Raw genomic sequence first — 288,358 nt, 5'->3', positions numbered from 1 at the left:
AGCACATATTTGTTAAAGATAAATCGTGTTTGACTGACTTGATTAAGTTCTTTGATGAAGTAAGGGAGAGGGTTGATGAGGACAGTGCGGTTGATGTCGTATATATGGACTTTCAAAAGGCATTTGATAAAGTACCACATAATAGACTTGTTAGCAAAATTGAAACCCATGTTGCCATTGTTCAAGGGGCAATGGCAGCATGGATACAAAATTGGCTACAGGACAGAAAACAGTGGTGAGCGATTGTTTTTCAGACTGGAGGGAAGTGTGCAGTGGTGCCCCCCAGGGGTCGGTCTTGGGACCACTGCTCTTTTTGATATATATTAATGACCAGCGCTTGGGTATACAGGGCATAATTTCAAAGTTTGCAGCTGACACAAAACTTGGAAATGTAGTAAACAACGTGGAGGATAGTAACAGACTTCAGGAGGACATAGACAGACTGGTGAAATGGGCAGACACATGGCAGATTAAATTTAACACAGAGAAGTGTGAAGTGATTCATTTTGGTAGGAAGAATGAGGAGAGGCAATATAAATTAAATGGTACAATTTTAAAGGGGGCACAGGAACAGAGAGACTTGGGGGTGTATGTATACAAGTCTTTGAAGGTGGCAGGACAATTTAAGAAGGCTGTTAAAAGACATATGGGATCTTCGGCTTTATTAATAGAGGCATAGAGTACAAAATCAAGGAAGTTATGCTAAACCTTTATAAAACACTGGCTAGGCCTCAGCTGGAGTATTGTGTTCAATTCTGGGCACCACACTTTAGGAAGGATGTCAAGGCCTTAGAGAGGGTGCAGAGAAGATTTACTAGAATGGTGCCAGGGATGAGGGACTTCGGTTAGGTGGAGGGACTAGAGAAACTGGGTTTGTTCTCCTTAGAGCAGAGAAGATAAGGGGAGATTTGATTGAGGTGTTCAAAATCGTGAAGTGTTTTGATAGAGTAAATAAGGAGAAACTGTTTCCAGTGGCCGAAGGGTCGGTAACCAGAGGACACAGATTTAAGGTAATCGGGAAAAGAACCAAAGGTGACATGAGGAAAAAAAAAATTTACGCAGCGAGTTGTTATGATCTGGAATGCACTGCTTGAAAGGGTGGTGGAAGCAGATTCAACAATAACTTTCAAAAGAGAATGGGATAAATTTGCAGGACTATGGGGAAAGAGCAGGACTAATTGGTAGCTCTTTCAAAGAGCCAGTGCAGGCATGATGGGCTGAATGGCCTCCTTCTGTGCTATATTATTCTAAGTCACTGAAGTGGGACTATGAACCCACAACCTTCTGACTTAGAGGCAAGAGAGCTACCACTGAGCCACAGCTAACAGATATGAGTGCAAGTTTTACAAATTTGTGTTTCCTGCTCAGGAAGTGAGTATCAGGACCTGCACTGTCGGAGGTGCCGTCTTTCAGTTGAGACGTTAAACCAAGGCCCCGTCTGCCCCCTCAGGTGGCCGTAAAATATCCCGTGACAATTTTTTGAAGAAGAGCAGGGGAGTTTTCCCTGTGTCCTGGCCAATACTTATCCCTCAACAGACCCTTGAAACAGTGGATCTGCTCATTTATCTCATTGCTGTTTGAGGGACCTTGTTGTGCGCAAATTGGCTGCCATGTTTCCTACATTACAACAGTGACTATACAGCCAATGAAGTACTTTGAAAGTAAAGTGTTTTGGGATGTCCTGAGGTTGTGAAAGGCGCTGTATAAATGCAACTTCTCTCATTGTTCCTTCTTTTCGATCGCCCTGTAAAGCAAGTGTCTCAGGAAATCTTTGCTTCCTACGTCATTCACACCCTGTGTTTGGATTGCTGTGTATGAATGGGTAGGCCATTTTTATCATCTGGCACAGCAGGGAATCAATAGCACACATTGGGTCTTGTGAATCGAAAGTGCTATCTGTGACTCAATCATGTATGCAAACCAGCGGCATCTGTGCATCTTCCGTTATCAGTGGCACTTTGCATAACTATAAGTTATACAGCAGCAGAATCAGATGGTGGAAGTTTCTGGAAGAAGACTATGGTTCCCAGAGTGACCTATTTTATTATGAGACCCTTCTGGGAGTAGATGTCCCCTGAAGTGGCTGGTCCATGAACCAATTATTCACTGGTGAAGATCATGATGTAGACAATACTGAGGAGTTTTCTCCTTTCGCAAACTACACAAATTTACACACACACCATCCATCATCACTGGCTGGGGAGGTAGAGGAGGGGTCACTGGGAGGAGGGAGCAGCACCACAGGTAAGGCAGAGTTGCCAGGAGGTTCTTGTGAGAGGCTGACGTAGAAAGAAAGAAACAACAAGCTTGCATTTATATAGCACCTTTCACGACCTCAGGACATCCCAAAGCACTTTACAGCCAATTAAGTACTTTTAAAGTGCAGTCATTGATGTAACGTTGGTAAATACAGCAGCCAATTTGCGCACAGCAGGATCCCACAAGCTGTATATAAATAAATGACCAGTTAATCTATTTCACTGATGTTGATTGAGGGATAAATGTTGGCCAGGACACTGGGGAGAACTCCCCTGCCCTTCTTTGAAATAGTGCCATGGGATCTTTTACATCCATCTGAGCGGGCAAAGGGGGCATCAGTTTAACGTCTCATCCGCAAGACAGCACTCCCTCAGTACTGCACTGAAGTGTCAGCCTAGATTATGCATTTAAGTCTTGGAGTGGGATTTAAACCCACAGCCTTCTGACTCAGAGGCCAGACTGCTACCACTTCATTTGACTCTGCAATAAGAAGCATGAGGGAAAGTCTGAATACTCTGAAAAGGCCTGTGTTCCAAATCTCAAGCAGTCCGAGCAACATGAATAAGGTGGTTTTTTTTATTCGTTCATGGGATGTGGGCATCTCCACCAAGGCCGGCATTTATTGCCCATCCCTAATTGCCCTTGAGAAGGTGGTGGTGAGCCGCCTTCTTGAACCGCTGCAGTCCGTGTGGTGAAGGTTCTCCCACAGTGCTGTTAGGAAGGGAGTTCCAGGATTTTGACCCAGCGATGATGAAGGAACGGCGATATATTTCCAAGTCTGGATGGTGTGTGACTTGGAGGGGAACGTGCAGGTGGTGTTGTTCCCATGCACCTGCTGCCCTTGTCCTTCTAGGTGGTAGAGGTTGCGGGTTAGGGAGGTTCTGTCAAAGAAGCCTTGGCGAGTTGCTGCAGTGCATCCTGTGGATGGTACACACTGCAGCCACAGTGCGCCGGTGGTGAAGGGAGTGAATGTTTAGGGTGGTGGATGGAGTGCCAATTAAGCGGGCTGCTTTGTCCTGGATGGTGTCGAGCTTCTTGAGTGTTGTTGGAGCTGCACTCATCCAGGCAAGTGGAGAGTATTCCATCACACTCCTGACTTGTGCCTTGTAGATGGTGGAAAGGCTTTAGGGAGTCAGGAGGTGAGTCACTCGCCGCAGAATACCCAGCCTCTGACCTGCTCTTGTAGCCACAGTATTTATGTGGCTCGTCCAGTTAAGTTTCTGGTCAACGGTGACCCCCAGGATGTTGATGGCGGGGGATTTGGCGATGGTAATGCCGTTGAATGTCAAGGTGAGGTGGTTAGACTGTCTCTTGTTGGAGATGGTCATTGCCTGGAATTTGTGTGGCCCAAATGTTATTTGCCACTTGTTATTTGCCACTTATCCAAGCCTGGATATTGTCTGAGGAATTGCGAATGGAACTGAACAGTGTGCAATCATCAGCGAGCAGCCCCACTTCTGATCTCAAGATGGAGGGAAGGTGATGATGCAGCTGAAGATAGTTGGGCCTACAATGTTGCCCTGAGCTACAATGTCCTGATGCTAAACAGAGGCATCTATAGCCTGAGATTTGAGGTACGGTGTATACGGTAAGTGGTATCAGATAACGTCAGTGACTGTAAGCACGTTATGTCTTCCACGCACTCTAACACTAAAACTATGGAAATCTTCAGAGACAAACTGCATGATATATGGTTTCCACTCTTGAAATACCTTACAGAGCTCGCTGCAGGGGGTTTTTTAGGAGCTCACACAGAGGCATTGTTCTATGCTCGCAGGAGACCAGCTCACCTTGTGAGCCCGTGCCCTCCAGCAAAGTGTGACTGCGGTCAGGGTTCTCCAGTTAGCTCTCTTGTTGGCGGCGGTATAGTGCCAACATCTAGCCCAGCGCAAGACGAGCCCTTGAACGTTTGGGCGATAACGTCTCGGGGAAGTTCTGCTGCGTCATGGGTTCCGAGGGGGCTCAAGGTCGAGGGGCCCTCTACATCCGTCAAAGGAAACTTCACAGCCAACAGGCCAGACTATCCCGCAAGGAGCAGAGCAAGTAGAGGTCTGCTTAGACACACAGCAGGCAGGCTTAAAAGGAAGAATTCATCGCACAATCACAATGGTACACACAAATACAGTAAAGTGTCATATCCAGACGCCCATTTTCCTAATCTAGCACAACAGTCTTTGTGCATTAATACAGCTTGTCACCCCATCACTGTACTGCACTTACACTCAGTAATTGTAATACACACAGCAGGCAGACCGACACTCGATGTCACACACAGCGGATCTGCACAGCAAGCCACATATTACTGCACAATACACGTTGTCATTGATTGAAATTTCATGCACCTGTTATGAGAAAAGAAACGAGCGACTCAGCCCACATTCATCATTAACCATTACTCTTAAGCCGCAGGATACCAGAGTGCGATGGGGTAGCACAAATGACACTGCTCTGTGAACCCAACTTAGGTCAGAGGTTAGAACCGGGCCCTCCTGCCTGGCCTTGCCGACTTTTTGGCAGAATGGGGGCAAGGAGGGCCTTACTCACTTGGGGAAAGCTCCACCACATTCTTACCTTGCTCTGCATCTTCCAAAATACTTCCCACCATTCACATTTTTTGCCACACTATGTACCATGGGACTCCATTAGACCCTGGCGCTGTTTTGCTACGTGACAGAGGGGGGATAGCACAGCCGGTGGCAATGAAGCTGGCCGCAACCCTCAGCTTTTATGCCTCTGGCTCCTTCCAGGTTAGAGTGGGGGACATTAGCAGCATCAGAAAACTTGCTGTCCCCACCCGTGTCAAGTGGGTGACTGATGTATTGTTCAGCGATACCAACACCGTCATCATCTTCCTCACTGAACTGCTATGACATGGTTAAAGTTGCCCAATTCCACCATACTGCTGGATTTTGCAAAGTTCAGGGAGTGTTTGATGGGACAGTGTAGAGGGATCTGTACTCTGTATCTAACTAATGCTGTACCTGCCCTGGGAGTGTTTGATGGGACAGTGTAGAGAGAGCTTTACTCTGTATCGAACTAATGCTGTACCTGCCCTGGGAGTGTTTGATGGGACAGTGTAGAGAGAGCTTTACTCTGTATCGAACTAATGCTGTACCTGCCCTGGGAGTGTTTGATGGGGTAGTATAGAGGGAGCTTTACTCCGTATCTAACCCGTGCTGTACCTGCCCTGGGAGTATTTGATGGGACAGTGTACAGGGAGCTTTACTCTGTATCTAACCTGTCCTGTACCTGCCCTGGGACTGATTGATAGAACAGTGTAGAGGGAGCTTTACTCTGTATCTAACCCGCGCTGTACCTGCCCTGGGAGTGTTTGATGGGACAGTGTAGAGGGAGCTTTACTCTGTATCTAACCCGTGCTCTACCTGCCCTGGGAGTGTTTGATGGGACAGTGCAGAGGGAGCTTTACTCTGTATCTAACCCGTGCTGTACCTGCCCTGGAAGTGTTTGATGGGACAGTGTAGACGGAGCTTTACTCTGTATCTAACCCGTGCTTTACCTGCCCTGGAAGTGTTTGATGGGACAGTGTAGAGGGAGCTTTACTCTGTATCTAACCCGCGCTGTACCTGCCCTGGGAGTGTTTGATGGGACAGTGTAGAGGGAGCTTTACTCTGTATCTAACCCGTGCTCTACCTGCCCTGGGAGTGTTTGATGGGACAGTGTAGACGGAGCTTTACTCTGTATCTAACCCGTGCTTTACCTGCCCAGGAAGTGTTTGATGGGACAGTGTAGAGGGAGCTTTACTCTGTATCTAACCCGTGCTCTACCTGCCCTGGGAGTGTTTGATGGGACAGTGCAGAGGGAGCTTTACTCTGTATCTAACCCGCGCTGTACCTGCCCTGGGAGTGTTTGATGGGACAGTGTAGAGGGAGCTTTACTCTGTATCTAACCCGTGCTCTACCTGCCCTGGGAGTGTTTGATGGGACAGTGTAGATGGAGCTTTACTCTGTATCTAACCCATGCTTTACCTGCCCAGGAAGTGTTTGATGGGACAGTGTAGAGGGAGCTTTACTCTGTATCTAACCCGTGCTGCACCTGCCCTGGGAGTGTTTGATGGGACAGTGTAGAGGGAGATTTCCTCTGTATCTAACCCGTGCTGCACCTGCCCTGGGAGTGTTTGATGGGACAGTGTACAGGGAGCTTTACTCTGTATCTAACCCGTGTTGTACCTGCCCTGGGAGTGTTTGATGGGACAGTGTAGAGGGAGCCTTACTCTGTATCTAACCCGTGCTGTACCTGCCCTGGGAGTGTTTGATGGGACAGTGTAGAGGGAGTTTTACTCTGTATCTAACCCGTGCTCTACCTGCCCTGGGAGTGTTTGATGGGACAGTGTTGACGGAGCTTTACTCTGTATCTAACCCGTGCTTTACCTGCCCTGGAAGTGTTTGATGGGACAGTGTAGAGGGAGCTTTACTCTGTATCTAACCCGCGCTGTACCTGCCCTGGGAGTGTTTGATGGGACAGTGTAGAGGGAGCTTTACTCTGTATCTAACCCGTGCTCTACCTGCCCTGGGAGTGTTTGATGGGACAGTGTAGAGGGAGCTTTACTCTGTATCTAACCCGTGCTGTACCTGCCCTGGGAGTGTTTGATGGGACAGTGTAGAGGGAGCTTTACTCTGTATCTAACCCGTGCTCTACCTGCCCTGGGAGTGTTTGATGGGACAGTGTAGACAGAGCTTTACTCTGTATCTAACCCGTGCTTTACCTGCCCTGGAAGTGTTTGATGGGACAGTGTAGAGGGAGCTTTACTCTGTATCTAACCCGCGCTGTGCCTGCCCTGGGAGTGTTTGATGGGACAGTGTAGAGGGAGCTTTACTCTGTATCTAACCCGTGCTCTACCTGCCCTGGAAGTGTTTGATGGGACAGTGTAGAGGGAGCTTTACTCTGTATCTAACCCGTGTTGTACCTGCCCTGGGAGTGTTTGATGGGACAGTGTAGACGGAGCTTTACTCTGTATCTAACCCGTGCTGTACCTGCCCTGGGAGTGTTTGATGGGACAGTGTAGACGGAGCTTTACTCTGTATCTAACCCATGCTGTACCTGCCCTGGGAGTGTTTGATGGGACAGTGTAGAGGGAGCTTTACTCTGTATCTAACCCGTGTTGTACCTGCCCGGGGAGTGTTTGATGAGACAGTGTCGAGGGAGCTTTACTCTGTATCTAACCCGTGTTGTACCTGTCCTGGGAGTGTTTGATGGGACAGTGTAGAGGGAGCTTTACTCTGTATCTAACCCGTGTTGTACCTGCCCTGGGAGTGTTTGATGAGACAGTGTCGAGGGAGCTTTACTCTGTATCTAACCCGTGTTGTACCTGTCCTGGGTGTATCTGATGCAGCCAAAACAAAAAAGTATCCATTCCCAGCTCTGACATGATCAAAGCAAAAAAATAATGTCATGCAAAAAATACATTTTTAAAGAAGAATAGTCTAGGGAAGAAGTAATTTAGGAATGTATAGCTACATTAAAGAAAGAAAAGAAAGAAAGGAACGAACCTCAGGACGTCCCAAAGCACTTCACAACCAATGACGTCCGTTTGAAGAGTCGTCACTGTTGTAATTAAAGGGGAAGGTAAGGCAAAGGAAGTATTTTGAATAGAACCTGCAGCTGTAAACTTCTCTTCCCCTTTAAGGTAATGTTGCACTGATTTTCAAGGTCTCCAATATAGAGCAGTGCAACTTCACAAGTTGTTGTAACTGTGACCAATTCAGGGCACTGATACACAGACGGACTGGGACCACACCTCACAACCTTTGGGAAATTACTTTCAGATTAGGTCACTTGGAACTCTGACAGCCTTATCTCAAACATGTATTTAATCACTGACAGTCACCACGTCTTAAAAATCGCAGCGTTACTAGGAGTTATAAACTTTAAAATACCACATCCATTCCTGTCTAGTTTTTTTCATACATATATGTATATGTTTGCCACTGGGAAACTTTTACTAATGTGAGTGACTGAGATTGACAGTGTGAGGGAGCCAGCAGCGGCCCGCCTGGTTTGAATGTGGGGTCGGGAGGAGAACTCCTGTTCCTCAGGGCAACCCAATATTGCAGAAGGGTGCCTCAAACAGGCGTATGGCCCCTTCTTTGAATATACAAAGGGTTTAACACCCTGTTTCAGGCGCAGGCCCTGGACCCCGATTTTTTTTGCCTGTACCAATATGGCGGGCAGAGCACATCTGACTTGTAATGAGCTTCCTGCCCTCCACATTGGAGGCTTAGGAGGCCATTTAACGTCCAATAAAACGGTCGAATTTCTAGGCCACCGTACTCTGCTCTAACACCAGAGTGACCAAACTGCAGCTCAGGGGCCATGTTTGTTCCCCAGTTCAGGCAACCCAACCCTTCCAGCCCAGTCCTTTTTGATTTAAATTTAGTGGGCCTGGAGGTTTGGAAGAAGCTGTTCTTAGTGCTGTTGCCTCATTGGTGGATAAATCCTAAATCGGAACACCAAGATCCGTTGGTATCAGCAACTTGAGGTCCATGGAAATGAATGGGAACAGGGATTTAGACCTAGAAATTCGGGAGCGCCCCTTTCACCCAGGGTACCGACCCTGCACATGAATGGAGAGGTCCGAGGAGCCCCAGATATTGGGCCTCGGACCTCAGTCGAATAGGGACGGGGATGGGGAGGAGCCCAAGAAGGTGAGTCGAGGCAGTGGCCCACGGGTACGTGATGGTCTCGGGAGGATCGCAGGCCTCGGGGTGGGGGGGGGTGCTTACGGGCCTAGGGGGGGATCATGGGCCTCGGTGGGGCGGGAGGGATTGTGGACATTGGGGGGGTGGATAGTGGGCCTTAGGGGGGGGTTGGGATTGTGGGCCTCGAGGGGGGATCCTGGGCCTTGAGGAGGGGAATTGTGGGCCTCGAGGTGGGGGGGGATCGCGGGCCTCAGTGGGAGGATCATGGGCCTCAGGAGAGGGGGGGATTGTGGATATTGTGAGAGGGATCATGGGCCTCGGGGTGGGGGGGAATCTTGGGCATTGGCGGGGGGGTTAGGGGGCGAGAGCATCTGAAGTGTGTGCCACTTCCTGACCGCCATTTTGGGGCTTTTGCAGGTCCAATTTCTAAGCCTTAAACTTTAGATGTGGCCAATAGGCTCCATGGGCCATACCTGAGTGGCCCATGAAGACAACAGGCACAGGCAGTCCCAACTTTAGAGAAACAGTCAATGTGACATTCTTCAGCTTGCCCGCTCATTACCCATAAGTGAATGTGTCACTTTACTCTCATTCCACCCCATCATCCCGGACTTGATTTGACCCTGAGTTTTGCGCAATGAGATCACCTATTGGGATTTTGGACACAGAGCGCACTGACCTCCACAGGCAAATTGTCAATATGCTCTCCTGCCATGTGACGCTCTGCCCTGGGAGCTAATTGATAAATTCTACCTCTACATTTCTACTTGATGAGCATGCGCTTGCCTTTGTCTGTGGGAGCAGCGCTGAACTCAGGCCCGGTAACCAAGGACTGAAAGCTACATGGAGCTATGTTCTGCTTATCGAGAGTTTGAAGTTTGGTATCTCTCCCAGAATTACCGCAGAGAGGTCTGTATGAAGCAGTCAGTCTAAATGAGGCTGGTCTAATCTGCACTCGCACAGGCAGCTATCTGACTCTTCCCCCTTGTGGTAGGTTCCTGAGAGGAATTGAGTCTACTTGTTTGACTTCACACATAAAGACAAGTATCCTCACTGCTTTATACAGCTGTACCAGCCCTGAGCTTAGAGCCATTCCTGGTACACGGCTTTTGCTATTGAATTTTCATAGGCATTAATGGAGTTCTAGATATGATTCTCGTTCTTAATTAATGTTCTCTCAACGTCCCACCCCTATCTGAAAGTTTGTCAGCCGTGGCTCAGTAGGTAGGACTCTCGTCTCTGAGTTGGGTTCAAGTCACATTCCAGTGATTTGAGCACATAATCCAGGATGATACTCCAGCGGTGTACTAATGGAGTGCTGCACTGTCGGAGGTGTTGTCTTTCGGATGACACGTCAAGCCAAGGCCCAGTCTGCCCTATCAGCTGGATATAAAAGATTCCATGGCACTATTTCGAAGAAGAGCACGGGGAGTTCTCCCCAGTGTTCTGGCCAATATTTATCCCTCAACCAACATCACTAAAAACAGATGATCTGGTCACTTATCTCATTGCTATTTGTGGAACCTTGCTGTGCGCAGATTGGCTGATGTATTTGCCGGTGCTAGAAAATAACCTCTCCAATATCCCTCTTTCGACCAACACCAACCAAAAAAATAGATTAACTGGTCATTTATCTCTTGCTGTTCATGGGATCTCGCTGTGCAAAAAGTGTGTTGACCAGAGGTCACCAGTTACGGTTACTGGCTTAGTACAAAGAGGAGAAGAGTCAATTCTCTCTTAACTCTCAATTCGCTTTATTCACGTCATTCGATCATATACATATAGCTTATACGTCTGGTTAGATATAGACATGCAGTTTGCACCAGGTTATGCAGTTTTATACCCAAACTAGGATCTAAACGCACACCCACTAGGTTTTTCTGACATTCCCTGAGTGGTCACAGAATATAAAGGATAATACCTGAAAAGGAGAGCTGACCCTGGCCAGGCATTCCGTTCTCTCTCTCTTTCGACTTCGTCTCTACGTCCCTGACGTAGGTTTTTCCGCTTCTGCGATGGTTGGTCTCCGGAGTCTTCGCTCTGGCTCCACGCCCCAGATCCTTCATTCTTATTCCGAATCTTATCTCTTCAAGCTGTGTTGTATCTCTCTCCCGTTGGTTTAGTCTTGCTCGCCTAGTCTGTGTCTTCTCCTCATTGGCTCTGTCCCAAGGACTTAGGTAGCATTACCTCATTACTCCTTTTCTAAATAAGGACTTGTGTCTTATCACATCTCCTTTGTCTTTCACGAAACTTAGCTAATTCAAACCGGTTCCAGCCAGCTCAGGCCAGCGACTGAACTCGGGTTACTTCAGTTCAAATGTTGCTTTTGCCTGTGTGTCAGCAGTTCGGAATAAACTCAGTAGTTTCTGCAGCCCCTGGCCAACAAGTGGCTACCACATTTCAAAACAGAGCAGTCTCTGCACACCAAGTCATTGGGGTCGAATTTCTCTCCTGGGCGGGAACGCACGAAGCAAGCGGCCAGGCTGCCCCCGAGTGGTGGCAGGGAGGCTCGGGCCATTTTAACGGGCGCGCCTCATTAGCATACCGCTTCCCGACTTACCAATCTAGAAGGGTCAGGAAGTTGGCAGGAAGCGGCCGTGTGGCTTGGAGGCTGCCGCCTGCACAAGGTGAGCAGTTACGGGGGGGAATCCTGGTCGGGAGAGCCAGGGGGGAGGCCCAGGGCAGGGGAGGCCCTTTTGGGGCCCAGAGATGCATTCCTGCTCTTCATGACCCACAAGGAATCTTTAAAAAAAAAATTTTAAACATAACTTTTTAAAATAAGTTTGAAAAACTAAACTCTTCTGGCCCTGGCTCCAGCTGCCGGCGGGTTTGGCCTGGGGTGTTGGCCGGGGCGGGGGAGGGGTGGGGGGGGCGCAAAGCCACAACTGCTCCCCCTCGAAGGCCTCATCTTAAAATCGATGACATCATCAGAGCCCAATCTGCATATTTAAAGAGGAACCCACCGACTTGGGGCAGCTGCCCTTGCGGCCTTCAATTAAAAATTGCACTGGGCCAGATCGGGGCGGGAATGGAGTGGGCAAATCTCCCGCTCCGTTTTAACTGCTCCCTCCCCGCTTTCCACCAGTCAGGCGGGAGGGTAAAACCTTCCCCCCCCCCATTGCGCATGAAACATTTTGAGATGTTTCCAGGGGACATGATGAGGTGCTATACACGTGCAAGAGACACTTTTCTTAACTGGTGGGCGTATCATGGGATGCAGCAAAATTAGGGCTGCCAACCCTCCAGGATTGTCCTGGCGTCTCCAAGAATTAAAGATTAATCTCCCGGACGCTGCTGTGAGCAACACTCGGGAGAACAATCAGGGGTATTATAAAGAATTGTGCATTTTTTTTCATTTGCTTTGAACACTTTAGTTTAGCAGTTATAAAAATACTGGAGCTAGGCGAACGAGGCTGTTTGACCGGTTGGGGCGGTTGGAGGTGGGAGGTCACGTGATGAAACCTCCTGGAATACGTCCAAACAGAGTTGGCAACCCTAAGCAAAATTGTAAGTACAAATGGAAAGAAAGGCTTTATGATTCCACGATACCTGGTGTACAGAACTAAGACTGGGTGTCTTGTCTTGCTTATGGATGAGGTATCAGAAACTGTGAAAAGAAAAAAATCAATCTTGTACAAGACGTATTGATCCTGAGCTAGTTGTGACAAGACGTGATCTCAATGCTCGGGCCTCAGCAGATCCGAATCGGTGCCATTTCAGTCAGGGCCGTGCGATCACGTTTGCGCGGAGTCGAAGAAATCTGGATCATCGCATCAGTGTGAGGCCACCTGGAGACGTCAGTTTGCAAAGTGTTACCCGTCTGTCAGTGTGCAAATGAAGAGAAATAAATAAGATGCTTAAACGCAGAGATCATTTCACAGCCCAACTGGGACACAGACTCACACTGAAGCTAATTGCTGCAACAGCGAGTTTAGAGATGGTGCATGAGGGGTTCTGACACTAAATAACACCAAGTGGATGTGTTCAGGTTGAGTGAGGGGGCGGTGAGTGAGGGGGCGGTGAGTGAGGGGGCGGTGAGTGAGGGGACGGTGAGTGTGGGGACGGTGAGTGTGGGGACGGTGAGTGTGGAGGCAGTGAGTGAGGGAACGGTGAGTGCGGGGGCGGTGAGAGAGGGGGCGGTGAGTGAGTGAGGGGGCGGGGAGTGAGGGGGCGGTGAGTGAGGGGACGGTGAGTGAGGGGGCGGTGAGTGAGGGGGCGGTGAGTGAGGGGGCGGTGAGTGTGGGGGCGGTGAGTGAGGGGATGGTGAGTGAGGGGACGGTGAGTGAGAGGGCGGTGAGTGAGGGGGCGGTGAGTGAGAGGGCGGTGAGTGTGGGGACGGTGAGTGAGGGGACGGTGAGTGAGAGGGCGGTGAGTGTGGGGACGGTGAGTGAGGGGACGGTGAGTGAGAGGGCGGTGAGTGTGGGGACGGTGAGTGCGGGGGCGGTGAGTGAGGGGACGGTGAGTGCGGGGGCGGTGAGTGCGGGGGCGGTGAGGGGGCGGTGAGTGAGTGAGGGGGAGGTCACTGTGGGGACGGTGAGTGAGGGGGCGGTGAGTGAGGGGACGGTGAGTGAGGGGACGGTGAGTGAGGGGGCGGTGAGTGAGGGGACGGTGAGTGAGGGGGCGGTGAGTGAGGGGGCGGTGAGTGAGGGGGCGGTGAGTGTGGGGGCGGTGAGTGTGGGCGGTCAGTGTGGGCGGTGAGTGAGGGGGCGGTGAGTGAGGGGGCGGTGAGTGTGGACGGTGAGTGTGGACGGTGAGTGTGGACGGTGAGTGTGGGTGGTGAGTGTGGACGGTGAGTGTGGGCGGTGAGTGTGGACGGTGAGTGTGGACGGTGAGTGTGGGTGGTGAGTGTGGACGGTGAGTGTGGGCGGTGAGTGTGGGTGGTGAGTGTGGACGGTGAGTGTGGACGGTGAGTGTGGACGGTGAGTGTGGGCGGTGAGTGAGGGGGCGGTGAGTGTGGACGGTGAGTGTGGACGGTGAGTGTGGGTGGTGAGTGTGGACGGTGAGTGTGGACGGTGAGTGTGGGCGGTGAGTGTGGCGGTGAGTGTGGGCAGTGAGTGTGGCGGTGAGTGTGGACGGTGAGTGTGGGCAGTGAGTGTGGGCAGTGAGTGTGGCAGTGAGTGTGGACGGTGAGTGTGGGCAGTGAGTGTGGCGGTGAGTGAGGGGGCGGTGAGTGTGGACGGTGAGTGAGGGGGCGGTGAGTGTGGGGGCGGTGAGTGAGGGGACGGTGAGTGAGGGGACGGTGAGTGAGAGGGCGGTGAGTGTGGGGACGGTGAGTGAGGGGACGGTGAGTGAGAGGGCGGTGAGTGTGGGGACGGTGAGTGCGGGGGCGGTGAGTGAGGGGACGGTGAGTGCGGGGGCGGTGAGTGCGGGGGCGGTGAGTGAGGGGACGGTGAGTGAGAGGGCGGTGAGTGTGGGGACGGTGAGTGAGGGGACGGTGAGTGAGAGGGCGGTGAGTGTGGGGACGGTGAGTGAGGGGACGGTGAGTGAGAGGGCGGTGAGTGTGGGGACGGTGAGTGCGGGGGCGGTGAGTGAGGGGACGGTGAGTGCGGGGGCGGTGAGTGCGGGGGCGGTGAGGGGGCGGTGAGTGAGTGAGGGGGAGGTCACTGTGGGGACGGTGAGTGAGGGGGCGGTGAGTGAGGGGGCGGTGAGTGAGGGGACGGTGAGTGAGGGGACGGTGAGTGAGGGGGCGGTGAGTGAGGGGACGGTGAGTGAGGGGGCGGTGAGTGAGGGGGCGGTGAGTGAGGGGGCGGTGAGTGTGGGGGCGGTGAGTGTGGGCGGTCAGTGTGGGCGGTGAGTGAGGGGGCGGTGAGTGAGGGGGCGGTGAGTGTGGACGGTGAGTGTGGACGGTGAGTGTGGACGGTGAGTGTGGGTGGTGAGTGTGGACGGTGAGTGTGGACGGTGAGTGTGGGCGGTGAGTGTGGACGGTGAGTGTGGACGGTGAGTGTGGACGGTGAGTGTGGGCGGTGAGTGAGGGGGCGGTGAGTGTGGACGGTGAGTGTGGACGGTGAGTGTGGACGGTGAGTGTGGACGGTGAGTGTGGGCGGTGAGTGAGGGGGCGGTGAGTGTGGACGGTGAGTGTGGACGGTGAGTGTGGACGGTGAGTGTGGGCGGTGAGTGTGGACGGTGAGTGTGGACGGTGAGTGTGGCGGTGAGTGTGGGTGGTGAGTGTGGACGGTGAGTGTGGACGGTGAGTGTGGACGGTGAGTGTGGGCGGTGAGTGAGGGGGCGGTGAGTGTGGACGGTGAGTGTGGACGGTGAGTGTGGGTGGTGAGTGTGGACGGTGAGTGTGGACGGTGAGTGTGGGCGGTGAGTGTGGCGGTGAGTGTGGGCAGTGAGTGTGGCGGTGAGTGTGGACGGTGAGTGTGGGCAGTGAGTGTGGGCAGTGAGTGTGGCGGTGAGTGTGGACGGTGAGTGTGGCAGTGAGTGTGGCGGTGTGTGGGGGCGGTGAGTGTGGACGGTGAGTGAGGGGGCGGTGAGTGTGGGGGCGGTGAGTGAGGGGACGGTGAGTGAGGGGGCGGTGAGTGTGGGGGCGGTGAGTGAGGGGACGGTGAGTGAGGGGATGGTGAGTGTGGGGGCGGTGAGTGAGGGGACGGTGAGTGAGGGGGCGGTGAGTGAGGGGGCGGTGAGTGTGTGGGCGGTGAGTGAGGGGGCGGTGAGTGAGGGGACGGTGAGTGAGGGGGCGGTGAGTGAGGGGACGGTGAGTGAGGGGATGGTGAGTGTGGGGGCGGTGAGTGAGGGGATGGTGAGTGTGGGTGCGGTGAGTGAGGGGACGGTGAGTGAGGGGGCGGTTAGTGAGGGGGCGGTGAGTGAGGGGACGGTGAGTGAGGGGGCGGTGAGTGTGGGGGCGGTGAGTGAGGGGACGGTGAGTGAGGGGATGGTGAGTGTGGGGGCGGTGAGTGAGGGGACGGTGAGTGAGGGGGCGGTGAGTGAGGGGACGGTGAGTGAGGGGGCGGTGAGTGTGGGGGCGGTGAGTGAGGGGACGGTGAGTGAGGGGGCGGTGAGTGAGGGGGCGGTGAGTGAGGGGACGGTGAGTGAGGGGGCGGTGAGTGTGGGGGCGGTGAGTGAGGGGGCGGTGAGTGAGGGGACGGTGAGTGAGGGGGCGGTGAGTGTTGGGGCGGTGAGTGAGGGGACGGTGAGTGAGGGGGCGGTGAGTGTGGGGGCGGTGAGTGAGGGGACGGTGAGTGAGGGGGCGGTGAGTGAGGGGACGGTGAGTGAGGGGATGGTGAGTGTGGGGGCGGTGAGTGAGGGGATGGTGAGTGTGGGGGCGGTGAGTGAGGGGACGGTGAGTGAGGGGGCGGTGAGTGAGGGGGCGGTGAGTGAGGGGACGGTGAGTGAGGGGGCGGTGAGTGTGGGGGCGGTGAGTGAGGGGACGGTGAGTGAGGGGACGGTGAGTGTGGGGGCGGTGAGTGAGGGGACGGTGAGTGAGAGGGCGGTGAGTGAGGGGACGGTGAGTGAGGAGGCGGTGAGTGTGGGGGCGGTGAGTGAGGGGACGGTGAGTGAGGGGGCGGTGAGTGAGGGGGCGGTGAGTGAGGGGACGGTGAGTGAGGGGGCGGTGAGTGTGGGGGCGGTGAGTGAGGGGGCGGTGAGTGAGGGGACGGTGAGTGAGGGGGCGGTGAGTGAGGGGACGGTGAGTGAGGGGACGGTGAGTGAGGGGGCGGTGAGTGTGGGGGCGGTGAGTGAGGGGACGGTGAGTGAGGGGGCGGTGAGTGTGGGGGCGGTGAGTGAGGGGACGGTGAGTGAGGGGACGGTGAGTGAGGGGGCGGTGAGTGTGTGGGCGGTGAGTGAGGGGACGGTGAGTGAGGGGGCGGTGAGTGTGTGGGCGGTGAGTGAGGGGACGGTGAGTGAGGGGGCGGTGAGTGTGTGGGCGGTGAGTGAGGGGGCGGTGAGTGAGGGGACGGTGAGTGAGGGGGCGGTGAGTGTGTGGGCGGTGAGTGAGGGGACGGTGAGTGAGGGGGCGGTGAGTGTGTGGGCGGTGAGTGAGGGGACGGTGAGTGAGGGGGCGGTGAGTGTGTGGGCGGTGAGTGAGGGGACGGTGAGTGAGGGGGCGGTGAGTGAGGGGACGGTGAGTGTGTGGGCGGTGAGTGAGGGGACGGTGAGTGTGTGGACGGTGAGTGTGTGGACGGTGAGTGTGTGGACGGTGAGTGTGGGCGGTGAGTGTGTCCGGTGAGTGTGGGCAGTGAGTGTGGACGGTGATTGTGTCCGGTGAGTGTGGGCAGTGAGTGTGGACGGTGAGTGTGGGTGGTGAGTGTGGACGGTGAGTGTGGGCGGTGAGTGTGGGTGGTGAGTGTGGACGGTGAGTGTGGGCAGTGAGTGTGGACGGTGAGTGTGGGTGGTGAGTGTGGACGGTGAGTGTGGGCGGTGAGTGTGGACGGTGAGTGTGGGTGGTGAGTGTGGACGGTGAGTGTGGGCGGTGAGTGTGGACGGTGAGTGTGGACGGTGAGTGTGGACGGTGAGTGTGTGCGGTGAGTGTGGACGGTGAGTGTGGGTGGTGAGTGTGGACGGTGAGTGTGGGTGGTGAGTGTGGACGGTGAGTGTGGGTGGTGAGTGTGGACGGTGAGTGTGGGTGGTGAGTGTGGGCGGTGAGTGTGGACGGTGAGTGTGGGTGGTGAGTGTGGACGGTGAGTGTGGGCAGTGAGTGTGGCGGTGAGTGTGGGCAGTGAGTTTGGCGGTGAGTGTGTCCGGTGAGTGTGGGCAGTGAGTGTGGCGGTGAGTGTGTGCGGTGAGTGTGGGTAGTGAGTGTGGGGTCCATGATTACAGGCTGTGGGATATTTTATCCATCCATCTCTGACACATTTTTGAATGTGACAAAGTTTTAACGTTTCTCTGTGTTTTTGTGCGTTTGGTCATTCTCTGGGAGGTGGATATCCTGCACAGTGTATGGCACTGAATGGCCTGACCTTTGCCCCTCGGACATGCCTATTCCCAGGGTAAAAGGTCAGGAAAAAGGGGGCCAGCTATGTCACTTCCCTTACATTTCCCTGGGATCTCCAGGGTTTCCCTGGTCTCCATGCGACAAAACGGATATTGAACCACTGGAGAAAGTGCAGAAAAGGTTTACAAGGATGTTACCAGAATTGAGAGGACGGAGCTATCAGGAAAGATTGAGTTGGCTGGGACTCTTTTCTATGGATTATAAAAGACTAAGAGGAGACCTGATAGAAGTCTTTAAAATTATGAAGGAGGTTGATAGGGTGGATGTAGAGAAACTTTTTCCACTTTTGGGTGAGTCCAGAACAAGAGGATATGAATATTAGATAGCCACTAACAGATAATATACAGGATTTAGGAGGAATGGTGAGAAAGTGGAACTCGCCGTTACATGGGGGAGTTGAAGCAGAGAGCATTGATGCATTTAAGGGGAGGCTTGATGCAGACATTAGGTAGAAGGGAATGGAGAGATATGGGGGAAGGGTGGGAAGAGGTAATTATAGTGGGAGGAGGCCCTTGTGGAGTTTAAACATAGACCAGTTGGGCCAAATGGCCTGTTTCGGTGCTGTAGATTCTATGTAACTCTCCCGAGGGATGGAGCTGGGCCTGTTCCCGCAATAGGTGTTTACACATTAATGAGTTGGGAGGGGCCTACTTTGGGTTGAGACTGATAATTGTTTTGCCTGTATGGGCCTGTAACTAAGGTCGCCAACTCTGGTTGGACGTATTCCTGGAGGTTTCACCACATGATCTCCTGCCTCCTACCGCCCCAATCAGTCAAACAGAATTTTTTCCCATCTCCAATATTTTTATAACTAATAAACAGAAGTGTTCAAATAAAATGAAAAAAAACACTTTTTTTTAACGCTCCTATGATTTTTCTACCGCGTTTGGTCACAGCAGCGAGCAGGAGATTAATCTTCAATTCCTGGAGACTCCAGGGCATTCCTGGAGGGTTGGCAACCCTAACCTGTAACTCAGCTGTGAAACGTTTGGCTCAACATTGGATGTGAAGTGGGAAAACTCCCTAACCCCCCAGCACTGAAGTCAAAGACATTTAAAGGAAAGGGTTAACTGTGCCCCTTTTAAGCAGACATTTGAAAACCTGCAAACACAGTAATGTGGTAAACTGTGTTCTCACAAGTCCTGTTTTCCCCTCACTGACACTGATGGCATTGGAGAAGTCTGAGTTTCAGGATCGAGGACTGCAGATCGATATCTAGATTATTAAATATATAAGCTAGATGGATAATATTGAGCTTGAAGCAATGTCAGGCTTTTAAAATTGTAAACAATTTTACAACACCAAGTTATAGTCCAGCAATTTTATTTTAAATTCACAAGCTTTCGGAGACTTCCTCCTTCCTCAGGTAAATGTTCAGGAGCTCCTTGAAGCCTACGCATTTATACATATAGAACAATACATGGTGTTTACAGAATGCCCCTGCAACTGCCCGTTGCCAAGGCAATCACCGTGTTCAGACAGAGAGGTGTCACCTGCAGAACCCCCGAATACACATTCAACAAAAAAACAAACAGGAAAAAAAACAGAGAGAGGCAGAAACATCCGGAAGGATGTTTGTTGTTTGTTTTTTTTGTTGAATGTGTATTCGGGGGTTCTGCAGGTGACACCTCTCTGTCTGAACACGGTGATTGCCTTGGCAACGGGCAGTTGCAGGGGCATTCTGTAAACACCATGTATTGTACTATATGTATAAATGCGTCGGCTTCAAGGAGCTCCTGAACATTTACCTGAGGAAGGAGGAAGTCTCCGAAAGCTTGTGAATTTAAAATAAAATTGCTGGACTATAACTTGGTGTTGTAAAATTGTTTACAATTGTCAACCCCAGTCCATCACCGGCATCTCCACATCAGGCTTTTAAAACACAGACTTTTGGAAACACAAGTTTTTCAACACAGCTGAGAGGAGCTGAGCCGAGCGGAGGGAGCGTCCGATAAAAGGCGGGATTTCAGAGCGCTGAGAGGAGCCGAGCGGAGCTGCGACGGAGTTCGAAGTGACGTCAGGAATCAGGTCGGGACGCGACACAGGGGAGGCACCTGATTGGGGAGTAGGTTTAGGTGAGTATTTCTACTTATCGACAGTAACTGAAGTAAAAGGAAAGGGAAGGTCTGCAGGTCTTATAGGAAGTAGCGTTTATTTTTTAGTGAATCAAGGTCCCTAGTGTAGTTAACATTCTTTAAATTGAGAACGATTTAAAGGAGTAAACTCCTTAAAGGGAGTGGTAAGTCGTTTTTCTTTCCTTTTTTTTCTCTTGACATTGCAGTTGTTGTTAAGCTAACTTAAGGGTTAAGTCATGGCAGGAGATCCCAGAGCCGTGTCATGTTCCTCTTGTGAGATGTGGGAATTCAGGGCTCCTTCCTGTATCCCTGATTCCTTCACCTGCGGGAAGTGTGTCCAGCTGCAGCTATTGTTTGACCGCTTGACGGCTCTGGAGCTGCGGATGGACTCACTTTGGAGCATCCGCGACGCTGAGAAAGTCGTGGATAGCACGTTCAGTGAGTTGGTCACACCACAGATAAAAATTACTGAGGGAGATAGTGAATGGGTGACCAACAGACAGAGGAAGAGTAGGAAGGCAGTGCAGGGGTCCCCTGCGGTCATCTCCCTCCAAAACAGGTATACCGTTTTGGATACTGTTGGCGGAGATGGCTCACCAGGGGAAGGTGGCAGTGGCCAGGTTCATGGCACCGTGGCTGGCTCTGCTGCACAGGAGGGCAGGAAAAAGAGTGGCAGAGCTATAGTGATAGGGGACTCGATTGTAAGGGGAATAGACAGGCGTTTCTGCGGACGCAACCGAGACTCCAGGATGGTATGTTGCCTCCCTGGTGCAAGGGTCAAGGATGTCTCGGAGCGGCTGCAGGACATTCTGGAGGGGGAGGGTGAACAGCCAGTTGTCGTGGTGCATATAGGCACCAACGATATAGGTAAAAAACAGGATGAGGTCCTACAAGCTGAATTTAGGGAGTTAGGAGTTAAACTAAAGAGTAGGACCTCAAAGGTAGTAATCTCAGGATTGCTACCAGTGCCACGGGCAAGTCAGAGTAGGAATGACAGGATAGCTAAGATGAATACGTGGCTTGAGAGATGGTGCAAGAGGGAGGGATTCAAATTCCTGGGCCATTGGAACCGGTTCTGGGGGAGGTGGGACCAGTACAAATTGGACGGTCTGCATCTGGGCAGGACTGGAACCAATGTCCTAGGGGGAGTGTTTGCCAGTGCTGTTGGGGAGGGTTTAAACTAATGTGGCAGGGGGATGGGAACCGATGCAGGAAGTCAGTGGGAAATAAAATGGTGACAGAAACAAAAGGCAGTAAGGGAGAGTGTACAGAACATGACCGGACAGATGGTCTGAGAAAGCAGGGCAAAGACCAAGGGAAGCCTAGATTAAACTGCATTTATTTCAATGCAAGAAGTCTGATGGGCAAGGCAGATGAACTCAGGGCATGGATGGGTACATGGGACTGGGATGTTATAGCTATTACTGAAACATGGATAAGGGAGGGGCAGGACTGGCAACTCAATGTTCCAGGGTACAGATGCTATAGGAAAGATAGAGCAGGAGGTAAGAGAGGAGGGGGAGTTGCGTTCTTGATTAGGGAGAACATCACGGCAGTAGTGAGAGGGGATATATCCGAGGGTTCGCCCACTGAGTCTATATGGGTAGAACTGAAAAATAAGAAGGGAGAGATCACTTTGATAGGATTGTACTACAGACCCCCAAATAGTCAACGGGAAATTGAGGAGCAAATATGTAAGGAGATTACAGACAGCTGCAAGAAAAATAGGGTGGTAATAGTAGGGGACTTTAACTTTCCCAACATTGACTGGGACAGCCATAGCATTAGGGGCTTGGATGGAGAGAAATTTGTTGAGTGTATTCAGGAGGAATTTCTCATTCGGTATGTGGATGGCCCGACTAGAGAGGGGGCAAAACTTGACCTCCTCTTGGGAAATAAGGAAGGGCAGGTGACAGAAGTGTTAGTGAGGGATCACTTTGGGACAAGTGATCATAATTCCATTAGTTTTAAGATAGCTATGGAGAAGGATAGGTCTGGCCCAAAAGTTAAAATTCGAAATTGGGGAAAGGCCAATTTTGATGGTATTAGACAGGAACTTTCAGAAGTTGATTGGGAGAGTCTGTTGGCAGGCAAAGGGACGTCTGGTAAGTGGGAGGCTTTCAAAAGTGTGTTAACCAGGGTTCAGGGTAAGCACATTCCTTATAAAGTGAAGGGCAAGGCTGGTAGAAGTAGGGAACCTTGGATGACTTGGGAGATTGAGGCACTAGTCAAAAAGAAGAAGGAGGCATATGACATGCATAGGCAGCTGGGATCAAGTGGATCCGTTGAAGAGTATAGAGATTGCCGGAGTAGAGTTAAGAGAGAAATCAGGAGGGCAAAAAGGGGATATGAGATTGCTTTGGCAGATCAGGCAAAGGTGAATCCAAAGAGCTTCTACAAATACATAAAGGGCAAAAGGGTAACTAGGGAGAGAGTAGGGCCTCTTAAGGATCAACAAGGTCATCTATGTGCGGAACTACAAGAAATGGGTGAGATCCTGAATGAATATTTCACATCGGTATTTACGGTTGAGAAAGGCATGGATGTTAGGGAACTTGGGGAAATAAATAGTGATGTCTTGAGGAGTGTACATATTACAGAGAGGGAGGTGCTGGAAGTCTTAACGCGCATCAAGGTAGATAAATCTCCGAGACCTGATGAAATGTATCCCAGGACGTTATGGGAGGTTAGGGAGGAAATTGCGGGTCCCCGAGCAGAGATATTTGAATCATCCACCGCTACAGGTGAGGTGCCTGAAGATTGGAGGGTAGCAAATGTTGTGCCTTTGTTTAAGAAGGGCGGCAGGGAAAAGCCTGGGAACTACAGACCAGTGAGCCTGACATCTGTAGTGGGTAAGTTGTTAGAGGGTATTCTGAGGGACAGGATCTACAGGCATTTGGAGAGGCAGGGACTGATTAGGAACAGTCAGCATGGTTTTGTGAGAGGAAAATCATGTCTCACGAATTTGATTGAGTTTTTTGAAGGGGTAACCAAGAAGATAGATGAGGGTTGTTTTTCAAACTGGATGCCTGTGTCCAGCGGTGTGCCTCAGGGATCGGTGCTGGGTCCGCTGTTATTTGTTATTTATATTAATGATTTGGATGAGAATTTAGGAGGCATGGTTAGTAAGTTTGCAGATGACACCAAGATTGGTGGCATTGTGGACAGTGAAGAAGGTTATCTAGGATTGCAACGGGATCTTGATCAATTGGGCCAGTGGGCCGATGAATGGCAGATGGAGTTTAATTTAGATAAATGTGAGGTGATGCATTTTGGTAGATCGAATCGGGCCAGGACCTACTCCGTTAATGGTAGGGCGTTGGGGAGAGTTATAGAACAAAGAGATCTAGGAGTACAGATTCATAGCTCCTTGAAAGTGGAGTCACAGGTGGATAGGGTGGTGAAGAAGGCATTCGGCATGCTTGGTTTCATTGGTCAGAACATTGAATGCAGGAGTTGGGATGTCTTGTTGAAGTTGTACAGGGCATTGGTGAGGCCACACTTGGAGTACTGTGTACAGTTCTGGTCACCCTATTATAGAAAGGATATTATTAAACTAGAAAGAGTGCAGAAAAGATTTACTAGGATGCTACCGGGACTTGATGGTTTGACTTACAGGGAGAGGTTAGACAGACTGGGACTTTTTTCCCTGGAGAGTAGGAGGTTAAGGGGTGATCTTATAGAAGTCTATAAAATAATGAGGGGCATAGATAAGGTCGATGGTCAAAATCTTTTCCCAAAGGTAGGGGAGTCTATAACGAGGGGGCATAGATTTAAGGTGAGAGGGGAGAGATACAAAAGGGTCCAGAGGGGCAATTTTTTTCACTCAAAGGGTGGTGAGTGTCTGGAACGAGCTGCCAGAGGCAGTAGTAGAGGCGGGTACAATTTTGTCTTTTAAAAAGCATTTGGACAGTTACATGGGTAAGATGGGTATAGAGGGATATGGGCCAAGTGCAGGCAATTGGGACTAGCTTAGTGGTATAAACTGGGCGACATGGACATGTTGGGCCAAAGGGCCTGTTTCCATGTTGTAACTTCTATGATTCTATGATTCTATGAACACAGCAGGGGGTAATGTGAGAAAAGGCAACAAGGGCCTACATCAAAGTCTTCGGATCAGGAAAGCAGTGAAAGGTGTGAAAAAAATATGGGCCTCTCATTCCTATCTGGTAATCTGTTCAAAAGAACTGGGATTTATAAAACATCAAATGGTATTGCATCCAGTATATGGTCAAATGGTATAAGGAATGGATTTGAAACCACTGAAGCAATCAAAATTGGAGACGTCAGGACCATGAAGAATGTCTGTGCATAGAAATGTAAGGGGCTGTCTCTACATGAAAGGCCATAAAAGAGAGAGTAAAGGGGCCTTTTACATTCCATGGTTCGAGCACATGGTCTTTTCTACATCAAAGGGTCTCCAGTCACATGATCAAAGCCTAAACTGTCAATCATTGAAGTATGTTAATGATTGAGGCATAGCAACAGAGAGCAATTGGACAAAAAAGAATGACATTCTTATTGGTAAAAACAATGTAAAAAGAAGACTTTAAGAGAAAAACAGTCTCTTCACCACTCGGCAGTCACAAGGAACGCACACTGCAGTCGAACATCAAGGAAGAAGAAGAAGAGGACCTCGTGGACTGTAGAGCTGATCAACCTTCAGGCCCGATGAGCAAAACCCTTGGTTTAAAGGTTGTATATGTATTAACGACTTGCCTGATGTGTACATGAATTATTAAGTCATTATACAATAACGTTGTGAATTATTAAGTGTATAACGGGATTTTACAGAGGAAAGCCATATGTATGGGTTGATTTTGCTTCATGAATGCTCGTATGAATGATAAAATCATTAAATAATTACTTTTGAATAGCGAAACTACCGTGAGTGACTTTCTTTGCTTGACTATTCGTCCAGTGTCCAAGAATCACAGGAAATAAGGAAATCCCTACAAGTCCCTCTCTTTTGAAAGTTGAACGGATGATAGATAGAGAATAAAGCACATTACAAACACGAACTCCAGCTGATTCTGACAAGTTAATTAGCGTCATTATTTACTGCGTGATATGGTTGTGTTGCCTTGCCTGTTTCAAGCTGGGCAGAAGCTATCAGAGATAAATCTTCAAAGAGAATGGAGCAGAGTTTAAACGTTTCCTTTGATTCTCCATGCTAGGTACTCTCACTCTCTCTCTCTCTCTCACACAGTCACTGGATCTGTTATCACCATCAGCCCAGTGAGTGGTAATCACAATGTAATCAATATATAGACGCCCAAACCTCCTTAATGAATTGCTTCTGCCTCTGTTCTTATCCTTAAATAATGTAAACACAATTTACATTGTTGTAGGGCTGAGCTGGTGCTACCAGCCACTGGTGTGTGAGCCTCCCGCAGTCAGGCGCAACATCAGAGTTAAATCTTGGCAGGTTTGCTGATGCAAGACTCAGTGGCCCAGAAATTCAACGGCTCTGCGCCCATTCTGCAGGCACAAAACAGGCACCTAAGGGTCCAATATGGCGGGAGCCGTGCGCCCACTCATTCCGCCCTGAAAGTGCGCCGCCCGCCATATTGGTTAGAGATGGTCAGTAGGTGTCCAGGGCATTTATTGCCCTGAGAAGGTGGAGGTAGGGTCATCTTCTTGAACCGTTGCAATTCTTTGTAGAGGTTACAACGGAATGGCTTGCTAGGCCACTTCAGCGGGACTGAAGTCACGTGCAGATCTGCACGGGTAAGGGCGGCAGGTTTAGTCCTGATACTGAGAAACACTGTGCAGGAAAACTGGTTTCCACTCTCAATGATGCATTGCGTGCTTTATGATGGGTTAATAAAAAATATGAAACACTGCAAACAACAACTTGCATTTGTATAGCAACTTTAACATAGCAAAAACATCCCAAGGTGCTTCACAGGAGCATTATCAGACAAACTTTGACACCGAGCCACATAAAGAGATATTAGGACAGGCGACCAAAAGCTTGGTCAAAGAGGCAGGTTTTAAGGATCATCTTGAAGGAAGCTTTCCAACTTCACATTAATGTTGGAGAATTGTCGGCAGCATCCACCGATTTGCAGTTCTGGTCAACAATGCTCGGAAAGTTGCTCCAATATACCAATCTATCAACAATAAATTATCTCCCTCAAACGCCACATTCGAATGAGTCCATGTCTGGATCAATCACCACAATTTCAGGCAAGTTTAACAAAATCACATTAATAAATACAAGAAAGTTGAACCTGCATTTATGTGATGCCTTTCACGACGTCCCAAAGTGCTTTCCAGACAATGAATTACCTTTTTGCAGTGTAGTCACTGTTGTAATGTAGGAAACCCAGCAGCCAATTTTGTGCACAGCAAAGTCCCACAAACAGCAATGTGACAATGACCAGGTGATCTGTTTTAGTGATGTTGGTTGAGGTATAAAAATTGGCCAGGACACAGGGGAGATCTCCCTTGTTCTCTCTTCAAATAACACCATGGGATCTTTTACATCCAACTGAGAGGGCAGACGTCTCATCCGAAAGACGGTACCTCCGACAGCATAACATTCCCTCAGTACTTCACTGAAGTGTCAGGCTAAATTTACCAGACAGAGGAATCGAACGTTCTCCTCTCATGTCTCTGGAGTTGGACTTGAACCCACAACCATCTGACTCAGAGTGCTAACAACTGAGCCACGGCTGACACCTACAATGAATCTATATGCCATTTCAAGAGGTGAGCCACATTAAATTCAAACCACCTAGTCAGGGCACATACAGTTTCATCCACAGAATTACAAACCCAATTACCAAGTTACCATCGAACCATTAATCAATCGGTAAAATGAAGCACTTCTTAATTTAAAACAAAAAAATACTCTGATCTGGGATCAAAGAACTCCTTTTGAGCTCTTGATCAGAATCTATGCTCTGAATTCTAATTAAAGTGAAACAAGGAAAATCCACACATTTGTGACAGATTAACACGGATTTGTAGCTGAGCAGAGAAGATATAATTTAAACACAGGGCCGGTCGAGAGATCATCTGATAAGATGTCAAGAAGGTAAAAAGGATATACCAGTCAGAGGAATCGGACGTTCTCCTCACAGTGCCTCTCTCTCATATCACACCTTGATGTGGAGATGCCGGTGATGGACTGGGGTTGACAATTGTAAACAATTTTACAACACCAAGTTATAGTCCAGCAATTTTATTTTAAATTCACAAGCTTTCGGAGGCTACCTCCTTCCTCAGGTGAACGATGTCCACATCGTTCACCTGAGGAAGGAGGTAGCCTCCGAAAGCTTGTGAATTTAAAATAAAATTGCTGGACTATAACTTGGTGTTGTAAAATTGTTTACAAATATCACACCTTGACATTGGGTAAGGCCACATTTACTCCCCACCCTAGTTACCCTGAGGAGATGATGGAGGGTCCTCTCCTTGAACCGCTGCAGTCCTTCGAGTGAAGATGCTCCCATGAACGTCCCCAGATCTCAGGGGACTGAGTACATGTTAGGATGTGATGGAAGTTGCCTTCTACTAGCTACATTGTAACATTATGGAGCTGAAAAATCAGTGGCCCTTCCGGTGCATTCCCACTGCAACTTTGGAGGGAGTGTGCTCGAAATAAAGGCCGGGGCCTGGATACACCAGGCCCTGCACTTCCATCGGGGAATCTGCGGGGCCTGGTAAGGGGCAAAGCCTCCACCTGCTCCTTACAAGGCCAGTGGCATAGGGAGGGTTTCTCGAGGCAGGGATTACCGACATTGGGAGTTGCCACGCCCACGCCTGTGAGGCCCCCAACCCCTGCCACCTCTTCCCCATCGAAACTGGTCCAGGATCTGGGCCTGTAACTCTGAAGAAAACAGGTAATTATTTATTAAATTATTTAAATGGGGGGCAATGCTGCTTTCTGGGAGGCCCCAGTACCCCATCGCCCGTCCAGCCAGCCCCTCTCTCCCAACACAATATGCGACCGCACACACCCTAGTTGGGTAGACAGCCACCATTAGCGTAGAAAACTCCCCCGCTGTGTTAGCACTGGAAGTCCTGGGCAGGCACACACTAGCACTTATGCCAGGGTGTGACCTTCCCCTCCCCTTACGGATTTGCACCACCACGGTCTTGCAAGGCGGCTCTGTGCCCAGCATCCTCAGTGTCAGAATCACTCTGGCACATGTGTGGTCTTTGATTCTCTGCAACGTGTTGACGTTATGTAGACTACGATTTCCGATTATTTGGTGCCCAATTGCAGCAAAGTGAATATTAATATATTCCTAAATCATGGACTTAGCATGTAACGGTATGGGATATGTCTCAGTATTAGTGTACCCGGGTGGATACCATCAGAACCTAGTTCATACGTGACTCACAACACACGTGATTAGCCCAGTAAGTAACAGTTTGGCTTACCTCTCTCTGATAAATGGTTCAATTGGTCTTTCAGCCATTGTGCGCTAATCCAAAAAGGAACCGATGGACTTGTGGTAATTACCGTAACTACTGTATCGCTACCAGTGGCGATGTACCCTTGCAACCCCAGATGACCATGTCGTATGGCCAACGCCAGAAGTGGGGGGAGATGCCAGGCACACTGCCATGCTCCCCAAGTTAATACCAAAATGAAATGCCCACCAGTTTGAGGTGAGCGCCCTCTGCCCACTGAACAAAGTTCCCGTGGGGTGTGACTCTTAGCCGCTTCCTGCTCCCGGACGTCCATTTTATGCTGCCATAAAATCTAGGTCTGGTAGTTCACCAACAACTGAAGGAGACGAACAGGCCCGTCACATCCGGGCTTATCCCAGTCTCCATTTTTGCCACCTCCACCACCCCCCCAACCTTGTCACCACCCCCACCCCTTCATCACCACCCCCACCCACTTCATCACCACCCCCACCCACTTCATCACCTCCCCCACCCCTTCATCACCACCACCACCCACTTCATCACCACCCCCACCCCTTCATCACCACCACCACCCCTTCATCACCACCCCCACCCACTTCATCACCACCACCACCCCTTCATCACCACCACAACCCCTTCATCACCACCCCCACCCCTTCATCACCACCCCCACCCCTTCATCACCACCACCACCCACTTCATCACCACCCCCACCCACTTCATCACCTCCCCCACCCCTTCATCACCACCCCCACCCACATCATCACCACCCCCACCCCTTCATCACCACCCCCACCCACTTCATCACCACCACCACCCCTTCATCACCACCCCCACCCCTTCATCACCACCCCCACCCACTTCATCACCACCCCCACCCACTTCATCACCTCCCCCACCCCTTCATCACCACCCCCACCCACTTCATCACCACCCCCACCCACTTCATCACCTCCCCCACCCCTTCATCACCACCCCCACCCCTTCATCACCACCACAACCCCTTCATCACCACCCCCACCCCTTCATCACCACCCCCACCCCTTCATCACCACCACCACCCACTTCATCACCACCACCACCCCTTCATCACCACCCCCACCCCTTCATCACCACCCCCACCCCTTCATCACCACCCCCACCCACTTCATCACCCCCACCACCCACTTCATCACCACCCCCACCCACTTCATCACCACCACCACCCACTTCATCACCACCCCCACCCCTTCATCACCACCCCCACCCACTTCATCACCCCCACCACCCACTTCATCACCACCCCCACCCACTTCATCACCACCCCCACCCACATCATCACCCCCACCCACTTCATCACCACCCCCACCCACTTCATCACCACCCCCACCCACTTCATCACCACCCCCACCCACTTCATCACCACCCCCACCCACTTCATCACCCCCACCACCCACTTCATCACCACCCCCACCCACTTCATCACCACCCCCACCCCTTCATCACCACCCCCACCCACTTCATCACCACCCCCACCCACTTCATCACCACCCCCACCCACTTCATCACCACCCCCACCCACTTCATCACCACCCCCACCCACTTCATCACCACCCCCACCCACTTCATCACCACCCCCACCCCTTCATCACCACCCCCACCCCTTCATCACCACCCCCACCCACTTCATCACCACCCCCACCCACTTCATCACCACCCCCACCCACTTCATCACCACCCCCACCCCTTCATCACCACCCCCACCCACTTCATCACCACCCCCACCCACTTCATCACCACCCCCACCTTTTTATCACCACCCCCACCCCTTCATCACCACCCCCACCCACTTCATCACCACCCCCACCCACTTCATCACCACCCCCACCCACTTCATCACCCCCACCCCTTCATCATCACCCCCACCCCTTCATCACCACCCCCACCCCTTCATCACCACCCCGACCCCTTCATCACCACCCCCACCCACTTCATCACCACCACCACCCACTTCATCACCACCAACACCATCCTCGTCACCACCCCCACCCCCGTCACCACCACCCCCCCTCATCACCACCAACACCATCCTCGTCACCACCCCCACCCCCGTCACCACCACCCCCCTCATCACCACCACCCCCACCTCATCACGACCCATCAGCATCACCCCCATCACCACCACCAAACCACCCCCCCCCCCGTTGCTGGTACAAGGGAAGCAGAGCAGAACCCTTGCCCTGCCCACCCATGTTGCCAGCTGTAGACCTTGTCCCAAATCCCAGGGACGGGGTCATTGACATACTCAGGGGCACAGCAGGCGTTTTGCACCTGTTAAGAGGGCATCTGCGGCCCCTGCCCTGCCGGAGGACTGGCAAGTCACGGCACGCCATACCACTCCGACCCAGCATCGGTGGCCCAGGGTGAACCCAACCAGACAGGGAGCGGCCTGACTCTGCAGCTCCCCAACCATCTCTAGAAGGTATAGGTTCCATTGGGTCAATCAGGTGGAACATTCTGAGAACAGCCCCAGTCTCCCCCAAGTCCCTACGCCCCTTGACGTAGGCGGGTGGGGGGTTCGTGGAAGGTAGATTTGGCCACAGCCTCCCACCCCACACACCAGAATTTAAAGGGGCAGTACAAATGGGGCTGAGTCCAGCCTAACCAGGTACCGCCCCAAATTCCTGCTCCCACCGGGTGGCAGTCAGGTTTTTCCATCATCTGCTGTTCCGGGAATTTCGGGGAAAGTCTCCACTCTTCCTACCGTAACTTCTCTCAGGATCCTCAGATATAAACCATCAGTTCCTGTTGTTTTGACTCCCTTAAGTTTGAGTAAATTCTTTGGTACTAATTCTCTGAATGGTGTCATGCGATTTTTCACATCCACCTAAAGAGGCAGGTGGGGAAACATCTCATCCAAAAGACAATGGGGGTTATATTGGATAAGTCCTGAAACCAGGCGCGGGGGGGGTCATGGTGCGCGATTAACCCGCGCCCAGATATTGCGACGCAGGCAGCATTTCTTGCACTGTTGAGTGGCTGCTCACCAGCCCATATTGTGAGTGGCTAGCACCATTTAAAGGCAGCCTGCACCTGTTAAAGGCAGCCTGCACTTCTTATTTGCAAAATATGAGATACGGGTCCGCACGGGGTCTGAACGGAGATCAGACATCGCACACATAAAACACCGATGTAGGTCCCGTCCCTATGTTTACAAACTGTTGAGTTATGTTAAGACATTGAATAAAGGTTCCGCACTACTAAATCCCACATCCTCCAATCTGAACGCCAGACCCCACCGATCTGCCGATCTGAGTTTGTACCGGGCCTGCGAGAGTGCGTGCACCAAGGTTCTCTGATGATGCACTAGAGACCTTGGTGCAAGAGGTGGGCAGAAGGAGGGGCATCCTATATCCACAGGGGGCCAAAAGGCCCTCCAGACATATGCTCCCGAGGCAGTGGGAGGCAGTAGGGGACGATGTCAATGCCAGGTGCATAGCACCACAGACATGGATGCAGTGCCGGAAGAAGTTCAATGCTTTGACATGAGTGGTCAAGGTGAGTGAGGTCAATTGTCAAGTGGCGTCTCCACGCACTGCACCCCCCATCACCCGCCTACCAACAAACTCTTTCAATCAGTACTCAACTCTTCCAATCAGATGCTTCCTCTCACCCTCACACATTACCACTGTTGCAAGCCACACACCCACAACTCACAGGTCACACACACTGGCAGTTATTCAACCATGACAGCCACATCACCCAAACATCTTGCAGGACACTCACCGACACGGGTCTGCTTTCTTGTAGGAGAAGGTGGCGCATAACAGGAGGCAGCAAGTGGCAGTGGCTCCATGGAACATGAACCTGCTGTCCTCTCTCAGGATGACAGCATTCCTGTCCCATCCCTGCCACTCTGCCAGTGCCCTTGCTGTTGCCTGTCAGCTGGCCAGCCCACTCCCTATAGAGCATTGAAACTTTATTATAGGAACATAGGAAAAGGAGTAGGCCATTTAGCCCCTCGAGCCTGTTCCGCTATTCAATGAGATCATGGTTGATCTGTGACCTAACTCCATATACCCGCCTTAGTCTCATATCCCTTAATACCTTTGGTTAACAAAAATCTATCAATCTCAGATTTAAAATTAAAAATTGAGCTAGCATCAACTGTCATTTGCAGAAATGCATTCCAAACTTCACTCCTGCAAGTCCAGGCTCAAATTTTTAGGCTATTTCCCCCAGTCCTAGTATTCAAGTGTAGGAGACCTCCAAAAACAGGTACAAATGCATCAGCAGCCAGAAACAATAATCCAGCAACTAACCTGTAACTCCTGCATGATCCCTTTAAATAACGCTGGTGGAGGGTCCCCCATGCTGTTTTCGACCTGTTCAGCTGTGCGAGGTTAAGGCTGGAGCGTTGAGTTCCAAAATCGCATCTGTCCCTTTAAATCAGCATTACACACTGATCTACTGCATATTCTCCCCACATAGTGCTGGCGTTCGTTATCTGCGCATGCGCAAACGCCTTTACCAAGATGGCGTCCGGCGCTCGTCACGCCAGAAGTGTGCGCACGCATTCCAGACACCATTTTGGGTCCTTAGGAGGCCGCGTAGAGTCTACAAAACGGGCACCGCGCGGCCCAATTTAGAGCCCGGTGCCTCTGACAATGCAGCACTCCCTCAGTACTGCACTGAAGCATCAGCCTTAGATTATGTACATGGGTCCTAGGGCAGTGGGACTTGAAACCACAACCTTTGTGACTCAGAGGGGAAGAGTGCCTCCACTGAGCCACTTTGCCCACGTAACGGCAAAGCAATTTATTCTATTTGAAGTGCTTTGGGACATTTCTGAGGGGGTGAAGAACGGAATCCAAGACTTCTTTTCTTTTAGCGAGGGCAAGAGACAGTAACAGGAGGGGCTGTGGGAGCCAATGGTACAAACTGGGCAGTTTTACCTCCACAGCCTCAATCTACACTGAACCTGGATTAAGTCACAAAGCTGTAAGTAAGTCAATCGCACTCAACCTCACGCTCCCTCTTTCTGCTCTGGCGCCTAATGGGTGATTGATAATGGCTGTAAGAATGAACAAACCGCGAGCAAGCTGTTCACGGCCTCTTGCACATTCTCTGCTTCGCTGCCTCCACTGCTGTGAAAGACTCGTTCCCAGACCGCGCTGGTTTGATCTGCACTGTCAGTATTCATGATGACAGCAGGTCCTGGCATTAATATTCACGAAGGAACAAATCCTCCACCACATGAAAACAAACAGGAGGGCTGTGGGAGAGAGTTCGGCTACGAGATAATAAGGGGGAAATAGGCACAGACACAGTTCTCTGTGTGTAACATGCTCCTCGCCCTGTGTCAGCATGAACTCGCAGCTCTCAGTGATAGAATCAGACCAACCAAAACGCACAAAGACCCTGGAGTACAGGTTAAGGTTCAAGAGTCATTGGGTTGTGCCTTAGATCCCTGGTTGTACACGTACTAGGTAAAAAAAGCAATCCCAAGACACAGTGGGTGCTTCCCATATTCAGCGCCTGTCTAGTTCAGGTTGCAGGAGAGTGGCGTCAGTGTGCCAGCTCCCTGCACCTACACCGCAATAAGTGACTCCCTTATTTCAACGGCAAAGTCATCGACAACAACAACAACTTGCATTTATATAGTGCCTTTAACAAAGGAAAACGTCCCAAGGCGCTTCAGTGGAGTGTTATCAAACAAAATTTGACACCGAGCCACATAAAGAGATATTAGGACAGGTGACCAAAACCTTGGTCTAAGAGGTAGGTTTTAATGAGTGTCTTAAAGGAGGAGAGAGAGGTAGAGAGGCGGAGAGGTTTAGGATGGAAATTCCAGAGCTTAGGGAACGGCCGCCAATGGTGGAGCGGTGAGAAATGGAGGAGCGCAGAGATCCGAAGGATTGTAGGGCTGGAGGAGGTTACAGAGACAGGGAGGGGCGAGGCCATGGAGGGATTTAAACACAGGGATGAGAATTTTAAAATTGATGGACCAGAAGCAAATGTAAGTTAACGAGCGCAGGGATGATGGGTGAACGGGACTTGGTGTGGGTTAGGATAGGGGCAGCAGAGTTTTGGATCAGCTCATATTTATGACCTATAACATATGGGTGTATAATTCTCCCATTGGAAGCCTGTCACGTTCCTGCCCTCCCCATCTACAGAGTGTAAAGGCACGTTGAGAAGATGGCTGGGGGAGGTCTTTACAGCTCTTCCAGGGTCTTTATTTAAACAACCTTCAACCACTGGATAACCTTTCAACCAGCAATCACTTCAGGTGATAGCCTAAGCCAAAGGTATCTCCCCTTACCTTGGCTCAGTGGTAGCACTCATGCCTCTGAGTCAGAGGTGGTGGGTTCAATTCCCACTCCAAGGGCTTGATTTTCACACCCGTGATCGGGTGCGTTCGTGGCAGGGGGGGGTTGTGAAAATTGGGGATTCCCGGGCCGGGTCTGGAGCCCGGCTCCAATCTGCCCACATCCGGGTTCCCCAGTGACGCGCTGACATGCGCGCGCAGCCCCCGCATGTGGGACTCCCGCCGGCAATTAAAGCCAGCGGAGTGCTACTTAAACAGGTATTTCAGGTCGTTTACAGGCCTGATTGACCTGACATTTTAGGAGGAATTGGATTTTGAAATTAACTGAGACTGTTTCCCGTACTGGGGGAAACACTCCCAGTTCAAATGGACGTGTTGCAGCCATCAGCCTGTGGCAGCTGCAAAGGTCCATTTGACAGGTAGGGGGGGGGAGACCCTCACTCATTGCAGGAGGCCGCTCTGTCACTTTGGACAAAGTTTGGCTTCCAACACCCTCCCCCTAACAATCAAATTCACAAACTTGCACACTTACCCCGGTGTCCAGACATATTTACCTACCTTGCGGACCCCCTCAGATGTACATCTTCAGGATGGGGGCCGCCGTAGCTGCAGTCATGACCTCCTCGGAGGGCGAACAGTATCACCAGCCTCGCCAGCCACGCCGTCCACCTCTGACACGTGGAGTTCCACAACACAGTGCCGTGACACATCCACCTGCACAGCAGGATGCCACCAGGGACATCGCCGACGTCTCTCAGTCGTCTGCACAAAAGAGCCCTGCAAATACACCTACACCCACCCTGCAGTGACACAATGGGTGGAATCAGGTGTGGGTCTTCATTGTGATCCTCAGGAAAGGGCATTATTGCACAAACCAGACAAGATTCACGAAGACGTGGTAGTAGTGGTGACAATATAATATGTAATGTGTGTTGATCAGAAATTAAATATAGGTAAAAACCATGACAAACCCTCAAACACCCTTGTGCATCCCCTTCATGCTCACGACACATTTGCCTTATGCTGCCTACTGCACATATGTGATGCATGCCCTGTGGCTGCAGCACAGGTAGTGGCAGGTTGAGTGAGGCTGACCGTGAAAGAGATGCATGAGAGGGTGAGTATGAGGTAGAGCCATGAGATTGTATGAGGATTGGGTTGAGTGGTAGTGGTGGGATGAGTACTGGCGAGGTGAGTAAGTGCAGGTAAGATGAGGATGAGGTTTGAGTGGGTGTGAGGGGTGATGTGACAGAGTAGTGTTGGCAGCGCAGAAGGAGATGTGGGGTGGGGGGCGGTGATGTGGCAGACGGGGTGTAGGGGAATGAGTAAGTGTACTCACTTTGGCTGACCTACTTAGGTGATTGAAGCGCCTCCTGCACTGTATGCAGGTGCGCGATATGTTGGTGGTGCAGGTGACCTCCTCTGCCACCTTGAGCCAGGCCTTCTTGGTGGCAGACGCAGGCCGCTTCCTCCCGCCCGCCGGGGGGAAGATCTCTGTCCTCCCCTCCTCCTCACCCCATCCAATGATACCTGGAGTGAGGCATCATTAAACCTGGGAGCAGCCTTCCCCCTGGGCTGCTCCATGCTGTAATTGTTCCTATTTTCTGCAGCATCAGTCAGTGGAGGACTGCCCCTTTAAATAGAGCTCCTCCAGCTGACAGTCTATGCTGCGCATGCGCAGTCCGTCCGCCGCACAGCTTACCAGCGGGAAACCCGGAAGCACAGGTAAGGGGCTCCAATTAGCCTGCGATTCCGTGCGGAGCACACTGATTTCACCGGGCACATTACCCACGCGCCCAGTCAACCCCCCAGCTGAGAACCCGCCGCCCTGCTAATATCGAGCCCCAAGGCTGACACTTCCAGTGCAATACTGAAGGAGTGCTGCCCTCCCCTCTCCTTTTAAAAAGTCTTCCCATTGAAAGCTAAGTGGGGGTTGACAGCCACTTATTATTAACTCATAGTTGTTTAAAACCATGCTACCATTATTTTTATAGAATTGGGAATTTCAGATGAGACATTAAACTAAGGCTTCATTGATCTGTTCTGGTAGCTCAGATGGATGTAAACAATCCCAGGGCACTATTCCGAGAGTTGTCCCAGCGTACTGGCATTAGTCATTAGTCAGTCATCTCATGTTTTTTGTGGGATCGTGCTATGCACAAATTGGCTGCCACATTAGCCTACATAACAACAGTGGCTGCACTTCAAAAAGTAATTTATTGGATGTGAAGGGCTTTAGTATGTCCCAAGGAGGTGATAAGATATGTTATAAATGCAAGTTCTCAGTCCCTTTCTTTCAGCAATGCCGTACTTTCATGGAACATAGGAGCATTAGGAGCAGGAGTAGGCCACTCAGCCCCTCTAACCTGTTCCGCCATTCAATTAGATCATGTCTGACCTGTACCGTAGCACCATTTATCCGCCTTTACTACATATCCCATGATACTCTTACCCAACAAAAATTGACTTCAATGGAGAGTAAAATCGGGCGGGGTGTAAAACAGGTGCCCGACCCAAACCTGCCCCATTCCCACCAGGCAGGTTAGGTTAAAATCAGGGCTATTGTTTTTGAGTCTTGTTGGCCTCTCTAGGACTTCCTTCCCTGTCATTAATATGGCCTACAATAAGTCTGTTTGGGGAGGGCATGTAGCTTATGCTTTCCCTTATGAACATTTTGAAGAAGTAGTCAGTTGGAATGTTTCCTATCCTGGTCTAATCCTCAGTTTCAAGCCCTGTTTGCATCTTTTTTGGTTCTCACTCTTCTCTGACTGCTCTCTTACTAATTAAATACAGATCAAATTTCTTACTGTTATACTTTGAATCTGCAGCTATATTTTCTCTAGGTCTCTCATTTCTCCTTTTAACATGTTTCTCACTGAACCCATCCCCTGACTCGTTGCAGGATTTGTAAAGATAATTTTCCTTTTATTTTTGCTTTATTTATTAATTCACCTTGGGTAACGTCTACTTATTCTGAATTTCCTAGATATCTATTTTGTTTGCATGCTCAGTATTATGCCCTCTCAGGTGGATGTAAAATATCCCACGGCACTATTTCAAAGAAGAGCAGGGGAGTTCTCCCACATGTCCTGGCCAATATTTTTCCCTTCAACTAAACCTAAAAACAGATTATCTGGTCATTATCACATTGCTGTTTGTGGGACCTTGCTGTGCGCAAATTGGCTGCTGCGTTTCCTACATTACTTCAAAAGTACTTCATTGGTTGTAAATCGCTTTTTGATGTCCTGAGGTCGTGAAAGGCGCTATATAAATGCAAGTATTTTTAGAATATGACAACACACAAATATGTGTCCTGGATCCTCAAATTGATTTCAGCATTTTATAACAGTAATGTCTGCTTTTATATTGTGCTTTTCACAACAAACAGTGCGTCACACATTAAATTACCTTGAAGAGTAGTGACTGTTGTTATGTAGGCAAATGCGACAGTCATTCTTTGCCAGCTAAGCCCCACTAAAAGAAATGAGATGAATGACCAGTTAATCTGTTTATTGTTGGCTTTGCTTGACAGAGGAATTGAGGCTTTGCTTTGACTGCTCCAAAGGTTCTGATCTCCAACAATGGGTCTCTTGCCCAAATAAGAGTTTTATTTACTAATGCACGGAGTATAAGAAATAAATTGAGTGGATTAGAGGATCAAATGCAGCTTAGAAGGTATGACATGGTGGCCATTACTGAGTCATGGCTGCAAGCTGGACATGATTGGGAGTTAAATATTCCAGGTTATAAGGTCTTTAGAAAGGATAGGGAAACTGGAAGAGGAGGTGGGGTAGCCTTATTGATTAAAGAAACTATTACAACATTAGTAAGAGAGAATATAGGTAAGGGAAGGCAATCTGCGGAGACTCCATGGTTAGAATTGAGGAATAAGAAAGGACTTAAAACTGTAATGGGAGTTGTCTACAGACCTCCTGATAACAGCAATGAAGTGGCAGAATGTATTAATTCAGAACTTAGAGAGGCTTGTAGCAAAAGCAGAGTTGTTACAAATGGGAGATTTTAATTTCCATATAGACTGGGAAGAGCAGAGTAGCTCAAGTCAGAAAGGTTGTGAATTTCTTGAGTGCATTCAAGTTAGTTTTCTGGAGCAATATGTTCTAGAACCAACAAGAGGACAGGCCATACTAGATTTAGTAATGAGTAATGAGCCAGACTGAGTTAATAATCTAACAGTAAGGGAACATTTATCTAACAGTGAACATAGTATGATCGAATTCAATGTTAGGTTTGAAAAGAAGAAACATAACAGTTACTAAGGTTCTAGATTTTGGTAGGGCTAACTTTAATGGGATGAGAAAGAGGCTGATGACAGCAAACTGGTCAAAACTGTTATCGGATCAAACCACAGATGAACAGTGGGAGGTGTTCAAAAAATAATTTAGCTTAATACAGGACCAGTATATACCCCTGAGGGACAAGAGCTCTGCTTACCAAATAAAACACCCATGGTCAACAAAAGAGGTGAGAGATAACATAAAACTAAAGGAAATAGCATAGTGCGAAGAATAGTGTAGATCCAGGTGACTGGGGGAGATATAAAGAGCAACAAAGGAAGACAAAAAAGATAGAAAGAGCTGCAAAAAGGAAATATAAAAAGAAACCTGTGAGGGATATCTAGATTAACACAAAATATTTTTACAATTATATTAAAAGAGAAAGGGTAGTCAAGGGTAATGTGGGCCCTTTAAAAACAGATGCGGGTAATATTGCAAATAAAAATGGGGAAATGGCAGACTTGTTGAATAATTACTTTGTGTCAGTTTTCACAATAGAGGAAAAGGATAATATAACTGACATTCCAGGGAAACTAATAATGAATCAAGGACTGGAACTCATTAAAGTTAATATGAGCAGGGAAACAGTATTAGAACAAATAATGGCACTAAAGAGTGACAAATCCCCAGGGCCTGAGGGTTTCCACCCCAGGGTTTTAAAGGAAGCTGGTGAGGAAATTGCAGGTTCCACATAAGAGACTGTTAACTAAAATTAAAGCTAATGGAATTGAAGGCAAATTATTGACCTAGTTAGTAGATTTGTTAGGTAGTAGATGTCAGAAAGTAGGGATAATGGGTATGTGCTTGAATTGGAAGGAAGTGACTAATGGTGTCCCCCGAGGGATCTCTGCTGAGGCCTCAACTATTCACTATATTTATTAATGACTTAGGTAACACAATAGAGAGCCAATGACAAGTTGTTTGCTGATGACGCAAAGATTGGTGGCATAGTAAGCAGTGTAGGTGGGAGCATAGAATTACAAAGAGACATTGCTAGATTAAGTGAGTGGGCAAAACTGTGGCAAATGGATTTCACTGCAGTTAAGTGTGAGATCATCCATTCTAGACCAAGAAAGGATCGATCTGAGTATTTTTTAAATGGTGAAAAGCTAGGAACAGTTGAGATCCAGAGAGATTCAGGGGTCCATGTACACAGATCACTAAAATGTAGTAGTCAGGCACAAAAAATAATCAAAAAGGCTAATGGGACGTTAGCCTTTATAACTAGAGAGTTATAAAGAATATAAAGAGGAGGAAGTTTTGCTACAGCTATACAAAGCCCTGGTTAGTCTACATCTGGGGTACTGTGTACAGTTCTGGGCACCGCACATTATAAAGGATATATTAGCCTTGGAAGGAGTGCAGAGCGGATTCACCAGAATGATACCAGGGCTCCAAGGGTTAGATTATGAGGAGAGATTATATAAACTAGGTTTGTATTTCCTGGAATATAGAAGTTTAAGGGGTGATTCGATTGAGGCTTTTAGGATTTTGTAAGGAATTGATAGGGTAGATAGAGAGAAACTTTTTCCGCTGGTGGGGGAGTCTCGGACAAGGGGGCATAACCTTAAAATCAGAGCAAGGCCATTCAGGAGAGAAGTTAGGAAACACTTCTTCACACAAAGGGTAGTAGAAGTGTGGAACTCTCTCCCACAAAAAGCAGTATTGCTAGCTCAATGAATAATTTAAAATCTGAGATCAATAGATTTTTGCTAGCCAAGGGTATTAAGAGATATGGAGTCAATGAGGGTAGATGGAGTTAGGATACAGATCAGCCATGATCTCATTGAATGACAGAACAGGAGGGGCTGAATGGCCTACTTCTGTTCCTATGTTCCCATGTTCCTCAGTACTGTGATGAGGTTAGGGTTTCCAACCTTCCAGGATTCGCCTGGAGCCTCCAGGAATTCAAGATTAATCTCCAGGCCACTGCTGGGAGCAACCCTGGAGAAAAATCATAGGGACATTAAAAAGATTGTGTTTTTTTCATTTCCTTTGAACTCTATAACTTATAATTTGTTATAAAAACATTGGAGATGGGAAAAAAAAACTGTTGACTGACAGTCAAGCATAATCCAATTGGATAATGAAGAGTCTTTTCGCTTTCCAATTGGCGTGGGAAGGCAGTACACCGCGAGGGTGGACATGTTGGGCGACCGATGGCGGGAGTGTGGGGACGGCTCATGTGATGTAACCTCCAGGAATACATTCGACCAGAGTTGGCAACCCTGGATGAGGTGTCAGCCTAGATTATGCGCTCGAGAGGCAAGCGCGTTCGTAACCGCACAAAGCTGACACGTAATTTTGCGTCATTGGTAACACTGTGACCCTTCAACTTCCTGTGTGAATCTCTGGATCCCCAGCCAAATGCTCCTCCTCCACATCCTCTACCATTTGTCGCTTTGACAAGCACTGAGGTAACTGTATCGACAGTGAGCTGCAAAAATACATTAGGGGAGAGAATAGCTTGAGATAAGAGGCTGACTCACTGCATTGATCTACACAGCTAGAGCCTTGCAACAAAGACCATCGATTCGCGCTCTCATCTGATCCCCGTGCTTTCATTCAGATGACATTAAGTCGACTTGAGTGCGTTCATAACTGAAGAAAAAAAAATGAACAATTAACGAAAGTGGGAATATGCCCACACTAAACTGCATTCCATGTTTATTTACTATCTTGTCCACTCAACGTTAATAATTGTGCTGACATTGGTGTGTGAATGGAAATACTGTGCAAACAGAATGAATTGGACACCTGGCCCATTCATTGGCAGATTCATAGAATTGCATAGCATTTACGGCCATTCGGCCCAACTGGTCTATGCTGGTGTTTATGCTCCAAATGAGCCTCCGCCCACCTTACTTCATCTCACCCTATCAACATTTCAATCTATTCCTTTCTCCCTCATGTACTTATCTAGCTTCTGCTTAAAGGCATCTACGTTATTCGCCTCAACTACTCCATGTGATAACAAGTTCCACATTCTAACCACTCTCCCAGTAGTTTCTCCTGAATTCCTTATTGTATTTATTGGTGGCTACTTTATATTTATGGCATTCACCCAGTAATAAGCTGAACGCAGGTAAATCAATCAGATTTTGGACGTCAAGGATTTTGTCTCTGACCTTCTGATGATTGAGACGACTCCTCACAGCAGTCACATTATATCACGTCGCATATTGTAGAACCCCTTCCAAGGAAATACGATACAGCTACTCGTTCTGAATTCATCCCACTTACACACCAATGGGCAAAGCAACAATCTGAAAATCAGCAGAAGGAAACAAATGAAGAGCATTGTCACTTACACTGGACATTGGACACTGTTCAGTTTCCAGGGGGAGGAAGCATAAAGCATCTTGAGAACTGGAGGTGTCTACATCACTTTGTTTATTTTCCTGGGGCTCTCTCTTAAAGCCCTGGCTTTAATATAGCTATAGGTATTTAGGACTGTAATGAGGAAAAATTTCTTCATTCGGAAGGTTGTGAATATTTGGAATTCTCTACCCCAGAGGGCTGCTGGTGCTCGAGAATATTCAAGATTGAGATCGATAGATGTTTGGACACAAAGGGAATCAAGGGATATGGGGATCAGGCGGGAAAGTGGAGTTGAGGTAGAAGATCAGCCATGATCTTATTGAATGGCGAAGCAGGCTCGAGGGGTCGTATGGCCTACTCCTGCTCCTATTTCTTACGTTCTTATAAATGCGGTGAGGGTGGGGTGGGGGATGGGGGTGGTTTTAGAGGGGTAACAACTGCAATGTCATTAAATGAGAAATAATCAAGAGCTGTATGTTCAGTAATTCAATATCCAGCATGCATTATAGAGAGGACATGAACTAAGCCATCAAATCCCATCAACAAGCAAGATTATCTGTCTGTCTGATTATCTATCTATCTATCTATTATCCATCTATCATCTATCTATCTATCTATCTATCTATCTATCTATCTATCTAGCTTTCCTTCAGTAATATGTAAGATGCTCAAAGGAATCATTAGTGATCATTAGGCCTTATCGGGGACACCCAACATGGCTTCCGGAAAAGGTCATGTTTTACAAATGTGATTGAATTTTTTGAAGAAGTCTCCAGGCTACTGAAGGCGGGGGGATCCCATTAGACATTGTCTACCCAGACTTTCAAAAAGCTTTTGATACGGTGCCTCCTGAGAAGCTTCTCTACAAGATAGAATCTCATGGAATTAGTGATAATCTGCTGCAGTGGATTGAGAATTAACTGATTGCCCGTGGGCAGTAGTTGTTAATTGATTTGGATCTGCCTGGAGACAGGTTACCAGTGATGTCATGCAGGGATCAGTTGCTATTTACTCTTTTCATTAATGATTTAGATGATGGGGGAGTGATCCATAAATTTGCGGTCAATACCAAGATATGCGTGAGGACTGTAGAAGATGCTCAACTATTGCAAGTAGATCTTGGTGTGTTGGAAGAATGGGCCCGCATTTGGCAAATGGTGTTTAACTTGGAAACACGTGGCAGCTCAAATACACCCTACAGGGAACAGAACTAAAGACAGTGGTGAAAGAAAGAGATCTGTGTGTTTTAGTGCATTATTCTTTAAAGTTCATGACCAATGCCATGAAGCTATAGCTAAAGTGAACAGGGTTCTAGGGTGTATTCATATGTCAATTCACAAAAAAACAAAGCATACCATTTTGTCCGAGGCCTCAGTTAGAATACTGTGTCCAGTTTTGGTCTCCTCACATTGTGAGTGATATTGAGGCTTTGGAAAGGATGCAGAGGAGGGCCACAAGATTAATCCCAGTTTAAAACACCTTAGTTACCCAGATAGGCTCAACGAGTTGGGTCTGTATACTTTAGAGAAGTGTAGATTTATGGGCGATTTGATCAAGCTTGAAAAGATAATAAAGGGATTAGATGGTGTTTATATGGACTAGTTACTTCAACTGAATAGGTTAGAGAGGAGCAGGGGTCACGCATACAAGTTATGTAAGAGCAGAATTAGGTTGGATATTAGACGGTTCTTCTTTTCCCAAAGAATAGTAGACCTATGGAACATGTGGTGAATGTTGATTGCTGTATTATATATAAAAAATATAAACGTCACTCATCTGCAATGTAAGGAGATATTCTCAATAAGCAGAAAACACCAGAGTCAGAATATCTGCAGCCTCTCAATTGACCTCAGCAATCACAGCCAGGTGTGACCTGAAGAGCAATTAAACTCTGAGTTACCTCATCCAGTGTTTGCTTAACAACCATTAGACTTCGTGGCTTTTGCACCACTTTAACAATGGAATGATATATTCTGCATCACGTGGCATAACGCTCTGGCCTTACACAATGCGGCCGATTTTCCTGTGACTTGCACCTGAGCAGAAGGCACAAGAAGAAGGGCTGGAGACCCCAGATACCTCAGATCTCCGTCCCCTTCACTTTGCCCTGGGATTTCAAGTGTTAGCCCCAAAGGGAGGGGCTGAGGGCCTGCATCTACAATAGGTGCAGGAGTAAGGGCGGCATTCTCAATGAGGTGGGAGGGGGGATTCCCGGTGTAAGCTTAAACTGACTTACCGCAGCTTGCCGAAAATTGCTGAAAAGGATCAGGGAGCTGAATGGAAGCATGTACATATATGGGTAATAGAGGTTGCAGCATCACTGATTGGCTGAGGATGGATCATGGAGTTAGGGGGATGGGCAGAGCAGGAGCAGAGAACAAAGGATCAGACAGCTTGAACACATGGTCACCTGCTCTCCGAAGGGGTTGGGGTAATATCCATCGTTTGTATTTTCTGCCTTGTTACGGTGTGTAACCAGCTGTACTTGATTATTAAAATTGCTGATTGCGACCGTATTGGTTGTCTTGTTGAATCGGTCTATACTGGCCCTTCTGCCTTCATTTGTTAGCGGTTCACTCATTCAGAGGGACACCCTGAAGACATAAGCCTTAGGCCCCAACCGACAGCTTTGAATACTTCCCAGGAGAAGAATTCCTCTGGACACTGCATGGGAGCATTGCCCATGGATCTTCTGAAGAGTTTGTCTGTTCTGAAGCTTGAAGATCCCATGGTGCAAATGAGGGGAATAAGGCCTCCACCCGCCATTTGTACTCTTGGAATAGTTGACGCAGGGGCTGCCTGATTAGGCCTCAGCATTCAGCGATTGAAGGAGGGGACCCGGCACAAACACAAATCTGGGGCAAGCCTCTTCAGAGCGTGACCTGCAGAGGCCCCATTAATAAAAATTGAAATCTTTAAAGAAAAGTAAATGATCTGCTCAGGCAGCTCCCTGGTCACCTCTTTCTCCCGCCTCCCATATGTCAATGACCCCAGGGCCAGAAATATGGCAGAGGTCAGCGCAAAATCCCACCCCAAGCACGGGAGGAGGGGGTGGAGAGTGCAAAGTCTCGGTGCCTTCTTCTCCCCTCTGTGGACCTCTCTCCCGGTCAACGTTATCAATTGGCCTTCTGACCGGTGTATGGCAAAGTTTAAATGTTGAGTTAACCATGACTTAATGAAATAGGGTTGCTGGATTGAGCAATGGTTTGTGGGAAATCTGTGATTTACACTTTGGTCCTCACAATCATTTCTCAAATCCCTCCGAGCTCTCAGCAAACACCGTAGTTAAAATTGGGAGACATCAGTCCTTAGTGCCATCATTTCCAGTCTCACCCTCTGATTTGATTTCCCCGTTTCCAGTCTCACCCTCTGACAGTTCCAGTCTCACCCACTGATAGTTCCAGTCTCACCCTCTCACTGTTCCAGTCTCACCCTCTCACTGTTCCAGTCTCACCCACTGATAGTTCCAGTCTCACCCTCTCACTGTTCCAGTCTCACCCTCTCACTGTTCCAGTCTCACCCTCTGACTGTTCCAGTCTCACCCACTGATAGTTCCAGTCTCACCCTCTCACTGTTCCAGTCTCACCCTCTGACTGTTCCAGTCTCACCCACTGATAGTTCCAGTCTCACCCTCTCACTGTTCCAGTCTCACCCTCTGACAGTTCCAGTCTCACCCACTGATAGTTCCAGTCTCACCCTCTCACTGTTCCAGTCTTACCCTCTGACAGTTCCAGTCTCACCCTCTGATAGTTCCAGTCTCACCCTCTCACTGTTCCAGTCTCACCCTCTGATTCCCCTAGTTCCAGTCTCACCCACTGATAGTTCCAGTCTCACCCTCTCACTGTTCCTGTCTCACCCACTGACAGTTCCAGTCTCACCCTCTCACTGTTCCAGTCTCACCCTCTCACTGTTCCAGTCCCACCCACTGACAGTTCCAGTCTCACCCTCTCACTGTTCCAGTCTCACCCTCTCACTGTTCCAGTCTCACCCACTGACAGTTCCAGTCTCACCCTCTCACTGTTCCAGTCCCACCCTCTCACTGTTCCAGTCTCACCCTCTCACTGTTCCAGTCTCACCCTCTCACTGTTCCAGTCCCACCCTCTGATAGTTCCAGTCCCACCCACTGACAGTTCCAGTCTTACCCACTGACAGTTCCAGTCTCACCCTCTCACTGTTCCAGTCCCACCCACTGATAGTTCCAGTCTCACCCTCTCACTGTTCCAGTCTCACCCTCTCACTGTTCCAGTCTCACCCACTGACAGTTCCAGTCTCACCCTCTCACTGTTCCAGTCTCACCCTTTGATAGTTCCAGTCTCACCCACTGACAGTTCCAGTCTCACCCTCTCACTGTTCCAGTCTCACCCTTTGATAGTTCCAGTCTCACCCACTGACAGTTCCAGTCTCACCCTCTCACTGTTCCAGTCTCACCCACTGATAGTTCCAGTCTCACCCACTGACAGTTCCAGTCTCACCCTCTCACTGTTCCAGTCTCACCCTTTGATAGTTCCAGTCTCACCCACTGACAGTTCCAGTCTCACCCTCTCACTGTTCCAGTCTCACCCACTGACAGTTCCAGTCTCACCCTCTCACTGTTCCAGTCTCACCCTCTCACAGTTCCAGTCTCACCCACTGACAGTTCCAGTCTCACCCACTGACAGTTCCAGTCTCACCCTCTCACTGTTCCAGTCTCACCCACTGACAGTTCCAGTCTCACCCTCTCACTGTTCCAGTCTCACCCTCTCACTGTTCCAGTCCCACCCACTGACAGTTCCAGTCTCACCCTCTCACTGTTCCAGTCTCACCCACTGATAGTTCCAGTCTCACCCACTGACAGTTCCAGTCTCACCCTCTCACTGTTCCAGTCTCACCCTTTGATAGTTCCAGTCTCACCCACTGACAGTTCCAGTCTCACCCTCTCACTGTTCCAGTCTCACCCTTTGATAGTTCCAGTCTCACCCACTGACAGTTCCAGTCTCACCCTCTCACTGTTCCAGTCTCACCCTTTGATAGTTCCAGTCTCACCCACTGACAGTTCCAGTCTCACCCTCTCACTGTTCCAGTCTCACCCTTTGATAGTTCCAGTCTCACCCACTGACAGTTCCAGTCTCACCCTCTCACTGTTCCAGTCTCACCCACTGACAGTTCCAGTCTCACCCTCTCACTGTTCCAGTCTCACCCTCTCACTGTTCCAGTCCCACCCACTGACAGTTCCAGTCTCACCCTCTCACTGTTCCAGTCTCACCCACTGATAGTTCCAGTCTCACCCACTGACAGTTCCAGTCTCACCCTCTCACTGTTCCAGTCTCACCCTTTGATAGTTCCAGTCTCACCCACTGACAGTTCCAGTCTCACCCTCTCACTGTTCCAGTCTCACCCTTTGATAGTTCCAGTCTCACCCACTGACAGTTCCAGTCTCACCCTCTCACTGTTCCAGTCTCACCCACTGATAGTTCCAGTCTCACCCACTGACAGTTCCAGTCTCACCCTCTCACTGTTCCAGTCTCACCCTTTGATAGTTCCAGTCTCACCCACTGACAGTTCCAGTCTCACCCTCTCACTGTTCCAGTCTCACCCACTGACAGTTCCAGTCTCACCCTCTCACTGTTCCAGTCTCACCCTCTCACTGTTCCAGTCTCACCCACTGACAGTTCCAGTCTCACCCACTGACAGTTCCAGTCTCACCCTCTCACTGTTCCAGTCTCACCCACTGACAGTTCCAGTCTCACCCTCTCACTGTTCCAGTCTCACCCTCTCACTGTTCCAGTCCCACCCACTGACAGTTCCAGTCTCACCCTCTCACTGTTCCAGTCTCACCCACTGATAGTTCCAGTCTCACCCACTGACAGTTCCAGTCTCACCCTCTCACTGTTCCAGTCTCACCCTTTGATAGTTCCAGTCTCACCCACTGACAGTTCCAGTCTCACCCTCTCACTGTTCCAGTCTCACCCTTTGATAGTTCCAGTCTCACCCACTGACAGTTCCAGTCTCACCCTCTCACTGTTCCAGTCTCACCCTTTGATAGTTCCAGTCTCACCCACTGACAGTTCCAGTCTCACCCTCTCACTGTTCCAGTCTCACCCTTTGATAGTTCCAGTCTCACCCACTGACAGTTCCAGTCTCACCCTCTCACTGTTCCAGTCTCACCCACTGACAGTTCCAGTCTCACCCTCTCACTGTTCCAGTCTCACCCTCTCACTGTTCCAGTCCCACCCACTGACAGTTCCAGTCTCACCCACTGACAGTTCCAGTCTCACCCTCTCACTGTTCCAGTCTCACCCTTTGATAGTTCCAGTCTCACCCACTGACAGTTCCAGTCTCACCCTCTCACTGTTCCAGTCTCACCCTTTGATAGTTCCAGTCTCACCCACTGACAGTTCCAGTCTCACCCTCTCACTGTTCCAGTCTCACCCTCTCACTGTTCCAGTCTTACCCTTTGATAGTTCCAGTCTCACCCTCTGATTCCCCTGGTTCCAGTCTCACCCTCTCACTGTTCCAGTCTCACCCTCTCACTGTTCCAGTCCCACCCACTGACAGTTCCAGTCTCACCCACTGACAGTTCCAGTCTCACCCTCTCACTGTTCCAGTCTCACCCTTTGATAGTTCCAGTCTCACCCACTGACAGTTCCAGTCTCACCCTCTCACTGTTCCAGTCTCACCCTTTGATAGTTCCAGTCTCACCCACTGACAGTTCCAGTCTCACCCTCTCACTGTTCCAGTCTCACCCTCTCACTGTTCCAGTCTTACCCTTTGATAGTTCCAGTCTCACCCTCTGATTCCCCTGGTTCCAGTCTCACCCTCTCACTGTTCCAGTCTCACCCTCTCACTGTTCCAGTCTCACCATTTGAAAGTTCCAGTCTCACCCATTCTCAGAATACACTTTTTAAACATTAAAACAAAAGCAAAATACTGCACAGATGCTGCCTGACCTGTTGAGTACCTTCATTTCCGTGCGAGCACAGGAGATGCAACACCTGCCCCTTCACCTCCTCCCTTCCCACCGTCCAGGACCCCAAACACTCCTTCCAGGTGAAACAGCGGTTTACTTGTACTTCTTTCAGTTCAATATACTGTTTCCGCTGGGCACAATGCGGCCTCCTCTACAATGGGGAGACCAAACGTAGAATTTGCTGAACACCTCTGTTCAGTCTGCTTCCGGTCACTTGCTATTTTTAATTCCCTGTCCCACCCCCACTCTGACCTCTCTATCCTCGGCCTCTTACACTGTTCCAGTGAAGCCCAACAGAAGCTCGAGGAACAGCACCTCATCTATCGATTAGACACTTTATAACCTTCTGGACTCAACACTGATTTCAGTAACTTCGGATCATAACCACTGCTCCCAATTTCTCTTGGTCCTTCTATTTGCACCTCCTCTGGACCAAGCTTTTTTTTCCATGTTTGTCCCTTTCTTACCTCCTTTTGCCTTGCACCATCATCCCTTTTGTCATTTAATCACTCCTGCCCTCCACCCTATCACAGACCTTCCCTTTTGCTCTTTCCCTGTCCCCCCTTTTCCCTGGCCCTGTATTTGCTTCAATTCTATCCACCATCAGCATCTTCCAGTTCTGATGAAGGGTTCATCGACCTGAAACGTTAACTCTGTTTCTCTCTCCACAGATGCTGCCTGACCTGCTGAGTGCTTCCAGCATTTTTGGTTTTTATTTAAACTTTTAAACACGTTTCTCTAGAAAAAACAGACCCTGCAACATCCTCGTTAACATATTAGCAGCAACGGTAATTCCGCTGGGATCAACCTGTGTGGAATGGAGATCAGGGGCTCAATTTTAAAATCAAATTGCGGGTGCATTGGGGGCGGGGGTGGGGGGGCTGTGAAAATGGCGAAAATCCCGAGCGGGTTCGGAAGCCGGCTCCAACCCGCCGACTCCCGGGTTTCCCACAGAGGCGTCTGTGTGCGCGTTTCCCGAATCCGGAAGTCCTGTCAGCAATTAAAGCCGGCGGGATGATAGTTAAAGAACCAAATGTACCTCACTGAGGTCCTTCAGGCACTTTATTTCTGATGTGGTAGATAGTTGAAATGATTTTAAACTTACCCGGGCGGCTTGCCCACTGCTTCTGATTCACGCCTGGTGAAACCCGGTGATATCAGGTGTGGAGGGACGGATCAGGCAAAAATAAGTTAAATAAAAAACCATTGCACAAACTTAAAAAACAAAATAAACCTACCTTTCCATCCTGCTCCGATGTCCGATGTCTCCCTCTTCGATCTCCCCCTTTCCCCCCGATGTCTCCCTCTCCGATGTCCCTCTCTGATCTACCCCCTCCCTCCCCAATGTCCCAATCCGATCTCCCCCTCTCCCCCCGCAATGTCCCTCTCCAATCTCCCCCTCCCACCCAATGTCCCTCTCCGATCTCCCCTTCCCCCCGCCGCATGTCCCTCTCCGATCACCTCTCTCCCCCCGCCGATGTCGCTCTCCGATCTCCCCCTCCCCCCCAATGTCCCTCTCCGATCTCCCCCTCTTACCACCCCCCCCCCCCAATGTCCCTCTCCGATCACCTCTCTCCCCCCGCCGATGTCCCTCTCCGATCTCCCCCTCCCCCCCAATGTCCCTCTCCGATCTCCCCCTCTTACCCCCCCCCCAATGTCCCTCTCCGATCACCTCTCTCCCCCCGCCGATGTCCCTCTCCGATCTTCCCTTTCCCCCCCCCCCACAATGTCCCTCTCCGATCTTCCCCTCTCCCCCCTACAATGTTCCCCTCTCACCACCCCCCATGTCCCTCTCCGATGTCCCCCTCCCCCCACCGGTGTCCCTCTCCAATCTCCCCCTCTTACCCCCCCCATGTCCCTCTCCGATCTTCCCTCCCCCCCCACCACAATGTCCCTCTCCGATCTTCCCCTCTCCCCCCTACAATGTCCCTCTCCGATCACCTCTCTCCCCCCGCCGATGTCCCTCTCCGATCTCCCCTTCCCCCCCCCGCAATGTCCCTCTCCAATCTCCCCCTCATACCGCCCCCCCATGTCCCTCTCCGATCACCTCTCTCCCCCCCGAAGTCCCTCTCCGATCTCCCCCCCTCCCCCACCAATATCCTCTCCAATCTCCTCCTCTCCCCCCCACCGATGTCACTCTCTGATCTCCCCCCTCCCCCCCCAAAATGTCCCTCTCCGATCTCCACCCCCCAAAATGTCCCTCTCCGATCTCCCCACTCCCCCCCCAAAATGTCCCTCTCCGATCTCCCCCCTCCCCCCCCCAAAATGTCCCTCTCCGATCTCCCCCTCCACCCCAATGTCCCTCTCCGATCTCCCCCTCCCCCCCCAATGTCCCTCTCCGATCTCCCCCTCCCCCCCCAATGTCCCTCTCCGATCACCCCCTCCCCCCCCAATGTCCCTCTCCGATCTCCCCCTCTCCCCCCCCCAATATCCCTCTCCGATCTCCCCCCTCCCCCCCAAAATGTCCCTCTCCGATCTCACCCTCCCAAAATGTCCCTCTCCGATCTCACCCTCCCAAAATGTCCCTCTCCGATCTCCCCCCTCCCCCCCCCATGTCCCTCTCCGATCTCCCCCCCCGCAATGTCCAATCTCCCCCCTCCCCCCCGCAATGTCCGATCTCCCCCCTCCCCCCTGCAATGTCCGATCGCCCCCCCTCTCCCCCCTGATCTCCCCCCTCTCCCCCCTGATGTTCCCCCTCTCCCCCCACCCCCGATCTCCAGCCTCCTCCACTCTCTGTTCCAGCACCAGATGACGTCTCTCGCTCTCTCTCTCTCTCCCCCCTCCCCCCAGCCTGTCAATCATGCCGGCTGCTGGGCCCGAAACCCGGAAACAACTTTAATCACCATCAATTACATCGCGATCACATCGGAAAAGGTAAGTTTTTTAATTGGGGTTTGCCACGCACACCTTCACACCACCCCCACCCTGCCCGCTGCTGACCCGCCACCATTTCAAAGCTGAGCCCCAGGATCAGCCTGTCAGCACACGACCCTTTCTCCTGGATAGAGTGTCGCTGCCACCTAGTGACAGGTGTTAGACTTACTGTCGAGGGGGGTGAAGTCCCACATTGAACAAAAACAGAAGACATCATATCTTCTCAGTGCAAATAGTGACCTAAGAGATTAATGAGATTACTACCAATTAATGAGATCACAATTTAAAGGCGAACATTCCCACAATTTGCTTTGCAGGTCGTTAATTAAGCAGAACAGTGTCCTGTTTTTGTTAAAAGATGAATCTCGCCCCTCCCCTTTTCCCTCCCATCCCTTTGTTTCTCCCCTTCACTGCAGTTACTGGGAAGCCCCATGAGATCCCAATCTGTAGGAGTGTCCATATTACCAGTCACTCACCTTCATTATACCACATTCACACTGAAATCTGAGCACCATTTTCCAAAGTTGTGCAAATGTCAGACTTGACAAGCCACCGTCCTGAGGAGGGGTGAGGTCCACGTTCATTTTAAAGCTTGTTAACCTGTTGCCTAAATGGGCCACAGAGGCATCACGCAGCTCACCACGGAATCAGTGCCACCCACAGATCTTCCAACAATGCCGTCCCAGCTTATATCAGAGGACATGTTCATTGTATAAACAGTTAAAACAGGCAACAAGAAGCTCTGTGCCTCACAGAGTCATATAAATAAATACTGCCGCAGAGCTTTCAGGCATCTCCGAGAGAGCTGCAGGGTGGATTGTCCTGGCCTTGTGTCTGGGTGTGTTAGATCAGGTGGGGAGGAGTGCTCGGTCACAGGGGAGCCCGCCCGATACCCTGTCCATTAATTTTAATGTGTGCGCCTCCCAACTTGGTTCTCCTGTATTTGTTGTGCCCAGAGAAAGTCTACTCTTTAACTGTCAGCTGTGGCTCAGTTGGTACCACCCTCACCTCTGAGTCAGAGGGTCATGGGTTCAAATCCCACTCCAGAGACTTGAGCACATAATCCAGGCTGACACTCCAGTGCAATACTACGTGAGTGCTGCACTACTGAAGGTGCCGTCTTTCGGATGAGATATCAAACCGAGGCCCTGTCTATCTTCTCAGCTGGATGTAAAAGATCCCATGGTACTATTTCAAACAAGAGCAGAAGAGTTCTCCCCAGTGTCCTGGTCAATATTTATCCCTCAACCATCGTCAATAAAACAGATTATCTGGTCATTTATCACATTGCTGTTTGTGGGATCTTGCTGTGTGCAAATTGGCTGCTGCGTTTCCTACATTACACCAGTGACCACACTTCAAAAAGTACTTCATCGGCTGTAAAGGGCTTTGGAACGTCCTGAAGTTCCTTCCTTCTTTGTTCTGCGTCCAGTGTCATTCCAACGCGCATTCAGGAAAATGAGACGGGAGGATTCCTTGCCGCCTTGTTTAAATGGATGCCCTTAGCCTGCATCGACGGTAGGATCAGACATTCTGGGCCCCATTGGGAGAAATCCTGGAAATCCCAGGGCAACATAAAAGGGGCAGAGCCTTCACCCCTTCCTCCTGTGCAGATGTATAATCTGTGCGTGGTCCTGTAGTTGACGTGTTACTGGGAGTTTCATAGATCACCGCACCTACTAGACGGAGGGAATAAGCAGCACAAACTGGTTCCCAGTTAGAGGAAGTGTCAGACAGAGCTGATGAATGATAAAGGACATAGATTCAACACAAGACAATACAGACCATTTAGGCTAATTTATTTGACATTACGATAATACAATTACAGAGGGGATTATCAAGAACATAACAAGCCCACAATCCAATAACCCAGTATACAACTATCAGTATTAACCCTACCTATGAAATGGCATTTTAACAAAAACATACTTTAATCTGTCAACGCTTTTTTAAGAGGTTGTAAATGCCGAACATTTTGGAAACAATTTTACAACACCAAGTTATAGTCCAGCAATTTTATTTTAAATTCACAAGCTTTCGGAGATTTTCTCCTTCCTCAGGTAAATGAGGAAGGAGAAAATCTCCGAAAGCTTGTGAATTTAAAATAAAATTGCTGGACTATAACTTGGTGTTGTAAAATTGTTTACAATTGTCAACCCCAGTCCATCACCGGCATCTCCACATCAGAACATTTTGGATACAGATTTGTCCCCCCTCTAATGGTGATGAGCCAATGACACTCCCTCTAGTTCAATGCTTTGATTCAAAATTTATTTCTCACAATTATCTCCCTGGCTGTTGTGTCTCAGACGAACCTTTCATGGTTCATAAACCTGGCTGCATTCCATCTCTGAAACTGTCAGAGGTGCTGTCTTTTGGATGAGGCGTTAAACCGAGGCTCTGTCTGCCCTCTCAGGTGGACGTAAAAGATCCCATGGCAGTATTTTGAAGAAGCACAGCGGAGTTCTCCCTGGTGTCCTGACCAATATTAATCCCTCAACCAACAACGCAAAAAACAGATTATCTGGTCATTATCTCATTGCTGTTTGTGGGATCTTGCTGTGCCCAAATTGGCAGCTGCGTTTCCTACATTACAACAGTGACTACATTTCAAAAAGTACTTCACTGGCTGTAAAGTGCTTTGGGATGTCCTGAGGTCGTGAAATGCAAGTCCTTTTTTCTTTCTTTCCCGGAGACCTCGAGAAGGGAGGTGGATCCTTGATGAGTTGCAGGCCAAAAACACCTTCAAAGTAAAGGAGGGAGCCTGCAGTCTCGGAGGCCCAGATCTTGGCGTAGTTCTACATTACTTTTAGGCAACCAAGAGTTGAATTATCTGCCGCTATTCAGACATGGTCACCAGAGACAGAAAACTAGCATCAGCATTTCAGTTTCTTGCCAACAATTTTCTTTTTTTGTGAGGAAGAAATAGCCATCACCAGTACCTTGCTACAAACATGTCCACCTCAGAGTATGTAGAAGTAATATTAATTATAGGCTTTCAAACTGGGGTCCCTGAGGGAATCCCGAGGGATGGAGGGGCCACAGGATCATCAGATGTCTGTATTTCTTCCTATATTTGTTGACGTATTACCAGGTTATTTCTGTAGCTGTAAACTCATTTTTAAAAACTGCTCTCCGTTAGGCTGCATATCTCGGTCTTTCAGAAGGAGGACAAGGATAGCCAGCAGTGTCTCAATATTTGCAGGGGGTTACAAAGAATGTCTCAATATTTGAGGGGGTCCCAAAGAATGTTTCAATATTTGCAGGGGGTCCCAAAGACTGTCTCAATATTTGCAGGGGGTCCCAAAGACTGTCTCAATATTTGCAGGGGGTCCCAAAGAATGTTTCAATATTTGCAGGGGGTCCCAAAGAATGTTTCAATATTTGCAGGGGGTCCCAAAGAATGTTTCAATATTTGCAGGGGGTCCCAAAGAATGTCTCAATATTTGCAGGGGGTCCCAAAGAATGTTTCAATATTTGCAGGGGGTCCCAAAGAATGTCTCAATATTTGCAGGGGGTCCCAAAGAATGTTTCAATATTTGCAGGGGGTCCCAAAGACTGTCTCAATATTTGCAGGGGGTCCCAAAGAATGTTTCAATATTTGCAGGGGGTCCCAAAGAACGTCTCAATATTTGCAGGGGGTCCCAAAGAATGTTTCAATATTTGCAGGGGGTCCCAAAGAATGTTTCAATATTTGCAGGGGGTCCCAAAGAATATCTCAATATTTGCAGGGGGTCCCAAAGAATGTTTCAATATTTGCAGGGGGTCCCAAAGAATATCTCAATATTTGCAGGGGGTCCCAAAGAACGTCTCAATATTTGCAGGGGGTCCCAAAGAATGTTTCAATATTTGCAGGGTGTCCCAAAGAATATCTCAATATTTGCAGGGGGTCCCAAAAAATGTTTCAATATTTGCAGGGGGTCCCAAAGAATGTTTCAATATTTGCAGGGGGTCCCAAAGAATGTTTCAATATTTACAGGGGGTCCCAAAGATTATCTCAATATTTATAGGGGGTCCCAAAGAATGTTTCAATATTTACAGGGGGTCCCAAAGCATGTTTCAATATTTGCAGGGGTCCCAAAGAATATCTCAATATTTACAGGGGGTCCCAAAGAATATCTCAATATTTGCAGGGGGTCCCAAAGAATGTTTCAATATTTGCAGGGGGTCCCAAAGAATATCTCAATATTTGCAGGGGGTCCCAAAGAACGTCTCAATATTTGCAGGGGGTCCCAAAGAATGTTTCAATATTTGCAGGGTGTCCCAAAGAATATCTCAATATTTGCAGGGGGTCCCAAAAAATGTTTCAATATTTGCAGGGGGTCCCAAAGAATGTTTCAATATTTGCAGGGGGTCCCAAAGAATGTTTCAATATTTACAGGGGGTCCCAAAGATTATCTCAATATTTACAGGGGGTCCCAAAGAATGTTTCAATATTTACAGGGGATCCCAAAGAATGTTTCAATATTTGCAGGGGTCCCAAAGAATATCTCAATATTTACAGGGGGTCCCAAAGAATATCTCAATATTTACAGGGGGTCCCAAAGAATGTCTCAATATTTGCAGGGGGTCCCAAAGAATGTCTCAATATTTGCAGGGGGTCCCAAAGAATGTCTCAATATTCATAGGGATCTCCCACAGAGAAAAATTTGAAAACCATTCATATAATTATCATGTAATAATTTTTTTTCCCAAAGAAGCAAAGTGCTACTAATCAGTCTTGTAATAACAGACACCAAATAACATATCTATTTATAATATATTCAAAGAATTGCAAATATGCTGACTTCCTGTGTTTATAAATTGAGCAACTTTAAACACCATCATCATAAGCCAAAAAATCAACTGAAGTTGAATATCGAAGACATGAATTAAGCATGTAAAAAGGGCACATATGACATTGTGCCAATTACACAATCATAGTCAACAAAAACAACTTGTGTTTATACAACACCTTAAATATAGAAAAACGTCCCAAGGCGCTTCAGAGGCGTAATATTAAAAAAATGGACACTGAACTAAAGAGGTGGGATTTAAGGAGGGTCTTAAAGGAAGAGAGGGAGGTGGACACATTTAGGGAAGGAATTACATGGCCGCCAAGTGAAGGGGGAATGCAGAAGAGGCCAGTGAGAGAACCGGGGTGTATTGGAGGGGAAGGAGTGGGAGTAGGTAGTGTTGGAGGTTACAGACTTATGGAGGAGTGAGGGATTTAAACACAAGGATGAGAATTTTCAATTGGCCTTGTTGGGGGGGACCGGAAGCCATTGTAGGTCAGCGAGGACAGGGGTGATGGACGGGCAGGATAGGAATCGGGCAGCAGAGAGATGAGCTGAAGTTTACAAAGAATGGAGGTGGAGGGCTGGCCAGGAGAGCATAGGAATCGTCAAGTCTAGAGCTGAAGGAGTCATGGGAGAGGGTTCTGGGTGGGTGGAAATACAGAGGTGGAAGTTGGTGGTCTTTGTGATTGAGAGGATGTTGGGTCAGAAGCTCAGTCAATGGAGAATCGTGACCATAAATATGTGAACAGTGACTGGTTTTCATAACAACTCTCCCCAGAACCTAGTAGCACCGTGAAATCTATTACTACACCAGAATTGCTGTATGAATGACTACAATCCTCCATCAAGATAGGAAAGTCAGAGAGCTTTTTCCCAGTACTGCACCCCTCTCCCCTCCTGCAGCTTGGTGACGTACAAGAAGCAGGATTCATTCCCCCAACACTCCCCCAATCGCCAGCTCTAAAATTAAAAGCCATGTATGGCACAATTGTGACCACTGGTAGCGAGCTCAGTCGTGGGGGCAGTCCTTAAACTGAATGAATAATCACAGGATTGTGTTCAGTCTAAAGACATGAGCAACATTCATCACAGGACTCCCAACACACAACTGCACTCCACCAGATAAGGCACCGAGTCTTTATTTGAGTTTGCAAAGAGTCAGAGATGTCCCAACTTCAATTCGAAAAGCAGGATAGAACGCATTTGCAAATGGAACTAGGAATTTGTAGATTAGAGTCATTGTATCAGTCACACTGTAAAATGACAAGGTGCGATCGTCCAGGTAAATTCCAATTCTGTTGTAACTTACACTCGGTATTTCGGACTCTACTCCGTTAAGAAAGACCAAGAAATTGTTGCGTGCTGTTAGATGCAAATCTAAACAACACGACAAATTATTCCTACCAAGGATACAGGAAGAAATATTCCCTTTTCTGTTGATATCTGGGCGTGTGATGCCCACACAAATATGGTCCGTTCTCTTATTTTTGTGCAATTCTACTTCACAGTAATATTTGCCGAGCCCCCAATAATTTTCACACAGGATTTGTGGATGAAAATCAAATCTCTCCTTGTGATCGGGGTAAATCATTGGTATTGAATGTGACACTGTCTGATACCCGTCGTAGAAGCGAAGACAATGATTTGCCGAATTTATATTAAATGTGAGATTTTGAGCAACTGTGGAGACAAAGGAAGAGTAATGATCCATTTGTTAGGACACATGTGGTGCTAAGCATTAGAGCAGGAAGTGGGTGATACAGGATCAATTCCCCACTTCACTCAGTTCCCATTGTACGTAAATCACACCCAGTACAGAAGCTTTGGCTGACAGCCCCCTTTGGAGGAAATGGGGAGGGGGAGGGGACAAATTGGAAGGGGATGTCCTGCCTGAGTGGCAACTTACACCTCCTGGCAGTTGTCCAATGAGTCTGCGAGCTTAGTAACGTGTTTGGTCACATAACCCAGGCTGACACTCCCAGTGCAGTACTGAGGGAGTGCTGCACTGTTGGAGTTGCCACCTTTCAGATGAGACGTTAAATCAAGGCCCGATCTGTCCTCTCAGGTGAACGTAAAAGATCCCATGGCACTATTTCGAAGACGAGATGGGGAGTTCTCCCCGGTGTCCTGGCCAATATTTATCCCTCAACCAACATCACTAAAAGCAGATGATTTGGTCATTATCTCATTGCTGTTTGTGGGACCTTGCTGTGCTTAAATCTACTTCATTGGCTGTAAAGCGCTTTGGGATGTCCTGAGCTCCATGAACGGCATTATATAAATACAAGTCTCTCTTTCTTAAACCTGACAGGATTCCAGGCAGAACTTTGATGCCCAATTGAGTCTTTTATTACGATACTAAGCCATACAGATCAAAAAGGACCGGGGTTGATTTGCAGTTTGCACTGCTGGTGGGACGACCAGGACACTACAATTAGTCTCCAACAGTGCAGCACTCCCTCAGTACTGCACTGGGAGTGATAAACTGGGTTATGTGAGCAAAGGAGTTATTAAGCTCTCAGACTCATTGGACAGCTGCCAGGGAGTGTAAACTAGGGTCCTGACTGGCATCCAATCATTCCTGGTGTAAAGTGCCTCAGAAGGCCCAGGTAAGTGATCGTTTAAAGGTTCCTCGTGGGCCGGGATGAGCAGGCGTGACACCTCGGGCCTCCCCTGCCTCCCTTCCCCCACGATCTGTGCGTATCTTGCCGGGAACCGTTTCCGCGGACCCCCCGGCAGTGGCCTGATCCCCCCCTCCACTAATTTTGACCCCCACCGGTGCTGACGTCATTCCCGTCGGCTTCAGGCGGGAGTCAGGGTCGGGGTATGTAAGTGAGGCCCAGGAGTTAAGGACACCCACTCTGTACACTTCCCTCAGGCTCACTAACTACTCCCCCCCTCCCTACCCCGACCCAGGAGGGTGATCCGCCCTCAGTTTGATAATGGAGTTTTACCCTGTCAAATTGGATGGAGTCGAGTCAGCAGGTAGAAGTCTCACTCTAACACACTTCCAGTGAAAACCTCACCGATTTGGAAAATCTAACACACAGACTGTAAATCACCGGTGGGACGAGATAGTGCACTTTTCAGAAATACTCACACTGCAAGAAATCCTCTCTGGTCTTCGGTTGGGACACAACCGTTTTCACTATCCTTGGATTGGCTGTACAGAGTAAACATAGTAAAAAAAAGATCAATAAAGACTTACGTTTAATTTCCACAGGTAGCTTTAGCAACTCGCTTTGTTCTATTTATTTTATTTATCATCTTAATAAACATAGATACACGGGTGAATAGAGAGAGAGAGAGAGATATAGCTAAAGACTGATAGCTCTGTGGGGAAAGTTACTCCCTGGGGGAAAAATTTACCAGGGCACGTTTTCCAGGCCCAGAATCGGTGCTGCACAGGCAGCGCATACCCTGATCAGGAGGCCTGAGGCCAGCCCGAAATTAGGCCTCAGTTCAATGATTTGGTCAAGCTGCCAGGTGTCTATTATGGTAGTAGCTCGCTGCTGAGTGCCGGGAAGGGGAGGGGGAGGACAGCGGGAGGAGGTGGGGGGGGGGCCGATCACGGCCAGCAAAAGTGCCGTGGAACCGGGCAGAGCTCTCCTGGCTCCAAGTGAATTTTAAAAAGAGTTAAATAAATTTACTTATCTTCCCGGTGGTGGCCGCAGACTAGGCCACGTCCACGCCTGGGAAACCTGAGCGGAGCAGGCCCGACGCCTGGGCAGCCCAATTTTCCCGAGGGGCCTAAAGCAGGCCCCTAATTAATATATGCAAGGGGCCTAACGCCAGTTGTAGGCGGCCGTCTTAGACGCGTGAAAAAATGGCCTGACTCAATCACGGGTGGGAAGTTTTTCAGCCGTCCTTGAAATTGGGCCTCATTGCGCCCAAATGGGCACAGCTTGTACGCAACCCCTAGATCATTTCAGGGACCCAACAGCAGGAAGTGGTTCCTTGCGTCACACAGCTGCTCTATTCAAAGCCAACACGGGCCGTGACTTTGAATCGGTCGGGAAGCTGAACCGGAGCCACGTGGCCCTGGGATGTATTCACCTTAATAGTTTCCTCCCCTTTCAATATAAAGTCAACACTAGTCTATTGTTTTACAACGGTGAAGAAGGGCACAGAATTGTTGCTCTCACTCCCAGGTCTTTTTGCTTAAATAGAACAAGCTATTTGTGATCAATCAAATCCACTTAGGAACTGGGATTGTCGCTGTTTCTGAGACCTCTATGCAAAATAATGGCATTTGGACAGCAAGTTGCACTACACGTGGAAAGTATAGGTGTGTCCTAGGATGTTACACAGAATTACATAGAGCTTACAGCACAAAAATAGGCCATTCGGCCCAACAGGTCTATCTGGTGTTTAAGCTCCACACAAGGCACCTCCCACCTTACTTCATCTAAGCCTATCAGCATATCCTTCTATTCCTTTCTCCCTCATGGGTTATGATCTGGAATGCACTGCCTGAAAGGGTGCTGGAAGCAGATTCAATAGTAACTTTCGAAAGGGAATTGGATAAATACTTGAAGGGAAAAAAATTACAGGGCCATGGGGAAAGAGCAGGGGAGTGGGAGTAATTGGATAGCTCTCCCGCCAAAGAGCCGACACAGGCATGATGGACCGATTGGCCGCCTCCTGAGCTTTATCATTCTATGATACTATGATACTTATCTAACTTCCCCTTAAATGCATCTGTGCTATTCACCTCAACCATTCCAAGATCCACAATCTAACCGCTCTCTGGGTAAAGAGTTGCTCTAAACCAAGTCACTTGCCTTATCCATATTGTTGGAAAAGGAATAACTTAATACAAAATTTATTATCTATTAAACTGAAATGTAGGAAATCACGAACCGATATTTCTTCTGTCTAGAATTTGCTTGGAAACCAGATGCACTCGCTGTTTAATCCACGTGGCAAGTTCTGTGACGGCTTCGTTAACATAAGTCAGTGCGGATTGGAGATCCGTCTTTAACTGCGGGAAATCCAGAGGCTGCACACTTGCTTTTAAACAACTGGATTCCTAACAGGGGATAAAGCACGATGGATCATTTAATCTACAGAAAACTCTCTGAAAATAAGCCACACCATCAACAAATCTGATTTCAGGGCTTAACAAACTGACTGCACTTGTCTTTATTTCCCCCTCATCTGTTCCTGGAATGTGAGCAACACTGGCCCATCCTTGGTGGCCCTGAGGGCATTGAGTCACCCAAAGTGTGGGACTGGACTCACGTGTAGGGCCAGGCCGGGTAGGGGTCACAGGTTACCTTCCCCTGGAGGGCATCAGTGAACGGGTTGAAGGGCTCAGGGTACAAGAGGTTCTGAAATAAAAATGAAACACTTCTGTCTAAGATTTAGATAGTGATGATTCTCTAATTCATAGAGTTACACTGAATTACATAGATCAGATTAGGAGAAAATATAAGACGGTCTGAGACTGGTTTAGAGTGCCTGTGTGTAAATGCACGAAGCGTGTTAAACAAGGTTGGTGAGCTGCAGGTGCAATTAGCCACACGGGAATATGATGTAGTGGCGATAACGGAGACCTGGCTCAAAAAAGGGCAGGATTGGTACTAAATATTCCTGGATACAAGGTGTTCAGGAAAGATAGGGAAGGAAAGGGGAGGGAGGGTGGCAGTATTGATTAAGGAGAATATTACAGTACTGGAAAGAAAAGATGTCCTGGTTAGAGTTAAGAAACAAAAGAGGTGCCATTACACTACTGGGGGTATTCTATAGGCCGCCAATTAGTGGGAAGGATATAGAGGAGCAAATTTGCAGGGAATTTACAGAGATGTGCAGGAGCCATAGAGAAGTAATAATGGGGGACTTCAACTATCCTAATATAGACTGGGATAGTAATAATGTAAAGGGCAAAGAGGGGGAGGAATTTTTGAAGTGTGTTCAGGAGAACTTTCTTGACCAGTACGTTTCCGGCCGAGCGAGGAAGGAGGCATTGCTGGATCTGGTTCTGGGGAATGAGGTGAGCCAAGTGAAACAAGTGTCAGTGGGGGAACATTTAGGGAACAGCGATCACAGTATCATAAGGTTTAGATTAGCAATGGAAAAGGACAAGGAGCACTCTAAAGCAAAAAATACTCAATTGGAGTTGGGGCAATTTCAGTGGGTTGAGAACAGATCTGGCCCGGGTAAATTGGAATCAAAGATCAGCAGGCAAAACTGTAATCGAACAATGGGTAGCCTTTAAAGAGGAGATGGTTTGGGTACAGTCTAGGTACATTCCCACAAGGGAAAGGCAGGGCAACTAAAGCCAGAGCTCCCTGGATGACAAAAGACATAGAGAGTAAGGGGCGTATGATAGATGTCAGGATGATAATACAAGTGAGAACTAGGCTGAATATAGAATGTTCAGAGGGAAAATAAGAGGGGCAAAGAGAGCATATGAGAATAGACTGGCAGCTAACATAAAAGGGAATCCAAAAGTCTTCTATAGGCATGTAAACAGTAAACGGGTATTAAGAGGAGGGGTGGGGCTGATTAGGGACCAAAAAGGAGATCTAAGCTTTGAGGCAGAGGGCATGGCTGAGGTACTAAATGAGTACTTTGCATCTGTCTTTACCAAGGAAGAAGATGCTGCCAAAGTCACAGTAAAAGGGGAGGTAGCTGAGATACTGGATGGGCTAAAAATTGATGAAGAGGAGGTACTAGAAAGGCTAGATGTACTTAAAGTAGATAAGTCACCCGGTCCAGATGGGATGCATCCTAGGTTGCTGACGGAAATAAGGGTAGAAATTGCGGAGGTACTGGCCATAATCTTCCAAACATCCTTAGATACGGAGGTGGTGCCAGGGGACTGGAGAATTGCAAATGTTACACTCTTGTTCAAAAAAAGGGCGTAAGGATAAACCCAGCAACTCCAGGCCAGTCAATTTAACCTCGGTGGCGGGAAACTTTTAGAAACGATAATCCGGGACAAAATTAACAGTCACTTCGACAAATGTGGATTAATAAAGGAAAGCCAGCACGGATTTGTTAAAGGCAAATCGTAATTAACTAACTTGTTTGAGTTTTTTGATGAGGTAAAAGAGAGGGTCGATGAGGGCAATGTGGTTGATGTGGTGTATATGGACTTCCAAAAAGCATTTGATAAAGTGCTACGTAATAGGCTTGTCAACAAAGTTGAAGACCATGGAATAAAAGGGGCAGTGGCAGCATGGATACAAAATTGGCTAAATAACAGGAAACAGAGAGTAGTAGTGAACGGTTGTTTTTTTGACTGGAGGGAGGTGTACAGTGGTGTTCCCCAGGGGTCGGTACTAGGACCATTGTTTTTCTTGATATATATTAATGACTTGGACTTGGGTATACAGGGCACAATCTCAAAATTTGCAGATAACACAAAACTTGGAAGGGTAATAAACAGTAAGGAGAATAGTGATAGACTTCAAAGAGACATAGATAGGTTGGTGGATTGGGCCAACACGAGGCAGATGAAATTTAATGCAGAAAAGTGTGAAGTGATACATTTTGGTAGGAAGAACGAGGACAGGCAATATAAACTAAAGGGCACAATTCTAAAAGAGGTGCAGGAACAGAGCGATCTGGGGGTATATGTGCATAAATCGTTGAAGGTAACAAGGCAGGTTGAGAAAGCAGTTAAGAAAGCATACGGGAATCCTGGGCTTTATAAATAGAGGCAGAGTACAAAAGCAAGGAGGTTATAATGAATCTTTGAAGGGTTACAGCACGGAAGGAGGCCATTCAGCCCATCGAGTCCAGGCTGGCTCTCTGCAAGAGCAATCCAGCTAATCCCACTCCCCTGCCCTATTCCCGTAGCCCGGCAAATTGGTTCAGCCACAACTGGAGTATTGTGTCCAATTCTGGGCACCACACTTTAGGAAGGATGTGAAGGCCTTAGAGAGGGTGCAGAAAAGATATACTGGAATAATCCCAGGGATGAGGGACTTCAGTTACGGGGATAGACTGGAGAAGCTGGGGTTGTTCTCCTTAGGGCAGAGAAGGTTGAGTGGAGATTTGATAGAGGTATTTAAAATCATGAAGGGTCTAGACAGAGTAGATAGAGAGAAACTGTTCCCATTGGCGGAAGGGTCAAGAACCAGAAGACATAGATTTATGGTGATTGGCAAAAGATCCAAAGGTGACATAAGGAAAACCTTTTTTTACACAGCGACTAGTAATGATCTGGAATGCACTGCCTGAGGGAATGGAGGCAGACTCAATTATGGCTTTCAAAAGGGAATTGGATAAGTACTTGAAGGGAAACAATTTGCCGGGCTATGGGAATAGGGCAGGGGAGTGGGACTAGCTGGATTGCTCTTGCAGAGAGCCAGCCTGGACTCGATGGGCCAAATGGCCTCCTTCCGTGCTATAACCCTTCTATGGTTCTATGAATTTACAGCACAGAAACAGGCTATTCAGCCCAACTGGTCTGTGCCGGTGTTTATGCTCCACATGAGCCTATTCAGTGAGGACTTTCACTCTCAGAAGAATGTTCCAACTCATATTGTCGATTTGTCTGAAAATCCATCTGGGTGAGGGACCCAGTCAATTAGTTCAGATACATACAATCAGTTCAGTTGCAAGCTTCTATTGAGTTAAGCAGACCACTATTTAAATTCACAAGGCCCCGGTTACTGTTTATCGAAGATATTTATTACTGGCCTTTTTCAAAACAGTGTGTCTACGCGGGGCTTTCAAAGAGGGTTTGTCTGAAACCTGCTAAGTGAGTTAGTTTAGGCAGATAACTTTTATAGCTGGCGAGATAAAAGCAATAAAAGAATCACTATGGTTATAAATATTACGGCATAGTTTAGCACAGCCAAAACTTTTTATTACTTTCCACTACGAACGGAACTAGCTATGTTTAACAGCTACTTTGAAAATATAGAAACCCCCCCAGTCCTTTTACCCCACCATTGGTGGCCGTGCCTTCAGCCATCTAGGCCCAATGCATTGGACCCCTGGTAACCATGCGCCTGGAACCTCGGTAACCGTGCGCCGGGAACCACGGTAACCGTGCGCCGGGAACCACGGTAACCGTGCGCCGGGAACCACGGTAACCGTGCGCCGGGAACTTCTACCCCTTTGCCGATGATCGACATGAGTCCAATATGGTCCAATGGTGTTTTGTTAAGCCTCACACAATGATCAGCACTACATGTGCTTAAGCAGTAGTTGTCAACTGATCCAGGCGCAAGTTTACCGGGGTCTAAGCGCACGATTACGAGGGTCCAGGCGCACGGTTACCGGGGGTCGTCAGTAACCGTGCGCCTGGACCTTGGTAACTTTGAGCAGAAAAGTGGCAGGAATTGAGTAAGAGGCGATGCAGCAGGAAATATTGGAACAAATCTCTTGTTCCACCCCCCACCCTTCACCCCAGTGACTCCATTCTGGGTCCTGAAAAAGGCAGCTGACTATTTCTGTAAAGAGATGGGGAGCAGCAGGAGGAAGTGAGACTGAGCAAACTGCTCCTTTCTTGGGTCTTCAGACAGGCCGTCAAAAGCACCACAAAGACTCCAAGTGCCGACCCCTGGAGCAGAGTGCATGGGCTGGAGAGGAGCCTGAGATCGGGAAACTCTGAACCACCTGATCCAAGACTCTCACTCCAGCTGAGGAGCAGCCCAGCCCAGCCCAGGAATCAACATGCGCTTAAGACTCTTGAAACAGCCGAGCAACAGCAACCATTCGAAGAAGAGCAGAGGAGTTCTCCCAGTGTGTCCTGGCCAACATTTATCACTCAACCAATATCACTGAAAAATATGATCTGGTCATTATCACATTGCTGTTTGTGGGGTCTTGCTGTGTATAAATTGACTGGCGCATTCCCTACATTACAACAATGACTACACTTCAAAAGTACTTCATTGGCTGTAAAGCACTTTGGGACATCCGGAGGATGTGAAAGGCGCTATATAAATGCAAGTTCTTTCCTTACACAAGGAAGCTTCAGACATGGACCCACTCCCCCCCTCGTCACTTCATCAGAAAGGCTGCCAGAAGCTCTGTTTCACAGTGTCGCTCGGCTTCTGCCAAATAAACTCATTGTACACTATCCACCGAAACATGAGGGCATGAGCCACGCTCATCATGTAGGAGAGATTGTGGTTATGTCTCACAGAAAGATATAATAAACGAATCACTGCAGCCCTAAAGCAGTCAAGAGGGAATTCTGACAGTGGTATTTATTACAGTAACACTAATCATTCTCAACAATGAACCTGTCCTCAGCCAGCCAGAATAGTCAATTCAATGGATAGAAAATATAAGTTAAAACAACACAGTGAAAAGAAATGGAAAAGTCAGAGGTAGACATGTGCGAAACTGTGATTCCCGACTCCAACTTCCACTAGACGACACGAGTTACAGTGTAATTGCATTTTTTCCCTCTGGTTGCCAGCCACAGTAAATTAGTATTTATTTAACTAGAAAAGTATATACACTTTTTACCTGCAAAAATATCAGGTTATCATTGATCTGAGACAGGGTTCTCAGTTGATGCTCATTCCCTCTTAGTTCAGTACACCTCTGCTGCAATTGGTTCCTGATGCTCTCAGCCTGGCCCAGTGCCACTCGCTCCTCGTTGTCTATCAGTCCAATCACCTCTTTATGTGCTCCTTCAATGACTTTGATCATTGCAGTGAATTTGCTGGTGATTTCAGCTCTCACCTTCTGTGAAGAATTCTATTAATAAACAATAAAGGGACTAAGCGACTTTTCGGAATGAGGACAGGTTACAAAGACTAAGTTTGTATTCCCTTGACAATAGAGATTAAGGGGTGATCTAATTAAGATGATTAAAGGATTTGATAGGGTAGATAGGGAGAAACTATTTCCTCTGGCGGGGAATTAGAGCCGGGCCATTCAGGGGTGATGTCAGGAAGCACTTCTTCACACAAAGGGTAGTGGAAATCTGGAACTCGCTCCCAGAAAAAGCTGTTGAGGCTGGGGGGTCAATTGAAAATTTCAGAACTGAGATTGATATGTTTTTGTTAGCCAAGAGTATTAAGGGAAATGGAACCAAGGCGGATAAATGGAGTTGAGACACAGATCAGCCATGATCTAATTGAATGGCGGATCAGGTTCGAGGGGCTGAAAGGCCTCCTCCTGTTTCTGTGTTCTATTCGGTGAAAAGCTCATTGTATTGTGAAGTCAACAATCACCAATGGACTTACCTTGACTGGATCAACATTTTTCTGCAGGTTACTAATCTCAGTCAATGTCTTTTGGAGCTGTTCTTTCAAGTTAGACTTCTTCTGGAGAAGTAGTTGCTAGAAGGAAATAACTTGTAATTAATTAAGAATCGACAGTGAGGGGTGCGTGAATCACAATCAGAAATCTCTCGAACCTCCTCCAGCCCTTCAACCCTCCATGAACTCTGCACTCCTCCAATTCTGGTGTCTTGCGCATCCCCGATTTTCATCACTCCACCATTGATGGCCGTGCCTTCAGCTGCCTAGGCCCCTAAGCTCTGGAATTCCCTCCCTAAACCTCTCTGCCTCTCCAACTATCTCTCCTCCTTTAAGTCGCTCCTTAAAATTTACCTCTTTGACCAAGCTTTTGGTCACCAGTCCTAATATCTCTTTATATGGCTCGGTGTGAAATTGTGTCTGATAATGCTCCTGTGAAGCGACTTGGGATGTTTTTAGTAAGTTAAAAGCACTATATAAATGCAAGTTGTTGTTGTTCAGTGTCAGATGCCACACTTGGCTAAGTTTTTAATCAAAGCACTATATAAATGCAAGTCCTTCATTTCTTTTCCTGCTATCTGGAGGCAGATAGATGGTGGCAAATGATCCCTGAGTGGCAGAAAATGAGCAACAAATGAAGAATAAATTATTAGAATATAGTCAAGAGGACGGAGACAGGTGGGTGGAATGGGCGGACACGTGGCAGATGAAATTTAACGCCAAGAAGTGCAAAGTGAAAACGTTGATTTCAATAACTTCAGATCATAACCACTGCTCCCATTTCTTGGACAGCAGGTGCTGGTAATGGTTCTGCTGTTGCTATTTACAGCTACTCTAGACCCATCTTTTGATTCTTAACCTGTCCCATTACCACCTTCCTTGCCTTGCACCATCATCCCTTGTCATTTAATCATTCCTGCCCTCCACCCTATCACAGACCTTCCCTTTTGTATTATCCTCCCCTCCCCCCGACCCTTTCCCTGGCTCGATTCTTGCTTAAAAACTTTAACATCTGTCAGTTCTGACGAAAGGTCTTCGACCTAAACGTTAACTCTGTTTCTTTCTCCACAGATGCTGCCTCACTCGCTGAGCTTTTCCAGCATTTTCTGTTTTTATTTCTCTTTTATAAAACCGTGCTGACTCTGCCTAATCATATTATGATTTTCTAAGCGCCCTGTTACTACGTCTTTAATAAGAGATTCGAGCATTTTCCCTACTACTGATGTCAGGCTAACTGGCCTATAGTCACCATTGACCAGAAACTTAACTGGACCAGCCATATAAATACTGTGGCTACAAGAGCAGGTCAGAGGCTGGGTATTCTGCAGCGAGTAACTCACCTCCTGACTCCCCAAAGCCTTTCCACCATCTACAAGGCACAAGTCAGGAGTATGATGGAATACTCTCCACTTGCCTGAATGAGTGCAGCTCCAACAACACTCAAGAAGCTCGACACCATCCCGGACAAAGCAGCCCACTTGATTGGCACCCCATCCACCACCCTAAACATTCACTCCCTTCACCACCAGCGCACAGTGGCTGCAGTGTGTACCATCCACAGGATGCACTGCAGCAACTCGCCAAGGCTTCTTCGACAGCACCTCCCAAACCCACGACCTCTACCACCTAGAAGCACAAGGGCAGCAGACACATGGGAACAACACCACCTGCACGTTCCCCTCCAAGTCACACACCATCCCGACTTGGAAATATATCGCCGTTCCTTCATCGTCGCTGGGTCAAAATCCTGGAACTCCCTTCCTAACAGCACTGTGGGAGAACCTTCACCACACGGACTGCAGCGGTTCAAGAAGGCGGCTCACCACCACCTTCTCAAGGGCAATTAAGGATGGGCAATAAATGCTGGCCTCGCCAGCGACACCCACATCCCATGAACGAATAAAAAAAATTCCCTCTTTTCTCTCTCCCTCCTACATGCCCACCTTGCTGTGTTATTTACATTGCTGAAGTCAAAGTTATTCCACTTTTTAGTGTAAAAATGACTGAATTATCAGGAATAGGCTATAAAGACATTGACCCAGAGATTGCTTATAAAATAACGGCGATGTTAACAGGGCTCACCGTTATTTCAGGGCAAATGGAAGTGCACATACACAGTCAAACGTGGAAATCCGGAAATTGCTCTACCATTTGCCCTGCTCGTTGGAATGCTGCGTGGGAAGGGCAACTCGCTGAATGCCGGCTGAATCAATGGACCAGCGGGAACTTGCTCTCCTGCCCAGCCAGAAACAAACTAATCTTTCCATAAAAAAGGTTCACTGGGTTTTTTAGCTCTAAACTGACTTTTAATGGTGTGGTAAGTTTTAATGACGCCAAACAATCTCTCTGGCATTGAAAATTAACTTTTAAAAATGTGGAGTCTCATTACTTCCAATTTTAAATGTTGTTGGACATTTATAAAAGAAATGTTTAAATTAAAATGTTTTGTTTTACTCTTTCTGTCTATCTCTGTCTTTTAATTCAATATTTCTTCCCCTCTCTTTATTTCACTTTCTCTAACTGATTTTACATTGAATTTACTGTTGTAACTTTCACTTCCTGCTTCTGACTACACAGCTTGTCAAGGATATTTCAATCTGATTAGTTGAGGGGAGAGAGAGATCCTTTCCCCGCTCACACAGCTCACAGAAGTCCGGGAAAGAACGCTGCACTTTTTTGCAGCTCACCATCGAAGCAAGTTGCTGCCCAAAAGCCCGCGAGTAGCTTGTGGGTGAGTTTATAATGAGCGGCGGGCGATGTTTGATTGCTACTCAGAGCAATTTACGGGCCAATAAATCCTCAATAATTAGTGCTCCCCCTCACATCCCAGATAAATAGCCTATCCACTAGTTACTGAGTTTACACAATTTACTCCAATGTGCCACAATATATAGCACATAAAGCACAGGAGAAGCAGCTGAGAGGTGGACATAAAGCACAGGAGAAGAAGCTGAGAGGAGGACATAAAACAAATGGAGGGAAAAATGTGGAAAAAAAATTCTGAACCTGAGAAAGTGACGCCAGAGCAGAGGGAGGATCGGCAGAGCCCGAGGAATTACAGCTAAGTGTTTAATTTATTATATAAATAAATCAAATGTTTAATTTACTATATAATTGAGCTAAATGTTTAAGTTGTTGTATAATTAAGCTAAGTGTTTAATTAATTAATCAGATCTAAGGGGATAAAATTAAAATTAACTAAATAGAGGACACTAACATTAAATTAAAATCTGGTGTACATAAATAGGGAGTTGAGGAAATAGTAAAATAAAGAAGTTAACAAACAAAAAACAAAGCTAATTAGCTACAAATTAATCTGAAATCAAGTTAAATCCATCTGCTAAATATAATCTAGATCTCAAGTAATTGTGTTATATCTAGAACTAAATTAATATAAAAAATAAATAAAAACCAAAAATGGCAGCCCAGGCTACGTGCCAGTACTGGCATATGCGGGAGTTTGTGGACAGCGAGACTGTCCTGGATTGCCACATCTGAAGGAAATATCTCTGCCTTGAGACACTCCAGTTCAGAGCCCTTGAGCTGGAGAGCGAGTTAGAGACACTCCAACACTTAAGTGAAGGGGAAGATTTTTTGGGTAGTTTTCAACAGAGTACAGTCACACTTCAGAGGAAAGTACAGGTACAGGAAGGGGAGAGTGTGATTATTAGACAGCTGGTTAAGGGGAGATAGAGAAGGAGGTCCCGCAGACACTGGTCCTATCTAACAGGTACAGTGTACTTACCACCTGTGAGGATATGAGTGTAGGCTGCGGGGTGGACAGCCAGAATGATATTCATGGCACCGTGGAGCTGGAGACAGTCCAAGGGGGGAAAGAGCAGAATAGAAATGTTATAGGCATAGGGAATTCGATAATTAGGGGGATAGATAGCATCCTCTGCAGTCGCGACTGAGAGTCCAGAAAGGCATGTTGCCTACCTGGTGCAAAGGTAAAGGATATCTCGGAGCAACTGGAGAGGAACCTGGAAAGGGAGGGGGAAGATCCAGTTGTTGTGGTCCCTGTTAGGACCAATGACATAGGGAAGAAAAGGGAGGAGTTCCTGCTAAGGGAATATCAGAAGTTAGGAACTAAATTAAAAAACCAGGACCTCACGGGTGGTAATCTCAGGATTATTACCCGAGCCACATGCTAATTGGCACAGGGATAGGCAGAAGGTGAATGTGTGGCTGAAAGAGTGGTGTGGGAAGGAGGGGTTCCATTTCAAGAGACACTGGGACAGGATGGAGCTGTACCGTTGGGACGGGCTCCATCCGAACCAGAATGGGACCAGTGTCTTAGCGGAAAGGATAAATAGGGTTGTCGATAGGACTTGGAACTAATAAGACGGGGGAGGGATCTGGTGAAAATAACAAGTCTGAAGATAAAAGAAATAGGAGATGAGTGTAAAGGTCAGACCAAGTTAAGGAACAAGGGTAACAAACGGTCAGGGAAGAAATACAGTTATAGAACATGAGTACAAAATGACTGTTAAAAATAAAGTGAGGGGAACAATTATTAAAAACAAACTAAGTTGCCTGTACACCAATGTACACAGCACCCGAAACAAAATGGGAGAACTTGAGGCAATACTTCAAAGTGAGGAGCCAGATGTGGTAGGGATAACTGAAACAGGGCTACATAAAGAACAGTTAAATATTGCAGGATATAATGTATTTGGAAAGTATGGGGGGGAAGAAAGGCGGGCACTGGAGTAGCTGTACTAATTAGAGACAACATAATGGCAATTGAAAAAAGGGACATAAGTAACATTAAGATAGAAACAGAATCGATATGGATTGAGACAAAGGATAAGAAGGGATCGATCAGGTTAATAGACATATTCGACAGACCATCTAATAGTGGAAGGGAAGTGGAGGAAGAAATATGTAGATAAATCTATGAAATGATTTTTAAAAATTGAAAAATAATCATTGGAGATTTAAACTACCCCCAAATAAACTGGCAAAGACGAGTTAGGGAAAGGGGAATGGGGACTGGAGTTTTTACAGTGTGTGCAGGACTCCTTTCTTACCCAGTATGTGAGAAGCCCAACAAGAGAGGAATCACTGCTGGATCTAGTAATGGGAAATGAACCGGAACAAAGAGAAGTAAGCGTAGGGGAACATCTAGGCAAGAGCGATCATAATATAATAACGTTTAAAATAATGATTGAGAAAGACATAAGTAAGACAAAGACCAAAATAATAGATTGGAAAAAAGCTAATTTTGAGGGGATGAGAATGGAAGGAGGGAAGGTAAACTGGAAAAAAATTGATAAACATAGAGTTAGAACAACAGTAGGAAATATTTAAAATGGTGAACAAGAGAATTCAGGAGAAAAATATTCCTCTAAAAAACAAGAACAAACAAGTCAATAATGAAACAACATGGATGAATTGAGATAAGGGTAAAATTGAAACTAAAAAAAAGGCATACTCTAAGTACACAGACAATAAAGGAGGATGACAAAAGGGAATACAAAGAGGTTTGGAAAGAAGCCAAAAAAACAATTAGGAAAACAAAGAGGAACTACAAGATTAAATTATCAAGGAATATAAAGACACATAAATAACAAAAAAAAATTCAGGATAGGGAGAGGGCCACTAAGGGATGCACAAGATAAACTCACAGGTAATGACAGTGAAATGGCAGAAATATTGAATAGTTACTTTGCCTCAGTATTTACCAGGGAGACTAACAAGGTGGGCAGGACATTAGACGAGGAGATCCAAAAAGATATAAAGACATTTAAGATAGAAAGGGGGGAGATAATTGATAAACTAATCAAACTCAGAGAGGATAAAACCCCCTGGTCCGGATGGATTGCATCTGTGCATATTAAAAGAAGTTAGGGATGAGATAGCAGATATATTACATATATATAAAAATTCATTTGAAAAGGGAATAGTGCCAGAGGACTGGCGGAGAGCTAATGTTATTCCTATATTTAAAAAGGGAGATAGAACAAGTCCAGGGAACTATAGACCAGTTAGCTTCACATCAGTGGTAGGAAAGATAATGGGATCTTTACTCAAAGATGTAATAGAAAAACATCTGGAAAACAAAAATATAATAAAGAACAGTCAGCACGGATTTCAGAAGGGAAAGTCATGCCTGTCCAACCTTATTGAATTCTTTGAAGAAGTAACAGAAAGAGTGGACGAGGGCAGTAGATGTAATATATTTGGATTTTCAAAAGTCTTTCGATAAGTCATTGTAGATTGTAGACTCATGACTAAGGTCAGAGCATGTGGAGTCAGGGGACTGGTAGCAGAATGGATGGCAAGCTGGCTACAAAACAGAAAACAGAGAGTAGGGTTAAGGGTAGCTATTCAGACTGGCAAAAAGATGGGAAGTGGTGTTCCACAGGGATCGGTGCTGGGAGCACTGTTGTTCACAATTTAAATCAATGATTTGGTCTCGAGATTCGGAAGTACAATTTCAAAATTTGTGGACGACACAAAATTGTACGGTGTAGTTAATAGAAAGTTAGAATGCGATAAAATACAAGAAGACATTAATAAACTTGCAGAATGGGTGTGTAATTAGCAAGTGAATTTCAATATAGATAAGTGTGAGGTGGTGCATTTTGGTAGGAAGAATAAGGAGGCCGCATATTGCTTGGATAATAAGAGTCTAAATGGGGTAGAGGAGCAAAGGGATCTGGGGGTACAGATACACAAATCACTAAAAGTAGCGACCCAGGTTAATAAGGCCATAAAAATTGTAAATCAAGCACTGGGATTCGTTTCTGGAGGGATATAATTGAAAAGCAGAGAAGTCATGTTAAACTTGTATAGAACCTTGGTTAGACCACACTTGGAGTACTGTGAACAGTTCTGGTCTCCATATTATAGAAAGGGAATAGAGATATTGCAGAAGGCACAAAAAAGATTCACAGGGATGATACCAGAACTGAGACGATATACTTATCAGGAAGGACTAAACAGGCTAGGGCTCCTTTCTCTAGAAAAAGAAGGCTGAGGGGTGACCTGATAGAGGTCTTGAAGATAATGAAAGGGTTTGATAGGGTAGACATAGTGAAAATGTTTCCATTTGTGGGAAGTCCAAAACTAGAGGTCATAAATATAAGATAGTCACTAATAAATCCAGTAGGGAATTCAAGAAAAACCAAAGAGTGGTAAGAATGTGGAACTCGCTACTACAAGGAATGGTTGAGGCAAATAGCATAGATTCATTTAAGGGGAAGCCAGATACACACATGAAGGAGAAGAGAATGGAAAGATATGCTGATAGGGTTAGATGAAGTAGGGAGGGAGGAGGCTCCTGAGGAGCACAAATGCTGGCATAGGCCAGTTGGGCTGAATGGTCTCTTTCCATACTGTAGACTTGATGTCACTCAATGTAATATAGGATAGTCTGGAGAAATCTGACTAATATGAAGCCAACTTTTAATGGTCAAGTTGGAGCAAGGCTCATGCTGGAACTGCCGTAGGCAGGAGCACGCCTCATGTGGGAACGGGCCTTACATGGGAGCATGCTTTGCACTGGAAAAAAATCCCTTGAACTCAACTAGAAGGACATGCTTCCATTCATCCGGATTGCCAGATTTTCTGAGCCTAACCATTTCCATGTAGGGTGACCAAACCATAAGCAAATGAGGTGGGCATTTAAAAACCACAGGCTTTCTGCTGAACCAGATCGTTCGCAACCATGGTGTCCTATTTGACCCTGAGATGAGCTTCCGACCACATATCTGCCCCAAGACCGCCTACTTCCACCTCCAGAACATCGCCTGTCTCTGCCCCTGACTCAGCTCTTCCGCTGCTGAAATGCTCATCCAAGCTGTTGTTACCTCTAGTCTCGAGTATTCCAATACTCTCCTGGCTGGCCTCCCATCTTCCACCCTCCATAAACTTGAGCTCATTCAAAGCTCTGCTGCCTGTATCCTAACTCGCACCATGTCCCACTCTCCCATCACCCCTGTGCTCGCTGACCTACATTGGCTCCCAGTCCGGGAATGCCTTGATTTAAAAATTCTCATCCTTGTTTTCAAATCCCTCGCCCCTCCCTATCTTTGTAACCTCCTCCAGTCCTACAACCCTCCGAGATCTTTGCGCTCCTCCAATTCTTGCCTCTTGCACATTCCCGATTTTAATCGCTCCACCATTGGCGGCCGTGCCTTCAGCTGCCTAGGCTCTAAGCTCTGGAATTCCTTCCCTAAACCCCTCCGCCTCTCCACTCCTCTCTCTCCTTCTTTACAACGCTCCTTAAAACTCACCTCTTTGACCAAGCTTTTGGTCACCTGTCCTAATATCCCCTTATGTGGCTCAGTGTTAAATTTTGTTTAATAATACTCCTGTGAAGCGCCTTTGGACGTTTTACTACGGTGCTATATAAATGCAAGTTGTTGTTTGTCGTTGTACGAAATGGGCCTGAATGAAGCTGGCACAAATTCACCCACTCGAAGGTGCATAAAACTATTTAAAGAAAAACTGCACTGTAGAATAATCTGGATTTCATCTCTCAATATGAATGGTTGTCCACCCTGGAAACTGGATCTTTGGTTCTGAACCAGGCGGACAGCTGCTCATCTTCACTGGCTGTTTTCCTTACCTTTCGTTCATTTACTTCCTCTTCCACAGTCACCATCTCATGAATAACATGTTGCCCCGTGGTACACAATTCGCAAATACACATCCCTTCTGTTCTGCAGAACAACTCCAGGGGTTTCCCATGAGCTGGACAACTTCTCTGAACATTGAGGTGCTTGACTGGATCAATCAGGGTGTGGTCCCCTAAAGCTGGGTTCTTATGATGAGGCATCAGGTGGGTCTGGCAGTAAGAAAGCAGACAATCCAAGCACGATTTCCTGGCTTTTAACTTGGTCTCCGTGCAGACATCGCAGGCGACATCCCCCGGGCCGGCTGGAGACCCTGGCGAAAGCTTGCCACTTGATCTGAGGTCTTCCAGAACTTCACACAAGATGAGGTTCTTGTGCAGTGTGGGCTTGGGAGTGAAGCTGTGGAGACACTGCGGGCAACTGGTCCCGTCTGAGCTGGAGCTCGGCTCCCAGTAGCTGTCGATACATTGCAGGCAGAAGCTGTGTCCACATGGGATGGTGGTTGGGTTGTTAAAGATCTCCAGGCAGATCGCACAGACGAACTTGTCCTCGGAACGGATTGTGGAAGAAGCCATGGGAGTGGGAAGTAAAGGCAAGGTTCTCCAGAAATGAAAGTGAAAGTTTGGCAAATTGCGGAAATGGAGCAGGCGCTGGCTGGGATTGGTTGGACCACTGGATTTAGAGCTTCCGCCAAATCCAGCCAAGAAATAGCCAGAACCATTTAAAACATCTCTATTTAATCGTAAATCCTTTGAGTTAATGTCTCCCCATCTTGGTTCTGTTATCCCTGAGGTGGATTTGCTCCTCCCCACCCATTAATTGTTGTGATGTAGAGATGCCGGTGATGGACTGGGGTTGACAATTGTAAACAATTTTACAACACCAAGTTATAGTCCAAGAATTTTATTTTAAATTCACAAGCTTTCAGAGGCTTCCCCCTTCGTCAGGTGAACGATGTGAAATGAAATCCTCGAAATGAAATCGCATTTATAATTCACAGAACAATGCTTGGTGATTACAGACAGTTTTTTCAACTGCCCGTTGCCAAGGCAATCAGTGTGCAGACAGACAGGTGTTACCTGCCAGGTCTCACAGAATATAGAAATCACCAAAAAAAAAAACAACAAACAAAAAAAAACAGAGATAGAGAGGTAGAAACATAGAAAAGACAGCAACTGACCCGTTATATTAAAAACAGATAACATTTGTTCGCTGGTGGGGTAACGTGTAGCGTGACATGAACCCAAGATCCCGGTTGAGGCCGTCCTCATGGGTGCGGAACTTGGCTATCAATTTCTGCTCGACGATTTTGCGTTGTCGTGTGTCTCGAAGGCCGCCTTGGAGAACGCTTACCCGAAGGTCGGTGGATGAATGTCCATGACTGCTGAAGTGTTCCCCGACTGGGAGGGAACCCTCCTGTTTGGCGATTGTTGCGCAGTGTCCGTTCATCCGTTGTCGCAGCGTCTGCATGGTCTCACCAATGTACCATGCTCTGGGGCATCCTTTCCTGCAACGTATGAGGTAGACAACGTTGGCCGAGTCACAGGAGTATGAACCATGCACCTGGTGGGTGGTGTCCTCTCGTGTGATGGTGGTATCTGTGTCGATGATCTGGCATGTCTTGCAGAGGTTACCGTGGCAGGGTTGTGTGGTGTCGTGGACGCTGTTCTCTTGAAAGCTAGGTAATTTGCTGCGAACGATGGTCTGTTTGAGGTTGGGTGGCTGTTTAAAGGCAAGTAGTGGAGGTGTGGGGATGGCCATAGCGAGGTGTTTGTCCTCATTGATGACATGTTGAAGGCTGCGGAGAACATGGCGTAGTTTCTCCGCTCCAGGGAAGTACTGGACGACAAAGGGTACTCTGTTGGTTGCGTCCCGTGTTAGTCTCCTGAGGAGGTCTATGCGATTTTTTGCTGTGGCCCGTCGGAACTGTCGATCGATGAGTCGAGCGTCATATCCCGTTCTTACTAGGGCGTCTTTCAGCGTCTGTAGGTGTCCATCGCGTTCCTCCTCGTCTGAGCAGACCCTGTGTATTCGCAGGGCCTGTCCATAGGGGATGGCCTCTTTGACGTGGTTAGGGTGGAAGCTGGAAAAGTGGAGCATCGTGAGGTTGTCCGTGGGCTTGCGGTAGAGTGAGGTGCTGAGGTGCCCGTCTTTGATGGAGATTCGTGTGTCCAAGAAAGAAACTGATTCTGAGGAGTAGTCCATGGTGAGCTTGATGGTGGGATGGAACTTGTTGATGTTATCGTGTAGTCTCTTTAGTGATTCCTTGCCGTGGGTCCATAGAAAGAAAATGTCGTCGATGTATCTGGTGTATAGTGTTGGTTGGAGGTCTTGTGCAGTGAAGAAGTCCTGCTCGAACTTGTGCATGAAAATGTTGGCGTATTGGGGTGCGAATTTGGTCCCCATGGCTGTTCCGTGTGTTTGGGTAAAGAACTGGTTATCGAAGGTGAAGACATTGTGATCCAGGATGAAACGGATGAGTTGTAGGATGGCGTCTGGAGATTGGCTGTTGTTGGTGTTGAGTATTGATGCTGTCGCAGCGATGCCGTCATCGTGGGGGATACTGGTGTAGAGTGCCGAGACGTCCATCGTGGTGAGAAGTGTCGGATGGACGTCTCACCACGATGGACGTCTCGGCACTCTACACCAGTATCCCCCACGATGATGGCATCGCTGCAACAGCATCAATACTCAACACCAACAACAGCCAATCTCCAGACGCCATCCTACAACTCATCCGTTTCATCCTGGATCACAATGTCTTCACCTTCGATAACCAGTTCTTTACCCAAACACACGGAACAGCCATGGGGACCAAATTCGCACCCCAATACGCCAACATTTTCATGCACAAGTTCGAGCAGGACTTCTTCACTGCACAAGACCTCCAACCAACACTATACACCAGATACATCGACGACATTTTCTTTCTATGGACCCACGGCAAGGAATCACTAAAGAGACTACATGATAACATCAACAAGTTCCATCCCACCATCAAGCTCACCATGGACTACTCCTCAGAATCAGTTTCTTTCTTGGACACACGAATCTCCATCAAAGACGGGCACCTCAGCACCTCACTCTACCGCAAGCCCACGGACAACCTCACGATGCTCCACTTTTCCAGCTTCCACCCTAACCACGTCAAAGAGGCCATCCCCTATGGACAGGCCCTGCGAATACACAGGGTCTGCTCAGACGAGGAGGAACGCGATGGACACCTACAGACGCTGAAAGAAGCCCTAGTAAGAACGGGATATGACGCTCGACTCATCGATCGACAGTTCCGACGGGCCACAGCAAAAAATCGCATAGACCTCCTCAGGAGACTAACACGGGACGCAACCAACAGAGTACCCTTTGTCGTCCAGTACTTCCCCGGAGCGGAGAAACTACGCCATGTTCTCCGCAGCCTTCAACATGTCATCAATGAGGACAAACACCTCGCTATGGCCATCCCCACACCTCCACTACTTGCCTTTAAACAGCCACCCAACCTCAAACAGACCATCGTTCGCAGCAAATTACCTAGCTTTCAAGAGAACAGCGTCCACGACACCACACAAACCTGCCACGGTAACCTCTGCAAGACATGCCAGATCATCGACACAGATACCACCATCACACGAGAGGACACCACCCACCAGGTGCATGGTTCATACTCCTGTGACTCGGCCAACGTTGTCTACCTCATACGTTGCAGGAAAGGATGCCCCAGAGCATGGTACATTGGTGAGACCATGCAGACGCTGCGACAACGGATGAACGGACACCGTGCAACAATCGCCAAACAGGAGGGTTCCCTCCCAGTCGGGGAACACTTCAGCAGTCATGGACATTCATCCACCGACCTTCGGGTAAGCGTTCTCCAAGGCGGCCTTCGAGACACACGACAACGCAAAATCGTCGAGCAGAAATTGATAGCCAAGTTCCGCACCCATGAGGACGGCCTCAACCGGGATCTTGGGTTCATGTCACGCTACACGTTACCCCACCAGCGAACAAATGTTATCTGTTTTTAATATAACGGGTCAGTTGCTGTCTTTTCTATGTTTCTACCTCTCTATCTCTGTTTTTTTTTGTTTGTTGTTTTTTTTTTGGTGATTTGTATATTCTGTGAGACCTGGCAGGTAACACCTGTCTGTCTGCACACTGATTGCCTTGGCAACGGGCAGTTGAAAAAACTGTCTGTACTCACCAAGCATTGTTCTGTGAATTATAAATGCGATTTCATTTCGAGGATTTCATTTCACATCGTTCACCTGACGAAGGGGGAAGCCTCCGAAAGCTTGTGAATTTAAAATAAAATTGCTGGACTATAACTTGGTGTTGTAAAATTGTTTACAATTAATTGTTGTAATAAGGCTCAATCTGACTTGAAGTCTGATAATCTCAGACCTGTAGAGAGCTGAATACTGAGGAAGATACCCGCCATTCCACTGTTTAGATGTTGCAATTTTCAGATGTTTAAGTGTCTTTGACACAGAATCTTAAATCCCAGTGATGCATTCTGTATATTATCAAAATCTGAGTTCTGCTAATTCTAATACTTTATACTAATGGCAGAGACATTGAACAGATATTTTGTATCTGTCTTCACAGTAGAAGACACTAATAACATACCAATAATAGTAGATAATCAAGGGGCAAAGGGGAGGGAGGAACTAAAAACAAACAGTCACTATCACTAGAGAAAAAGCACGAAGCAAACTAATGGGTCTGCAGGCTGACAAGTCCCCTGGACCTGATGGCTTGCATCCGAGGGACTTAAAAGAAGTGGTGACAGAGATAGTGGATGCATTGGTTGTAATCTTCCAAAACTCACTAGATTCTGGAAAGGTCCCAGCGGTTTGGAAAACCGCAAATGTAATACCCCTATTCAAGAAGGGAGTGAGACAGAAAGCAGGTAACTACAAACCAGTTAGCCTAACATCTGTCATTGGGAAAATGCTAGATTGATTATTAAGGCAGTAGCAGCAGGAAACGTGATTGGAAATAAACGTGATTAGAGATTCGAAATAAAATCAAGGAGAGTCAACATGGTTTTATGAAGGGGAAATCGTGTTTGACAAATTTACTGGAGTTCTTTGAGGAAGTAACGAGCAGGGTGGATAAAGGGGAACCAGTAGATGCAGTATATTTGGATTTCCAAAAGGCATTCGATAAGGTGCCACATAAAAGATTACTGTACAAGTTAAGAGCTCATGGTGTTGGGGGTAATTTACTGGCATGGATAGAGGAGTGGCTAACTAACAGAAAACAGAGAGTTGGGATAAAGGGGTCATTTTCAGGATGGCAATCTGTAACTAGTGGGGTGCTGCAGGGATCAGTGCTGGGGCTTCAACTATTTACAATCTATATCAATGACTTGGATGAAGGAAGCAAGTGTGCTGTGGCCAAATTTGCTGATGATACAAAGACAAGTGGAAAAGTAAGTTGTGAGGAGGACACAAAGGGCGTTAAATTGAACCGTGTAGCGCCCGTTGTTTCAGCACTACGCGGCCTCTCCAACATCCAAAATGGCGTCTTGGATGAGCACACACGTTTCCAGCGTGACGTGTGCCAGACGCCATCTTGGTATAGGAGTTAGCGCAGGCGCAGATAACGAATGCTGGAATCATGTAAAGTGGGAGAAAATGGCTTCAATCAGTGCAACGCTGATTTAAAGTGATAGACACCATTTTGGGACTTAACGCTCAACTCAACGCACAGTCTTAACCCCGACCATCTGAACGTGTCTTAGAGTGCCTGGAGGACACCCCACTGGCGCTATTTAAAGGGACCATGTAGGATTTACAGGTTAGTGGCTGGATTATTGCTTCTGGCTGCCGAGACATTTGTATCTGTTTTTGGAGGTCTGCTACACTTGAACACTAGGACGCGGGGACATAGCCTAACATTTAGAGCCAGGACATGCAGGGGTGAAGTTAGGAAAGGCTTCTACACGCAAACGGTGGGAGACGTTTGGAATGCTCTTCTGCAGACGGCAGTTGATGCTAGCTCACTTGTGAAAGTTAAATCTGAAATTGATATATTTCTGTGAACCAAGGGTATTAAGGGATATGGGGCTAAGGCGGGTATATGGAGTTAGGTCACAGGTCCACCATGATCTCATTGAATGGCCGAACAGGCTCGAGGGGCTGAATGCCACTGCCACTTGCTGCCTCTTGATATGCGCCACCTTCTCCTGCAGAAAGCGGGACGTGTGTCTGGTTGATGTGCCTATCCTGGTTGAATAGCTGCCAGTGTGTGTGGCCTGTGAGTTGTGGGTGGGAACTTGAAACAGTGGTGATGTGTAAGAGTGAGAGGAAGCATCTGATTGGAAGAGTAGAGTACTGATGGAAAGAGTTTATTGGTATGTGGGTGATGGGGGGTGTAGTGCATGGTGCAGTTGGTAGGAGGCGCCACTTGACAGTTGACCTCACTCACCTTGACCACTCATGTCAAAGCATTGAACTTCTTCCTGCACTGCATCAATGTTTCATGATGCTGTGCGCCTGGCATTGACTTCATCCCCCAGGGCCTCCCACTGCCTTTTGGATATATGTCTGGAGGGCCTCTTGCCCCCACCCCCCGCCTCCCCCCTGCAGATATAGGATGTCCCTCCTCTGTCCACCTCTTGCACCAAGGTCTCTAGTGCATCAGCAGAGAACCTTGGCACACGCACTCTCGCAGGCCTGGTACCAACTCAGATCAGCAGATTGGTGAGGTCTGGCATGCAGATTGGAGGATGTGGGATTTAGTAGTGCACAACCTTTATTCAATGTTTTAACATAACTCATCAGTGTGTAAACATAGGGATGGGACCTGAATCTGTGTTTTACGTGTGCGATGTCTGATCTCTGTTCAGATTCCGTGCAGACAGTAGACTGTTATTTTCAGCAAATAATAGGTACCAGCTACCTTTAAGAGATTTCTAAGAAACATCCTCCCTTTAAGAGATTGAGCTCCCTCTGGTGGTGGAAAGTGTGAATTGCATTGATTCCACATGCATGGCCTGGAATGGAAGGCTGACTGCAGGTCAGTCCTCGGGTGGATCGAAACTCGCGTCCTGCCTGCACAGGGGCCATTGGGCGCAGGGTAATAGCACATCACGCTACCCACGCCCAAAAATGGCTCCGTCCAATTTTTCCCCCCGAAGTGTCTGCTTGGCTTCATTGGTCAGAACATTGAATACAGGAGTTGGGATGTCTTGTTGAAGTTGTACAAGACATTAGTAAGGCCACACTTGGAATACTGTGTACAGTTCTGGTCACCCTATTATAGAAAGGATATTATTAAACTAGAAAGAGTGCAGAAAAGATTTACTAGGATGCTACCGGGACTTGATGGTTTGACTTATAGGGAGAGGTTGGATAGACTGGGACTTTTTTCCCTGGAGAGTAGGAGGTTTAGGGGTGATCTTATAGAAGTCTATAAAATAATGAGGGGCATAGATAAGGTCGATAGTCAAAATCTTTTCCCAAAGGTAGGGGAGTCTATAACGAGGGGGCGTAGATTTAAGGTGAGAGGGGAGAGATACAAAAGGGTCCAGAGGGGCAATTTTTTCACTCAAAGGGTGGTGAGTGTCTGGAACGAGCTGCCAGAGGCAGTAGTAGAGGCGGGTACAATTTTGTCTTTTAAAAAGCATTTGGACAGTTACATGGGTAAGATGGGTATAGAGGGATATGGGCCAAGTTGAGAAAGGCATGGATGTAAGGGAACTTGGGGAAATAAATAGTGATGTCTTGAGGAGTGTACATATTACAGAGAGGGAGGTGTTGGAAGTCTTAACGCGCATCAAGGTAGATAAATCTCCGGGACCTGATGAAATGTATCCCAGGACGTTATGGGAGGTTAGGGAGGAAATTGCGGGTCCCCTAGCAGAGATATTTGAATCATCGACAGCTACAGGTGAGGTGCCTGAAGATTGGAGGGTAGCAAATGTTGTGCCTTTGTTTAAGAAGGGCGGCAGGGAAAAGCCTGGGAACTACAGACCGGTGAGCCTGACATCTGTAGTGGGTAGTTTGTTGGAGGGTATTCTGAGAGACAGGATCTACAGGCATTTGGAGAGGCAGGGACTAATTAGGAACAGTCAGCATGGTTTTGTGAGAGGAAAATCATGTCTCACGAATTTGATTGAGTTTTTTGAAGGGGTAACCAAGAAGATAGATGAGGGCTGTGCAGTAGACGTGGTCTACATGGACTTTAGCAAAGCCTTTGACAAGGTACCGCATGGTAGGTTGTTACATAATGTTAAATCTCACGGGATCCAAAGTGAGGTAGCCAATTGGATACAAAATTGGCTTGACGACAGAAGACAGAGGGTGGTTGTAGAGGGTTGTTTCTCAGACTGGAGGCCTGTGACGAGCAGTGTACCTCAGGGATCGGTGCTGGGTCCGCTGTTATTTGTTATTTATATTAATGATTTGGATGAGAATTTAGGAGGCATGGTTAGTAAGTTTGCAGATGACACCAAGATTGGTGGCATTGTGGACAGTGAAGAAAGTTATCTAGGATTGCAACGGGATCTTGATAAATTGGGCCAGTGGGCCGATGAATGGCAGATGGAGTTTAATTTAGATAAATGTGAGGTGATGCATTTTGGTAGATCGAATCGGGCCAGGACCTACTCCGTTAATGGTAGGGCGTTGGGGAGAGTTATAGAACAAAGAGATCTAGGAGTACAGTCCATTGATATCTTCCTGCAGTCTACAGCTTTCCTCCTCACTATCAACCACACGGCCTATCTTTGTGTCATCCGCAAATTTCTTAATCATGCCCCTTACTTTTAAGTCCAAATCGTTAATGTAGTACCGAGCCCTGCGAGACCCCACTGGAAACAGCCTTCCAGTTGCAAAAACACCCATTGACCATTACCCTTTGCTTCCTGACAATTTTGGATCCAATTTGCCACATTCCCTTGGATCCCATGTGCTTTTACTTTTTTGACCAATCTTCCATGTGGGACCATGTGCTAAAATCCATGTAGACTATATCAATTGCGCTACCCTCATCGATCCTCCTTGTCACCTCCTCAAAAAATTCAATCAAGTTAAACAGACATGACCTCCCCTTAACAAATCCGTGCTGACTGTCCTTGATTGCCTTTCTAAGTGACAGTTTATCCTGTCCCTCAGAATTGATTCCAATAATTTGCCCACCACAGAGGTTAGACTGACTGGCCTGTAATTACTCGGTCTATCCTTCGCTCCCTTTTTAAACAACGGTACAATGTTAGCAGTCCTCCAATCCTCCGGCACCACGCCTGTATCCAATGTATGGTGTCTTGGCCAATATTTACCCCTTGAACAACATCACAAAAACCGATTATCTGATCATTATCACATTGCTGTTTGTGGAATCTTGCTGTTTGCAAATTAGTTGCTGCGTTTCCTACATTACAACAGTGACTACACTTCAAAAACTCCTTCATCGGTTGTAAAGCACTTTGGGACGTCCCAAGATCATGAAAGTTGCTATATAAATGCAAGTCTTTCTTTCAGGGGGTAATTTTGACTTTGGGCGATGGTGTAAAACAGCTAATATCGAATCAGCCGCCCGTTTTACATTTCTCACCATTTTAATTCCAGAAGCCAGTGGAGAGATGTGTAATGAGCGGCTGATTTAAAATCACCCGCATTATGCTGTCGCCTGAAGTCAAAATAACCCCCGATGTGGGAAGACAAACCTTTCTGATATCTGTGCTAAAATGACCTTCAGTACCTAAGAGTGGGCGGTTATTAAGGAGGAGAATGTGAAAAACCCGGATTTTGGAAAATGTTTGATAGATGGGGGCCTTTCCTTGCTGCTTCGCGTTGATCCAGAAACACTGCGGGAGGACTCGAAGGGTTAAGGCAGGCCTGTGGAAAAGTTGCAGCGGTTTGCTGGCTCCTCCCCAAAGCTGTGACAAACCCTCAGTGTTGCACTGACTACATCATCAGCCTCTGTCAGGGAGAAGGTGCAACTTGCTGGAGACGTGAAGCTAAAGTTAACTTTTTTCAAAGATTATTTCTCTTTGTCCGGTAAAAATTGGCAAAACAAGATTTTTTTTTTTCTGAACCTGAGCTCCAATGTTTTATTTTAATAAATCAGCTGGAAGACCATTTCTGTGAAAGAGCCTTCTTGATTTGGTGCTGGTGTAGGAGCAGAGGGTAGCTCTGTGTGCAGAGTCCAGGAGCAAAATGCCGGGGCTCTTATGGGACGGCTGGAGGTTGAGTTTCCTCAACAGGGTCCGTGGGCTGCTCTCTGACCTGGGGTCGGAGGAGGGGTTCGCTCCGGAGGTGTACGAGCGTCACGTCCTTCAGCGGCAGAGGTGAGCGCAGCGTGGGGTGGGGGAAGGGGGTGCGACGGAGATCACAAACAGTGCGGTTGAGTGTGGTAGTCCCACCGTGTTGTACCCGGTGGCACGGCCACTTGCCCAATCGGTGCGCGCGTGAGACTGCGCGCAGCAGGAACGCAATTGAGACAGTCCCAATCTCACTGAGGGTCCAGAGCGAAAAAAATAAAGGAAATAAAGTTGAGGAGCTAAAAAGTAAAGTGCGTACGGGAAAATTATAAGAACATAAGAAATAGGAGCAAGAGTAGGCCATTCGGCCCCTCAAGTCTGTTCCTCCATTCAATCAGATCATGGCTGATCTTCGACCTCAACTCCACTTTCCTGCCCGATCCCCATATCCCTTGATTCCCCTAGAGTCCAAAAATCTATCTGTCTCATCCTTGAATATACTCAATGACTGAGCATCCACAGCCCTCTGGGGTAGAGAATTCCAAAGTTTCACAACCCTCTGAGTGAAGATAAACCTCCTCATCTCAGTCTTGAATGACCGACCCCTTATCCTGTGATTATGCCCTCTAGTTCTAGACTCTCCAGCCAGGGGAAACAACCTCTCAGCCTCTACCCTGACAAGCCCCGTAATAATCTTATATGTTTCACGCGTGTGTGTATATGTGTCTGTGTATATGTGTGTGTGTGTGTCTGTGTGTATGTACGTGTGTGTGTATTGTGTGCATATTGTGTGTGTGTATTGTGTGTATTATGTGTCTGTGTGTGTGTGTGTGTATATTGTGTGTCGTATATTGTGTGTGTATTGTGTGTGTGTGTGTATGTGCGTGTATGTATATTGTCTGTGTATGTATGTGCATCTATACTGTTTGTGTATGTGTATGTATTGTGTGTCTGTGTGTATTGTGTGTGTATATTGTGTGCGTGTATTGTGTTTGTATTGTGTGTGTCTGAGTATACGTGTATGTATACTGTGTGGGTGTATTTGAGTGTATTGTGTGTATGTACGTATGTGTATATTTGTGTGTATTGTGAGTGTATTGTGTGTGTATGTGTGTATGTACGTGTGTGTATATTTGTGTGTATTGTGAGTGTATTGTGTGTGTATGTGTGTATGTACGTGTGTATATTGTGTGTGTATTGTGTGTGTATGTGTGTATGTACGTGTGTGTATATTGTGTGTGTATTGTGTGTGTATGTGTGTATGTACGTGTGTGTATATTGTGTGTGTATTGTGTGTGTATGTGTGTATGTACGTGTGTGTATATTGTGTGTGTGTATTGTGAGTGTATTGTGTGTATGTACGTGTGTGTGTATTTGTGTGTATTGTGAGTGTATTGTGTGTGTATGTGTGTATGTACGTGTGTGTATTGTGTGTGTATGTGTGTATGTACGTGTGTGTATATTGTGTGTATTGTGTGTGTATGTGTGTATGTACGTGTGTGTATATTGTGTGTGTATTGTGAGTGTATTGTGTGTGTATGTGTGTATTGTGTGTGTATTGTGTGTATGTACGTGTGTGTGTATTGTGAGTGTGTATATCTGTGTGTGTGTATTTGTGTGTATATCTGTGTGTGTGTATTGTGAGTGTGTATTGTGAGTGTATTGTGTGTATGTACGTGTGTGTGTATTGTGAGTGTGTATATCTGTGTGTGTGTATTTGTGTGTATATCTGTGTGTGTGTATTGTGAGTGTGTATATCTGTGTGTGTGTTGGTGAACGTCAACCACCATTAGGCACTAATTGAACCCTGGCAAATGATAACTGAACACACACAACTATCAATCAGCACAATCAGAAGCAGCAAGAAAACCCTGTTTGTCGACAGCGATCCCACTCAATACGATTTAAATTTCATCTAAAATTAGAAACTGTTGGAAACACACAGTTGGTCGGTCAGCATCTGTAAAGGATAGAAAGATAGAAAATAGGAGCAGGAGTAGGCCATTCGGCCCTTCAAGCCTGCTTCGCCATTCAATATGATCGTGGCCGATCCTCTATCTCAATACCATATTCCCGCTCTCTCCCCATACCCCGTGATGCCTTTTGTGTCTAGAAATCTATCTAGCTCCTTCTTAAATATATTCAGTGACTTGGCCTCCACAGCCTTCTGTGGTAGAGAATTCCACAGGTTCACCACCCTCTGAGTGAAGAAATTCCTCCTCATCTCAGTCCTAAATGTCCTACCCCGTATCCTGAGACTGTGACCCCTCGTTCTGGACCCCCCAGCCAGGGGAAACATCCTCCCTGCATCCAAACTGTCCAGCCCTGTCAGAATTCTATTTGTTTCAATGAGATCCCCTCTCATTCTTCTAAACTCTAGTGAATACAGGCCGAGTCGACCCAATCTCTCCTCATACGACAGTCCTGCCATCCCAGGAATCAGTCTGGTGAACCTTCGCTGCACTCCCTCTATGGCAAGTATATCCTTTCTTAGGTAAGGAGACCAAAACTGCACACAATACTCCAGGTGTGGTCTCACCAAGGTCCTGTATAACTGCAGTAAGACATCCTTGCTCCTGTACTCAAATCCTCTTGCAATGAAGGCCAACAGACGATTTGCCTTCCTAACTGCTTGCTGCACCTGCATATTTGCTTTCAGTGACTGGTGTACAAGGACACCCAGGTCCCTTTGTACATCAACATTTCCCAATCTATCACCATTCAAATAATACTCTGCCTTTCTATTTTTCCTTCTGAAGTAGATAACTTCACATTTTTCCACATTATACTGCATCTGCTATGTATTTGCCCACTCACTCAACTTGTCTAAATTGCCTTGAAGCCTCTTTGCATCCTCCTCACAACTCACAATCCCACCTAGTTTTGTGTCGTCAGCAAACTTGAAAATATTACATTTGGTTCCCTCATCCAAATCATTGATATATATTGTGAATAGCTGGGGCCCAAGCACTGATCCCTGCGGTACCCCACTAGTCACTGCCTGCCACCCCGAAAAAGACCCGTTTATTCCTACTCTCTGTTTCCTGTCTGTTAACCAATTCTCAATCCATGCCAGTATATTACCACCAATCCCATGTGCTTTAATTTTGCACACTAACCTCTTATGTGGGACTTTATCAAAGGCCTTCTAAAAATCCAAATAAACCACATCCACTGGTTCTCCCTTATCTATTCTACCAGTTACATCCTCAAATAACTCCAGTAGGTTTTTCAAACATGATTTCCCATTCATAAATCCATGTTGACTTTGTCTAATCCCATTGATATTTTCTAAGTGTCCTGTTATCACATCCTTTATAATAGACTCGAGCATTTTCCGATTACTGATGTTAGGCTAACCGGTCTGCAGTTCCCTGTTTTCTCTCTCCCTCCTTTTTTAAATAGTGGGGTTACATTTGCCACCCTCCAATCTGCAGGAACTGTTCCATAATCTATAGAATTTTGGAAGATGACAACTAATGCATCCACTATTTCCATGGCTACCTCTTTTAATACTCTGGGATGCAGATTATCAGGTCCTGGGGATTTATCAGCTTTCAGTCCCATTAATTTCTCCAGCACTATTTTTTTACTAATACTAATTTCCTTTAATTCTTCCTTCTCACTAGACCCTTGGTTCCCTTGCATATCTGGAAAGTTATTTGTGTCCTCTTCCATGAAGACAGAACCAAAGTATTTGTTTAATTGCTCTGCCATTTCCCTGTTCCCCATTATAAATTCACCCGTTTCTGACTGTAAGGGACCTACATTTGTCTTCACTAATCTTTTTCTTTTTACATACTTGTAGAAGCTTTTACAGTTCATTTTTATGTTCCTTGCAAGTTTGCTCTCATACTCTATTTTTCCCCTCTTAATCAATCTCTTGGTCCTTTTTTGGATGTTCAGGGTGTGGGCAATGATTTGATGAACATTCTGCACACAGACTGGATCCCCATCTTTTCTCTTGCAGACACTGATAGACTGACCGGGCATTTCCAGCATTTGCTGGGAAGTTTTTTAACTTAAATTTCATGGAATGTTGCAGAGAGACACTATTCTGAAAGATTGTGGGGTTATTTTATCCTGTGTTTTTTCTGTCGATTCCATACCATCAAATTTATTAATCCCACAGCCCCTTCCGTAATCCTCAATGGTTATTTTTAACAGGCCAGTTTTTAGTGTTGATCAAAGGGCTGTCAGTGCTGGGGACGGACGCTGTTCCATGTTTGTCACCAGGTGTCAGCACTGAGCACTCTGAGCTCGGTTAACAAAGGCTGCAATTTTTTTACAGCACAGAAGGAGGCCATTCGGTCCATCGAGCTTGTGCCGGCTCTTTGTAAGAGCAATCCAGTCAGTCCCATTCCCCCACTCTTTCCCCCTAGGCCTGCAAATTTTTTCCCTTCAAATATTTATCCAATTCTTTTTTGAAAGCCACGATTGAATCTGCTTCCACCACCCTTTCAGGCAGCGCATTCCAGATCATAACCACTCGCTGCGTAAAAAAGTTTTTCATCACGTCGCCTTTGGTTCTTTTGCCAATCTGTGTGCTCTTCGCGATCCTTCCGCCAATGGGAACAGTTTCTCTTTATTTACTTTATCTAAACCCGTCATGATTTTTAACACTTCTATCAAATCTCCTCTCAAGCTTCTCTGCTCTAAGGAGAACAACCCCAGTTTCTCCAGTCTGTCCACGTAACTGAAGTCCCTCATCCCTGGAGCCATTCGAGTAAATCTCTTCTGAATCCTCCCTAAGGCCTTCACATCTTTGCTAAAGTGCGGTGCCCAGAACTGGACACAATATTCCAGTTGTGGCCGAACCAGTGTTTTATGGAGGTTCAACATAACCTCCTTGCTTTTGTACTCTGCCTCTATTTATAAAGCCCATGGTTCCTCTATGCTTTTTTAACCGCTTTCTCTACCTGTCCTACCACTTCAAAGATTTGTTCAATAGAAGCAGAAAATCCTGGAAATTGACAATCACATTCCAATGTACTTCCAACTTTAGAGGTTAAGTTGCCAATTCTCGTTACAGATGCTGCCTGAACTGCTGGGTATCTCCAGTGTTTTCTGGTTTCATTTTTATTTTTGATAGAGTAGAGCTTCCTCTACGCTGTCCCATCAAACACTCCCAGGGCAGGTACAACACGGGTTAGATACAGAGTAAAGCTCCCTCTATACTGTCCCATCAAACACTCCAGGGTGAGGTACAGCACGGTTTAGATACAGAGTAAAGCTCCCTCTACACTGTCCCATCAAACACTCCAGGGTGAGGTACAGCACGGTTTAGATACAGAGTAAAGCTCCCTCTACACTGTCCCATCAAACACTCCAGGGTGAGGTACAGCACGGTTTAGATACAGAGTAAAGCTCCCTCTACACTGTCCCATCAAACACTCCAGGGTGAGGTACAGCACGGTTTAGATACAGAGTAAAGTTCCCTCTACACTGTCCCATCAAACACTCCAGGGCAGGTACAGCACGGGTTAGATACAGAGTAAAGCTCCCTCTACGCTGTCCCATCAAACACTCCAGGGTGAGGTACAGCATGGGTTAGATACACAGCAAAGCTCCCTCTACACTGTCCCATCAAACACTCCCAGGGCAGGTACAGCACGGGTTAGATACAGAGTAAAGCTCCCTCTACACTGTCCCATCAAACACTCCCAGGGCAGGTACAGCACGGGTTAGATACAGAGTAAAGCTCCCTCTACACTGTCCCATCAAACACTCCCAGGGCAGGTACAGCACGGTTTAGATACAGAGTAAAGCTCCCTCTACACTGTCCCATCAAACACTCCAGGGTGAGGTACAGTAAGGGTTAGATACAGAGTAAAGCTCCCTCTACACTGTCCCATCAAACACTCCAGGGCAGGTACAGCATGGGTTAGATACAGAGTAAAGCTCTACGCTGTCCCATCAAACACTCCAGGGTGAGGTACAGTAAGGGTTCAGCATTAGGCAAAACCACTCAACACTGTCTCAACGACTTGTCTTAACCACCATTCCTGCAGTAGCGCCCTCTACTGCACCAGTGTGGTATTTCCATGCAATTCTTCCTTGTGGTCCTTCTGTTTTTCCCATTGTGAAGTCCCTCCAGGATGATTCTGTTCTATAGCTGGGCGTAGGTCGGAATAACCTTTTTCCTATTCCTGGCCCCTGCTCGGTACTGTGCCATGGCAGTGTGTGAGTGTGGCAGCTCACCGTGATGGGCAAAGTTTCTTCCTGTATTTCCTGAAGAAAAACAGATGATCTGGTCATTTATCACATTGCTGTTTGTGGGACCTTCCTGTGCGCAAATTGGCTGCCACGTTTCCTACATTACAACAGTGACTATACTTCATTGGCTGTGAAGCGTCCTGAGGTTGTGAAAGGCGCTATATAAATGCAAGTTCGTTCTTTCCTTTTTCCATGCAACAGCCACTTGCCCAATTGCTGCACAGTTGTGTGTGTGATCCCGAGCTCAGTAGGAATTTGATTGACACTATCCCAAACTCATTTCATGTGAGACTTTCATCCCATTGGGTCTGGGCTGGATTGGATCCCAGGTTCAAAGAGATGAGAGGGCAATATCCAACCCAGTGTACCAATCACATCCAATGAGTATACAATCTCACTCTTAAACGGAGCAGGTATTTGCCAGACATGAAGTGAAATTGTTTCCTGGTCATTTGGGGACTGCCCACATCCGTCATCCCCGTTTGGTCCCACGAGACTGAATGCGCAGAGTGTCTTTTTTTATTTAAGACAAGAATTATGCATTTAACTTTCTTGAGATTATTTTAGAATTAGAACACAGAATCCAGGGAAATTATGACAACCCTCGGACTGGTTTTTGTCTGAATCATTTTTTTGGGTTAGTGTAAGTTTTCTTGATGCGTACGGTAGTGTAATTGGTCTCATAATCCAGAGAACGTGAGTTCAAATCCCACCGTAGAAGTTTGAGAATTTGAATTCAATTTAAAAACATCTGCAGTATCAGTAAAAATGACCATGAAGCTGTTAGATTGTTTGTAAAAACCCAACTGGTTCAGTAATATCCTTTAGGGAAGGGAGAGCAATGATGGGTTCAGTAACTTTCCATCGGAGCAAAATGCACAGCAGTGCAACACCAGACCGAGCGGATTAATAGAATCTCATTTGCCTACAGAGCATTGTGTGATGTGACCTAAGGGAGCTCCTGGGTCTTGTTCCCGCTCTCTCCTGAGTTAGCCGAGCTCACCCGGGGAGCCAGCAGGGGGGCAGTACAATTGGCATCAGCAAATCCTGCGGGAGAGAGGAGGAGAATGACCGGCCAGGGCTGATAGAGCGACGATGAAGGAACGGTGGACGATACATGTTCACGTCGGGCTGGTGTGTGACTTGTTTGAGAAGCACTCTGGGATGTCATGAGGTCATGAAGGGCGCTACATAAATGCGAGTTTGTTCATCTTTTTTTTTTCTTCACAGGATCAATGAGTCGCCTCTACTTTTTGCTGCCAAAGAAAATAAAGCTCAGGATATTTATAAACTCGCCAAATGTCCATCATTCGACCTTTTTGAAACAGGTGAGAAATCTAGTCCACGTGCACATCTTGCCCAAATTTCTGTTGTCACGATATTCAGTCATGTTTTCAAGTCAAAATTTAATACTGAAACTGCCGATGTGAAGATTTAGATTGGAAGCCCGCTAGGTTGGGTTATGGGTGGGGGAGAGGGGTTAGAGGATAAAATAACCAGGGTCCGTGATCCTGATCACTATCCAGTGACGCCTGCTGGGAGTTTGTGTAAGGTGAGGACAGTGTCAGACATTTCAGAGATGTCCCTCTGGTCGAGTAGCCTGCTCTCACTCAGTGTTACTGCTGACTGTAGAAATATATCCCAGCAAGAATTGAGATAGGGCCAGGAGGCCATTCAGCCCCTCGAGCCTGTTCTGCCATTCAATTAAGTCATGGCTGAGCCATTTCTCAACTCCATTCTACCTGCCTTGGTGCCATATGCTTTAATATCCTTGTCTAACAAAGAGGGGCCAAGCTCAGAAGGACCATCTAAATCAGGGCAAATTCCTCCATGGACCATCTCCCTTCCTAAAGTAACGGCATTAGAGCTGAACAGGCTGCCCCTCATCGTGGAAAGCCATGATTACCTGTCGGTGTAACCTCAGGAACGTTGTCATATTATCGGTACTGTAACCCCTGACCCTCCCCCTCCCCACGATGGGTGCAATGAACCTCTGGATTCCTCCCCAAACTCTGTAATGCCTCTTCTCACATTTTGTTCCCCTCGGATTCTCAACGCCAACTTTACTGAATCCCACCGCAGACTTTCCTCGCTGTTTCTCTCTCTCTCCAGGTACAATGGGGGAGACGGCGTTGCATGTAGCGGCAATGTACAATAACGACAAGGCGGTGATCGCACTCCTGGAAGTGGCTCCCGAGCTCATGAGCGAACCAATCACGGGCGAGCTGTACGCAGGTGCAGGTGGCATTTTCCTGCCTTCGCTCCCAGCCAATCTGAGGGAGAGTCAGCACAGTGAGCGGGGGGGTTTGTGGGGGGAACCCAATTACAGGCACAAAACAAACCCTGAACATCAACAGTACTGAGGATGGGTAGAGGGTGAGGTACTGGGGATGGGTAGTGAGTGAGTTATGGGGCATGGGTAGTGCGTGAGTTATGGGGGATGGGTATTGAGTGGGGTGTAGTGGATGCGTAATGACTGAGGTATGAGTGATGTGTCATGAGTGCAGTACGAGGGATGGGTAGTGGGTGAGGTATAGGGGATGCACAGTGAGTGATGTATGGGGATGGGTACTGAGTGAGGTATGAGTGATGTGTCGGAGTGCAGTATGGGGGATGGGTAGTGAGCGAGGTATGGAGGATGGGGAGTTTTTGAGGTATGGGGGATGGATAGTGATTGAGGAATGGCGGATGGGTAGCGAGTGAAGTATGTGGGATGGGTATTGAGCGAGGCACGGGGGATGGGTTGTGGGTGAAGTATGGGGGATGGGTTGTGAGTGAGATATGAGGGATGGGTTGTGACCGACGTATGGGGAATGGGTTGTGGGTGAGGTATGGGGGATGGGTTTTGGGTGAGGTATGGGGGATGGGTTGTGGGTGAGGTATGGGGGATGGGTTGTGGGTGAGGTATGGGGGATGGGTTTTGGGTGAGGTATGGGGGATGGGTTGTGGGTGAGGTATGGGGGATGGGTTGTGACCGACGTATGGGGAATGGGTTGTGGGTGAGGTATGGGGGATGGGTCTTGGGTGAGGTATGGGGATGGGTAGTGAGTGAGGTATGGGGGATGGGTAGTGAATGGGGTATGGGGGTTGGGTTGTGACTGACGTATGGGGGATGGGTAGTGAGTGCAGTATGGGGAATGGGTATTGAGTGAGTTTTGGGGGATTGGTAGTGAGTGAGGCATAGGGGACGGTGAGTTATTGAGGTATGGGGGATGGGTGGTTAGCAAGGTTTGGGGGCTGGGTCGTAGGTGAGATATGGGGGAAGGGTAGTGAGGGAGGAATGGGGGATGGGTAGTGAGTGAGGAATGGGGGTTGGGTAGTGAGCAAGTTTTGGGGGATGGGTAATGAGCGAGGTATGAGGGATGGGTAGTGAGTGAGATATGGGGGATGGGTCTTGGGTGAGGTATGGGGGATGGGTCTTGGGTGAGGTATGGGGGATGGGGAGTGAGTGAGGTATGGGGGATGGGTAGTGAATGGGGTATGGGGGATGGGTAGTGAGTGAGGTATGGGGGATGGGTAGTGAGTGAGGTATGGGGGATGGGTAGTGAGTGAGGTATGGGGGATGGGTAGTGAGTGAGGTATGGGGGATGGGTAGTGAGTGAGGTATGGGGGATGGGTAGTGAGTGAGGTATGGGGGATGGGTAGTGAGTGAGGTATGGGGGATGGGGAGTGAGTGAGGTATGGGGGATGGGGAGTGAGTGAGGTATGGGGGATGGGGAGTGAGTGAGGTACAAGAGGGTTGGATTGAGTGAGCTTTCGGGAAACATACAGCTATTAAAGTTTTGGCGAATGGATACTAATCGATTCGAAAATGACTGGATATTATTTTGTCAAATAGGTGAAACAGCCCTTCACATCGCTGTGGCAAATGCGAATGTGAGTCTGGTGAAAGAACTGATCAACCGGGGAGCTGATGTCGTTGCACCTCGAGCGACTGGGACCTTCTTCAGGCAAAGCAGAAGGAGTATCATATATTATGGTGAGAGTACAATCCCTTCAGGTCTAGACTTCGTATTCATTGTCGATGGGTAGAGCCATTTTAATGTCTGGGAAATCATGTGTCTCATCCTTCGACAGGCTATCCCAACAGGTGAAGCTTTATGCTGGAGTGCTGAAGAGAAATGATTTGATTTGAATGAGGGGACCAAATGTAATATTTCCAAGTTTGCTGATGACACAAAACTAGGTGGGAATGTGAGTTGTGAGGAGGATGCAAAGAGGCTTCAAGGGGATATAGACAGGCTAAGTGAGTGGGCAAGAACATGGCAGATGGAATATAATGTGGAAAAATGCAAAGTTATCCACTTTGGTAGGAAAAACAGAAATGCAGAGTATTTTTTAAATGGTGATAGATTGGGAAATGTTGATGTTCAAAGGGACCTGGGTCTCCTTGTACATGAGTCACTGAAAGCCAACATGCAGGTGCAGCAAGCAATTGGGAAGGCAAATTGTATTTTGGCCTTTATTACAAGAGGATTTGAGTACAGGAGTAAAGATGTCTTATTGCAATTATATAGGGCCTTGGTGAAACCGCACCTGGAGTATTGTGTACAATTTTGGTCTCCTTACCTAAGAAAGGATATACTTGCCATGGAGGGAGTGCAACGAAGGTTCAGCAGACTGATTCCTGGGATGGCGGGATTGTCGTATGAGGAGAGATTGAGTAGACTCGGCCTGTGTTCTCTGGAGTTTAGAAAAATGAGAGGTGAAACATACAAAATTCTTATAGGGCTCGACAGGGTAGATGCGGGGAGGATGTTTCCCCTGGCTGGGGAGTCTAGAACCAGGGGTCACAGTCTCAGAATAAGGGGTTGGCCATTTAGGACTGAGATGAGGAGAAATTTCTTCACTCAGAAGGTGGTGAATCTTTGGAATTCTCTATCCCAGAGGGCTGTGGAGGCTCAGTCATTGAGTACATTCAAAACAGAAAGCGATAGATTTCTAGATATTGAAGGCATCAAGGGATATGGGAATGGTGCAGGAAAATGGCGTTGAGGTAAAAGATCAGCCATGATCTTGTTGCATGGTGGAGCAGGCTCGAGGGGCCGGATGGCCTACTCCTGCTCCTCCTTCTTATGTTCTTATGTAAAAATGTAGGCTTTAATCTCAACAACAACCTCTTGCATTTATATAGTGCCTTAAACTTCCCAAGGCGCCTCACAGGAGTGTAATCAAATAAAAATTGACACTGAGCCAAAGAAGAAGATTTTAGGATAGTGGTCAAAGTGATAGGTTTTAATCAGTGTCTTAAAGGAGGAGATTGAAGTGGAGAGGGGGTGAAGTTTAGGGTGGGATTTCCAGAGCTTAGGGCCTGGACGGCTGAAGGCACGGCTGCCAATGGTGGATTGAAGGAAGTGGGGATGCATAAGAGGCCAGTATTGGAGGAACATAGAGTTCGCGGAGGGTTGTAGGGCTGGAAGAGGTTACAGAGGTAGGGAGGAGCGAGGCCATGGAAGGATTTGAACACAAGGATGAGCATTTTAAAATCGAGGCTTTGCTGAACCGGGAGCCAATGTAAGTTGACGAGCACTGGGGTGATGGGTGAACAGGACTTGGTGCGAGTTAGGATTTGGGCAACAGTGTATTAGATGAGCTCAAGTTTATGGAGGGTGAATCTCCCAATGAGCATGCCTAATGGTATTGAAGCAAAATCCGGAAGCTCAGAAGATAAAGATTTTGGGGCTAAAACTCTGATTGACCCACCTCTGGTGGAAGTGCAGCAGAGCAGGATTTAAATGCACCTAGGCATGAAGCCGTAGATCCCCCAGATCCCAAATTGCGGAGACAGTGTCATCTCGTTGGGGAGGGCGACCGGTGCCTCCAAAAGTGAATCGGGGTGCGCGTCCCAATCCTCCAGCAGAGGGCAGAGTGGCCAAAAGCCATTTTGCTAAGTTACATAGAATTTACAGCACAGAAACAGCCATTTGGTCCAACTGGTCTAAGCCGATGTTTATGCTCCACAAGAGCTTTCTCCCACCCTACTTCATCTAACCCTATCAACGTAAGCTCCTATTCCTTTCTCCCTCATGTAATTATCTAGCTTTCCCTTAAATGCATCTATCTTATTTGCCCAAACTACTCCTTGTGGTAGCAAGTTGCACATTCTAACCACTCTCTCCTGAATTCCTAATTGGATTTATCGGTGACTAGCTGATATTTATATCCCCTAGTTCTGGTCTCCCCCACAAGTGGAAACATCTTCCTTATGTCTTCCCTGTCAAACCCTTTCATAATTTTAAAGACCTCTATTAGGTCACCCCTCAGCCTTCTCTTTTCTAGAGAAAATAGCCATGCACAGTTTCGCCTGAGGCCCTTTCAGGGGCCGGAGATTAACAATGTTTTAAAGCTCTTCAACTCCAAAGGGAGCCTTCGAGAAATCAATTTAAGGTCATCGTTACCCCTTTCAGAAGGCCTAAATGGGGACTCTTCCACCTCTTTTTTTAATTCATTCTCAGGATGTGGGTATCGCTGGCAAGGCTGGCGTTTGTTGCCCATTCCTAGTTGCCCTGAAAAGGTGGTGGTGGGCACTGCCCTTGAACTACTACAGTGTAGCAGTTTGATGCAACTGAGTGGCTTGCTGGGCCACTTCAGAGGGCAGTTAAGAGTCAACCACGTTGGTGTGGGACTGGAGTCACATATAGGCCAGACTGGGTAAGGACGGCTGTTTCCTTCCATAAAGGACATTAGTGAATCAGTTGGGTCTTTATGACAATCCAACAGCTTCATGGTCACTTTTCCAACCCCTCATCCTCTCCATCACGAAGACCACCTACTTCCTCCTTCGTAGCATTGGCTATTTCCACCCTTGCCTCAGCCCATCATCTGCCAAAAATCCTTGTCCATGCCTTTGTTACCTCCAGACTCAATTATTCCAATGCTCTTCTGGCTGACCTCCCATCCACCCCCACCCAATGTAAACTTCAGTTCATCCAAAACTCTGCTGCCCACATCCTACCCCACACCATGGCCCAATTACCCATCACCCTGTGCTTGCTGGCGGACATTGTTTCTTGGTCCACCCAACGCATCACATTTAAAATTCCCATCCTCGTGTTCAAATCCCTTCATGGCCTCTCCCCTCCCTCTTTCCGTAAACTTCTTCAGCCCATCACCCCTCTGTGAACCACACATTTCTCCAAGTCTGGCCTCTTGCGTATCCTGAAATCCCTTTTGCCTATCACTGGGAGCCGTGCCTTCATCCATCTAGGCCCTAAGCCCTGGAATTCCCTCCCTACACCTCTTCACTTCTCCACCTCCCTTTCATCATTTAAGTCTCTTCTTAAAACCCACCTCTTTGACCAAGCTTTTAGTCACCCCTCCTAATATCTCCTTTGGCTCGGTGTCAATTTTTATCTGAATATGGTTCTGTGAAGCACTTTGGGATGTTTCTCTGTGATAAAAGTGCTATATAAATGAAAGTTGTTGTTGTTATTGACAAGAAATATAACCAAACACTTTGATTGAAATTTAATGTCCTATTCCAAAAACCAACATACAGAAGAGGGTCAGTGAGGAGAGAAACATGCCTTACTGTATGCTAAATTAATTCACCTCAGGCTTATCCCAATGAGGTTTAATTGTCTCTGGAAGAACACTGGTTAACATGTTCCTGTAACGTTCCATCATGCATTGTCTTAACACAGTTATTCACTCTTGGTTTTGTAATACCATGCTCCTGTTATTTTTATAGAACTTGGAATTTTAGGTGAGGCATTAAACTGAGGCCTCATCAAGTAGCTCAGGTGGATGTTGAAGATCCCATGGCACTATTCAAAGAGCTCTAGTTGTTCCGCTGTCCTGGCCAATATTCTTTCCTAAACCCAAGCTGCCAAAAACTCATTAATGTGTCATTCATCCCATGCTGTTTGTGGGATCGTGCTATGCACAAATTGGCTGCCACATCTGCCTACATAACAACAGTGGATGCACTTCAAAAAGTAATTCATGGGATGTGAGGAACACAGGGACGTCCTGAAGATGCGATAAGACATGTTCTATATGCAAATTTATGAGTACTTTGCATCTGTCGTTACCAAGGAAGAAGATACTGCCAAAGTCACAGTAAAAGAGGAGTTAGTTGAGCTGCTGGATGGGCTAAAAATTGATAAAGAGGAGGTACTAGAAAGGCTAGCTGTACTTAAAGTAGTTAATTCACCCTGTCTGGATGGGATACATCCTAGATTGCTGAGGGAAGTAAGGGTGGAAATTGCAGAGGTACTAGCAATAATCTTCCAATCATCGTTAGATATGGAGGTGGTGCCAGAGGACTAGAGAATTGGAAATGTTACACCCTTGTTCAAAAAAGGGTGTCAGGATAAACCCAGCAACTACAGGCCAGACAGTTTAACCTCAGTGGTGGGAAACTTTTAGTAACGATAATCTGGACAGAATTAACAATCACTTGGACAAGTGTGGATTAATAAAGGAAAGCCAGTACGGATTTGTTAAAGGCAAATCGTGTTTAACTAACTTGATAGAGTTTTTTGATGAGGTAACAGAGAGAGTCGATGAGGGCAATATGGTTGATGTGGTGTTTATGGACTTCCAAAAGGCGTTTGATAAAGTGCCGCATAATAGGCTTGTCATCAGAGTTGAAGCCCATGGAATAAACGGGGTAGTGGCTCAGTGACAGGAAACAGAGAGTAGTGGTGAACGGTTGTTTTTCGGACTGGAGGGAGGTGTACAGTGGTGTTCCCCGGGGGTCGTTACTAAGACCATTGCTTTTCTTCATATATATTAATGACTTAGACTTGGGTGTACAGGGCACAATTTCCAAATTTGCAGATGACACAAAACTTGGAAGTGTAGTGATCAGTGAGGAGGATAGTGATAGACTTCAAGAGGACTTAGACAGGCTGGTAGAATGGGCGGACATGTGGCAGATGAAATTTAACGCAGAAAAGTGCGAAGTGTTACATTTTGGTAGGAAGAACGAGCAGAATGAACTAACCGGTACAACTCTAAAAGGGATACAGGAACAGAGAGACCTGGGGGTATATGTGCACAAATCTTTGAAGGTGGCAGGGCAGGTTGAGAAAGCGGTTAAAAAACCTCACGGGATCCTGGGATTTGTAAATAGAGGCATAGAGTACAACAGCAAGGAAGTTATGATGAACCTTTATAAAACACTGGTTCGACCACATCTGGAGTATTGAGTCCGGTTCTGGGCACCGCACTTTTGGAAGGATGTGAAGGCCTCAGAGTGGGTACAGAGGAGATTTACCAGAATGGTTCCAGGGATGAGGGACTTCAGTTACGTGGATAGACTGGAGAAGCTCTCTTTAGAGCAGTGAAGGTTGAGAGGAGATTTGATAGAGGTGTTCAAAATCATGAAGGGTCTAGACAGAGTAGATAGAGAGAAACTTTTCCCATTGGCGGAAGGGTCAAGAACCAGAGGACATAGATTTAAGGTGATTGGCAAAAGAACCAAAGGCGACATGAGGACAAACTTTTCTACACAGAGTGGTTAGGATCTGGAATGCACTGCCCGAGGGGGTGGTGGAGGCAGATTCAATCGTGGCCTTCAAGAGGGAATTGGAATCATAGAATAGAATCATAGAAGTTTACAACATGGAAACAGGCCCTTCGGCCCAATATGTCCATGTCGCCCAGTTTATACCACTAAGCTAGTCCCAATTGCCTGCACTTGGCCCATATCCCTCTATACCCATCTTACCCATGTAACTGTCCAAATGCTTTTTAAAAGACAAAATTGTACCCGCCTCTACTACTGCCTCTGGCAGCTCGTTCCAGACACTCACCACCCTTTGAGTGAAAAAATTGCCCCTCTGGACCCTTTTGTATCTCTCCCCTCTCACCTTAAATCTATGCCCCCTCGTTATAGACTCCCCTACCTTTGGGAAAAGATTTTGAATAGAAGGAAAAGATTTTGATAAGAATTGGATAAGTACTTGATGGGAAAAATTTGCAGTGCTACGGGGAAAGGGCGGGGGAGTGGGACTAGCTGGATTGCTCTTGCAGAGACTTGCCGGCACGGACTTGACGGGCCAAATGACTTCCTTCTGTGCTGTAACCATTCTATGATTCTATGATTCTGTAAGTTCTTCCTCCCTTTCTTTCAGCGTTGCCTCACACTCATGGGACGTAGGACCATTAGGAACAGGAGTAGGCCATTCAGCCCCTCAAGCCTGCTCCACCATGCAATTCGACCCTAGCTGATCTGCACCTTAACTCCATTTACCCGCCTTAGCTCCATAAGCCTTGATACCTTTACCTAATAAAATCTATCGATCTCAGTCTTGAAAGCTCCAATTGTCCCCCACCATCCACAGCCTTTTGGGGGAGAGAACTCCAGATTTCTACTACCCTTTGTGTGAAGAAGTGCTTCCTGATTTCGCTCCTGAATGGCCTGGCTCTAATTTTAAGATCATGTCCCCATGGTTTAACACAAATCCCAAGGAACTGCCCAGCCTGAGAAACTTCCACCCAACTGTGTTCATTTATTTCTCTTCAGTTTTAGTCTCTGTCTGTATTCATTTCTTGTTTCAGGTGAACACGTGTTGTCTTTCGCTGCTTGTGTTGGGAATGAAGAGATCGTCCGGATTCTGATAGAAAACGGAGCGGACATTAAGGCGCAGGATTACCTGGGTAAGAGTCGGAAAGAGGCGACCTTCAATTTGATTTCACTGCTAAGCTGTTGGAATTATGGAAGAATAATAACCAGTGTAATTGTACCTTAGAGTGAAGAGCCAGGGCCTACAGGGCTGTTTTACACATGTCTGTTGCACTCGCTGACAGGCACTGTACTAGAAAGGTCTCTGTTACATAGGAACATAGGAACAGGAGTAGGCCATTCAGCCCCTCGTGCCTGCTCCGCCATTTGATAAGACCATGGCTGATCTGTGATCTAACTCCATATACCTGCCTTTGGCCCATATCCCTTAATACCTTTGGTTGCCAAAAAGCTATCTATCTCAAATATCATTAGCCTAAGCTGCACTCTGATCTGGTCAGAATAATTGTTAATTGTGTTAAATTTCTGTTGCACAGGTAATATTGGAACACTGGGAGTGAAACTGGTCTTCGCCAGAAGTGCAAAATGGGCTCAGTGAATCGGCAGACCGTGTTACTCCACACCCAGTTTGCTTTTCCATTCACTTCAGCCCGTTTCACTGCAGCCTCCCCTGGGCCTAGTATACTCAGAAAACCTATTGCACTGGCCAGCAATCTGTCCTCCATCTGACTCACCCGGTTTCCTATTTTCCAGGGTGCTGAACTTTAGATTTGGATTCAAGGGTTCTCCCAATTCAAACTTGGCCAAACCTCCAACCTCCCTCCCCCATACACACCATAACATAGATGCACTCACACACCATGTACACACCATTACATGGATACACTCACACACCATGTACACACCATTACATGGATACACTCACACACCACGTACACACCATTACATGGATACACTCACACACTCTTAGAGTCAAGATGTCTTCAGCCTACGTTGAGGGTAGTGGTACCTTTCATAGCCAACTCTCCACAAACACTATTGGCACTTGTAGTGACCAGTTGGTCTTCAACTAACTTACCTTTTTGGGTAGGTTGACGTGAATGGCTGTTTGACTGGGTCAATCCAAACACTCACTCACCTCAGACTGTACCTCAGACTGGCATCCATTACTACACTCACTCACCTCAGACTGGCATCCATTACTACATTCACTCACCTCAGACTGTACCTCAGACTGGCATCCATTACTACACTCACTCACTTCAGACTGGCATCCATTACTACACTCACTCACCTCAGACTGGCATCCATCTACTAGATCCAGGAGCTAAAAATCTGCAGCCCTTCAGGGGAGAACGCCTCTGCTCTTCTTCGAAATAGCAGCGTGGAATCTTTTATATCCACCTGAGAGTGCAGATGGGGCCTTGGTTTAATGTCATCTGAAAGACGGTACCTGTGACAGTGAAGCAGTCCCTCAGTACTGCACTGGAATGTCAGCCTGGATTTTGTGTTCAGGTCCCTGGAGTGAGACTTGAACCTACAACCGTCTGACTCAGAAGTGAGAGTGCTACCATTGAACCAAAGCTGACACCTGATCATTTCTTTAATGCAATTGAGAGGTGGAGGTGGTTCTGTTAACACTGAGCAGCCAGTGGCTGGCTAGAGCTGATGGTCAGAGTGGGGAAGGGGTTTCATTGGCAGGGAGGAGAGGGAGATCATTTCCTGTTGCTTAAACCCTTAACCTGAGTGCTCCCTCTTGATTGGACTATTCCAATGCTCTCCTGGTCAACTTCCCACCTTCCACCCTCCATAAACTTGAGCTCATCCAAAACTCTGCTACCCCTTTCCTAACTCGCACCAAGTTCCCTTCACCCATCACCCCTGTGCTCGCTGACCTACATTGGCTCCCAGTTTGGCAACATCTCAATTTTAAAATTCTCATCCTTGTTTTCTAATCCCTCTATGGCCTCGCCCCTCCCTATCTCTGTAATCTTCTCCAGCCCTACAACCCTCTGAGATCTCTGCACTCCTCCAATTCTGGCCTCATGCACATCACTGATTTCCTTCGCTCCACTATCGGAGACCGTGCCTTCGGCTGCTTGGCCCCAAGCTTTGGAGTTCCCTCCCTAAACCTCTCTGCCTCTCTACCTCTCTCTCCTCCTTTAAGACGCTCCTTAAAACCTACCTCTTAGACCAAGCTTTTGGTCACCTGTCCTAATATCTTCTTATGTGGCTCGGTGTCAAATTTTGTTCGATAATCACTCCTGTGAAGCGTCTTGGGACGTTTTACTACATTAAAGGCGCTATATAAATGCAATTTGTTGTTCTTCTTCTTCTCAGGTAATACTGTTCTCCATGTTCTGGTGCTGCAACCAAAAAGTCCCCTCGTCCCACAGATGTATGATTTAATTCTATCCTACGACAAACCAGAGGACGAGATTGCAGCTGACATGATTGTCAACAGGGATGGACTGACCCCCATCAAGCTTGCAGCGGTTGAAGGAAATGTACAGGTCTATGAAACTTCTGTTTATGTTTTAAATTGCTCCAGTCCCCATTTGTCTCCTGTTCACTCATCGTGGCACTGGCTTTTATGCTGGGACATGGTTCCGCGGATGTTAACATCCTCCATCGCTTTGCCTCAAGTGGCTGCTCTTCGTATTTGAACCAAGAGAGTGAATGTTGTGAGGCTATTCGACTGTGCAGGCATCACCGCCAAGCCTGACCCTGTCCTCACCTGACATCCACACACGACCACTTTCCAGGCAGGAGGAAATCGCAAGACAATGTTTGGGAGTAGGAATATTTGCTGATTTTGTTCCCTTTTCTAGATGAATAGAAATGAAAAGCAGAGAAATTATGTTAAACTTGTATAGAGCTTGTGTGGTTAAACCACACTTGGGTGTAGTGCACAGTTCTTGTCTCCATATTATAAAAAGGATATAGAGGCATTGGAGAAGGTGCAAAAAAAATTTACAAGTATGACACCAGAACTGAGAGGTTATAACTATCGGGAAAGATTGAACAGGCTGGGGCTGTTTTCTCAAGAAAAGAGAAGGCTAAGGGGGGAACCTAATAGAGGTGTTTTAAATTATGAAAGGGCTTGATAGCGTAGACATAGGGAAAATGTTTCCATTTGTGAGGGAGTTCAAAACTCGAGGTCATCAATATAAAATAGTGACTAATAAATCCAATAGGGAATTCAGAAGACACTTCTTTACACAGAGAGTGGTTAGGATGTGGAACTCGCTGCCACATGGAGTGGTTGAGGCGAATAGATGCATTTAAGGGGAAGCTAGATAAGTACATGAGGGAGAGATGATGTGGAGATGCCGGTGATGGACTGGGGTGGACAAATGTAAGGAATCTTACAACACCAGGTTATAGTCCAACAGTTGGACCATAACCTGATGAGGGAGAGAGGAATAGAAGGATATATTGATAGGGTGAGATGAAGTAGGGTGTGTGGAGCATAGACCGGTTGGGCCGAATGGCCTGTTTCTGGGCTGTAAATTCTAAGTAATTCTTCATCCAGGGCATTGGCACCAATCGTAGCCCTCCAACAAGAATCAACTAACTCGGCACAGACCGAGGATCAAACCCTGGGCCTTCCTGAAATAAAAACAGAAAATGCTGGAAATACTAGGCTTTCGGAGGCTTTCTCCTTCGTCAGGTGAGGTCAGGCAGCATCTGTAGAGAGAAAAACAGAGTTAACATTTCAGGTCGATGACCTTTCATCAGGACTGATTGGTTTGGTTCAGTTCTGCACCGAGCAGTGCTCTTGATAGCTGAGACATCCGGGCAGCTGTGTGTTTGATTCTTCTGTGTATTTTCACTCAGCAAGATGACGGATAATAGTGACGAAGGAATGACAATCTGTTACACTTGGGGGCAGATTGAAGACCCAGAAAGAAGGAATTTGCATTCATTCGCAACTCAAAAGGGCTTTGCAATCAATCGATTGCTTTTGAAGTGCAGTCACTGTTGTTATATCGAATAGTGCCATGGAATCTTTAACCTGAACAGGTACATGGGGCCTCACTTGAACATCTCTGACAATGGAGCAGTCTGTTTTGAAGTATCAGCTTACATTATGTGCGGCTTGAAGCCACAACCTGCTGATGTAGAAGCAAGAGAGCTAACACCACTGCATAGTTTTCTTCATTTTATGGTAGTACCCAATACACTCCTTCAAACGAGCACACACACAAACTACACCAATATGATACTTCTACACTAAATTAGAGGACAAATGTAAGGAATCTTACAACACCAGGTTATAGTCCAACAGTTTTATTTTAAAATCACAAGCTTTCGGAGCTTACCTCCTTCGTCAGTTTGCACTTCAAAAGCAATCGATTGATTGCAAAGCCCTTTTGAGTTGCGAATGAATGCAAATTCCTTCTTTCTAGGTCTTCAATCTGCCACCAAGTGTAACAGATTGTCATTCCCTCGTCACTATTATCCGTCATCTTGCTGAGTGAAAATACACAGAAGAATCAAACACACAGCTGCCCGGATGTCTCAGCTGTCAAGAGCACTGCTCGGCGGAGAACTGAACCAAACCAATCAGTCCTGATGAAAGGTCATCGACCTGAAACGTTAACTCTGTTTTTCTCTCTACAGATGCTGCCTGACCTCACCTGACGAAGGAGAAAGCCTCCGAAAGCCTAGTATTTCCAGCATTTTCTGTTTTTATTTCAGGAAGGCCCAGGGTTTGATCCTCGGTCTGTGCCGAGTTAGTTGATTCTTGTTGGAGGGCTACGATTGGTGTCAATGCCCTGGATGAAGAATTACTTAGAATTTACAGCCCAGAAACAGGCCATTCGGCCCAACCGGTCTATGCTCCACACGAGCCTCCACCCACCCTACTTCATCTCACCCTATCAATATATCCTTCTATTCCTCTCTCCCTCATCATGTTATGGTCCAACTGTTGGACTATAACCTGGTGTTGTAAGATTCCTTACATTTGTCCACCCCAGTCCATCACCGGCATCTCCACATCATTAAATTAGAGGGGTACAGTAGTGTAGTGGTTCTGTTGTTAGACTAGTAATCTGGCGGGCCTAGACTAGTAATCCAAGCGTTGTGAGTTCAAATCCCACTACAAGGCAGTTAACCTCACCAGAAAAGACTATCGGGGGGGGGGTGTAAACGGGGGGCTGATTTGTTATCGCCTGTTTTGCACTACCGCCCAAGACGGATTTTTTTTTTTTATTCGTTCACGGGATGTGGGCGTCGCTGGCAAGGCCGGCATTTATTGCCCATCCCTAATTGCCCTTGAGAAGGTGGTGGTGAGCTGCCTTCTTGAGCGAGATTTTACAACTGAGTGGCTTGCTGGGCCATTTCAGAGGGCAATTAAGAATCAACCACATTGCTGTGGGTCTGGAGTCACATATCGGCCAGACCGGGTAAGGGCGGCAGGCTTCCTTCCCTAAAGGACATTAGTGAACCAGATGGGTTTTTACGACAATCCGGTAGTTTTCATGGCCATCATTACTGATACTAGTATTTTTAATTCCAGATTTTTATTTAATTAATTGAATTTAAATTCGCCAGCTGCCGTGGCGGGATTTGAACTCATGACTCTGGATTTTAGTCCAGGCCTCTGGATTACTAGCCTAGTAACATAACCACTATGCTACCGTACCCTCAGCCTCTCTGTGGAAGATCCTGAGGAATCTAGTCGGCCTTTCACAATGGGATCTTTAGTCTATTAAAGTGTCATTGGGGTAGATCTCTGGGTTTTTTGCCTCTCCCAGGAGATTATGGCTGCGGGGGTGGGAGATGGGGGAATGGGAAGGTGTGACGTTCTGGCCATCATGGTGTGGGGCAGGTTTGATGGACCGGCTGGTCTATCCCTGCCCGTCAATTTCATACGTTCCTACGTTTGTGCGACAGTGTAAAACGGGCGAGAGCGAGTCGTTTTACGTCTCTCCCCATTTTGATTTCCATCGAAGTGATTCTCTTTCGGTTGAGCTTTGACTCTCTTGCTCTGCGTTAGATGTTCCAGCACCTGTTGAAGAGGAAGGAACATGATGTGCAGCGGCCCTACGGTCCCGTCTCCAGCACTTACTACAACCTCTCCGAGATCGACTCATGGGGCGATGACCACTCCGTGCTGGAGCTGGTGGTCTCCAGTAAAACAAACGAGGTAAATGGAAGAGTTCTGGGAAGGAGAGCTGTTCAGGGAGAAGGGAGAGAGAAAAGGAAAGCAAATAATCACCGAGTCTTTCTACTCTCTTGTCTCACTGCACAGGCGCTGAAGATCCTTCGCCTTTCCCCCGTGAAGGAGCTCGTCCGTTTGAAGTGGAATAACTATGGGATCTATTATTTCCGGATCCTGGCTTTCCTGTACCTTATCTACATCACCATCTTCACATTCTGCTGTGCCTATCGCCCGCTTAAACCGAGGCCTGACAATGCCACCAGTGAGAGAGACTCCATGTTATACGTTCAGAAAACGCTGCAGGTTAGTACAGTCCCCCTCACTTCAACCAATCAGCTTTCTCGCAGTGCTGCAATATTCTCTGATTATTCGCAATCAACGGCCACTTGCTTTAAGTGGCTCAATTTTGTGTTGGAATTGACTGAATAGAAGGGCCTTGTAAAACCTGTGAACTTAGGAGGCCGTACTGGGAAAGAGTGTTCGGGGTAACTCTCTGAAAACAAAAGGGGCGACACTGATAACTGGGGAACGGTGGGATATATCGAGAGTACAGACTGGGGAACAGTGGGATATTTCGAGAGTACAGACTGGGGAACAGTGGGATATATGGAGAGTACAGACTGGGGAACAGTGGGATATATAGAGAGTACAGACTGGGGAACAGTGGGATATATAGAGGGTACAGACTGGGGATCAGTGGGATATATGGAGAGTACAGACTGGGGAACAGTGGGATATATGGAGAGTACAGACTGGGGAACAGTGGGATATATAGAGAGTACACACTGGGGAACTGTGGGATATATAGAGAGTACACAATGGGGAACAGTTGAACTATAAAAGTAGATTGATGTAATTGAGTCTCTTGGTACCAGAGGTCAATGAGATGTTGCTGGAGAAACAAAATCCAGAAAAGCTTTGTTGAATGTTTGTTAAACTGCTTCCTTTGAATCGTGGTTGACTTGTCTTTATGTTGAAAAGCCCTTTGTCCCAGGTAGTGTCGGCTGTGGCTCAGTGGGTAGTACTCTCACCTCAGAGTCTGAAGGTTGTGGGTTTAAGTCCTACTCCAGAGACTTGAGCCTGTGATCCAAGCTGATACACCCAATGCAGTACTGAGAGAGTGCTGCACTGTCGGAAGTGCCATCTCTCGGATGAGATGTTAAACCGAAGTCCTGTCCCACAGCAATATTTTGAAGAGTAGCGGAGTCCTCCCTGATGTCCTGGCCAACATTATCCCTCAAACAACATCACTAAAACGGATGATCTGGTCATTATCACTTTGCTGATTGTGGGACCTTGCTGTGGGCAAATTCCACTTCAAAAAGTACTTCATTGGATGTCCTGAGGTTGTGAAAGGTGCGATATAAATGCAAGTTCTTTCTTTCTTAGATGTTGTAACTGGGTCCCTGTGGAGGTTGATTCTGAAATAGTCAGTAAAAGCACAGCCGACATGTTCAACTGAGCCACACAGACCACAAAGATTTGGGTACTTATAACCACCCCCTCTCCATCTGTGCTAAATTAGTTGGTCTGAACTGCCACAACAGTAAGGACATAACAGGCCTCCCCCCGACCTCCCCCCATCCCCCCCGCCCCCCCCAGGTTTGTGAGAGGATTGATAACTGGTGTCCTCACACATGATTGCTATCCAGTGACCGTATCCACATGTGTGGACATTAAGTGAGAACAGGATTGTGATGGTTGAAATGGTCGGGACAATTGGCTGACAGACTGTCTAGGCTTCCAATTGAGGGAGATTCTAGAGGTTTGCCAATATTTTTGGAATCGTACTCCATCGAGAGTCTGTGCCTTGAGCAGCAGAGGGGGAAAAAATTAGGGGTTGACCCCATCCCCCTATACGATGCAAGTGATTGGTGTACATGGTCATTTTCATTTCTGCGTGTACCTCTTGACTCAGCTCTTGAATCTGTGAATGTTATCTCAATAAAAATAGTTTTAAGTAAAGAAATTCCTTGCTGGGAAAACCACCTTTACCACTTTTGACCATTTCGGCAGGAAAGCTACCTGACCCGTGAAGACCACGTCCGATTGGTGGGTGAGATTATCAGTGTGCTTGGAGCAGTTGCCATCCTTCTGTTGGAGGTAAGGGCCAGAGGTCACCGTACCCTGGCTCACCGAACCAATAAAGGTGCTGGGCACTGCGTCACTTCTCGGAGTTATCTGATTCTACTGAACTCACACATCACAACATCTGTGTTTGATTCCTCTCCCTGTTGGTGTTTGATTCCTCTCCCTGTTGGTGTTTGATTCCTGTCCCTGTTGGTGTTTGATTCCTCTCTCTGTTGGTGTTTGATTCCTGCCCCTGTTGGTGTTTGATTCCTCTCTCTGTTGGTGTTTGATTCCTCTCCCTGTTGGTGTTTGATTCCTCTCTCTGTTGGTGTTTGATTCCTGTCCCTGTTGGTGTTTGATTCCTCTCTCTGTTGGTGTTTGATTCCTGCCCCTGTTGGTGTTTGATTCCTCTCTCTGTTGGTGTTTGATTCCTCTCTCTGTTGGTGTTTGATTCCTGCCCCTGTTGGTGTTTGATTCCTCTCTCTGTTGGTGTTTGATTCCTGCCCCTATTGGTGTTTGATTCCTCTCTCTGTTGGTGTTTGATTCCTCTCCCTGTTGGTGTTTGATTCCTCTCTCTGTTGGTGTTTGATTCCTGCCCCTGTTGGTGTTTGATTCCTCTCTCTGTTGGTGTTTGATTCCTCTCCCTGTTGGTGTTTGATTCCTCTCCCTGTTGGTGTTTGATTCCTGCCCCTGTTGGTGTTTGATTCCTCTCTCTGTTGGTGTTTGATTCCTGCCCCTCTTGGTGTTTGATTCCTCTCTCTGTTGGTGTTTGATTCCTGGCCCTGTTGGTGTTTGATTCCTCTCTCTGTTGGTGTTTGATTCCTGCCCCTGTTGGTGTTTGATTCCTCTCCCTGTTGGTGTTTCATTCCTCTCCCTGTTGGTGTTTGATTCCTGTCCCAGTTGGTGTTTCATTCCTGTCCCAGTTGGTGTTTGATTCCTGTCCCAGTTGGTGTTTGATTCCTGTCCCAGTTGGTGTTTCATTCCTCTCTCTGTTGGTGTTTGATTCCTGTCCGTATTGGTGTTTGATTCCTCTCTCTGTTGGTGTTTGATTCCTCTCCCTGTTGGTGTTTGATTCCTCTCTCTGTTGGTGTTTGATTCCTCTCTCTGTTGGTGTTTGATTCCTCTCCCTGTTGGTGTTTGATTCCTCTCTCTGTTGGTGTTTGATTCCTCTCCCTGTTGGTGTTTGATTCCTCTCCCTGTTGGTGTTTGATTCCTGTCCCTGTTGTTGTTTGATTCCTCTCTCTGTTGGTGTTTGATTCCTCTCTCTGTTGGTGTTTGATTCCTGTCCCTGTTGTTGTTTGATTCCTCTCTCTGTTGGTGTTTAATTCCTGTACCTGTTGGTGTTTGATTCCTCTCTCTGTTGGTGTTTGATTCCTCTCTCTGTTGGTGTTTGATTCCTGCCCCTGTTGGTGTTTGATTCCTCTCCCTGTTGGTGTTTGATTCCTCTCTCTGTTGGTGTTTGATTCCTGTCCCTGTTGGTGTTTGATTCCTCTCCCTGTTGGTGTTTGATTCCTGTCCCAGTTGGTGTTTGATTCCTCTCCCTGTTGGTGTTTGATTCCTGTCCCTGTTGGTGTTTGATTCCTGTCCCTGTTGGTGTTTGATTCCTCTCCCTGTTGGTGTTTGATTCCTCTCTGTGTTGGTGTTTGATTCCTGTCCCTGTTGGTGTTTGATTCCTCTCTCTGTTGGTGTTTGATTCCTCTCCCTGTTGGTGTTTGATTCCTCTCTCTGTTGGTGTTTGATTCCTCTGTCTGTTGGTGTTTGATTCCTGCCCCTGTTCGTGTTTGATTCCTCTCCCTGTTGGTGTTTGATTCCTCTCCCTGTTGGTGTTTGATTCCTCTCCCTGTTGGTGTTTGATTCCTGTCCCTGTTGTTGTTTGATTCCTCTCCCTGTTGGTGTTTGATTCCTCTCCCTGTTGGTGTTTGATTCCTGTCCCTGTTGTTGTTTGATTCCTCTCTCTGTTGGTGTTTGATTCCTCTCTCTGTTGGTGTTTGATTCCTGTCCCTGTTGTTGTTTGATTCCTCTCTCTGTTGGTGTTTAATTCCTGTACCTGTTGGTGTTTGATTCCTCTCTCTGTTGGTGTTTGATTCCTCTCTCTGTTGGTGTTTGATTCCTGCCCCTGTTGGTGTTTGATTCCTCTCCCTGTTGGTGTTTGATTCCTCTCTCTGTTGGTGTTTGATTCCTGTCCCTGTTGGTGTTTGATTCCTCTCCCTGTTGGTGTTTGATTCCTGTCCCAGTTGGTGTTTGATTCCTCTCCCTGTTGGTGTTTGATTCCTGTCCCTGTTGGTGTTTGATTCCTGTCCCTGTTGGTGTTTGATTCCTCTCCCTGTTGGTGTTTGATTCCTCTCTGTGTTGGTGTTTGATTCCTGTCCCTGTTGGTGTTTGATTCCTCTCTCTGTTGGTGTTTGATTCCTCTCCCTGTTGGTGTTTGATTCCTCTCTCTGTTGGTGTTTGATTCCTCTGTCTGTTGGTGTTTGATTCCTGCCCCTGTTCGTGTTTGATTCCTCTCCCTGTTGGTGTTTGATTCCTCTCCCTGTTGGTGTTTGATTCCTCTCCCTGTTGGTGTTTGATTCCTCTCCCTGTTGGTGTTTGATTCCTCTCCCTGTTGGTGTTTGATTCCTCTCCCTGTTGGTGTTTGATTCCTGTCCCTGTTGTTGTTTGATTCCTGTCCCTGTTGTTGTTTGATTCCTGCCTCTGTTGGTGTTTAATTCCTGTACCTGTTGGTGTTTGATTCCTCTCTCTGTTGGTGTTTGATTCCTCTCCCTGTTGGTGTTTGATTCCTCTCTCTGTTGGTGTTTGATTCCTCTCTCTGTTGGTGTTTGATTCCTGTCCCTGTTGGTGTTTGATTCCTCTCCCTGTTGGTGTTTGATTCCTCTCTCTGTTGGTGTTTGATTCCTGTCCCTGTTGTTGTTTGATTCCTCTCTCTGTTGGTGTTTAATTCCTGTACCTGTTGGTGTTTGATTCCTCTCTCTGTTGGTGTTTGATTCCTCTCTCTGTTGGTGTTTGATTCCTGCCCCTGTTGGTGTTTGATTCCTCTCCCTGTTGGTGTTTGATTCGTCTCCCAGTTGGTGTTTGATTCCTGTCCCTGTTGGTGTTTGATTCCTCTCCCTGTTGGTGTTTGATTCCTGTCCCTGTTGGTGTTTGATTCCTCTCCCTGTTGGTGTTTGATTCCTCTCTCTGTTGGTGTTTGATTCCTGTCCGTATTGGTGTTTGATTCCTCTCTCTGTTGGTGTTTGATTCCTCTCCCTGTTGGTGTTTGATTCCTCTCTCTGTTGGTGTTTGATTCCTCTCTCTGTTGGTGTTTGATTCCTCTCCCTGTTGGTGTTTGATTCCTCTCTCTGTTGGTGTTTGATTCCTCTCCCTGTTGGTGTTTGATTCCTCTCCCTGTTGGTGTTTGATTCCTGTCCCTGTTGTTGTTTGATTCCTCTCTCTGTTGGTGTTTGATTCCTCTCTCTGTTGGTGTTTGATTCCTGTCCCTGTTGTTGTTTGATTCCTCTCTCTGTTGGTGTTTAATTCCTGTACCTGTTGGTGTTTGATTCCTCTCTCTGTTGGTGTTTGATTCCTCTCTCTGTTGGTGTTTGATTCCTGCCCCTGTTGGTGTTTGATTCCTCTCCCTGTTGGTGTTTGATTCCTCTCTCTGTTGGTGTTTGATTCCTGTCCCTGTTGGTGTTTGATTCCTCTCCCTGTTGGTGTTTGATTCCTGTCCCAGTTGGTGTTTGATTCCTCTCCCTGTTGGTGTTTGATTCCTGTCCCTGTTGGTGTTTGATTCCTCTCCCTGTTGGTGTTTGATTCCTCTCTCTGTTGGTGTTTGATTCCTGTCCCTGTTGGTGTTTGATTCCTCTCTCTGTTGGTGTTTGATTCCTCTCCCTGTTGGTGTTTGATTCCTCTCTCTGTTGGTGTTTGATTGCTCTCCCTGTTGGTGTTTGATTCCTCTCCCTGTTGGTGTTTGATTCCTCTCCCTGTTGGTGTTTGATTCCTCTCCCATTTGGTGTTTGATTCCTGTCCCAGTTGGTGTTTGATTCCTCTCCCTGTTGGTGTTTGATTCCTCTCCCTGTTGGTGTTTGATTCCTCTCCCTGCTGGTGTTTGATTCCTGTCCCAGTTGGTGTTTCATTCCTCTCCCTGTTGGTGTTTGATTCCTCTCCCTGTTGGTGTTTCATTCCTCTCCCTGTTGGTGTTTGATTCCTGTCCCAGTTGGTGTTTCATTCCTGTCCCAGTTGGTGTTTGATTCCTGTCCCAGTTGGTGTTTCATTCCTCTCCCAGTTGGTGTTTCATTCCTCTCCCTGTTGGTGTTTGATTCCTCTCCCTGTTGGTGTTTGATTCCTCTCCCTGTTGGTGTTTGATTCCTCTCCCTGTTGGTGTTTGATTCCTGTCCCAGTTGGTGTTTCATTCCTCTCCCTGTTGGTGTTTGATTCCTGTCCCCGTTGGTGTTTCATTCCTGTCCCTGTTGTTGTTTGATTCCTGTCCCTGTTGTTGTTTGATTCCTGCCTCTGTTGGTGTTTAATTCCTGTACCTGTTGGTGTTTGATTCCTCTCTCTGTTGGTGTTTGATTCCTCTCCCTGTTGGTGTTTGATTCCTCTCTCTGTTGGTGTTTGATTCCTCTCTCTGTTGGTGTTTGATTCCTGTCCCTGTTGGTGTTTGATTCCTGTCCCTGTTGGTGTTTGATTCCTGTCCCTGTTGGTGTTTGATTCCTCTCCCTGTTGGTGTTTGATTCCTCTCTCTGTTGGTGTTTGATTCCTGTCCCTGTTGTTGTTTGATTCCTCTCTCTGTTGGTGTTTAATTCCTGTACCTGTTGGTGTTTGATTCCTCTCTCTGTTGGTGTTTGATTCCTCTCTCTGTTGGTGTTTGATTCCTGCCCCTGTTGGTGTTTGATTCCTCTCCCTGTTGGTGTTTGATTCCTCTCTCTGTTGGTGTTTGATTCCTGTCCCTGTTGGTGTTTGATTCCTCTCCCTGTTGGTGTTTGATTCCTGTCCCTGTTGGTGTTTGATTCCTCTCCCTGTTGGTGTTTGATTCCTCTCTCTGTTGGTGTTTGATTCCTGTCCGTATTGGTGTTTGATTCCTCTCTCTGTTGGTGTTTGATTCCTCTCCCTGTTGGTGTTTGATTCCTCTCTCTGTTGGTGTTTGATTCCTCTCTCTGTTGGTGTTTGATTCCTCTCCCTGTTGGTGTTTGATTCCTCTCTCTGTTGGTGTTTGATTCCTCTCCCTGTTGGTGTTTGATTCCTCTCCCTGTTGGTGTTTGATTCCTGTCCCTGTTGTTGTTTGATTCCTCTCTCTGTTGGTGTTTGATTCCTCTCTCTGTTGGTGTTTGATTCCTGTCCCTGTTGTTGTTTGATTCCTCTCTCTGTTGGTGTTTAATTCCTGTACCTGTTGGTGTTTGATTCCTCTCTCTGTTGGTGTTTGATTCCTCTCTCTGTTGGTGTTTGATTCCTGCCCCTGTTGGTGTTTGATTCCTCTCCCTGTTGGTGTTTGATTCCTCTCTCTGTTGGTGTTTGATTCCTGTCCCTGTTGGTGTTTGATTCCTCTCCCTGTTGGTGTTTGATTCCTGTCCCAGTTGGTGTTTGATTCCTCTCCCTGTTGGTGTTTGATTCCTGTCCCTGTTGGTGTTTGATTCCTCTCCCTGTTGGTGTTTGATTCCTCTCTCTGTTGGTGTTTGATTCCTGTCCCTATTGGTGTTTGATTCCTCTCCCTGTTGGTGTTTGATTCCTCTCTCTGTTGGTGTTTGATTGCTCTCCCTGTTGGTGTTTGATTACTGTCCCTATTGGTGTTTGATTCCTCTCTCTGTTGGTGTTTGATTCCTCTCCCTGTTGGTGTTTGATTCCTCTCTCTGTTGGTGTTTGATTGCTCTCCCTGTTGGTGTTTGATTCCTCTCTCTGTTGGTGTTTGATTCCTCTCCCATTTGGTGTTTGATTCCTGTCCCAGTTGGTGTTTGATTCCTCTCCCTGTTGGTGTTTGATTCCTCTCCCTGTTGGTGTTTGATTCCTCTCCCTGCTGGTGTTTGATTCCTGTCCCAGTTGGTGTTTGATTCCTCTCCCTGTTGGTGTTTGATTCCTCTCCCTGTTGGTGTTTCATTCCTCTCCCTGTTGGTGTTTGATTCCTGTCCCAGTTGGTGTTTCATTCCTGTCCCAGTTGGTGTTTGATTCCTGTCCCAGTTGGTGTTTCATTCCTCTCCCTGTTGGTGTTTGATTCCTGTCCCAGTTGGTGTTTGATTCCTCTCCCTGTTGGTGTTTGATTCCTCTCCCTGTTGGTGTTTGATTCCTCTCCCTGTTGGTGTTTGATTCCTGTCCCAGTTGGTGTTTCATTCCTCTCCCTGTTGGTTTTTGATTCCTGTCCCCGTTGGTGTTTCATTCCTCTCCCAGTTGGTGTTTGATTCCTCTCCCTGTTGGTGTTTGATTCCTCTCCCTGTTGGTGTTTGATTTCTCTCCCTGTTGGTGTTTGATTCCTCTCCCTGTTGGTGTTTGATTCCTCTCTCTGTTGGTGTTTGATTCCTGTCCCCGTTGGTGTTTCATTCCTCTCCCAGTTGGTGTTTGATTCCTCTCCCAGTTGGTGTTTCATTCCTCTCCCTGTTGGTGTTTGATTCCTGTCCCAGTTGGTGTTTCATTCCTCTCCCAGTTGGTGTTTGATTCCTCTCCCTGTTGGTGTTTGATTCCTGTCCCAGTTGGTGTTTGATTCCTCTCCCAGTTGGTGTTTGATTCCTGCCCCTGTTGGTGTTTGATTCCTCTCCCTGTTGGTGTTTGATTCCTCTCCCTGTTGGTGTTTGATTCCTGTCCCAGTTGGTGTTTGATTCCTCTCCCAGTTGGTGTTTGATTCCTGTCCCAGTTGGTGTTTGATTCCTCTCCCAGTTGGTGTTTGATTCCTGCCCCTGTTGGTGTTTGATTCCACTCCCTGTTGGTGTTTGATTCCTGCCCCTGTTGGTGTTTGATTCCACTCCCTGTTGGTGTTTGATTCCTGTCCCAGTTGGTGTTTGATTCCTCTCCCAGTTGGTGTTTGATTCCTGCCCCTGTTGGTGTTTGATTCCACTCCCTGTTGGTGTTTGATTCCTCTCCCTGTTGGTGTTTGATTCGTCTCCCTGTTGGTGTTTGATTTCTCTCCCAGTTGGTGTTTGATTTCTCTCCCAGTTGGTGTTTGATTTCTCTCCCTGTTGGTGTTTGATTCGTCTCCCTGTTGGTGTTTGATTCGTCTCCCTGTTGGTGTTTGATTCCTCTCCCAGTTGGTGTTTGATTTCTCTCCCAGTTGGTGTTTGATTCCTGTCCCAGTTGGTGTTTGATTCCTGCCCCTGTTGGTGTTTCATTCCTCTCCCTGTTGGTGTTTGATTCCTCTCCCTGTTGGTGTTTGATTCCTCTCCCAGTTGGTGTTTGATTCCTGCCCCAGTTGGTGTTTCATTCGTCTCCCTGTTGGTGTTTGATTCCTCTCCCTGTTGGTGTTTGATTCCTCTCCCAGTTGGTGTTTGATTCCTCTCCCTGTTGGTGTTTGATTCCAGTCCCAGTTGGTGTTTGATTCCTGCCCCTGTTGTTGTTTGATTCCTCTCCCAGTTGGTGTTTGATTCCTCTCCCTGTTGGTATTTGATTCCTCTCCCAGTTGGTGTTTGATTCCTCTCCCTGTTGGTGTTTGATTCCTGTCCCAGTTGGTGTTTCATAACTCTCCCTGTTGGTGTTTGATTCCTGTCCCAGTTGGTGTTTCATTCCTCTCCCAGTTGGTGTTTGATTCCTCTCCCTGTTGGTGTTTGATTCCTCTCCCTGTTGGTGTTTGATTCCTCTCCCTGTTGGTGTTTGATTCCTGTCCCAGTTGGTGTTTCATTCCTCTCCCTGTTGGTGTTTGATTCCTGTCCCAGTTGGTGTTTCATTCCTCTCCCAGTTGGTGTTTGATTCCTCTCCCTGTTGGTGTTTGATTCCTGTCCCAGTTGGTGTTTGATTCCTCTCCCAGTTGGTGTTTGATTCCTGCCCCTGTTGGTGTTTGATTCCTCTCCCTGTTGGTGTTTGATTCCTCTCCCTGTTGGTGTTTGATTCCTGTCCCAGTTGGTGTTTGATTCCTCTCCCAGTTGGTGTTTGATTCCTGTCCCAGTTGGTGTTTGATTCCTCTCCCAGTTGGTGTTTGATTCCTCTCCCTGTTGGTGTTTGATTCCTCTCCCTGTTGGTGTTTGATTCCTCTCCCTGTTGGTGTTTGATTCCTGTCCCAGTTGGTGTTTGATTCCTCTCCCAGTTGGTGTTTGATTCCTGCCCCTGTTGGTGTTTGATTCCACTCCCTGTTGGTGTTTGATTCCTGCCCCTGTTGGTGTTTGATTCCACTCCCTGTTGGTGTTTGATTCCTGTCCCAGTTGGTGTTTGATTCCTCTCCCAGTTGGTGTTTGATTCCTGCCCCTGTTGGTGTTTGATTCCACTCCCTGTTGGTGTTTGATTCCTCTCCCTGTTGGTGTTTGATTCCTCTCCCTGTTGGTGTTTGATTTCTCTCCCTGTTGGTGTTTGATTCGTCTCCCTGTTGGTGTTTGATTCGTCTCCCTGTTGGTGTTTGATTCCTCTCCCTGTTGGTGTTTGATTCCTGCCCCTGTTGGTGTTTGATTCCACTCCCAGTTGGTGTTTGATTCCTCTCCCAGTTGGTGTTTGATTCCTGCCCCTGTTGGTGTTTGATTCCTCTCCCTGTTGGTGTTTGATTCCAGTCCCAGTTGGTGTTTGATTCCTGCCCCTGTTGGTGTTTGATTCCTCTCCCTGTTGGTGTTTGATTCGTCTCCCTGTTGGTGTTTTATTCCTGTCCCTGTTGGTGTTTGATTCCTCTCCCAGTTGGTGTTTGATTCCTCTCCCAGTTGGTGTTTGATTCCTCTCCCTGTTGGTGTTTGATTCCTGCCCCTGTTGGTGTTTGATTCCTCTCCCTGTTGGTGTTTGATTCCAGTCCCAGTTGGTGTTTGATTCCTCTCCCTGTTGGTGTTTGATTCCTCTCCCAGTTGGTGTTTGATTCCTCTCCCTGTTGGTGTTTGATTCGTCTCCCTGTTGGTGTTTGATTCCTCTCCCAGTTGGTGTTTGATTCCTCTCCCAGTTGGTGTTTGATTCCTCTCCCTGTTGGTGTTTGATTCCTGTCCCTGTTGGTGTTTGATTCCTGTCCCTGTTGGTGTTTGATTCCTCTCCCTGTTGGTGTTTGATTCCTGTCCCAGTTGGTGTTTGATTCCTCTCCCTGTTGGTGTTTGATTCCTGTTCCAGTTGGTGTTTGATTGCTGTCCAAGTTGGTGTTTGATTCCTCTCCCTGTTGGTGTTTGATTCCTGTCCCAGTTGGTGTTTGATTCCTCTCCCTGTTGGTGTTTGATTCCTGTCCCAGTTGGTGTTTGATTCCTGTCCCTGTTGGTGTTTGATTCCTCTCTCTGTTGGTGTTTGATTCCTCTCCCAGTTGGTGTTTGATTCCTCTCCCAGTTGGTGTTTGATTCCTGACCCAGTTGGTGTTTGATTCCTCTCCCTGTTGGTGTATGATTCCTGCCCCTGTTGGTGTTTGATTCCTATCCCAGTTGGTGTTTGATTCCTGTCCCAGTTGGTGTTTGATTCCTCTCCCTGTTGGTGTTGGATTCCTATCCCTGTTGGTGTTTGATTCCTGCCCCTGTTGGTGTTTGATTCCTGTCCCTGTTGGTGTTTGATTCCAGTCCCAGTTGGTGTTTGATTCCTGTCCCAGTTGGTGTTTGATTCCTGCCCCTGTTGGTGTTTGATTCCTCTCCCAGTTGGTGTTTGATTCCTCTCCCTGTTGGTGTTTGATTCCTGTCCCAGTTGGTGTTTGATTCCTCTCCCAGTTGGTGTTTGATTCCTCTCCCAGTTGGTGTTTGATTCCTCTCCCAGTTGGTGTTTGATTCCTCTCCCAGTTTGTGTTTGATTCCTGTCCCAGTTGGTGTTTGATTCCTGTCCCAGTTGGTGTTTGATTCCTCTCCCAGTTGGTGTTTGATTCCTCTCCCAGTTGGTGTTTGATTCCTGTCCCAGTTGGTGTTTGATTCCTGCCCCTGTTGGTGTTTGATTCCTGCCCCTGTTGGTGTTTGATTCCTGCCCCTGTTGGTGTTTGATTCCTCTCCCTGTTGGTGTTTGATTCCTCTCCCAGTTGGTGTTTGATTCCTCTCCCTGTTGGTGTTTGATTCCTGTCCCTGTTGGTGTTTGATTCCTCTCCCAGTTGGTCTTTGATTCCTCTCCCTGTTGGTGTTTGATTCCTCTCCCAGTTGGTCTTTGATTCCTCTCCCTGTTGGTGTTTGATTCCTGTCCCTATTGGTGTTTGATTCCTGTCCCTGTTGGTGTTTGATTCCTGTCCCAGTTGGTGTTTCATTCCTCTCCCTGTTGGTGTTTGATTCCTGTCCCAGTTGGTGTTTGATTCCTGCCCCTGTTGGTGTTTGATTCCTGTCCCAGTTGGTGTTTGATTCCTGTCCCAGTTGGTGTTTGATTCCTCTCCCTGTTGGTGTTTGATTCCTGTCCCAGTTGGTGTTTGATTCCTCTCCCAGTTGGTGTTTGATTCCTCTCCCAGTTGGTGTTTGATTCCTGTCCCAGTTGGTGTTTGATTCCTGTCCCAGTTGGTGTTTGATTCCTGCCCCTGTTGGTGTTTGATTCCTGCCCCTGTTGGTGTTTGATTCCTCTCCCAGTTGGTGTTTGATTCCTCTCCCTGTTGGTGTTTGATTCCTGTTCCTGTTGGTGTTTGATTCCTGCCCCTGTTGGTGTTTCATTCCTCTCCCTGTTGGTGTTTGATTCCTGTACCTGTTGGTGTTTGATTCCTGTTCCTGTTGGTGTTTGATTCCTCTCCCCGTTGGTGTTTGATTCCTCTCCCTGTTGGTGTTTGATTCCTGTTCCTGTTGGTGTTTGATTCCTGCCCCTGTTGGTGTTTGATTCCTCTCTGTTGGTGTTTGATTCCTGTACCTGTTGGTGTTTGATTCCTCTCTCTGTTGGTGTTTGATTCCTCTCTCTGTTGGTGTTTGATTCCTCTCCCTGTTGGTGTTTGATTCCTGTCCCTGTTGCGTTTGATTCCTCTCCCAGTTGGTCTTTGATTCCTCTCCCTGTTGGTGTTTGATTCCTGCCCCTGTTGGTGTTTGATTCCTGCCCCTGTTGCTGTTTGATTCCTGCCCCTGTTGCTGTTTGATTCCTGCCCCTGTTGGTGTTTGATTCCTCTCCCTGTTGGTGTTTGATTCCTGCCCCTGTTGGTGTTTGATTCCTGCCCCTGTTGGTGTTTGATTCCTGCCCCTGTTGGTGTTTGATTCCTGCCCCTGTTGGTGATTGATTCCTGCCCCTGTTGGTGTTTGATTCCTCTCCCTGTTGGTGTTTGATTCCTGTCCCTGTTGGTTTTTGATTCCTCTCCCTGTTGGTGTTTGATTCCTGTCCCAGTTGGTGTTTGATTCCTCTCCCTGTTGGTGTTTGATTCCTCTCCCTGTTGGTGTTTGATTCCTGTCCCAGTTGGTGTTTGATTCCTCTCCCTGTTGGTGTTTGATTCCTGCCCCTCTTGGTGTTTGATTCCTGCCCCTGTTGGTGTTTGATTCCTCTCCCTGTTGGTGTTTGATTCCTGCCCCTCTTGGTGTTTGATTCCTGCCCCTGTTGGTGTTTGATTCCTGTCCCTGTTGGTGTTTGATTCCTGTCCCAGTTGGTGTTTGATTCCTGTCCCAGTTGGTGTTTGATTCCTGTCCCAGTTGGTGTTTGATTCCTGTCCCAGTTGGTGTTTGATTCCTGTCCCAGTCGGTGTTTGATACCTGCCCCTGTTGGTGTTTGATTCCTGTCCCTGTTGGTGTTTGATTCCTGTCCCAGTTGGTGTTTCATTCCTGTCCCAGTTGGTGTTTGATTCCTGTCCCAGTTGGTGTTTCATTCCTCTCCCTGTTGGTGTTTGATTCCTGTCCCAGTTGGTGTTTGATTCCTCTCCCTGTTGGTGTTTGATTCCTCTCCCTGTTGGTGTTTGATTCCTCTCCCTGTTGGTGTTTGATTCCTCTCCCTGTTGGTGTTTGATTCCTGTCCCAGTTGGTGTTTCATTCCTCTCCCTGTTGGTTTTTGATTCCTGTCCCCGTTGGTGTTTCATTCCTCTCCCAGTTGGTGTTTGATTCCTCTCCCTGTTGGTGTTTGATTCCTCTCCCTGTTGGTGTTTGATTTCTCTCCCTGTTGGTGTTTGATTCCTCTCCCTGTTGGTGTTTGATTCCTCTCTCTGTTGGTGTTTGATTCCTGTCCCCGTTGGTGTTTCATTCCTCTCCCAGTTGGTGTTTGATTCCTCTCCCAGTTGGTGTTTCATTCCTCTCCCTGTTGGTGTTTGATTCCTGTCCCAGTTGGTGTTTCATTCCTCTCCCAGTTGGTGTTTGATTCCTCTCCCTGTTGGTGTTTGATTCCTGTCCCAGTTGGTGTTTGATTCCTCTCCCAGTTGGTGTTTGATTCCTGCCCCTGTTGGTGTTTGATTCCTCTCCCTGTTGGTGTTTGATTCCTCTCCCTGTTGGTGTTTGATTCCTGTCCCAGTTGGTGTTTGATTCCTCTCCCAGTTGGTGTTTGATTCCTGTCCCAGTTGGTGTTTGATTCCTCTCCCAGTTGGTGTTTGATTCCTGCCCCTGTTGGTGTTTGATTCCACTCCCTGTTGGTGTTTGATTCCTGCCCCTGTTGGTGTTTGATTCCACTCCCTGTTGGTGTTTGATTCCTGTCCCAGTTGGTGTTTGATTCCTCTCCCAGTTGGTGTTTGATTCCTGCCCCTGTTGGTGTTTGATTCCACTCCCTGTTGGTGTTTGATTCCTCTCCCTGTTGGTGTTTGATTCGTCTCCCTGTTGGTGTTTGATTTCTCTCCCAGTTGGTGTTTGATTTCTCTCCCTGTTGGTGTTTGATTCGTCTCCCTGTTGGTGTTTGATTCGTCTCCCTGTTGGTGTTTGATTTCTCTCCCAGTTGGTGTTTGATTCCTGTCCCAGTTGGTGTTTGATTCCTGCCCCTGTTGGTGTTTCATTCCTCTCCCTGTTGGTGTTTGATTCCTCTCCCTGTTGGTGTTTGATTCCTCTCCCAGTTGGTGTTTGATTCCTGCCCCAGTTGGTGTTTCATTCGTCTCCCTGTTGGTGTTTGATTCCTCTCCCTGTTGGTGTTTGATTCCTCTCCCAGTTGGTGTTTGATTCCTCTCCCTGTTGGTGTTTGATTCCAGTCCCAGTTGGTGTTTGATTCCTGCCCCTGTTGTTGTTTGATTCCTCTCCCAGTTGGTGTTTGATTCCTCTCCCTGTTGGTATTTGATTCCTCTCCCAGTTGGTGTTTGATTCCTCTCCCTGTTGGTGTTTGATTCCTGTCCCAGTTGGTGTTTCATAACTCTCCCTGTTGGTGTTTGATTCCTGTCCCAGTTGGTGTTTCATTCCTCTCCCAGTTGGTGTTTGATTCCTCTCCCTGTTGGTGTTTGATTCCTCTCCCTGTTGGTGTTTGATTCCTCTCCCTGTTGGTGTTTGATTCCTGTCCCAGTTGGTGTTTCATTCCTCTCCCTGTTGGTGTTTGATTCCTGTCCCAGTTGGTGTTTCATTCCTCTCCCAGTTGGTGTTTGATTCCTCTCCCTGTTGGTGTTTGATTCCTGTCCCAGTTGGTGTTTGATTCCTCTCCCAGTTGGTGTTTGATTCCTGCCCCTGTTGGTGTTTGATTCCTCTCCCTGTTGGTGTTTGATTCCTCTCCCTGTTGGTGTTTGATTCCTGTCCCAGTTGGTGTTTGATTCCTCTCCCAGTTGGTGTTTGATTCCTGTCCCAGTTGGTGTTTGATTCCTCTCCCAGTTGGTGTTTGATTCCTCTCCCTGTTGGTGTTTGATTCCTCTCCCTGTTGGTGTTTGATTCCTGTCCCAGTTGGTGTTTGATTCCTCTCCCAGTTGGTGTTTGATTCCTGCCCCTGTTGGTGTTTGATTCCACTCCCTGTTGGTGTTTGATTCCTGTCCCAGTTGGTGTTTGATTCCTCTCCCAGTTGGTGTTTGATTCCTGCCCCTGTTGGTGTTTGATTCCACTCCCTGTTGGTGTTTGATTCCTCTCCCTGTTGGTGTTTGATTCCTCTCCCTGTTGGTGTTTGATTTCTCTCCCTGTTGGTGTTTGATTCGTCTCCCTGTTGGTGTTTGATTCGTCTCCCTGTTGGTGTTTGATTCCTCTCCCTGTTGGTGTTTGATTCCTGCCCCTGTTGGTGTTTGATTCCACTCCCAGTTGGTGTTTGATTCCTCTCCCAGTTGGTGTTTGATTCCTGCCCCTGTTGGTGTTTGATTCCTCTCCCTGTTGGTGTTTGATTCCAGTCCCAGTTGGTGTTTGATTCCTGCCCCTGTTGGTGTTTGATTCCTCTCCCTGTTGGTGTTTGATTCGTCTCCCTGTTGGTGTTTTATTCCTGTCCCTGTTGGTGTTTGATTCCTCTCCCAGTTGGTGTTTGATTCCTCTCCCAGTTGGTGTTTGATTCCTCTCCCTGTTGGTGTTTGATTCCTGCCCCTGTTGGTGTTTGATTCCTCTCCCTGTTGGTGTTTGATTCCAGTCCCAGTTGGTGTTTGATTCCTCTCCCTGTTGGTGTTTGATTCCTCTCCCAGTTGGTGTTTGATTCCTCTCCCTGTTGGTGTTTGATTCGTCTCCCTGTTGGTGTTTGATTCCTCTCCCAGTTGGTGTTTGATTCCTCTCCCAGTTGGTGTTTGATTCCTCTCCCTGTTGGTGTTTGATTCCTGTCCCTGTTGGTGTTTGATTCCTGTCCCTGTTGGTGTTTGATTCCTCTCCCTGTTGGTGTTTGATTCCTGTCCCAGTTGGTGTTTGATTCCTCTCCCTGTTGGTGTTTGATTCCTGTTCCAGTTGGTGTTTGATTGCTGTCCAAGTTGGTGTTTGATTCCTCTCCCTGTTGGTGTTTGATTCCTGTCCCAGTTGGTGTTTGATTCCTGTCCCAGTTGGTGTTTGATTCCTCTCCCTGTTGGTGTTTGATTCCTGTCCCAGTTGGTGTTTGATTCCTGTCCCTGTTGGTGTTTGATTCCTCTCTCTGTTGGTGTTTGATTCCTCTCCCAGTTGGTGTTTGATTCCTCTCCCAGTTGGTGTTTGATTCCTGACCCAGTTGGTGTTTGATTCCTCTCCCTGTTGGTGTATGATTCCTGCCCCTGTTGGTGTTTGATTCCTATCCCAGTTGGTGTTTGATTCCTGTCCCAGTTGGTGTTTGATTCCTCTCCCTGTTGGTGTTGGATTCCTATCCCTGTTGGTGTTTGATTCCTGCCCCTGTTGGTGTTTGATTCCTGTCCCTGTTGGTGTTTGATTCCAGTCCCAGTTGGTGTTTGATTCCTGTCCCAGTTGGTGTTTGATTCCTGCCCCTGTTGGTGTTTGATTCCTCTCCCAGTTGGTGTTTGATTCCTCTCCCTGTTGGTGTTTGATTCCTGTCCCAGTTGGTGTTTGATTCCTCTCCCAGTTGGTGTTTGATTCCTCTCCCAGTTGGTGTTTGATTCCTCTCCCAGTTGGTGTTTGATTCCTCTCCCAGTTTGTGTTTGATTCCTGTCCCAGTTGGTGTTTGATTCCTGTCCCAGTTGGTGTTTGATTCCTCTCCCAGTTGGTGTTTGATTCCTCTCCCAGTTGGTGTTTGATTCCTCTCCCAGTTGGTGTTTGATTCCTGTCCCAGTTGGTGTTTGATTCCTGTCCCAGTTGGTGTTTGATTCCTGCCCCTGTTGGTGTTTGATTCCTGCCCCTGTTGGTGTTTGATTCCTGCCCCTGTTGGTGTTTGATTCCTCTCCCTGTTGGTGTTTGATTCCTCTCCCAGTTGGTGTTTGATTCCTCTCCCTGTTGGTGTTTGATTCCTGTCCCTGTTGGTGTTTGATTCCTCTCCCAGTTGGTCTTTGATTCCTCTCCCTGTTGGTGTTTGATTCCTCTCCCAGTTGGTCTTTGATTCCTCTCCCTGTTGGTGTTTGATTCCTGTCCCTATTGGTGTTTGATTCCTGTCCCTGTTGGTGTTTGATTCCTGTCCCAGTTGGTGTTTCATTCCTCTCCCTGTTGGTGTTTGATTCCTGTCCCAGTTGGTGTTTGATTCCTGCCCCTGTTGGTGTTTGATTCCTGTCCCAGTTGGTGTTTGATTCCTGTCCCAGTTGGTGTTTGATTCCTCTCCCTGTTGGTGTTTGATTCCTGTCCCAGTTGGTGTTTGATTCCTCTCCCAGTTGGTGTTTGATTCCTCTCCCAGTTGGTGTTTGATTCCTGTCCCAGTTGGTGTTTGATTCCTGTCCCAGTTGGTGTTTGATTCCTGCCCCTGTTGGTGTTTGATTCCTGCCCCTGTTGGTGTTTGATTCCTCTCCCAGTTGGTGTTTGATTCCTCTCCCTGTTGGTGTTTGATTCCTGTTCCTGTTGGTGTTTGATTCCTGCCCCTGTTGGTGTTTCATTCCTCTCCCTGTTGGTGTTTGATTCCTGTACCTGTTGGTGTTTGATTCCTGTTCCTGTTGGTGTTTGATTCCTCTCCCCGTTGGTGTTTGATTCCTCTCCCTGTTGGTGTTTGATTCCTGTTCCTGTTGGTGTTTGATTCCTGCCCCTGTTGGTGTTTGATTCCTCTCTGTTGGTGTTTGATTCCTGTACCTGTTGGTGTTTGATTCCTCTCTCTGTTGGTGTTTGATTCCTCTCTCTGTTGGTGTTTGATTCCTCTCCCTGTTGGTGTTTGATTCCTGTCCCTGTTGCGTTTGATTCCTCTCCCAGTTGGTCTTTGATTCCTCTCCCTGTTGGTGTTTGATTCCTGCCCCTGTTGGTGTTTGATTCCTGCCCCTGTTGCTGTTTGATTCCTGCCCCTGTTGCTGTTTGATTCCTGCCCCTGTTGGTGTTTGATTCCTCTCCCTGTTGGTGTTTGATTCCTGCCCCTGTTGGTGTTTGATTCCTGCCCCTGTTGGTGTTTGATTCCTGCCCCTGTTGGTGTTTGATTCCTGCCCCTGTTGGTGATTGATTCCTGCCCCTGTTGGTGTTTGATTCCTCTCCCTGTTGGTGTTTGATTCCTGTCCCTGTTGGTTTTTGATTCCTCTCCCTGTTGGTGTTTGATTCCTGTCCCAGTTGGTGTTTGATTCCTCTCCCTGTTGGTGTTTGATTCCTCTCCCTGTTGGTGTTTGATTCCTGTCCCAGTTGTTGTTTGATTCCTCTCCCTGTTGGTGTTTGATTCCTGCCCCTCTTGGTGTTTGATTCCTGCCCCTGTTGGTGTTTGATTCCTCTCCCTGTTGGTGTTTGATTCCTGCCCCTCTTGGTGTTTGATTCCTGCCCCTGTTGGTGTTTGATTCCTGTCCCTGTTGGTGTTTGATTCCTGTCCCAGTTGGTGTTTGATTCCTGTCCCAGTTGGTGTTTGATTCCTGTCCCAGTTGGTGTTTGATTCCTGTCCCAGTTGGTGTTTGATTCCTGTCCCAGTCGGTGTTTGATACCTGCCCCTGTTGGTGTTTGATTCCTGTCCCTGTTGGTGTTTGATTCCTCTCCCAGTTGGTGTTTGATTGCTGTCCCAGTTGGTGTTTGATTCCTGCCCCTGTTGGTGTTTGACTCCTCTCCCTGTTGGTGTTTGACTCCTCTCCCTGTTGGTGTTTGATTCCTGTCCCAGTTGGTGTTTGATTCCTGCCCCTGTTGGTGTTTGATTCCTCTCCCTGTTGGTGTTTGATTCCTCTCCCTGTTGGTGTTTGATTCCTGTCCCTGTTGGTGTTTGATTCCTCTCCCTGTTGGTGTTTGATTCCTCTCCCAGTTGGTCTTTGATTCCTCTCCCAGTTGGTCTTTGATTCCTCTCCCTGTTGGTGTTTGATTCCTGTCCCAGTTGGTGTTTGATTCCTGTCCCAGTTGGTGTTTGATTCCTGTCCCAGTTGGTGTTTGATACCTGCCCCTGTTGGTGTTTGATACCTGCCCCTGTTGGTGTTTGATTCCTGTCCCTGTTGGTGTTTGATTCCTCTCCCAGTTGGTGTTTGATTCCTGTCCCAGTTGGTGTTTGATTTCTGCCCCTGTTGGTGTTTGACTCCTCTCCCTGTTGGTGTTTGACTCCTCTCCCTGTTGGTGTTTGATTCCTGTCCCAGTTGGTGTTTGATTCCTGCCCCTGTTGGTGTTTGATTCCTCTCCCTGTTGGTGTTTGATTCCTGTCCCAGTTGGTGTTTGATTCCTGTCCCAGTTGGTGTTTGATTCCTGTCCCAGTTGGTGTTTGATTCCTCTCCCTGTTGGTGTTTGATTCCTGCCCCTGTTGGTGTTTGATTCCTCTCCCTGTTGGTGTTTGATTCCTGTCCCTGTTGGTGTTTGATTCCTCTCCCAGTTGGTCTTTGATTCCTCTCCCTGTTGGTGTTTGATTCCTGCCCCTGTTGGTGTTTGATTCCTGTCCCTGTTGGTGTTTGATTCCTGCCCCTGTTGGTGTTTGATTCCTGCCCCTGTTGGTGTTTGATTCCTGCCCCTGTTGGTGTTTGATTCCTGTCCCTGTTGGTGTTTGTTTCCTCTCCCTGTTGGTGTTTGATTCCTGTCCCAGTTGGTGTTTGATTCCTGCCCCTGTTGGTGTTTGATTCCTGCCCCTGTTGGTGTTTGATTCCTGTCCTGTTGGTGTTTGTTTCCTCTCCCTGTTGGTGTTTGATTCCTCTCCCTGTTGGTGTTTGATTCCTCTCTCTGTTGGTGTTTGATTCCTGCCCCTGTTGGTGTTTGATTCCTCTCCCAGTTGGTCTTTGATTCCTGTCCCTGTTGGTGTTTGATTCCTCTCCCTGTTGGTGTTTGATTCCTGTCCCTGTTGGTGTTTGATTCCTGCCCCTGTTGGTGTTTGATTCCTGCCCCTGTTGGTGTTTGATTCCTCTCCCTGTTGGTGTTTGATTCCTGTCCCTGTTGGTGTTTGATTCCTGTCCCAGTTGGTGTTTGATTCCTGTCCCAGTTGGTGTTTGATTCCTCTCCCTGTTGGTGTTTGATTCCTGTCCCCGTTGGTGTTTGATTCCTGCCCCTCTTGGTGTTTGATTCCTGCCCATGTTGGTGTTTGATTCCTCTCCCTGTTGGTGTTTGATTCCTCTCCCTGTTGGTGTTTGATTCCTGTCCCCGTTGGTGTTTGATTCCTCTCTCTGTTGGTGTTTGATTCCTCTCTCTGTTGGTGTTTGATTCCTGTCCCTGTTGTTGTTTGATTCCTCTCTCTGTTGGTGTTTAATTCCTGTACCTGTTGGTGTTTGATTCCTCTCTCTGTTGGTGTTTGATTCCTCTCTCTGTTGGTGTTTGATTCCTGCCCCTGTTGGTGTTTGATTCCTCTCCCTGTTGGTGTTTGATTCCTGTCCCTGTTGGTGTTTGATTCCTCTCCCTGTTGGTGTTTGATTCCTGTCCCTGTTGGTGTTTGATTCCTCTCCCTGTTGGTGTTTGATTCCTCTCTCTGTTGGTGTTTGATTCCTGTCCGTATTGGTGTTTGATTCCTCTCTCTGTTGGTGTTTGATTCCTCTCCCTGTTGGTGTTTGATTCCTCTCTCTGTTGGTGTTTGATTCCTCTCTCTGTTGGTGTTTGATTCCTCTCCCTGTTGGTGTTTGATTCCTCTCTCTGTTGGTGTTTGATTCCTCTCCCTGTTGGTGTTTGATTCCTCTCCCTGTTGGTGTTTGATTCCTGTCCCTGTTGTTGTTTGATTCCTCTCTCTGTTGGTGTTTGATTCCTCTCTCTGTTGGTGTTTGATTCCTGTCCCTGTTGTTGTTTGATTCCTCTCTCTGTTGGTGTTTAATTCCTGTACCTGTTGGTGTTTGATTCCTCTCTCTGTTGGTGTTTGATTCCTCTCTCTGTTGGTGTTTGATTCCTGCCCCTGTTGGTGTTTGATTCCTCTCCCTGTTGGTGTTTGATTCCTCTCTCTGTTGGTGTTTGATTCCTGTCCCTGTTGGTCTTTGATTCCTCTCCCTGTTGGTGTTTGATTCCTGTCCCAGTTGGTGTTTGATTCCTCTCCCTGTTGGTGTTTGATTCCTGTCCCTGTTGGTGTTTGATTCCTCTCCCTGTTGGTGTTTGATTCCTCTCCCTGTTGGTGTTTGATTCCTCTCTCTGTTGGTGTTTGATTCCTGTCCCTATTGGTGTTTGATTCCTCTCTCTGTTGGTGTTTGATTCCTCTCCCTGTTGGTGTTTGATTCCTCTCTCTGTTGGTGTTTGATTCCTCTCCCTATTGGTGTTTGATTCCTCTCTCTGTTGGTGTTTGATTCCTCTCCCTGTTGGTGTTTGATTCCTCTCTCTGTTGGTGTTTGATTCCTCTCCCTGTTGGTGTTTGATTCCTCTCTCTGTTGGTGTTTGATTGCTCTCCCTGTTGGTGTTTGATTCCTCTCCCATTTGGTGTTTGATTCCTGTCCCAGTTGGTGTTTGATTCCTCTCCCTGTTGGTGTTTGATTCCTCTCCCTGTTGGTGTTTGATTCCTCTCCCTGCTGGTGTTTGATTCCTGTCCCAGTTGGTGTTTGATTCCTCTCCCTGTTGGTGTTTGATTCCTCTCCCTGTTGGTGTTTCATTCCTCTCCCTGTTGGTGTTTGATTCCTGTCCCAGTTGGTGTTTCATTCCTGTCCCAGTTGGTGTTTGATTCCTGTCCCAGTTGGTGTTTCATTCCTCTCCCTGTTGGTGTTTGATTCCTGTCCCCGTTGGTGTTTCATTCCTCTCCCAGTTGGTGTTTGATTCCTCTCCCTGTTGGTGTTTGATTCCTCTCCCTGTTGGTGTTTGATTTCTCTCCCTGTTGGTGTTTGATTCCTCTCCCTGTTGGTGTTTGATTCCTGTCCCAGTTGGTGTTTCATTCCTCTCCCTGTTGGTGTTTGATTCCTGTCCCAGTTGGTGTTTCATTCCTCTCCCAGTTGGTGTTTGATTCCTCTCCCTGTTGGTGTTTGATTCCTGTCCCAGTTGGTGTTTGATTCCTCTCCCAGTTGGTGTTTGATTCCTGCCCCTGTTGGTGTTTGATTCCTCTCCCTGTTGGTGTTTGATTCCTCTCCCTGTTGGTGTTTGATTCCTGTCCCAGTTGGTGTTTGATTCCTCTCCCAGTTGGTGTTTGATTCCTGTCCCAGTTGGTGTTTGATTCCTCTCCCAGTTGGTGTTTGATTCCTGCCCCTGTTGGTGTTTGATTCCACTCCCTGTTGGTGTTTGATTCCTGCCCCTGTTGGTGTTTGATTCCACTCCCTGTTGGTGTTTGATTCCTGTCCCAGTTGGTGTTTGATTCCTCTCCCAGTTGGTGTTTGATTCCTGCCCCTGTTGGTGTTTGATTCCACTCCCTGTTGGTGTTTGATTCGTCTCCCTGTTGGTGTTTGATTCGTCTCCCTGTTGGTGTTTGATTTCTCTCCCAGTTGGTGTTTGATTTCTCTCCCTGTTGGTGTTTGATTCGTCTCCCTGTTGGTGTTTGATTCGTCTCCCTGTTGGTGTTTGATTCCTCTCCCTGTTGGTGTTTGATTCCTCTCCCTGTTGGTGTTTGATTTCTCTCCCAGTTGGTGTTTGATTCCTGTCCCAGTTGGTGTTTGATTCCTGCCCCTGTTGGTGTTTGATTCCTCTCCCTGTTGGTGTTTGATTCCTGCCCCTGTTGGTGTTTGATTCCTGCCCCTGTTGGTGTTTGATTCCTCTCCCAGTTGGTGTTTGATTCCTCTCCCTGTTGGTGTTTGATTCCAGTCCCAGTTGGTGTTTGATTCCTCTCCCTGTTGGTGTTTGATTCCTGTCCCAGTTGGTGTTTGATTCCTGCCCCTGTTGGTGTTTGATTCCTCTCCCAGTTGGTGTTTGATTCCTGTCCCAGTTGGTGTTTGATTCCTGCCCCAGTTGGTGTTTGATTCCTCTCCCTGTTGGTGTTTGATTCCTGTCCCAGTTGGTGTTTGATTCCTGCCCCTGTTGGTGTTTGATTCCTCTCCCTGTTGGTGTTTGATTCCTGTCCCAGTTGGTGTTTGATTCCTGCCCCTGTTGGTGTTTGATTCCTCTCCCAGTTGGTGTTTGATTCCTCTCCCTGTTGGTGTTTGATTCCAGTCCCAGTTGGTGTTTGATTCCTCTCCCTGTTGGTGTTTCATAACTCTCCCTGTTGGTGTTTCATTCCTCTCCCTGTTGGTGTTTGATTCCTGTCCCAGTTGGTGTTTGATTCCTCTCCCAGTTGGTGTTTGATTCCTCTCCCTGTTGGTGTTTGATTCCTGTCCCAGTTGGTGTTTGATTCCTCTCCCAGTTGGTGTTTGATTCCTGCCCCTGTTGGTGTTTGATTCCTCTCCCTGTTGGTGTTTGATTCCTCTCCCTGTTGGTGTTTGATTCCTGTCCCAGTTGGTGTTTGATTCCTCTCCCAGTTGGTGTTTGATTCCTGCCCCTGTTGGTGTTTGATTCCACTCCCTGTTGGTGTTTGATTCCTGCCCCTGTTGGTGTTTGATTCCTGCCCCTGTTGGTGTTTGATTCCTCTCCCTGTTGGTGTTTGATTCCTGCCCCTGTTGGTGTTTGATTCCTGCCCCTGTTGGTGTTTGATTCCTGCCCCTGTTGGTGTTTGATTCCTCTCCCAGTTGGTGTTTGATTCCTGCCCCTGTTGGTGTTTGATTCCACTCCCTGTTGGTGTTTGATTCCTGCCCCTGTTGGTGTTTGATTCCTGCCCCTGTTGGTGTTTGATTCCACTCCCTGTTGGTGTTTGATTCCTGTCCCAGTTGGTGTTTGATTCCTCTCCCAGTTGGTGTTTGATTCCTGCCCCTGTTGGTGTTTGATTCCACTCCCTGTTGGTGTTTGATTCCTGCCCCTGTTGGTGTTTGATTCCTGCCCCTGTTGGTGTTTGATTCCTCTCCCTGTTGGTGTTTGATTCCTGCCCCTGTTGGTGTTTGATTCCTGCCCCTGTTGGTGTTTGATTCCTCTCCCTGTTGGTGTTTGATTCCTCTCCCTGTTGGTGTTTGATTCCTGCCCCTGTTGGTGTTTGATTCCTCTCCCTGTTGGTGTTTGATTCCTCTCCCTGTTGGTGTTTGATTCCTCTCCCTGTTGGTGTTTGATTCCTCTCCCTGTTGGTGTTTGATTCCTCTCCCTGTTGGTGTTTGATTCCTCTCCCTGTTGGTGTTTGATTCCTCTCCCTGTTGGTGTTTGATTCCTCTCCCTGTTGGTGTTTGATTCCTCTCCCTGTTGGTGTTTGATTCGTCTCCCTGTTGGTGTTTGATTCCTCTCCCTGTTGGTGTTTGATTCCTCTCCCTGTTGGTGTTTGATTCGTCTCCCTGTTGGTGTTTGATTCCTCTCCCTGTTGGTGTTTGATTCCTGTCCCTGTTGGTGTTTGATTCGTCTCCCTGTTGGTGTTTGATTCCTGTCCCTGTTGGTGTTTGATTCCTGTCCCTGTTGGTGTTTGATTCGTCTCCCTGTTGGTGTTTGATTCGTCTCCCTGTTGGTGTTTGATTCGTCTCCCTGTTGGTGTTTGATTCGTCTCCCTGTTGGTGTTTGATTCCTCTCCCTGTTGGTGTTTGATTTCTCTCCCTGTTGGTGTTTGATTCCTCTCCCTGTTGGTGTTTGATTCCTCTCCCTGTTGGTGTTTGATTCGTCTCCCTGTTGGTGTTTGATTTCTCTCCCTGTTGGTGTTTGATTCCTCTCCCTGTTGGTGTTTGATTCCACTCCCTGTTGGTGTTTGATTCCTCTCCCTGTTGGTGTTTGATTTCTCTCCCTGTTGGTGTTTGATTCCTCTCCCTGTTGGTGTTTGATTCGTCTCCCTGTTGGTGTTTGATTTCTCTCCCTGTTGGTGTTTGATTCCTCTCCCTGTTGGTGTTTGATTCCACTCCCTGTTGGTGTTTGATTCCTCTCCCTGTTGGTGTTTGATTCGTCTCCCTGTTGGTGTTTGATTCGTCTCCCTGTTGGTGTTTGATTCGTCTCCCTGTTGGTGTTTGATTCCTCTATCTGTTGGTGTTTGATTCGTCTCCCTGTTGGTGTTTGATTTCTCTCCCTGTTGGTGTTTGATTCCTCTCCCTGTTGGTGTTTGATTCCTCTCTCTGTTGGTGTTTGATTCGTCTCCCTGTTGGTGTTTGATTTCTCTCCCTGTTGGTGTTTGATTCGTCTCCCAGTTGGTGTTTGATTTCTCTATCTGTTGGTGTTTGATTCCTCTCTCTGTTGGTGTTTGATTCGTCTCCCAGTTGGTGTTTGATTTCTCTATCTGTTGGTGTTTGATTCCTCTCCCTGTTGGTGTTTGATTCCTGTCCCTGTTGGTGTTTGATTCCTGCCCCTGTTGGTGTTTGATTCGTCTCCCTGTTGGTGTTTGATTCGTCTCCCTGTTGGTGTTTGATTCCTGTCCCTGTTGGTGTTTGATTCCTGCCCCTGTTGGTGTTTGATTCCTCTCCCATTTGGTGTTTGATTCCTGCCCCAGTTGGTGTTTGATTCCTCTCCCTGTTGGTGTTTGATTCCTGCCCCTGTTGGTGTTTGATTCCTCTCCCAGTTGGTGTTTGATTCCTGTCCCAGTTGGTGTTTGATTCCTGCCCCTGTTGGTGTTTGATTCCTCTCCCATTTGGTGTTTGATTCCTGCCCCAGTTGGTGTTTGATTCCTCTCCCTGTTGGTGTTTGATTCCTCTCCCAGTTGGTGTTTGATTCCTGTCCCAGTTGGTGTTTGATTCCTCTCCCTGTTGGTGTTTGATTCCTGTCCCTGTTGGTGTTTGATTCCTCTCCCTGTTGGTGTTTGATTCCTGCCCCTGTTGGTGTTTGATTCCTGTCCCTGTTGGTGTTTGATTCCTCTCCCTGTTGGTGTTTGATTCCTGTCCCAGTTGGTGTTTGATTCCTGCCCCTGTTGGTGTTTGATTCCTGCCCCTGTTGGTGTTTGATTCCTGTCCCTGTTGGTGTTTGATTCCTCTCCCATTTGGTGTTTGATTCCTGCCCCTGTTGGTGTTTGATTCCTCTCCCTGTTGGTGTTTGATTCCTCTCCCAGTTGGTGTTTGATTCCTGTCCCAGTTGGTGTTTGATTCCTCTCCCTGTTGGTGTTTGATTCCTGCCCCTGTTGGTGTTTGATTCCTCTCCCTGTTGGTGTTTGATTCCTGCCCCTGTTGGTGTTTGATTCCTGCCCCTGTTGGTGTTTGATTCCTGCCCCTGTTGGTGTTTGATTCCTGTCCCATTTGGTGTTTGATTCCTGCCCCTGTTGGTGTTTGATTCCTCTCCCTGTTGGTGTTTGATTCCTCTCCCTGTTGGTGTTTGATTCCAGTCCCAGTTGGTGTTTGATTCCTGCCCCTGTTGGTGTTTGATTCCTCTCCCAGTTGGTGTTTGATTCCTCTCCCAGTTGGTGTTTGATTCCTGCCCCTGTTGGTGTTTGATTCCTCTCCCTGTTGGTGTTTGATTCCAGTCCCAGTTGGTGTTTGATTCCTGCCCCTGTTGGTGTTTGATTCCTGCCCCTGTTGGTGTTTGATTCCTCTCCCTGTTGGTGTTTGATTCGTCTCCCTGTTGGTGTTTGATTCCAGTCCCAGTTGGTGTTTGATTCCTGCCCCTGTTGGTGTTTGATTCCTCTCCCAGTTGGTGTTTGATTCCTCTCCCTGTTGGTGTTTGATTCATCTCCCTGTTGGTGTTTGATTCCTCTCCCAGTTGGTGTTTGATTCCTCTCCCAGTTGGTGTTTGATTCCTCTCCCTGTTGGTGTTTGATTCCTGCCCCTGTTGGTGTTTGATTCCTCTCCCTGTTGGTGTTTGATTCCTCTCCCTGTTGGTGTTTGATTCCTGTCCCTGTTGGTGTTTGATTCCTCTCCCTGTTGGTGTTTGATTCCTGTCCCAGTTGGTGTTTGATTCCTCTCCCTGTTGGTGTTTGATTCCTGTTCCAGTTGGTGTTTGATTTCTCTCCCTGTTGGTGTTTGATTCGTCTCCCTGTTGGTGTTTGATTCGTCTCCCTGTTGGTGTTTGATTCCTCTCCCTGTTGGTGTTTGATTCCTACCCCTGTTGGTGTTTGATTCCTCTCCCAGTTGGTGTTTGATTCCTCTCCCTGTTGGTGTTTGATTCCTGTTCCAGTTGGTGTTTGATTTCTCTCCCTGTTGGTGTTTGATTCGTCTCCCTGTTGGTGTTTGATTCGTCTCCCTGTTGGTGTTTGATTCCTCTCCCTGTTGGTGTTTGATTCCTACCCCTGTTGGTGTTTGATTCCTCTCCCAGTTGGTGTTTGATTCCTCTCCCTGTTGGTGTTTGATTCCTCTCCCTGTTGGTGTTTGATTCCAGTCCCAGTTGGTGTTTGATTCCTGCCCCTGTTGGTGTTTGATTCCTCTCCCAGTTGGTGTTTGATTCCTCTCCCAGTTGGTGTTTGATTCCTGCCCCTGTTGGTGTTTGATTCCTCTCCCTGTTGGTGTTTGATTCCAGTCCCAGTTGGTGTTTGATTCCTGCCCCTGTTGGTGTTTGATTCCTCTCCCTGTTGGTGTTTGATTCGTCTCCCTGTTGGTGTTTGATTCCTGTCCCAGTTGGTGTTTGATTCCTCTCCCTGTTGGTGTTTGATTCCTGCCCCTGTTGGTGTTTGATTCCTCTCCCTGTTGGTGTTTGATTCCAGTCCCAGTTGGTGTTTGATTCCTGCCCCTGTTGGTGTTTGATTCCTCTCCCAGTTGGTGTTTGATTCCTCTCCCTGTTGGTGTTTGATTCCTGTCCCAGTTGGTGTTTGATTCCTCTCCCTGTTGGTGTTTGATTCCTGTTCCAGTTGGTGTTTGATTGCTGTCCAAGTTGGTGTTTGATTCCTCTCCCTGTTGGTGTTTGATTCCTGTCCCAGTTGGTGTTTGATTCCTGTCCCAGTTGGTGTTTGATTCCTCTCCCTGTTGGTGTTTGATTCCTGTCCCAGTTGGTGTTTGATTCCTGTCCCTGTTGGTGTTTGATTCCTCTCTCTGTTGGTGTTTGATTCCTCTCCCAGTTGGTGTTTGATTCCTCTCCCAGTTGGTGTTTGATTCCTGACCCAGTTGGTGTTTGATTCCTCTCCCTGTTGGTGTATGATTCCTGCCCCTGTTGGTGTTTGATTCCTATCCCAGTTGGTGTTTGATTCCTGTCCCAGTTGGTGTTTGATTCCTCTCCCTGTTGGTGTTGGATTCCTGCCCCTGTTGGTGTTTGATTCCTGTCCCTGTTGGTGTTTGATTCCTGTCCCTGTTGGTGTTTGATTCCAGTCCCAGTAGGTGTTTGATTCCTGTCCCAGTTGGTGTTTGATTCCTGCCCCTGTTGGTGTTTGATTCCTCTCCCAGTTGGTGTTTGATTCCTCTCCCTGTTGGTGTTTGATTCCTGTCCCAGTTGGTGTTTGATTCCTCTCCCAGTTGGTGTTTGATTCCTCTCCCAGTTGGTGTTTGATTCCTTTCCCAGTTGGTGTTTGATTCCTGTCCCAGTTGGTGTTTGATTCCTGTCCCAGTTGGTGTTTGATTCCTCTCCCAGTTGGTGTTTGATTCCTCTCCCAGTTGGTGTTTGATTCCTCTCCCAGTTGGTGTTTGATTCCTGTCCCAGTTGGTGTTTGATTCCTGTCCCAGTTGGTGTTTGATTCCTGCCCCTGTTGGTGTTTGATTCCTGCCCCTGTTGGTGTTTGATTCCTGCCCCTGTTGGTGTTTGATTCCTCTCCCTGTTGGTGTTTGATTCCTCTCCCAGTTGGTGTTTGATTCCTCTCCCTGTTGGTGTTTGATTCCTGTCCCTGTTGGTGTTTGATTCCTCTCCCAGTTGGTCTTTGATTCCTCTCCCTGTTGGTGTTTGATTCCTGTCCCTGTTGGTCTTTGATTCCTGCCCCTGTTGGTGTTTGATTCCTGCCCCTGTTGGTGTTTGATTCCTGTCCCAGTTGGTGTTTGATTCCTGTCCCAGTTGGTGTTTGATTCCTCTCCCTGTTGGTGTTTGATTCCTGTCCCAGTTGGTGTTTGATTCCTCTCCCAGTTGGTGTTTGATTCCTCTCCCAGTTGGTGTTTGATTCCTGTCCCAGTTGGTGTTTGATTCCTGTCCCAGTTGGTGTTTGATTCCTGCCCCTGTTGGTGTTTGATTCCTGTACCTGTTGGTGTTTGATTCCTGTTCCTGTTGGTGTTTGATTCCTCTCCCAGTTGGTGTTTGATTCCTCTCCCTGTTGGTGTTTGATTCCTGTTCCTGTTGGTGTTTGATTCCTGCCCCTGTTGGTGTTTGATTCCTCTCTGTTGGTGTTTGATTCCTGTACCTGTTGGTGTTTGATTCCTCTCTCTGTTGGTGTTTGATTCCTCTCTCTGTTGGTGTTTGATTCCTCTCCCTGTTGGTGTTTGATTCCTGTCCCTGTTGCGTTTGATTCCTCTCCCAGTTGGTCTTTGATTCCTCTCCCTGTTGGTGTTTGATTCCTGCCCCTGTTGGTGTTTGATTCCTGCCCCTGTTGCTGTTTGATTCCTGCCCCTGTTGCTGTTTGATTCCTGCCCCTGTTGGTGTTTGATTCCTCTCCCTGTTGGTGTTTGATTCCTGCCCCTGTTGGTGTTTGATTCCTGCCCCTGTTGGTGTTTGATTCCTGCCCCTGTTGGTGATTGATTCCTGCCCCTGTTGGTGTTTGATTCCTCTCCCTGTTGGTGTTTGATTCCTGTCCCTGTTGGTTTTTGATTCCTCTCCCTGTTGGTGTTTGATTCCTGCCCCTGTTGGTGTTTGATTCCTCTCCCTGTTGGTGTTTGATTCCTCTCCCTGTTGGTGTTTGATTCCTGTCCCAGTTGGTGTTTGATTCCTCTCCCTGTTGGTGTTTGATTCCTGCCCCTCTTGGTGTTTGATTCCTCTCCCTGTTGGTGTTTGATTCCTGCCCCTCTTGGTGTTTGATTCCTGCCCCTGTTGGTGTTTGATTCCTGTCCCTGTTGGTGTTTGATTCCTGTCCCAGTTGGTGTTTGATTCCTGTCCCAGTTGGTGTTTGATTCCTGTCCCAGTTGGTGTTTGATTCCTGTCCCAGTTGGTGTTTGATTCCTGTCCCAGTTGGTGTTTGATTCCTGTCCCAGTTGGTGTTTGATACCTGCCCCTGTTGGTGTTTGATTCCTCTCCCAGTTGGTGTTTGATTGCTGTCCCAGTTGGTGTTTGATTCCTGCCCCTGTTGGTGTTTGACTCCTCTCCCTGTTGGTGTTTGACTCCTCTCCCTGTTGGTGTTTGATTCCTGTCCCAGTTGGTGTTTGATTCCTGCCCCTGTTGGTGTTTGATTCCTCTCCCTGTTGGTGTTTGATTCCTCTCCCTGTTGGTGTTTGATTCCTCTCCCTGTTGGTGTTTGATTCCTGTCCCTGTTGGTGTTTGATTCCTCTCCCAGTTGGTCTTTGATTCCTCTCCCTGTTGGTGTTTGATTCCTGTCCCAGTTGGTGTTTGATTCCTGTCCCAGTTGGTGTTTGATTCCTGTCCCAGTTGGTGTTTGATACCTGCCCCTGTTGGTGTTTGATTCCTGTCCCTGTTGGTGTTTGATTCCTCTCCCAGTTGGTGTTTGATTCCTGTCCCAGTTGGTGTTTGATTTCTGCCCCTGTTGGTGTTTGACTCCTCTCCCTGTTGGTGTTTGACTCCTCTCCCTGTTGGTGTTTGATTCCTGTCCCAGTTGGTGTTTGATTCCTGCCCCTGTTGGTGTTTGATTCCTCTCCCTGTTGGTGTTTGATTCCTCTCCCTGTTGGTGTTTGATTCCTGTCCCTGTTGGTGTTTGATTCCTGTCCCAGTTGGTGTTTGATTCCTCTCACTTTTGGTGTTTGTTTCCTGTCCCAGTTGGTGTTTGATTCCTCTCCCTGTTGGTGTTTGATTCCTGCCCCTGTTGGTGTTTGATTCCTCTCCCTGTTGGTGTTTGATTCCTGTCCCAGTTGGTGTTTGATTCCTGTCCCAGTTGGTGTTTGATTCCTGCCCCTGTTGGTGTTTGATTCCTGTCCCTGTTGGTGTTTGATTGCTCTCCCAGTTGGTGTTTGATTCCTGTCCCAGTTGGTGTTTGATTCCTGTCCCAGTTGGTGTTTGATTCCTGTCCCAGTTGGTGTTTGATTCCTGTCCCAGTTGGTGTTTGATTCCTGTCCCAGTTGGTGTTTGATTCCTGTCCCAGTTGGTGTTTGATTCCTCTCCCTGTTGGTGTTTGATTCCTGCCCCTGTTGGTGTTTGATTCCTCTCCCTGTTGGTGTTTGATTCCTGTCCCTGTTGGTGTTTGATTCCTCTCCCAGTTGGTCTTTGATTCCTCTCCCTGTTGGTGTTTGATTCCTGCCCCTGTTGGTGTTTGATTCCTGTCCCTGTTGGTGTTTGATTCCTGCCCCTGTTGGTGTTTGATTCCTGCCCCTGTTGGTGTTTGATTCCTGCCCCTGTTGGTGTTTGATTCCTGTCCCTGTTGGTGTTTGTTTCCTCTCCCTGTTGGTGTTTGATTCCTGTCCCAGTTGGTGTTTGATTCCTGCCCCTGTTGGTGTTTGATTCCTGCCCCTGTTGGTGTTTGATTCCTGTCCCTGTTGGTGTTTGATTCCTGTCCTGTTGGTGTTTGTTTCCTCTCCCTGTTGGTGTTTGATTCCTCTCCCTGTTGGTGTTTGATTCCTCTCTCTGTTGGTGTTTGATTCCTGCCCCTGTTGGTGTTTGATTCCTCTCCCAGTTGGTCTTTGATTCCTGTCCCTGTTGGTGTTTGATTCCTCTCCCTGTTGGTGTTTGATTCCTGTCCCTGTTGGTGTTTGATTCCTGCCCCTGTTGGTGTTTGATTCCTGCCCCTGTTGGTGTTTGATTCCTGCCCCTGTTGGTGTTTGATTCCTGCCCCTGTTGGTGTTTGATTCCTCTCCCTGTTGGTGTTTGATTCCTGTCCCAGTTGGTGTTTGATTCCTCTCCCTGTTGGTGTTTGATTCCTGTCCCCGTTGGTGTTTGATTCCTGCCCCTCTTGGTGTTTGATTCCTGCCCATGTTGGTGTTTGATTCCTCTCCCTGTTGGTGTTTGATTCCTCTCCCTGTTGGTGTTTGATTCCTGTCCCCGTTGGTGTTTGATTCCTGCCCCTCTTGGTGTTTGATTCCTGCCCATGTTGGTGTTTGATTCCTCTCCCTGTTGGTGTTTGATTCCTGTCCCAGTTGGTGTTTGATTCCTGTCCCAGTTGGTGTTTGATTCCTCTCCCTGTTGGTGTTTGATTCCTCTCCCTGTTGGTGTTTGATTCCTGCCCCTGTTGGTGTTTGATTCCTGTCCCAGTTGGTGTTTGATTCCTCTCCCTATTGGTGTTTGATTCCTCTCCCAGTTGGTCTTTGATTCCTCTCTCTGTTGGTGTTTGATTCCTGCCCCTGTTGGTGTTTGATTCCTGTCCCAGTTGGTGTTTGATTCCTGCACCTGTTGGTGTTTGATTCCTCTCTCTGTTGGTGTTTGATTCCTCTCTCTGTTGGTGTTTGATTCCTCTCTCTGTTGGTGTTTGATTCCTCTCTCTGTTGGTGTTTGATTCCTCTATCTGTTGGTGTTTGATTCCTCTCTCTGTTGGTGTTTGATTCCTCTCTCTGTTGGTGTTTGATTCCTGTCCCTGTTGGTGTTTGATTCCTCTCTCTGTTGCTGTTTGATTCCTGTCCCTGTTGGTGTTTGATTCCTCTCTCTGTTGGTGTTTGATTCCTCTCCCTGTTGGTGTTTGATTCCTCTCCCTGTTGGTGTTTGATTCCTCTCTCTGTTGGTGTTTGATTCCTCTCCCTATTGGTGTTTGATTCCTCTCTCTGTTGGTGTTTGATTCCTGTCCCTGTTGGTGTTTGATTCCTCTCTCTGTTGGTGTTTGATTCCTCTCCCTATTGGTGTTTGATTCCTCTCTCTGTTGGTGTTTGATTCCTGTCCCTGTTGGTGTTTGATTCCTCTCTCTGTTGCTGTTTGATTCCTGTCCCTGTTGGTGTTTGATTCCTCTCTCTGTTGGTGTTTGATTCCTCTCTCTGTTGGTGTTTGATTCCTGTCCCTGTTGGTGTTTGATTCCTCTCCCTGTTGGTGTTTGATTCCTCTCTCTGTTGGTGTTTGATTCCTCTCCCTGTTGGTGTTTGATTCCTCTCCCTGTTGGTGTTTGATTCCTCTCTCTGTTGGTGTTTGATTCCTCTCTCTGTTGGTGTTTGATTCCTGTCCCTGTTGGTGTTTGATTCCTCTCCCTGTTGGTGTTTGATTCCTCTCTCTGTTGGTGTTTGATTCCTCTCCCTGTTGGTGTTTGATTCCTCTCCCTGTTGGTGTTTGATTCCTCTCCCAGTTGGTGTTTGATTCCTCTCCCTGTTGGTGTTTGATTCCTCTCCCTGTTGGTGTTTGATTCCTGTCCCAGTTGGTGTTTGATTCCTGCCCCTGTTGGTGTTTGATTCCTCTCCCTGTTGGTGTTTGATTCCTCTCCCTGTTGGTGTTTGATTCCTCTCCCAGTTGGTGTTTGATTCCTCTCCCTGTTGGTGTTTGATTCCTCTCCCAGTTGGTGTTTGATTCCTCTCCCTGTTGGTGTTTGATTCCAGTCCCAGTTGGTGTTTGATTCCTCTCCCTGTTGGTGTTTCATAACTCTCCCTGTTGGTGTTTCATTCCTCTCCCTGTTGGTGTTTGATTCCTGTCCCAGTTGGTGTTTCATTCCTCTCCCAGTTGGTGTTTGATTCCTCTCCCTGTTGGTGTTTGATTCCTGTCCCAGTTGGTGTTTGATTCCTCTCCCAGTTGGTGTTTGATTCCTGCCCCTGTTGGTGTTTGATTCCTCTCCCTGTTGGTGTTTGATTCCTCTCCCTGTTGGTGTTTGATTCCTGTCCCAGTTGGTGTTTGATTCCTCTCCCAGTTGGTGTTTGATTCCTGTCCCAGTTGGTGTTTGATTCCTCTCCCAGTTGGTGTTTGATTCCTGCCCCTGTTGGTGTTTGATTCCACTCCCTGTTGGTGTTTGATTCCTGCCCCTGTTGGTGTTTGATTCCACTCCCTGTTGGTGTTTGATTCCTGTCCCAGTTGGTGTTTGATTCCTCTCCCAGTTGGTGTTTGATTCCTCTCCCTGTTGGTGTTTGATTCCTGTTCCTGTTGATGTTTGATTCCTCTCCCTGTTGGTGTTTGATTCCTCTCTCTGTTGGTGTTTGATTCCTCTCTCTGTTGGTGTTTGATTCCTGTCCCTGTTGGTGTTTGATTCCTCTCCCTGTTGGTGTTTGATTCCTCTCCCTGTTGGTGTTTGATTCCTCTCCCTGTTGGTGTTTGATTCCTCTCCCTGTTGGTGTTTGATTCCTGTCCCTGTTGGTGTTTGATTCCTCTCTCTGTTGGTGTTTGATTCCTCTCCCTGTTGGTGTTTGATTCCTGTCCCTGTTGGTGTTTGATTCCTCTCTCTGTTGGTGTTTGATTCCTCTCTCTGTTGGTGTTTGATTCCTGCCCCTGTTGGTGTTTGATTCCTCTCCCTGTTGGTGTTTGATTCCTGTCCCTGTTGGTGTTTGATTCCTCTCCCAGTTGGTCTTTGATTCCTCTCCCTGTTGGTGTTTGATTCCTGTCCCTGTTGGTGTTTGATTCCTGCCCCTGTTGGTGTTTGATTCCTGCCCCTGTTGGTGTTTGATTCCTGTCCCTGTTGGTGTTTGATTCCTGTCCCTGTTGGTGTTTGATTCCTCTCCCTGTTGGTGTTTGATTCCTGTCCCAGTTGGTGTTTGATTCCTCTCCCTGTTGGTGTTTGATTCCTCTCCCTGTTGGTGTTTGATTCCTGCCCCTCTTGGTGTTTGATTCCTCTCCCTGTTGGTGTTTGATTCCTGTCCCAGTTGGTGTTTGATTCCTGTCCCAGTTGGTGTTTGATTCCTGTCCCAGTTGGTGTTTGATTCCTGTCCCAGTTGGTGTTTGATACCTGCCCCTGTTGGTGTTTGATTCCTGTCCCTGTTGGTGTTTGATTCCTGTCCCAGTTGGTGTTTGATTCCTGTCCCAGTTGGTGTTTGATTCCTGCCCCTGTTGGTGTTTGACTCCTCTCCCTGTTGGTGTTTGATTCCTGTCCCAGTTGGTGTTTGATTCCTGCCCCTGTTGGTGTTTGATTCCTCTCTCTGTTGGTGTTTGATTCCTCTCTCTGTTGGTGTTTGATTCCTCTCTCTGTTGGTGTTTGATTCCTCTCTCTGTTGGTGTTTGATTCCTCTCTCTGTTGGTGTTTGATTCCTGCCCCTGTTGGTGTTTGATTCCTCTCCCTGTTGGTGTTTGATTCCTCTCCCAGTTGGTCTTTGATTCCTCTCCCTGTTTGTGTTTGATTCCTGCCCCTGTTGGTGTTTGATTCCTGTCCCTGTTGGTGTTTGATTCCTGCCCCTGTTGGTGTTTGATTCCTGCCCCTGTTGGTGTTTGATTCCTGTCCCTGTTGGTGTTTGATTCCTGTCCCTGTTGGTGTTTGATTCCTGCCCCTGTTGGTGTTTGATTCCTGCCCCTGTTGGTGTTTGATTCCTGCCCCTGTTGGTGTTTGATTCCTGTCCCTGTTGGTGTTTGATTCCTCTCCCTGTTGGTGTTTGATTCCTGTCCCAGTTGGTGTTTGATTCCTCTCCCTGTTGGTGTTTGATTCCTCTCCCTGTTGGTGTTTGATTCCTGTCCCAGTTGGTGTTTGATTCCTCTCCCTGTTGGTGTTTGATTCCTCTCTTGGTGTTTGATTCCTGCCCCTGTTGGTGTTTGATTCCTCTCCCTGTTGGTGTTTGATTCCTGTCCCTGTTGGTGTTTGATTCCTGTCCCAGTTGGTGTTTGATTCCTGTCCCAGTTGATGTTTGATTCCTGCCCCTGTTGGTGTTTGATTCCTGTCCCTGTTGGTGTTTGATTCCTGTCCCAGTTGGTGTTTGATTCCTGCCCCTGTTGGTGTTTGACTCCTCTCCCTGTTGGTGTTTGATTCCTGTCCCAGTTGGTGTTTGATTCCTCTCCCTGTTGGTGTTTGATTCCTCTCTCTGTTGGTGTTTGATTCCTGTCCCAGTTGGTGTTTGATTCCTGCCCCTGTTGGTGTTTGATTCCTCTCTCTGTTGGTATTTGATTCCTCTCTCTGTTGCTGTTTGATTCCTCTCTCTGTTGGTGTTTGATTCCTCTCTCTGTTGGTGTTTGATTCCTCTCTCTGTTGGTGTTTGATTCCTGCCCCTGTTGGTGTTTGATTCCTCTCCCTGTTGGTGTTTGATTCCTCTCTCTGTTGGTGTTTGATTCCTGTCCCTGTTGGTGTTTGATTCCTCTCTCTGTTGCTGTTTGATTCCTGTCCCTGTTGGTGTTTGATTCCTCTCTCTGTTGGTGTTTGATTCCTGTCCCTGTTGGTGTTTGATTCCTCTCCCTGTTGGTGTTTGATTCCTCTTTCTGTTGGTGTTTGATTCCTCTCCCTGTTGGTGTTTGATTCCTCTCCCTGTTGGTGTTTGATTCCTGTCCCAGTTGGTGTTTGATTCCTCTCCCTGTTGGTGTTTGATTCCTGTCCCTGTTGGTGTTTGATTCCTCTCCCTGTTGGTGTTTGATTCCTCTCCCTGTTGGTGTTTGAATCCTGTCCCTGTTGGTGTTTGATTCCTCTCCCTGTTGGTGTTTGATTCCTCTCCCTGTTGGTGTTTGATTCCTCTCCCTGTTGGTGTTTGATTCCTCTCCCTGTTGGTGTTTGATTCCTGCCCCAGTTGGTGTTTGATTCCTGCCCCTGCTGGTTTTTGATTTCTGCCCCTGCTGGTGTTTGATTCCTGCCCTCTTATTGTTGAACTAATTGTGCTTTCATCTTGATAGATTCACGATATATTGAGATACGGACCTAAGAAATACTTTGGAAAATCTGCCTTGGGGGGACCTTATCACGTCATCATGTGAGTTGGAGGAATGATCACAATTTGCAGCTCTGTTTCATGTTGTTGAAACGCCCACTGAATGAGCAGAGACTCAGTGAGCAGTGGGGAAGTGCGTCTGTATGTGGGATGTGTGTGTGGAGGGAGGGGAGGGGTGAATATGTTTGTGTGCTGGGGTTTGGGGTATGTGTTTGGGAGGAATTAGGTCGATGCATGTGAACAATCATGCGTGAGGGGTGAGGCCAGATACGTGTGTGTGTGGGAGGTGGTATTTCTGGGTATGTAAATATTTTCAACAGTGTGAGAAATGTTTGTGTGTCACACTGGTACCAGCTCTCTGTCCGATTATACTGGCTTATTCTCCAGAGGTGGTGTCAGAGCTGACACGGTCCCGTACTGTGACTGGGCTCCCACTGCCGTGATGCTAAGCTCGTCAGTGTGTGTTAATCTGAGATATTTTATCACTCTCATGGCTGTGTGACTGAGTGAATGACAATTTCTGCAATTTATGTAAATCACAGCTTTTAAATATCACACCGTTTTGGAATGTTTTATTGAAGTTATCTTGTTTTGTGTTTCTTGCTACCTCTCTGTCTGTGTGTCTACTGTCCTCTATCTATTCTTAACTTCCTTTTCTCGACGATTCTCCATCTCTCTTTCACATTCTTTTTTCTCTATCATTCTCTTTACATTGTATTTTCCGTCCTGCTCTCTCTGTTTATCACCTTTTGTGTTGGGTTTTCCTCTTTCACTTTTTCTTTCCGTCTCTTGTTTTCTCACCCTTGGTTTATTGCACTGCTTCTTCCCCCTTTCTCTGCCTCTCACTATCTTTCGATTTCTCGCTCTACCTTATCGCTTCACCTGTTTTCATTGTGTCTCTCATTCTCTTTTGCTGTGTCTTTTTCCTAATGTCACTCCCTCCTCTTTCTCTTCTGTCCTCTCTATTTCCCCTTTGTCCTAAGTCTCTCTCTTGTTTCTGTGTCCTTCCCTCCCCTCCCTCCCCTCCCTCAGCATCTGCTATGGGGTCCTAGTGTTGGCCGTCCTAGTGTTGCGACTGATGTCTATGCCTGGTGAGACAATCCCCATGTCCTTTGCCCTCATCCTTGCCTGGTGCAACCTCATGTACTTTGCTCGAGGCTTCCGCCTGCTCGGACCGTTCACCATTATGATCCAGAAGGTAAATATTTAATGGCAAAAGACTTATAGCTGTACAAATCAGATAAATGGTTTGCACTGAAATAAATCCAAGAGCTGATTCTATCAAGAGAACCATGTAGAGTCAATATATAACAGGGCTAAGTAATGATTTAAATCAAATCAAACAGGTCATTTGTTAATTGAACAAATTAGACAAAGCATTGGAAGTCATGGAGCCATAGAAGTTTACAGCAAAATAGGAGGCCATTCGGCCCATTGTGTCTGTGCTGGTTCTTTGCTGGAGCAACCCAAAACTAATCCCATTACCCCACTCTCTCCACTTTATCCTTGATCTTCCTCTGCTTCAAATATTTATACATAGCATAGTGGTTATGTTACTGGGCTAGTAATCCAGAGGCCTGGACTAAAATCCAGAGTCATGAGTTCAAATCCCGCCACGGCAGCTGGCGAATTTAAATTCAATTAATTAATTAAATTCAATTAATTAAATAAAAATCTGGAATTAAAATACTAGTATCAGTAATGATGGCCATGAAACTACCGGATTGTCGTAAAAACCCATCTGGTTCACTAATGTCCTTTAGGGAAGGAAGCCTGCCGCCCTTACCCGGTCTGGCCTATATGTGACTCCAGACCCACAGCAATGTGGTTGATTCTTAATTGCCCTCTGAAATGGCCTAGCAAGCCACTCAGTTGTAAAATCTCGCTACGAAAAGTCATAATAAGAATAAAACCGGACGGACCACCCGGCATCGGACCACTAGGCACCGGACACGACAACGGCAAAACACCAAGCCCAGTCGACCCTGCAAGATCCTCCTTACTAACATCTGGGGACTTGTGCCAAAATTGGGAGAGCTGTCCCACAGACTAGTCAAGCAACAGCCTGACATAGCCATACTCACAGAATCATATCTTTCAGCCAACGTCCCAGACTCTTCCATCACCATCCCTGGGTATGTTCTGTCCCACCGGCAGGACAGACCCACCAGAGGTGGCGGTACAGTGATATACAGTCAGGAGGGAGTGACCCTGGGAGTCCTCAACATTGACTCTGGACCCCATGAAATCTCATGGCATCAGGTCAAACATGGGCAAGGAAACCTCCTGCTGATTACCACCTACCGTCCTCCCTCAGCTGATGAATCAGTCCTCCTCCATGTTGAACACCACTTGGAGGAAGCACTGCGGGTAGCAAGGGCACAAAATATACTCTGGGTGGGGGACTTCAATGTCCATCACCAAGAGTGGCTCGGTAGCACCACTACTGACCGAGCTGGCCGAGTCCTGAAGGACATAGCTGCCAGACTGGGCCTGCGGCAGGTGGTGAGCGAACCAACACGAGGGAAAAACTTACTTGACCTCGTCCTCACCAATCTACCTGTCGCAAATGCATCTGTCCATGACAGTATTGGTAGGAGTGACCACCGCACAGTCCTCGTGGAGATGAAATCCCGTCTTCGCACTGAGGACACCATCCAACGTGTTGTGTGGCATTATCACCATGCTAAATGGGATAGATTCAGAACAGATCTAGCAGCTCAAAACTGGGCATCCATGAGGCGCTGTGGGCCATCAGCAGCAGCAGAATTGTATTCCAGCACAATCTGTAACCTCATGGCCCGGCATATTCCTCACTCTACCATTACCAACAAGCCAGGGGATCAACCCTGGTTCAATGAGGAGTGTAGAAGAGCATGCCAGGAGCAGCACCAGGCGTACCTAAAAATGAGGTGCCAACCTGGTGAAGCTACAACTCAGGACTACATGCATGCTAAACAGCGGAAGCAACATGCTATAGACAGAGCTAAGCGATTCCACAACCAACGGATCAGATCAAAGCTCTGCAGTCCTGCCACATCCAGTCGTGAATGGTGGTGGACAATTAAACAACTAACGGGAGGAGGAGGCTCTGCAAACATCCCCATTCTCAATGATGGCGGAGTCTAGCACGTGAGTGCAAAAGACAAGGCTGAAGCGTTTGCAACCATCTTCAGCCAGAAGTGCCGAGTGGATGATCCATCTCAGCCTCCTCCCGATATCCCCACCATCACGGAAGCCAGTCTTCGGCCAATTCGATTCACTCCACGTGATATCAAGAAACGGCTGAGTGCACTGGATACAGCAAAGTCTATGGGCCCCGACAACATCCCAGCTGTAGTGCTAAAGACTTGTGCTCCAGAACTAGCTGCGCCTCTAGCCAAGCTGTTCCAGTACAGCTACAACACTGGCATCCACCCGACAACGTGGAAAATTGCCCAGGTATGTCCTGTCCACAAAAAGCAGGACAAATCCAATCCGGCCAATTACCGCCCCATCAGTCTACTCTCAATCATCAGCAAAGTGATGGAAGGTGTGGTCGACAGTGCTATCAAGCGGCACTTACTCACCAATAACCTGCTCACCGATGCTCAGTTTGGGTTCCGCCAGGACCACTCGGCTCCAGACCTCATTACAGCCTTGGTCCAAACATGGACAAAAGAGCTGAATTCCAGAGGTGAGGTGAGAGTGACTGCCCTTGACATCAAGGCAGCATTTGACCGAGTGTGGCACCAAGGAGCCCTGGTAAAATTGAAGTCAATGGGAATCAGGGGGAAAACTCTCCAGTGGCTGGAGTCATACCTAGCACAAAGGAAGATGGTAGTGGTTGTTGGAGGCCAATCATCTCAGCCCCAGGGCATTGCTGCAGGAGTTCCTCAGGGCAGTGTCCTAGGCCCAACCATCTTCAGCTGCTTCATCAATGACCTTCCCTCCATCATAAGGTCAGAAATGGGGATGTTCGCTGATGACTGCACAGTGTTCAGTTCCATTCGCAACCCCTCAGATAATGAAGCAGTCCGAGCCTGCATGCAGCAAGACCTGGACAACATCCAGGCTTGGGCTCATAAGTGGCAAGTAACATTCGCGCCAGATAAGTGCCAGGCAATGACCATCTCCAACAAGAGAGAGTCTAACCACCTCCCCTTGACATTCAACGGCATTACCATCACCGAATCCCCCACCATCAACATCCTGGGGGTCACCATTGACCAGAAACTTAACTGGACCAGCCATATAAATACTGTGGCTACGAGAGCAGGTCAGAGGCTGGGTATTCTGCGGTGAGTGACTCACCTCCTGACTCCCCAAAGCCTTTCCACCATCTACAAGGCACAAGTCAGGAGTGTGATGGAATACTCTCCACTTGCCTGGATGAGTGCAGCTCCAACAACACTCAAGAAGCTCGACACCATCCAAGATAAAGCAGCCCGCTTGATTGGCACCCCATCCACCACCCTAAACATTCACTCCCTTCACCACCGGCGCACTGTGGCTGCAGTGTGCACCATCCACAGGATGCACTGCAGCAACTCGCCAAGGCTTCTTCGACAGCACCTCCCAAACCCGCGACCTCTACCACCTAGAAGGACAAGGGCAGCAGGCGCATGGGAACAACACCACCTGCACGTTCCCCTCCAAGTCACACACCATCCCGACTTGGAAATATATCGCCGTTCCTTCATCGTCGCTGGGTCAAAATCCTGGCACTCCCTTCCTAACAGCACTGTGGGAGAACCGTCACCACACGGACTGCAGCGGTTCAAGAAGGCGGCTCACCACCACCTTCTCGAGGGCAATTAGGGATGGGCAATAAATGCCGGCCTTGCCAGCGACGCCCACATCCCGTGAACGAATAAAAAAAAAACACTCTTCCCTTAATGGACACAATGGTCTCTGCCTCAACCATTTCCTTTGGCAAATCTCCAACAACCTTTGGAGTAAGGAAATGTCTTCTAACCTCTCCCTTCACTCCCTTAGTAACAATTTTAACTTGGTGAGCTGGGAAAAAGCTTCTGGGACATTTTTTTTTGGTGGGGGGGCTTTTTAGCTGGACAGTGCTGGACATGCCTCTGACCGCCTGAGGGAAAAGATTGGAGAAGCACACCCAAGGGCACATGCGAAAGATACAATATCCAGTTCAGATCACAAGGGGATCATGTATTTACACCCCGGGGATATACCTTCATATAATTAGATATTGGGCAGTACGGGCACGCACCTGAACATAAGAAACTCAGACCGCTTATGGGAGCACCACTGTACTCGAGATGATATCTAAGACAAGATTAAAACTTGCAACACCATCTATCACTCTATCTATCTTCCTGTATATCTATCATCCATCTATTTATTTATCTTTCTTTCTGTATATCTATCTATCTTTCTGTATATCTATCTATCTATCTCTCTATCTTTCTGTGTATCTATCTATCTATCTATCTTTCTGTATATTTATCTATCTATCCATCTATATATCTATCTCTCTATCTTTCTGTATATCTATCTTTCTGTATATCTATCTTTCTGTATATCTGTCTTTCTGTATATCTGTCTTTCTGTATATCTATCTATCTATCTATCTATCTTTCTGTATATCTATCTATCTATCTTTCTGCATATCTATCTATCTATCTATCTATCTATCTATCTATCTATCTATCAGATTTCCATCTTTACTGGCGGAGCAAAGAAAGGAAAATTTGGTTTGGAGGGTCGGGCACCGGTAATAGAACCCACCTGATTTCCCTTCCTTTAATTTCAATGGGCATTGAACGCAAAAATAAATTCCAGCATCTCAGTCTGAAGCTCAGTCCCATTTCCAATAATGATATGTGAAGCACCGGCCATCAGTGGCAGCTGGAGAGGTGAGAGTCCAGTCCATATAAATTGCGAGCAGTGCCGCAGGAAGTTAACCAGTTTGAATTAAATTTTTACCGACGTGTTTCTTTTTTTTCCACAGATAATATTTGAGATTGTACTGCCATACTTGGTGCTGATGCTCATTGTCCTCCTGGCATTCACATGCAGTAAGCATCCAGTGATGTTTCCTACATAACAACAGCTGTGTACTTCAGAGTAACTCATTATAGGTGGAGCACTTAAAGGTGTTTCTGAGAGCATGATAAAATTCTATATAAATGCAATTCATTCTTTCCTCCTTTGTTCCTTTTTTCCAAATCCTCCCTTTCTTTCTCTCTCTGTTTCTCTTCCTCTCTTTTTATCTCTCTCTCTATCTCTCCATCTCATATTGAGGTAGAAGTTCTGCAGGGCTTCCCTGATCTCCCACCATAACTTCAGCACAAATCCCGGAGAGATGGTGGGAATGGTTGTTTCTCAAGGGTCTTCGCTGATCTTCCATCAATGTGACAGCAGGAGATTGGGAAACCCCTGTGAAAATTACTGGCATATATTTTGTTTTCTTTATTTCCCTCCTTTCTTTCTCTCTTTCTCTATTTCTTTCTCTCCTCTTGTCTCTCATTCGCTATCTCTTTCCTTCTGTCTCTTTCTATCTCTCTCACTTTCATTATCCACTTTTCTTTCTATTTTTCTCACTCCTAGGGTTTCTGGATTTGTCAGTTTGTTTGGGGAGGTCCATTGATTGGAAATCTTTTCACCTATCCCTCCTTATTGCATTCTCTTGCTCTTTATTTCTCTCATCTCTCCCATTTCTCCCTTTGGGGGTAATTTTAACATTTATCTTGGGGCAAAAATCGCTGAGGTGTAAATCAGGCTTCCCGATTCCCTAGCATTTATTTTTCACCCGTCCATAAGAGTAAAAATTCCCAAAATTTGTCTTTTCTCTCTCGAAACCTCTCTATTTTTTCCTTTTCTGTCTCTGTCCATCTGTCTACATTTCATCCCTCCTTTCCGATTCTCTCTGTCTCTGTCCTTCCTGCTCCTCTTGTCCTGCACAGGTAACATCCAGTGTTTGACCGTACCATTTGCCTTCTCCAGGTACCCACCTGTCATTCCAAGTCTTGGATCCTGCAAAGTGGGAACGCTTTGTGGATTTCAGCACCGTTCTCTTCACCATGTACCTCCTCTTCTTCGGGCTCGTCAACATGCCACTCAATTCGGAAGTGATCCAGCCTGACATGGCACGGTTCCTGTACGCCATATACACCCTGCTTGCTTTCGCCATCATGGTTTTCCTCGTTATCCACATGATGGGCGAACTGATTCGGCGAGTGGCAAAGGAGCGCGATGACTTCTGGAGAGCGCAGGTGCAAAATTAAAATTAAGTCAACGGGCATCTGGCCTCAGCGGGGGGCCCAGCGGCTGGGTTGTTGCAATCAGCATCAGCAGGATGCAGGGAGGGGAAAATCAGCCAGGGTTCCTACCACTCATTGCTATCCACTGACCCTTGTTGCTTATGCGCATGGACATTGGGTGAGAACGCAATTTTTTTTATTCTTTCATGGGATGTGGGCGTCGCTGGCAAGGCCGGCATTTATTGCCCATCCCTGAATGCCCTTGAGAAGGTGGTGATGAGCCGCCTTCTTGAACCGCTGCAGTCCGTGTGGTGAAGGTTCTCCCACAGTGCTGTTAGGTAGGGAGTTCCAGGATTTTGACCCAGCGATGATGAAGGAACGGCGATATATTTCCAAGTCGGGATGGTGTGTGACTTGGAGGGGAACGTGCAGGTGGTGTTGTTCCCATGGGCCTGCTGCCCTTGTCCTTCTAGGTGGTAGAGGTCGCGGGTTTGGGAGGTGCTGTTGACGAAGCCTTGGCAAGTTTCTGCAGTGCATCCTGTGGATGATACACACTGCAGCCACTGTGCGCCAGTGGTGGAGGGAGTGAATGTTTTGGGTGGTGGATGGGGTGCCAATCAAGCGAGCTGCTTTGTCCGGGATGATGTCGAGCTTCTTGAGTGTTGTTGGAGCTGCACTCATCCAGGCAAGTGGAGAGTATTCCATCACACTCCTGACTTGTGCCTTGTAGATGGTGGAAAGGCTTTGGGGAGTCAGGAGCTGAGTCACTCGCCACAGAATACCCAGCCTCTGACCTACTCTTGTAACCACAGTATTTATATGGCTGGTCCAGTTAAATTTCTGATCAATGGTAACCCCCAGGATGTTGATGGTGGGGGATTCGGTGATGGTACTGCCATTGAATGTCAAGGGGAGGTGGTTAGACTCCCTCTTGTTGGAGATGGTCATTGCCTGGCACTTGTCTGGCGCGAATGTTACTTACCACTTATCAGCCCAAGCCTGGATGTTGTCCAGGTCTTGCTGCATGCGGGCACGGACTGCTTCATTATCTGCGGGGTTGCGAATGGAACTGAACACTGTGCAATCATCAGCGAACATTCCCACTTCTGACCTTATGATGGAGGGAAGGTGATTGATGAAGCAGCTGAAGATGGTTGAGCCTAGGACACTGCCCGAGGAACTCCTGCAGCGATGTCCTGAGGCTGAGATGATTGGTCTCCAACAACCACTACCATCTTCCTTTGTTCTCTGTATGACTCCAGCCACTGGAGAGTTTTCCCCCTGATTCCCATTGACTTCAATTTAACTAGGGCTCCTTGATGCCACACTCGGTCAAATGCTGCCTTGATGTCAAGAGCAGATACTCTCACCTCACCTCTGGAATTCAGCTCTTTACTCCATATTTGGACCAAGGCTGTAATGAGGTCTGGAGCCGAGTGGTTCTGGTGGAACCCAAACTGAGCATCAGTGAGCAGGTTATTGGTGAGTAAGTGCCGCTTGATAGCACTGTTGATGACACCTTCCATCACTTTGCTGATGATTGAGAGTAGACTGATGGGGCGGTAATTGGCCGGATTGGATTTGTTCTGCTTTTTGTGGATAGGACATACCTGGGCAATTTTCCACTTTGTCGGGTAGATGCCAGTGTTGTAGCTGTACTGGAACAGCTTGGCTAGAGGCGCAGCTAGTTCTGGAGCACAAGTCTTCAGCACTACAGCCGGTATGTTGTCGGGGCCTTTGTTGTATCCAATGCACTTAGCCGTTTCTTGATATCACCTGGAGTGAATCGAATTGGCTGAAGACTGGCTTCTGTGATGGTGGGGATATCGGGAGGAGGCCGAGATGGATCATCCACTCGGCACTTCTGGCTGAAGATGTTTGCAAACGCTTCAGCCTTGTCCTTCGCACTCACTTGCTGGACTCTACCATCATTTATGATTGAGGGTCAGCTGTGAGGCCCCTCATGGTTGAATCACTTACTGACATTCATTGAAGAATGACCAGTAAGGAAGGTACCAGAGGATCACTGGTACTCAAAGAATCCAATTCCCATCAAGGAATCAAAGCCTTCAGGAGAGGAGAATATTAGTGGAAAAAGTAGGGAAAAATATATAATTCCTTGTTTTTTGAGAGTGCATCGATTTTATATCTGTGGTGCTGATCCAAATAGTAATTGGACTAAAGCCAAGTGATATGGTTACTTTATATTTTCAGTACGGTGTAGCGGTTAAGGTCCTGGACTAGTAACTCAGAGAGCGTGAATTCAAATCCCACCAGAGCAAATTATGAAAATGAATTCAATAAATTTGATGCAGGGAAATAAAAATGACAGGGCTGTTGTAAGAATTGTCAGAAGGGCACCAGTCTAACCTCCATGTGACTCCAACCTAGCAAGCTCCTCAGTTGTAACAAAATTACTTCAAGAAAAAGGCCCACCACCTTCTCAGGTCAGCTAGCCATGGGCAGCCTTGCCAATGTTGCCCACATCATGAGAACAAATAAAAAAAGCTTTCATTGACCGTGAGGTTTTGTATCAATACTGGCACCAGACTGATGAAGTTACAAAAGTGAATTAAGGATATTGGGCGGGAGGGAGAAGTTAGTTCAGTATGTCCAATGATTCATCATTGGTAGCTGTGGTCTTCTGGAGGTTGCTACATTTCCACTGGTTGGTGAATCATTAACTAGTGAGTATAAATTTAAGATCATAATCAAAAGAACGAAGGGAAAGGTTAGAATTTTTTTTACACACAGGGTTTCAGGGCATGAAATGCCAGACCAGAGACAGTGGGGCAAGCAGAATAGCTTTTAAAGGGAAAAGTGAATAAATATTTGAAAAAGCAAAAATGTTAAAGGGTCTGGGGAAAAGGCAGGGGAATGGGATTAAATGGACAGCTCTTTCAGAGAGCTGGCACAGGCACGATGGACCGAATGGGGAAAGGCCGAGGGAATGGGACGAAATGAATCGTTCTTTCAGTGTCGGTTCAGATGCAATGAGCTAAATGGGGAAAGGACAGGCAAATTGGTCTCGGTGGATCGTTCTATCAGAGAGCCAGGAGAGACACGATGGACAGGGGAATGAGACTATATGGTTAGCTCTTTCAGAGAGTAATGGGTCAAAAGACCTTCTTCTGTGCTGTAATATTCTCTGATTCTACAGGAGGTATTTCCCAGAGTTCTTCCTGAAACTGGCCGCAGTTTTTAACTTTTTTTTGCCTCCCTCATGTGTCAGCATTACCAGAGGTTGGGGAGGGTGGGGACTGAGGCTGGACCTGTAATGGAAGGGGTGAGAACTGAAGGGGGCCTAGTGGTCTTTAATCAACTATTTTGTATGTCCATATGAACATCATTTGAAGAAAAGCCTGGAATCCTGTTGGACAATGATACTTCCTAACGCATTTTAGAATTATAGAATCATAGAAAATTTACGGCACAGAAGGAGGCCATTCGGCCCATCGTGTCCGCGCCGACCGAAAATGAGCCACCCAGCCTAATCCCACTTTCCCGCATTTGGTCCATAGCCCTGCAGATCACAGCTCTTCAGGTGCACATCCAGCTATTTTTTAAATGAGTTGAGTGTTTCTGCCTCTACCACCCTCTCAGGCAGTGAGTTCCAGACCCCCACCACCCTCTGGGTGAAAAGATTTTTCCTCATTTCCGTTCTAATCCTTCTACCAATCACTTTAAATCTATGCCCCCTGGTTATTGACCCCCTCCGCTAAGGGAAATAGGTCCTTCCGATCCACTCTATCTGGGCCCCTCATAATTTTGTACACCTCAATCAAATCACCCCTCAGCCTCCTCTGTTCCAAGGAAAATAACCCCAGCCTATCCAATCTATCATCATAGCTAAAATTCTCCAATCCTGGCAACATGGAATCATAGAATCATAGAAGTTACAACATGGAAACAGGCCCTTCAGCCCAACATGTCCATGTCGCCCAGTTTATACCACTAAGCTAGTCCCAATTGCCTGCACTTGGCCCATATCCCTCTATACCCATCTTACCCATGTAACTGTCCAAATGCTTTTTAAAAGACAAAATTGTACCCGCCTCTACTACTGCCTCTGGCAGCTCGTTCCAGACACTCACCACCCTTTGAGTGAAAAAATTGCTCCTCTGCACCCTTTTGTATCTCTCCCCTCTCACCTTAAATCTATGCCCCCTCGTTATAGACTCCCCTACCTTTGGGAAAAGATTTTGACTATCGACCTTATCTATGCCCCTCATTATTTTATAGACTTCAATAAGATCACCCCTTAACCTCCTACTCTCCAGGGAAAAAAGTCCCAGTCTGTCTAACCTCTCCCTGTAAGTCAAACCATCAAGTCCCGGTAGCATCCTAGTAAATCTTTTCTGCACTCTTTCTAGTTTAATAATATCCTTTCTATAATAGGGTGACCAGAACTGTACACAGTACTCCAAGTGTGGCCTCACCAATGCCCTGTACAACTTCAACAAGACATCCCAACTCCTGCATTCAATGTTCTGACCAATGAAACCAAGCATGCCGAATGCCTTCTTCACCACCCTATCCACCTGTGACTCCACTTTCAAGGAGCTATGAACCTGTACTCCTAGATCTCTTTGTTCTATAACTCTCCCCAACGCCCGACCATTAACGGAGTAGGTCCTGGCCCGATTCAATCTACCAAAATGCATCACCTCACATTTATCTAAATTAAACTCCATCTGCCATTCATCGGCCCACTGGCCCAATTTATCAAGATCCCGTTGCAATCCCAGATAACCTTCTTCACTGTCCACAATGCCACCAATCTTGGTGTCATCTGCAAACTTACTAACCATGCCTCCTAAATTCTCATCCAAATCATTAATATAAATAACAAATAACAGCGGACCCAGCACCGATCCCTGAGGCACACCGCTGGACACAGGCATCCAGTTTGAAAAACAACCCTCTACAACCACCCTCTGTCTTCTGTCGTCAAGCCAATTTTGTATCCAATTGGCTACCTCACCTTGGATCCCATGAGATTTAACCTTATGTAACAACCTACCATGCGGTACCTTGTCAAAGGCTTTGCTAAAGTCCATGTAGACCACGTCCACTGCACAGCCCTCATCTATCTTCTTGGTTACCCCTTCAAAAAACTCAATCAAATTCGTGAGACATGATTTTCCTCTCACAAAACCATGCTGACTGTTCCTAATTAGTCCCTGCCTCTCCAAATGCCTGTAGATCCTGTCCCTCAGAATACCCTCTAACAACTTACCCACTACAGATGTCAGGCTCACCGGTCTGTAGTTCCCAGGCTTTTCCCTGCCGCCCTTCTTAAACAAAGCCACAACATTTGCTACCCTCCAATCTTCAGGCACCTCACCTGTAGCGGTGGATGATTCAAATATCTCTGCTAGGGGACCCGCAATTTCCTCCCTAACCTCCCATAACGTCCTGGGATACATTTCATCAGGTCCCGGAGATTTATCTACCTTGATGCGCGTTAAGACTTCCAGCACCTCCCTCTCTGTAATATGTACACTCCTCAAGACATCACTATTTATTTCCCCAAGTTCCCTAACATCCATGCCTTTCTCAACCATAAATCTCCTCTGTATCCTCTCTAGTAAAATTACATCCTTCCTGTAATGTGGTGACCAGAACTGTGCGCAGTACTCAAGCTGTGGCCTAACTAGTGTTTTATACAGTTCCAGCATAACATCCCTGCTTTTATATTCTATGCCTCGACTAATAAAGGAAAGTATTCCATATGCCTTCTTAACCACCTTATCTACCTGTCCTGCTACCTTCAGGGATCTGTGGACATGCATTCCAAGGTCCCTCACTTCCTCTACACCTCTCAGTATCCTCCCATTTATTGTGTATTCCCTTGCCTTGTTTGCTCTCCCCAAATGCATTACCTCACACTTCTCCAGATTGAACTCCATTTGCCACTTTTCTGCCCATCTGACCAGTCCATTGTTATCTTCCTGCAGTCTACAGCTTTCCTCCTCACTATCAACCACACGGCCTATCTTTGTGTCATCCACAAATTTCTTAATCATGCCCCCTACTTTTAAGTCCAAATCATTAATGTATACCACAAAAAGCAAAGGACCTAGTACCGAGCCCTGCGGAACCCCACTAGAAACAGCCTTCCAGTCACAAAAACACCCATCGACCATTACCCTTTGCTTCCTGCCACTGAGCCAATTTTGGATCCAATTTGCCACATTCCCTTGGATCCCATGGGCCTTTACTTTTTTGACCAATCTGTCATGTGGGATCTTGTCAAAAGCCTTGTTAAAATCCATGTAGACTACATCAATTGCGCTACCCTCATCGATCCTCCTTGTCACCTCCTCGAAAAATTCAATCAAGTTAGTCAGACATGATCTCCCCTTAACAAATCCGTGCTGACTGTCCTTGATTAGTCCGTGCCTTTCTAAGTGACAGTTTATCCTGTCCCTCAGAATTGATTCCAATAATTTGCCCACCACCGAGGTTAGGCTGACTGGCCTGTAATTACTCAGTCTATCCTTTGCTCCCTTTTTAAACAACGGTACTACACCTGTATCCAGTGAAGTTTGGAAAATCATTATTAAAGCCTCCGCTATTTCGTCCCTGGCTTCTTTTAACAGCCTGGGAAACATTTCATCCGGCCCTGGTGATTTATCCACTTTCAAAGATGCTAATCCCCTTAATACTTCCTCTCTCACTATGTTTATCCCATCCAATATTTCACACTCCTCCTCCTTAACTACAATCCCTGTATTATCCCTCTCCTTTGTGAAGACAGACGCAAAGTATTCATTGAGAACCATACCCACATCTTCTGCCTCCACACATAGTTTACCTTTTTGGTCTCTAATAAGCCCTGCTCTTTCCTTAGTTATCCTCTTGCTCTTAATGTATTTATAACACAGCATTTTCTGTGTGCTATTTTAATGGAGGTGTTAATCTATTTATTTGACATGAGTTAACACCTCTGTTAAAATAGTCATCAAAGGAATTTGTTATGAACATATTAAGAAGTTTGTATGATAATATCGCATGATGTCATTCCAGGCTTCAGTCAGTACCTCACAGGACATCAGTGACCTCGTTATTCCAGCTCTGTGCATTGTCCGGATGGACATAATTCCTCAGGACACAGTCCCGATAGTTACGCGGGATCATGCCCGCTGATGCCCTCCAGCTCTGACCCCAATACATAAATTATATGGGGCAGACGCACTCCAACACCGCTACGGGTTTATCTCTGGTGCCCACCTGCCCCATACGACTAGAAATTCTGGAGCCCACCCATCATTGATAGATGGGGTTGCCCAGGCTTCCCTCCAACCCTGGCCATATTCCCCTCGACACCCTACATAGATCAGCAAAACTTGAAATAAAAATAGTCCCTGTTGCAAGGGTCCAGACCACTTCCCTGGCCTGGATTCCATTGGGGTCCACCTTTATCCATCCCGAGACCAGTAAGCTTCAACTCTCCAGGCTCCACCAGGCTAGTGAGAACTTCCAGTGAAGAGAGTTCTTCCTCCTGGCTCTACCCCCAATGACATTTGCCTAATAGGTACTAGAAGGGATGAAGATCCCCTCTGTCTGTTGGGTTCTAGAGGTGATGAAGGTCTCTATCTGATAGGTACTAGAAGGGATGAAGATCCCCTCTGTCTGTTGGGTTCTAGAGGTGATGAAGGTCTCTATCTGATAGGTACTAGAAGGGATGAAGATCCCCTCTGTCTGCTGGGTGCTAGAGGTAATGAAGTTATTCTCTGTTTGAAAGAGAAAACCTTCAGTCATCTGTCTGGACTGAGTTGAAACCCAGGTCCCAGAAGTTGCAGTAGTTCTATCTGGTAGCTCTGTTTTAATGATACTTTGACCGTCATTGTAAAACTGTTTGCTGAAATATTTTCTTTTTGAATCAAAGGTTGCAGCAACATCTCTTCTTCTTGAACGTCGACTCCCAAGGTGCCTGTTTCCTCGTTTGGGAATCTGTGGAAAAAAATACGGACTTGGAGACAACTGGTATATCCGGTGAGTTCAAAGGAAAATATTCACCTTGAAGAACATTTACAGAAAGATTGTCTCAAAATTTAACACATTAAGGATACTTCTGGAGGTGATGAACTACTCAACTACTCCCTTCTATTTAAACTCATCCATTGACCTGAAGAGGAGACTTAACTGGTCATCCAACTCTCCCCAGAGCCAAATTAAGAATTTTTGAGCCCCTCGACAACAAGAACATCCAGTGCTCCTCTGCACCTCACGCACAACGGCACCTCCCCCACCCCCCCCCACCAAAAACCTACCTCAATGGAGAAGGCCGGGTTTCTCCTCTCCGATGCTGGGACTTGCAGGTGTTGACGGGTGACTTCTTGTTCCAATGGGATTGAGGACCGGGAGGCTGATCTCCTCGGGTTGTAACAGGCAGGCTGAATATTGAACAGCGGCCCACCGGGGCCTCTTATTTAACTGGGGCCCCGTGGGCCACGGTATTAATGCCCTGACACCTGACTCTCCCCATTTACCCACTGGCCCTTATGTTCACAGCAGACAAGGTTGGCCTCTTCACTCACTCCCTTTTAATAACAATTAGTCACTGCTCCCAGCACAGAAGATTAGTGGTGAACATAGAACTACCCCCCTCATCACCAACAATGAGATAACTCCAATCACTGACTCTTCCTCCCAAAGCTGTCAGAAAGCTATCTCCTGCACTTTTCACTTCCTGGAGTCAGCCAAAAAAAACATGTCAAACCTTTGACCTGTCGCTCAGATGAGGTCAAACTTCACTAATCTAATGGGTGAACAGCAAGAGTACAAGTGGAAGACAAAAGCACGGTCATAGAGAAGGGTTTCAAAAGGCATTTAAAGCAAAAGCCTTGGTCAGACCCCATCTGGAGTACTGCATTCAGTTCTGGGCACCGCACCTCAGGAAGGATATATTGGCCTTGGAGGGGGTGTATCGCAGATTCACCAGAATAATACTGGGGCTAAAAGGGTTAAATTATGAGGACAAGTTGCATTGACTAGGCTTGTATTCCCTTGAGTATAGAAGATTAAGGGGTGATCTAATTGAGGTGTTTAAGATGATTAAAGGAGTTGAGAGGGTAGATAGAGAGAAACTATTTCCTCTGGTGGGATAGTCCAGAACAAAGGGGCATAATCTTAAAATTAGAGCTAGGCCGTACAGGGGTGATGTCAGGAAACACTTCTTCACACAAAGGGGAGTGGAAATCTGGAACTCTCTCCCCCAAAAAGCTGTTGAGGCTGGGGGTCAAATGAAAATTTCAAAACTGCGATTGAGAGATTTTCATTAGGTAAGGGTATTAAGGGTTATAGAACCAAGGCGGGTAAGTGGAGTTAAAATACAGATCAGCCATGATCTAATTGAATGGCAGAACAGGCTCGAGGAGCCGAAGGCCCTACTCCTGTTCCTATGTACGTTTCTTCCAATGAGGGAGATGCTAAGGTGGAGGTGTTTAGGGAAGAAGTTCCAGAGGGCAGAAACAGTGGAGCAGCAAGTAACGAGGAGTAGGTCAGCGTCAGTTTCCTATATTACAACAGTGACTACGCTTCAAAAGTACATCATTGGCTGTAAAGCACTTTGGGACGTGAAAGACGCTATATAAATGCAAGTCTTTTTCAAAGGACGGAGAGAGCAGGGAATGAGGAGTAAGTTGATGTCAAAGAAGCAAGGGGCGCAAGGAATTAGGAGGAAGGCCATTGGTGCCATCAACCATTGGCTTATCATGGTCAGCTTCCAGCTGTTGCCAGCTATGGCTTTCCAACAACCACTGCTACCAAACCATGTGCCATCAACAGGCCAAATAGGCCAGCACTGGAGTTCCTTATGGAGCTATCTAATGGTTTTGCTGTGCTGTATAAAGACTCGAGTATTATCTATCCCCAATTTCAGAGACCGGTTATTGAAGTGGGCGAAGCAGCATATCAACAAGATGAAAACGCAGCATCGATGCTCCACAATGTAGCTGAGATCCTTCATTTCAATCCACAACATCTACTGGCCGCAGACAGAGACTATTCCCCTGCCCTAGAACAAACCAAGCACAACACAAAAATGGTATTCCAAAAAAGTGAAGAAAATGCAAACAACATCAGCCAGTGTTGCCTTTCTCCAATGTGTCAGCATTTTACTCGAGGTTTTCTAACCTCCTGCCCGTTCTGCCACACACCATGACCCATTCAAGAAAGCACATCACCCTTGTGAATGTTACTCATTGGGTTGCCTGTGAGTGATGTGCAAGGTATGACTGACACTCTGGCTTTTGCTCAATCCTCCAGGTGCCCCAGATGAGATCGGGATCTCATCAAGTCGCAAACTGCAAGGCGACTCCTAATTCTACCACAGTTTGGTGTCGTCGTGAGACTGCCACGTCAGCCAATGCTTTTACCTTACATTTTAGACTAAGTTTAGTATGTTGATAGTTTTATAGTATTCTCTCCACCAATATCCCAGGATTTTCAATAAGGGACACATTAATTGAATCCAGTAAACCTGTACATGAGACCAAGCAGAGTAAGAACGCAATGAAAAGAACTGGTATTACAGTGTTATGGGCTTGTGCCTCCTTTAAAAGACTAAGCTAACTTTGCTATTGTGTGCGTGATTTCCATAGGGTGGATGACAGGAATGATAATGCTGTCTTCAAGATCCCTTCTTACAACAAAACTATGGAGAGCAAAGGACACGAGGAAAGGATGGAGAAAGAAGAGGCGTCGGTCAGGAACAAAAGCCGCATGCAGCAGAAGTCGTGTCCGGGGTGGCAGATGGTGAGACAGAGAAAAATGGGTCAGAACTACAGTGACCTTTACAATGAGGCCAATGACGAGGCCTGTCTCATTTAAAGTCCCAAAGGTGTTTCTTGCAGCAGCCCTTTACATGCTGCTCTTCCAGTTCTATATCAGGCCAATCTCCAATCAGCTGCTTGGGGGTCAGTAGATCGCAGGCGAGCAAATAGTTGGTGGTGGTTTTAGGTTTGCTTCTCTAGATTATTCAGGTCAAGCTTCCCATTCTGGCTGAAGTTCCTCCTCATTTGACGTAACCAATGAGATCCTAAATATCCTCAATTTTTGTGTACAGCTCTGCACCCCATGACTGCCACTCATTACCATCGCCAGCTGAATTGGGTTAAATACCCATCTGTATGGAGTCTAAAAAATATTCTATAAACACATATCCATATAGGCCCAGGAAACAAGTGCCCCTTGCTCACTCAATTTATTAGTCAAACAGGGCACCAAAGTACGACTGTTAAACGACAGCTGATGCTGCCGATTGAGACCCAGCACTGCGTCCAATCATTGAAATACTCACAATAGAGACTTTGACTTGGCTTGGCCACCAAAAGTAATCATTGAGTCTCTTTACTGCTGTCGGGTTTCTTTGCATAATGGCTGCCATGTCTATTCAACATGTCATGGAGACCATGGGCTTGAAATTCCGAGGGCCGGAGAAGGGTGGAGCACGGAGGAGCAGAAGACAAAATTGGGAGCCTCGTATTCCCTGCCCGTGCCGGGCCTTCACTCACCACCATGGGACCACTCGAATTTTCCAGTGTGCTGTTGGGATGAGCTTCTCTTACGTCAGCCCATAGCATTTAAATCAATCCAATCTCACAATCTGGGACAGGGTCAACAACATAGGAACAGGAGGAGGCCATTCAGCCCCTCGAGCCTGTGCCACCATTCAGTTACATCATGGCTGATCTGCAACTCAACTTCATTTACTCGCCTTTGCTCCATATCCCTTAATACCCTTATCCAACAAAATCTATCTATCTCAGTCTTGAAAGTTTCAATTGACCCCACAGTCACAGCCTTTTGGAGGAGTGAGTTCCACATTTCCACTACCCTTTGTGTGATCCATGGACTTGCATTAGTGGAGCAGGACTCATGGAATTTCAGGGCCGATATCCTTTGCTACCAGTGAGTTGCAATTTTGGTTGATAGAAGTCAACGTTCCTGGGAGAGAAGGTGCTGCAGTGAGTTTGGTGTAAGTGGGTTCCTACAGAGCACAGGCCCACAGCACAAAACCTCACAGAACTAAATTGCTAATCACAGAAATGCTGCAAGGATGATTGTGGTTGAAAGTTGAGATGTCATGTCTGGGTGATCTCCCTGATTTAGGGTGCATGCCCACTGCTGAAATGTCAGAGTAGAGGGAGCTTTACTCTTTATCTAACTTACTCCCCCAAAAGGCTGTGGGGTCAATTGAAACTTTCAAGACTGAGATAGATAGATTTTGTTGGATAAGGGTATTAAGGAAAATGGAGCAAAGGCGGGCAAATGAAGTTGAGGTGCAGATCAGCCATGATGTAATTGAATGGTGGAACAGGCTCGAGGGGCTGAATGGCCTCCTCCTGTTCTTATGTTCCTACGATGTTCCTACCCATACTGTACCTGCCCTGGGAGTGTTTAATGGGACAGTGTAGAGGGAGCTTTACTCTGTATCTAGTCCGTGCTGTACCTGCCCTGGGAGTGTTTGCTGGGACAGTGTAGAGGGAGCTTTACTCTGTATCTAACCCGTGCTGTACCTGCCCTGGGAGTGTTTGCTGGGACAGTGTAGAGGGAGCTTTACTCTGTATCTAACCCGTGCTGTATCTGCCCTGGGAGTGTTTGCTGGGACAGTGTAGAGGGAGCTTTACTCTGTATCTAGTCCGTGCTGTACCTGCCCTGGGAGTGTTTGCTGGGACAGTGTAGAGGGAGCTTTGCCCTGTATATCCATCTTTCGGATGAGATGTTAAACCCAGGCCCCATCTGCCCTCTCAGATGGATGTAAAAGATCACATGGCACTATTTTGAATAAGGGCTGGGGAGTTCTACCCGATTTCCTGGCCTATATTTATCCCTCAACCAACGTCAGATTATCTGGTCATTATCACATTGCTGTTTGTGGGACCTTGCTGTGCGTGAATTGCGTTTCCTACATTACTACGGTGACTACACTTCAAATATGTTTATTTGGCTGTAAATGCTTTGGGACATCCTGAGGTCATGAAAGGCACCATATAAATGCAAGTCTTTTTTATATAACCTGTGCTGTACCTGACCCGGGAGTTTTAGTTGGGGACAGTGTAAAGGAAGCTTCCCCTTGCACAGGTTCCTCACGTAGTAAGATGTCAGTTTTGCCCATGTTTGTGAGGCAAGGTACGATGTGGAGGCCAGCAGGTTAGAAGATGGACCACCCTGCAGTTGCTTCAGTGCCCCGGGGATGGGAGGGGCTGAGTCGTGACACTCTGTATTGGTACACCAAGGTACCACGCACCCCAGCTGCCACAGACTGCGTTCCAGACTTAAACCTCTCACCTACTGGATTGTTCTGGGTTTTTTTTTAATATTAAATGGTTGTGCATTGAACTGAGACATTAGTGAATTGGTTGCAATCTCCTTCGTAATGAGACGGCACAGACTGTACCTACCAGACTGAGATCTTATCAAACAATCAACGAAAGGCCCTTGTCAGCATTGGAAAGCTGTGAGGTAAACATTGCACTGGCTTTTCTCCTTTAACATGAACGATGTCATCCGTGTACTCGAAGGTGTCTATGTAAAAATGAAACAGCGTGAGTATCATTTTAAAAAAGCAGGGCTATATTAAAACAAACGCACAGCTTATAACAGACTGACAGCTGCGGAGCACAGTTTTCAGTGCAAGTTGTGCCAGGAACTAAACTGATTCAGACCCTCACCACCCCTTCATGCAGCCAGGGAGGGTGGTGAGGGAGCTCTTCTCTCCCTCTTTTCTCCCCATCTTTTCGGACTAACTCATGCTGGTTACTAGGATGCTGGGCCCTTCGACCAATTGGTTGCTCTTCTAGTGTGAGGGTAGACAGGGGGTATCGGCTGGCTATTTAATTATGGGATGCATCTCAGCCAAGCTTGACACCACCCTCATTTCTTGTATAAACGCACACACATGCACAGACGCGCACGAGCACTGTCCAGTTGGAACTGCTGGATGCTGACCAGGAACGGAGAACTCAGGCTGATTTCTCTTCTCCCCAATCCAAAGTTGCCGAGGTCCAATTGCAAGGTCCTTTCAGCCACCCTGCTGAGATCAGTTAGTTCAGCACAGACCAGGGATCATGCCTGGTACCTTTTGGGACTGGGCAGTGCCTTCAGCAGCGGAGACATTGGAGAAGAAGGCAAAGAGGCAACACATTGTTGGAATAAAAGCATCATTAAAAACTCTCTGGCAACTCTTCAAGCCCATAATTGCCTCTTTAATCCAATAATATGTCAACTTAAATAGATTTTTCCCTGATGATTTTGGGCTTCATTTATTTTGGGTTCTGACAGTCTGATCACACGCATCTGATCAAAACTTTCCCTTTCATCTCATGGCACGAAGTGTATGTAGAGTGTAGGCTTAGCCTTGGGGTCAATCTGTTTGTTTCATGCAATGATGGCCTGAAGATTGATTGTAATTCACAACAGCTTATAATGGACAATACACTCACAGGACAAGCGTGATTCTTGGCCACTAGAAACTTTATTCAAATATCATACTGCTGGTGTACAGGCACTTCCATCTGCGATTCATTAAGATAAGAACATATAAGAACATAAGAAATAGGAGCAGGAGTAGGCCAATCGGCCCCTCGAGCCTGCTCCACCATTCAATAAGATCATGGCTGATCTGATCCTAACCTCAAATCTAAATTCATGTCCAATTTCCTGCCCGCTCCCCGTAACCCCTAATTCCCTTTACTTCTAGGAAACTGTCGATTTCTGTTTTAAATTTATTTAATGATGTAGCTTCCACAGCTTCCTGGGGCAGCAAATTCCACAGACCTACTACCCTCTGAGTGAAGAAGTTTCTCCTCATCTCAGTTTTGAAAGAGCAGCCCCTTATTCTAAGATTATGCCCCCTAGTTCTAGTTTCACCCATCCTTGGGAACATCCTTACCGCATCCACCCGATCAAGCCCCTTCACAATCTTATATGTTTCAATAAGATCGCCTCTCATTCTTCTGAACTCCAATGAGTAGAGTCCCAATCTACTCAACCTCTCCTCATATGTCCACCCCCTCATCCCCGGGATTAACCGAGTGAACCTTCTTTGTACTGCCTCGAGAGCAAGTATGTCTTTTCTTAAGTATGGAGACCAAAACTGTATGCAGTATTCCAGGTGCGGTCTCACCAATACCTTATATAACTGCTGCAATACCTCCCTGTTTTTATATTCTATCCCCCTAGCAATAAAAGCCAACATTCCGTTGGCCTTCTTGATCACCTGCTGCACCTGCAAACTAACTTTTTGATTTTCTTGCACTAGGACCCCCAGGTCCCTTTGTACTGCAGTACTTTCCAGTTTCTCGCCATTAAGATAATAACTTGCTCTCCGATTTTTCCTGCCAAAGTGCATAACCTCACATTTTCCAATATTGTATTGCATCTGCCAAATCTCCGCCCACTCACCCAGCCTGTCTATATCCCCTTGTAGGTTTTTTATGTCCTCCTCACTCTCTACTTTTCCCTCCCATCTTTGTATCATCTGCAAACTTTGATATGTTACACTCGGTCCCCTCCTCCAAATCATTAATATAGATTGTAAAGAGTTGGGGACCCAGCACAGACCCCTGCGGAACACCACTGGCTACAGGTTGCCAGTCCGAGAATGTACCATTTATCCCAACTCTCTGCTTCCTGTTAGATAACCAATCCTCCACCCATGCCAGAATATTACCCCCAATCCAGTGATTCTTTATCTTGAGCAATAATCTTTTATGTGGCACCTTGTCGAATGCCTTCTGGAAGTCTAAATACACTACGTCCACTGGTTCCCCTTTATCCACCCTGTACGTTATGTCCTCAAAGAACTCAAGCAAATTTGTCAGACATGACTTCCCCTTTGTAAAGCCATGCTGACTTTGTCCTATTAAATTATGTTTATCCAAATGTTCTGCTACTGTCTCCTTAATAATAGACTCCAAAATTTTACCCACCACAGATGTTAAGCTAACTGGTCTATAATTTCCAGCCTTCTGCCTACTACCCTTTTTAAATAAGTGTGTTACATTGGCAGTTTTCCAATCTGCCAGGACCTTTGCCGAGTCCAGAGAATTTTGGAAAATTATTACCAAAGCATCCACAATCCCTACTGCCACTTCCCTCAAAGATAACAGGTGTTTCCTTGGGCAATAACAACAACAGCTTGAATTTATATAGCACCTATAACGTAGTAAAATGACCCAAGGTGCTTCACAGGAGCGTTACCAGACAAAATTTGACACCGAGCCATATAAGGAGATATTAAGACAGGTGACCAAAAGCTTGGTTAAAGAGGTAGGTTTTAAGGAGCGACTTAAAGGAGGAGAGAGAGGCAAAGAGGTTTAGGGAGGGAATTCCAGAGCTTGGTGGGGGGTGGGGAACATAGTCCTGTCTCATTACTCAATACTAGATCTAAAATACCCTGTCCTCTAGTTGAATCGTCAACATATTGATCTAGAAAACTGTCTTGAATGCATTCCATGAATTCATCCTCCAAACTACTTTTGCCAATTTGGTTTGCCCAGTCTACATGAAGATTAAAGTCCCCCATGATTACTGCATTACCTTTGTTACATGCTCCTCTAATTTCCTGATTTATACTCTGTCCAGCACTATAACTACTCTTAGGGGGTCACCAGTGTTTTCTGCCCCTTGTTATTTCTTATTTCCAACCATTTTGATTCTACTTCCTGATCTTCAGAGCCAAGATCCTTTCTCACCACTGTCCTTACCTCATCCTTTATTATCAGGGCCACCCCCACCTATTCCATTTTGTTTGTCTTTTCTAAAAGTCAAGTATCCTGGAATATTTAGTTCCCAATCTTGGTCACCCTGCAACCCGTTTCAGTAATGGCAGCTAGATCAAAACCCTTTATCTCTATTTGTGCCGTTAACTCATCTACCTTGTTACAAACGCTTTGTGCATTCAGATACAGCACCTTTAATTTTAACTTTTTTTCCCTGATGTGACCATAGTCACTAATGCCCGATTACCTTTGTTGAACTCTCTGTCCCTTCCTAACACACACTGCTTGCTTTTACCCAAATCACTACCTTGCTCTACAGCCTTGACATTTCTTTAGAATCATAGAAAGGTTACAGTGCAGGAGGAGGCCATTCGGCCCATCGGGTCCACGCCGGCTCTATGCAAGAGCAATCCAGCTAGTCCCACTGCCCCGCCCTTTCCCTGTAGCCCTGCAATTTTTTTACTTTCAAGTACTTATCCAGTTCCCTTTTAAAAGCCATGATTGAATCTGCCTCCACCCACTGCCAACCCGCCACCATTGCAAAATCGAGCCCAAGGGGTGGGAGAAGTTTGGAATGCTGTTCTGCAAACAGCAGTTGATGCTAACTCAATTGTGAATTCTAAATCTGAGATTGATAGATTTCTGTGAACCAAGGATATTAAGGGATATGGGGCTACGGCAGGTATATGGAGTTTGGTCACAGGTCCGCCATGATCTCATTGAATGGCGGAACAGGCTTGAGGGGCTAAACGCCACTGCCACTTGCTGCCTCCTGATATGCACCACCTTCTTCTGCGAGAAAGCGGGACGTGTGTCTGGGTGATGTGCCTGTCATGGTTGAATAGCTGCCAGTGTGTGTGGCCTGTGAGTTGTGGGTAGGCGCTTTGCAACAGAAGTAATGTGTACTAAGGGTGAGAGGAAGCATCTGATTGGAAGAGTTGAGTTCTGATGGAAAGAGTTTGTTGGTAGGTGGGTGATGGGGGGGTTTAGTGTGTGGAGCAGTGGATGCGGCTCGTGGTGCAGTTGGTAGGAGACGCCATTTGACAGTTGACCTCACTCACCTTGACCACTCATGTCAAAGCATTGAACTTTTTCCTGCACTGCATCCATGTTCATGATGCTGTGTGTCTGGCATTAACTTCGTCCTCTGCTGTCTCCCTCTGCCTTTTGGGTATATGTCTGGAGTGTCTCTTGCCCCCCTCCCCGGTCCACTGCGGATATAAGAACATAAGAAATAGGAGCAGGAGTAGGCCAATCGGCCCTTCGAGCCTGCTCCGCCATTCAATAAGATCATGGCTGATCTGATCCTAACCTAATATAGGATGTGACTCCAACCCCCACACCAATGTGGCTGACTCTTAACTGCTGTCTGAAGTGGCCTAGCAAGCTACTCAGTTGAAACAAACAGAAGAAGGCACCATCTCCTCGGGGCTACAAGAGATGGGCAAAAAACGTCGGCCTTGCCAGCGACACCCACTTCCTGAGAATGAATTTTTTTAAATGATTGAGCACCCCAAGGAATTAAGTGGCAACGCAGCAAATCTTTATAATTGAGTCCTATTTAATTGAAGTACTTTCCTAAAGCATGTTGTCTGCATGTTCAAGCCATGTTTTATATGTGTAATAAATGTCTTCCCGCACATGGGCTTTTGCGTGTTCTTTTGCACTTCAGAACGTACAAAACTAAACTTCATCCTCCATGTGAAGGTTCACCCCTTTCTGATTCTGATGAAAAATCTTCTGTTGAAGGAAATCTGACAAAGGGTCTTCGACCTGAAATGTTAACTCTGTTTCTTTCTCCACAGATGCTGCCCTGAATTGCTGAGCTTTTCCTGCATTTTCTGCTTTTATTTCAGATTTCCAGCAGCCGCAGTATTTTGCTTTTGGTTGAAGGTTCACTTCTTTCTCCTTTGCCCAGTGAGGCAAACACAGTCACTTATCACTGTCCACGTTGAGTACAGCATTCAGTTTGGACCACAGGCACATCAATCTTGAGAACATATGCTGTTTCAGCGTGACAATAGATGCAGATCCTGCAAACATTTAAGGTCGATATTAACCCCCTCACGATGGGCCGGAGAGGGTCAGGGGGGAGGGGTTAAAAATTTAAAATCACAAAACGTGACCCCAACTCGCCGCGTACATGCCTGCCACCATTTTTACGGCGCCGGGTCGCGAGGCTTGTCTTTGTCCCGCTCTGGAGAGACGGGACACCTCATTATAATATTTAAATCAGGCTCCCACAGTGCAGTTAGGAGCCTGATTTAAATCTAACGTTGGCCGTCAGGATTTCGGGAAACCCGGCAACTAAATGGAGATGAGAGCAGCCGGATCCAGCAGCTAAGTGCTTTTCCAGCACTGCTTGTGAGCCAGGAGGAGCAGGAATGTTCTTCCGACCCCTCAAGCAAACCTTCTGCCGATTGCAGCCTCTCCTCGCTGCCGCGATCGGTCGACTTCCCCCCGCCCCCAAACCTGTGATCATGAGCCTTCTGGCCAGTGATCTGCTGACCTCCCCCCCATGCCCCATGACCTTTCCCTCCCACCTGATTGCCGGTCCGATCCACTCACCCCCTTATGCCCCACGATCTTTGATAATTGCAGGGGACCGTCCCCAATGGTCCCAACTGCGGCCTTCTACTGCAGGCTTTCCCGCCCGACAGCCGACCAGCCTGTCAATCTGGTCGGCTGTTGAGCGGGCAACGCAACCAAAATAATGATAATGAGGTCCTGCTGATAAATGATTATGACCCCATAAATATCGGGGTCAAAGGGTCTGGTTGTAATGACTGGTACCACCAGTAACATGTCTCTGTAGGCAATCTTAAAGCTCAGATGCAACGTAGTGATGTTAAAACCCTTGGATCTCTGCAACTCTTAGTATCACTGTCACTATGTTGGAATAAGTGTTTATAAAAGACTCTCAATGCGCTTCTTTGATGCTGACACAACTTTCAACTATCATAGTGGGAATGGAACACACTACATTGAAAAAAGCATGCACGGTGCAGTATGTTGGGGGAACTATGCACATTGCAGTACATTGAGGGAACCATGCACATTGCAGTACATTGAGGGAACCATGCACATTGCAGTACATTGAGGGAACCATGCACAGTGCAGTACATTGAGGGAACCATGCACATTGCAGTACATTGAGGGAACCATGCACATTGCAGTACATTGAGGGAACCATGCACAGTGCAGTACATTGAGGGAACCATGCACATTGCAGTACATTGAGGGAACCATGCACATTTCAGTACATTGAGGGAACCATGCACATTGCAGTACATTGAGGGAACCATGCACATTTCAGTACATTGAGGGAACCATGCATAGTGCAGTACATTGAGGGAACCATGCACATTGCAGTACATTGAGGGAGCCATACACATTTCAGTACATTGAGGGAACCATGCACAGTGCAGTACATTGAGGGAACCATGCACATTGCAGTACATTAAGGGAACCATGCACATTGCAGTACATTGAGGGAACCATGCACAGTGCAGTACATTGAGGGAACCATGCACATTGCAGTACATTGGGGGAACCATGCACATTGTAGTACATTGGGGGAACTATGCACATTGCATTACATTGGGGGAACCATGCACATTGTAGTACATTGGGGGAACTATGCACAGTGCAGTACATTGAGGGAATCATGCACATTGCAGTACATTGAGGGAACCATGCACAGTGCAGTACATTGAGGGAACCATGCACAGTGCAGTACATTGGGGGAACTATGCACAGTGCAGTGGATTGAGGGAACCATGCACATTGCAGTACATTGGGGGAGCTATGCACAGTGAAGTGCATTGGGAGAACCATGCACAGTGCAGTACATTGAGGGAACCATGCACATTGCAGTACATTGGGGGAACTATGCACATTGCATTACATTGGGGGAACCATGCACATTGCAGTACATTGGGGGAATCATGCACATTGCAGTACATTGGGAGAACCATGCACAGTGCAGTACATTGAGGGAACCATGCACATTGCAGTACATTGGGGGAACCATGCACATTTCAGTACATTGGGGGAACTATGCACAGTGCAGTGGATTGAGGGAACCATGCACATTGCAGTACATTGGGGGAACTATGCACATTGCAGTACATTGAGGGAACCTTGCACATTGCAGTACATTGAGGGAACCTTGCACATTGCAGTACATTGGGGGAATCTTGCACATTGCAGTACATTGGGGGAACTATGCACAGTGCAGTACATTGAGGGAACCATGCACATTTCAGTACATTGAGGGAACCATGCACATTGCAGTACATTGAGGGAACCATGCACAGTGCAGTACATTGAGAGAACCATGCACATTGTAGTACATTGGGGGAACTATGCACAGTGCAGTACATTGGGGGAACCATGCAGAGTGCAGTTTATTAAGAGAATCATGCACAGTTCATTGCATTGGGAGAACCATACACAGTGAAGTACATTGGGAGAACCATGCATAGTGCAGTACATTGGGGGAACCATGCACAGTGCAGTGCTTTAGGGGAACCATGCACAGTTCATTGCATTGGGAGAACCATGCACAGTAAAGTACATTGGGAGAACCATGCACAGTGCAGTACATTGGGAGAAACATGCACATTTCAATACTTTGGGGGAACCATGCACAGTGCAGTACATTGAGGGAACCATGCACAGTGCAGTACATATGGGGAACCATGCACAGTGCAGTGCTTTAGGGGAACCATGCACAGTTCATTGCATTGGGAGAACCATGCACAGTGAAGTACATTGAGGGAACCATGCACAGTGCAGTACATTGAGGGAACCATGAACAGTGCTGTGCTTTAGGGGAACCATGCACAGTTCATTGCATTGGGAGAACCATGCACAGTAAAGTACATTGGGAGAACCATGCACAGTGCAGTTCATTGGGAGAACCATGCACAGTGCAGTACATTGGGGGAACCTTGCACAGTGAAGTACATTGGGAGAACCATGCATAGTGCAGTACATTGGGGGAACCTTGCACAGTGAAGTACATTGGGAGAACCATGCACAGTGCAGTACATTGGGGGAACCTTGCATAGTGCAGTACATTGGGGGAACCTTGCACAGTGAAGTACATTGGGAGAACCATGCATAGTGCAGTACATTGGGGGAACCTTGCACAGTGAAGTACACTGGGAGAACCATGCATAGTGCAGTACATTGGGGGAACCATGTACGTTTCAATACTTTGGGGGAACCATGCACATTGCAGTACATTGAGGGAACCATGCAAGTTGCAGTACATTGAGGGAACCATGCACATTGCAGTACATTGAGGGAACCGTGCACAGCACAGTACACTGCGAGAACTATGCATAGTCCAGTACATTGGATAAGCCATGCACAGTGCAGTACATTGGGAGAACCATGCGCATTGCAATACATTGGGTAAGCCATGCACCATCCAATCTTCAGCCAATTTGATTCATCAAAAAACCACTGAGTTTACTGGACACAGCAAAGCCTACAGGCCCCGACAACATCCTGACTGTAATGCCGAAGACCTGCGCCTCTAGCCAAACTGTTCCAGTACAGCTACAACACTGCCATCTACCCGACAATATGGAAAATTGCCCAGGTATGTCCAGTCCACAAAAAGCCGGGCAAATCCAATCCGGCCAATTACCGCCCCATCAGTCTACTCTCAATCATCAGCAAAGTGATGGAAGGTGTCATCAACAGTGCCATCAAGTGGCCCTTACTCACCAATAACCTGCTCACTGATGCTCAGTTTGGGTTCTGCCAGGACCATTCGGCTCCAGACCTCATTACAGCCTTGATCCAAACATGGACAAAAGAGCTGAATTCCAGAGGTGAGGTGAGAGTGAATGCCTGTCACATCAAAGAATCATTCGACCAAGTGTGGCATCAAGGAGCTCTAGTAAAACAGAAGGCAATGGGATCGGGGAAAACTCTCCATTGGCTAGAGTTAACCTGGCACAAAGGAAGATGGTAATGGTTGTTGGAGACCAAACATCTCAGCCCCAGGACATTGCTGCAGGAGTTCCTCAGGGCAGCATCCTAAGCCCAACTATCTTCAGTTGCTTCATCAATGAGCTGCCCTCCATTATAAGGTCAGAGTGGGGCTGATCACTGATGACTGCACAGTGTTCAGCTCCATTTACAATTAGTCAGATAATGAGGAATTATTTAAAGGAAATAAATAAAGTCCATTTCACATGCAGCAAGACCTGGACAACATCCAGGCTTGGGCTGATAAGTGATAAGTAACATTCGTGCCGGACAAGTGCCAGGCAATGACCATCTCCAACAAGAGGGAGTCTAACCACCTCCCCTTAACATTCAATGACATTACCATTGCCGAATCCCCCACCATCAATATCCTGGGGGCTCACCATTGACCAGAAACTCGACTGGACCAACCACATAAATGCCGTGGCTACTATAGCAGGTCAGAAGCTGGGTATTCTGCGCTGGGCAGCTCATCTCCTGACTCCCCAAAGTCTCTCCATCACATTAAGGTACAAGTCAGGAGTGTGATGGAATATTCTCCACTTGCCTGGATGGGTGAAGCTGCAATAACACTTAAGAAGCTCGACACCATCCAGGACAAAGCAGTCCACTTGATTGGCACCCCATCCACCACCTTAAACATTCACTCCCTCCACCATCAGTGCACCGTGGCTACAGTGTGTACCATCCACAGGATGCACTGGAGCAACTCGCCAAGGCTTCTTCGACAGCACCTCCCAAACCCGAGACCTCCACCACCTAGAAGGACAAGGGCAGCAGGTGCATGGGAACACCATCACCTCCAAGCTCCCCTCCAAGTCACAAATCATCCTGATTTGGAATTATATCGCCTTTCCTTCATCATCACAGGGTCAAAATCCTGGAACTCTCGATCTAAAAGCACTGTGGGTGGACCTTCACCACCAGGACTGCAGTGTTTTAAGAAGAAGGTTCACCACCTTCTCAAGGACAACTAGGATGGGCAATAAATGCCGGCCTTGACAGTGACGCCCACATCCCAAGAATGAATATTAAAAGTTGGATATTGCAGTCCTTTATAACTATTTCCTTTTTGAGGGGCAGTCTTTAAGTTTGGTGCTTGTGTGTAACATTTAGATACACACGGAATAGGGTAAATCAGCTCAGCCCCAGACTGGATGGACATGCTTTGGCCCCTAAGATTCATCATACAATGAGCTCTTGATCTCAGCTCTGCCTTCTGAGGAAGTCTGCAAACCATGATTTCTGTTGCTAAAGGTTTTTTTCAGGAATATCAGTGTGGTGCTGGCGCCCACTTGACTTCCAGTTTTCCCTCCACTATCAAGAAGCTACCACCAACACACAGTGAGGGAGAGAGACAATCTTAAATGGGCACCATGAATCCACCATTCACAGAGTCTCCCCGCTACACTGACTTTGCTTATTATCCCTGTGTTAAATCTCACCGTAGTCACCAAAAGGGTTAAATGCAGTAAAGATATTACACCATTTTAGGCATGAGTGAATGAGAACAAGTCTTATCGGTGGTTGGATCTTATCAGCTCAGAGCTATTATCACTTTCTGCACAATAAGTATTTCAACCATCTGCACATGACAACTAATCAAGATTGAAACTCAGCCATAACTCCCCTGGGCAATTTGTGTTCTTACATGTTTACAACTACCCAGGATCAATCAGCCAGAGATGGAGGCCAGTTATTCAGAGATCGCTGGAGCAATTAAAAGGAATATACGTAGCTTAGAGAGTAGTTTGCTCTGTTGTACACCAACACGGTAAAAGTCGCTGCCTGAATACACAATTACGACGGAATGATCTTCCAATAACCATTTCCAAACAAGGACGGACATTCTGACCACCTCTATTCAGGAAGTGACCGTTGTTTGAAAAACAGGGACCCCATGAAAGTGTTCGACCACTTATCCCTCCATATGCTGCACTGTCGGATGAGACGTTAAACTGAGGTCCCCTTTCAGGTGGACGTAGAAGATCCCATGGCACTATTTCAAAGAAGGGATGGGGAGTTCTCCCCGATGTCCTGGCCTTATTTATACCTCAAGTAACATCTCTAAAAAAAGATTACCTGGTCATTATCTCATTGCTGTTTGTGGGATCTTGCTGTGTGAAAATTGATTGCCACGTTTGCCTACATTAAACAGTGACTGCACTTCAAAAATACTTCATTGACTGTAAAGTGCTTTGGGAGAGCCTGAGGTCGTGAAAGGTGCTGTAGAAATGCAAGTTTTTCTTTCTTTTCATAGAGGGAGGTGGGGACAATTCTGTTCGGATCATATCTAAACTACCCTGAGCCTCAGCCAAAGTCCCATCACAGGATAAAGGGGTCTCCAGTCAATCACTTCAGTATCTTTAGGGTCCAATCCCATTTGTCCAACAAATTGCCAATACCACAGTCACACTTTGCTCATTATGTCCCACAATAGTCTGTGTACCATCTCGGAGGATCAAACTATCAAAACCTGGATAAACGGTATCTTGGATATTTAAATGATCAGTAAAGATAAAGAAAAAGAAAATAAAGACTTGCATTTATATAGCGCCTTTCACAACCTCAGACGTCCCAAAGCACTTTACGGCCAATTAATTATTTTTGAACTGTAGTCACTGTTGTAATGTAGGAAACGCGGCAGCCAATTTGCACACAGCAAGGTCCCACAAACAGCAATGAGATAAATGACCAGACCATCTGTTTTAGGTGTTGGTTGAGCGATAAATATTGGCCCAGGACCCTGGGGAGAACTCCACTGCTTTTCTTCCAAATAGAGCCACAGGATCTTTTACATTCACCTGAGATGGCAAACAGGACTTTGGTTTAACATCTCATCTGAAAGACAGCACCTCTGACAGTAAAGCACTCCTTCACTACTGTGTTGAAGTACCAGCCTAGATTATGTGCTCATAACTGGAGTGGGACTTGAACTCATGACCTTTCTGACTCAAAAAGGCAAGGGTGCTACCCACTGAGCCGTGGCTGACACCTTAATATTGATAAATGGACACTATAAACACCTATCAATCTGGCCTTGGGATGATATTGCAGCATTGAACGGATAGGGGATCATGGATGGGCTTGATGACCTTTTCTCACCTTTCTTTACATACCTGTTGACATGACGTGGGAAACCATGAGTCGAGATGCCAGGCTATCCCTGTATATTTCACGCCATGGGCCAGCATGTGTGAGTGTGGGAAGCAGGCTACCTTATGTCTCACACAAGAACCTTTTTTTTCTCTCCTGGCTATGGGTGACAGCCTGCATATTTGTGATGGTACAATTTCCACTTGATCAATACAGAGCCTGAAAATACATAGCTTGAATCACAACACCCCAGAGATGGTGTCAGCCATGGCTCAGTTGGTAACACTCTTGCCTCAGAGTTAGAAAGTTATAAATTCAAACCCTACTCTATAGAGACTTGAACACAAAATCCAGGCTGATTCCCTCAGTGTAGTACTGAGGGAGTGCTGCACTGTTGGATGGTGCTGTCCTTGGATGAAATGTTAAACCAAAGCCCTCTCTGCCCTCTTAGGTTGATGTAAAAGATCACAAGGTGCTATTTGAAGAAGAGCAGTGGTGTTTTCCCTGGTGTCCTGGCCAATATTTATCCCTCAACCAACACCTAAAAACAGATTATCTGATCATTATCATATTGCTGTTTGTGAGACCTTGCTGCGTGCAAATTGGCTGCTGTGTTTCCTACATTACAACAGTAAGTACTTCATTGGCTGTAAAGCACTTTGGGACGTCCTGAGGTCGTGAAAGACGCCAAATAAATGCATGTCTTTTATTTTCTCACCCGTAGTGACAGAATATTCTGATCCGTATCAAACAATTTGCTTTGTGGGTCACTTGAGGGACTATATATAACAATCAGCACCAAAATCACAATAAAAATACACAGACAGCACCACTGATGGCCCAGTGGAAAGATCCACTGCCAAGATTGGGTTTTGAGGCATACACACCAGGAAGGCTCCAGAATCAATCTCCAGTTTGCGTTCAGTTATCTCATCTCTGTGATGGCTGGGCGCTGCAATTGAACTCAGGACCATGAGCCAGGGCAGCCATTGCTGATCATAATCACTGTCGTAATGAACATGTGCATGGATGTCATGTTGGGACAGGGTCAGGATCAGCTATGATGCTCCCCTTTGTCGAATAGCCAGCCGATACTTACCGTCGCGGCTCGCACAGGAAGAACGGCTACTCGGATACGGCGGGGCAGCCTGGGCATGTGGACTCTACGCAAAGCTTCTTATTGCCTGCAATGCCAAATCGGTGAACTGATGCCTCGAAGGTTCTGACCCGGAAGTCACTGCTGCTTTGCTGCTTGGTGATCTGCTAATTCCTGGTCCCTGCCACAGCTTGAAGCCGACACTCCAGGTGCCTCAGGCTAGGAGTGGAATCTGTCCGGTGTGCTGCAAATGGGGATTCCTGGTCTTGCAATACATCAGGATAGAGCCCCAGACCTCGGGCATATCAGAGCTGTCCGATACAAACCACAGCCAGGAGTGGCAGTCAGATCAGTGAGAATCGGCCATGGTTCTGTGAACCTGGATAGGATTCGAGGGAGTGAGTGCAGCTGTGAACCTGGGCGGGGGGGAGGGGGTGAAATGTCTCTCTGTGAACTGTGGGGGGTGGGGGGGAGTGTCTCTCTGTGAGCTGGGGGGGGGGAGTGTCTCTCTGTGAACTGGGGGAGGTGAAGTGTCTCTCTGTGAACTGTGGTGGGGGGAGTGTCTCTCTGTGAACTGGGGGGGGGGTGAAGTGTCTCTCTGTGAAGGGGGAGGGGAGATGCCTCTGTGAAGGGGGAGGGGAGACCCCTCTGTGAAGGGGGAGGGGAGATGCCTCTGTGAAGGGGGAGGGGTGATGCCTCTGTGAAGTGGGAGGGGAGACCCCTCTGTGAAGGGGGAGGGGAGACCCCTCTGTGATGGGGGAGGGGAGACCCCTCTGTGAAGGGGGAGATGAGACGCCTCTGTTAAGGGGGAGGGGAGACACCTCTGTGAAGGGGGAGGGGAGATGCCTCTGTGAAGGGGGAGGGGAGATGCCTCTGTGAAGGTGATGGGGAGATGCCTCTGTGAAGGGGGAGAGGAGACCCCTCTGTTAAGGGGGAGGGGAGATGTCTCTGTGAAGGGGGAGGGGAGATGTCTCTGTGAAGGTGATGGGGAGATGCCTCTGTGAAGGGGGAGGGGAGATGTCTCTGTTAAGGGGGAGAGGAGACCCCTCTGTTAAGGGGGAGGGGAGATGCCTCTGTGAAGGGGGAGGGGAGATGCCTCTGTGAAGGGGGAGGGGAGATGTCTCTGTTAAGGGGGAGAGGAGATGTCTCTGTGAAGGGGGAGGGGAGACCCCTCTGTGAAGGGGGAGAGGAGATGCCTCTGTGAAGGAGGAGAGGAGATGCCTCTGTTAAGGGGGAGGGGAGATGCCTCTGTGAAGGGGAGGGGAGATGTCTCTGTGAAGGGGAGGGGAGATGCCTCTGTTAAGTGGGAGGGAGAGGCCTCTGATAAGGGGGAGGGGAGATGTCTCTGTGAAGGGGGAGGGGTGATGCCTCTGTGAAGGGGGAGGGGTGATGCCTCTGTGAAGTGGGAGGGGAGACCCCTCTGTGAAGGGGGAGGGGAGATGCCTCTGTGAAGGGGGAGGGGTGATGCCTCTGTGAAGTGGGAGGGGAGACACCTCTGTGAAGGGGGAGAGGAGATGCCTCTGTGAAGGGGGAGGGGAGACCCCTCTGTGAAGGGGGAGGGGTGATGCCTCTGTGAAGGGGGAGGGGTGATGCCTCTGTGAAGTGGGAGGGGAGACCCCTCTGTGAAGGGGGAGGGGAGATGCCTCTGTGAAGGGGGAGGGGTGATGCCTCTGTGATGGGGGAGGGGAGACCCCTCTGTGAAGGGGGAGATGAGACGCCTCTGTTAAGGGGGAGGGGAGACACCTCTGTGAAGGGGGAGGGGAGATGCCTCTGTGAAGGGGGAAGGGAGATGCCTCTGTGAAGGGGGAGGGGAGACCCCTCTGTGAAGGGAGAGGGAAGATGCCTCTGTGAAGGGGGAGGGGAGATGTCTCTGTGAAGGTGATGGGGAGATGCCTCTGTGAAGGGGGAGAGGAGATGCCTCTGTGAAGGGGAGGGGAGATGCCTCTGTTAAGGGGAGAGGAGATGCCTCTGTGAAGGGGAGGGGAGATGCCTCTGTTAAGGGGGAGAGGAGATGCCTCTGTGAAGGGGAGAGGAGATGCCTCTATGAAGGGGGAGGGGAGATGCCTCTGTGAAGGGGGAGAGGAGATGCCTCTGTGAAGGGGAGGGGAGATGCCTCTGTTAAGGGGGAGAGGAGATGCTTCTGTTAAGGGGGAGAGGAGATGCCTCTGTGAAGGGGGAGGGGAGATGCCTCTATGAAGGGGGAGGAGAGATGCCTCTGTGAAGGGGGAGAGGAGATGCCTCTGTGAAGGGGAGAGGAGATGCCTCTGTGAAGGGGAGAGGAGATGCCTCTGTGAAGGGGAGAGGAGATGCCTCTGTGAAGGGGAGAGGAGATGCCTCTGTTAAGGGGGAGAGGAGATGCCTCTGTGAAGGGGGAGAGGAGATGCCTCTGTTAAGGGGGAGAGGAGATGCCTCTGTTAAGGGGGAGAGGAGATGCCTCTGTGAAGGGGAGAGGAGATGCCTCTGTTAAGGGGGAGAGGAGATGCCTCTGTGAAGGGGGAGAGGAGATGTCTCTGTTAAGGGGGAGAGGAGATGTCTCTGTGAAGGGGGAGGGAGAGGCCTCTGTTAAGGGGGAGGGGAGATGCCTCTGTTAAGGGGGAGGGGAGATGCCTCTGTTAAGGGGGAGGGGAGATGCCTCTGTTAAGTGGGAGGGAGAGGCCTCTGATAAGGGGGAGGGGAGATGCCTCTATGAAGGGGGAGGAGAGATGCCTCTATGAAGGGGAGGGGAGATGTCTCTGTGAAGGGGGAGGGAGACGCCTCTGTGAAGGGGGAGGGGAGACGCCTCTGTGAAGGGAGAGTAACTGTTCAGCTGGCCTTTGGGGAAGTGACAGTTGCCGGGTCTGATTTGTGTAAGTGTTTTGACATGCTCCACGGTTCAAGAAGCAAGATTAAAATCTAACTCCGAGGAATGAAAATCTCTCTAACAGCATGGGGAGAACACAATATGCCAGGCAACCCTTGATTCAAACATCAGAGCTTGAGTTTACTATCCAAGACATGTAACAAAGCAGCAACATGCTGCATTACAACTGGTCGAACATAATTTCACGCTCGTGATTCCGTTTACGTCAAACTCCTGACCTTGACCAAGCCAGTGGGAAATGTAATAAGTAAAGGTGAGATACTCCCAACATGGGGAGCTAGGTCGGTAAAGTAGAAAGCCAGGAATGCAGGCCTTAACTTGTTCAGTTAGGGTAAGGTGCGTGGTATGGGCGGGGTGGAGGGACGCAGTGAGGGAACTTACAGAGAGAAAAATACAAAGAATGAAGAGAGAGATTAATGGAAATATTTAGGGTGTTGTGACCTAATTCATTCTGTAATGTAAGAAACGGGGATGCTAAACTCACCGCAAGTGCCTACTGAGGCAGACTATAACATCATTTAAAAGGGATTTGAAAATTTGAAAAGGAAGCATAGAAAAGGATATGGGAAAGGGCTGGGAGATGGGATTAGAACGCAGGAAAGTACTGAAACAGAACAGACTCTGTAGTCAAGAGAAATAGATTAGTGAAGACAAATGTAGGTCCCTTACAGTCAGAAATGGGGGAAATTATAATGGGGAACAAAGAAATGGCAGAACAATTAAACACATACTTTAGTTCTGTCTTCACAAAGGAGGACACAAATAACCTCCCAGAAATGTTAGGGAACCAAGGGTCTAGTGAGAGGGAGGAACTGAAGGAAATCAGTATTAGTAAAAAAAATAGTGCTAGTGAAATTAATGGGGCTAAAGGCTGACAAATCCCCAGGGCCTGATAATCTATATCCCAGAGTACTAAAGGAAGTGGCCCTGGAAATAATGCATGCATTGGTGATCATCTTCCAAAATTCTATGGACTCTGGAACAGTTCCTACAGATTGGAGGGTGGCAAATGTAACCCCACTATTTAAAAAAGGAGGGAGAAAAAAACAGGGAATTACAGACCAGTTAGCCTGATATCAGTAGTGGGGAAAATGCTAGAGTCTATTATAAAAGATGTGATAACAGAACACTTGGAAGGCATTAACGGGATTGGACAAAGTCAGCATGGGTTTATGAAAGGGAAATCATGCTTAACAAATCTACTGGAGTTTTTTGAGGATGTAACTAGTAGAATAGATCAGGGAGAACCAGTGGATGTGGTGCATTTCGATTTTCAGAAGGCTTTTGATAAGGTCTCACACAAGAGGTTAGTGTGCAAAATTAAAGCACACAGGATTGGGGGGAATACACTGGCATGGATTGAGAATTGGTTGACAGACAGGAAACAGGAATAAACGGGTCTTTCTCCGGGTGGCAGGCAGTGACTAGTGGGGTACCGCAGGGATCAGTGCTTGGGCCCCAGCTATTCACAATATATATCAATGATTTGGATGAGGGAACTAAATGTAACATTTCCAAGTTTGCAGACGACACAAAGCTGGGGTGGAATGTGAGCTGTGAGCAGGATGAAAAGAGGTTCCAATATGATTTAGACAAGTTGGGTGAGTGGGCAAGAACGTGGCAGATGCAGTATAATGTGGATAAATGTGAGGTTATCCACTTTGGTTGTAAAAACAGAAAGGCAGATTATTATCTGAATGGTGATAGATTGGGAAAAGGGGAGGTGCAATGAGACCTGGGTGTTCTTGTACACCAGTCGCTGAAAGCGAGCATTCAGGTGCAGCAAGCAGTTAGGAAGGCAAATGGTATGTTGGCCTTCATTGCAAGAGGATTTGAGTACAGGAGCAGGGATGTCTTACTACAGTTGTACAGGGCCTTGGTGAGACCACATCTGGAGTATTGTGTGCAGTTTTGGTCTCCTTATCTGAGGAAGGATGTCCTTGCCATGGAGGGAGTGCAACGAAGGTTTACCAGACTGATTCCTGGGATAGCAGGACTGATGTATGAGGAGAGATTTGGTCGACTAGGCCTATATTCACTAGAGTTTAGAAGAATGAGAGGTGATCTCATCCAAAAATATAAAATTCTAACAGGACTAGACAGACTAGATGCAGGGAGGATGTTCCCGATGGCTGGGGAGTCCAGAACCAGGGGTCACAGTCTCAGGATACAGGGTATGCCATTTAGAACCGAGATGAGGAGAAATTTCTTCATTCAGAGGGTGGTGAACCTGTGGAATTCTCTACCACAGAAGGCAGAGGAGGCCAAGTCATTAGATGTATTCAAGAAGGAGATGGATATATTTCTTAATGCTAAAGGGATCAAGGGATATGGGGAAAAAGCGGGAATAAGGTACTGAGTTAGACGATCAGCCATGATCATTTTAAATGGCGGAGCAGGCCCGAAGGGCCGAATGGCCTACTCTTGCTCTTACTTTCTATGTTTCTATGTTTCTATGTCCATGTGGCTGTTCCCAAAAAAAATCAATCCTCCTCAATCATCCAACCCTCAAATATCTATCCAACTCTCCCTTAAATGTTCCCACACCATCAGCTCCCATTGTCTTCTCGGGCATTTGTGGCTCCACACATTCATCCCCCTCTTGTTAAACCTAAACTAGTTAAACCTACATTAGCTAAACCTAAACTTTCTGTGCGCCTTCCTTCTTCCGAGCCGAAGCCTGTGCCCTTTGAAGAGCTAGCATTGGCACGGGTGCAAAGGGCTGAATGGCCTCCTTCTGAGCTGTAATTTCTAGGATGCTCACCATAAACAAAGGCGCAGAATTCAATAAAGATTTATTAGTTTTTTATATATATATTTAAAATGTCACATCAATAGGTAGAAGTCTCAATCTTCATGTTGGTCAATGTAGAATGACTTCTGATCACCTTGAATTCCAAGTGGACATCTTTTACACCAACACAGTCAGTAATGTCATCTTTCTAAGGAATTCTGTATTACATGTATGCACCACATAGTCCTGCAATTACATGACACATGTAACTCACTCCCAGGTATACATTATTCTATCTATAAACCATCCAAATGCCAAGATTAGATTCCAGCTTGTAACTCACTCTGGGTTATCCACTATCTTATACGTCAGTCATCTGATCCACTCGATTAAATCCCAACCTATAATTTACTCCCAGGTATCTATTACAAAGCATCTGAACCCCTTGATCAAAAGTAAGATTCTCACAGATTTAAGACAAGGAGAAGGAAACTCAGCAAATATAATGAGGTTCAGTTAAATAGGCTGAAAGAGGAACTTCAGAAAATCCTCACCGTGAACTGTTCTTCTGAGCAAATGAGAGATACCAGTATCAAAGTATCAATGATACTTGCAACCTAGAAACCTTTAGGAGTTTATGTATGATAGACATCTTCGTCCCTCCATAGTAAAGCTCCCTACAGACTGACAGGAGAATGGACAGATGCAGTACTGACATGGAAGCTCCAATGGTAGTTGACACAGGATGTCTCTTGGAGTTTACAGATAACACTCGGCCTCTTTAACCTCATTGTAAGCATCATCAGAGAAATGAGTCCTGGATCTGCGCCGCAGAATATGCAGCTCTATGCTCGAGTTCAGTTCAGTATCACTCCTGACAGTGGATGGTCGGTCGATCTGCCCTTTCTCCATCTTGTTCTCAGATTCCTGATGCTCTTCTACCTTTGAAGGCTTGGGGCTGCAGCAGTTCTTCAGGGCATCGTTATCGTTCCTGTCTTCCACCCTGTGAGACCAAAACAGAGAGGTCACACAAATTAACAATTTGCATTTATATATCACCTTCGACATCTCAAAGTCATTTACAGAGGACGAATAGGGAGTGGATGATGAGCCTTTGTGAGGAGGTTGGGAGGGGGCCTGAAAACCTGGTGGAAGAGCTGTGTTTTGAGAAGGCCTATAAAGGTGGTGAGGGAGGCAGATAGCAAGAGGGGTTGAGAAAGAAAAAAAGAACTTCCATTTATAAAGCACCTGTCACAGCCTCATCATGCACCAAATGGCTTTACAACGAATGTAATACTTTTGAACTGTAGTCACTGCTGTTTTGTAGGCAAATGTGGCAGCCAATTTCTGCACAGCAAGGTCCCACAAATATCAATGAATGACCAGTTAATTAGTTTTTGGTGGTCTTGGTTGAGGGATAAATATTGGCCAGGACACCGGGAAAACGCCCCTGCCCTTCTTTGAATAGTGCCATGTGATCTTTTATGCCCACCTGAACAGGCAGATGGGACCTCGATTTACCATTGCATCTGAAAGACAGCACCTCTGGCAGTGCAGTACTCCCTCAGTGTTGCACTGAAGTGTTAGCCTAGATTATGTGCTCAAGTTCAGGTGTGAAGCTTGAACTGCCAAACTTCTAACAGTGCCACCAAGTTCCACAGAGTCATGCCCTGCCAGCAACGGCACAGCAGAGGGAGGGGGGATGCACAGTAGGCTCAGGGGACCAAAGAGCACTGGAATGGACATAAGGCCGGGGAAGACTGTAGAGGTAGGGTGGGGTGAGGCTGCGGAGGGATTTGAAGATGAGGATTTTAAATTTGATCCATTGAGGAATGAGGAGCCAGTGTTAGGTCGGCAAGGATGGGGGTGATGAGCAAGTAGGGCTTAGTGCAGGAAAGGATTGAGTGGTGAAGTTTTGGATGATTTGGATTTTATTGGAGGGTGGAGGGTGAGAAGCCAACAAGAGAGGGTGCGGTTATTTGGTGGGGGTCTCAAAATTGAAGGAAATTCTGGTTCAGGTCTGACTGCACAGAGGTGATTGTGGGGACAAGAGAGGTAGAGATGATTATCCTCAACATACTGGTATGAGGTGATGGCGGCTCTACTGATTATGCAACTAAGGAGTAGCATGTAGATGAAGAAGAGGAGGGAGCTAAAAATGGATCCTTGGAGAACTCTAGAATTGACCGTGTGGGAGTTGGAGGAAAAGCATTGCTGGAGATCTGCTGGCTGTTTTGGGACAGGTAAGAATGGAACCATGCAACAACAGTTCCATGGAGGTGGAGCAAGGAGGAGAGCAGTGAAAGTGGATGGTGTGATTGACTGTGCTGAAAGCAGCAGAAGGGATCAGGGAGGACAAAGAGGGATAACGTGCCATAGTTTTTTGACCAAAGTGGTGTCAGTACTATGAGCAAGGTGGAAACCAGACTGAAGACATTCAAACAGAGTTTTTGGAGCAGTGAGGATGAAGCTGGGAGGCAATTTCAAGGACCTTAGACAAGAAAGAGAAGTGAGAAGGTAAATTGGAGAGTACGGATGGGTCAAAAAGGAGGAGTGGGCAATGCCATCAGTTTTGAAAGGGAGAGGGGCCGTGCTTGAACAAAGGGAGACTGCATTTACAATGTTGGCAAGCACTGGGGTCACAAAACGTAGTTAGCGGTCAGGAGTTGGGTGGGAGAGGATTGCGGGACCAGGTGGTGAACTTCATGGAAGAGATGAGCTTGGAGAGGGTGGGGAGAGATGGGACTTGAAGAGTGATAGAGATCTGGGTCAGGGTGAGTGAACAACTTGGGATGATCAGGGGAGGGGAGAAGGGAGAGGCAGTGGGTAAGGAAATGGTGCAGTTAATCTCAATCTTTGAGACAAAGAAATCCATGAGTTCCTCATATTTAGTGTTGGAAGTGAAGGTGGAACGGGCAGAAGAATGGAATTTGAAGAGACATTTTGTCATGGAAAAAGTGGCAATGGCTTTGGCTGTGGATTGAGAAACATGGTAATGCTTGACATGGTCGAGCCAAGTCTGCCAGTGAAGGAGCCCAGTCATGCGTTAGGTCCACTTGAGACTGTGGCTCTCAGACTAGTTATCAGATGGAATAAATCAATTTACATTCATTTATGTTACGCACTTTCTTCAAGGCTGTTTTATAGGAGGCTTCACCTCTCACCTAGTGGGTGAATATTCCAGGATGAATCAGGATCTTCAGGAATGGTGGAGTAAATGGAAAAATATTGGAAGGGAAAATATTTAATTAATTATAAATACAACACCCTTCATGAAGATGGAAATCCACGCATTTATAAATGCCCTAGAAATTCGAGCGTACCCATTTTTGGGCGTATGGCGGCACAGGATTCAATGCCTGCACCTGAATGGTGAGGCCCGAGGCACCCCCAATATTGGGCCTCATTTCCATGGAGCTGGCGAGCTGCGGAGAACTGATGGTGAAGTGTAATGGAAGATCGGGCCACAACGACAGTAGCAGCAGCCCTTAGGAAGGTGAGGGCCAGGAAGGGTGGGCCATCAAGGGGGATAGGAGGTGGGCAATTGGGTCGCAATGTAGTGGTAGAGGCCGGCCCAGGGAGGGGGGGTGTGGGCAATGGCTGGGGGTGGGGGGGGTAAGTGATGGCTGAGAGGGTAGTAGCGGTGGCCAGGGGTCGGGGGGGGGGGGTGGTGACAGCCCGCATTCTTTTAATGTGGGGTCAGGAAGAACACTCTTGCTTTTCCTGGCTCCACATTCAGTTTATTATATTTTAAAAACTTACCTTGTTGGTTGCGGCCTAACAGGTGGTCGATGCCTTTAAGGACCGCATGTCAGGCTGCATGTAGACCTGGTTTTCCTGACTGCAGCCAATGCAAACCAATTGTGCAGCGGGGACCTCAAAAAGGCGTTACTCCCTTTATTTGAATATGCAAAGGGCCTAACGCATGTTTCAGGCGTGGGCACTGCACGCTGATTTTTTGGCCTTTACCAATATCATGGACGGTACATTTCTGGCTCATAATGAGCGTGTGCTTCCTGCCCACCATATTGGAGGCTTCGGAGACCATTTAGCGCCTGAAAAATAGGTACTGTGCGGCTGAATTACTCGGCCAATATTTTTTCATACTTCAATAGTCCAACTCCTCACTTACAGTCAGTGAGCTGTATGCTGACAACAGGATTCAATAAGTACCCTGTGCTAGGAGCAGGCAAGTAAGGAGTCATATTTTACACTTATTCACTTTCCTACTTGTCTATCACTTTAAATTCTGGGGCAGCTATTGTAAAACGGAGGTAATTTCCTGACTCCACACTACCGGAGAACCTTGTCCACCAACAGCGCATTATTTTTCAATCACCATGATTTGAATATCACCCGCAATGCATGCCCAAATTCCCGATTGTCCGGTGGGCTGCCCACTTGCAACGCGAAATGCAAAGGTGGCCCCCCATCTCGGACAATCTTTTCCCTGATCTATGCTGCTGGAATAGCTTCTAAGCTCTCACCAGATATACCAGCTGTTGTCAAGTCCAAGCTTCGCCCCGCAGATACCAGCACGAGACCAGAGAAATCTTGGAAGCCACCGCTCAAGGTGAATCGTTGATGCTATAATCTGTTACATGGAAGAAATAAATTTTAGTACATGATTGTTTGTAAAGCGCTTTGGGATGTCCTGAGGTCATGAAAGATGCTATATCAATGCAAGTCCTTTCCTTTCCTTTACTGAATCTCATGGGCAATAAGCCCATGATATTCCCACAATACAATCTTTGTGTCAGCTGTGGCTCAGTGGTAAGACTCGCACCTCTAACTCAAAAGGTTGTGGGTTCAAGTCCCACTCCAGAGACTTAAGCACAAAATCCAGACTGACACTTCAGTGCAGTACTCATGGAGCACTGCACTGTCGGAGGTGCCGTCTTTCGAATGAGGCGTTAAACCGAGCCCCCATCTGCCCTCTCAGCTGGAAGTAAAAGATCCCATGGCACTATTTCGAAGAAGAGCAGGAAAGTTCTCCCCAGTGTCCTGGCCAATATTAATCCCTCAAGCAACCTCACTAAAGAACAGATTATCTGGTCATTATCACATTGCTGTTTGTGGGAGCTTACTGTGCGCAAATTGCCACTGCACTTCCTACATTACAACAGTGACTATACTTCATTGGCTGTAAAGCAGTTTGGGATGTCCTGAGGTCATAGAAAGGCAATTAATGCAAGTCTTTCTTTCACTTCCTTACGAGTGCAGTTGCCTGCTAGGAGCATGGAATTTGGTCCATTGATGTAAGGGTACAACATGGTAAAAGTTAGCCCATTTCTCCTCATTTCTTTCCTATACTTCAGACACAAACAGACAAATTAGGAAACAAATTAATGCTAATGAACTTAGCACCTGAGCTCGCCAGAGTACATCACAATTCTTCATCACCCGTCGGAGCGTCTGGGCAATCAAGAAGATGAAGAGAATGGCCATCAGCTGGAAAGTCATCATAATGTAAGAGACATATAAGATCTTGACCATGAAAGGCGTGTACTTGTCGTAGTTCAGTGGGATGTCGAGGAGTCCAAAAAAGAGCATGAACATCAGGAAAAGCAGATTCGTAAATCCATTAAAGCGGATCCATTGGGAAGGGTCGAGCTCTTGGAATGACATATGTATAGCTGGAATGAAAAGGAACCATTGTCAGCATCAAACTCTGAACTTAGCAGTAAAACTTGGATGTGGCTTATAAGGATTTCCAAAAAGCATTTGACAAGGTACCCCAAGAGTCTTATGGCACAGATAATAGCACGTGGAATTAAGGTGCATGTGGCCACATGGATAGAGAGAGGGTTGGAGGGCAGAAAGGAGTTTTCTTGAATGGAAAGGTGCGATGACTGGTGTTCCTTAGAGGTCTGTTGTGGTCACTATACATAAATAATCTGGATTTAGGAATTGGCAGAACAATACTAAATTTGCTAATGACACCAAATTGCAGAGTGCGGCAAACTCTGACAAGGATTCCAAAGACCGCAGGAGGATATAGATGAGGGCAGATAGGTGGCAGATACAGTTCAATGCAAAAAAAAAATGTGAAGTGATACATTTCAGAAGAAAGGAAATACACCTTAAATGTTACAATTATAGATGGAGTCGAGGAACAGAAGCACCTTGGTGTGCAGATACACAGATCACTAAAGGAGGTATCGCAAAAAGAAAAGGCAAATGGAATCCTTGACTTTATATTCAGAGGAATAGCAAAGAAAGGGGGAGAAAAAGTAATGTTGAACTTGTACAGTACCTTTGTTAGACCACAGTTAGAGTGTTCGCAGTTTAGGACATCCCATTGTAGAAAGAATATAAAAGCAATGGAAAAAGTGCAGCAGAGATTGACTAGGTTGTTCTCAGGGATGAAGGGGTTAACAGTTATGGTGGGAGACTTGAGAAGTTATGACATTTTTCATCAGGACTGAGAAGGAATAAAGGGCTGAGATAGAAGTCTTTAAGATTACAAAGGGGTACAACAAGGACAGTAACGTTAGATTTTTTTCACTGGTTGGCGAGATAGTAAATGAAGTGACACAAATTAAAGATAAGAAGAAAAAGAATTAAAGAGATTGGAAAAATTATCTTCACAGAGACAATGGTCAGAATGGACAATTCTCCTCCAAAAACCAGTCTTGAAGCAGAATCCTTTAACTCTTTTACACTGGAACTATGTGGTTTGGAAAAGAAGAATATTAAAGATATTATGTCGAGTAAGCGAGTAAATGAGAGTAGACTAAGTGGCTCAATTGGAGAAAAATACTAAAGCAGATTCAATGGGACCAGTCCCGTGTTGTAACATTCTTTGATTATATGATTCTATTGGAGTGAATTCTTCATTCAAAACTCCGAACAAACAAGAGGAGAATGCCCAATTTCTGATTTAACAAAATTGTAATCAATATCGGGGCAATACATTGCTTTGGGAAAAAAAGACATAGTCAGTATAAATTACACACAGATAGTCACAGTCCGTATATATTGCACACATAGTCACAGTCAGTATAAATTACACACAGATAGTCACAGTCAGTATAAATTACACACAGATAGTCACAGTCCGTATATATTGCACACATAGTCACAGTCAGTATAAATTACACACAGTCACAGTCAGTATAAATTACACACATAGTCACAGTCAGTATAAATTACACACAGATAGTCACAGTCCGTATATATTGCACACATAGTCACAGTCAGTATAAATTACACACAGATAGTCACAGTCAGTATAAATTACACACATAGTCACAGCCAGTATAAATTACACACAGATAGTCACAGTCAGTATAAATTACACACATAGTCACAGTCAGTATAAATTACACACAGATAGTCACAGTCAGTATAAATTACACACATAGTCACAGTCAGTATAAATTACACACAGATAGTCACAGTCCATATATATTGCACACATAGTCACAGTCAGTATAAATTACACACAGATAGTCACAGTCAGTATAAATTACACACAGTCACAGTCAGTATAAATTACACACATAGTCACAGTCAGTATAAATTACACACAGATAGTCACAGTCAGTATATATTGCACACATAGTCACAGTCAGTATAAATTACACACAGATAGTCACAGTCAGTATAAATTACACACAGTCACAGTCAGTATAAATTACACACATAGTCACAGTCAGTATAAATTACACACAGATAGTCACAGTCAGTATATATTACACACATAGTCAGTCAGTATATATTGCACACATAGTCACAGTCAGTATATATTGCACACATAGTCACAGTCAGTATGTATTGCACACATAGTCACAGTCAGTATATATTACACACATAGTCACAGTCAGTATGTATTACACACATATTCAATCAGTATAAATTACACACAGATAGTCATAGTCAGTATAAATTACACACATATTCACAGTCAGTATATATTGCACACATAGTCACAGTCAGTATATATTGCACACATAGTCACAGTCAGTATATATTGCACACATATTCACAGTCAGTATATATTGCACACATAGTCACAGTCAGTATATATTGCACACATATTCACAGTCAGTATATATTACACACATAGTCACAGTCAGTATATATTGCACACATAGTCACAGTCAGTATATATTGCACACATATTCACAGTCAGTATATATTACACACATATCCACAGTCAGTATATATTACACACATATTCACAGTCAGTATATATTATACACATATTCACAGTCAGTATATATTACACACATATTCACAGTCAGTATATATTACACACATAGTCACAGTCAGTATATATTGCACACATAGTCACAGTCAGTATATATTGCACACATATTCACAGTCAGTATATATTACACACATATTCACAGTCAGTATATATTACACACATAGTCACAGTCAGTATATATTACAGACATAGTCACAGTCAGTATATATTACACACATAGTCACAGTCAGTATATATTACACACATAGGCACAGTCAGTATATATTGCACACATAGTCACAGTCAGTATATATTGCACACATAGTCACAGTCAGTATATATTGCACACATAGTCACAGTCAGTATATATTGCACACATATTCACAGTCAGTATATATTACACACATAGTCACAGTCAGTATATATTGCACACATAGTCACAGTCAGTATATATTGCACACATAGTCACAGTCAGTATATATTGCACACATAGTCACAGTCAGTATATATTGCACACATATTCAGTCAGTATATATTACACACCTAGTCACAGTCAGTATATATTGCACACATATTCACAGTCAGTATATATTACACACATAGTCACAGTCAGTATATATTACAGACATAGTCACAGTCAGTATATATTGCACACATATTCACAGTCAGTATATATTACACACATAGTCACAGTCAGTATATATTGCACACATAGTCACAGTCAGTATATATTGCACACATAGTCACAGTCAGTATATATTGCACACATATTCACAGTCAGTATATATTACACACATAGTCACAGTCAGTATATATTACAGACATAGTCACAGTCAGTATATATTACACACATAGTCACAGTCAGTATATATTACACACATAGTCACAGTCAGTATATATTGCACACATAGTCACAGTCAGTATATATTGCACACATAGTCACAGTCAGTATATATTGCACACATATTCACAGTCAGTATATATTACACACATAGTCACAGTCAGTATATATTGCACACATATTCACAGTCAGTATATATTACACACATAGTCGCCGTCAGTATATATTACACACATAGTCACAGTCAGTATATATTGCACACATAGTCACAGTCAGTATATATTGCACACATAGTCACAGTCAGTATATATTGCACACATAGTCACAGTCAGTATATATTGCACACATATTCACAGTCAGTATATATTACACACATAGTCACAGTCAGTATATATTGCACACATAGTCACAGTCAGTATATATTGCACACATAGTCACAGTCAGTATATATTGCACACATATTCACAGTCAGTATATATTACACACATAGTCACAGTCAGTATATATTGCACACATATTCACAGTCAGTATATATTACACACATAGTCACAGTCAGTATATATTGCACACATATTCACAGTCAGTATATATTGCACACATATTCACAGTCAGTATATATTACACACATAGTCACAGTCAGTATATATTGCACACATAGTCACAGTCAGTATATATTGCACACATGGTCACAGTCAGTATGTATTACACACATATTCAATCAGTATAAATTACACACAGATAGTCATAGTCAGTATATATTGCACACATAGTCAGTCGGTGTATTTTACAGATAGTAACAGTCACTATATATTACACACATAGTCGCCGTCAGTATATATTGCACACATAGTCACAGTCAGTATAAATTACACACAGATAGTCACAGTCAGTATAAATTACACACAGTCACAGTCAGTATAAATTACACACATAGTCACAGTCAGTATAAATTACACACAGATAGTCACAGTCAGTATAAATTACACACATAGTCACAGTCAGTATAAATTACACACAGATAGTCACAGTCAGTATAAATTACACACATAGTCACAGTCAGTATAAATTACACACATAGTCACAGTCAGTATATATTGCACACATATTCACAGTCAGTATATATTACACACATATTCACAGTCAGTATATATTACACACATAGTCACAGTCAGTATATATTACAGACATAGTCACAGTCAGTATATATTACACACATAGTCACAGTCAGTATATATTACACACATAGGCACAGTCAGTATATATTGCACACATATTCACAGTCAGTATATATTACACACATATTCACAGTCAGTATATATTATACACATATTCACAGTCAGTATATATTACACACATATTCACAGTCAGTATATATTACACACATAGTCACAGTCAGTATATATTGCACACATAGTCACAGTCAGTATATATTGCACACATATTCACAGTCAGTATATATTACACACATATTCACAGTCAGTATATATTACACACATAGTCACAGTCAGTATATATTACAGACATAGTCACAGTCAGTATATATTACACACATAGTCACAGTCAGTATATATTACACACATAGGCACAGTCAGTATATATTGCACACATAGTCACAGTCAGTATATATTGCACACATAGTCACAGTCAGTATATATTGCACACATAGTCACAGTCAGTATATATTGCACACATATTCACAGTCAGTATATATTACACACATAGTCACAGTCAGTATATATTGCACACATAGTCACAGTCAGTATATATTGCACACATAGTCACAGTCAGTATATATTGCACACATAGTCACAGTCAGTATATATTGCACACATATTCAGTCAGTATATATTACACACCTAGTCACAGTCAGTATATATTGCACACATATTCACAGTCAGTATATATTACACACATAGTCACAGTCAGTATATATTACAGACATAGTCACAGTCAGTATATATTGCACACATATTCACAGTCAGTATATATTACACACATAGTCACAGTCAGTATATATTGCACACATAGTCACAGTCAGTATATATTGCACACATAGTCACAGTCAGTATATATTGCACACATATTCACAGTCAGTATATATTACACACATAGTCACAGTCAGTATATATTACAGACATAGTCACAGTCAGTATATATTGCACACATAGTCACAGTCAGTATATATTGCACACATAGTCACAGTCAGTATATATTGCACACATAGTCACAGTCAGTATATATTGCACACATAGTCACAGTCAGTATATATTGCACACATATTCACAGTCAGTATATATTACACACATAGTCACAGTCAGTATATATTGCACACATATTCACAGTCAGTATATATTACACACATAGTCGCCGTCAGTATATATTGCACACATATTCACAGTCAGTATATATTACACACATAGTCACAGTCAGTATATATTGCACACATAGTCACAGTCAGTATATATTGCACACATAGTCACAGTCAGTATATATTGCACACATAGTCACAGTCAGTATAAATTACACACAGATAGTCACAGTCAGTATATATTGCACACATAGTCACAGTCAGTATATATTACACACATAGTCACAGTCAGTATATATTGCACACATAGTCACAGTCAGTATATATTACACACATAGTCACAGTCAGTATGTATTACACACATATTCAATCAGTATAAATTACACACAGATAGTCATAGTCAGTATATATTGCACACATAGTCAGTCGGTGTATTTTACAGATAGTAACAGTCACTATATATTACACACATAGTCGCCGTCAGTATATATTGCACACATAGTCACAGTCAGTATAAATGACACACAGATAGTCACAGTCAGTATAAATTACACACAGATAGTCACAGTCCGTATATATTGCACACATAGTCACAGTCAGTATAAATTACACACAGATAGTCACAGTCAGTATATATTGCACACATAGTTACAGTCAGTATATATTGCACACATAGTCACAGTCAGTATAAATTACACACAGATAGTCACAGTCAGTATATATTGCACACATAGTCACAGTCAGTATATATTACACACATAGTCACAGTCAGTATATATTGCACACATAGTCCCAGTCAGTATATATTGCACACATATTCAGTCAGTATATATTACACACATAGTCGCCGTCAGTATATATTGCACACATAGTCGCCGTCAGTATATATTACACACATAGTCACAGTCAGTATATATTACAGACATAGTCACAGTCAGTATATATTACACACATAGTCACAGTCAGTATATATTACACACATATTCACAGTCAGTATATATTGCACACATAGTCACAGTCAGTATATATTGCACACATAGTCGCCGTCAGTATATATTGCACACATAGTCGCTGTCAGTATATATTACACACATAGTCACAGTCAGTATATATTACACACATAGTCACAGTCAGTATATATTACACACATAGTCGCCGTCAGTATATATTGCACACATAGTCACAGTCAGTATATATTACACACATAGTCACAGTCAGTATATATTGCACACATAGTCACAGTCAGTATATTTTGCACACATAGTCGCCGTCAGTATATATTGCACACATAGTCGCCGTCAGTATATATTACACACATAGTCACAGTCAGTATATATTGCACACATAGTTGCCGTCAATATTCATTGCACACATAGTTACCGTCAGTATATATTACACACATAGTCGCCGTCAGTATATATTACACACATAGTCCCAGTCAGTATATATTACACACAGTCACAGTCAGTATATATTACACACATAGTCGCCGTCAGTATATATTACACACATAGTCGCCGTCGGTATATATTACACACATAGTCGCCGTCAGTATATATTACACACATAGTCGCCGTCAGTATATATTACACACATAGTCACAGTCAGTATATATTACACACATAGTCACAGTCAGTATATATTACACACATAGTCGCCGTCAGTATATATTACACACATAGTCGCCGTCAGTATATATTACACACATAGTCGCCGTCAGTATATATTACACACATAGTCACAGTCAGTATATATTACACACATAGTCGCCGTCAGTATATATTACACACATAGTCGCCGTCAGTATATATTACACACATAGTCACAGTCAGTATATATTGCACACATAGTCGCCGTCAGTATATATTACACACATAGTCACAGTCAGTATATATTACACACATAGTCGCCGTCAGTATATATTACACACATAGTCACAGTCAGTATATATTACACACATAGTCACAGTCAGTATATATTACACACATAGTCACAGTCAGTATATATTACACACATAGTCACAGTCAGTATATATTGCACACATAGTCGCCGTCAGTATATATTGCACACATAGTCACAGTCAGTATATATTGCACACATAGTCGCCGTCAGTATATATTGCACACATAGTCACCGTCAGTATATATTGCACACATAGTCGCCGTCAGTATATATTGCACACATAGTCGCCATCAGTATATATTGCACACATAGTCACAGTCAGTATATATTACACAGATAGTCGCCGTCAGTATATATTGCACACATAGTCACAGTCAGTATATATTACACACATAGTCGCCGTCAGTATATATTGCACACATAGTCACAGTCAGTATATATTACACACATAGTCGCCGTCAGTATATATTACACACATAGTCGCTGTCAGTATATATTGCACACATAGTTGCCGTCAGTATATATTACACACATAGTCACAGTCAGTATATATTACGCACATAGTCAATCAGTGTATTTTACACAGATAGTAAGTCAGTATATATTACACACATAGAATTACATAGAATTACACAGAATGTATAGCACGGAAACAGGCCATTCAGCCCAAAAGGTCCATGCCGATGTTTAACATAGTAGGTACAGCGGAGGAAGAGGCCTTTTGGCCCATCGTCCGTTTATGCTCCACATGAGCCTCCTCCCTCCATTCTTCATCTAACACTATCAGCATATCCTTCTATTCCTTTCTCGCTCATGTGTTTATCTAGCTTCCCCTTAAATGCATCTATGCTAGTCGCCTCAACTACTCCTTGTGGTAGCAAGTTCCACACTCCATCCATTCTCTGGGTAAAGAAGTTTCTCCTGAATTCCCTATTGGATTTATTAGTGACTAACTTATATTTATGGGCCCAAGTTCTGGTCTCCCTTGCAAGTGGGAACATCTTCTCCACGTTTACCCTATCAAACCCTTTCATAATCTTAAAGGCCTCTATCAGGTCACCCCTCAGTCTTCTCTTTTCTAGAGAAAAGAGCCCCAGCCTGCTCAATCTTTCCTGATCGGTATAACCTCTCAGTTCTGGTATCATCCTAGCAAATCTTTTTTGCACCTTCTTCAGTGCCTCTCTATTCTTTTTATAATATGGAGACCAGAACTGTTCACAGTACTCCAAGTGTGGTCTAACCAAGGTTTTATACAAGTTTAACATAACTTCTCTGCTTTTCAATTCTATCCATCTAGAAATTAACCCCAGTGCTTGGTTTGCTTTTTTAGGGCCTTATTAACCTGCGTCGCTACTTTTGGTGATTGTGTATCTGTACCCCCAGGCCCCTCTGCTCCTCTATCCCATTAGACTCTTATTATCCAAGCCCCTTATTCTTCCTTCAAAAATGTAATACCTCACACTTATCTATATTGAAATTCATTTGCCAATTATATGCCTATTCTGCAAGTTCATTAATGTCTTCCTGACTAATTTATTCTTTGAGGAAGTAACAAGCAATGTGGATAAAGGGGATCCTGTGGATGTGGTGTACTTGGATTTCAAAAAGGCATTTGACAAGGTGCCACATCAAAGGCTACTACACAAAATAAGAGCTCATGGTGTAGGGGGTAACATATTAGCATGGATAAAGGATTGGTTAGCTAACAGGAAGCAGAGAGTAGGCAAAAATGGGTCATTTTCAGGTTGGCAAGATGTAACGAGTGGAGTGCCACAGGGATCAGTGCTTGGGCCTCAACTATTTACAATCTATATCAATGAATTGGATGAAGGGACCGAATGTATGGTTGCTAAATTTGCTGATGACACAAAGGTAGGTAGGAAAGTAAGTTGTGAAGAGGACATAAGGAGTCTGCAAAGGGATATAGATAGGTTAAGTGAGTGGGCAAAAATTTGGCAGATGGAGTGTAATGTGGGAAAATGTGAACTTGTCCACTTTGGCAGGAGGAATAGAAAAGCAGTATATTATTTAAATGGAAAGAGATTGCAGAACTCTGAGGTACAGAGGGATCTGGGTGTCCTAACGCATGAATCATAAAAAGTTAGTATGCAGGTACAGCAAGTGATTAGGAAGGCAAATGGAATGCTGTCATATATTGCAAGGGGAATGGAATATAAAAGTAGAGATGTTTTGCTGCAGTTGTACAGGGCATTGGTGCGACCACATCTAGAATACTGTGTGCAGTTTTGGTCTCCTTATTTAAGAAAGGACATAATTGCTTTGGAGGCAGTTCAGAGAAGGTTCACTCGACTGATTTCTGGGATGAGGGGGTTATCTTATGAGGAAAGGTTGGATAAGTTGGGCCTATATACATTGGAGTTTAGAAGAATGAGAGGTGATCTTATTGAAACATATAAGATCCTGAGGCGACTTGAAGGGGTAGATGCTGAGAGGATGTTTCCCCTTGTGGGAGAAAATAGAACTAGGGGACACAGTTTAAAAATAAGGGGTCTCCCATTTAAGATGGAGATGAGGAGACATTTTTTCTCTCAGAGGGTTGTGAGTCTGTGGAACTCCCTTCCCCAGAAAGTGGTGGAGGCAGGGTCATTGAATAGTTTTAAGGCTGAGTTAGATAGATTCCTGATTAACAAGGGAGTCAAAGGTTATAGTAGGTAGACGGGAAAGTAGAGTTGAGGTCACAATCAGATCAGCCATGATCTTATCAAATGGTAGAGCAGGATCGAGGGGCCGAATGGCCTACTCCTGCTCTTAATTCATATGTTCGTATTTGTCGCAGTCCCTCCTTGGTATTAACTATACCCCCTATTTGGTGTCGTCCGCAAATTTTGAAATTGTACTTCTGATTCCCAAGTCTAAATCATTGATGTAAATGGTGAACAACAGTACCGATCCCTGTGGAACACCACTTCCCATCTTTTGCCAGTCTGAGTAACTACCTTTAACCCCTACTGTCTGCTTTCTGTTTTGTAACCAGCTTGCTATCCATTCTGCTACTTGTCCCCGACAAGTATATAAGATGTCAATTTTTGTACATCAGAGTGCTATATTTGTAAATAATTAAGTATTTAATGTATGTAGTTATTGTAATAGGTGGTACTTGTGATTGATAATGTAACATACATGCTCTGACCTTAGTCATGAAAATCCAAATATATTACATCTACTGTATTACCCTTGTCTACCCTTTCTGTTACGTCGTTAAAGAATTCAATAAGTATGAACTTCCCTTCTGAAATCCGTGCTGACTATACTTTATTATATTTTTGGTATCTAGATGTTTTTCTATTACATCTTTGAGTAAGGATTCCATTATCTTTCCTACCACTGATGTTAAGCTAACTGGTCTGTAGTTCCCTGGACTGGTTCTATCTCCATTTTTAAATATAGGAATCATATTAGCTGTTTGCCAGTCCTCTGGCACTATTCCTTTCTCTAATGATTTTTTATATATATCTGAATTGTACATTTGCTATCTCTTCCCTAAATTATTTTAATATTCACGGATGCAATCCATCCGGATCAGGGGTTTTATCCTCTCTGAGTTTGATTAGTTTATCAATTATCTCCCCCCTTTCTATCTTAAATGTCTTTATATCTTTTTTGATATTTTCTTCTAATGTCATGCCCACCATGTTAGTCTCCCTGGTAAATACTGAGGCAAAGTAATTATTTAATATTTCTACCTTTTTGCTGTCATCACCTGTGAGTTTATCTTGTGTATCCCTTAGTGGCCCTATCCCTATCCTGATTTTTCTTTTGTTATTTATGTGTCTGTAGAATACTTTACTATTTCTTTTTATACTCCTTGATAATTTAATTTTGTAGTTTCTCTTTGCTTTCCTAATTGTTTTTTTAACTTCTTTCCTAACCTTTTTGTATTCCCTTTTATCATCCTCTCCTTTGTTGTCTATGTACATAGTGTATGCCTTTTTCTTTAGTTTCAATGTTGCCCATATTTCTTTACTCATCCATGGTCTATCATTACTGGCTAGTTTGTTCTTGCTTTTTGGTTTATATATATTTCTCCTGGACTCTATTGATCACCTTATTAAATGTTTCCCACTGCTGTTCTATTTCCTTGTTTATCAGTAAGTTTTTCCAATTTATTTTCCCGAGTTCCATTCTCATCCCCTGGACCACATCAATGTGATTTATTCAGAGTTACCTGTTGTAAATCCTATGAGCACCATCAGCATTAATATTGCATACGTCAAGAATTTCTCCAAAATAATCTAAGAAGAAAATAAAGAAAGCTGTTAATTAACATTTTCCCCAAAAGGTGATTGCACATTCGGATCACTGCGCGTGTCTGCATTGCTAACAGGAAGCGTCACCTAGCGGCAGCATGCATCGGAAATTCAGGACCGAACTGCCCGTGAATTTCCTGACCATAGTCAATATAAAAGAAGTGTGGCAATACCTCCATTAAAACAGCGGACAGAGGAATGTTATATGAATACATCAATCACAATTGTCACCAACGGTCACTTGTAGTCCATGATCTTTAAACCCTACTAAAGAAAGTTTTTTTATAACTGAAAATAAACATAATTACACACCTCAATCATTAAAAAAAAATTGTACACAAACTTGATTTGCAGTAACCAAAACGGGGAGATGAATTTTCCACATTCAGCTCGACTTGACTGATTGCCTCCATTTTGGAATTTACAATCTATTGAAGTATAGGACTAGGAGTAGGCCATTCAGTCCCTCGATCCTGCTCCACCATTCACTTGGATCATGGCTGATCTGCACCTTATATCCCTTGATACCCTTACCTAACAAAAATCTATCAATCTCTGTCTTGAAAGCTCGAATTGTCCCCCAGTATCCACAGCCCTTTGGGGAGAGAGTTCCAGATTTCTACTACCCTTCGTGTGAAAAAGTGCTTCCTGATTTCCCTCCTAAATGGCCCAGCTCTAATTTTAAGATTATGTCCCCTCGTTCTTGATTGTCCCATCAGAGGAAATAGTTTAACATAAGAACATAAGAAATAGGAGCAGGAGTAGGCCAATCGGCCCCTCGAGCCTGCTCCGCCATTCAATAAGATCATGGCTGATCTGATCCTAACCTCAAATCTAAATTCATGTCCAATTTCCTGCCCACTCCCCGTAACCCCTAATTCCCTTTACTTCTAGGAAACTGTCTATTTCTGTTTTAAATTTATTTAATGATGTAGCTTCCACAGCTTCCTGGGGCAGCAAATTCCACAGACCTACTACCCTCTGAGTGAAGAAGTTTCTCCTCATCTCAGTTTTGAAAGAGCAGCCCCTTATTCTAAGATTATGCCCCCAGTTCTAGTTTCACCCATCCTTGGGAACATCCTTACCGCATCCACCCGATCAAGCCCCTTCACAATCTTATATGTTTCAATAAGATCGCCTCTCGTTCTTCTGAACTCCAATGAGTAGAGTCCCAATCTACTCAACATCTCCTCATATGTCCACCCCCTCATCCCCGGGATTAACTGAGTGAACCTTCTTTGTACTGCCTCGAGAGCAAGTATGTCTTTTCTTAAGTATGGAGACCAAAACTGTATGCAGTATTCCAGGTGCGGTCTCACCAATACCTTATATAACTGCAGCAATACCTCCCTGAAGGACATAGCTGCTAGACTGGGCCTGCGGCAGGTGGTGAGCGAACCAACACGAGGGAAAAACTTACTTGACCTCGTCCTCACCAATCTACCTGTCGCAAATGCATCTGTCCATGACAGTGTTGGTAGGTGTGACCACCGCACAGTCCTCGTGGAGATGAAGTCCCGTCTTCGCACTGAGGACACCATCCAACGTGTTGTGTGGCACTACCACCGTGCTAAATGGGATAGATTCAGAACGGATCTAGCAGCTCAAAATTGGGCATCCATGAGGCGCTGTGGGCCATCAGCAGCAGCAGAATTGTATTCCAGCACAATCTGTAACCTCATGGCCCGGCATATTCCTCACTCTACCATTACCAACAAGCCAGGGGATCAACCCTGGTTCAATGAGGAGTGTAGAAGAGCATGCCAGGAGCAGCACCAGGCATACCTAAAAATGAGGTGCCAACCTGGTGAAGCTACAACTCAGGACTACATGCATGCTAAACAGCGGAAGCAACATGCTATAGACAGAGCTAAGCGATTCCACAACCAATGGATCAGATCAAAGCTCTGCAGTCCTGCCACATCCAGTCGTGAATGGTGGTGGACAATTAAACAACTAACGGGAGGAGGAGGCTCTGCAAACATCCCCATTCTCAATGATGGCGGAGTCCAGCACGTGAGTGCAAAAGACAAGGCTGAAGCGTTTGCAACCATCTTCAGCCAGAAGTGCCGAGTGGATGATCCATCTCAGCCTCCTCCCGATATCCCCACCATCACGGAAGCCAGTCTTCGGCCAATTCGATTCACTCCACGTGATATCAAGAAACGGCTGAGTGCACTGGATACAGCAAAGGCTATGGGCCCCGACAACATCCCAGCTGTAGTGCTGAAGACTTGTGCTCCAGAACTAGCTGCGCCTCTAGCCAAGCTGTTCCAGTACAGCTACAACACTGGCATCTACCCGACAATGTGGAAAATTGCCCAGGTATGTCCTGTCCACAAAAAAAAGCAGGACAAATCCAATCCGGCCAATTACCGCCCCATCAGTCTACTCTCAATCATCAGCAAAGTGATAGCACTGTCGACGACACCTTCCATCAAGCGGCACTTACTCACCAATAACCTGCTCACCGATGCTCAGTTTGGGTTCCGCCAGGACCACTCGGCTCCAGACCTCATTACAGCCTTGGTCCAAACATGGACAAAAGAGCTGAATTCCAGAGGTGAGGTGAGAGTGACTGCCCTTGACATCAAGGCAGCATTTGACCGAGTGTGGCACCAAGGAGCCCTAGTAAAATTGAAGTCCATGGGAATCAGGGGGAAAACTCTCCAGTGGCTGGAGTCATACCTAGCACAAAGGAAGATGGTAGTGGTTGTTGGAGGCCAATCATCTCAGCCCCAGGACATTGCTGCAGGAGTTCCTCAGGGCAGTGTCCTAGGCCCAACCATCTTCAGCTGCTTCATCAATGACCTTCCCTCCATCATAAGGTCAGAAATGGGGATGTTCGCTGATGACTGCACAGTGTTCAGTTCCATTTGCAACCCCTCAGATAATGAAGCAGTCCGAGCCCGCATGCAGCAAGACCTGGACAACATCCAGGCTTGGGCTCATAAATGGCAAGTAACATTCGCGCCAGATAAGTGCCAGGCAATGACCATCTCCAACAAGAGAGAGTCTAACCACCTCCCCTTGACATTCAACGGCATTACCATCGCCGAATCCCCCACCATCAACATCCTGGGGGTCACCATTGACCAGAAACTTAACTGGACCAGCCATATAAATACTGTGGCTACAAGAGCAGGTCAGAGGCTGGGTATTCTGCAGTGAGTGACTCACCCCCTGACTCCCCAAAGCCTTTCCACCATCTATAAGGCACAAGTCAGGAGTGTGATGGAATAACCTTCACTTGCTTGGATGAGTGCAGCTCCAACAACACTCAAGAAGCTCGACACCATCCAGGACAAAGCAGCCCGCTTGATTGGCACCCCATCCACCACCCTAAACATTCACTCCCTTCACCACCGGCGCACTGTGGCTGCAGTGTGCACCATCCACAGGATGCACTGCAGCAACTCGCCAAGGCTTCTTCGACAGCACCTCCCAAACCCGCGACCTCTACCACCTAGAAGGACAAGAGCAGCAGGCGCATGGGAACAACACCACCTGCACGTTCCCCTCCAAGTCACACACCATCCCGACTTGGAAATATATCGCCGTTCCTTCATTGTCGCTGGGTCAAAATCCTGGAACTCCCTTCCTAACAGCACTGTGGGAGAACCGTCACCACACGGACTGCAGCGGTTCAAGAAGGCGGCTCACCACCACCTTCTCGAGGGCAATTAGGGATGGGCAATAAATGCTGGCCTCGCCAGCGACGCCCACATCCTGTGAACGAATGAAAAAAAAAAATTCTATCCCCCTAGCAATAAAAGCCAACATTCCGTTGGCCTTCTTAATCACCTGCTGCACCTGCATACTAACTTTTTGATTTTCTTGCACTCGGACCCCCAGATCTCTTTGTACTGCAGTACTTTCCAGTTTCTCGCCATTAAGATAATAACTTGCTCTCTGATTTTTCCTGCCAAAGTGCATAACCTCACATTTTCCAATATTGTATTGCATCTGCCAAATCTCCGCCCACACACCCAGCCTGTCAATATCCCCTTGTAGGTTTTTTATGTCCTCACTCTCTCTCTACTTTCCCTCCCATCTTTGTATCATCTGCAAACTTTGATATGTTACACTCGGTCCCCTCCTCCAAATCGTTAATATAGATTGTAAAGAGTTGGGGACCCAGCACCGACCCCTGCAGAACACCACTGGCTACTGGTTGCCAGTGAATGAACCATTTATCCCAACTCTCTGCTTCCTGTTAGATAACCAATCCTCCACCCATGCCAGAATATTACCCCCAATCCAGTGATTCTTTATCTTGAGTTTCTATGTATCTACCCTATCGAATCCTTTAAACGTTTTAAACCTCAATTAGATCACCCTCGATCTTCTATACTCAAGGGAACACAAGCCAAGTTTATGCAACCTGTCCTTATAATTTAACCCTCTCAGTCCGTATTATACTCATACTGATTACTAATGCCTCACCTCAACTTTCCCCATCGATGTTGACCGCTCTAATTTAGATGGGGCAGCCTGTCTCCATGGTTACCGCACAGTAAGAAAGGGACTTCTACCACATACACATAAACAAACTGAAAACAGCTTAGAAGGTTATAAAACATGACCGGGCACTAAACACCCCCCCACCCCTCACAAACAGGCCAACAGGTCCCCATTATATTAGCGCACTATTGTACAATCCTAAATATTGCTGTAAGTTTTTTTTAATTAAGTAAAATTCATCACCATTTTGTTGCAAACACAGACAATTCTGCAAGTGCAGTGACAGGACTGCTCAAATAAAGCCAGTTAATGCATTCACACCAGGGAATTAGGGGTTACGGGGAGCGGGCAGGAAATTGGACGTGAATTTAGATTTGAGGTTAGGATCAGATCAGCCATGATCTTGTTGAATGGCGGAGCAGGCTCGAGGGGCCGATTGGCCTACTCCTGCTCCTATTTCTTATGTTCTTATGTAACAACGTCCTAACTCTAAAAGTAAGCTACAACTAGTCTTGAAGAATATAAGCTGGCCATTGCCCCAAAAAGTTCCTTTGAGGAAAATAAGTTCTTAAAAAGTTGCAACTTATCAGCTTATTTGGTATATAAAACTTTAATGATTGTCCCAATCACAAAATAAACTCATCGATAACTGTAACTCCCAGAAACCATCAGCTCATCTTAAAACCTTTCCCCCCTCAAGTTCTTGTCAACAGTGGGTGAAATTAACATCTGATTTACTGGTTCTGACACTTCTTGTCCCGTCCTAGAACTGATCCAATTGGATCCAACAGCCTCTAGCCCTGCCCTCCAACTGAACTGATTGGTTTTGTTGGCAGCCTCCAATTCCAATGAGAAGTGTTGATTTCTCTGGCAAAATGCCCACAAGCTGACATAGGAACATTGTAATTGCTGGATGAGAAAAGACCAAGGTCCATCTAGTTCGCCTTCTACTATCCAGGTAGTCGCATGATACAATAATAATGGAGTTGTTGACTAATCTTGGCAATCAATCTCTATTAATTAGTCTACAACAGACCCAGACATGAGATGAGGAAAACCCCCAGTGGTGGAGAGTTTTGGGAACCATAGGTCCAAAGGTTCCTCCCAGCACAATGCACTCACGACATGTCATGTTTCAAATTACTCATATATTGTATGTCAAAATGTTATTTTCTGAGAGAAATCTGTCTTGACATGTGAGTTGAAACACTAAGCCTCAAAATTCCAATGGAGGTCAAGGGTAGAGAGTGGACGGATCTCCCTTTGGGGGGAGGTGGGGGGTCGGTATTTGGTTCCACCCTGGATTCTGCCCTGTTCACACTGGCCATGCAAAATTCCACTGGGGAGAGGGGGTAGGGGGGACTACCCCAGGAATTCTACCCACAAGCTGTTTAAAGGCCTCAGGTGAACTCTTGCCAGCAGCATGGCGCAACTCCAATTCCGCTGTAAGGTGATTGGAACACGTGCCCTTACAGATGCAAACTGCCCTCCTCGAGCATGCAAAAGACCCTATAATTTTGGACAGGGTCAGCATCACAGTCCATGGCCAGGCTTATGTCCTGCTCCCCAGCAATTCTGCCAGTGAAGTGGGCCCATTGCAATTTCGGGACCTAACTGTCAGCTTAAAATGCTGGCCGTGGGTATGCAAGACTTTCCATAGCAGGTTATTTCATGCACTAGATCAGATATTTCAGTCTTACGCAATACAATGTGACAAATAACCTTCAGGACAAGTCCAGTGGGATTCCTGAGACCTCAGCTTCACCCACTCACTGACTGACAATGTCACTGGAAGAGCATGGGACCGGCAGAGTGGGGAAATGACACACTACGTTTCTCAGACTGAGGCTTCATGCCAATGCAAACATTTCCCATCAAGGCATCGTGCCAAGGACTCTTAAAGGTGCTCCATGGTCCAGTGATGAATCTCACAAGATTGTCTGTCAGGTTCATAAAGAAAGACATACATGATGACGTGTTTAGTCACACGATGATGTCAATGCGTTATGGATCACTACTGCTGTGCTACAACGATTCAACTTTGTACAAAGTCTAAATAATATCAAAACAATGCCATTGGAAAAGTTCCAGACACAGCATGTCAGTGGACCAAAGTGCCTGCAATCGTTGTCGACTGGTTTCAATTGAATCGATAAGATGAGATTAAAGTGTAGAGTCTACTGTGAGCGTTATTAGTGAACAAACACAGAATATACCTGTGCTACATTGGTCTGTCTGCTCTTTTAACTGATTTTAAATTAATAGGTTAGTGCTGGTGATAAAGTCACAGACAAAGCAATGCAATACCAGCCTGTCAAATGTTCATCCACTAATAACGCTAACAGTGATATCAGAGCTTAAATCGATAGTGAGCCGGGTTACGTGAACCCAAGCCGTCTCGATAAGACTTTAACCATCGTGTTAGTGTGGAGTTTCTTGGTGAACAAATCTTGGCAATTAAATAACAATTAAACCCCCATTGCCACTGTAACGTTAAATTTATTGAGGGACATGCTATACAGGAGGGGTACGACGCAGTTCAGCGCCAACGCGTGGCATTATGGCATTGGTGGGCGTACTGGCTCTGTGCCTTGTTGTCAATTTCAGTGGTGTTGCTAAGGGTGGGCCCCAACCAGAAGTCAGGAAGCACCCAGGTGATGGAAAGAAAATGAGAGAGAGAGTTGTACTTAAGAAGGTCCCTTCCTATGGGCTGATTCAGAGTGGTGTGCGGTGACTTGGGAACAGACTGGTTGGTATTGAGGTGCAAGATGGGGAAACTGAGGTGGGGGGAGGGAGGGCGCTGGGATAAAAAGGAAACAGATAAATCTTGACAGTCCGTGAGAGCCTTGGGGAGAGATTTCCTACACCAGTATATGTTAGTGACATTGTTAGCACAGCGGGAAGAATTCCTCGATTCCTATTTCCAGCAAAATCAGGTAGTGTATTAGAGGAAAAGTCTCCCACCTCCCATTACCAAATTCATCAATATTAAATTGGTTCACTTTCAGTGACTTTGTACAAAAAGCTCACTTGTAATGAAATTTTGGAGCGCCCTGTTCTTACCTGTTTTAATGCGTTCCCTTTTCAGTATTAAAAGAACATTTCAGTCTAGAACTAAGGACTGTTTGTCCAATGTGCATATTCGGTTTGATTACCTTCTGAAGGAGGATGGCAAATGGCCCAAGTATCCGGAATCCCCGAGCAAAGTATATGGAATTGCACCAGGCCAGGACGATGGCGAGGGCCATGAAGACCCCCTCGGTACCTGCGCTCGTCAGTCGTAGAATGAGAATCAATAGCACCAGGATCGCATAGCAGATGCTGTCGAGGGAAAGGGAGGAGGGGAAAAATAGAGTGAGAGAAGGAACGAGCGGAGAGAGGGAATTGGGAGTGAAAGAAAGAAACAGGGACAGCGGAGAAAAAGAAGTGAGTGAGATAGAGCATGGAAGTGAGTGAGGGAGATAGGCAGAGCGAAAGAAAGAGACAGCGGAAAGAAAGAGGTAGGTTAGGCAGAGGAAGGAAGTGAGTGAGGGAGATAGGCAGAGCGAAAGAAAAAGACAGAGAAGGCGTAAAGGTAGAGGTGGGTGAGATAGAGGAAGGAAGAGAGTGAGGTGGAGAGTGGAAAGTGAGAGTGAGGCAAGGAGAGGCTGACAGAAAGAAAAAAAGTGAAAGACAGACAGAAAGGGAGAAAAAAAGGGAGGTAGAGAAATCAATTTCATATTGTGCAATGGACGAAGAAAGAACAAAGGAGTGAGGAACACACAAAAAGACAGAAAAAGAGAGAGGAGGAAAGAGTCAGAGAGGGAGAGAAAGGGAAGAGGAGAGGCAGATAGGCAGTAACAGATGGAGACAGATACAGGGAGGAGGAGAGACAGAGAGACAAAGAGAGGAAGAAAGAGAGAAAGCGCAAGGAGGACAGAGAGTAGGAGCGATATGAGAGAGAAGAACAGACAGAGAGGGAGAAGGAGAGACAGAAAGTTTGATAACATGAAGTGGTGTGTTTACCAAAAGAATAAACAAATGAGAGGAAGAAGGGTCCAAAGCAAATGAAAAATACAGATGGAATAAGAGCCAGTGAGAGACAGATGGTGAGTGAGAGCAGAAAGGCAAAATGGAAATAACCTTGCAATGTTTTTGTGTGAGAGAGAGAACGCAAAGCACAACAAGGGAGAGAAAGGAAAAGTTTGTGGAGGAAAGTTTGAAAAGTGAAAAGAGCAAAGAGGTTAAAAGAAAAAGAAAAAAATATATATTTTTAATAAACCATAGCAATAGTGGATTATTTAAAAAGTTAACATTTCAGATGCTGCCTTAATAGCTTAGTGATTAAATATACTCAAACGGGGTCATATAGACCAAGAAGGCCCCAGGCTTAATTCCTAGGTCTGGGCTGAGTTGGTTGACCTTAGCCAAGGCAGCAGTGGAGATACCACGATGTGCCTCATCGCCCATGGGTAGAGTTCCCATTCCTGATCGCTATCCAGTGTTGGAAAGAGCAGGTGCAGATGTTGGGTGAGGACAGGCCAAGCTCGGATACGTTGCCCCCAGCAACAACATTTATATAATGCCTCAAGGTGAGTCACGGAGGGAATAAGGAAAAGGAACGGAAGTCCAGCCATAGTGGGTGAGTTCAGAATAACTGAAACCTTGGTCAAAGCAATGGGTTTTAAGAAAGCTTTAAAAGGTGGGGAGAGAATAAGAGGCAGAAAGGTTTAGGGAGAGAGTTCCAGAGAGTGGGGTCGAGGTAGTTACAGGCTCTTCCAACATCGTGGGGTAACGAGAGGGGGATGCAGGACGGCAAGATTCAGAGGACAGTTCATAGAATCGTAGAATCTTATAGCACAGGAGGCCATTCTGCCCATCATGCCTATGCCGGCTCTTTGAAAGAGCTATCCAATTAGTCCCACACCCCTGCCCTTACTCCTTGGCCCTGCAAATTTCTCCTTTTCAGGTATTTATCCAATTTCCTTTTGAAAGTTATTATTGAATCTGTTTCCACCACCCTTTCAGGCAGCGCATTCCAGATCGTAACAATTCGCTGCGTAAAACAATTTCTCCTCATCTCCCCCGCCGCCCCCACCCCCAGTTAAGTAGTCTCCCAACACACACAGGAAGAATGGCCAGCTGGTGTACAACTGGTGCCCATGGGAATGTGCAACAAAAAGTGTGACCATCTTCTTGGAGAGTGAGTAAAGGGAGAAAACTGGAGGTGAAAATAACTACCATTTAGCATGTCAACATCATGTTTAACTGAATTTTAAAAATCTATTGCCACTCTGCTCACATTATAACATGGAATGGGCCTCCAAGGACGGTTTTCCCAAAATATCCTGCTGTTCCATATCGTATGATGTCAGCACTCTAGGGAGAGAGAAAAAAAAGCAACTCACAGATATTTCTCGAAATCCAGGGGGCGATTTTCATTCAGCAGTGGTGCAAAACTGGCGGCAGTGGAGGGGACATGTCAGCCTGGCTCAGCTTTGACTCAGTGGGTAGCACTCTCGCCTCTGAGTCAGAAGGTCATGGGTTTAAATCCTGCTCCAGAGACGTGAGCACATAATCCAGGCTGACCCTCCAATGCAGTACCGTGAGAGTGCTGCACTGCAGGAGGAGCCGTCTTTCGAATGAGATGTTAAACCGAGGCCCCGTCTGCCCTCTCAGATGGACGTAAGAAATCCCGTGACATTCGAAGGAGAGCAGGGGATTTCTCCCGGCGTCCTGGCCAATATTTATCCCTCAACCAAAATCATTAAATTACCTGGTCATTATCACACTGAAGTTTGTGGAAGGGCTTGCTGTGTCTAAATTGGCTGCCGTATTTCCTACATTACAACAGTGACTACACTTCAAAATAAAAGAACCTCAGTGGTTGTGATGCGCTTTGGCATGTCCTGAGATCGTGAAAGGCGCTATATAAATGCAAGTTCTTACTTTCTTTTCTTTTTTTGGGCCACCTGGAGTACTGTGAACAGTTTAGGTCTCCTTACCTAAGGAAGGATATACTTGCCTTAGAGGCGGTGCAACAAGGGTTCACTGGATTGGTTCCTGGGATGAGAGGGTTGTCCCATGAGGAGAGATTGAGTAGAATTGGCCTATACTCTCCAGCGTTTAGAAGAATGAGAGGTGATCTCATTGAAATGTTTAAACTTCTTCGAGAACAGGGTAGATGCTGAGAGGTTGTTTCCCCTGGCTGCAGAGTCTAGAACTTGAGGTCATTGTCTCAAGATAACAGGTCGGCCATTTAGGACCGAGATGAGGAAAAATCTCTTCACTCAGAGGGTTGTGAGTCTTTGGAATTCTCTACCCAAAGGGCTGAGTAGTCGTTGAGTATATTCAACCCTGGGATTGATAGATTTTTGGACACTAAGGGAATCAAGGCATATGGGGAGAGGGCAGGAAAGTGGAGTTGAGGTAGATCAGCCATGGTCTTATTGAATGGCGGAGCAGGCTCGAGGGGTCGTATGGTCTACTCCTGCTCTTTTTCTTCTGTTCTTATGTCCTTATACACCCCGCCTGGTTTACCTTCGGAAAGTTGGACAGGGTGTATAAAGGGCGGCCGATCCTCCACTGCCAGTTTCCCGCCACCACCGGAAGTGAAAATCGGCCCCACTCTCAATGTCTCCATTCTTCAGACAAGAATAAATATCTGCAATAACCAAACTTCCACATCTCTGTGGGCAGATTGGAGAACGGGTGACTGATGCATAGTCCTCTTCATTTTCCACTGCCAAGGGATTCCTTCACTGGGGAGTGGCTTGAAGCCCATGCTGGGCATGGTGGGAAAGGATAAGTATTTATCCAATTCTCTTTTGAAAGTTACCTTTGAATCTGCTTCTGTCACCATTTCAGGCAGTGCATTCTGATCATAATAACTCGCTGCGTAAAAAAATTTCTCCTCATCTCACCTCTGATTCTTTTGCTAATTACCTTAAATCTGTGTCCTCTGGTTACCGACCCTTCATTCAGTAGAAACAGTTTCTCTTTATTTATTCTATCAAAACCCTTCATGATTTTGAATGCCTCTATTAAATCTCCCCTTAACCTTCTCTCCTCTAAGGAGAACAACCCCAGCTTCTCCAGTCTCTCCACATAACTGAAGTCCCTCATCCCCGGTACCATTCTGATAAATCTCTTCTGCACCCTCTCGAAGGACTTGACATCCTTCCTAAAGTGTGGTGCCCAGAATTGAACACAATACTCCAGCTGAGGCCTAACCAGTATTTTATAAAGGGTTCAGCATAACTTCCATGCTTTTGTACTCTATGCCTCTAATAATAAAGCCCAGGATCCCATATGCTTTTTTAACAGCCTTCTCAACTAGTCCTGCCACCTTCAAAGATTTGTGTACATACACCCCCAGGTCTCTCTGTTCCTGCACTCCCTTTAAAATTGTACCATTTAGTTTATATTGCCTCTCCTCATTCTTCCTACCATAATGTATCACTTCACATTTCTCTGCATTAAATTTCATTTGCCATGTGTCTGCCCATTTCACCAGTCTGTCCTCCTGACGTCTGTTACTATCCTCCATATTGTTTACTACATTTCCGAGTTTCGTGTCACCTGCAAACTTTGAAATTATACCCTCTATACCCAAGACCAGGTCATTTAAAAATACATAAAAGAGCAGTGGTCCTAATACTGATCTCTGGGGGCCACCACTGTACAGTCCCTCCAGTCTGAAAAACAACCGTTCACCACGACTCTCTGCGTTCTGTCCCCTAGCCAATTTTGTACCCAAGCTGCCACTGTTCCTTTAATGCCATGGGCTTTAATTTTGCTAGCAATGTCTATTATGCATTACTTTATCAACCGCCTTTTGAAAGTCTATATACACAACATTAACCCTCTCCATTACTTCATCAATCAAGTTAGTCAAATACGATTTTTCTTTATCAAATCCATCCTGGTTTTCATTTATTTGCCCATAATTTTCCAATTTTTGATTCCAATCCACTTGGGCAAGATCCCTTTTTAACTCACTGGAATTAGCCCTCTCCAGTTGTGTATTTTCACATGATTGTTCCTTGTCCTTTTCCATAACTATTCTAAACCTAATGATATTATGATCACTGTTCATCAAATGCTCCCCCACTGAAACATGCTCCACCTGCCCTACTTCATTTCCCAGAATTAGATCCAGCACTGCTTCCTTTCTCATTGGGCTGGAAACCACACTGTTCAAGAAAGCTCTCTTGATACATTTCAGGAATTCCTCCCTCTCTTTGCCCTTTACACTGTAACTGTCCCAGTCCATATTGGGATAATTGAATCCCCCATTATCACTTCTTTCTCACATCTTTCTGTAATTTGCCTGCAAATTTGCTCTTCTATCTCCTTCCTACTATTTGGTGGCCTACATTATACAACCAGTGGTGTAATAACTCCACCATTGTTCCTTAATTCAAATCAAATAGATTCTGTCTTTGACCTCTCAACTACATCATCCCTTTCCAGTGCTGTAATAGATTCTTTGATCAATACTAGCACCTCCCTCTTTTCTTTCCTTCCTTATCTTTCCTGAATACCTTGCAGCCAGGAATATTAAGTGCCCAATCCTCCCCTTCTTTGAGCCAGGTCTCTGTTAGTGCCACTATTTCATAGTCCCATGTGGCGACTTGAGCCTGCAGCTCACCAACCTTATTTGCCACACTACGTGCATTTACGCACATGCATTCTAAACTCATCTTAGATTGCCTCGCATTTGCCCCCTGATTCCACCTATTTCTGAACTCTTCTTTACTCTAGTGCTATTTGTACCTTGTTTCTCCTCTCTGATGTTTCATCCTGGTGCCCATCCCCCTACCAAATTAGTTTTTGTGGTCAAAGGAATGTCATACGAAGGCACTGAATGCTCATCACTAATACTAATGTCAGGGCTTATATTGTTAGCAGAAGCACTTTGCCTGTTCCTTACTTTGCAAGCCAATTCCTAATGGGCAGGGTGGTCCTAGCTATACAATTAATGGGAAGCTTACCAGTGCCTGGCCGTGGAGGTTTTAGCCAGTTAAAGGAATCCTTGCACACACTTGGGGTCCCCAAGCCTTGGCTCTCTCCAAGAGTGACAGAATTTGGTGCGTCCCTGTAGAGAGAGACTGCACTCCATATCGGACAAATAGAGACTTGACTTATGTGGATTTCAGGGTAGTTTGGCTGGTGATAGTTTCCATTCCTCTCAGACACCTGGCTGAGCTAAAAATAAGTGTTCCTTACTTCTATCAGAAGGATGGCGATGGCTCCAAAGACAGAAATGATCTCCCCCACCAACCGGATGTAATCTTCATTTGATACATAGCACAGCTGGAATCAAGAGGCAGAGAGAGAAAGTTACACCCATTGCACTGTGAAGGTCCAAAGGATCAATGGAGGTTAATTTCAGTGTAAGGGTTTTAATACAGAAAGCAACTCCCACTGCACTACTACACTGAGAGGTAGTTTCTGTACGAACCATGAAGCGGGGGAGGCTATAGTCCTTTTGGGATATGGGGATGGGGCGGGAAAGTGGAGTTGAGGTCAAAGATCAGCCATGATCTGATTGAATGGCGGAGCAAGCACTAGGGGCCGTATGGCCTACTCCTGCTCCTGTTTCTTATGTTCTTATGATTATATGGCCACATTGTGAAGAGTTCCTATCTTTGGTACTTATAGCAAAATCCTAAGCAGGTTTGAAAAGAACAGGCAATCTTCACAAATACTCCCTTGAAGTCATTATGCATAATTCCTGCTATATAGGCCCATCACATGAGAGCTCTATGCTGGGACTACTAAGTTGTAAGATTTACCCCATAGTGACTGGAAGAGTTCTCACTCTAAGTCTACTTTATTCATTCCATTTAAAAGAAGTGATGGGGTATGTACAGTAGGAGTACAGTGACAGGGTATGTACAGTAGGTGTACAGTGACAGGGTATGTACAGTAGGTGTACAGTGACAGGGTATGTACAGTAGGTGTACAGTGACAGGGTACATAAAGTAGGAGTACAGTGATGGGGTATGTACAGTAGGTGTACAGTGATGGGGTATGTACAGTGGGTGTACAGTGACAGGGTACATAAAGTAGGAGTACAGTGATGGGGCACATACAGTAGGAGTACAGTGACGGGGTATGTACAGTAGGAGTACAGTGACGGGGTATGTACAGCAGGAGTACAGTGATGGGATATGTACAGTATGAGTACAGTGACAGGGTATGTACAGTAGGAGTACAGTGACAGGATATGTACAGTAGGAGTACAGTGACAGGGTATGTACAGTAGGAGTACAGTGACAGGGTATGTACAGTAGGAGTACAGTGACAGGATATGTACAGTAGGAGTACAGTGACAGGGTATGTACAGTAGGAGTACAGTGACAGGGTATGTACAGTAGAAGTACAGTGACAGGGTATGTACAATAGGAGTACAGTGATGGGGCACCTACAATAGGAGTACAGTGATGGGGTACATACAGTAGGAGTACAGTGATGGGGTACCTACAGTAGGAGTACAGTGATGGGGTACCTACAGTAGGAGTACAGTGACGGAGTACATACCGTAGGAGTACAGTGACCTGTGTTGCCTCGCCTCTTTTATATATATATATATACATCGAGACTCTCTTTCATTATCCAGCACAACAGGTTTACGAGTGAATCACTCACAGTCTGCATTTTAAGTGTAGAACTGTTAGTTTGACTCTGGTCGCCCTTAAGTCAGAAGGTTGTGGGTTCAAGCTCCACTCCAGGACTTAAGCACATAATCTAGACTGGCACTTCAGTGCAAAACTAAGGAGGTGCTGCATTGACAGGGGTGCAGAATTTTAAACTGAAGCCTTGTCTGCCTGATCAGGTGAATGTAAAAGATCCCACGGCACCCTTTCAAAGAAGGGGGCGGACATATGAGGAGAGGTTGAGTAGATTGGGACTCTACTCATTGGAGTTCAGAAGAATGTGAGGCGATCTTATTGAAACATATAAGATTGTGAAGGGTCTTGATCGGGTGGATGCGGTAAGGATGTTCCCAAAGATGGGTGAAACTAGAACTAGGGGGCATAATCTTAGAATAAGGGGCTGCTCTTTCAAAACTGAGATGAGGAGAAACTTCTTCACTCAGAGGGTGGTAGGTCTGTGGAATTTGCTGCCCCAGGAAGCTGTGGAAGCTACATCATTAGATAAATTTAAAACAGAAATAGACAGTTTCCTAGAAGTAAAGGGAATTAGGGGTTATGGGGAGCGGGCAGGAAATTGGACATGAAGCTGAGTTCGGATCGGTCAATGCCCTGTGGGTGGCGGAGAGGGCCCAGGGGCTATGTGGCCGGGTCCTGCTCCGACTTCTTGTGTTCTTTAGATTTGTGGTTGGGATCAGATCAGCCATGATCTTATTGAATGGCGGAGCAGGCTCGAGGGGCCGATTGGCCTACTCCTGCTCCAATTTCTTATGTTCTTATGTTCTTATGTTAAGAGCAGGGAAGTTCTCCCCGCTTTCCTGGCTAACATTTATCTCTCTACCAACACCACTAAAACAGATTAACTGGTGATTTATCCTGCTGGTGTTTGTGGGGATCTTGCTGTGCACTAATGGGCTGCTGCGTTTGCCTATATAACAACATTGACTGCACTTCAAAAGTAATTCACTGGCGGCAAAGCGCTTTCGGTCAGCCTGAGAAGATGAAAGGTGCGGTACAAATGAAGGCTCTTCCTTCAGACTATTGGTCGCAGTCATAGAAACTTTTTCCACCGCTGGCGCTGGACGGTCCGCGGGAGATGGAGGCGAAATCGCGGACAGGCAAGGCAGAACCGCAGCCACACACTCTGCGCTAAACATAGGATTTCATAGAATTTACAGCACAGAAACAGGCCATTTGGCCTAACAGGTCCATGCCGAGCCTCCTCCCACCCTACTTCATCTAACCCTATCTGCATATCCTTCGAAAAAAAGGCTAACACCTCTTTAAAAACAGCGCAAAAAGGAATTTTGTACAAGCACGTTAAGTATTTGTATGACAACAGCGTTCTAACCTTCCATTCACTTTGCTCATCCTGGCGGATTTCTCTTTCTCCCCCTATGTCAGTGCCTGAATACACTCTAAATACATGAGGTACATGATTCCAGGTCTCCTGGTGGCAAAACATTGCGATTTTTAATTGTATCATTTAGTGGTTTCTGTTCACACTAGTGAAATGGCCAGCTCATAGTGTAGTAAAGACTCATCCCCACACTGTCCATCAAACACTCCCAGGGCAGGTACAGCACATGTTATATACAGAGTAAAGCTCCCTCTACACTATCCCATCAAACATGCCTAGGTCAGGTACATTGCGGGTGAGATATCAAGAAACGGCTGAGTGCACTGGATACAGCAAAGGCTATGGGCCCTGACAACATCCCGGCTGTAGTGCTGAAGACTTGTGCTCCAGAACTAGCTGCACCTCTAGCCAAGCTGTTCCAGTACAGCTACAACACTGGCATCTACCCGACAATGTGGAAAATTGCCCAGGTATGTCCTGTCCACAAAAAGCAGGACAAATCCAATCTGGCCAATTACCTCCCCATCAGTTTACTCTCAATCATCAGCAAAGTGATGGAAGGTGTCGTTGACAGTGCTATCAAGCAGCACTTACTCACCAATAACCTGCTCACCAATGCTCAGTTTGGGTTCCGCCAGGACCAATTGGCTCCAGACCTCATTACAGCCTTGGTCCAAACATGGTCAAAAGAGCTGAATTCCAGAGGTGAGGTGAGAGTGACTGCCTTTGACATCAAGGCAGCATTTGACCGAGTGTGGCACCAAGGAGCCCTAGTTAAATTTAAGTCAATGGGAATCAGGGGGAAAACTCTCCAGTGGCTGGAGTCGTACCTAGCACAAAGGAAGATGGTAGTGGTTGTTGGAGGCCAATCATCTCAGCCCCAGGATATTGCTTCAAGAGTTCCTCAGGACAGTGTCCTAGGCCCAACCATCTTCAGCTGCTTCATCAATGACCTTCCCTCCATCATAAGGTCAGAAATGGGGAAGTTCGCTGATGATTGCACAGCGTTCAGCTCCATTCGCAACCCCTCAAATAATGAAGTAGTCCGAGCCCGCATGCAGCAAGACCTGGACAACCTCCAGGCTTGGGCTCATAAGTGGCAAGTAACATTCGCGTCAGACAAGTGCCAGGCAATGACCATCTCTAACAAGAGAGAGTCTAACCACCTCCCCTTAACATTCAATGGCATTACCATCGCCGAATCCCCCACCATCAACATCCTGGGGGTCACCATTGACCAGAAACTTAACTGGACCAGCCACATAAATACTGTGGCTACGAGAGCAGGTCAGAGGCTGGGTATTCTGCGGCGAGTGCCTCACCTCCTGACTCCCCAAAGCCTTTCCACCATCTACAAGGCACAAGTCAGGAGTGTGATTGAATACTTTCCACTTGCCTGGATGAGTGCAGCTCCAACAACACTCAAGAAGCTCGACACCATCCAGGACAAAGCAGCCTGCTTGATTCGCACCCCATCCACCACCCTAAACATTCACTCCCTTCACCACCGGCGCACCGATGCACTGCAGCAACTCGCCAAGGCTTCTTCGACAGCACCTCCCAAACCCGCAACCCCTACCACCTAGATGAACAAGAGCAGCAGGCACATGGGAACAATACCACCTGCACATTCCCCTCCAAGTCACACACCATCCCGACTTGGAAATATATCGCCATATATCGTTGCTGGGTCAAAATCCTGGAACTCCCTTCCTAAGAGCACTGTGGGAGAACCTTCACCTCACGGACTGCAGTGGTTCAAGAAGGTGGCTCACCACCACCTTCTCAAGGACAATTAGGGATGGGCAACAAATGCCGGCCTCGCCAGTGATGCCCACATCCCATGAACGAAAAAAAAAGATGACTACCCCACCAATGCTTTTCCAATTGCAAGGGCACTGTGCTAGTTTCTACTTGAGACCATGCTGCTTGTTGCTATCATGCTAGTTTGGCCTGCTAAACATTGCTATGGTACATTGACCTAATAATTTGCATCAATTTTGTGATTATTCTCTTAACTCTTTTGGAGTTAATAAAAACAAGTCCCACCAGGGACACACTCCTCTCCCCTCCCCTGCCCCCTGAGGAAGGTGGTCCATATGAATCACCCAATCTAGCCTGGAGATACTGAGGGTGCTCCCATTGCTCTGTGTGTCCTCTCCAGGGCGGAGATGGCCAGCTGACGCACCATTGGTGGACAAACAGTGGCTGACCTTCAAATCCAGGTGCCAGACGTGATAGAAAGGGTCACCCAAACTGCACTACACTGTCCTTTTAATTCGATTTCCACTTGAGAAAAGATAGCACTTGAGAAATATGACATTCAACGGGTAATTTCCGGGGTTTGCAGTCCCAGCGGATAGCCTCGTTCATTTATGGATGCAACTCGTGGGCAGCACACACCCTGTTTTCTGATACAGTGGATGAGGCCCCCTACTGGGACTGCAAACCCAGGAATTACCCCAGGTCCAAACAACCATAGTAGCTGGTACGACTCCATCATTGGCACATGGTTATGGTACTAACGTTTAATGGCGCCTCTTCCAAAATCTGTGTGTCTCTAGGGTCTGTGACATTGTCACGCCTTGGTACAAGAGGTCGAAAGATGCAGCAGGAGGTGAATATGATGATGTAAATGAAGTAGAAGGCGGCGAGGGTTCGGAAATAATATTTTCCATATTTGTTCCACTTGAAGTGGATCAGTGCTTTGATCGCAGGGAGGTCGAAAATTTTCAAGGCCTGCAAAACAGAGCGAAGCAGAGATACTCAGCATTTAACTTTTACTCAGCAACCTTCAGAGTATGTTTCATGTCCAGAACTCCTTGACTCACCTCAGTCTCATTGCTGCACACAACCAGATCAAGGACAGAGTGGTCGTCATCCCAGGAGTCGATCCCAGAGAGGTCGTAGAAGGTGGTGGAGATAGATTTGAAAAACCACTGAATGTGTTGTTTTCTCTTTTTCATCAAATGTTGAAACAGCTGCAAAAATATAAGATAAATCCAACGTATTAGCTACAGCCATTTTATGTCATGTGTAATTGGGTTTGGGACTGTATGTTATGAGAGTAAGTACAGATGGCCATCTACTCCACAGGAAAAGATGTGTTGCTGGATCAAGGGATAGTGTCTATAGAGGGCAGCAAGCCAGGGATGAGTCGTGGAGATGTGGAGATGTGAAGATGGGTGAACATTCAAGAGTTTTGCAGATTACAGGTTCTTCACTCAGCACTTTCCCTCATGAGATTGAGAGTTGGACAGAATCCATGATAGAGTAGATTTCGCAGGGTCAATGAAAAAATGAACCTTACGTAGCATTTTTTATGATCTTAGTGTTGTTTATGGGGCCTTGCTCTGCGCAAATTAGCTGCTGCATTTCCCTACTTCCCCAATGCTTCTGTGATCAATCTTTAGTGGCTGGGAGTGAATTTTGAGGACAGCTGTTGGATTTATATCAGAGTACACGAATTTTTAGGATCCCGGATAGGCCATTAGGCTCAACCTGTTTTGAATAGATCTACCCCACTAATCCATCTTCTCAGCATGGGCTCAAAATTCCTGCTGGTGACAAATTCCATTTCTGAGCTCCTGACGTTTGCAAGAATGCATCCTGTGAAACCGTGCACCATCAGCCCATGAATGCAGTCCGTTCATTTTAGTGGGTACCTTTTCCTCCTTTAAAACCTACGTTCTCCAGTGTCCCCCCACTAAGCCCCACCCCAAGTTTGACATCAAGATATCCTCCCTCCTACCCTGTCTCTATGCTCAGCGACTCCTCATTCTTGGTGATTTCAATCTCCATCTCAACTCCCCTTGCACCCTCTCCTCTGATTTCATTAACTTCCTGCACTCCCTAAACCTCTCCCTCCATGTAAACTCCCCTACCCATATTCACGGCCACTCCCTCAATGTTACCATCTTAAATGGCCTCTCTACTCGATCACAAATAAGGCCATCTCTGACTATTTCCTGGTATCCTCACCACCCACATCCCCTACCCCCCTTCCAACCCCACTTACTTCTGTGTCCACCCTCGAAAACTTACAGTTCACTTACTATTCCACTTTCAAACTCCCAATTGCCTCGCCTTTGTCCCTGCATTCATTACGCTACTACAGATGTCGATCTGCTCAATCACTCCCTCACCTCCACCTTTGATGTCCTTTCCGCAGTAAAACCTTTACTCTCCCCCATCCTGGCTATCCATCTAGTATGGCCCCCATTTTCACTCTCTCAAGTCAAAGGGGCTTGAGCATATGTGGTGTACAGTTGGTTTAGCAATCCATCATCACATATGGCTGGACCACATCAAGCATTATCAGGCCTCACTTTCATCTACCAAAACCATTCCCAGCTTTTTTTCTCCACTACCAGCCATCTTCTTAAACCCCTCTCCCCTGCCCCCTCCACCCTCACCGCAAACAAGAAGTGTGAGGAGCTCAAGGATTTCTTTGTCACTAAGATTGAAACCATCCATTTAGCTGCCTCTGCAGCTTCCCCTCCTTCCCCTTGCCCACCAAGCCAAATCTCCCCCAGCCTTCCCCCTACACTAAATCTGATCCTGCATCTTTCACAAGTTTCTTTCCTTTCTTCCCTCTTGACCTACTTGAGTTCATCTAGTCCACGAGGTCCACTTCCTGCTCCTTTGACCCCATTCCTACTAATCTGCATTAATGATTCTCTCTCCTCAGGTACTGTCCTCCTCCCTTTCAAAACTGCAATCATCATTCCCTCCTCAAAAACCCCACCCTCCATCCTTCTGTCCCTCCAAACTATCGCCTCCAGCCTCCCTTTCCTATCCAAAGTCCTTGAATGTGTTGTCGTCTCCCAAATCCGTACCCATCTTTCCCACAAATCCAGGTTTGAATCTCTCCAACCAGGTTTCAGCCCCTACCACACCACTGAAATGACCCTAATCAATATCACAGACAACATCTGTGACTGTGACTGTGATGCAGTATCCCTCTTCATCTTCCTCAACCTCGTTGCAGCCTTTGGCACGGTTGACCACGCCATCCTCCTCCAACATCTCTCCTTCGTTCTCCAGCTCAGTGGAATTGCCTTTGCTTGTTTTCACTCTTGTCTAGCCAGTAATAGCCAGAGCATTTTTATCAATATCTTCTCGACCTGCCCTCGCACTGTTATCTCTGGAGTCCCCCAAGGATCTATCCTTGGCCTCCTCCTCTTCCTTATCTACATGATGCACCTTGACAACATCATCCAAAGACATGGGGGTTCATATTAACACCCCCACAACGTGCAGGACAGGGTCAGGGAGGGTAAAAATTAAAAATTAAAAATCACGAAATGCGACCTCAAACTGCTGCGTATGTGCCTGCTGTCATTTTTATGGCACCAGGTTGCCATCTAATGCTGGCCGTCAGCAGCCAAACCCCAGCCGCAAAATGGAGATGAGAGCAGCTGGATCCAGCAGGTAAGTGCTTTTCCAGCACTGCTTGTGAGTCAGGAGGAGCAGGAGTGCTTCCCCCGACCCCTCAAGCAAACCTTCTGCTAATCGCAACCTCTCTTCGCTGCCGTGATCGTCCGCCCCCCCCCCCCCCCCACCCCGGTCCAAACCCGCGATCCCGATCCTCCCTCTCCACGATCGGCCAACACCCCCTTTTCAGCCTTACAATCAGCCTCCTATTCTCCACCCTTTGTAAACTTCAGTTCATCCAAAACACTGCTGCCCATATCCTGTCCCGCAACAAGTCCTGCTCACCCATCACCCCGTCTCAGCTGACATTTGCTCCAAGTCCCCCAACGCCTAAATTTCAATTTCTCATCCTCATGTGCAAATCCCTCCATGGCCTTACCCCACTCTATCTCTGTAACCTCTCCAGCCCTACAACTCTCCAAGATCTCTGCGTTCCTCCAATTCTTCCAGAACAATTCCTACCAGAACTCTCCATCCCTCCAACTCTGACCACTTGAGCATTTTCCCCTCCACCCACCCTTCGCCACACCATTCACAACTGTCTAGGCCCCAAGCTTTGGAATTCCCTCCCTAAACCCTATCCGCCTCACTCTCCTCCTTTAAGATCCTCCTTAAAACCCACCTCTTTAACCAAGCTCCTAATATCTCGTTCTTTGGCTCAGCATTCATTTCCTGTGCAATATGCTTTGGGATGTTTTACTACATTAAAAGGCAGTTGTTGTTTTGTTGTTGATGATGATGATGCAGCTGCTGCTGTTCAGAATAGAATGGGCTAGGGTTACAGAGTTTCATGATCTGCGCTCCTGGAGTTTGCCGGGAGAGCAGGAACAAAATTCTTATCCCATCACTGGATATGATATTCCTCTTTCCACTATCTTAGCTGGAGGAATTAAGAATGGCATACAAACACCTTAACATTTATCTGCTAAAATTACCAACAGCCTTACATTCCTTAATCCCTTCTGATTCCAGATATGCATCTCATTACCTATTGAACCCCATTGATATTGGTCACTTGAGTACCTTTCAAAAGGGAATTGGATAAATACATGAAGGGGAAAAAATTTCAGGGATATGGGGAAAGAGCAGGAGAATGGGAGTAATTGGATAGCTCTTTCAAAAAGCCAGCACAGGCACGATGGGCCGAATGGCCTCCTTCTCTGCTGCATGATTCTATGATTCTCTCGTAATTCATTTGGATGAAAAAGATTTTCCTGAATAACTTTCTTGCTTCTAACTTCTTAATTTTAAATTGTGTTCCCGAGTATTCCAGCCTGTTGCCATTGTGACCAATTTACTGGGATCGACTTTGTCAATCCCCTTCGTATCTTGCAGTATCTTGAAATCCTCTCTTTCTCAAACACTTATTCCCTCTGAGCTAATTTTCATCTGCCTACTGGCCCAACTCTTTTGGCATGAATGGGGCGATTGGTAGATGCAAATAGTCAACAAGAAATCGGCGACTCACCACCGGAGGCCCGCAAATTCCCATCTTAGGGCGGTCCTCGATTTAGGCAGCCGGCAGCCCCGCCCAATACTGTCAGGAGCTTAATCAATATATCGAAATGAAGGCCTTGTGACGTTGTTCGGGCCCAAACACCATTTTGCTGTCAACCAGCACTGCCGCCACTGTTTCCTCAACCCACCCACAAACCCTGGGTGGTACTGGTCGAAAGGCAGCCATTTGCAGCCATACTTAAAGGGACCATAAGCTGCCGTCGGGTAAAGCTGGCAATGACTTTTCGGTTTAAGCCTTAAAGGCTGCCTTAAGTTCAACTCCTTGCTGCTTGGTGCGCTCTTTACATTTCCCTGCCACTTCAATCCATTGCTCTGTTGACCCCTGCCGATCTTTTCAACCCTCCCCTTTAACGTGCTGCCACAGGCCCATTTCAGTCTCTGGCCTGCTGGATTAGCGCTGGCAGCTCACCAATCACATTGAAACGTGGCCCGGCTACACAATGGATCGAGCCTTCTGCCAACATCATTGGGCTGCCCAGTGCCCACCTGAGGTATGCCACAGATCAAAATCAACCCCATTGTTTCAAACGGTTTAGTGGTGGCATCTGCTTTCCCTTGTGTAGCCTGTGTTGATTATTCATCTAAATCTTTGACGGTCTAAAGGGTGTGATTTGAGTGTGAGTCTCTGATAATTAATGGAGAGCAAGATGAAATTAATCCCGCAAAATCAGTCGATAGTATGTACTAATAACCATCTCTCCTTTGGATCCTTTCTCTGTTACATATTGAAGTTCATAAACTGCAGGATTAAACTAACTTCTCAACACATCAAATAAATAGTGATCTGTAAAAGGTAAACAAAGCAGATATCAAAATATTACACTGGCACGGTGGGGTTGTGATTTTTTTTTGGCATTTACAGATCATATATTCCCCAGGAGCAATAAATTGAGTTTGTTGCACTATATCTTGTCTGCATAGGGTGAGGGGGGTTCTGTGTCAGTTGAAGTTTAGACACTATATAGTCTAGATAGTGAAAAGCAGTTCTGTGTTGGTCAACTCTTGGGTACTGTATATTGTCTGGACAGTGCAGAGTAGATGTGTGTTGGACTTTGTTTGGGTACTGTATATTGTCTGGGTAGTGCAGAGTAACTCTGTGTTGGCCTGTGTTTGGGTACTGTATATTGTCTGGATAGTGCAGAGTAACTCTGTGTTGGACTTTGTTTGGGTACTGTATATTGTCTGGATAGTGCAGAGTAGCTGTGTGTTGGTCTGTATTTGGGTACCGTATATTGTCTGGATAGTGCAGAGTAGCTGTGTGCTGGTCTGTATTTGGGTACCGTATATTGTCTGGACAGTGCAGAGTAGCTGTGTGTTGGTTTGCATCTGGATACTGTATATTGTTTGAGTTGTGTGGTGGTTGGGATTTATTTTCTGTTCAATATTAAGCAGATTGTGGGGTCCTCTGTTCTTTTCTGATCTCTTGCATATCTACTCTGTATCAGTATGTGCGAGGTCTGATCCTCCCAGTGGTGATGCCTCACCCTTTCATGAATATGTGAGATCGGTAAAATACTAAAGATTCTCTCACCTGCACATTTCCTTCAAAGGCAGCAAGTTTGAAGGGAGTCAGTCCATCATTGTTTGTGATAGTTTCTGCTGGAATTCCATTCTCTGGATCGAGGGACAGGATGAAATCGTACATCTGTGCCGTGTTACTCTGGGCCTGCAGAGCCAGGTGATGCAGAACAGTGTTACCTGAAATAGACCCATCAGAAAAGACTCAATACGTCAAGAATCTGAGTGTTGTGTTCAATAAAAGGATTTCTAGAAGTGAATAGTTCTAACCCACTGCACCATCCAGTCCACTACAACAGAGGAGGCCGTCAGCCCTTCTCTCAGGTCTATGTCTGAACACTGGCTCAGTGGTAAAAGGTCACTTGGTAGGATAGTATTCTGTGTGAGTCACTCCCCCCCCAAAAATCTTAATGCTTTAGAAGCATTCAGCTTTGTGATCTCCTATGAGCCTGATGAACTCATCATCTGGGTTCAGTTCTGGGCACCGCACCTCAGGAAGGATATATTGGCCTTGGAGGGGGTGCAGCACAGATTCACCAGAATGCTACCGGGGTTAAAAGGGTTAAATTATGAGGACAGGTTGCATAGACTAGGCTTGTATTCCCTTGAGTATAGAAGATTAAGGGTGATCTAATTGAGGTATTTAAGATGATTAAAGGATATGATAAGGTAAATAGAAAGAAACTATTTCCTCTGGTGGGAAGTCCAGAACAAAGGGACATAACTTTAAAATTAGAGCTAGGCCGTTCGAGAGTGATGTCAGGAAGCACTTCTTCGCACAAAAGGTAGTGGAAATCTGGAACTCTCTCCCACAAAAAGCTGTAGAAGCTAAGTCAATTGGAAATTTCAAAACTGAGATTGATGGAATTTTGTTAGGCAAGAGTATTAAGGGTTATGGAACCAAGGCAAGTAGATGGAGTTAAGATACAGATCAGCCATGGTCTAATTGAATGGTGGAACAGGCTCAAGGGGCTGAATGGCCTCCTCCTGTTCCTATGTTCCTATCACTGAGGCTGGTAGATCAGGGTATCAGGCATGCCAGTGGTTAGGCTCGACAATGAAAGTTCGCCAGTCTACACCTTGAGTTCTAAGTCAATAGTACATCACACTTTCCATTTCTACATTTTACCCAGGTAATCCTGTGCTTTAATGTCTGCTCCACTTTCAATCAGGAACCGGACGATCTCTTCATTCCCTACACAAGCAGCGAAAGACAGCACGTGCTCGCCTGAAACAAAGAGACAACGACTCAAAAGGACTAATTGGAGACAAATAAACTGACTCAATGCAAAGGAAGCAGAATGTGCATGACCAAGACAGTCTCCTTGACAATCACCAATACAAGAATAATCAAGGGTAAGAATAGGTCATTTGGCCCATCAATGCCCATCCCGCTCATACTCTAACTGTCCCAGTCTAGTACCCGGCTACATTTTGAACACATTTGGTAACGATAAGGATAAAGTGAACCCAGAATAGCTAGACTGGTAATAAATTAAAATTGATGAAAAGTAAGAAATTATTCATTCAAAGGATGAGAAAAGTTTGGAATAATCAACAGAAAAGGGGAGGCAAAAACAGGCTGGGAGAGGTAGGGTACCAGAAGGATGAGCTTCAGTTTTGTGGAATGGTTTTTTTCTTGGCCTTGCCTGTTCCCTGTGTTCCCCACAAAAAGGGCAGTCTCTTCATACAATAAAAGCAAAATACTGCTTTGGGCATTGTCATTGTGACACACAGTCAATCCTGCAGCTACATGCTTGCTTCTACCTTCATAAGCTCCAGAGTCTGCAGTCTTCATCACTATTCACAGCTCCAGCATCCCTAACCTTCCTCCCAAATAAAAGTAAGTTCGGAGCAACCACTCACCATTTTCATCTCCCCTTTTCTATGTTTACGTAAAAGATTCATGAAACTTTTCTGAGTGATATTCTCTTTGAGGGATCGATTCTGCTGGCTGTGCCTGCCACTCCTCCCGCATCACACAACCCGTTCCCCCCCTTAAGGCTTCCTGCTCCCTCTGAATGCCTTTTAAAACATATTTCCTGCCACGATTACCTGCTCTCAAACTTTCCTGACAGTTTCTGACATCCTGTCAAGTGGTTTCTCTGTTGAGAGATGGACTCTGCGGGCCGTTCCCACCGCCTCCCCTTACACATGAAACTGCGCGCCTCTATCACTAGATGCAGGGGCATGAATATTACTTGGAGCCGGGACTGAGTGGGTGGGTAGATTATCGCGTGGGTAACCCGGAAGTCAAGTGATCGTGATAGATTCTGCGATGGCAACTCAATTGAAGGCAATTGATTTCATTTCCGGGTTCCTCACGTGACAGCCAGCCAGACTGACAGACCGACAGACTGGCTGGCTGTTGGGAGGGAAAGTAGCCAGGAATCGGAGAGGAGGGAGGGAGGGAGAGGTCATAGGTTGTGGAGGACATGGGAGGGTGGGGTCTGATGCCATAGGCGGCCATGGGGGTGGGGGGAGTCTCGATCATGGGGTGGTCTTGACAACTGGGCATGGAGGGTGGGAGGGTCTCGATGTGAATGCTGATTTAATATCCAAACCAGCAATTTCTGAGATGGGGTGGTTCGGGGTCAATGAGAGTTTGTGATCCTATGCCTGAATTTCTGCCCAGTGATGGGGAGGAGGTGGTTTGTTGTCCCAACCTGGAATTTCTGCGATGTGTTTGTGGTCATATGCTGTGGGGATGCATTTGGCCTTATGGTCATTTTTTGGGGGGATGTTTCTGGATATATACCGGCTTGGTTCCCAATCTTTGCTAAGTGGGTGGGTTTTGATTTTTATTTTGTAGCTCAGTTGAGTGGGGGCAATGTTTATTATTCTACCGGGGGATGTAGAAAGTGATGCAATGGTGGTGTTGCAGGGGAGAGATTTCTTTCCATTGGTTGGAGTTCTCGCTAGTTGATCTCCCCTGGCACATGGGAGTCAAAACCAATACAACTTTTCACATCAACCAGGGAGGTATTTGAACCAAAACAGGGAGGGGAGGGGAGGGGTAAGAGAAAGGGAGAGGGTGAGAACAGTGAAGGCCGACTGAGTGAGGGGGAGAGGAAGGGTAGAGAAGGGAGAGGCAGCGAGAGGGAGGAATTGGGAGGGGAGAGAGGGTGGATAAAGGGTGAGGACAGGAGAGGGATGGGGTGAAGGAGAGATGAGGGGAGAAGAGGATGGTAAGGGAGCGGAGAGAGGGAAAATGGAAGAGAAGGGGAGGAATAGAGAGGGAGCAGGAGGAGGGGAGAGGGAAAGAAGAAGGTGAGGTGGAGAAGGAGAGTGCAATATAAGTAACATTCATTTTTTGAACTTCCTAACAGCACCAGCACTAGCATTAGCTTCAAAAGATGAAAACCATAACGTTATATTCCGCTGTATATGGGAAATGTGGTGGATTCAATCAAAGGGCCTGTCAATCACTGCTGAGGGAAGACTCAGATGAGGAAAAATAAGGACTTTCAGGAACTCTGGTGTGGAATAAAAGATTTATTAGAGCAGATATGACAGAGAAGGAGAAAATTAGAGAAAGGGATGAAGTATTTACTGGAAGTGGAGTGGGAAGATACACAATCCAATTGGTTGTGGGCGTCCAAGCTCGTAATAAATATTTATGGAAAGCCTATTGCCAAAGATGAAGAGAAAGTCAGAGAAAAAAGAGGAGAGATGGACCACACAAAGGTAAGGAATGGATGAGAATTGGAAACACATTTGGAGTTCTACAATTTTTAGTAGCAAAATAGCCAAGTTCTTATAAAATGTTATGATTCTTTCAAGAAACTTGACTGCAGAATATTCCAATATTTCAGATGTTGTCATCATTCTTAAAAATATAAGTTTGTGCACACACTCAACATTGATTCAGGATGTTAACAATGGATTATTTTTAGTTTATTTAATTTAATTGAGTGATGGCTGGAAGAGTGAATAGAGACCCAACACAAACAACTCTCAGCCAAATGTTTCCCTGAAAGCACCAAGACACCAGCAGCGATCCCTGAGCTTTTCTTGAGATGTGTCAATCACAGGTTTAAAGGACCAAATCAATTTCTGCATGAATCTCGCCTCTGTTTCACTGGCAAGTTTGAGAAGCCATGGGAAACCCATGTAAGGAAAGGCAAAATTCGTTTCAGGTTCAGAATCCACAAAAAACTAAGTACCTCCACTGTTTAAATTACCTACATTGCCCCTTTAACAAGCCAACCATCGGCATTAATAGGGGAAGCGACTTCCAGGTTTCGGACGCGAGTGCATCCAAACGTGCCTGGGTTAAACCTGGAAGTGGACATGTTGAAACCGAATTGCGGTCCCGCTGATTAAATCAACAATTTTTACTATCCACTCACCCCCAGCCCACTTGTTCTTGGGGGTTAAAATTACCCCCCGATCTCCATACCTATACCTACAGCATCACTAATGCTCTGAGGGAAATTCGCTTTGTCGGTGATTTTCTGTGGGAATTAACGCTGGAGATCCACTGGTATATCTTAATGTCTTACATAAGAATATTATAAGCGAAGTTTCCAATGTTTGCAGATGATATCAACTAATGGCAAACAAACATGAGAAGGATTGAGAGAAACAACAAAGATGATTCCAGGCATTAGGAATTTAAATTAGGAGGAAAGGTTAAGGACTTTGGAAAAGATATGACCTAACTTTTCAAGATTATGAAGAAGATTGACCAAATTGGTCACTATGGTGATGGGTTCAAGTAGCAGGGAACATGCGTTAATAATTAGGAAGTTATGAGCAAAGCGGGAAGATGGACAGAATTTAATTTTACACAAAAAGTATAATGCACTTGTAGAATAAGTTACCGGGGAAGAGCATTGAAGTGAACAACTTGTAACTTGCATTCAAGATACAACTAGATTTTCTGGAGAGAGCATTGAGGGATGTGGTGTGAAGATCAAATGAGATCAACTAGAAAGACATGGCTTGTCCCAAACCCATGGAGCAGTACCCGAGGGAAGGAAGGGGCTACAAAAAGAAGACATGATGAAATTCTAAACATATTGATCCAAAATGGTTTAGCCTGTCCAGGTTGTCTGGTTCCCATTTCTTCTGCAATCCAATCTCCCGTCTCAAATTAATGCTTCCTCTAGACACCTTTGTACCCTAGTCAGAACAGTGTTTGTTTCTCCCTAGAGTTAGTTAAAGTGTTAAGTCTCTGTGATTGGGTGTCACTCAAACCCTCCTGTAATGGCAGCAATGATTTCTGTTGGCATCTCTGGTGTGGCACTTGCACAAATGGAATATTCTACATTGTAAAAGGAAGAAATAGATAGAGAAATCCCAAAAGCATCTCTCCTTTCCTGCTTTAAGCAAAGTCACAGAGATTCAAGCATAGATATGTTAGCAGAGATGGAGATAAATAAATTTATGTATCTGGACTGTACGGGATGATCAACCATATGGGGGAAAATTAGGGAAAAGTGGTTTTGACAGGAAATTACTCTTCTTTTTAGAAGGGAAATCCAGAACAAGGGGACAAAGTCTTAAAATTCAAACTAAGCCATGTAAAAGTCCTCCAAAAAAACTCCCCAGAAGATTGAAGAGGTGTTTAAAAAGGGGATAAATACTTGGGAAGTTATGAATATTAGGGACACGGAGAAAGGTGGGGGATTTGGATCAAGAAGACATAAGGATGCCATAGCTCACAAAATGATGGAGGAAGCCAAATGGCCTATTCCTGTTTATACGAAAGACCTCGCACAAACCGAAAAGCTGATGGGGAGATGGGGGTCAAAGGTTCTCTGTCACATTAGAAATTGAGCTGAGTTAAAAAAAGGGAAGGATCATGATCTCAGATACGTTCAGAAAAAAGTTTCAATGAACTCTTACCGTAATAAATGAAATTCGTTTCACTTCTTCGAAAGAAGTTCCCAGTTGCACGTGATGATGCCACATTGGCTCCACGGTTTATCAGTTCTTTAACCAAATGAATCTTTTCATTTGCCACAGCAATGTGTAGGGCCGTTTTCCCTACCAAATGAAATGATATACGCAGTTAATTCCTGCCAATCAGTGCCATTCCCCCCCCAATATATCAATAGCTAAACATCTCCCCAAACCTCAAACACCACCCATCCCCCATATCTCAAATACCACCCATCCCCCATATCTCAAACACCACCCATCCCCCACAACTCACTCACTACCCATCCCCCATACCTCACTCACTATCCATCCCCCATACCTCACGCACTACCCATCCCCCATACCTCACGCACTACCCATCCCCCAAAATTCACTCACTACCATCCCCCATACTTCACTCACTACCCATCCCCCATACCCCATTCACTACCCATCCCCCATACCTCACTCACTACCCATCCCCTATATCTCAATCACTACCCATCCCCCATACCTCACTCACTACCCATCCCCTATATCTCAATCACTACCCATCCCCCATACCTCACTCACTATCCATCCCCCATACCTCACGCACTACCCATCCCCCAAAATTCACTCACTACCATCCCCCATACTTCACTCACTACCCATCCCCCATACCCCATTCACTACCCATCCCCCATACCTCACTCACTACCCATCCCCTATATCTCAATCACTACCCATCCCCTATATCTCATTCACTACCCATCCCCCATACCTCACTCACTACCCATCCCCCATACCCCATTCACTACCCATCCCCCATACCTCACTCACTACCCATCCCCTATATCTCAATCACTACCCATCCCCCATACCTCACTCACTACCCATCCCCTATATCTCAATCACTACCCATCCCCCATACCTCACTCACTGCCCAACCCCCCATACCTCAATCGCTATACATCTGGCACATTTCAATCACTAACTATCCCACATATCTAAATCATTACACCTTAATCACTACGCCCCTCTATGCCTCACTACCTATCCAACAACAACAACAACAAGAAGAACAACTCGCATTTATATTGCGCCTTTAACATTGTAAAATGTCCCAAGGCACTTTACAGGAGTGTTAGCAGACCAAATCTGACACCAAGCCGCACAAGGAGGTATTAGGACAGGCGAACAAAAGCTTGGTCAAAGAGGCAGGTTTTAAGGAGTGTCTTAATGGAGGAGAGAGAGGTAGAGAGGCGGAGAGGTTTAGGGAGGGAATTCCAGAGCTTAGGGCCTAGGTAGCTGAAGGCACGGCCATCAATGGTGGGGCGCAGAAAATAGGGGATGCACAAGAGGCCAGAATTGGAGGAACGCAGAGCTTTTGGAGGATTGTAGGGCTGGAGGAGGTTACATACATAGAGAGGGGCGACTCCATGGAGGGATTTGAACACAAGGATGAGAATTTAATATCTGAGGCGTTGCAGGACCGGGAGCCAATGTAGGTCAGGGAGCACAGGGGTGATGGGACAACAGTACTTGGTGCGAGTTAGGATACGGGCAGCAGAGTTTTGAATGAGCCGAAGTTTACGGAGAGTATCCAAATGCCTTGATCACCACCCACCCCATTGCATCACTCACCCCCAATTCCATTCCTGGTTAACAGGGAACAAGAAAAATGAATGAAACTGTAAATACTACCTTCGTACAGCTCAGAGGTTGCAGGCACATTGATGAGCTCTGGCACTTCTTCGAGGAGCACTGTAGCAACCTCATAATTACCGTACAATGCTGCTATGTGCAATGCTGTCTCGCCCATCACTCCTATGAGGAAATAATACAGCTACAATTACACAAAGTATTGCTTCAACTCATTCATTTAAGTGCACTTCAAACCCCAGTTGCCAACCCTCCAGGATTGTCCTGGAGTCTTCAGCAATTCAAGATTAATTTCCTGGACAGTATTGCAAGCAATCCAGGAGAAAAATCATAAGGGCATTAATAAATAATTATGTTTTTAAAATTTTCTTTCAACACTTTCATTTATTGGTTATTAAAATACTGGAGATGGTAAAAAAGGCTGTTTGAGTGGGCAGGGTGATTCAAGGTTGGTGGTCATGTGATGAAACCTCCAGTAATACGTCCAACCAAGTTGGCTGCCCTACTTCAAACATTGATCACCTCACAGCAACATCACCCATCACCCATCACCATCAATGCGTCACTCCTAACCCCTACATCAGGTGTTTTTTTTTATTCGTTCATGGGATGTGGGCGTCGCTGGTGAGGCCAGCATTTATTGCCCATCCCTAATTCCCCTTGAGAAGGTGGTGGTGAGCCGCCTTCTTGAACCGCTGCAGTCCGTGTGGTGAAGGTTCTCCCACAGTGCTGTTAGGAAGGGAGTTCCAGGATTTTGACCCAGCGATGATGAAGGAATAGTGATATATTTCCAAGTCGAGATGGTGTGTGACTTGGAGGGGAACGTGCAGGTGGTGTTGTTCCCATGTGCCTGCTGCTCTTGTCCTTCTAGGTGGTAGAGGTCGTGGGTTTGGGAAGTGCTGTCGAAGAAGCCTTGGCGAGTTGCTGCAGTGCATCCTGTGGATGGTACACACAGCAGCCACAATGCGCCGGTGAAGGGAGTGAATGTTTAGGGTGGTGGATGGGGTGCCAATCAAGCGAGCTGCTTTGTCCTGGATGGTGTCGAGCTTCTTGAGTGTTGTTGGAGCTGCACTCATCCAAGCAAGTGAAGGTTATTCCATCATACTCCTGACTTGTGCCTTATAGATGGTGGAAAGGCTTTGGGGAGTCAGGGGGTGAGTCACTCACCGCAGAATACCCAGCCTCTGACCTGCTCTTGTAGTCACAGTATTTATATGGCTGGTCCAGTTAAGTTTCTGGTCAATGGTGACCCCCAGGATGTTGATGGTGGGGGATTCGGCGATGGTAATGCCGTTGAATGTCAAGGGGAGGTGGTTAGACTCTCTCTTGTTGGAGATGGTCATTGCCTGGCACTTGTCTGGCGCGAATGTTACTTGCCACTTATGAGCCCAAGCCTGGATGTTGTCCAGGTCTTGCTGCATGCGGGCTTGGACTGCTTCATTATTTGAGGAGTTGCGAATGGAACTGAACACTGTGCAATCAGCAGCGAACGTTCCCATTTCTGACCTTATGATGGAGGGAAGGTCATTGATGAAGCAGCTGAAGATGGTTGGGCCTAGGATACTGCCCTGAGGAACTCCTGCAGCAATGCCCTGGGGTTGAGATGATTGGCCTCCAACAACCACTACCATCTTCCTGTGTGCTAAGTATGACTCCAGCCACTGGAGAGTTTTCCCCTGATTCCCATTGACTTCAATTTTACTAGGGCTCCTTGGTGCCACACTCGGTCAAATGCTGCCTTGATGTCAAGGGCAGTCACTCTCACCTCACCTCTGGAATTCAGCTCTTTTGTCCATGTTTGGTTCAAGGCTGTAATGAGGTCTGGAGCCAAGTGGTCCTGGCTGAACCCAAACTGAGCATCGGTGAGCAGGTTATTGGTGAGTAAGTGCTCCTTGATAGCACTGTCGATGACACCTTCCGTCACTTTGCTGATGATTGAGAGTAGACTGATGGGGCGGTAATTGGCCGGATTGGATTTGTCCTGCTTTTTGTGAACAGGACATACCTGGGCAATTTTCCACATTGTCGGGTAGATGCCAGTGTTGTAGCTGTACTGGAACAACTTGGCTAGAGGTGCAGCTAGTTCTGGAGCACAAGTCTTCAGCACTACAGCTGGGATGTTGTCGGGGCCCATAGCCTTTGCTCTATCCAGTGCACTCAGCCGTTTCTTGATATCACGTGGAGTGAATCAAATTGGTTGAAGACTGGCTTCTGTGATGGTGGGGATATCGAGAGGAGGCCGAGATGGATCATCCACTCGGCACTTCTGGCTGAAGATGGTTGCAAACGCTTCAGCCTTGTCTTTTGCACTCACGTGCTGGACTCCGCTATCATTGAGGATGGGGATGTTTGCAGAACCTCCTCCTCCCGTTAGTTGTTTAATTGTCCACCACCATTCACGACTGGATGTGGCAGGACTGCAGAGCTTTGATATGATCCGTTGGTTGTGGAATCGCTTAGCTCTGTCTAAAGCATGTTGCTTCCGCTGTTTAGCATGCATGTAGTCCTGAGCTGTAGCTTCACCAGGTTGGCACCTCATTTTTAGGTACGCCTGGTGCTGCTCCAGGCATGCTCTTCTACACTCCTCATTGAACCAGGGTTGATTTCCTGGCTTGTTGGTAATGGTAGAGTGAGGAATATGCCGGGCCATGAGGTTACAGATTGTGCTGGAATACAATTCTGCTACTGCTGATGGCCCACAGCACCTCATGGATGCCCAGTTTTGAGCTGCTAGATCTGTTCTGAATCTATCCCATTTAGCACGGTGGTAGTGCCACACAACACGTTGGATGGTGTCCTCAGTGCGAAGACGGGTTTATCAGTGATTATCAGTCATTCACTGAAAGTACGCAGTGAGTGTAAAGCTATTCTCAATGAGTTTCATCAAGTACAAGGATGCACCTCAAGGTCATTTGATTATTAGCTAAAACAAATCAGTATAACATCAATGGATCATTTGGAATATTAGGAGCAATGTACAAGCCTCTGCTCCCAGTGTGGAGATAGGCCTTCACCACTATACAACAACAATAACTTGCATTTATTTAGCACCTTTAACGTAGTAAAACCTCCCAAGGCATTTCACAGGATCATAATCAGACAAAAAAATTGACGTCGAGCCCAAGAATGAGACATTAGGACAGGTGAACAAAAGCTTGGTCAAAGAGGTTGGTTTTAAGGAGTGTCTTAAAGGAAGAGAGAGAGGTAGAGAGATCTAGGGAAGGAATTCCAGAGCTCAGGGCCTGGACGGCTGCAGGCACAATGGGAGAGCAGCCTTGCAAAATAACTCTTCAAATCTCTAATCCTAGAGTTACCGACCCTTCTGAATGAGAGTGTAACAATCTTGTGCTAGATTTACTGATCCCTCTGAATGCTGTTGTAAAAACTAATGGATGATACAAAGAGCAGTCTTCGAATAATACAGAAAGTACCAAGCCATTCATTCTTTTTTTCAAAATAAAATGCCGAAACTCACCTTTTTCAAAAGGGTCTACAGTGGGAGACTCGAGGAGCTTCTTGATGGCGCTGACATCATTTTCTCTTGCAGCTGAAAACAGAGGTGTCTCTATGATCCTGTAGGGGGAGAATCCCAAAGACCAGAGTGAGGACATTGATGGTGAAGTTGAAGGAAGTCACAAGTGAGGGTGAGGATATTGATTGTCACACCATTGTACCAATCCAGACAAGAGTCACTCAACCATCCATCTTATTGAGCTGCAGACTTGTTACTTTGTTTTAGGGCAGGTGAATGATCCTCTCATAGAATCTTACTGCACAGAACGAGGCCATTCAGCCTGTGACAGCTCTTTGAACGAGTTATCTATTAATCCCACACTCCTTGTTCTTTCCCCATAGCCCAGCAATTTTTTTTTTCAAGTATATCCAATTCCTCTTTGAAAGTTACAGTTGAATCTGCTTCCATCGCCCTTTCAGGCAGTGCATTCCAGATCATAACATCTCGCTGCGTAAAAAAAATTCTCCTCATCTCCCACCTGGATCTTTTGCCAATTATCTGAAATGTGTCCTCTGGTTATCGATCCTCCTGTCATTAGGAACAGTTTGTCCCTATTTAATCTATCAAAACCCCATATAATTTTGAACATCTCTGTTAAATCTCCCCTTAACCTTCTCTGCTCCAAGGAGAACAATCCCAGCTTCTTTTGTCAAGAAGCAACAGAGTTAACAGAGGTTGAATGAACCGGAAAGAAGTTCCTGAATCATTCAATCAAGATATTGCTATGACTTCCAGGTGGTTTAGTGCAGCGGTATCCAAGCACATGGCCACTGAGCCCTGGAAATCCAGCCCTCGAAGCACAGCAACTGAGTCCTATTTGCGTTTATGTCTCTTACTCGCTGATTTGTCTTGTTTAAATTTTGTTAAGCTTTGGAAAGGGCTGCTTTCTGTTGCCTCAGTGGTGTTAAGTGGGTTTTAGCCGTGGTTCAGTGACAGCTCTCTTGCCTCTGAGTTTGAAGATTGTGGGTTCAAATCTCCTTCCAGAGACTTAACTGACACTCCAATACAACACTGAGGGAGTGTTGTGCTGATGGAGGTGATGTCTTTTGGATGAAATGTTAATGCAAGGCCCTGTCTGCCCTCTCAGGTGGAGGTAAAAGATCCCATGGCACTATTTTGAAGAAGAACAGGGAAGTTCTCCTTGGTGTAATGGCCAATATTTATCCCTCAACCTACATCACTAAAAACAGATGATCTGGTCATTTATCTCATTGCTGTTTGTGGGACCTTGCTGTGAGCAAATTGGCTGCCGCATTTCCTACATTACAACAGTGACAACACTTCAAAAAGGATTTCATTGGTTGTAAAGCGCTTTGGGATGTTCTGAGGTCATGAAAGCGCTATATAAATGCAAGTCTTTCTTTTTTTTTATTGATGGATAAATCTTTAACCAGACATGTTTAATATCAGCAACTTGAGATATATGAAAATGAATGGGAAAATGATTTAAACTTTACTTGTGGCCCTCAAGGCTCCATAGTACATCCTGTGTGACCTACCGAAACAAAAAGCTTGGTTTAATGGGCAAGAGCCTGGTGAGGGTCCAGGTCATACAAACCAGAAGATCTCAGGTTTGGTTCCTGAAACTGATCTCAGTCAGAGGAGCAAATGGGCCACAACAATTAAGACTTAGCGCCCCCTGTGCTTGGGAAGTAGAAAATCAGGCAGCGACCCCACTCATGACTGCTGTCCAGTGACTCCAGCTGCAAAATGTACGTGTGTGGACACTGGACGATTCACGATCGAGCTTGACAGTGATGCCTCCCATGGTTGAATATATGCTGACACTCACTGTCTGAGCTCACGTGTAAAAAAAATGGCCACTTGGGTGAGGCGACCAGCACCCGCGGATCTGTACTCCAAGCTTGAGGGTATTCAGGGGAGGAGGGGAAGACAAATGGGGAGGGGAGGGAAATGTCTGATCATAAAGGATCTTAGCTCACAAAATCAGGATGTAGAATCAGTCTGGGTGGAGCTAAGAAATAATAAGGAGCAGAAAACACTGGTGGGGAGTAGTTCATAGCCCCCTAACTGTGGTTATAGTGTTGGACAGAGTATAAATCAAGAAATTTGTGGAGTTTGTAAAAGGGTAATGCAATAATCATGGGGGACTTTAATCTTCATAGACTGGGCAAACCAAATTGGCAAAAGTAGTTTGGAGGACGAGTTCATGGAATGCATTTGAGACAGTTTTCTGGAATAATATGTCAAGGAACCAACTAGGGAACAGGTTATTTTAGATCTAGTATTGTGTAATGAGACAGGGTCAATTAGTAATCTTATAGTAAAGGATCCTCTGGGACAGAGTGATCATAATATGATAGAATTTCATATTGAGTTTGAGAGTGATGTAGTTAAGTCTGAAATTAGGGGTCTTTAATCTAAACAAAGCCAATTGCATAGGTATAAGGGACGAGGTGGCTAAGGTAGATTGGGAAATTAGTTTAAAAGATATGATGGTAGATAAGCAATGGCGAACATTTAAAGAAATAATTCATAATTCCCAATGAATATACTTTCCCTTGAGGAATAAAAGCTCCAAGGGAGAAGTGGTCCAACTGTGGCTAATTAGAGAAATTAAGGATAGTATTAGAGTAAAAGAGGCTTACAATGTTGCCAAAAAGAGTAGTAAGCCTGAGGATTGGGAGGGTTTTAGAAATCTGCAAAGGATGACCAAGAAATTGATAAAGAGGGAGAAAATTGAATATGAGAGTAAACTAGCAAGAAATATAAAAACAGATTGTAAGAGCTTCTACAAGTATGTAAGAAGGAAGAGAGTAACGAAAGTAAATGTGGATCCCTCAGAGGCAGAGACAGGAGTAATTATAATGGGGAATAAGGAAATGGCAGAGACGTTAAACAAATATTTTGTATCTGTCTTCAAAGTAGAAGACATAAAAAACATACCGGAAATAGTGGGGGACCAAGGGTCTAATGAAAGGGAGGAACTTAAAGCAATTAATATTAGTAAAGAAGAAGTATTGGAGAAATTAATGGGACTAAAAGCCAGCAAATCCCCTGGACCTGATGGCCTACATCCTAGGGTTTTAAAAGAGGTGACTACAGAGATAGTGGATGCATTGGTTTTGATTTTCCAGAATTCCCTAGATTCTAGAACGGTCCCCGTGGATTGGAAGGTAGCAAATGTAACCCCGCTATTCAAGAAAGGGGGAGAGAGAGAAAACAGGGAGCTACAGGTCAGTTAGCTTGACATCAGTAGTAGGGAAAATGCTAGATTCTATTATTAAGGACATTGTAACAGGACACTTAGAAAATCATAATATGATTAGGCAGAGTCAACACGGTTTTATGAAAGGGACATTATGTTTGACAAATCTATTAGAGTTTTTTGAGGGTGTAGCTAACAGGGTAAATAGGGGGGAACCAGTGGATGTAGTATATTTGGATTTTCAAAAGACATTCGATAAGGTGCCACACCAAGAGGTTGTCACACAAGATTAGAGCACATGGGATTGGGGGTAACATATTAGCATGGATTGAGGATTGGTTAACGGACAGAAAACAGAGAGTAGGAATAAGCGGGTCATTTTCGGGTTGGCAGATTATAACTAGTGGTGTGCCTCAAGGATCGGTGCTTGGGCCTCAGCTATTTACAATCTATATCAATGACGTAGATGAGGGGACCGAGTCTAATGTATCCAAGTTTGATGACGATACAAAGCTAGGTGGGAAAGTAAGTAGTGAGGAGGACATTTGAAAATCGAGCCCAAAGAGTCTGCAAAGGGATATAGACAGGTTAAGTGAATGGGCGAGAAGGTGGCAAATGGAGTATAATGTGGGGAAATGTGGAATTATCCACTTTGGTAGGAAGAATAGAAAAGCAGAATATTTTTTAAAAGGTGAGGCACTAGTAAATGTTGGTATTCATAGGGATTTGGGTGTCCTTGTACACAAATCTCAGAAAGTTAACATGCAGATACAGCAAGCAATTAGGAAAGCAAATTGCGAGGGGATTGGAGTATAAGAGTAAGAAGGTCTTGCTGCAATTTTACAGGGCTTTGGTGAGACCACACCTGGAGTATTGTGTACAGTTTTGGTCTCCTTACCTAAGAAAGGATATGCTTGCTTTAGAGGGGGTGCAACGAAGGTTCACTGGATTGATTCCTGGGATGGGAGGGTTTTCCTATGAGGAGAGGTTGAGTAGAATGGGCCTATATTCACTGGAGTTTAGAAGAATGAGAGGTGATCTCGTAGAAACAGATAAAATTCTTAAAGGGCTCGACAGGGTAGATGCTGAGAGGCTGTATCCCATGGCTGGAGAGTCTAGAACGAGGGGTCATAGTCTCAGGACAAGAGGTCGGCCATTTAGGACTGAGATGAGGAGGAATTTCTTCACTCAGAGGGTTGTGAATATTTGGAATTCTCTACCCCAGTGGGCTGTGGATGCTCAGCTGTTCAGCATATTCAAAACTGAGATTGATAGATTTTTGGACACTAAGTGAATCAAGGGATATGGGGATCAGGCGGGAAAGTGGAGTTGAGCTCGAAGATCAGCCATGATCTAATTGAATGGCGGAGCAGGCTCGAGGGGCCGTATGGCCTACTCCTGCTCCTATTTCTTATGTTCTTATGTAACCAGACAGGAAAGAGATTGTTGAAGTTTGACCTGGTGACATCATTAGAATGGCAGGTCAAACTACTGACACAGCTTTAGGCAACCTCAATGCAAACGGCCACATGAGGTAAGATATCAGTGCTCTGCATGCATAGATGTATCACAACAGGCTCACTAGTGAGATTCTGAGGCTGAATTGGCACAGCAGGTGATGAGCTGTGAATGCTACAACTCTTCTGCAAACCTACATTAAATCTAATCTCATTTTATATAAATGTAATAACATTCGATCTATTTCCAGCTGGATCTGTAATGTGATTCACAACATAATTATCACCCTCTCATCTCAACAAGCCTTTGAATGTTGGCTGGGTTCAGCTTGCAGTCTGAGGGCTGTGAATATCCTATGTGACCAGTGAAACGGTTGGAAGTACAGATCTCCAGCACGTGATTACATGCCCAATGTCAGGACACAGTTCATGTTAGAGTTGAAATGTGAATATAAAACAGTCCTACTGACAGCGAGCCAAGTAAATGCATGTCTCACTGAGTCAGCAGACCAGTGCTGAGTTAGCTGATCTCGGCTGGGCAGTAATAGGGATACTACAAGTGCTGTCTCAGCAGTCAGGCTAGAGGGAGAGACAGAGGCATACATAGAAAGACAGACATAGACAGTAAATAGAAACATAGATAGAGAGAGAGACATAGAGAGACAGAGATAAGCAGTAAATAGATATAAAGATAGAGAGATACATACATAGAGAAACATAGACAGTAAATAGATACATAGATAGAGACATTATTGGCTTGATAGCTTGATGAATGGCTAGAGAGACAGATAGACAGATAGATAGATTGAGGCAGATAGATAGATAAATAGATAAATGCCAAATCTGCATTGTTTAAAATGACATGACAAATGGAGTTAACTTTGGAAAACGCAGTGTAATACTTTCCACAATGTTCTGCCTGAGGCTACTTCCTTTAAACCTGTCACCTGGATTTATCTGATGATTACTGGTCAAAGCTGTGAGCACAGTAATGAGTAACTTCCAACTACATACTCATAACTCTCACCGCACACAGGTAACAAACGCTTCCTGATACCGTTCCCACCCTTCCCCCACACACGATTCATGGATAAGATATGCAGCAGACTTGCTTCAGCATCACACTGTCATCAGGCCCTAAGGAGATAAGAACATATGAACATAAAAGATAGGAGCAGGAGTAGGCCATTTGGCCCTTCGAGCCTGCTCCCCCATTCAATGAGATCATGGCTGATCTGATTCTGGCCTCAACTCCACTTTCCCGCCTGTTCCCCATATCCTTTGACTCCCTTGCTGATCAAAAATGTGTCTAACTCAGCCTTGAATATATTCAATGGCTCAAATGGGGCAAAGAATTCCAAAGGTTCACAACCCTCTGAGAGAAGAAATTTCTCCTCATCTCCATCTTAAATGGACGACCCCCTTATTCTGAGACTATGCCCCAAGTTCTAGATTCCCCATGAGGGGAAACATCCTCTCAGCATTTACCCTGTCAAGCCCCCTTAGAATCTTATGTGTTTCAATAAGATCCCCTCTCATTCTTCTAAACTCCAGTGAGTATAGGCCCAACCTACTCAATCTTTCCTCATAAGAAAACCCTTCCATACCCGGAATCAACCTAGTGAACTTTCTCTGAACAGCCTCCAATGCAAGTATATTCTTCCTTAAATAAGGGGACCAGAACTGTACGCAGTACTCCAGGTGTGGTCTCACCAGCACCCTGTACAGTTGTAGCAAGACTTCCCTGCTTTTATCCCCCATAAAATAAAGGCCAATATTCCATTTGCCTTCCCAATTACCTGCTGCACCTGTATGCTAACTTTTTGTGTTTCATGTATGAGGACACCCAAATCCCTCTGTACTGCAGCATTCTGTAGCCTTTCTCCATTTATATAATATTTTGCATTTTTATTCTTTCTACCAAAGTGGATGACTTCACATTTTCCCACATTATACTCCATCTGCCAAATTTTTGTCCACTCGCTTATCCTATCTATATCCCTTTGCAGACACTTTGTGTCCTCCTCACAACTTACTTTTCCACTTGTCTTTGTATCATCAGCAAATTTGGCCACAGTACACTCACTTCCTTCATCCAAGTCATTGATATAGATTGTAAATAGTTGAGGCCCCAGCATGATCCTTGCAGGACCCCACCAGTTACAGATTGCCATCCTGAAAATGACCCCTTTATCCTGACTCTCTGTTTTCTGTTAGTTAGCCAATCCTCTATCCATGCTAATATATTACCCCCAACACCATGAGCTCTTACCTTGTGCAGTAACATTTTATGTGGCACCTTATCGAATGCCTTTTGGAAATCCAAATACACTACATCTACTGGTTCCCCTTTATCCACCCTGCTCGTTACTTCCTCAAAGAACTCTAATAAAGTTGTCAAAAACGATTTCCCTTTCATTAAACCATGTTGACTCTCCTTGATTTTATGTGAGATTAATTGTATGTGTTCATTCTAACCTCCTGATTGCATTATTTTATATTAACAGGTTAAGAACTGCATAAGGCACACCAAGGAAAGTTAAAAAGACTTGCATTCATATAGCGCCTTTCACGATCTCAGGATGTCCCAAAGTGCTTTACTGCCAATGAAATACTTTTGAAGTGTAGTCACTGCTGTAATGCAGGAAAAGTAGCAACCAATTTTTCATTGGGCCCGATGTTAGCAGGGCTGCGGGTTCTCGGCGGGGGGGCTATCGGGCGCGTGGGTAACGCGCCCGGTGAAATTAGTCAGTTTCCCGCGCGATTGTAGGATCCAATCCACTAATTGGATCCATTTACCTGCTCCTCCGGGTTGCCCACTGCTGATCTGCGCATCGGGCGGGCTGCGCATGCGCAGTAAGATCTGTCAGCTGGAGGCGCTCTATTTAAAGTCCTCCACTGACAGATGCTGCAACAAATAGCAAAAATTACAGCATGGAGCAGCCCACGGGGAAGGCTGCTCCCAGTTTAATGATGCCTCACTCCAGGTATCAATACATGGGGTGAGGAGGAGGGGGAGGACAGAGATCTTCCTCCCGGCGTGCGGGAGGAAGCGGCCTGCCTCTGCCACCAGGAAGGCCTGGCTCGAGGTGGCAGAGGAGGTCACCAGTGCAACCAACATATCGCCCACCTGCATACAGTGCAGGAGGTGCTCCAATGACCTCAGTAGGTCAGCCAAAGTGAGTACACATAGTCTTTCCCCTACACTCCGTCTGCCACATCACCGCCCCCACCCCACATCTCCTTCAGCACTGCCAACACAACTCTGTCACATCACCCCTCATACCCACTCAAACCTCATCCTCATCTTACCTGTAACTACTCACCTCGCCAGTACTCATCCCGCCACTACCACTCAACCCAATCCTCATACAATCTCATGGCTCTCTCTCATACTCACCCTCTCGTGCATCTCTTTCACGGCCAGCCTCACTCAACCTGCCACTACCTGTGCTGCAGCCACAGGGCATGCATCACATATGTGCAGTAGGCAGCGTAAGGCAAATGTGTCGTGAGCATGAAGGGGATGCACAAGGGTGTCTGAGGGTTTGTCATGGGTGTTACTTATATTGAATTTCTGACCAACTCACATTACATATTATATTGGCACCACTACTGCCATGTCTTCGCGAATCTTGTCTGGTTTGTGCAATAATGCCCTCTCCTGAGGATCACTATGAGGATCCACAACTGATGCCACCCATTGTGTCACTGCAGAGTGGGTGTGGGTGTATTTGCAGGGCTCTTTTGCGCAGACGACTGAGAGACATCGGCGATGTCCCCGGTTGCACCCTGGAAGGATGCAGAGGAGAAGTTGTTGAGGGCAGTGGTGACTTTGACAGCGACAGGTAAGAAGATGGTGCTCGGGCCAGCCAGGAGCAGCTCGCCATGAAAGAGGCTGCAGATGTCCACGACTACATGTCAAGTGACTCTGAGCCTCCGTGTGCACTGCTGCTCAGAGAGGTCCAGGAAGCTGAGCCTCGGTCTGTGGACCCTGTGGCGAGGGTAGTGCCCTCTGCGACGCATCTCTCTCTGCGGTAGCCCTCCCTCCTGCTGTGCAGGTGGATGTGTCACAGCACTGTGTTGTGGAGCTCCACGTGTCAGAAGTGGACGGCGTGGATGGTGAGTCTGGTGATGCTGTTCGCCCTCCGAGGAGGTCATGACTGCAGCTACGGCGGCCCCCATCCACAAGATGTACATCTGAGGGGGTCCGCAAGGTAGGTACATGTCTCCGGACCCCGGGGTAAGTGTGCAGGTTGGTGACTTCGACCATCAGGAGGAGGGTGGTGGAGGCCAAACTTTGTCCCAAGTGACAGAGTGGCCTCCTGCAATGGGTGAGGGTCTCCCCCCCCCCCACCTGTCAAATGGACCTTTGCAGCTGCCACAGGCTGACAGCTGCAACACGTTCATTTGACCTGGGAGTGTTTCCCCCAGTGTGGGAAACAGTCCCAGTTTGCTCTAAAATCCCACATAATTCTTTAATCAGGTCAGTTAATGACCTGAAATACCTAAATAAATACCTTCAAGTGGAACCCCGCTGGCTTTAATTGCCTGCGGGATTCCCACCAGCGGGGGCTGCGTGCGCAACGCTGGCGCGTCAGCGGGGAACCCGGAAGTGCGCGGGTTCGGGGCGGGCTCCGGTACCGCGCCGGGATTCTCCGATTTTCGGAGCCCCCCCCCCCCGCCAGGAACGCACCCGATAGCGGGTGCTAAAATGACGCCCATGATGTCTTCAGTCCGTTCCCTAAACACCGACTCCATCCCTCTCCTTGGCCACTGTCTCAGGCTGAACCAGACCGTTTGCAACCTTGGCGTTCAATTTGACCACGAGCTGAGCTTCTGACTCCATATCCTCTCCATCACCAAACCGCCCACTTCCACCTTCGTAACATTGCCCATCTCCGCCCCTCCCTCAGCCCATCTGCTGCTGAAACCCTCATCCATACATTTCTTACCTTCAGACTCGACTTTTCCAATGCTTTCCTGGCCGGACCCAACCCTCTCATCCAAAACTCTGCTACACGTATCCTAACTCGCACCAAGTCCCACTTACCCATCACGCTTGTGCTTGCTGACCTACACTGGCTCCTGGTCCACCAACACATCAATTTTAAAATTCTCATCCTTGTGTTCAATTCCTTCCATGGCCTCGCAATCTCTGTAACCTCCTCCAGACCGACAACCCTCCAAAATCTCTGTGCTCCTCCAATTCTTGTCTCTTGCCCATCCCTGACTTCCTTTGCCCCACCTTTGGTGGCCGTGTCTTCAGCTGTCTAGACCCCAAGCTCTGGAATTACCTCGCTAAACCTTTCTGCCTCTCTCTCCTACTTTAAGACCCTCCTTAAAACCTATCTCTTTGATAAAGCTTTTGGTCACCTAATGTCTCCTTTGGCTCTGAGTAGATTTTTGTCTGATTACACTCCTGTGAAGTGTAGTCACTGTTGTAATGTAGGAAACGCAGCAGCCAATTTGCACACAGCAAGGTCCCACAAACAGCAATGAGATAATGACCAGATAATCAGGTTTCTTTTGGTAGTGTTGGTTGAGGGATAAATATTGGCCGGACACCTGGGAGAACTCCCATGCTCTTCTTCAAATAGTGCTATGGAAAATTGTACATCCACCCGAGTGGGCAGACGGGGCCTCAGTTTAACGTCTCATCTGAAAGACGGCACATCGCCTGTCTCGGTACCTGCCTCAGCTCATCTGCTGCTGAAACCCTCATCCATGCCTTTATTACCTCTAGATTCGACTATTCCAATGCTCTCCTGGCTGGCCTCCCATCTTCCACCCTCTCCAAAACTCTTGCTGCCTGTATCCTAACTCGCACCAAGTCTCTTTCTCCCTTCACCCCTGTGCTCACTGACCCACGTTGGCTCCCGGTCAGGGAATGCCTCGATTTTAAAATTCTCATCCTTGTTTTCAATTTCCTCCATGGCCTCGCCCCCCTCCCTATCTCTGTAACCTCCTCCAGTCCTACAACCCTCCGATATCTCTGCGCTCCACCAATTCTGGCCTGTTGCGCGTCCCCGATTTTAATCGCTCCACCATTGCCGGCCGTGCCTTCAACTGCCTCGGCCCCAAGCTCTGGAATTCCCTCCCATAACCTCTCTACCTCTCTCTCCTCCTCTAGGATGCTCCTTAAAATCTACCTCTTTGACCAAGCTTTTGGTCACCTGTCCTAATATTTCCTTATGTGGCTCGGTGTGAAATGTTGCTTGATAAAGATCCTGTGAAGCGCCGTGGGACGTTTTACTGTGTTAAAGGCGCTATATAAATGCAAGTAGTAGTAGTAGTAGTAGTAGTTGTTGTTGTTGTTGTTGTTGTTGAAGTGTCAGCCTGGATTTTGTGCTCAGGTCTCTGGAGTGGGGCTTAAACCCACAACCTTCCGAGCCACGGCTGGCACCTGAATCAACCCCGCTCTCTGCTTTACCCTCCCTACAAACATCTGAGTTTCAATACTTTCTTCACACACAGCATGAAGCCAACCTTCTGCACCAAACGGTTCCACAGGATAATAAATATCCGAGCCTCTCGTGGGTCAACATTACTTTTCCTGGGTCCAAGACTGGCCGAGACACTAAAGAGGTGGTAAGTGGATCAGCTGCCTGTTACACACCCGCCCGTTACACACCCACCCGATGTCCCTTTCCGTCGACTTCGGTGGTCACTCAGTAAGATGATCCAGTGAGTAGCTGAGCCATTCAGGACAGGACAGGGCCCCCGGGCACAATCCCAAACCGTCGTTGAGTTGGCTGGTTTCAGACCGGGCCTTTTTGGTTTAGGCAAGGGGAAATGCACCATCCATGGACCTCTGCTGGGAATGCAGGTCTGTAAACGGCAGGATTGTACTCCAGCGCTGCGAACCAATGGCCATTCTTCACGTGTGAGCCTGGACAGTGAGCGCTGGGAGGCTATTTAACTGGGGTAGGCATCACGGCCTATCCTTACTCACTCAGTGCCCGGCCTTGCCCCGTTTCCAGCAGGTATCACGGGTATCAATTGGAAGTGCGGACCCTGGATGATTTTCTTTCCCCCTCCCTAGCCCAGGGAAGCACCCCAGCCGCCTCCTCACCCGAGAGGGTTTTTTTTTTTTTTATACAGAGCGACAGGCTCTCTGGGTCTCACCTCTTGTGCTGCAGCATGTGGAGCTCATCGACTCTCTCCCTCAGCACGATCTTGGGATGGAGTTTCAACGTCAGCTCGCTGACACAGCTGGAGACGGACCATCTCCCACTTCCCGACAGAAATCCCATCATCCTTCGCTCGACGCCTCCAGATTATTTTTATTTTTTTTGTGTCCGGGAAGATTGGCTGCAGTGAGAGACAGAGGAGAACGCTCCCTCTATTCCCAAATCCGTAAGAGTTCCTTAAAGTCGCCTTACCTCTTGAAGTTGGTGAGAATTCGCTGCGAGCCTTCTCCCGCTCGGTGCCCACATACAGTCAGCTTGTGGCTTGTACCGTGCTCACTTCATGGTTTAACCCTCAGCTGTATCTTCCAGCGACGAATGAAACAAACAAAGGGGAGCCTTGCTGCCCGCAGAGCAGAGCGCAGCTCGATTCTCGGTGCAGACAGGGCCCCAGCTCCGAGGCTCACGAGGTGGGGGGGACACCTCTCTACCCTGTGTTTGTTCGAGGGCAGGTTTGTGAGAGCAGCCCCTTTAAGAAGACACTAAAGGTCGTTTTGTGACACAACGGCTGACTTGAGATGGTCGCTCCTACTGAGGGCGTAGCCACGGCAGCCAGGAGAGATTTTTTTTTTTCTTTTTGGCAAACTGTCCCGTTGTAGAGTGATTGGCTGGCAGGGGAATGAAGAACAAGTGTAGATTTCAGAGGCTTTGCTGGAAAACAGCAGATCGGGAGATTGCAAGAACTTCCCTGTGAAGCAAAAACAACCAATCAGCTGTGATGAATATTTTCACTTCTCTGCACAATGTTGCTGTTTCTGTGAGAATCTGGAACTCGCTGCCACATGGAGTGGTTGAGGCAAATAGCGTAGATGCCTTTAAGGGGATGCTAGATAAACACATGCGGCAGAAAGGAATAGAAGGATATGCTGATAGGGTGAGATGAAGTGGGGAGGGAGGAGACTTGTTTGGAGCATAAACACCAGCATCGACCAGTTGGGCCAAATGGCCTGTTTCTGTGCTGTAAATTCGATGTGTTTCTACGTGTTATTTATGTAACACAGTTCCCCGAGCCCTCCCACCCCACCCCCCAACCCACGCCCCTCCTGAAGGTGTGGAGTCTTGCTGGGCACCAGCAACCCCCAGGACCTGTCTGAGTGCCTACTCTTCATGTGCTAGCCTAGTCCGCCAAGGTCGGCCGATCCCAATCCTGTCCTTACACGTGCACCTCCAACAGGGGACGTTGGATAGATATCGGGAGCAGGAGTCCCGCAAGTCCGGAGTTTAGTTTAGACCAGCTAACTCAGCACAAACCGGCAATTAAAAGTGGCACCTTTCTATCTAAGCAGCTCAGCACCACACCACACGACTCGAAACCTGAATAATAAACGTCTCCACCTCACGCGTACGTGGGGAAAAAATGGAATTCTGTTTTACAAATCAAACGCCTGCCGTTCATCTAACATCTTAGAATTTCCTGGACTGCCCAGTCCAAACTGGAGAGGAGCAGCCTCGGCTTAACGGCTTGGAAATATGAAACTGAGACAGAAAGGAAAAAAAGCACGGAAAATGCTGGTAGGATTGCCAACCTTCCAGGATTGTCCTGGAATCTCCAGGAATTACAGATTAATCTCCTGGAGAATGCTGCGAACAGCCTGAGAAAAATCATAACAGCGTTAAAAAAAAATCTGTGTTTCTTTTTTCATTTTATTTGAGCACTTTCGAATATTAGTTATAAATATATTGGAGATGAGGAAGAAATGCTGTCTGACTGACAGTCAAGGATCGTCCGATCGGGTAACAAAAAGTTTGCTTTCCAATTGGCGGGGGAAGGCGGTGCCCCCCGCGAGGATGGACATAATGGGCGACCAATGGTAGGGGGGGGGGCGGGGGTTAGGGCTTTTGGAGGGGAAAGGTCATGTGATGAGCTCTCCAGAGTTGGCGACCCGAATTCTGAAAGAAAAACAGAAAAGGTTGAGCATTCCCAGCAGGCCTGTGGGCATTGGAAAAAGACTTGTGCTGCAGAAGTAGCCACGCCTCTAGCCAAGCTGTTCCAGTACAGCTACAACACTGGCATCTACCTGACAATGTGGAAAATTGCCCAGGTATGTCCTGTCCACATAAAGCCAATCAGGCCAATTACTGCCCCATCAGTCCACTCTCAATCATCAGCAAAGTGATGGAAGGTGTCGTCGACAGTGCTATCAAGCGGCACTTACTCACCAACAACCTGCTCACTGATGCTCAGTTTGGGTTCCGCCAAGACCACTCGGCTCCAGATTTCAATACAGCCTTGGTCCAAACATGGACAAAAGAGCTGAATTCCAGAGGTGAGGTGAGAGTGACTGCTCTTGACATCAAGGCAGCATTTGACCGAGTGTGGCACCAAGGAGCCCTAGTAAAATTGAAGTCAATGGGAATCAGGGGGAAATCTCTCCAGTGGCTGGAGTCATACTTAGCACAAAGGAAGATGGTAGTGGTTGTTGGAGGCCAATCATCTTAGCCCCAGGACATTGCTGCAGGAATTCCTCAGGGCAGTGTCCTAGGCCCAGCCATCTTCAGCTGCTTCATCAATGACCTTCCCTCCATCATAAGGTCAGAAATGGGGATGTTCGCTGATGATTGCAGTGTTCAGTTCCATTCGCAACCCCTCAGGTAATGAAGCAGTCTGTGCCCACATGCAGCAAGACCTGGACAACATCCAGGCTTAGGCTCATAAGTGGCAAGTAACATTCGCGCCAGACAAGTGCCAGGCAATGACCATCTCCAACAAGAGAGAGTCTAAACACCTCCCCTTGACATTCAACGGCATTACCATCGCTGAATCCTCCCCATCAACATCCTGGAGGTCACCATTGACCAGAAACTTAACTGGACCAGCCATATAAATATTGTGGCTACAAGAGCAGGTCAGAGGCTGGGTATTCTGTGGCAAGTGACTCACCTCCTGACTCCCGAAAGCCTTTCCACCATCTACAAGGCACAGGTCAGGAGTGTGATGGAATACTCTCCACTTGCCTGGATGAGTGCAGCTCCAACAACACTCAAGAAGCTCGACACCATCCAGGACAAAGTAGCCCGCTTGATTGGTACCCCATCCACCACCATAAACATTCACTCCCTTCACCACCGGCGCACTGTGGCTGCAGTGTGAACCATCCACAGGATGCACTGCAGCAACTTGCCAAGGCTTCTTCAACAGCACCTCCCAAACCCGCGACCTCTACCACCTCGAAGGACAAGAGCAGCAGGCACATGGGAACAACACCACCTGCACGTTCCCCTCCAAGTCACACACCATCCCGACTTGGAAATATATCGCCGTTCCTTCATCGTCGCTGGGTCAAAATCCTGGAACTCCCTAGCCTAACAGCACTGTGGGAGAACCTTCACCACACGGACTGCAGTGGTTCAAAAAGGCAGCTCACCACCACCTTCTCAAGGGCAATTAGGTATGGGCAATAAATGCCGGCCTCACCAGCGACGCCCACATCCCATGAACGAATTTAAAAAAAAGAACTTGAACAGGTTCTGATGCGAGGTCGGCACTCAAACCATCATCCTGCCCTTTTCCTCCTTCGGATGCTGTGCATCTCCAGCAATTACTCTATACTTTAGAAAAATGAAACTGTTGAACACAACACACTCGCCTTTTGGGAGACTTTTAAATTAGTGGCGGCCTTCTTACTGTAGATAGTCCGATTTAATTGAATGTCCCTTTCAGCATTTGCCGACCCGTCCCAGTGGACGTTCTAACCTCACGTCCATTGCATGACATGGTAAAGAAAGAAAGGACATGCATTTATATAGCGCATTTCACGACCTCAGGATGTCCCAACGCGCTTTACAGCCAATGGAGTACTTTTGAACTGTAGTCACTGTTGTAATGTAAGAAACGCGGCAGCCAATTTGTGCACAGCAAGGTCCCACAAACAGCAATGCGATAATGATCAGATAATCTGTTTCAGTGATGTTGGTTGAAATATTGGCCAAGACACCAGTGATAACTCCCCCGCTCTTCTTCAAAATAGTGCCATGGATTCTTTTACCAAGAGGGCAGACGGAGCCTCAGTTTAACGCTTCATCTGAAAGATGGCCTCTCCAATAGTGCAACACTCGAACCTGGACTTTTGTGCTCAAGTCTCTGGAGTGCGACTTGAACCCACAACCTTCTGACTCAGAGGCAAGATTCTACCAACTGAGTCACAGCTCTAAGAAGTTAAGGGAGTACCTGATAGCTGAAGAAGCCTCTGTGATGGAGAGGAATCCCAGATTGAACAAGAATTCACGGCATCTTGATCTGAATGGTTTTTACCATCAGCTCCAATCTGGCTCCAAGAGATTTAATTCGTCTGACTGCAACTATGAAAGTCGCTCATCCACACATGCCAGGGGCTGGATTTTCCTCCATGATCCCGCCTGAAATCGAGCGGGATAGCAGCAGAAAGCGGGGAGGGGGGGGGCAGTGGGGTGAGGGGGGTGGTAAAGCCAACCGTAGCATGCCCACCCCGAGCCAAATTTCCCCCTCCAGCCCCCGCCAGGTCATCCGCCGGCCACACCTTCCCTCCCCCCATGTGTAAATAACAGCTGGAGGGTGCGCCTGGCCTCGCGTGCCATTTCCCTCCTGTCCGCCCTTCCTATCACCGCTCCCTGGGGCTGCCGGGTGAAAGGTGGTGGTAGGCCTGGAGTACTGGCGGTAACGGGCTCCCATGTGCTTAGATGGAGGGAGGGGGCCAGTAGGAGGCTCCTCTCCCTCTATTTTAACCCAAAGAACTTACCATTTTTTGGGCCTCAGTTTGAGTTGAGGCCTAAAAACGAGTTTTCCCTTCTCCTCTTTGGGGCTCTCGTCCCTTTAAATGCCTAGCAGCCTCTCCCAGTGTTGCAGCTGTGGTCCAGGATAATCCAGCCCCAGGTCAACAATCTATGACGCACTGAGCAAAGTAGCAGAGTACTGGTCTGCTACTCACAATGATCCAATATTGATGTGCTATCTGGTGTGGTCATCACAATCCAATACTGTATCTACAGTATTTCCCCACATTACAACAATGACTAGACTTCAAAAGTATTTCATTGGCTGTGAAGTGCTTTGGGATGTCCTGAGGTCGTGAAAGGCGCTATATAAATGCAAGTTCTTTCTTTCTTTTAATACTGGATCTATGCTGGTGGATGTCTGCTGTGCTAGTCAACATTCTTCCCTCGATGAGTAGCAGATTATCTGTTCATTCACGTGATTGTTGCTGCATTTACCTAACAATTTCAAAGGACATTTTGGTGAGAATGTGAAACTCGCTACCACATGGAGTAGTTGAGGTGAATAGCATAGATGCGTTTAAGGGGAAGCTAGATAAGTACACGAGGGAGAAAGGAATAGAAGGATATGCTGATAGGGTTAGACAAAGAGGGGTGGGAGGAGGCTCGTGTGGAGCATAAACGCCAGCATCGACCAGTTGGGCCGAATGGCCTGTTTTTGTGCTGTACAATTCTATGTAATTTGCTGGCGTGAGGCCCGAGCTATTTTGAGGCCTGCTTGTCATTTTCATTGATCCAGCGAGCACCACCCACTCTGCCCACCGGATTTACGCCAAATATTAAAATTTGGCTCAGGGCCGTCCACTACTTAACAAACTCGGCTCAGTCGCTAGCACTTTTCCCTAGGTAATGGGTTCAAGCTCTCCTGCAGAAGTTGAACACATGATCAAGGCTGCATCCCCAATGCCATACTGAGGGAGTGACGCCTTGTCACAAGTGCTGACCTTGATGAGACGATGACAACAACAACAACTTACATCTACATAGCGCCTTTAAACTCAAGTCCCATCTGCCTGTTGCAGTGGTTCAGGTGGGTGTTAAACATCCCAAGGCAACAAGGAATTGCCCTGATGTGCTAGCTAACATTCCTCTCTCAATGAGAAGCAGGTTAACTGTTCATTCATGTGATTGTTGTTTGTAAGATGTTGGTAGTGCAGAATGGCTGCTGTGTATACCCAAAATTTTCAAAGGTGACTCATTGTGTGAAGCACTTAGAGACGTCTTAAGTTCAGTTTAATAAATTCAATTTCTTTCTTTTAAATCTGCTTCCTGGGAGCGCTGTGCTTTGTTTTGCAGAGGGCCATGTGGGCGTTCCTCCTGGATCACTTGTTATCATACAACAGCACCACCTGTTGGAGGGAGACTGCATTACATGGAAACCACTCCCCGCCCCGACATGCATTTGGGCTGAGGGATGGGGGGTGCAATTTTAACTGTGGCCACCAGGCCTAAACAGAGCAGCAGCAGCTGAAAGTGACATAAGGTCACTTATTGCTCGGTTTGCCATCGTGGTAGGGGCCTTTAAATGGGCAGCTGGAGTGCCTGCCTGCGTCAAGTGGTGAGCCACTTATGCAAGAAGAAAGACTTGCATTTATATAGCATCTTTCACAACCTCAGAACATCCCAAAGCACTATTGCAGCCAATGAGGTACTTTTTGAAGTGTAGTCACTGTTGTAATGTAGGAAATGTGGCAGCCAATTTGCCACAGCAAGATCCCACAAACAGCAATGACCAGATAATCTGTTTTAGTGATAAGTATTGGCCAGGCCACCAGGGAGAACTCCTCCACTTGTCTTTGAATAGTAGCATGGGATTCGTTACACCCACCTGAGAGGGCAGACTCAGTTGGTTTAACATCTCATCTGAAAGATGGTACCTCTGACAGTACAGCACTCGACTATTGGCCTAAATTTTATACTCAAGTTTCTAGAGCGGGACTTGAACCCACAACTTTCTAAGTCAGAGGTAAGCTTGCTACCCACTGGGCCACAGCTGCCACTCAATTGCAACTTTGAGATACAAATGTGGGGACAGAAGGAGCTGGAAAAATACTTCATCTCACTGCAAGCCTGTCCCCCCCGCTCCATTCCACCTCCCCCCCCCGGCCCCCCCCGCCCCAGGATCGACTCCCTCCTCCTCAGGTCTGGATTGGCGGCCAGTTCCTATGCCGAGCTGAACGCTTTCCTGCCCTCCCTGAAAGACAAGCTCCATCGGAGCACCAATTTCGGATGTGAAATTTGCTGGATCAATGCTAATGGCAAACGGGCAGGAACAGCAGGCAGCAGCACTCTGCTCACCCACCGCCTGCTTTGCGCCATATGTTAAAGTTGGCTCCAGTCACACAGTTCATAGAATCATACAGCACAGAAGGAGGCCATTCGGCTCATCTTGTCTGTGCTGGCTCTTTGAAAGAGCTATCCAATTAGTCCAACTCCCTGCAAATGTTTTCATTTTCAAGTAAATATACCCAATTCCCTTTTGAAAGTTACGATTGAATCTGCTGCACCACCTTTTTCAGGCAGTGCATTCCAGATCTTGGTAACAATAACAACTTGCATCTAGAAAATGCCGTTAATGTAGAAAAAAACGTCCCAAGGCACTTCACAGAGGCATGTTTAAAAAAATGGACGTCGAGCCAAAGAATGAGATGTTAGGAGAGGGTGACCAAAACCTTGGTCAAAGAGGTGGGTATTAGGGGTCTTATAGGAGGAGAGGTAGAGGGATGGAGAAGTTGAGGGAGGGAATTTCAGAGCACGGGGTCCAGGCAGTTGAAGGCACAGCCGCCAATGGTGGGCCAAAGGGAGGCATATGCACAAGAGGCCAGAGTCAGAGGATCGGAGAGTTTGGGGTGGGGTTGTAGAGCTGGAGGTGATTACTGAGACCAGGGAGGGGCGAGGCAATGAAGGTATTTAAATATGAGGATGAGAATTTGATGGGTGAGCAGGACTTGGTGTGGGATAGGATTTGGGCAGCAGAGTTTTGGATGAGCTGACGTTTATGGAGGGTGGAGGATGGGAGGCCAGCCAGATGAGCATTGGAATAGTCGAGTCTAGCGGTAACAAAGGCACGGATAAGCGATTCAGCAGCAGATGAGCTGAGGCAGGGGCGGAGGTGGGAGATGTTACGGAGGTAGAAGTAGGTGGTCTTGGTGATGGAGAGGAATTGAGGTCAGAAGCTCAGCTCAGGGTCAAATAAGATGTCAAGGTTGTGAACGGTCTGGTTCAGCCTAAGACAGTGGCCAGGGAGAGCGATGGAGTCAGAGGAGAAGGTGAAGAGTTTGCGGCGGGGAGGCGAAGACAATGGCTTTGGTTTCCATCATTTTTAACTGGAGGAAATTGCAGTTCATCCAATGGATGTCGGACAAGCAGTCAGACAACATAGAGATAGTGGAACGATCGAGAGAGATGGTGGTGAGGTAATGCTGGGAGTTGTCAGCATACATGTGGAAGCTGATCCCATGTTTGTCAATGATATCGTTAAATTATCAAGACTGAGATAGAGTTTTGTTGGGTAAGGGTATCAAGTAATACAGAACAAAGGTGGGTAAATGGAGTTGAGCAACTGATCAGCCATGATCTAACTGAATGGCGAAACAGGCTCCTGTTTCTCTGTTCCTAAGGGTGTGAGCATCGACGCAGGCCCCAGGGATTTACAAACAGACATTTTGTGGACTTTTGTGTTTTAAGATTTTTCTGCTGAAAAAAACAGCAGCATACAAAAAGGCAAAAAATGGCCCAGATCCTGGCGAATGGGAAAGATACAAAGATCAACAAAGGGTCACAAAACAGATAGTAAGAGCTACAAAAAGAGAGTATGAAAAGAAACTTGCAAAGGATATCAAAACCAATACGAAGAACTTTTAGAGTTATATTAGGAAAAAGAGGGTGGTCAGGAGCAGTGTTGGCCCCTTAAAAACTGAAAGTGGGGATATTGTCATTGACAATGGGGAAATGGCGGACATGTTGAACAATTACTTTGCGTCAGTATTTACAGTAGAAAAAGAGGATAGCATGCCGGAAATCCCAAGAAAACTAATATTGAATCGGGAACAGGGGCTCAATAAAATTAACATAAGTAAAACAACAGTAATGAAGAAAATAATAACACTAAAGAGTGACAAATCCCCAGGACCAGATGGTTTCCATCCCAGGGTTTTAAATGAAGAAGGTGAGCACATTGCAGATGGCCGAACTATAATCTTTCAAAGTTCTCTAGATTCAGGAACTGTCCCTCCAGATTGGAAAATTGCACATGTCACTCCGCTTTTTAAGAAAGGAGAGAGAAGGAAATCAGGGAATTATAGACCAGTTAGCCTAACATCTGTTGTGGGGAAAATGCTGGAGTCTATAATTAAGGATAGGGTGACTGAACACCTCGAGAATTTTCAGTTAATCAGAGAGAGCCAGCATGGATTTGTGAAAGATAGGTCGTGCCTGACAAACCTGATTGAATTTTTTGAAGAGGTGACTAAAGTAGTGGACAGGGGAATGTCAATGGATGTTATTTATATGGACTTCCAGAAGGCATTTGATAAAGTCCCACATAAGAGACTGTTAGCTAAGATAGAAGCCCATGGAATCGAGGAAAAAGTATAGACTTGGTCAGGAAGTTGGCTGAGCAAAAGGTGACAGAGAGTAGGGATAATGGGTAAGTACTCACATTGGCAGGATGTGACTAGTGGAGTCCCGCAGGGATCTGTCTTGGGGCCTCAATTATTCACAATATTTATTAACGACTTAGATGAAGGCATAGAAAGTCTCATACATAAGTTTGCAGATGACACAAAGATTGGTGCCATTGTAAGCAGTGTAGATGAAAATGTAAAATTACAAAGCGATATTGATAGATTAGGTGAATGGGCAAAAGTGTGGCAAATGGAATTCAATGTAGGCAAATGTGAGGTCATCCACTTTGGATCAAAAAAGGTTAGAACAGGGTACTTTCTAAATGGTAAAAAGTTAAAAACAGTGGATGTCCAAAGGGACTTAGGGGTTCAGGTACATAGATCGTTGAAGTGTCATGAGCAGGTGCAGAAAATAATCAAGAAGGCTCATGGAATGCTGGCTTTTATGTCTCGAGGACTGGAGTACAAGGGGACAGAAGTTATGCTACAGCTATACAAAACCCTGGTTAGACCGCACCTGGAGAACTGTGAGCAGTTCTGGGCACCGCACCTTCGGAAGGACATATTGGCCTTGGAGGGAGTGCAGCATAGGTTTACGAGAATGATACCCAGACTTCAAGGGTTAAGTTACGAGGAGAGATTACACAAATTGGGGTTGTATTCTCTAGAGTTTCGAAGGTTAAGGGGTGATCTGATCAAAGTTTTTTTTTAATTCGTTCATCGGATGTGGGCGTCGTTGGCGAGGCCGGCATTTATTGCCCATCCCTAATTGCCCTTGAGAAGATGGTGGTGAGCCGCCTTCTTGAACCGCTGCAGTCTGTGTGGTGACGGTTCTCCAACAGTGCTGTTAGGAAGGGAGTTCCAGGATTTTGACCCAGCGACGATGAAGGAACGGCGATATATTTCCAAGTCGTGATGGTGTGTGACTTGGAGGGGAACGTGCAGGTGGTGTTGTTCGCATGTGCCTGCTGCTCTTGTCCTTCTAGGTGGTACAGGTCGCGGGTTTGGGAGGTGCTGTCGAAGGAGCCTTGGCGAGTTGCTGCAGTGCATCCTGTGGATGGTACACACTGCAGCCACTCTGCGCCAGTGGTGAAGGGAGTGAATGTTTAGGGTGGTGGATGGGGTACCAATCAAGCGGGCTGCTTTATCTTGGATGGTGTCGAGCTTCTTGAGTGTTGTTGGAGCTGCACTCGTCCAAACAAGTGGAGAGTATTCCATCACACTCCTGACTTGTGCCTTCTCGATGGTGGAAAATCTTTGGGGAGTCAGGAGGTGAGTCACTCGCCGCAGAATACCCAGCCTCTGACATGCTCTTGTAGCCACAATATTTATATGGCTGGTCCAATTAAGTTTCTGGTCAATGGTGACGCCCAGGATGTTGATGGTGGGGGATTCGGCGATGGTAATGCCGTTGAATGTCAAGGGGAGGTGGTTAGACTCTCTCTTGTTGGAGATGGTCATTGCCTGGCACTTATCTGGCACGAATGTTACTTGCCACTTATGAGCCCAAACCTGGATGTTGTCCAGGTCTTGCTGCATGCGGGCTCGGACTGCTTCATTATTTGAGGGGTTGCGAATGGAACTGAACACTGTGCAATCATCAGCGAACATCCCCATTTCTGACCTTATGATGGAGGGAAGGTCATTGATGAAGCAGCTGAAGATGGTTGGGCCGAGGACACTGCCCTGAGGAATTCCTGCAGCAATGTCCTGGGGCTGAGATGATTGGCCTCCAACAACCACTACCATCTTCCTTTGTGCTAGGTATGACTCCAGCCACTGGAGAGTTTTCCCCCTGATTCCCATTGACTTCAATTTTACTAGGGCTCCTTGGTGCCACACTCGGTCAAATGCTGCCTTGATGTCAAGGGCAGTCACTCTCACCTCACCTCTGGAATTCAGCTCTTTTGTCCATGATTGGACCAAGGCTGTAATGAGGTCTGGAGCCGAGTGGTCCTGGCGGAACCGAAACTGAGCATCGGTGAGCAGGTTATTGTTGAGTAAGTGCTGCTTGATAGCACTGTCGACGACACCTTCCATCACTTCGCTGATGATTGAGAGTAGACTGATGGGGCGGTAATTGGCCGGATTGGATTTGTCCTGCTTTTTGTGGGCAGGACATACCTGAGCAATTTTCCACATTGTTGGGTAGATGCCAGCGTTGTAGCTGTACTGGAACAGCTTGGCGTGAGGAGCAGCTAGTTCTGGAGCACAAGACTTCAGCACTACAGCTGGGATATTGTCGGGGCCCATAGCCTTTGCTGTATCCAGTGCACTCAGCCGTTTCTTGATATCACGTGCAGTGAATCAAATTGGCTGAAGACTGGCTTCCGTGATGGTGGGGATATCGGGAGGAGGCCGAGATGGATCATCCACTCGGCACTTCTAGCTGAAGATGGTTGCAAACGCTTCAGCCTTGTCTTTTGCACTCACGTGCTGGACTCCACCATCATTGAGGATGGGGATGTTTGCAGAGCCTCCTTAGTTGTTTAATTGTCCACCATCATTCACGACTGGATGTGGCAGGACTGCAGAGCTTTGATCTGATCTGTTGGTTGTGGAATCGCTTAGCTCTGTCTATAGCATGTTGCTTTCACTGTTTAGCATGCATGTAATCCTGAGTTGTAGCTTCACCAGGTTGGCACCTCATTTTTAGGTACGCCTGGTGCTGCTCCTGCCATGCTCTTCTACACTCCTCATTGAACCAGGGTTGATCCCCTGGCTTGTTGGTAATGGTAGAGTGAGGAATATGCCGGGCCATGAGGTTACAGATTGTGCTGGAATACAATTCTGCTGCTGCTGATGGCCCACAGTGCCTCATGGTGCCCAGTTTTGAGCTGCTAGATCTGTTCTGAATCTGTCCCATTTAGCACAGTGGTAGTGCCACACAACACGTTGGATGGTGTCCTCAGTGCGAAGACGGGACTTCGTCTCCACGAGGACTGTACCGTGGTCACTCCTACCAATACTGTCATGGACAGATGCATTTGCGACAGGTAGATTGGTGAGGACGAGGTCAAGTAAGTTTTTCCCTCGTGTTGGTTCGCTCACCACCTGCCGCAGGCCCAGTCTGGCAGCTATGTCCTTCAGGACTCAGCCAGCTTGGTCAGTAGTGGTGCTACCGAGCCACTCTTGGTGATGGGCATTGAAGTCCCCCACCCAGAGTACATTTTGTGCCCTTGCTACCCTCAGTGCTTCCTCCAAGTGGTGCTCAACATGGAGGAGGACTGATTCATCAGCTGAGGGAGGATGGTAGGTGGTAATCAGCAGGAGGTTTCCTTGCCCATGTTTGACCTGATGCCATGAGATTTCATGGGGTCCAGAGTCAATGTTGAGGACTCCCAGGGCCACTCCCTCCTGACTGTATATCACTGTACTGCCACCTCTGGTGGGTCTGTCCTGCCGGTGGGACAGAACATACCCAGGGATGGTGATGGAAGAGTCTGGGACGTTGGCTGAAAGGTAATATTCTGTGAATATGGCTATGTCAGGCTGTTGCTTGACTAGTCTGTGGGACAGCTCTCCCAATTTTGGCACAAGTCCCCAAATGTTAGTGAGGAGGACTTTGCAGGGTCGACTGGGCTTGGTTTGCCGTTGTCGAGTCCGGTGCCTAGTGGTCTGATGCCAGGTGGTCTGTCCGGTTTTATTCTTATTATGACTTTTCGTAGCAAAATTTTACAACAGAGTGGCTTGCTAAGCCATTTCAGAGGGCAATTAAGAATCAACCACATTGCTGTTTATAAGATATTAAGGTGAACAGATAGGGTGGATAGAGAGAAACTATTTCCGCTGGTTGGGGATTCTAGGAGTAGGGGGCACAGTCTAAAAATTAGAGCCAGACCTTTCAGGAGTGAGATTAGAAAACATTTCTACACACAAAGGGTGGTAGAAGTTTGGAACTCTCTTCCTCAAACAGCAATTGATATTAGCTCAATTGCTAAATTTAAATGTGAGATAGATAGCTTTTTGGCAACCAAAGGTATTAAGGGATATGGGCCAAAGGCAGGTATATGGAGTTAGATCACAGTTCAGCCATGATCTTATCAAATGGCGGAGCAGGCACGAGGGGCTGAATGGCCTACTCCTGTTCCTATGTTCCTATGTTCCGTTTGAAAAGTGGGTGTGAACCAGGTGTGTGTAATGGACAAGGGATTCCAACCAGACCCCTTAGCCAATTAAGGGAAATGTCTGAGCGGACAGAGTTTCTCTGGGAACACAATGAGCCAGGAAGGGCAATGCATACGATAACTGGTAGGAGATGGAGACACCATTGTTGATCAATGTTAAACCACTTAACCCAGGACCGGGTGCAAAGTGAAACCCACTATCAGCCATTACCACCATTGCCTCGATGAGGTAACCCCGAAGGGCGGGAAACCAAACAAAGGAGGGCCATCAAAATCCCAGATTGTTGGAAGCAGAAGGATATCACTATAAGATTACTGCCTGCACAAAAACAGCAGGCCGCAAAAACAGCACCGCAGGAAAAGGAACGTTTCATTTTTTTGGTGCGAAGAAGTTTGAAACTTTGGGGTGTATAAGAGGAGGCAGTTTTGGGACTTTTCGCTCTCTTGCTTCCTCGCCTGCTCTCGTCTTCGCTTGTCCTCACCTTCAAAACAAGAACCGAGCGCCGCACCTGGGGCGGAGAGAAGAAGAGCCTCGCTCTTCAACTGTATGGACGAACCTCAAACTGAGACTTGAATACTGCGTCGGCGGTACGGAACCAGGAGACACATTTTCTACAAGGGGAAGCAGCGAGAAAGTCAAGGGACAATCGGGGTGAGCATTATCCAAGTCCACATCCTTAAGACCACCGGTATTGTGTGAAGGGGTGTTGTGTGTTCCCAACCAAGCCATAGGGGTTTTGTGGAAAGGTTCTGCGGGTGGGATATATTGAAGACGGCGGTGTGTGTTAACTTTCATAAACACTGTACGATTGAGTCCGAGAAAGTTGTCCGTGAGTCAATTCTGTTCACCGTAATTCCCGTCGTCTAGAACTGTGTAAGGGGTGGGGGGGATTCGAACCACCAAGGCAAACTACTTACAGGGACAGCATGTAGATGGGAAAGAGGAGGGCATCAAGGATAGATTCTTAGGGAGTCAAGCAGTAATGGGGGAGGAGGTGTGGGAAGAGCAGACATTGTTGGAAAAGCTTTGGCTACGATTGGATAGGTAAAAGTGGAACCAAGCGAGGGCAATTCCACTGAGTGGACAATGGTACGGCCGACTATATCAAAGGCTTCAGAGAGGACGAGGAGGGAGAGATAGTGCACCACAGTCACAGAGGATGTCATTTGTGACTTTGGTTAGGACTGTTTTGGTGCTGGGACAGTGGAAACCTCATTAGAGAAACTCAAACGTGGAGTTGGAGGAAAATGGATACGAATTTGGGAGACAACAACACGTTCAAGGATTTTGGAGAGGAAAGGGAGAGGGTGGGTCGAGGGTTGGTATTTTGAGGAGGCGAATGATGATAATGGTTTTAAAAGGGAGGAGGACAATACCCGAGGAGAGGGAACCGTTTACAATATCAGCTGGCATGGGGGCCAGGAAGGGAAGTTGGGTGATTGGCAGTTTAGTGGGTATGAGGTCAAGGGAGCAGGAAGTAAGTGAGCTCGGAGAGGGCATGAGGGGAGATGGGAGAGAAACTAGAGTGAGATATGGGTTCAGGGCTAGGGCTGGGGGAAGCCTCGGGGCGGTTTGGCTTGGTTGGCAAGGGGAAGGGGCGGGGGGGAAGCTGCAAAAGCAGCTGAACGGTTGGTCTCAATCTTAGTGTCAAAGAAGTCCATGAGCTTCACTTGTTCGAGGTGAGGGTGGAAGGGGCAGGGAAGAGGAGTTTAAGGAGATGGTTGGAGAAAAGCCGGGAGTTATATTTGCTCTCCAGGATGATCCTGGTGTAATGGGTGGTTTTGGCAGAGGAGAGTGAGGCCTAATAGCAATTGATGTAGTCCAGCCAAAGGTGATGATGGATGGCTAAACCAGTTATGCATCAGAAATGCTCAGGCCTGCACCTCTAGGACTTGAAGGAGTGAAAATGGGGGCCATACCAGAGGGTTCGACTGGGATGGGAGAGAATAAAGGTTTTACTGGGGTCAAGGTTATGAAAGGTGGATATGAGTAGTTGAACAAATCAATGGCTGCAAATGTTATGTGGCAAACGGAGGGCCAAAGGTTAGGCAGTTGAGAGTTTGAAAGTGCAGTTGTAAGTGATTTGGGGGAGAGTTTTTTTAGGGGTGGATGCAGAAGGAAGTGAGAGTGGTAGGGGTTAGGGGAATGTGGGTATGAGGGATACAAGGAATTGGTTGGAGAATGCCTTGTCAGTGATCCAGACTATGAGAGGAGAGAGGCCAGTGGAGATGGCAATGTAGCAGGGGTGGATGTGATTATGGGTAGGAGAGCTTTATATGAATGGAGAGGTTTGAGGGGGGCTAGTTGGTTACATGCAGTATTATGCCATTTTTGATTAGTTTGGGGATATACAAAACCCATGTTATCAAGACAATCCAGACACTTAGGCAAAAAGTTAAACTCTTGAGATTTGACACCTGTTAAAAATGAGGAACATAAGACTAAGAAGAGCAGTCATTCAACTTGTACATCCATGTGTGTGGGGACCAGGTGAGGATGGGGTCAGGATTGATTGTGGCAGTGGGTACTGTCCAGGCAGTGGGCTCATTTCTGTCCCATGATAGACTTTCCAGCGAGAAAATCAGGCCTGGAAGCCCTTTGCTGACATCAACCCAGATTCATGCAGTGCACGATCTTCTGGTTGGCTTGTTAGACTGGTCTAAAGTGCTGTCTCATTGCACACCCCGTAGTCTTGTGTCTTATAACCGGGATTGGTCTTTCCGGTTAATACCTGGACCTGCCTGAGCTCAGTTGGTTGCACTTTCACCCCCTCCACTGTCTCTCATTTGTCACGTTGCTTGTCCGACATCCAGTACTGGACAAAAATTTCTTCCAACTAAATATTGGGAAGACCGAAGCCATTGTCTTTGGTCCGCGCAACAAACTCCATTCCCTTGCCACTGACTCCATCCCTCTCCCTGGCCACTGTCTGAGGCTGAACCAGACTGTTCGCAACCTTGGCGTCCTATTTGACCCTGAGATGAGTTTCCGTCCACATATCCGCTCCATCACCAAGTCCGCCTACTTCCATCTCCGTAACATCGCCCTTCTCCGCTCTGCCTCAGCTCATCTGCTGCTGAAACCCTCATCCATGCCTTTGTTACCTCTAGACTCGACTATTCCAATGATCTCCAGGCCGGCCTCTCATCTTCCACCCTCCATAAATTTGAGCTCATCCAAAATTCGGCTGCCTGAGTCCTAACTCGCACCAAGTCCTGTTCTCCCTTCACCCCTGTGCTCGCTGACCTACATTGGATCCCGGTCCAGGAACACCTCGATTTTAAAATTCTCATTCTTGTTTTCAAATCCCTCCATGGCCTTGCCCCTCCCTATCTCTGTAACCTCCTCCAGCCCTACAACTCTCCGAGATCTCTGCGCTCTTCCAATTCTTGCCTCTTGCGCGTCCCCGATTTTAGTCGCTCCACCATTGGTGGACGTGCCATCAGCTGCCTAGGCCCTAAGCTCTGGAATTTCCTCCATAAACCTCTCTGCCTCTCTACCTCTCTCTCCTCCTTTAAGATACTCCTTAAAACCTTAGACCAAGCTTTTGGTCACCTGTCCTAATATCTCCTTACGTGGCTCGGTGTCAAATTTTGTTTGAAAACGCTCCTCTGAAGCGCCTTGGGGTGTTTTAATACGTTAAAGGCGCTATATAAATGCAAGTTGTTGTTGTTTTTGTTGAGTCAGATGGTCATGGGTTCAAGTCCCACTCTAGAGACTTGAGCACATAATCTAGGCCAGTGTTTTTCAAACTTTGTTTCTCATGACCCAGTGGAAGAAAAACACTTACCCCAGGGACCCAAAACAATAATATCTTCTGACTGGAGTTTTCATGAAATCACAATAAAGGGCAATACATGCTAGCTTAACCACTTCATGTCAAGCAATAACTAAAATTAGACATCTTTGAAAAACATTTTAAATACAGTATAAATACAGTAAAAAAAATATCAGGTTGAGTTTCACTTACTTAATGTGACGGGGTGGGTCTTCCTGTTGTTCATGATCTCGTTCCAATCTGGATCACAGGATGAAAGTGCTACACACATATCAGGTGCACTGTTGAGACAATTTCTTTCTCTTGTTTTTAACCTTGTCAAAGTCGAAAATCCCAGTTCGCACAAGTAGATTGTTGTGAACGGCAGCAACAACAGAACACTAATCTTACTTCACAGTGGATATTCTTTGAAAGCACTGATCCAAAAAGATGACAAACTGAATGACTTGTGGTGTGTTTTCAGTGTGCTATCACAGGTGAGCTGCACCAGCTCATTTTCTTGCTCAGGCATCAAGTTTATTGATTCAGGATTAACTTATTAAAGTATATATTTTTTTAAGTAACCCAGGCTTTCCTTGCTGCTAGACTGCATCTAAATTTCTCAGCTGATAAACATAGCTCTGTGCACACATCTGGATATGCACAGGCAGAGCTCTGCTCTTCCCCAATCTGAACGGTACATATGGGGCAATATAACTTGATACTGCCAATTTGCTGCAGTCTCAAATCTACACCAGTACAAAACAAATACAGGGTAGTTGCAATATAATAGCACAAATAAATTACAGTAGCTGAGACAACACTGATGTTGAAGACTTGAACAGTCACTTTCTAAATACTTTTTTGGAAGGGTGGGCATGAGGGTTTGATGAGGTACCTTCACAGTAGTTTCAACTTGTAAATGTCAGATATGTTCACATTTGCCAGCCAAATGTGGAAGAACGAACTTTTAGGTTGTAAACTGCTACTGTTCCCCCCAGGGAAAAAAACAGGGTCACTTCCTAAAAAGAGGCCAATACTACAGCACAAGGTGAAACCAATTCAATCCAGTTTATATCTGAAATTAGATAGAATATTAAGTTGCCTTTAGGGGGATTACATTTTCAGTCCTTTGTGCACGTCAATTTTCAAAAAAGAAAAATTGCAATGCTGAAGCGATGACTGGTAGCTCAGCGGTTCAAGAAACTTCTTAAGAGGAGTCGGAGTCGACCTCCACCCCCACCCGCCCTCCAAAAAAAACTCCAAGAAAAACACGCTGCCTGGAGCGGCCCTCTGGGTTGATCAGTTGAAGAAGCGGCTGCCGCGCTGCTCCCAGTACACGGGCCAGGATGTGGTGGGTGTTTTCTTTTTAAGGATCAGCAGGATGAGGTTTGTTTTCTGAGCCCAACAAAAGATGCGGGGGCGAGTGAATAAAACGGACCGAAATTAAACTCCGGATTGGAAACCCAGATCTCTCTTTACAAACGTTACTCCAGGTCCGCCTTCCATTTTCACCCGGAGGCTTCACAGCCGCCAGGATCAGGTCAAAAACGGTTTAAAATTTACTGAGAACATGAACCACATCACCTATATTTAAAAAAAGACTATTCTATAGTTTTCTCCTCCCCCTCCCCCAGTTTTGTTTGTAAATCGAACTGCCCCCCACAAAAGACCGGAAGATCTCCTCGATGTTGGTCACCGTGGTTGTTCTCCAGCCTGCGGCCTATGACACCCACAATGCACCTGCTCGTCTCATCCCCTCCCCTGCCACTGGGAGAGCAGCATGTAGCAGCAATAAGGGAGCGAGAGGGCTCAGCGGGTCCTGGTTGATGCTCGACACGTCGGGACAGCTCTTCATGATCAGCTTGACACGGGATAGAGGCAGTGCAATAATGGCGGGCGGGGGACTCGGCCTCACGGGGAAGTGACCCGTGGTTAATGTTCCGCGACCCAGTACTGGGTCGAGACCCATACTTTGAAAACCACTGATCTAGGCTGACACTCCTGTGCAGTACTGAGGGAGGTGCCGTCTTTCAAATGAGATGTTAAATCGAGGCCCCATTTGCCCTTTCAGGTGGACGTAAAAGATCCCATGGTACTGTTAGAAGAAGAGCAGGGCAGTTTCTCCCGGTGTCCTGGCCAATATTTATCCCTGAACCAAAATCTATAAAACAGATTACTGTTTGTGGGAACTTGCTGTGTGCAAATTGGCTGCCACGTTTTCCTATATTACAACAGTGATTACACTTCAAAAAGTAGTACTTAACGTAATGAATTGGCTGTAACGTGCTTTGGGATGTCCTAAGCTGTGAAAGGCGCTATATAAATGCAAGTTCTTTCTTTTTTCTTTTCCTGCTTGGACTAGTAATCACTCGCACTATGCCCCATTTTGTTACAGTTGGGGAGCCTCAGATCCCTGGAGTCACCCCCTTGGGTCTTTACTCTGTGTGACAGTTCCTGGTTTTGGGCACTGTGGGTGCAAACCAGGTTGGGGATATCCACTTCCAGCTGACTGGTGGGAGGAATCGGACTGCTCATTTGGTTGCTGGGATCCCGGAGCTCATGAGGTCACACAATAATCTGCATTCAGGGTCTTACATTCCTGGTCAACAGCCATATTCTTAGTTACAAAGGCAAGTGAATGCCCTCCTTACTTCAAAGTCATTGGTCGTGAAATTTGTTTTGGGCAGTAGTGCAAAGCAGGCGATAGCGTGTCGGCAGCCCATTTTACTTATCTTTACATTGGTAAAGAAAATGGGGTGGAGTGTAAAATGGGCCATCAACTCGCTATTGCCAATTTTGCACTCCCGCCTGAGAGGAATTTCCCCCCCATTATGTAAGGATATTACATTTTTTTTCATTCGTTCATGGAATGTGGGCGTCGCCGGCAAGGCCAACATTTATTGCCCATCCCTAATTGCCCTTGAGAAGGTGGTGGTGAGCCGCCTTCTTGAACCGCTGCAGTCCGTGTGGTGAAGGTTCTCCCACAGTGCTGTGAGGTAGTGAGTTCCAGGATTTTGACCCAGTGACGATGAAGGAACGGCGATATATTTCCAAGTCGGGATGGTGTGTGACTTGGAGGGGAACGTGCAGGTGGTGTTGTTCCCATGTGCCTGCTGCCCTTGTCCTTCTAGGTGTTAAAGGTCGCGGGTTTGGGAGGTGCTGTCGAAGAAGCCTTGGCGAGTTGTTGCAGTGCATCCTGTGGATGGTGCACACTGCAGCCACGGTGCGCCGGTGGTGAAGGGAGTGAAAGTTTAGGGTGGTGGATGGGGTGCCAATCAAGCGGGCTGCTTTGTCCTGGATGGTGTCGAGCTTCTTGAGTATTGTTGGAGCTGCACTCATCCAGGCAAGTGGAGAGTATTCCATCACACTCCTGACTTGTGCCTTGTAGATGGTGGAAAGGCTTTGGGGAGTCAGGAGGTGAGTCACTCGTCGCAGAATACCCAGCCTCTGACCTGCTCTTGTAGCCACAATATTTATATGGCTGGTCCAGTTAAGTTTCTTGTCAATGATGACCCCCAGGATGTTGATGGTGGGGGATTCGGCGATGGTAATGCCATTGAATGTCAAGGGGAGGTGGTTAGACTCTCTCTTGTTGCAGATGGTCATTGCCTGGCACTTGTCTGGCACGAATGTTACTTGCCACTTATCAGCCCAAGCCTGGATGTTGTCCGGGTCTTGCTGCATGCGGGCATGGACTGCTTCATTATCTGAGGGGTTGCGAATGGAACTGAACACTGTGCAATCATCAGCGAACATCCCCATTTCCGACCTTATGATGGAGGGAAGGTCATTGATGAAGCAGCTGAAGATGGTTGGGTCTACAACACTGCCCTGAGGAACTCGTGCAGCAATGACCTGGGGCTGAGATGATTGGCCACCAACAACCACTACCATCTTCCTTTCTGCTAGGTATGACTCCAGCCACTGGAGAGTTTTCCCCCTGATTCCCATTGACTTCAATTTTACGAGGGCTCCTTGGTGCCACACTCGGTTAAATGCTGCCTTGATATCAAGGGCAGTCACTCTCACCTCTGGAATTCAGCTCTTTTGTCCATGTTTGGTTCAAGGCTGTAATGAAGTCTGGAGCCGAGTGGTCCTGGCGGAACCCAAACTGAGCACTGGTGAGCAGATTATTAGTGGGTAAGTGATACTTGATAGCACTGTCGACGACACCTTCCATCACTTCGCTGATGATTGAGAGTAGACTGATGGGGCGGTAATTGGCCGGATTGGATTTGTCCTGCTTTTTGTGGACAGGACATACCTGGGCAATTTTCCACATTGTCGGGTAGATGCCAGTGTTGTAGCTGTACTGGAACAGCTTGGCTAGAGGCGCAGCTAGTTCTGGAGCACAAGTCTTCAGCACTACAGCTGGGATGTTGCAGGGGCCCATAGGCTTTGTTGTATCCAGTGCACTCAGCCGTTTCTTGATATCACGTGGAGTGAATTGAAGTGGCTGAAGACTGGCTTCTGTGATGGTGGGGATATCAGGAGGAAGCCGAGATGGATCATCCACTCAGCACTTCTGGCTGAAGATGGTTGCAAACACTTCAGCCTTGTCTTTTGCACTCACGTGCTGGACTCCGCCATCATTGAGGATGTGGTTGTTCACGGAGCCTCCTCCTCCCGTTAGTTGTTTAATTGTCCACCACCATTCACGACTGGATGTGGCAGGATTGCAGAGCTTTGATCTGATCCGTTGGTTGTGGAATCGCTTAGGTCTGTCCATAGCATGTTGTTTCCGCTGTTTAGCATGCATGTAGTGCTGTGTTGTAGCTTCACCAGATAGGAACCTCCTTTTTAGGTACGCCTGGTCTTGCTCCTGGCATGGTCTTCTACACTCCTCATTGAACCAGCGTTGATCCCCTGGCTTCTTGGTAATGGTAGAGTGAAGAATATGCCTGGCCATGAGGTTACAGATTGTGCTGGAATACAATTCTGCTGCTGCTCATGGCCCACAGCGCCTCATGGATGCCCAGTTTTGAGCTGCTAGATCTGTTCTGAATCTATCCCATTTAGCATGGTGATAATGCCACACAACATGTTGGATGGTGTCCTCAGTACGAAGATGGGACTTCGTCTCCACAAGGACTGTGCGGTGGTCACTCCTACCATTACTGTCATGGACAGACGCATCTGCGACAGGTAGATTGATGAGGACAAGGTCAAGTAGGTTTCTCCCTCGTGTTGGTTCGCTCACCACCTGCCGCAGGCCCAGTCTGGCAGTTATGTCCTTCAGCACTCGGCCAGCTTGGTCAGCCCAAATGTCAGCCCAAATGCATCGAACCAGTTCAATTGCAGCATTCCATGATACATGCCTTTACTTTGTTCACAAGCTCACAGGTATGACTTGCTAATTCGTGCGATTTCCATATCGCATGATGTGCAGTGGATAGAGGGGAGCTGCAGTAAAACGCTCATTTATATTTAATGCACAGCACGACCTTCTAGTTCAGAGTAGGTTATACAGGCTTTCCGCATACACACATCTCCCACATTGAAATGTACAGAACATCGATTAACGTCCCAGACTAAGGAGAGAAATGGGAATGATTTGTCCACTTTCATTCATGTCTGTGCATGTTAAATATTCACCAGCGTTCTAAGACTGATAGTGTGTCACCTTAATACCCTAAATTGAAGCGGCATTTTGACAACACATTTTTCCCCAAGGGAGCTTTTAACAATGACTAATTGATGGACAATTGTCTCAGATAATATGCAATCTCAGCAGCCCATGCTTACCACCAGAGGCTTGGTAGTTAACAATTCACTGGGAACTCTAGGAGGCACAACGGGCTGTTCCCTGATGGTTCAGTTGCTAAATGTACCGCCGATGAGCTACCGCCGAAGTCAGATTTCACCCCCAATGACTTTGAAATAAGGAGGTCTCTCACTCGCCTTTCTAACTAAGAACATGACTGGTTAACCAGGAATGTAAGAAGCCACCGAGATCTTTGCGCTCCTCCAATTCTGGCCTCTTATGCATTCCCTATTTTCTTCGCACCACCATGGGCAGCTGTTCCTTCAGATGCCTAGGCCCTAAACTCTGGAATTCCCTCTGCCTCTCCACCTCCCTCTCCTTCTTTAAGATGCTCCTTAAAACCTACCTCTTTGACCAAGTTTTTGGTCACCTGTCCTAATATCTCCTATGTGGCTCGGTGTCAAATTTTGTCTGACAGCGCTCCTGTGAAGTGCCTTGGGGCATTTTGTGAAACTGAGCCACGCAGAAAGGTTCCCGATTTGATCCCTGACCTGTGCTGAATTTGCTTATTCTAGCTGCAGTGAAACACTACAATTGGCCTCAGCTCCTGTGATCCTTCCCCGATCAACTGACTCCCTGCTGGACATCGGGTGCCGTCGGGATCAAGCATGGTTGGGATGCACCTTACTCCCCTGCACGAATATATCTGGGCTCACATATAAAGAATGGGCACTTGGGTGAGGCACATGAGAGTGAGCAGCACCTGTAGAACTTTATCCCCAGTATGAGTAAATACCTTCAAAAAGGAAGGAAAAGAATTGGGGAGAGATAGAATAGTCAAAGAAGAGGAATGGAAGAGCAAGAAAAATGAGAAAAATGGCAAATGATGTCATCGCTTTTCTTTCCCATTTCCAACAAGAGAGAACATAACCACCTTCCCTTGACATTCAATGGTTTACCATCATCGATTCCCTCACCATCAACAGCCCGGGGATCACCATTGACCAAAAATTGAACTGGACCAGCCAAATAAATGTTGTGGCTACTTGAGCAGATCAGAGGCTGGGTATTCTGCAGCGAGTGACTCATCTCCTGACTCTCCAAAGACTCTCCACCACCTACAAGGCACAAGTCAGGAGTGTGATGGAAATACTCTCCACTTGCCTGGATGGCTGCAGCTCCAACAACACTCAAGAAACTCAACATATGGAAGTCGTTGGGAAGGTCAACATTTATTGCCCATCCCTAGTTGCACGTGAGAAGATGCAGTCTGTGAGGTGAAGATGCTCCCACAATGTTGTTAGGTAGGGAGTTCCTGGATCTTGATCCAGTGACGATGAAGGAACGGCGATACATGTCCGAGTCAGAATGATGTGTGACTTGGAGGGGAACTTGGAGGCAATGGTGTTCCCATGCATCTGCTACCCTTGTCCTTCTAGGTGGTGGAGGTTGCGGGTTTGGGAGGTGCTGTCAAAGAAGACTTGGCAACTTGCTGCAGTGCATCCTGTGGATAGTACACACTGCAGCCACGGTGGAGGGAGTGGATGTTGAAAGTGGTGGATTTGCTGCCGATCAAATGGACTGCTTTGTCCTAGATAGTGTTGAGCCTCTTGGATATTGTTGCAGCGGGCGCGAGGGAACACCATCATCTCCAGGTTCCCCTCCAAGTCACACACCATCCTGACTTGGAAATATATCGCTGTTCCTTCATCGTTGCTGGGTCAAAATCCTAGAACTCCCTACCTAACAGCATTGTGTGAGAACCTTCACCACACAGACTGCAGTGGTTCAAGAAGAAGGCCCACCACCACCTTCTCAAGGGCAACTAGGGGTAGGCAATAAATGCCGGCCTTTCTTCCCCATACAGCATGGTTAAAGTAGATTGTATTGGGGAATGGTGAGCCTGGTCTATTCCATGGCAAAGCATGTTGCCGCACTGTCATAACACCGAATCATGGGCAGGGAGTAACGCTAACAGCTTGAACTTTTTGAACGGCTTCATGAGCGACATGAAGGAGAAATTAGAAGTTTGCATTTATATAGCGCCTTATGACGTTCTCAGAACATCCCGCAACACTTCATAGCCAATGAGTTACTTTTGAAATGCAGTCCACTGGTGATATGCAGGCACACAGCAAGATTCCACAAACAGAAATGAAGGCAATCTGTTTTGGGCGGTGTTGGCTATGGGAAGAATGTTGGCCAGGAGAAGTTTAAACTCTCATCTGAAAGACGGCACCTGCAACAGTGCAGCACTCCGTCAGTACTGGACTGAAGTGTCAACCTAGATTGCACTCTCAAGTCCTGGAGTGGGGCTAGAATCTACAATGTTCCAACTCAGCAATCTCTGCAATTGTATATCATTCATGGGATTTGGTTGTTGTGAGAATGCTCAGTACCTGTATTGTCCTTAGGAAATTGTAGACTAGTCTCAATGTGTTTCAAGCTGTGGATTAAGTGAATACTGTAATTTCTGGGTGGAGGTTAACTTTTATTCAAAGCACAAATCTTCCATTTGCTGAGTTGAGCTTCTCTTTTTCTATTTTGCACTGTGACAGTCTCTAGACCTGCAGTCAGCACTATTTTTATCTCATTTACAAGTATGTTGCTAGAAGACTAATTTAAAATTGCACAGCTAGTCCACCATATCACACACAACAATTGCACCTTCCCCTATTATGACATTACCCCTAGCAGTACTGCACGCAGGCTAAGCAGCCACTGAACCAGAGTTTTGCATTAGTTCCTCTGTCCTTTGCCTGACATAGTCTCCACAACTCAAACAATTCACGCCCCAACTCAACTGACCTAATTTATTGCTAACATGGCTGGAGTGACAAAAGACTTATAAAGAACTTGATTTATATAGCTCTTTTCACAACCTCAAGACATCCTAAACAGTTTCACAGCCAATGAAGTACTTTTGAAGTGTAGTCATTGTTGTAATGTAGGAAATGCGGCAGCCAATTTGCGCACAGCAAGGTCCCACAAACAGCATTGAGATTACGACCAGATCATCTTTTTTAGCAATGAGGGATTAATATTGGCCAGGACACCAGGGAGAACTCCCCTGTTCTTCTTTGAAGTAGTGGCATGGGATCTTTTGTGCCCACTTGAGTGGGCAGGTGGGGCCTCCGTTTAATGTCTCAACTGTAAGACGGCACCTCCAACGGTGCAGCGCTCACTCAATACTGCACTCAAGTGTCAGCCTAGATCATAGGTGCAGGTCTAGAGTGGGACTTGAATCAACGACCTTCTGACTCAGGCAAGAGTGCTACCACTTTGCCACGGCTGACACTTATACATCGACGAGGGTTTTTCTTTTCAACCCCTGGACGTGCTGCAAATTACCTGGATATTGGGCAAATGAAGGCACACGCTGGTTCGTTGGGAGACAAGGATCGCCTGCTGGAGTGGCCTGAAACCCTGAGCCCGAGAAAAATATCTAGAGTAAAAACCCAAAAATGTAACAGCTGCTTCCTCATTTTTGGAAAAAGTTTTTTTTGGAGCCAAATGCCTGGAAGCAAAAATAAACAAAGAATGTTAATGACAAGCTATCGCAACTTAGGCAGAGAAAGCCCTGTGGTGAGACTCCCTCCATAGTGTGACCCTTCCACTATTTTTTGCGGGGGGGTGGGGGGGGGTGGAATCTCCAGCCCGTTCCCTATAAGATGATCAATAATCTGTAATCATCTGTCTTATTATATATTACATAGAATTACATAGAATGTACAGCGTAGAAACAGGCCATTTGGCCCAACTGGTCTATGCCAATGTTTGTGCTCCACACGAGCCTCCTCCCACTCTACTTCATCTAACACTATCACCATATCCTTCTATTCCTTTCTTCCTCATGTGTTTATCTAGCTTCCCCTTAAATCCATCTATGCTATTCGCCTCAACCACTCCATGTGGCAGCGAGTTCCACATTCTCACCACTCTCTGGGTAAAGAAGTTTCTCCTGAATTCCCTATTGGATTTATTTGTAACTATCTTATATTTATGGCCCTTAGTTTTGGTCACCCCTGCAAGTGGAAACATCTTCTCTATATCTACCCTATCAAACCCCTTCATAATTTTAAAAGACGTCTATTAAGTCACCCCTCGGCCTTCTCTTTTCTAGAGAAACGGACGTGCATAAAAAACTTGGAGATGGATGAAGGGACAGAGGGCCTCTCGGCCAAAACTTTTCAGACGAGGCAAGGGTTACACAAAGACAACCATCGCTGTAACCAAAGTTCTGCATAGTTGCTGGGAATCCAAATATTTCTGAAGGATAATCCAGAACAAATCTCTCAAATCCCTACTTAATTCATCAGTTAGGACTGTGGAGTAAATGATTGGAAGCATTGGAAGTTTTAAAACTTGCTTCTAAATCAGTCTTTGACAATAACAACTCTGTGCACTGATGGTTTATAGTTTGTAAACAATTTTACAACACCAAGTTATAGTCCAACAATTTTATTTGAAATTCACAAGTTTTCGGAGGCTTCCTCCTTCCTCAGGTGAATGTTGTGGAAATGTTCCACAATGTTCCACAACATTCACCTGAGGAAGGAGGAAGCCTCCGAAAGCTTGTGAATTTCAAATAAAATTGTTGGACTATAACTTGGTGTTGTAAAATTGTTTACAATTGTCAACCCCAGTCCATCACCGGCATCTCCACATCAGGTTTATTGTTTGTAAGCTGTCAATGATGCTGGATGGTGCCATGGGTTTAGACATGCTCAGCAAGGTATAGCAGCAGAGCTTTCTATTATAGCCCCTTTAACAGCCTCCTCCAGATATACCATTTCTAAATTTTCTTTGTGGTTGCAGTTGTCCACCTCAAAGGAATCTGGATGCTTCTCCAGGTCAGTGATAGTGGCAGACAAGAGAACTCTAGTCAGATATGTGGACTCGAGTGGAGGGCGGGGGGGTGTGGGTTGTGATTGGGTGGGAGGTAAAAATAATAGATATTGGAAGCGGGACCGCATCCTGGCTTCAATGCGCCCACTTCCGGGTTTAACCCAGGCGTGTTAAGATGTGCAACCGAAACCCGGATATTCCATCCTCACTTAATGCCGGCGGCCAGCTTGTTAAAGAGGCAACGCAGGTAATTTAAACAGTTAATTTTTTGTGGTTTCTGCAACAGAAATGGATGTAATTTCTCTTGCGTGGGTTTCGCACGGCTTCTGAAACACGCTATTGAAACGAAGGCGAGATGCAGCAGAAGCTCATTTGGATCTTTAAACCTGTGATTTACACAGATCAATAAAAGGTCAGATATTGCAGCTGGTCACTCAGTTCTCTTAGGCAAACGTTTGGTTGGGAGTTCTTTGTTTTTAGACTGTGTGGGTGCTAAATTGGGCTGTGTAGCGTCCGTTGTTTCGGCACAATGCGGCATCTCCAACGTCCAAGATGGCATCTTGGCTGCGCATGCACATTTCCAGCGTGATGTGGGCCGGACGCCATCTTGGTATAGGAGTTAGCGCGTGCACAAAAAACCAAACGCCAGAAGCATGTAAAGTAGGGACAAAATGTGTGCAATCAGTGTGCAACGCTGATTTAAAGTGATAGACACCATTTTGGCACTTAACGCTCAACTCAACGCACAGTCTTAACGCCGACCACCTGAATGTGCCTGGAGGACCCCCACCAGCACTATTTAAAGGGACCATGCAGGTATTGCAGGTTAGTTGCTGGATTATTGCTTCTGGCTGCTGGTGGAACAGGAAGTGTTTTTTGAAGCTCCCTATACTTACTGAGAGTTCCTAGAATACATTTGAGAGTGGTTGGGCAGGTACTGCCTTACATTTCGGAAAGTTACAACCGTGGTTGAACAACATTCCTGGCAACCATGGGTGGTCTGCTAGGGCTCCCGCTGGGCAAAGAACACGACTGGGAGCATGCAGAGAGGCCACGCATAGCAGGTCAAGCTGCAAGGAGAGGGAGTACGAGGTGGCGCAGGGGACTGAGCAGGAGGCCCTATCTAATAAGGGCCTTTCGGGACCAATTCTCTTTCCTCAACATGACCGAGGAGGATTGCATCTGATGCCTGAGGTTCACCAAGGAAGCCGTGACTGAGATCTGTCAATTGGTGCAGCCACAGCTGCAGCCTCAGAGCAGGGCGAGGACAGTATGGCCTGTGGCTGTGAAGGTCACCGTGGCACTGAATTTCTACGGCTCAGGATCATTTCAGGCCCCTGCTGGCGATATGTGCAACATCTCGCAGTATGCAGTGCACTGCTGCATAAGGGAGGTCACAGACGCACTGCACCACATGAGGAACAGGTTCATCACCTTCCCTCTTGAAGGGACAAGCAAAACGAGTGAGCACAGAGGTTCGCCTGCATTGCTGGCTTCCCCATTCGCCATTGACTGCACGCACATTGCCCTGCGTGCCCCGCATATCAACTCGGCCATCTTCGTGAACCGAAAGGGCTTCCACTCCCTCAACGTGCAGCTGGTGTGCGACCACACAAATCGAATCATGGAGTTCGATGCCCGCTACCCTGGGAACAGTCACGACGCCATCGTCATGCAGCAGTCCAATGTGCCAGCTATCTTTCACCCAACTCAGCAAGTCAAAGGCTGGCTACTGGGCAACAAGGGCTATCCCCTCATGCCGTGGCTCATGACTCTGGTCAGGAACCCACGCACACGTGCACAGCAGGCCTACAATGAGAGCCATTCTGCCACATGCAATGTCGTAGAGCACACCATAGGCCTCCTCAAACAACGCTCCGCTGCCTGGACTGGTCTGGAGGGGCCCTGCAGTACTCCGCTGAGCAGGTGGGCAGATTCGTGGTTGTATGCTGCATGCTGCACAACCTCGCCATCATGAGGGACCAGCCTTTGCCACCAATGATCGGAGAAGACCCTGAGCCAGAGGTGAAGGAGGAGATGGCTGAGGAGGAAGAGGCTGAGGAGGTGAAGGAGGGGGAGGAGCCGGAAGACGAAGTCGAGGAAGACGCAAGGGTGTAACAGGGATCACACGCCTTGTCTGCAAGAGCCCTGCGTGCTCGCTGATCCATGCCCGCTATCAATAATGTCAACTACATCCCCCAACTCACCAACAGTCCTACACTCCCCGCCTTTCTGCTCCCACAAGACAATCAAATCGGCCTCCATCTGATTGCAGCTCATTGTATAAATAAAAACCACTACCAAATGCAAATTCAAAGTCACATTTATGCAAACATAACAGAACTATTCACCCTTGTGCATTCCCTCAGTGCCTGTTGTTCGTGTGCCTTTACCTATCCTAGTGCTCCTAAGAGGTGCTTCCCCAGTGGCTGGAGCATGGGTGGTGGGAGGCTGCTGGCCTTCAATGGAGGAGAGTGCAGATGGTCTTGGAGGACAACCTCGAGCAGCTCTGGGCCGGGAGAGCCCGGCTTCAGACTGCACCAACTCAGCATGGGCTGCAGTAGTCTGGCCTGGCTGGCCAATAGACAACAAGGGGTACTGCTGGAATGGCAGGGGTGGGAGCAGGAATGCTGTCATCCTAAGAGAAGACAGCAGGTCAGACTGCCATGGCGCCACTGCCACTCTCCCGGGGCGGTGCCTCAGCAATCCTGGTGATCAGCTGGAGAACGGATTGCTGGAGTGCTGTGACGCCCTGGAAGCCCCGTTCCGCAGTGGTCCTCAAAGCCACGATAGCAGCAGTCTGAGCTTCCATTGCAGCAGTCTGAGCTTCCATTGCAGCAGTCTGAGTAGCAGCCGTAGCTTGCAGACCTTTGATGACATCGGTCTGTGCTGCAATGGAAGCCGCGACATCAGCCATCAGGCTCTGCATCACGGTGGGTTCCACAGGTGCGCTGATGGAGGTGACCACCTGTTCCATGTTGGAAAGGATGGGCTCTAAGCTCTGCACAAAGCCCTGTGCCAAGTTGGAGCTGGACTCTCCCATGCTCCATGACATTGTGCGCAGGCTTTCTGGCAGGCTTTCTAGTGCCCCAAGCATTTGTTGGTGTACGCCCATCAGCCGTCCTCTGTAGCCTGGCCCATCGAAGTCCTCAACTGACTCCTCTGCAGCAGAACTAGTGAGCGACCTCACCCTCCGGCAAGCTGGCACCTGTGGTTTTCGTTCCCCCCGCCCTGGCTCCTGCGCACTTTTGCCCGGTGTCTCACCATGTGCAGATCCCTCCTCTAACCTAACCTCTAAAGGACGCGCAGTGTCAGTCTCTGAGCTGGTGGATGCGAGTGTCAGATTGAGTGATGGTGTGGCTTCAGCGTCCTCCTCCTCCTCCTCGGACGATGCCGCCACGTGTTCTTGGGTATCTGCAAATGACAAAGGGAAACAGGTTGAGTTGTGGAGTGGGGAGAGGAGCAAGTAAGAGGTGCGTGCCGACAGCATCTGCAGCACGTGAGTCAGGAAAGATTATGGGAGGAGGGAGATGTGGGAAACGAGAAGGAGCATTAGATATGCAGAGACGCCCTTCGTTGGGGCCTCCAGCGTGGCATGTTGTCATGGCTGCAGCGACGGCCCGCCCAATGATCCTGAGCAATGTCTTCTCTAGGGGGGGTGAGGATGTGTAAGCGGCCTGTCCACCCTCAGGTCCCTCCTTCTGCCGGTTATTATGCGCCACCTTCTCCTGCAGGACAGAGAACAGTGTGTCAGTGAGTGTCCTGCAAGATGTGTGGGTGATGTGCCTGTCGTGGTCAAATAGCTGCCAGTGTGTGTGACCTGTGAGTAGCGGTTGTGTGTCCTGCAAGTATAGTACTATGTGCGATGAGATGCAGCATGCCAAGTGCAGCATTGCATATGGATTGGCAAGTTTGTTGGTGGGTGGGTGACGGGGAGTGTGATGCGTGGAGCAGTGGTGCAGTTGGTAGGAGATGCCTCTTGACATTTGCATTCACTCACCTTGACCATTCGCGTCAAATCATTGAACTCCTTTTGGCACTGCACCCACATGCATGGTGCAATGCTCCTGGTGTTTACTTCCTGCACCACAGTCTGCCAATGCCTGCGGAGCTGCAGTTTAGAGGGTCTCCGGCCACCCTGCGGTTATATGTTCGCCCTCCTTTCGTCCACCCCTTCCACTAGGGCCTCCAGTGTATCATTGGAGAAGAGTGGGGCCCTGTCTAGCGCCGGTCCTGCCATCCTTGCAGCCATCTTTTCCTCCTCCTAGTGAACTGTGCATGTCCCATTTAAAATGTGCACCTGCACCTTTAAGAGGTGCAGGCTGCTGACAACGTGCGCTGTGCACGCCCCATTTCCGACTTCCTGGGTAGCGCTGGCTGCACGGTGATATTGTGGTAAGTAGCAGGCAGCTGAAATTCACGTGCTGCCTGCGTAGGGGCCATCGGGCGCGGGGTAATGGTGCATCACGCTGCCTACGCCCGAAAATGGCACTTATTGAATTTTTCCCCCAGAGTTCTTCGTTGAGACTGAGAATACTTGTGTTCAGACTAATTTACCAATATTTTGGAGCCTCTCAAACTGACAACATCAGGATGGGGTGGGGGGGCACAATGGATGTATTCCACCAGTACATCTGAGGAGGAGTAAAATCCATCCATGGCAGGCATGTCATGCAGTTCTGAGATCTGCAGTTGTGCAAGACAGAGATGTGCATCGAGCCCCTGGAGAAGAGCAGAGAGAGGACCAATAGATGGGCCGAGGCCGCAGAAGGCACTATCCACCTGAGAGGGTCTACAGGCAGAGGCTGAGCTTCCTGGACCTCTCTGAGGAGCAGAGCCTACGCATGCTGAGATTGAGTCGGCAGGTGGCTGCAGACATCTGCAGCCTCCATCAGGAAGAGCTGCTCCCTGCTGGATCTGGTGGCCACGCATTGCCCATGGCAGTAAAAGTAACCACTGCCCTCAATTTCTTCGCCTCTGGCTCCTTCCATGGTAGCACCGGTGACATCTGCAGGGTGTCTCAATTGTCTGCACAGAAGTGTATAAGGCAGATGACAGATGGGTTGTTTTCCAGGGCATCCGATTACGTGAATTTCCCCCGCGACAACATCAGCGAGAATGAGTGGGCAGTGGGTTTTTCCTTTCTGGCTGGTTTCCCACAGGTGCAAGGTGCAATCGTTTGCACACACATTGCAATCCGAGGACCACCACATGAACCAGCAGTATTCATTCACCAAAAAGGCTATCATTCCATCAATGCGCAGATGGTGTGTGACCACAGCAAGAGATTTCTGCAGGTTTGTGCCAGATTCCCTGGCAGCTGCCATGATGCGTTCATTTTGCGGCAGTCAAACATTCCATTCCTTTTCCAGACCGGAGACAGGTCTGGATCCTAGGAGACAAGGGATACCGCCTGCAAACATGGATCACGTGATTCCGCCAACGAGGCACAAGTACGATACAAGCAGAGCCACATGACCACCAGGTATGTCATTGAGCAAGCCATAGGCATGTTAAAGATGTGCTTCAGACACCTCGACAGGTCTGGGGAGCCCTTCAGTACTCGTCAGCGAGAGTCTCCAGGATAATCATGGTGTGCTGCGTGCTACACAACATTGCGTTGCAGAGAGGTTTACAGGTGTTCGAGGACGAAGGCACTCAGCAAGCATCCTCTGTTGGCAACAACATTGAGAGAGAGGAAGAAGAGGATGAGACGGAGGAGGAGGAGGAGGACAAGGTGGAGGAATATGACAATGGTGCACCCATCACTAGACCAGCTGCGCACATTGATGCCCGGGATGCCAGGGACGCCCTCATCTCTTAAAGGTTTTCAATTTAAAAGTCCAAAAATAAAGCTATTTGAGATACTCATGCCGCCTGGCACAATCACCACCACGACCACCAAAACCACCCTCCCTTCCTTTGCACAAAACAGTCCTTCAATGACGCATACACCGCTTGCACAGCCATCCAATAGATGTCGCCATGTATCGCCATGAATCAGATGAAAGGTCCACTTGAAAGTCTGGAAGCAATAATGGCCAAGACTTGGAAGTGTTGATAATGAATAAATTTTATGTGCCAACATAAGAAGAAATGGAAATCACAACATAAGATTTGTCCTAACACCCTTGTGCATACCCTTGGTGAACTACAAGTGCTTACACTTACTACGGCTTCTATATGGTGCCTCTGTGACTTCAGCAGAGGTAGTGGCAGGCTGTTCAGATCCCTGCCCTGACTGCTGAGATGCTTTTGGATTATGACCTCTGGGTTTTGGAGCCCATGAGGGCCCCGCCAAAGACTGCTCCACCTGCACCTGTGCAGGGCAGAATCGGTCATCTGGAGATGAGGCATTATTTCGGGAACTGGTGAAGGCTCTGTGTGGAGTTCCCACTTCCATATTCTGTTTTGCCATCATCCCTCTCCTGGGCCAGTGCCACATCACTCCGGTCACTCTGCTGGAGAGCAGCTTGGTGAAGATCAGTGAGGCATTGAAAGGCCACTGATAAGGTATCTGTCATCCTGTTGAAGAAGGCAGACATCTCCTGCACGGCCGTGATCGTAGACTGCATAGACTAATTTGTGAGCTGTGTTTGAAGCTCAATAGAGATGGCCACTCTCTCCAGTGCAGACATTCTCACTTACCTGTGACATCATTCCACTGATGCTGCAGTTGGACTCCTCCAGACTCTCAGCTATTGTGGAGAGTGTGAGTGGCACATTTTCCAGTACCTCGCAAAGGAGCTCCTGCACCTGAATCATTCTCCTTCTCAACGATTGCCCCCGGGGTTCAGCATCTGTGTCCAGCTGAGCAGAACTTGGAGAAGAGTGAGCCCTCCAATGCGGACTCTCCACAGCTGCTCCTGCCACCAATGTCTGTTCGTGCTCACTTGTGACTTGTGACTCACCAGGTGACAACCCAACTATCTGTATAAGAGGACCCACCGAAGTGCGAGTATCTGCGCTGGTGCATGTCTGTATGTCCTGTGACGGTGCACCCTCAGAAGATGTCATGCAGCTCCGCACATTCTTCTTGTACGCATGAAGGTCCTGGAAGACAAAAGAATGTGAAAAGACTTACTCTTGGTACAATAACAGTCTTGCCAATCTCCATACTCAGGCTTCTCATGCTTCAGGCATTGATTATATAAAGTCAACATCTTTGTGAAAGATGTTGGAAATTGTGTCACCAGCCATCTGTGAGCTTCCGGTCTCTCCATCTTCGATTGAGAGGACCACAGATGTCCCACTTATCTCCATTGTCTCCTCCTCTGCTTCAGTTAATTCCACAATCTGTGGAGGTCCACCGCCAATCCTCGCTCTCTCTCTTGCATTTCGCACTCTCTTCTACAAGGGGCTACAGAACAGACCTGTGTGAGTGACTGAAGGTGTCGTATTCACCCGATGGATGCAGTGCATTAGGTGAGGATGACTGTCATACAAATGCATCAGAGGGTCACTGTTACATGGATGCATCACATTGCAACAGGATTGGGGTGAGTGACAGTGTTGGATTCATACATGGGAGGTGAGCAAGTGGATAGAAAGGTGAAGGATGGTTGTAGGTAACACTTAAGTGAGTGTGAGGAGTCCTGTGATGGAATACGTTTGCTAAGACAGAGTGATGTACACAACATCCCCTCTTCCTGCCATCCCTTGAGTAAAGAACTTCCCTCCTGGCTCTCACTGCAGCCAGTAGTACATCTAGGGAGGCCTCAGTATCTAGACGCTGCCTTTGCTCTCCTGGACACCATTTCTCCTTTCTCGAAAAACAACAACAACTTGCATTTATATAGCGCCTTTAACATAGTAAAACGTCCCAAGCGCTTCACAGGAGCGATTATCAAACAAAATTGACAATGAGTCACATAAGGAGATATTAGGACAGGTGACCAAAAGCTTTGTCAAAGAGGTAGGTTTTAAGGAGTGTCTTAAAGAAGGAGAGAGAGGCGGAGAGACGGAGAGGTTTAGGGAGGGAATTCCAGAGCTTAGGGCCTAGGCAGCTGAAGGCACGGCCACCAACGGTGGGGCGATTAAAATCAGGGATGCGCAAGAGGCAAGAAGTGGAGGAGAGCTGAGATCTCGGAGGGTTGTAGGGCTGTGGAAGGGTTGCAGAGATAGAGAGGGGTGAGGCCATGGAGAAATTTGAAAACAAGGATAACAATCCTCCAAAATCCATGTTTGAATTGGCCCTTTAAATACTGTAGTTCCGATCGCATCATTCAGGTTCACAGTACGCTTGCTACGCAGCTTGGAGATGCGCAATCCGGAAGCAAAGATAATTGCCTGCAATCGAGTTGCGATCGCAGATTTAACCACGCACACTTGACTTCCGGGTTCCCCACGTGCAAATTTACCCACCCACTGAGTTCCCGGCTCCAAGTTAAAATCCAGGCCTAGGTGCCAACCGTGGCTCAGTGGGTAGCACCCTCACCTCTGAGTCAGAAGTTGTGAGTTCAGGCCCCACTCTAGGG

At 46.8% G+C, this 288,358-nt stretch overlaps 3 protein-coding genes across 3 annotated transcripts; 1 reads left to right on the top strand and 2 right to left on the bottom strand.

The window, feature by feature from the left end:
- Positions 1–57,975: 57,975 nt before the first annotated feature.
- Positions 57,976–77,177, bottom strand: LOC137341327 (tripartite motif-containing protein 16-like). The gene is made up of 7 exons (XM_068004451.1): positions 76,596–77,177; positions 68,003–68,098; positions 67,278–67,511; positions 62,117–62,170; positions 61,701–61,869; positions 59,938–60,000; positions 57,976–58,517 (listed from the first exon to the last, which is right to left on the bottom strand). Exons 1-7 carry the CDS (start codon positions 77,175–77,177, stop codon positions 57,976–57,978), a joined length of 1,740 nt encoding a protein of 579 aa, XP_067860552.1.
- Positions 77,178–86,694: 9,517 nt separating this feature from the next.
- Positions 86,695–165,897, top strand: LOC137341415 (transient receptor potential cation channel subfamily V member 6-like). Its single transcript, XM_068004527.1, has 15 exons — positions 86,695–86,899; positions 94,259–94,356; positions 95,141–95,263; positions 96,867–97,007; positions 103,538–103,636; positions 105,843–106,015; positions 109,510–109,659; positions 109,765–109,977; positions 111,691–111,777; positions 147,003–147,079; positions 148,070–148,235; positions 152,997–153,063; positions 153,992–154,260; positions 162,143–162,249; positions 164,859–165,897. The coding sequence occupies exons 1-15, from the start codon at positions 86,769–86,771 to the stop codon at positions 165,085–165,087; spliced, it is 2,130 nt and encodes a 709-aa protein (XP_067860628.1). The 5' UTR covers positions 86,695–86,768; the 3' UTR covers positions 165,088–165,897.
- A 20,953-nt stretch (positions 165,898–186,850) lies between these two features.
- Positions 186,851–252,812, bottom strand: LOC137341414 (transient receptor potential cation channel subfamily V member 5-like). The gene is made up of 15 exons (XM_068004526.1): positions 252,006–252,812; positions 240,213–240,310; positions 236,780–236,902; positions 235,079–235,219; positions 230,355–230,453; positions 229,239–229,405; positions 223,585–223,734; positions 223,280–223,492; positions 217,964–218,050; positions 214,035–214,111; positions 211,909–212,074; positions 204,208–204,274; positions 192,144–192,412; positions 191,264–191,370; positions 186,851–187,779 (listed from the first exon to the last, which is right to left on the bottom strand). The coding sequence occupies exons 1-15, from the start codon at positions 252,134–252,136 to the stop codon at positions 187,536–187,538; spliced, it is 2,139 nt and encodes a 712-aa protein (XP_067860627.1). The 5' UTR covers positions 252,137–252,812; the 3' UTR covers positions 186,851–187,535.
- Between the last annotated feature and the right edge of the window lie 35,546 nt (positions 252,813–288,358).

This window comes from Heptranchias perlo, chromosome 23 (assembly GCF_035084215.1).
Source record: "Heptranchias perlo isolate sHepPer1 chromosome 23, sHepPer1.hap1, whole genome shotgun sequence".
In the NCBI taxonomy this organism is placed as follows: domain Eukaryota; kingdom Metazoa; phylum Chordata; class Chondrichthyes; order Hexanchiformes; family Hexanchidae; genus Heptranchias; species Heptranchias perlo.
This window is presented reverse-complemented; position numbering and strand designations above follow the sequence as displayed.

What these genes read in the sequence shown, in the direction of transcription:
- LOC137341327 (XM_068004451.1), bottom strand. Translation starts at nt 77,177, where the DNA reads ATGGCTTCTTCCACAATCCGTTCCGAGGACAAGTTCGTCTGTGCGATC. An exon ending in ATAACCTGATATTTTTGCAG is followed by an intron (nt 62,171 to 67,277) that starts GTAAAAAGTGTA and finishes TTTTTATTTCAG; the next exon opens with AACCTCTTGTACCCTGAGCC. An exon ending in CTGATGCCCTCCAGGGGAAG is followed by an intron (nt 61,870 to 62,116) that starts GTAACCTGTGAC and finishes ATCCCCTGTTAG; the next exon opens with GAATCCAGTTGTTTAAAAGC.
- LOC137341414 (XM_068004526.1), bottom strand. Translation starts at nt 252,136, where the DNA reads ATGATGGGATTTCTGTCGGGAAGTGGGAGATGGTCCGTCTCCAGCTGT. An exon ending in TGTAGACCCTTTTGAAAAAG is followed by an intron (nt 236,903 to 240,212) that starts GTGAGTTTCGGC and finishes ATTTCCTCATAG; the next exon opens with GAGTGATGGGCGAGACAGCA. An exon ending in TCGCCATCCTTCTGATAGAA is followed by an intron (nt 214,112 to 217,963) that starts GTAAGGAACACT and finishes CTCTCTCCCTAG; the next exon opens with AGTGCTGACATCATACGATA.
- LOC137341415 (XM_068004527.1), top strand. Translation starts at nt 86,769, where the DNA reads ATGCCGGGGCTCTTATGGGACGGCTGGAGGTTGAGTTTCCTCAACAGG. An exon ending in AAGGAGTATCATATATTATG is followed by an intron (nt 97,008 to 103,537) that starts GTGAGAGTACAA and finishes TTCTTGTTTCAG; the next exon opens with GTGAACACGTGTTGTCTTTC. An exon ending in ATGACTTCTGGAGAGCGCAG is followed by an intron (nt 154,261 to 162,142) that starts GTGCAAAATTAA and finishes TTTGAATCAAAG; the next exon opens with GTTGCAGCAACATCTCTTCT.